Source organism: Meleagris gallopavo, chromosome 3 (genome assembly GCF_905368555.1).
Source record: "Meleagris gallopavo chromosome 3, MGAL_WU_HG_1.1, whole genome shotgun sequence".
Classification (NCBI taxonomy): Eukaryota; Metazoa; Chordata; class Aves; order Galliformes; family Phasianidae; genus Meleagris; species Meleagris gallopavo.
This window is the reverse complement of record NC_139406.1, coordinates 76,347,843-76,636,200: the sequence shown is the minus strand read 5'-3', so window position 1 is coordinate 76,636,200 and position 288,358 is coordinate 76,347,843. Positions and strand designations below refer to the sequence as shown.

Genomic DNA, 288,358 nt, shown 5'->3' with positions numbered 1-288,358 from the left:
GGTCCAGGTTCGATAAAATACTTGAGTCTACAGAAATGTGTCTTCAGGAATATCACTGCTAAAAACCAGTGGGACTGAAAAAAAAAAAAAACAAACAAACAACGTGTAATACCTTGCTGCCTATAGCTTTATAAAAATTGTGCGTTACCAGAGTACATATAGTCATCTATGATTCCACCGCTTACTGGCACAGTTCTCTATCTAGGTATCTCATGCTGATCAGCAGTTGATCAGCTTACTGATCAGCTCCTCTGTTTTTTCTGTGCCTTTCATTACCAAGTTACACTGTGGTTTTATTATCTCTCTTACAGGACTTATAAAGTGTTTTGTAACTCTCTGTAGAAGAAATCAACAATGTAAGTGTAAAGTTATAAGCTTATTACAGTATTTATGTAATTGTACCCATTTATTTCAACAATAAAAAGCCCTACAGCACAGTGCTAAATATTTTTAGCTGAACTAGTAGATATCATACATAGAGTATGCTTATTGCTGTGGTTCATATCTATTTCACTGAAAATATCTGATGCTGTGTTTTGTCAAAAGCAGATGGAGGCAGTTTGATCCAAGTAGGTGATTCCTGTGCTTGAAAACCTAAGTGTTCCATGCTGTGGTGGGAAAGCCTAATGCCATAGATGTCTTTCTTGGTGTTTTGTGACTGTTATTCCATTCCTTGGTATTTTAGTATTTTATATTTAGTATTTTTAGTTCAAGTATTTGGACATGAAATAATGTGGAATCCTTTCTGGATTATGCTAATTTAAAAATTACTCACTGATTTATCACTGAATGATGATAAATCACTGATTTATCCTGAATAAATAACTGATTTATTCAGGAATTATATTGTTTAAGGATAAATCTAATGCCTTTTGCTCCTATCAGTCTTTTATCTGAAGGCATTTTACCACTAAAACAGAGGTTATGGAGAGGAATTAAATAAAGGCATCAAACTGAGTGTATAATTTGATATTCCTCAAGAGAGGCATGTTTTACCTACTTCATATGATAAGTACAAGAATATGCATTTTTCTTTTCCAAGAGAGGTGAGCTCTTGGGATATTTCAGACATACAGAATTACATGTTTTATTATGGCGTGCTTTTCCTGTACTGCCATTTGCTATCCCAGGCTTTTACAGTTGCAGTCTTGTTTAATCTGTTCTATCATGTATCAGTGGTGCCATTATACTCCAGTCTTGCTGTATATGGCACAAAATTGCTTTATTCTTAAAGAGGAAAGGAAAAAAAAGAAGATTAGACTCAACTGTTTACTAACTTTAGATGTGGAAACATCGTTATTATATTAGGAACAAAAGAGTATGAAACCTACCTCAGAGATGATACTGTTGATTTGAATGTGTGATCAAGTGAATCCTGATGTCAGTAGCACTCCTGCAAATTACAGGCAACACTGACTTGGAGCAAACTTATTTCCTCTTATTTAAGAAATGCAACCAGCTTTACCTGCAGCAATATATTGGCATTATTCTTTTGGAAAAAAAGATACTGTGCTTATGACTTTATTTCTGGTAGTAGTCTAAGTACCTTGTTATTAAAAGAATCATCTTCTGATAGTAAAAAAAAAAAAATTCACAGATGCTTAGTAAAGATAAATAACATGTTAAAGATTTGATGTAACTTTAGTAATGTTTTATTCATGTCTTCAGTTCTTAGCACTGGTAGGGTAATCTGCTAAGAAGAAGGCTTGTATGTTGCTCTTCAGTTCTCTTAACAATTTTAAAACATATTCCATCTTTAAATCAGCAGTTTTGTTACGTTTTGAAACATAACAGAGATCTGAGATTTACAACAGTATAGGTAAGGACTCATTTTCAGTAGAAGAAAACATAATCTGTTTTTCCTCTGTACTTTCTGAGAACCTGTCCCAGCTGGATCTTAGATATGATATCAATCACTATGGACTATGCTTGTCATGAAATATGGTGCTGATCAGCCTGTTTTAGAAGTCTTGATTTAAACATTCAATTTCATCAGTGTACACAAGTCTCCATACACAGATTCGCACATATAGTCCCAGAGTTGTACTTAATAATCCGATCAGTACTCTGGATGGACGAAGGTGGACATGGCTTTCTGCCTTTCCATGAGCAGGTTGGCCCAAGCAGGTTTTGCCAAATACAACGAATATTGCCTCATACTTCACAATTATTGCTCAAAAAACATTACTGATTCTGGCTGTCATACAAAATGCATCAGTTTACTTCTGATGACCACATTAAATACTCTTTATTTTGCTTTGCTTGTAGCTATGGTAAGTCTTCTCCAATGTTGTTTTTTTTTTCCTCATTTTTATGTGACTTACAGGTATGCTTCTCCCTGGACTCTGGAAGTGTGGCTGTGAGATGGAGAGACATATACATCTGGTTCAGCAGTGGATGATGAGAAATCAGTACATGGTTTTCATTATTTTGTGGTGATTAAAATTCTCATGTTCTTCTTGCAAAGAATGGCTTTGAGGTGAGTAGAAAAATCATCATCTGGATAGTGTTGAGTGAGATGAGGTTTTTTTACGGGTGAAATTTTAGTCTCTATCTTACAGAAAATGAAAACTAGGGCTATCCTTTACAATATTAGAGGGCTGTGGGATAAGGCTGTCACAATGGCTGGTTCTGTTGGTTCCGCCAAAAATAACTTTGAGGGTTAAAAGAATTAAAATATTAACTTACCCAGAGAAAGAAAAATAATCTGCTGTTTCTACAAACAGCCTCTCACTGTCTCTCTGCAGCAGCCGTTGCAGTACTCAGTAGAATTAGAAATAGGTCTTAGTTGTATTAGAGATCACATGAATATATACTGGGGAGTCTCCTCTGAAATAGGAGGCTGATTCCTTATAGTACGTTTTACAAACAGAGATGAATTATTTATTACTGCGCAGCTTCTGAAAGATTTAATGGAACTTCTTACAGATATTTAGATTTAACTGGAGAACGTGTGAGGTTCATAAAGAATAATTTTTTTAATGTGTTTGGAGCTGGATGAAGATTTAAGTGCTGAATGCTGAAGTGTTTCTTATCTGTTTCATTATAATGATCTACATTTTTTGTTGCTGCTGTGTTGGTGATATCTGAGCAAGAAAATATGCGTTTCTTCTTCATGTAATATGTGTATTATTTATTTTCATTCTGTGTTAGTACATGTACTTTTAGTGGTATGAATGAGAATTTGGAAGCTAGCATGAAGTGAGGAAGATATACAGCACAACCTAGCACTGCAATTAGCAGTGCTTATTGTTTCTGTCCACTGCTCCTCTCCTGTAATAGAGATGGGTAATGCTTGGATGAAATACATGGACAAAATTAACCTGTTTCAGACAGTGAGCAATGCAACCACTGGAATTTTGCAAATGTTACTTCAAATGGTTGTGTTTTATTTCTTTATGCTTAACTGTCTCGCTGAAATAAATATATGATACACTGTGACACTTCATCTGTGAATCTGTCTGTGTCTGGAGTTTTTCCCAGGACCTCCTTGAAAGAAAATTTCTTTTATGTCAAGGGATTCTGTCTCATTATATAGCTCTAAATATTGGAAATATATTCACCAAATGACCATATGTCATGATATCCCATCATTACTATCTAACAGATGGTTTCATGCAAATCTAGCTGTATGATTTCTATTAAATTCAGTTATAAGCAAGAGCTAATGAAAACTGTGTCTTGAGAGGCCTAAGGAGTGCTTTCTAAAATCAGATTGAGGTTTAGGTAAACTTACTGCTGAGGTGGCTGAGCATTTTGACGAGAGGCCACACAACCACTGCACTGAAGGCAGGAGTTCGCTTCTCTCCCTGCTTCCTGGCTGGTGCAGTGGAAGCTTTTCCACCTGCATTGGAGACAGAGGGATTTGTACTGCCATGTTTTTGTGGTTTGGAAACTATCTGAGAAAAACTGTGACTAAAAATCTCTTAAGAATGATGTAATGTAGAAATTGTATTGAACTTTGCAGCAGGAGAAAGACTCAAATCTGAGGGTAAGGTCAATGGAGCAGAGAGTTCAGGAGGAAAAAGAGGAGTACCAATAGCAGTGGCCAACAACAGGGGTTTCTTTTTGCCTTATACTGAATAGAAAAATAAAGTATAGGCACAGAAGATGGCATAGCATAGGTTACCATTTCCACAAGTCCTATTCCCATCAGAGCAGTGGTTTCTGTGTTGCTGTAGGCAGTAACCTCAAGCTGATATTAAAAGCTTCTACAAACATACAAAAAGAAACAATATTTACATAATTCTGTACTCCCTGTACTGTGAGCAGCTCAGTGCTGATCTGATTTTTCCATGCAAATCAAGATCTGCTGCAGTCCAATAGCTGTTCTTTTACTGTCTCGTTCTAACTATTCCACAATCTGTAGTTTCTTCCCACGAAGATCTGCTGTGATATCTATTCAGTTGTAGCATGCACACAAATCATCTGTGTCTCATATCTATATAGGCAGCTTCTATCTCATGGTGAATCTGGAGATTATGGAGGCATAGGAATGTTTCCCCACTTCTGTTCATCACTATGTTTAGATCTCTCTGGTGTTTCAACTCTGCGTTTGGACCCACATCACGCTTGAGTTTTTTAAAAAAGTTCCTGCAGCCTGGACAATCTTTAAAGGTTCTAACCTGTTAGATGTGGCTGACTTCCAGGAAGTTATGGCAAGGCATTGTTCAGAGCATGAAAAATGTCCTCTGTGGTGGAAATAAGCACTCCAGTGGGAAAAAACTGTCACTTCACCGTAAAGAAATCATCACTCTTTCCCCGACTTTCTGAAAGCCCGTGAAAATCAGGATATTGTATCTAGACTGCTTCACTCAGAATTGGCACAGTTTGCAGATGAGTTTGTGGAATCTGTGAAGCAGATGTGGCATGGGAGGCATCAGTCAAAGGGGAGCTTAGGACACCAGATTGAAAAGATTGTTTTCAGGTAGAGATTGGGGACAGAAATCATAAGTAAACATCTTTGTGAATGTAGGAAAGAAATGACTGTGTTACAGCACTCCAACTTTATTGTCAGGAAGGGAAAAAAAGGGTGGGGAGCTGGTGCAGCTCTACAGTCTTGCCTTTATAGCTTTGATCCTCACAATAGAGCAGGCATGTCAACCTGCAGCCTGTGGTCCCGACTCACATTGCCACCTCCTGCCCTGCCCCATGCTATAACGGTGGCAGCTCTGCCCACCAGGCAGCTCAGCCCTGGGCATGCACCCATCACTCACAACAACCAAACTGTCATTAACACTGTCTGGGCTGAAACCAGAGCAAGGGGAGGATGATGCGAAGTGCTAATTCAAGTTATTGAAAATAGTTCCATACATTTTGTTACATTGGTTGAACACATTCCTAAGAACAGTGAAAAATACACAGCTGTCCTTTCCTTTCTGATAAAGGAATTTGAGAATTCAAGATTGCTGAAAAAAAAAAGTCAATCTGCATTTGTGACTCCATTTTCAACTGACATAAATACATTACCTGCAAATTTTCAAGTAGAATGTATAGAGTTACAATTAGATATTCAAATAAAAATGCAATCATATCATACCCCTTTACCAGATGTTTATAAGACCTCTCTTACCAGAGAAAGGTACCCGAGTTCATAGTCATGCCTTATTCATGTCATTGCTTTTTGGCCATATGCACATTTGTGAATAATTATTGTGAAACTCTGAAACCAATAGTCATCTCAGTTGTGAATCAAAGCTCCTGACAATCCATTACCAAAGAGAAAGTGGAGGAGAAGAGGACGCTCAGGGGAGACCTTATCACTCTACAACTACCTGAAAGGAAGTTGCGGCAAGGTGAGCGTTGGCCTCTTTTCCTAGGTAACAGAGATAGAATGAGAGAGAAAGGCCTCAAGTTGTACCAGGGGCAGTTCAGGTTGGATATTAGGAAAACTTTCTTCTTTGAAAGATTGGTGAGGTACTGGAACAGGCTGCCCAAGGAGATGGTGGAGTTACTGTCCTTGGAGGTGCTCAAAAGAAGTGTAGATAGGGCACTGAGTGACGTGATTTTATGAGCATGGTGATGATGGGCTGATACTTGGACTATATGATCTTAGTGCTCTTTTCTAGCCTTAGTGATTCTATCATTCGATGTTTCTCTGATTATGTGAAGTACAGGAAGAACAATATTTTTTCAGAGGTCTCTGGCAAACATCTTGAGAGCTCACTTCAAATAGCAGCCACTGCCATTAAACCAGACTGATTTCATTATTTTCACAATAACAAGGTCAAATACCTGCTCTGAAGGCAATGTCTGCTGTTTTATGATGTTGGCCCATGACATCAGAAGATGTTGGTGGTATGGCAGAAGTGGTTGAACCTTCCTGCTAATTATCTGTTGCACGCTGTTGCATGTAACAGGTGCAGCAGAGGGGCACTCTGACAAAATGGCATCCATGGAAGTATGCATGAAGCAAAAGTGTGGAATTGAATTCCTCCGTGCAGAAGACATTGCACCCACTGGCATTCATCAGTGCTTGCTGAATGTTTATGGAGATCCAACTGAGGATGTGAGCACGGTGAGGCGATGGGTGATGCATTTCAGCAATGATGACAGTGACAATTTGTCACCTGGTGTAGGTTTTGACATGTGCAGCATGCAGGCTCTTGTTCAAGTGGTGAAAATGATTGGCTAATGTTGGAGACTATGTTGGAAAATAGTGTTTGGTAGCTGAAAATTTGTTATATCCGAATTACCAAGCTCATTTTATTTGTTGTAGTTTCCATGAAAATAAATAGGAGGCATTACTTTCAAAGTGGTCTACATATATATACAGCCCAAGAAAATCCCTTTTCACTCAGTATGGCCCAAGGAAGAGAAAAGGTTTGACGCCATGCTGTAGTGGCTATGATTGTAGAATCACCAGGGTTCAGACTTTCTGCTGCCGTGTGGAGTCTTCTCAAAACAAGGTCTAAGAATACCTTCCCTGTAAATTCTGACACCCTAAGTCAGGTTGTACATCCAAGCATTTTAAATCACAGGTAAAATAAAAGAAGTGTAAAACATGCAACAGGACACTTTAAGCCAAAATTATTTTTCAAATGCAGCACTGATGCTGTGTTTTACCTGTAGCCATGAAGTCTGAAAGCAGATGCTAGATACAGTATTTTCCTAAATATGTAGAAAGAAGACCTAGCTACAAGATTCAAATGGAGAAGAATTTAATTTTTAAAAAATGACTTGTTTCCATCAATGTTGCATTATTTTACATTTAAAATTAAAATAATGGACTAATTATAGAAATGTGACCAAACTCCTAACTTCTATAAAGTCAATTTCTCAATAATTTAAATTTTAAAATTAAATATGGATCTTCTTTTTTCTTAAAATATAAACAAAGCCAATCTGATTTTTCCCGCATTTTCTTACATGTTTCAACAAGACAGTTCTGCATTCCAATAAACTAGTAGAAGAATAAAAATACTACATTAAAACACTCATTATTCCCTTGAAGTCCACAACTACATCTCCAACTATCTACATTTTAAGAAGTCAAAAGCATATATTTCCTGGTATGCTGAGGAATGAAGCTTATATTTTTCTAATAGAATTAACTTTTCAGGATAGGATATATTACTGAGGACAGGTGGGACATCAGACCTGGCCAGTTTGTACATTCTGGGTACAGCCACACCTGTTATTTTCTAGGAAAATTTCATAGAATCTCTTTAATGCTTATACAGAAAAAATCTTCACTATTAATTACCCGAGGAGTTTTCAATAGATTTAATTATACATGCATAGTATTCCTGCAGAGACCTTTAGGTCTGCAAGGCACTTTATTTTACCATTAGTTCTTCATGCCTCAGTCAGTGCATCCATTTTTTTCAGTCTGTTCATTTCACTGTCATTCATTCTGATTCTTGTATGCTTCTTATAAATGTATATTGCAAATAAAAGTAAGAAATCCTCAAAGAATTGTACATATTGAACTGGCAACTCTGCAGCAGACATATGTTTGAAATACCTTTTAGACTGAAATAGTAGGCATCTAAATTGATATCTACAAAGACAATATCTCCTTGTTTATGGCTCACAGACTGCCAAAGAAAATACTACATTCTCACAGTGCAGCCTAAAAAGTCTACTAGTGCTTGAAAAAAATAAAAATAAAAAAAAATTAGACAAAGACAGTTAGAAAGTTTGACATTTGCTTGCAATGGAAATGAAAAATTACAACTGTATCCAGGGAAAAAAGAACCTGTTATGAATTCAATTTCAAATGGACTACAATATTTGGTTAAAAAATTATAAATTATATTCATAATCACCCCATGAATGCAGATTTTTATATTTTCGGCATATTTAGAAATGTTGTGCCTTAAAATAGCTCTTTTCTCATGATGTTATTAGTTATGTAAGTATGCTGTGATTTTGTATCAGGCTATCCTTTAAATTTATTTTGCTAATTTATTTTATTTTATTTTTCCATGTTACTGTGAAGATGAACTAATTCTGACATATGGCTTATTTTATTTTTTCTCTTCAGTGCCTCTTGTTTAGTATTTTCATAGAAACTTGGAAGTGCAAAATAAGATGAGCTCTCAGCACAATTCAAGTTAGAGCCTGCTTCTCATATCCGAATGGCATCTTGGTTGCATTTTGTTGCAATAATAAAACAGCTGCTACTCTAAACTCTAAACTGTTTTGAATGAGACACCTTGCTTTCTTGTTACAAGTATTTCTTCCCTTGTTTGTTGTTGCAATTGGGCACTTTATACATTGAATCAAGGTGTCAAATTGCTTTAGGATGGCAGATGGGATGCTTTGAAGGAGAAATTAAAAGGAAACACTTAAAATATTGATAAAATCTTTTATGTAGAATGCTTACAAAACATTAAACAATTTAATAAATAAAAAGCGTGGGAGCTGTGATTTAGAAACTGCCAAAACCCAGAGGAACTCGTTCCTGGAACAGTTTGGAGCATTTGAGGGATGAGAACAGCAAAGGCCCAGCTGTGCTGAGAGCTGGGATTCATGTGGCACCCACTTTCCCAAGGAGATGGCAAGGGATTCTCTCTTCTCCAACGGGAAGACATTGAAATATATTCCTACAGCCTATGTAATTCTTCTGTATTTCTGTATTTGTTTCATGATAAAAATGTGTTCCCTAACTAGCTCTCCTGGGGAGGTAGCTGTTTCATTTGTCTGCAGTGTACAAGAAACTTTCTTCTCCATGCCCTTCACTATAAAAGTCACTCATAACATCTGTATGCTCATGCTATAGTTTAATGGGCTTCTCTGTGTATACCTTATTACTGTAGATCACTGCTAAAACTGAAGTCAACATCACTGGCTAGCCCACAACACAGCAAGTCTGATTAAAAAAAGAAAAGTATCCTATTTAATCCTAGTTTACAGCTTGTTTTCCTCAGAGTGAATCTACAGTGTCATCGTTTTGTGATAATAAATGAGAAGATCCCATGTGAGGCTTAGTTTAAATTTTAAGAATGCTCTCAAAAAAGATTTCTGATATGCAATGTAAAACATCTACTCTTCTAACCAAATGTTAATGACAAGCTTCAATACATCACTCTCAAGTTCTAAAGACTTCAAGGGAAATTTGCTGTGCTGTTTCCTTTCAGAGGCAGATCAGTTGTAGTTCTGACTTTCAGAGTTCACCTCAAGATTAGACTATTATAAATCTGGAGATCATTTTGAGTTCTTGGTGTCAACTGATATGACAGTTGTCACATAAATAATAAAAAAGCCCTTCCCTTTCAGTTCTCTTACTGTTAGAATTTAGCATTAACCATGTATAAATACAGCTGTAGTGCTTTCCAGATCCTAGAAAGCTTTACGTTTTAACATGAGAGAATATGGATACATAGCCAAAAATGTATACAAAATGCAGTATTGGTTATATAACTGTATTAGCAAATCTGCGTAGAAAAAATAAACTAGTAAACAAACAAATAAATAAATAATACCACAAGCTTCATTTTACTGATTTATTGGTGCACTTACTCTCTAAAACAATACAATTTTCTTTTTCTCATCCAAAATAACAACAGAATCATAGAATCATAAAATATCCCAAGTTGGATGGGACCCACAAGGACCATCAAGTCCAGATCCTGGCTCCACACACGACCACCCAAAAATCAAACCCTATGACTGAGAGCACTTTCTAAATACTTCTTGAGCTCCAGCAGCTCCATGCCTCGACCACTGCCCTGGCTAGCCCCTTCCATGCCCACTGCCCTCTGGTGAAGAACTTTTCCCACTATGCAACAGGACTCTCCCCTGACACATCTCCATGCTGCTCCCTTAGATTCTTGCTGTCTCTGGAGAGAGTAGATTAGTGCCTTCCACCCTGCTCCCCTCATGAGGAGCTGCAGCCACCATGAGGCCTCTCCTCATCCTCTTCTTCTCAGGACTAAGCAAACCAAGAGACCTCAGCTGCTCCTTGTAACTCTTCCACTCTAGACCATTGACCATTTTTGTAGACCTCCTTTGGACATTCTCTAATAGTTTTACTTACTGTTTTACTGTGGTGAGGCCGTACCAGTGCACTGCAGAGTGGGACAATCCCTTCTGTCTCCCGCATGACTGCTGGTCCTGATGCATCTCAGGGTACAGTTTCCCTTCATGGCTGCCTGGGCACACTGTTAACTCATGTTAAATGTCAGTCTGAAAAAATTTGAACAAGATAGGTAGAGTAAATTAAATGAAGAGGATGCTTGCCTGTGAAAAGTTTTGCTCCTAAATTACATTAATTGTTCCAAAAGTAATGCTTCCTATTTACTATGGAAAATACAACAGATGTAAATAGCACAATAACATAGATAGAGCAAATTCTAAGCTGCTAAATACTATTTTTCAGCAGACACCACTGCTAGCTATGCATTTTTGCCTGTGATGAGCAAGATCATGCATGCCATACTTGTAATAATCTCTACCAGTGGAGGTATCCTATGGTTGCCACTGATGAAATGCACCGCCCACTGCCTCACTGTGCTCACATCTTCTGTTTCCACTGGTCTCCGTAAACATTCAGTAAGCTTCAATGAATGTCAGTGGGTGCAATTTATTTCTGTGTTGAGGATTTCAATTTCACACTTTTTCTTCGTATGCACTTCCATGTCAGACACCATTTATCATATTTCCCCTCTGCTGCCACCTATCACACAGCAACAGAATGTAATGGGATATTGGTGGGAAGGCTCAACCTCTACTGCCAGTATTCGTCTGTGATGTTGCTGGCCAACATAATAAAATAGGAGGCATTACTTTCAGAATAGTCCTCATTTATCACAAAAGAATATCTTCCTTAAAACCCTAAGTGTTGTGACACTCTGGGGAAAGGTATAACATAATTCCTGACAGTCAGGCAGCTTTCCAAGCAGTCACGGATAATGAAGCAGAGCTTGACTATGACGAAAGAAAAGTTGTATGATTTGATTAAAAATTAACGAATAGAACAGGTCAGTTCCATATAAATACAGATACTCTTGAAAATGCCATATATGTAGGACTAAGATAAACACTTTACATATTATGTATAATCTAGTACTTTGAAGTTCACCTGGTTTGGGAACTCCCTTTTACAAAAAAGGGACAAAACATTGAGCTATCTCGTATCCTATCTAAATACTACTTTACTCTCATGTTTGAATATTTGTTTACTTTCAGCAGTAGACAGCTAGCAGAACCATATTTCAGATTTTGTCACCTTCAACAATTCATGCCAAGGTTGAGCTACTATTCTGTGCTGTATTTCCATTCAATCTGCTCAACCTGCACATAAACTTACTCATTAAAGTAAGATTTATTTTTTTTTTTTTCCTATAAATGAACTGAACCTTTACTCAATAATCCTTGTTAGTTTCTCTCGTTTTCAAGACTGATGTTAAAGTGGCAGCCCTGGACTTTAAAATGGCGATTCAATCTAGGATCCTAGAACAGCTGAGGCTGGCAGGGCCCCCTGCTCCAGCAAGAACACTAAGAGCAGGGGGCCCAGGTCCATGGTCAGGCAGCTTCTCATCATCTCCAAGGAGGAGACCCCACAGCCTCTTTAGGCTAAACAGTCCAAGTTCCCCTTATCCTATCCTTGCAGGAAAGATGCTTCAGTCCCTTCATCGCCTTTGTGGCACTTTGTCTCTCCTGTACTGAGGAGTCCAGCACTGGACACAGCAATCCAGATGTGGATTTACTAATTACAATGAAAGGAGAAGGATCACCTCCCTCAACATGGTGGCCAGGATAGTATTAGCTTTCATTGCAGCAAGGGCAGGCTCCTTACTCACATTCAGCTTGGTCGACCAGGACACTCAGATCCTTTTCCAACTGCTTGCCCACACATTCCTCTGGTGTATTTGCTACTCTTCTCATATTGTTATCTTCAGACTTGCCGAGGATACATGTCCCATCATGCATGGGGCATTTGTCAGTAAAGATGTTAAACAGAATTTGACCCAGTTTTGACTTCTTCTAGTTACCAGCCTCCAACTTGTTGTGTTTTTTTTTTGTTGTTGTTCCACTGATCACCCTAAGGTGACATAAGAAGCAGGTATTGGTGTATGGCAGTAGAGATTGAAGCTTCTCACTAGTGTTCTGTTAAATTAATTGGCCACTGTAGAAGAAACAAATACATAACAGAGAATGGGCCAGAAATGCATGATGAAATCACTAAAAATATGGCTATGAAAACTTTTTATCAAGAAATAATTCAAAGGTTATTTTGCTTATCATAGAAAATAGACTGTCATGGTAGTACATAAAAAAATCTAAGCAATGACAGAGAAATTACATGTTTTAGCTTCTGTTCTACTGACACTTAATTAAGTGTGATATTTAAAGAAAAATTCATTGTAATACATTTTAAATGAGTGAAAGTTATACTTTTCTACGGAACTAATTACAAAGCTATTTGACACAGATTGCTCCTACCAATCACCCAGGAAAATGAAAGGGAAAGGTCAGGAAAAGAAAATAGGACATTTTTATTAGGAAGATTTAATGGATTTAAAACAATTTCAAAATGCCTAAGAAGCATTATGCCCCAATGATTATATCTATTTCTAATACTAAATTCACTTCCACTTACTCATACATCTATTTTTTTTTATATTAATGTAAAGCATCTAACGCTGGCACAGTTGGAAATACATCTGATGTAATGTTCACTGATAAAAACTCAGTAAACAATTGTAGTTACAGTTGGTGATTAGAAACAGCAGTAGGAGCTTACTTTGATGCTGACTCTGAGTCAAACATTTCTGAATACAGACCCATCTGCTAGACCCATCTTAATGATGGACATGTATTTGATAGCCAAAAGAAAATGGAAAAAACTGACACAGTAGGTTAATTGTAATATTTAGTGCACTATTCATAATTTTACCATGTCTTATGTATTTTACGCTGCGGTTTTATCTTTACTTAAATGAGACTGCATTGGGATGTCTTCATTTATCACCTAGCACAATAACTGATCCTGATTGCCAAAATATAAACAAGCTTAGTGATTACTTTAGAAGTATTTGGAGAACTAAAGCATATCTGAATAATAATATTGACTTTGTCTCATATTATTGTATGTTAAAAGCAAGGTTGAACTGCATCTATTACTAATACAATGATCAGATAAGGAATTTCCCCATGTCCCTTAGCTATATCTGCAGATCCAATTGAGAGGGCAAGATGAAAAATACCTTTAAATTATTTTTCACTGTTTAATAAAACTGTGAGCCAAGTCTACTTTTGTATGTTTCCAGGGGATACAAGTCTGCCAAATCTTTTTACTTAAGTAAATTGTTCTGAAATGATGGTTCTGTAAATAATCAAAGTGATGCTATATTCCTGTCAGTCACTCTCTGTGAAATAAATGGGATATTTTAATTACTACACATAATATTATTGTAACAACAAATCCCTCAACCCCACCCACTATGATTTCTTTGCAGACTAGTTCAAATAAAAAAAAAAAATGGGGTTTCCTACAGTACTTTATTTTAAATAAGGGATATCAATCCAATAAACCATTATGCTGTATTCCAGATGTGCAACATTTAAGGCACAATGGGATTGTGTAATGAAATTAAGGGAATTTGATCAAGAAACCAGACAAACAAAAAATTCAGTGTTAATTGCTTGACAATACTCTCCTTCCTCCAAGTCACGCAAAATTCTTGTCCCCCTGCCCCTACTCTTTCCTTTAAAGGAGCCAGATAAATAAGAGGGTATCCTAGTACAGCTATCCCAGGAATGCAATGGTGAGACATTTAGAAACTTTCTTGAGCAAGAAGAGAAAACTATAATAGAATATTGTATGTTTTTAGGATGCATTCCACAGAACATATAGCCACAGAGAAACCTAGGAGGAATCACTTAGTGTTTATATACAAGAAATAATTTCAGTTTACATCTTGTTACAAAAAGAAAATATCCTGAATCTAGTCTATGAAAATGCTTCAGCTTGTTTTTCAGTTCAGTGCTTAATTTTTTTTATATCTGTCTTTTGCCAAGACTAGGATGGATGATGGTAGTATACAGAATATAGTTTCCTGAGTTTTTATATTTTGACTATAACTAAATTGAGAAATGAAGTTTAATCTTCACAGAAAAACATATTTCCATTGAGTGGTTATAAAACTGGCCAGTATGCCACAGGGGCAAAATTCCATTCAAGCACATTGGGCCATTAACTTTTTTAAAGTCATTTGAGCTAACAGTGTAGGTGAGGTGGCTTGGGTTTGGTGACTTTATTACCTCAGCATTGCTGTCAATTATTACTTTGAAGAGGAGAAGGAACATAGCTTTTTCAAACTCCCAGGAGTAGAAACAAAGACATTATTTATTGTAGGAGACACTAATGGCTTTTCGTGGGCCAATTAATCTTTTTTATGGAAGGTTAACATTAAAGTCAAACAAGACTTAAACATAAAGCCATTCCTAATGGCCAAATGGAATGATTGTTAATTGTTGAAGATACAGTCTGAAATCAACACAGTAATAGAAAAAAAAAAAGTGATATATCTGTGAAGAAAAACATGATTGCTATGAAGTTATTTCTTATTTTTAATGGCAGAAATGTGGTTGTTTATTCAAATATACGGCAAGCTAAACATAATATACATTTATGAAGTGGAAAAAAGAAGCCTCTTTCTTGGATGAAGACTTGTCTTATACCTGTGTGTCAAGTAACTAGCAAGTTTTTTTCAGTAGTTATGAGGTTTTACCTAGATCTATATCCAACTGCATGCCATATTTTTGGAAGATATAGATCAACTGGAATGAATAGAAAAGAGAATGAAATGAAGGTTTGAAAGCACGAATTTCTAGGAAACATAGAAAACGTTGGATTTGTTTCATCTAAGAAACAATTGACTATTGAGGAAGAGGCACATGAGTATCCCAGTACACAAAAAATTGAAAAAAGATTGTTGATCAATTTTTATTCCTTGGTCATCAGAACTGGACTCATAGAAATATTCAATTCTGGTAAAGGACTTTTAGGGTTCAACACCTGGAATCTTCTACTGGACATATGCATGATCAGTTCACGCAAAACCCCACAAGGATTGGTATAGATATATGTGACTTTCTCCAAGATGGAAACAGATAATCTTCAATTTGTTCTTGTTTTAGCAGTAATTTACAATGACTATTTGATAAAAGGGACTATTAGTATTATTTCATATGTGAAGCATGGAGAAAACCACGACACTGAAATTTTAAAAATCCTTTGGAGTTCACTAATGACGTACTTAATGGGTATGTCACTCTCAAAATACTAATCACTTTAAAAAAACCTTATGGAATCTGAAGGATGATATGAATCTCATGTCTGTGTAACTAACTGTATGTAAGAAGGAGCAGTAATGAAGAAGAAGTTAATAAAGAGGCGTTACAGTTTGCTCTTCTGCACACCTCCATCTGTCACATCATATACAATTCCTACCCTGATAGTCTTGTGTGTATTTCATTACAAAAGACAGTTTATGGAGCCTCATGGATAGTTGTTTGGATTTAAGGTTTGTTTTCAATCATGTCTTCCAAATACTAATCAATTTCTTTTCGTTCTAAAGCCAGACCAGTGTACAATTCTGTGGATATCATTATGAGATGAAGCCATTCGTCATCTCACTTTAAAGGTTGTTGAACTCTTGTTTGTTAAGTTCATGTACTGCTAATATTTTCTAAATAATTATCACCATACATAATTCATGTAGGTTGTTGTCATACCATATGTGCCAAATGTTGTCCAATTATACGAATCTGATGAAAATCTATGTTAATCTTGTTGACTTTTCACATTTTTTTTTTTCCCTCTGAATGGAAGTTTAATGGAGATTTAAACTTCTGAAAGAAATCGATGTTTGCTTGCTGTCTACATGGTAGTACTTAGAACAATGGGAAATGCCAGCAGGTCTGTTACTTGTTCCCAGTCTGTGTATAAAACATCTTAATTTCAATGGCGCAACATTTTCTTTTAAGAAATAATTTTACAAAGAGATATCATTTTAAGTGTTTTTCAGTTCAGAATAATAATTTGAGTATACTCTTTCCAATTTCTACATGTAGAGAATAAGTATATGCAAGTAATTTAGTGAGATTAAGTTTATGATGTACTGTATGTACTGAGATTTTTGTTTGGGGTTGTTTTGATAATACTAATGAAATACAATTTGCATTTTAAATCAAAGATAATTTTTTTTTTTTACATTGTGATAAAGCTAATTATTTGTACTTCCAAGTAGTAGATCTGTGCATAACTGTTGCTGTTTTTTCACCTTAATATATTTTTACATTTTATAATAGCTAATGCATCTCTGATATAGGGGAGATAAGCTATGTCATAGGATCAATATGTAGGAGTACTGTCAGAGGAAACATCTTTGCAGCTGAAAAGTTTTCCTGTGTCTGAGGTGAGAATATGGGAAGAGAATAAGGTACCATAAATCACTGCGCTCAGGTGGTGAGTGAGGAAGCAGTGCAGAGACTTGGCTATGCAAAACTGAGTTGTCTTTTCTTCAGTTTTTGGTGGCTTTAATTTTTCAAAACTAGCAGCAGACTAAGACCCTATTAAAACAGGGACTGAAAAATTGTGTACAACTCTACAACACATTTGTATTCTGCTAGTATAACTACAAAATGCAATGGACTGTATGTGAAACCTGCAGTAGGTTGAACAAAGGAATGAGGCCATGTAATGAGCTCCCAAAGGAAAACCAAACTGACTTGTGCAGCAAGAGGCCAGTGAGAATATTTTCTTTATGAAAATGTTTTCATAGCTATCAGTGATCAGAAAGAGAGGAAACAGTAAAGCTCTTCTTCTTGCATTGTTGTGGTTTCACTAGATGTATTTAATTCTATTGAAGTTTTGCCTCCATTGTACAAAAAGTCTCTTCCTGTCCCTACACATCTCCTGTATGCACCAGAGTAGCAACAAAAAGTCTCTTCCTCTCCCTACACATCTCCTGTATGCACCAAACTTCTTTGTAAAATGCCAAAATACAATATCTGTTGTCATTTGTGACAATGAAAGCTAGCAATTTTTATTATTTTGCCGAATTCTTAAGTTAGCACAACCTGTTGGAGTCAATTTTGGCACTAAAAACAGAGGAAAATTGGATACTGAACAATGGACATTTTAGTAAAAATAATAATAAAAAAAAACATTAATATTAGCATAGAGTGAAAATTAGTTATTAGCTAGCAGTGATCTCTGTATAAATTGGGACTGGAAAAAATTGTTTTTTGTGGTTAATTTTTCTGCTAAATTTCAGATATGAATTTGAAATTCATCATTAAAGCACAAAGAGAGGACTTTAAAACAAATTTTTGAGTGCTAGAAGCTTGATTGGCCTGTTCCATTTGGAGAAGTCATGCTAGTAGTCTTGCAACAGCAGTTAATCTTCTGGGGCTTTTGATTAGGCAAGAAGCAATCTGTCTTCTCTTCTCTGGCTTTTGGCTTCTAATCCAAACTGGAATCAGACAGTAGAGAGAGCCTGAAAAATGCAGTAGACTTTTTTCATTTTAGCTGGATGAGAACATTTGAGCCAGATCTGTCCTTAGTCTTATCTTTAGTGATCTGCTCGGCTGTCCTGAACTTTCTGAGAAACAAAAAAGGAATCTCTCTTGTGGTAAACTTATGGCCAGTGAAGTGAATATGAGATAATTCTTTAGAAACCAATGGACCATTGCGATTTCTGAGAGGTCCCTATAAGGATCCCTTTCTCTCTCTCTTTTGACAGAGCTTGCATTGTCTGTCACATCAATACAGGATGTTTGAATTGATTTGAACTGTTGCCAAGGAAAGCTGTTGCAAAATAATGTGAATTCTCCATGGGAACAAGCCTTAACAAACTCCTTCCCAAAGTGAAATAAGTTGAACTACACAGAACAGGTCTTGTCAAGAATAAGATTTTCCATATTCTTTAATTCCATGCTGTTTCCCTGCAGCCTACCTAGATGACTTGCCATTGCAGATTTCACATCCATTGGACTGGGTCATCCCTAGCTAAATATGGCTGTCCCTCATAGCTGCTTTGTACAATCTTTGCAGATTTATGAAAAGATATGTTTATTTTTCCATCTAAATATAGAAATTCATCATTTCTGCCTAGGATTATTAGTCTGCCCTAAGGATTTTAAAGTGGCTTACTAAAATAACCCTTTTAGATGTGCCTCAAACATACATGTGAAATTTTGCAGAGTTATACAATTGAACTAGTGGTTATTTAGGGTTCTTCTTCCAATGGCTGTCACTTGCCCATTGAGCTCCAATTTATCATGGTGTACAGCTGGAGTCTCAGATACTTGTTCCTTTCAGATTTTCTTGTTCCTTTCAGATTTTCCAACAGTTCACAGTTTACAATTTTTTAAAATTATTTTTTTTAAGTTGGCCATTTTCTTTGCATTTCTGGGTTCTTCACATTGGAAGGAAAAATAAGATTTTAGCAACTACATCTTTAGGGACCAACTGGCTGGAAAGTAGCCTGGCAGAAAATGACCTGAGGTCCTCCTGATTGACATTAAGTTGAACATGAGCCAGCACAGTGTATTTGCTATAAAGAAGGCTAGTAGGATACATCAGGCAAAATATTGTCAACAGGTTCAGAGAGGTGCTCAGCAATGGCAGGGCCACATCTGGAGCGCTGTGTCCAGTGCTGGACTCTTCAGTAGAGGAGAAACATGGGGCAGTGGAATAGAGTCTAAAAAAGGACTACAAAGGTGGTGAAGGGCCTGGAGCACCTTTCCTACGAGGAAAACCTGGAAGAGAGACGCAGCTCTTCAGCCTGAAGAAGAGGAGGTTCAGAGGGGATCAGTGTTCATAAATATCTGAAAGGAAGGTACAAAGATGTTGGAAGCAGGCTGTTTTCAGTGGTGCCCTGGGCTGGGATAAATGGCAGTGGGCACAAATTGGAATAAACGAGTGTCTGTTTCTGAACATCAGGTAGCACTTCTATGCTGTGCAGGTGACAGCGTTGGAATATTCTGTGATTCTAGCATAAGATCCGAGAAAGGTCACCTGAGATCATACGTGTCATTATGCATACTTTAAACTTGATTTAGAGAAGGATAAGATTCTGTATTGAGTGTCTTGAGTATTGCAAATCCAGTTTTTTTCTATGTAGGACTAGATATCCTGTAAAATTTTATTTGAATCAGTAATCCGATAAGAACCTTCTGTTCACACAGTTTGTTACTGTTTCTGGATGAAGAATATGAGCTAATATCTGAAAAGATAATAAAATATATTTATAACAGTTGGCTCTGCTTTAATGATTGACATGATTTGGGCTCAGCTTAGTTTTAGAAGGTTCAGGTTTGTTCTGAAACTCGCTCTATTGTCTGTCTATACTTCATCGCATATGAAAACGATAACAAGCCATATGGTAGAACTTTATTTTATAACTATTGTTGACCTTTTTTTCAACTCCCAGTGTTTGCTGCAGGACAATTCCACCACTCTTTACTAAGATAACAAGTACTGCAAGTTGGACCTGCTTATAGCATGATGGTTGTTTCACCTTAGTGTGTGTAAACTATTTACAGTGTGTTTATATAGAGATTATGGAAGCTCTGTGATATAGACCATTCACACATTACAAACAGATTCCAATTTTTCAACCCCAGCAGTTATTCAGTAGAAGCAATCCCACAAAAATCAGTGGGGCTCTTCTTGGAGTAGTCATATGTAATTCAACATGAGGAAAGGCTCTGGGTCTTGTATTTTCTACAGTGGAGCTAAGCATCATCTTTAGAGATTCTTTTGCTCAATCTTTAGAAGTTATAGTGGTCTTAGTACAAACACAACTGCAGGATAATGCACAAACACAGTAACTGTCATCTTCTTTCTGGCAACAATTTCTATTGTTCATGTAGGAATTTTACACTGCCTCCTACCCACTGAATGCATCATCACAGAACTTCAGAGGAAAAATGTCCATTGTTTCAACCTAAATAGATGAAGATTTGGAAGATCAAAATCATAACTGCATTCACAGTCATATATGTCATACTTTGGCCAAATATTTCTGAATAATAAGAAAATTGATCAGTAAATCACATCATTTCAATTTCCTTTTATATCAATATCTTATAAAATTATTTTCCTCATGTTCAAATTCAATTCAGAACAAATTGTTCAAGGTTTATAAATATATCAGTGCTATCTGATGTTCTACCTTCTTTCTCTATGCTTGTTTCACTAACAGTTTTGATAAAAATTGATAAATAATATCCACAACTGCAACCTCAGTAATGTCTTTAATGTGCTCTCAGTCTTTAGTGTGATTTTAAAAGGTATATAAACTGGAGAGCTTCCCACTTCAGAGCACAATCATTTATCATTCTGTTGTCTCACACAGATGGAGATTTTGCCTGTTATCCAATTTAAACATCCATTTAGAATGAATCTGATTTTTTATGCCTTGCTAACCTCAGTACAGAACTTGTGGTTAACTCCAGTAAGAAATCTTAAGCCCAGAAGGGATATCCAACAGGAGAGAGCCAAAAACTTAACTGGATACCATTGTAGAAATGACCATAACAAATTTCAAACACAAAACAAATGTACTGCTTCTTGTTGCCATGACACAAAGTTTTGTTATAATGTGTTAAGGATGTCAATACTGCCTTTTAATGGAGTTTGGGGAATTCAAACAAAAAGAAAGGCTCAGGGCTATTTCATGTCTTTAATTTGCCAATCAGAATAATGATTTGGCAAACAGATGTACTGTAAAATGAAAAATAGTCATATTAGGACAAATACCACATTGCAATGTCAGACCAGTGCTGCTTTGCCATCAAATTGAGATAAATGCTGTACTTCAATGTCAAACTAACGTTTTGTCTTTCATCATATGCAGAGAAGGCAACTAAACTTTGAGGTAAAAGTAACACATCATTCTAATCAAGGAAATGTTAAACACTGTCACCATCACACCACAATTGTTGAGGGATTAGAGCTAAAATATTTACTAAATCTGTTGCTACTTTCAAACATAAAATGCTCTCTTGAAAGAATGTGCTTTATTCTGGAATAACTTTATGTTAAATCCTCTGGAGACGTTACTTTTGATCCTGAGGGGTTAAGTTCTTTCCATTTTACATACTCAATCGTATCATAGAATAATAGAATCATAAAATGGCAAAGATTGGAGGGGACTTTAAAGATCATCTAATTCCAACTATCCTGCCATAGGCAGGCCTGTCAACCACAAGATCAGTCTGCCCAGGATCCCATTCAGCCTGGCCTTGAATGCCTCCAGAAATCGGGCATCTGTGACTTCTCTGGGCTGTTCCAGCACCTCACTACCCTCTGAGCAAAAAATTTCTTCCTAACATGTCACCAAAATCTTCCCTCTTAAAGTTTAAAGACATATCCCCTTGTCATGTGATTATCAGACTGTGTAAAAAGTCAGTCTCCCTCCTGCTTTTAAGCTCCCTTCAAATGCTAGAAGGCTGCAATGAGGTCTCCGTGGAGCCTTCGCTTCTCCAAGCTAAACAAGCCCAACTCCTTCAACCTTTCTTCATAGGAGAGCTTCTTCAGCCCTTGGATGATCTTCGTGGTCCTCCTGTGGGCCTGCTCCAACACTCCACATCTTTCCTCTATGGGAGGCCTCAGAACTGGTCACAGTACTCCAGATGGGGTCTCACAAGGGCAGAGTAGAGGGGACAGTCACCTCCCTCTCCCTGCTGGCTGCTCCTCTTTTGATGCAGCCCAGGATGCTGTCTGCCTTCTGGGCTGCAAGAGCATGCTACAGGCTCATGTCCAGCTTTTCATTCATCAGGACCCCCAAGTCTGTCTCTGAAGGCCTGCTTACAGTGAATTCTTCTCCCACTCTGTACTTGTATCTGGAATTGCCTAGACCCAAATGTAACACCTGGCCCTTGGCCAAGTTAAAACTCCTTAGATTCTCATGTGCCCACTATCTGAATCTGTCCAACCACATCAGCACGTAATCTGGCTCCATAGACTTGTACACATTCAACCTCATGAGGTGGTCCCAGTCTTTCTCCACTCTTACAATGGGAGGGATTTTGCTCCCTTGACCCCTGCTTAGAAGATCAGGGACATAAGAAGCACAGGAAGCCTGACTGGCCATGAAGACCAAGGCAAAGAACTTGTTAAATACCTCAGTCTTCTCCGTGTCTGAGGAGGCCAGTTCTCCTTTTTCATTTACCAGAAGGGGTACACTCCTTTGCCTGTCTCTTCTGCCCAATGTCTCTAAAGAATCCCTTCTTGTTGTTTTTCACATCCCTCAACGTGTTCAGTTCTATCTGCACCTTGACTTTCTTGACTCCATCCCTGTGCATCAGGACAGCATCCCTATATTTTTCACAGGCCACATATCCCAGCTTCCTTTGTTTATACTGTTCCTTCTGGTTTTTTTCTCAGCCTTACCAGAAGATCCTAGCTCAGGCATGCTGATTTCTTTCCTCATCTTCTTGATTTCTTGTTCTGGGCATGGAGAGCTCGTGTGCTCTCAGAAAGGCATCCTTAAAATATTGCCAGCTCTGTTCTGTTCCTTTGTCCCTATGGACAGTTTGCCAGGATCTCGTCCAAAAATTCATTAAGCAGTCTGAAGTTCTCTGTCCTGATGTTCAGTGCCCCGACCCCACTCTTTGTCAGGCTCACATTCCTTGGGCTCACAAACTTGATCATGGCATGGTCACTGCAGCTCGGGCTGCCTCCAATCTTAACCTCTTCTATGATCTTGTTTGCACTGGTGAATAACATGTCCAGCAACACTGCACCTCTGAAGGGTCTGACCCTAAATGTTGTTGTCAGTGGACAGCAGCAATCTCTTGGACTAGCAGCTTGCTGGATTATTTTCCAAGCAGATACCTGGATATCATGTGAGCAGGGAATTTACTTGCAAGAATCATAAAATGGTTAGGGTGGGAAGGGATATTTGCAATCGTCTAGTTCCAACCCCCTGCTATAGGCAGGGATACCTCCCTCTAGACCAGGTTGCTCAAAGCCCCAACCAGCCTGGACTTGAGTGCTTCCTAGGAGGGGCCATCCACAACCTCGCTGGGCAACCTGTTCCAGAGTCTTACCACTCTCACAGTAAAGAATTTATTCATAATATCTAGTCTAAATCTACCCTCTTACAATTTAAAGCCTTTTCCCCTTGTCCTGTTGCTATATGCCTTAGTAAAAAGTCCATTCCCAGCTTTCCAGTAGACCCCCTTAAGGTACAAGAAGGTCACTATGAATTCCTATAAGGTCGTTGGTGTCTTTTCTTCTCCAGGTTGAAGAGCCCCAACTCTCTCAGTCTGTCCTCATAGGGGAGATGTTCTGACCCTCTGATAATCTTCATGGCCCTCTTCTGGACCCACTCCAACAACTCAGTATCCTTCTTGTGCTTGGGGCCCCAGGCCTGGATGCAGTACTTTGAGTGGGGTTTCATGATTGCAGAGTAGAGGGGCAGAATTACCTCCCATGACCTGCTGGTCACACTTCCTTTGACACAACCCAGGATACGGTTGGCCTTATGGGCTGCAAGCATACATTGCCAGCTCATGTTGAATCTTTCATCAGCTGACATCCTCCAGATCCTTCTCTTCAAGGCAGCTCTCAAACCATTAAAGTCTAAAAACAAAAAAAGATCAAGGATACTTTTAGGGAATTTTCAGGAATCCTGATATTCTTACCTCATCATGTCTAGGCAACATAATTTAATCTGTCAATCAATATTAGAATTACTGTACATGCCCATATGCTGACTTTATAGACATTTCTGAAATTATTAGTTTTTTCATTAGTCTTTAAAAAATACTACCCTCCCAGTCTTCTCCAGGCTGACCATCCTCTTTTCTCGTATCAGAGATGCTCCAGGTCCCTCATTAACTTTGTGGTCCTCTGCTGGACTCTCTCAAGAAGTTCCCTATTTTGAACTATGGATCCCAGAACTGGAGACAGTACTCCAGATGTTACCTCACAAGAGCAGAGTAGAGGTGGAGGATCACCTCCCATGACCCGCTGGCCACACTTTTTTTTAAAATGCCCCTGGATACCTTCTCAGCCACGAGAATACACTGGGGGATCATAGCCAATGTGTTGCCCACCAGGACACCACGGTTCTTCTCCATCAGGTCAGCGCCTAACCTGTAGTGATACATACTAATGTTAATTAATGTTAGGCAAATTATCTGAGTTCTGAAAATGAAGTAAGACCCCTTATTAGGATTTTCTGTTCCCAGTTTCAAGTGTTCAGATGCGAAACTATTTTTTATGAATGCCTTCTTTACGAGTTGTTTGAATATGCATAGGCACAGTTACCTTTGAACATGAGAAATGAATAAACAATTGTTTAAAACATGAAAAATACCCTTACTTGTGACATAGATTTGCAGTAATACGGTTATTAATCTCTAAAGACAGTAAAGCAATACAACAAAAATAAATAGAGGCGATTTTGAGTTTTATGTTCTTAAAGAAGATATTATATTAACAAAAATGACAGAGTACAGTTTCTGGTATTAAACAAAACCTATACATTCTAATGGTCATGAATGTTGACAAATGTAAAGGTTCTTTTGTTTTATTTTGTTTTTAAATATACACTCATAAACAGAAATAAATGACATATGCATACACTTGAGCAGCTTCACCTTAAGGGGATACTAAAGTTTCCATGGTTGTATGAATTCAGTATGTTAATGACATATTTTTGACAGAGTTATACATTAAGTATTAGTGAACTCTAACTGTTCAGAATTAAGTGGAATTTAATCACTCAACCTTTGGATTTTTGGGGATTTAAACAATTAAATTCTGTGAACCTCTGAAAATTTGAGGTTAGAAGGGTATGATAAATGTAAAATAAGGAAATAAGTAGTGATGGGTAACCCCAAAAGAATTGGAATTTGGGTAAGCTATGGACAAGTGCCTACAAGTTCAGATGTTTATCTGATCCTCTGGAACCTGTAGAGTTGGACTGAGAGTCTTGAAGAAGGCTGGTTATTTTAAGATTTCTCACACTTCTGCTTCTGGTTATCGCTGAATATAAACCCTAAATAGACTTTGTTTCTTGGCGTATTTCTTCACTTTGTTTCTGGAAAAGTGATTTGAAGGGTGATATTTTACAATAATTCTCATATTTTCCAATTCAATCAGTATTTTCTCAGGTCAAACTTCTGAAAATGGGATAATGTAAGTAATTTAAAATCATTATTTAAGTAAAGGAAAATGAGAAATAGTAGTAAATGAGTACTGCCTCTTCTGAGTTGGCAAGGAGCAAAGGAGACTTCGAAGTATGATGCATAAATGGACTTTGGTTAAGCTCCTCAAGGACTGACTTGGGATTAATTACATGTTTGTTGCTGATCTGACACAGGGAGGCACTTACTCATGTCACAAAACTGTCATTCTCAGTACGTACAAGAATGAGGCAACTTTCAGGGACAATGTCCCTGTGGTTGAAGGGACAGGTTGAGAGGGAATATAGTTTGTGTTTAGGAACTGAATGTTCTGTTTAAACAAAAGAAGAATTCTGGCATTAAATAAAAATCAGTATAAATTTGGAATGAAATCTAGAAAGCTATCCTTAAACATTAAAGCAGTGAGGTCTTGTAACAACTCTCACAGCAACATCAGAGGCAAGAAATATAGCTACTTTCAAGACAAAATAAATATTTTAGGAGATTACGAATTGTAATTGTGGTTAGAGAACAGGAGTCAGTGACCCAGAACACGGACTTTCTTCCAACTTTTAAAAGTATTCCTGTGAATTTGTAGAACCTACGCGTATGTTTTAAAATTTGAAAGCCGTTGCTAGAACTCATGTGTAGCTGACAAGTAGAAGTGGAGAATCAAACAAAGAATTTACACGCGTTGAAGTTTTCACCCTGCTGTGCAGCAAAACAAGGAAATAAACTCTTATTTGTATTTTCCATAATATTAGTTATTGTACTGAGAAAGAATTATTTGTTAAATAAATTACAAACATAATCTGCTTTGTCCTAAATGTCCACTTCTCTTATTTGACAATTGCTAAAATTTTTCAGATATTCTGTAGGTTTTCCTGTTCAGAGGTTCAACTCTCTGAAATGCAGAGTGAAACAAACCTAATACAGGACAGAATTTATACTCAATTTTCAAAACATAATTTAATCCCTCAAAACTGCTCTGAACCTGACATAATGAAGACAGTGTGCTTAGACTTAAATGTTAACTGGAGTTACAATTTTATTTGAGATGGGACAAAATAACATTGTGAATTATTTTGTTGTTTTATAATTTTTGTGTTTTGTTTTGTTTTTCTTTCCAGATAGTTATGTCTTATACATTTACATCTCAGCATAGGATCTGAGGACTGGCATGACACTCATGTTATCATGTTGTCAAACACAGTTACAAGTAGGATAATTGTCCTTCCACTGATTTTTGCACCTATTATGTCAAGATAAATTTTCTCCCCTTGCTACCTAATTGAGATACATGAAAAAATAATCAAACATTACTTTAGCAATAATTTAGTTGGTGCTTTGAATCAGCCACATCCACAGAGCATATACTGATTTTGTGAAAAGATGTGTAAGATTCTCTACTTTCCCACAGACCTTGGTTTTTCTATGATAAAAATGGACTGTCCGTGTCACAGCATTATCTGACTTTGATATCCTAGAGCCACTTGAAAGGCAACAATTGTATGTATTGTCCGTTAACGTTACAAATTCTTGGTACAGAACAGTACTTACAGTTTTAAAATCAGGTCCAGTATCTATTTTTGTGCTGTTCTTGTTAGGAATTCATTATTCTTTTGAGGTTCTGTGTTACTGCAATTGAAAGAGAATGTCTTCTGCTAGCACTTCTTAGATATCTATAGAATATCTTCAACGGCCACTTCTTTAAAGTAGCAGGGTAGGAGCACAGACTTTCTCTCACTTCTTTAGTACTTTGTGCATTGCTTCTAAATGTATTAAGTGGTCTCAGACCTCAAGGTCTCATTAGATTTTGACTGTAAGTGCCTATATTGCTTATAGAGACACTTTTGACAGAAAGAATGTAAGTATCTTTAAGAGCTAGTAAGTTAAATTTGGAGCCAAGGGAAATCAATTTAGCAAAACACTGTTGCTTTATATATATATAAAAATATTTATAAATATATATATACTGTGTTTCACATAATTCCTTTTCAGTGAGCTAGACTGTTGCTCAGAATGGAAAATAAGATGATAGATTTTAAGTTTTAAAGAACTAAAAATCTGAAATTACGAAAAGCAAAATGGAATATTTTTCCTATTATTTGCAGAACAGTTTTTTGTGACACTCACTTTAACAAGTTTTACATAAAATATAAATTAAAATTACACAATTTATTTTGCTGACATTTAACATTACCTAGGTTTTGACTGCTTCCTGTGAATCTACACAGGGAGTATACATAGAGTTATCTTTGAAATAGTATTCAAAACCCTGAAAAAAATTATTACGAAGAAAAATTTTAAGTTGATGTTTATTCAGGGTTTTAACTGATTCAAGAACAAATGCATATTTGAAAATGGTAATAAATTTTATAATTTTCAAAATAATATGTGACTTCCAATGCATAATTTCTGATAGAAAGAAAATACCATTTCTTTCCAAATGAATGATAAATATAAAACATTCAAAATCAATGAAGATCTACCACTTATTGTCACTCAGAGCAAGAACAAGTAATTTAATTAAGAGTGCCAATTATGTGCTAGATGAGTGAAGACAAAAATGCTAAAGACCAAAAGACTTGAGTTCCAGATTTTTTTTTTAACAACAATCCTTTAGAAAATATAATTGCTGCTGTTCTCTATGTTAAACACCTATGGAAGAAATGCTGTTGTATTTCAGCTGAGTTAGGAGTGGACAGACCAACTTGTAGGTTTGAATATTAACCACAAATTATAATCGCCTTTATTCTTCAGTAAAAAAGAGTACCATTTTCCAAAAAAATCTTACATGAAACATTCTGATGTTGCGTGAAAACTGAGTGAGTGTTGGGATACTCAAAAGAAAAAGCCACCCACTTTCATCAGAGTTTTAAGCACATTTCTGGATCACCAGCATTTTGATGAGCCTTATAAACACAAAATTTTTGCCTGTATGAATGAACTCAGATTTGTTTTGCATTTCACTTGTGAATAACCTATAGAAGAAATCATGAAATATGCTTTTTGGTAGAACCCAACTGAGCTCATATTCAAAGCTGTCGGAAATTCGCCTTATCCATACAAAGTTTACATTCTGGAAGATGAGAAAATAGAATATCTTGGCAAAATTTTGTTGCTCTTTTTGCCAGACATACAATATTTATGTTAAATTGATGTTTATGTGTTTTTGCACAGGAAGATTCATTGTTTTGTGTTACAGTTTTTTCTCTTGGACAACAGTCTGGAAAAGTTCAAATACACAACTAAGTTTATGTATTTTTGCATAGTCACATTAAATAATAACTTGTTGGGTGCCAATTATCTCTTGCTCTAAATCTTTATAACACTGCAGCCTTAAATATTTTGTACAGTTTTAGTAGTCCTACATACCAAATTGTATCCACTTTTACAAAAAAATTAGCTCTATTTCCCACTAAATGTTCATAATTTGGCTTCTATCTACCTGAATTTAAACAAAACTCTTCTAATGATTTGTTGGGGAAAAAAGAGAATTTAGTCAGAATATGCACTCTTTCATCAAATATGTGTTTTGTTTTGTTTTCTAAATTTTCTCTCTAATATGATTAGATAAAAATTGAGTACTTTGACTTTCAGAAAACGCTCTATCAAATACCATCAAAAGCGATGCATTTAGCAAAACTATTCACTTTTTTACAAAATAATTGATCTCTGTTTTCTCGTGTGCTACCATCGGTTTGCTAGTGACAAATACCAGTTTAAACATATTATCTTGAAATATCACACTTTCCCAAATATTTTTCAGTTCTATGTGCATTGTCCTTCCTTTTGCTATTAGAATCAGATGAAGAAATAAATAGCTTACATTACAAAGAAAGCCCATGTTGTGCTTTATCAGCCTTGGAGCTGGAAATACTACAAATATTAGAAGATTCCCAAGATTGCCAGCTCAATTTTGCAGGCCCAAAGGGAATCTCATTGCTTAGATAAGCCTTTAATTCTTGTCCAGAACCAGACTTAGGTCACTTAAGAGTTCAGGAAAAAACTTATGTTACATAAACAATTATTGCTGTACTCCTGCGAACTTATCTTCTGTACAGAGATTTAGTTCAAATGCTCAAAGGTATCAGTCAATATAATTTCTAATGATAAAATGTGTATCATGACTCTAAAGGCCTTTTCCATGCAGTGAGAGTACCCAATACGAAAATCAAACCAAAACAACAATAACAACAACAACAACAACAAAAAATGACCCCAAAACAAATCCAATAGCCTGTGAGCTTAAAAAGCATGAAAGGGCTTGGAGTTGATGCTGTAAGAAAAGTCAGTCCCTACAAAAGGCATACTGTTAATTTGCTTTCATATGTATCTGTGCAACGCCTGATATAACCTCTTGTTTATGCAGATATTTCTTTGCTACATTGCAACATCTGAAGGCAGTGTATCTGACCCTTTAATGCAGAAAGTAGGCATTAGTGAAATACACTTTCATTATCTATAGAGAAACGAGGAGAGAAGATTAGGAAATACCTCTGGAATGGTTTATATTTTGATCAGGTGCATTTGCAGACACATTGCTTATCCCTCCCCAAAATTACAGAAGGATTTACAAGTCTTACTGTGAAAGTGGTGTCAAAGACAGCTCTAAGACCTGACTCAAGAAAAGCATTCTTCAGAGCTTCAATCCATCTGTTGAGAGCTTTCTTGGCAGGCAGCTCTCATCACAACAAGGTGTTCAAAGAGAGGGATTTGCTCTGAACTGACAAGTTGCAATGATGTTTCACAGGTATCATATGAATTGTATTAAAGCGTCTTAGGATTTAAATGAAACTGCATTGTTCTCCTTTATAACTGACAAATTTAGGAAATATGCTATTGTTGAAATACATTGATATGAATGTTGACAGAATAGATTTCTATGAAATGTAATGACTGTGGTTTTGAATGAACTCGAACTTACTAAGAACAGCTTATTTTAACCTTATTTGTCTACTTTGTCATTTTATCATAATGATTTGGTTTAATTGCATTCGGGGATTTCCAATCAGAATGCATTTAACCTTTTTTTGTTTGTTTTTTTGTTCTGCTCTTACTGCTACTTAATGGAGAGGTTCTGGAATCACAATAACTAGATTAGTTTGTGTATATTCATCTTCTGTGCCTTCTTGTAGGGATGCTGATGTTTAACCCAGCAGCTTAACACCACACAGCCACTTGTTCTCTCCTTCACAGTGGGATAGGGGAGAGAACTAGAAAATGTAAAACTAGTGGGTTGAGATAAAGAGAAATTAATAGGAGAGAAAAGGAAGGCAAAACAGTAATACTAACGATAATTTACAAAACAAGGGTTGCAAAATGCAATTGCTCACCAGCTGCCAACAGAGGTCCATCCAGTCCCTGAGCCCAGCAGCTCCATTGGCTGGCTCTCTCAGGTTTATCATTCAGCATGTTGCTATTTTGTATGGGATATCCCTTTGGCCAGTCTGGGTCAGCAGTACCTCATCCTGTCCACCCCATTTCCTTGTGCATCCTCAGCTCCTCTCTGGCAGGGCAGTGTGGGAAGCAGAAAAGTCCTTGTATTAGTCTAAGCACTGCTTAGCAACAACTAAAATGTTGGTGTGTTATCAACATCATTCTCATCCTACATCCAAAACACATCACCATACCTGCCACAATGAAGAAAATTAACCCTTATCTTGGATGAAACCAGGACAGTTGGATGCTGAAGGGATTTATAATGGGAGTTGCAGTGCTTCATGTTTCTCCAGGATACAGGAAGCTTTCTGCCATCAGCACCTGGTGCTTTTGAGAGGGGCTGAAAGATAGCCAGTTATGTATGAGTGAAACTGCTTCCCAGTCAGTTCTAAGCCTTCACACGCCTCCATCTTGGAAGAACTATTGAGGTACAAAAGGCATACAATACTCAGAAGTCATGTTATGTGGAGACTAGCATGAATAATGTGTATTATCAGTGTGTTTTTTTGATTGTCCAGAACCCAGCGGAGTTCAGCCTTAGTCTGATACTACCCCCTTGGGTGACATAACCTGATTTTGGAACAAACTCCCTGTCCAAAATTGAGAGCACAGTTGTCACAATGGAGTTGTCCTGCCTGCAGAAAACATATTCAAATTATGATGGGAGCTTCAAAAAAAGGGAAATTAATCAGGCAGATGCCTTGTATTATTACAAATATCTCCCACAACTCTCCAGACATGTCTGCATCATTCAGGAGCACTGTGTTTTACTACCTACATCTGTTGTATATGTTCAGATTTTTTTTTTGTTGTTTTGTTTCAGTTTTGTACATTCTCCCTGGGACACTGATTTTTTATAGACTGTATAAGCACTGAGTTTTACTGGCATATCTAGTCCCACTGACTTAGTCCTGTTTTCATGAGCCTAGTGCACAGCAGGAAGCATTTTGTCAGAACCCTGGTGGTCTAATGGCATAAGCAAATAGAAAGTTGTGGAGGGAGGGTACTAGCTGGAAAACAGATGGAGTTTCAGGCCCATTTTGTCCCTCAGTCTCTGAAGTGCTTTGAGTCTCTGAGGAGGTCAGGTAGGATTCATTGAACTCCTGAAAAACTCAAGGTGATATCATTTGTATGATTTTCAGATTTTTGAAAATGCTTTTGAGATTTTAACACCTAAAACCTACAACAATGGTTATTGAATAACCATGGATTAAGGAATTAGATTTTAAATTTAAAATGTTTTAAAAGGTAGAAAGTGTTTTTTTTTTTTTAAATCGTCAGTACAAGACAACCTTTTAACAACTTCTCAGTTACTCTTACGCCTTTACTTTAAATTTATTCAGTCTGTATTTATACTAAATTCATTCCAATGGAAGAGAATAGAATAGAATTTATTTCTTACAGATGAAGCTAGTCAAATTACTTAAAGATATACTTTTATATAAATTGCATAGTAAAATTTCTTATCTTGCCCCACTCAGAATAGTTCTTTTTCCTTTGCTGGTATGTCATGACACAGAGAGTTCAACAAAGCAGAAATAGTTTAAGTAAAATACCATGTCTGGTTCCAATGAACAAAAATCCTCCCCAAATCCACAGTACAGAGATGAGGCTGTGCCTCTTTATTTTAGTTCAAGTGTTGTTGGGACAGTCTTGTGAAGGAGAAGTCAGTAATAAAATCTGTAGGAAAAGTATTTTTTAATTAAACAAACTACACTATTTAATCCAAAGGAACACACACAAAGGAATGTATTTGTTTAAAAACTTTTTAGCAAGGGTAATTCTTTAGGTCTGCCTTCCTTTTCTGGAAGGATAAAAGTTTTTAAATGGTTCTTCACAAATCAAGTTGTTTTTGTAGTAGTGTCTGCAAGGTTTTGTTTTTAAAGAAATGCTAAGCAAAAACATATCTCAAAGCCTTGAAAATTATCATAAAAATTGGTACTTTTTGTACAGTATAAATAGATGCTTACTTAATTGGTATGAACTGTCACAACATTCCTTTTCTCTTTCCTGAAAATACTAGTATTCCTTAACTTTTCATTAATAGTTTTACTACCACTGTAGGAATAAATCGAAGAATTGCACTTCTCTGTGCAGAATGATTGATTCTATGGATGATGAGTGACAAAAAGAGAGAGTCCAGGTCAGAACTTGCAGCCTCTCATTTGCTGAAGAGCACTGAAATTTCCACTTTAACAAGTTTCTTCTGCCTCTTTTGAAGGTGCATAGCCAGTACAGATTTTTGTATAATTATAATGCTCATATAAAATGTGGTGTCCACTATAACTATACTGCCATGGAAATTCTCTCTTCTGTGTAACATATGAGGTGGTTATTTCTTTGATGTTAGGCTTTTATACCTTTTCGACTTTCTGAACCAGTTAACCAGTTTTCCTCTGTAAACTGCAGCAGCACAATTTTTCAGGCTCCATATATTCTTCTAAGCTCACAGGTATGTTCCAGTTACTGCTTTTCAAAATCCTGGAAAAAATGCTCAAACCTATGGTGCTTTGTTGCTCCAGCTAAATTTCAGTAAATTTGCTTGATTTGTTCCACTGTCATTGCTCTGTGTTTCATCCTCACTCTTTCCCCTAGTTCTCTGTCTTTAATCATCATTCTTATATAAGAATGTTAATCTTATTTTAAGGGTTTCATTTTACTTTTTCTTTTGAAGCGGTTTGTTCATTTACGTAAGGGGAGAAATAAGAATTCAGTTTTCAGCTATTGAAATTAAAAGAAATCTACAAGTCCAGTGGAGGTCTAAAGTCATACAAAGAGATATAAAGAACTCCCAAACAGTTAGGGAATCTATTTTCTTTTTTCTTGATTTTCACCACACCTGTAAGCTGACAACTTGTAACTGTTGCTAGACTCAATATCTATCTATCAATCACTGTTTGCTTTCGTTAATTAAGAGCAGATGGCAAGTGTTGAAAAAAAAGCAAAAAAATGCACTTGCTAATTAATTAAAAATAATAATAAAAAATCCTTTCTTGGACAAATTACCTGTTGTGTATACACACAAATGTAGGAACAAGAGTTTTTTGGAAAATATTCAGTTTTATTTACTGTCAGTTAATGAAATTGTTGTCTGTGCACAGAATACTTGGCTTTGCATAAAAAAATGCAAGAAGCATGTTACTGGTATTGGTTGAAACTGTGAAGACTTCTTTATGTCAGCTGAAAAATACACTTTGCTTTAGCTTAAGCCTGAATGGTCTCTGCAAGGTGAATTAGCCCATTTAACACTGTTCAGAGTCCAACTGTGTCAGGTCAGAGTTTCTGGTCACGTAGGACCAATCACATACCAGCAATTCTCCATTGGTTTGAACTGCATCAAGTGAGTTAGGGAGCTGTGGTGCATTTGGCTGATAATGTTTGATCTTTAAGACGCTAGAGAATTTTCTGCAACAGTTTTTAGTTGTTCTTGGATGTGATAAATATAAAAGAGTTTCCCTCTGCTGCCATCTGTCACATGGCAACAACATATAATGGAATGTTGGTGAGAAGGTTCAGGTCTCTATTGCTGTACCACCAACGTCTGTCCCAGATGACCTGGATCACCATTATAAAATAGGAGGCATTATTTTCGGAGCAGCCCTTGTATAAGTACATATGCAATACAAACTCGAAAAGAAAATATTATGAAGATTAAAAATATAGGATAAAATTGGAACAGAAACAGCAAGTTTGGAAGAACTGTTGCTTCACCTAATTTTATTTGGTGTGTATCTTATTAGCTGAAATTTGAGAAAGTATGCTAATATTTAAATTACCTTAAATAGATGAGAACATATCATAAGTAGATGAGCATTTCTTAATGTTTTGGTCACGTTTTACATGTGGCTAGTGAAACTGGGACACTGTAGTTGGTAGCTTCTGCCCAAGAAAAAAGTATGCATGAAAATAAATCAAGACAGATACAGAACTCAAACTCAGTTCTTCAGTTATTGGAGGCAGTAGATCTGCCAAATAAAAAAAATAAAATAAAATATATTTTGGACCCAAAAAATGTTTATATTTAAAACTTTAAATATATCAGAAAGCTCTAAAATCTCAACAGTAACTGGTTTTACCATAAATAATTCCAACAGAGAAAGTTTATTTCTATGTCATAAATGTAACACAGCATTGATGTTGAAACTCCACTGCCTGGTAAAACTGTGGTAAAGCAGAAATTATAAATACAATATTTTCAGGGAGTATCTCCTACCCAAAACTTCAGTTACCTAGAAGTATCTAGATATGATTTTTTACATACATTTTTGTCCCTTCAACTGTTTTACAAGACAGAAAGTAAAAAAAAAAATCTATTTTCTTTTCTCTGTGTGCTTGCTTTGATTGCAGACAAAACACAAATGATCCTACCAGCTCATTCAGTTGCAGAGAATCGACCTGCTAGCTCCGACCCAAACTGAACAAATACCCATTTTATTTCTCCTGGATTTGCACACGTATGCACACATGTACTCTATTTACCTGTTTGTTACTTGTCCTTTTTAATGAAATAAGTAATCCAGACTGAAATTTGCTTGCTTTTCTCGTAGTGTGGGAAAACTCAAATAACCGTTGCAAAATATTTTTGAATTGTTGGCAGCCATGGATATAAGCCAGAATAGGCAGCTGGGCTTTATTTTTGCTTTGAAGGGCCCAAAGATGTATAGAAACTCCTGCACTCCCTCTTTTTCATGCATCCACCAGGACCCTTGGAAGTCTGAGCTACATCTGAACTGTTTTGCTGATCCTTCCCCTCAGTCTCTGGACTAATGCTCTGAGTAGCCTGTGATTATAGCACTCAATATGTATCACTTTCCAAACAAAGAGTGGGAGTAAGCTGAATTTGGAGACAAACCCTTTTTCCTACAGGACACTGATTTGAAGATACCAGAGAACTTTGTGGGAATGAGAGCATCAGCTCTGAATTAAGGGTCCTGGGGATGAGGCTGGAATTTTTCTCTGCCTGGCTGCACAAGGGGCTGATCCGGCTTAGGCTGTCTCCCCGCACTGAGCTGTCATCATGGTTTGGAGCCTTTTCTTCCTCTACAGAAGGCTCAAAAACTTTATAAGGCTTTCTAAAGCTTGTCTTCAAGAAGGATTAGAATCATAGAATCACTGAATCATGGAATGGCTTGGGTTGGAAGGGCTGGGTTTGAAGTCATGTATATATATCATTACAGAACTTTCCCTTGAGCTCTCATTCAAGTTAGTTGAACACTATAGAATGTATGACAACAAATCACAGTAACAAAATGTTAAATAATAACTTAAAAAATATTTTAGTATAAAAAATAAGCAGAATGTACTTTAAGACAAACTTGCTTCAATTTATTTCCTATACGATGTGAGATGAGTGCTCTGCTATATGGGCAAAATGCAAAGCCTGCCCATGAGTCAAAAAGGTGCTTTATGACATCCTCTGCCTACAGGGGAGAAAAAAATCTAGTTCTCTTTCAACATGAATATTATTGTTCAGTTCATATCCATGGGAATACATGCTGAGAATTTCAGATCCAAACCTCCCAAAAACTCCATGATTGCTGCAGGAATATAAAAATGTTTATAATTCAGATGAGGATTTAATTTTGTTCATATGAAAGGCAGTCTGGCAACAACCTACTGTTTTCCATCTTCTCGAAACCTGTGTGCTCAGGTGCTTGCAGATAGCACTTTTTTCCCCTTACACCAGCTCCACAGTTCTGAAATCCCTCAGGCCCACCAGTGGGTGATACTTCTACACATAATGTAATTTCACGCCCCATTAATCCATGCACACCACATTTCTCCTTAGGTACTGCTATTTTGTATGTGGTTGTTCACTTCTACTTTCCAAAGACAATCCTGAAGACTTGTCTCCAATCTCTTCTAGAGACACAAAGAATATGGAAATGGATTGCTAAACTCAAGTTGCCACATGGCAGCTTATTGTCCCAGCCAGCTTATTGTGGAGTAAAATGTAAGTTTCATCCCCAAGATGAAGCTCAATATTTTTATGGCATGGACATATATGCAAAGGTTTCTAAACCACTATCCATCGTATCTGAGAACTCATGGCAGTCTAGTGAAGTTTCCACCAACTGGTAAAAGGGAAATATATTCCTCATCTTCTAAAAAGTCAAAAAGAAATACTCAGAGAACAATACAGCAGTCGGTCTCACCTCTGTGTTGGGGAACATCATGGAGCAGATCTTCCTGGAAACAATGCTAAGGCACATAGAGAATAGAGAGGTGACAGCAAATTTGGGAGTTTGCAAAGGGCTAATTGTGCCTGACAAATTTTGTGGCCTTCTACAGTGGGGTTACAGAACTGGTGGATTAGAGAAAAACAACTGAGATCATTTACCTGGACTTGAGCAAAGTATTTTACACTGTCACATCTGATGCCCTTGTCTCTAAACTTGTGAGACATGGAGTTGATGGATGGGCTACTCAGTGGATAAGGAATTAGCTGGATGGTTGCACTCAAAGAGTTACAGTCAGCAGCTCGATATCCAGATGGCAGACAAATGACAAGTGATGACTCTCAGGGGTTTGTACTGGCACCAGTATATTTGTCAGAAACATGGATGGTGGAATTAAGTGCACCCTCAGCAAGTTTGTGTATGACACCAAGACATGTGGTGTGGTCTACACGCTGGAGGGAAAAGATACCACCTGGAGAGACCTTGACAGTCTTGAGAGGAAGGTTTTTGTGAACAACATGCAGTTCAACAAGGCCAAGTGTAAAGACCTGCATCTGGATCAGGGCACTCCAAGATATGTGTACAGACTGGGCAACAGTTGGATAGAGGATGACTGTGTGGAGAAGGGGGGACAAAAGGAAAGCTGTAGAGGGGCTCTTTATGTAGTGTTAGAATGAGGAGTAATGTCTGTATACTAAAAAAGATCAGATTTAGATTAGATATGAGGAAAAAAATCTTCACTATGATGGTGGTGATGTATTACAACAAGTTGACCAGAGAAGATGTGAATATTCCATCCATGGAAGCATTCAAGCCTGGGTTGGAAGGAGCTTTGGCAACCTAGTGTATTGGAAGGTGTCCCAGTCCATGGCAGGAGCAGGTGGAACTAGATGACCTTTAAAGATCCCTTCCAACCTAAACCATTCTCTGATTCTATAATCTAAGATTGACAGTTTTGTGACTTATTTCTTATAGTGAAGAAAAACAATATGTATTTTATCACTTTTGCAGAAATATGAACCTATATGAGCTACGTCAAAGTCACAGACACTGGGAAAAAGAATGTAAGATTGTGCTTTTTACTATGGATGTTTATTAAAGTGGGTACTAATTCTATTATAAAATAGGTGACGCTAAATGGTTTTTTATTCTACTTGTGGGAAAAAAAAATTGTGGAATTTGTTGCTCTTTTAGCTAGAATTTTAGAGTTCCAATATATTGTTTTCAGCAAACCAAGCATAACAAAAAATGAACATTTATTTTTGGAGAGTTAAGGTGTTATTCTATGCTGTATCTTCTCTTAGTATGGTTAGCTATTCATACTTTAGCCATTTCTATTATTATATTGGACCCCTGTGTCCTTTTGTTATTGAAAATGCTGTCCCGACATTTGTTCAAAAAAATGCATCCGTGAAGGACTACTTCATTGAGACCCATAACTCAAAGGAGAGCAAAACTGTGGGATTGTTTGAGGATTAGGAACAGAGATGCCAAATCTTAATTTCTAAGGTTGGAATGGGATGATTCTAAAAGTAAATTCTTCATATCAGAGTTGCTGAAGGATTGCCATGCTTACAATAAATTGCAGAGAGGTGTCTCCAAAACAGCAGGCTTATGATGTGTACGGATTCTTGAAACAACAAGTAATCTCCGGGGTGCAGTGGTAAGTGGGCTCAGCTATTCTCTCTTGTGTTCAGTGGGGCATCTTGGTCACAGTCCTTGCCAGCAGTGCAAAGGTACCTGCCAAAACCTTGGAAGTATTCCCCTCACTGGATTGCAGGCAAATACAGGCTTTTTATTAGGCAAACAAGTATGTCCTTCTGGTGATTATATATTTATGATATTTATATACTTGTATATATGATATTTAATATATTCAGGACTCTTAAAGTTTTGTGTAGTTTACAGCTGTGTACTTGTCTCAAAATAAATCTGAAATACCAAGAGTCACTTTGGGAATACAAGCTATATCGAAGATAGATTAGGGTTTGTCCAGCAAGCAGTAAAAGGGATCTTGGAAGGTGTAGTAGAAAAGCAGTGACTACTCAAATGAGACAGGCTCAGCAGAGAGATTAAGCATGACTGCAGGATCCTTCTCTCCTAGCAACAAAACATGGAATCATACAATCATTAAGTTTGAAAAAGATCTCTAAGCTCATCCAGTCCAACCGCCAACCATCACCACCATGCCCACTAAATCAGTCCCCTAAGTGCCACATCTACATATTTCTTTTGCAGGCTAAAAATAACTGTTTATTAATTGTTTTGTTTTTAGGTCCTTGAATATACTTATTTATTGGTGAAACAAAGATAAATTTGTTTTAATTGTTTGTCCACTGGTCCATCAGTCACTTCAATTTTGTTTTGTTCTCATCTTAGTCCTTACCATACCTCCATTTGTTGTATGTGCTTTTATACATGTGTTTGTATGCATGTATATGCCAAACATAGTGAGAAGTCTAGGTCTGACAGCGACTGCCTAGGGCTAGAAGGTCCTAGGGCTAGAAGCAGAGGTTTGAAAGCAATGCTAGACTTTACAAGATATGTCTACAGAAGGAGAAGTCTGAAGGATCATATTACTGCAACTCTCAGCACTTAATTCCACTGTGCTATTTTCATCCATCTGTTCCAACCACCTTTGCCTGAAATTCAATTCTTTTACTATGTATATCCCAGGCACTTTATTTCTGCCACTTAAACTATATGTTGTTCAGGATATTAAAAATAAATATTATTTTAGAAATTGAAAAGATTTCCAAGATCTCTCTGCAAACCACAATCATCTTTGAATGTGCGTGGTTTGAGTGATTTATTATACTTGTCTATAATAAGTCAAACATTGACAAATGTTAAATAACAAGTACCTGAGAAGTATTCATTTAAAAAATGCATATGTGTCTTAATAGAATTATTGATGATATTAAAATATAGTTCTAACATAAAAATCCTTATCATTCTGTGAAGAAATCTTGTTCAGAACAGGCTATCTGTAGCACTTCTTTTGATGCAGCACAATACAGCTGTACTTCCAGGCTGCAAGCTGGTTCATGCGCACACATTGCTGGTGCATGTTATTAGGAGATAAACCAGAGGAATGAGCTGGAAGAGAAGGTAGTGGCTATGCTTAGTAGTGCAATGGAAACAAGATATCCAACTTTCTGCATCCATCCTCTGCAGGGGTGCTATGTGTATCTCCAGAGCATCAGAGAGGGAAATCTCTGAGATGCGACAGTGACAGGCTGAGACAGCTATACTGCTTCTGTTTTCAGAACAGCTATTGCCTCTATTAGTTTCAAGGTCTATGCAATATGATCGATAGTATGATATCAGCATGCCCAGGTGCTTCCAAAGTTTTAGGACAATCAAAAGATAAAAAAGTGCGTAAAAAAAGAGGAGCACTCAAAAAATGTAGTATGATTCAAGAGTATATTTGCTCAGACATATTTCACTTTGCAGTTATCTGAATCAAATTCTGGTTTTACCAGGAGGATAGAAAATAATATAGCTTTTAACATATTGAGCATGCTTAGCAGAACCACTCATTTAGAAAACACAAAACCTCATTATCTTTGCTAATAGAAGTGTTTAATAATTAACAAACAAATACAAAAACAAAAAATGATCAAATACAAAAAAGGCAAAAACAAAACAAACAAAACAAAATAGAAACAAAATTGGATAGGAAAGGAAAGAGAATGAAGCTTATTGGAAAAACTGCTACTTCAACACATACGTCTAAATCAAGTCTGGGGTAAGAACTGACTGAGTGGGCTACCTAGTTTCTGCCACTTAGAGCTGCCATGACAAACTGTATTATGCTGACAGAAGGGACAGTGAATGAATGCCTATAAGCAAATGGTGTCAACACAGACAACTAAAATCAGTTCAGCACTTCCGAGACAGCCAGTGCGAAGAATATGTGCTTTCATGAGAAAAGATAATGGTGGGAAACAGTGCCTTTTTAGCCCTTGCAAATCTCTGCATACATTTAAATGTGTGGAATCCTGCCTACTCTATTCCTAAAAGAATTATTTTAAAGTTGTAGTACTGACTATTTCATGCCTCCATTTCTTTTACAGACTAGAAGTATGTTTATATACTAAAACCTAAACAACACAATTTTACATGCAGTAAAGAGGGTATGACATGAATAGCATAATTGTAATAAAAATAGTAGATGTGTACTGTATACAAAACATCCCGGAGGACAAACCCTGTTTTGAAGAAGTTTAAAGGATTTAAAATTTAATTCTATTTTGGAAAAAATCCTAAACCTACTGAAAATGTTTACGAAACAAAAGGATGAAGAATGTTCATCAAAACCAGAAAAAGTTTTAATTGAGGAAGGTTCTTGACTTCACTATGTGTGTTCATGTTTGTTTCTCTCTCTTGCAATCGGGGATGGCTTTGTTATTGCGTGATTCAGACTGACAGTTTGCATTTTTGACGTCTGAACATCTACACCAGTGAAATGTGAGGACTGATCTTGATCTTTCTTCTGTTTGCTTGTTGGATCACTTTGAAAGCCTCGAGTCCCTGGAAATGTTCTTGAAATAGATACAGTATTGGAAAACATCTGTTTCAACAAAATTTCATTTTTCCAAAATACTTACTTGGCTTTAATTGTTGTATCTTCCTCCTCTTCTGTTTATGTGACTATCTGAAATTTTTAAAGAGATTTAAGAGAAGTACTTGACTAAACATCACTACAATGCAATGGGAGCTAATTACCTTCCTCCTTCAGAGTTTAAATAAAATCAGACTTTTTAAATTTATGAATGGCGATTTTAGAGAGGCCTCCAACTGATTATTCCCTGACAGTTGCCTACATGTTTATCTTACGCATAAAATTTACTAATTTTATTATTCTTGTGTTCATATACACATAAAAGATTAACTGCTAGATTCTGATTCCTGTAGGCAAAGCTCCAGGAATCCTGGTCTGAGTAAAGGCTTGTTTCCAAAGTTTGCCTTCTATTTTCACCTACTCCTTATGATCATCATCATAGTTATTATTTTTATTATTTTGAATGTACAATAATTATATCCACAACTACCATGCATGGGATATTGTCACAAAGGAAGATTTTCTTTACCACAAAGATGAGAGAATGCGAGAAAGATGGATTTCCTGAGTTCAGGGCCATTGACATCCCAGGAGGAAAAGGGAAGCAAAATAGAAAAGAATAATCAAATGATCGATTTTTGTCTTTCCTGTTCTTTACCTTCAGCCAGTGTCCTGAGCTGTGGAAAGACACATGGAAAGAAAGGCCATGTCTGAGAGATGGGAACAGAAAATAAAGGGCTCCTCTTCTCCTTCTCATGTGCTCAGGAGCTTTGAAGTGGCCACGCTGAGGCTTTATTAGGACTGGCTTAGTGTCTTTTCAGAAGCCCCTTCTAATAGCTTCTAACTGAAAAAAAAAAAAAAGAAAAAAGCCCATAATGGCAATGTGGAGGCATGCAAATGGCTCTCTGTCAGGATAGTTCCATCTTGTTTGCAGAGGAAGAAGTACAGAAGGATATGTCACTCCCGAATTTGATTACTATTTCACTGTTATCAAAACTCTATGTAAAAATAGTTAGGTATTTCAAATTGGAAATTTTGAATGCTTGAAGCAGAACAAAGAATATTATATGAAAAACAGTGATGCAGACTTCAGCTTAGTCATCAAAAAGGGTCACGGGAGTAGATTCATCACAAGGATGCCAGCTCAGGACTGACTTTGGTATTTTGTTAATTTAGTGCAAGAAAGAGCTGTATTCAGCTCTTCTTGTCCAGAAAGAGGTTTATTTTAGCCCAGGAACTCCATGAAATGAAACAAAAATCCAAAGAAAACTAATATTTGGGTATGAGAGGCTTAAAAACTCAAAGGGCTCAGACCTCAGTAATGTTCCTTTATACCAAGATTCGAAACTTTCCTTACTTTCCATTACAGAGTCATGTAATATGCTGTAATTTAACACTTCAACTCTACCTATGCTTACAAAAGCTCCCCAACATTGCTATGTGTGATGTACAGTGTGACCTTTGAACTCATGGCTTTGCATAAAAATAGATTAGAGAGAACTATTGAGAAGTTCTAATGACTCCTCAGATATGCAAGGTTGTGACCAGTATCTTTTGAAGTCTTGGTGGGAGTTATTTTTCAGGCGGGAGTAGCTGAATGGTTTTGTCCCTGTGGAGCTGCAAAAAATAACTTTTCTTGCTTTTATTGATATTAGTGGTATTGCAAGAGTTGTCAACATTAAGGGTAAGATTTTGTTTCCTTTATAAATCTTGTTTGTAGGAGTTTTCACATCTGGGTTATTTCAAATTACCCAAACGTCAAGAAATTTGGTGTTTAAACTGTCAGCATGAGTGTGATATTTTAAAGCAAAAATGTTAAAGTCCATTAAAATATCAGAGCAATGGAATGGGAAAGTATAACTTGTTCCCATGAGATCAATGGGAGTTTTGCCTTTGACTTCAATGGAAACAGGAAGCAGGCCATAACTCGTAATCAGTTTCAGAATTCCCCAGCCTCATCTCATGCTTCAAACTTTAGCTAATATTTAGAAGCTAAGTCTGAGGTGTATACATTCATGTGCCTTTTCCTTCTGTCAAGTTTTTAGCAGGATTTTCACTGTGTTTTGACCTCAACTCACCTCTGGTTACAGTGTCAGTACACCTCTACTGAAATAACATTTTTTGTCAGAGCAATGGCAAAGAAGCCACAGATATCCTCCATTGCCCTTGATGTATCTTGTTTCAAGTCCCCTGAAACATTCAGCCACAGAGCCAGTGTAACTAGAGATGGAAAACTGAGTATTGGTTCGCATGTTGCTCTCCCATGGAAGTCCAGAATTGTTCCCTGCAGTTTACAATACAGTTTTAAATATCTTGAGTGTTAATGGGCATCCCTCTTTTTCCTAAGGAGTATGTAACAGTTTAACAGAACTTGCTATAGGAAACATATTCAGATAGCCACTAGATACTCCCTGAACTCAGCTTAAGGGTAATATCTTTTGCCACAAGAAGAAGAAACAACAGAAAATTCACATTGTATTTAGAATCTATCCTCTTTCAGTTCTTACAAAACACAGAATCACTGAATGATTGAGAAAGAAACAGTTCTTTGGAAGTCATCTCTTCAACCACTCTGATAACCAACATCCCCAAGAACAAATTATCAAGAACTGCGTCTTGGAAGCTATTGAATATCTCCAGGGAAGGAGACTTCAGATGTTTCGATACCTCTGTCATCTTCACAGTAAAGGTTTTTCCTCATGCTCAGATGGAATTTCCTGTGTTTCAGTTTGTGCCTATTGCCTCTCATCCTATCAGTGGATACCACTGAGAAGACACCCTCTCTTCAGTTACTTACACATTTTGATCAGATTTCCCCTGTGACTTCTCTTCAGGTGGAACAGGCTCAGGTACCTCAGCCTTTACTCACATGAGAGGTGCTCCAATCCATTTATCATTTTAATAGCCTTTCACTAGACTCCTTCCAGGAGCTCCACATCACTCTTGTACTGAGGAGCCCAGTATTGGTACACAGAACCCCAGGTGAGGCCACACCACAGCTGAGTAAGAGGATCCATCGACCTGCTGTCAATGTTTTTCCTAATGCAGCCCAGGATAATATTGTCCTTCTGCTGGCTCATGATCAACTCGTTATCCACCAGAACAACCATGCCCTTCTTTGCAGAGCTACTGTCCAGCAGGTGAGCCTGCAGCTACTGATATCTGAGGTTAGTCCTCCCCAGATGCAGGATCCTGCAATTACTTTTGTTGAATTTCAAGAGGTTTTTCTCTGCCCATCTCTCCAGCCTGTTGAGATTTTTCTGAATGGCATCATAGCACTCTGTGATCATGTGGTGATATCTGCTTCCTCCCCTCCTTCCATCCTTCTGTTCATTATTTTACCAGGCTATACAGATAGAAATCTTTTAACATTGCCTTACATTGCTGTCTTTATTTTATTTTGACCATGAAAATATTTTATTTTGATTTAATTGTATTTTTGGCAGCTATCGACAGTATAGATACTTTCTGTGTTTGTTATAGATCACGGTACAATAGAAATATCCACAGCCACTCTTTAAATTGATAAGATTTCATAGTCTATATGTAGTCTGTATGTATTTCTATCTATTTCTTCTTGAACAAAGTCTGACGAAGACTCTACAATTTACTATCCAAAAATATGCGTGGCAGCTGAAATAACATTCAGTTTTCCCCATGTTCAGGAATTCTACATTATATCATGTCAGGTTACATCATCAAGTTACCTGAAATTATACAGCAAAAAAAGTATAAATCAGGAACTTGGGCTGACTTTCATCTTCAGTGAAGGAAGTACAACTGATTATGATAAAATGAGATAAAGTAACATACGGTTTTCAGTACACTTCTTGCTCAGGACAGTGTAGTGTTGTTGCTTTTAATTGTACATCATACACCCACGATGTACATACAGTTCATCCATTCACATGTTGTGCCACATTCTGCAGTATTTCTAAGAGTAAATGAGACTGGTAAAAAATGGCAATACAGGTATGGTGGGCAATCCAGATGTACTCTAAGGGGAATTTTGGCTGTTTAATTTATTAATTGAGATGCAGAACAAGAACTTTGGTAGAACTGAAGTTTTATTCTGATTAGCTGCCATTTTATTTATTTATTTAATTAATTTAGGTTTTAAGCCACACTTGATGAAGATCAGAAACCTGCAAGAATTCATCCAATGATATTTATTCCATAAAATCAGTGAAGCCATGAGTAAATGATCTATTTTGTTATTTGGTATTTTGTGTTCACAAGTATGATATTTTGATAGTCCTGCAGATCCATTTAGTCTCACTGAGTGAAATTTTAGAGGAAAATTAAAGCAAAAAAAAACCTTTCAGGCTAACTTTTCATTAGCCATATTGCTGAAGAAATTGACAAAGGAGAGAAATTTTCAAAAAGAATGAGCTAGGTGAAATCTTATCCCTGTTGTGATCGATGAAATTTCTTCCCTGATAACATCAGCATTTCAAAATTTCAATGTAAAAACTGAATTTAGCCAATATTATGATAGGTCAAAATGCATCAACTGAGCTTAAACTTATTTTCTTTAAAGACAATGGCAAAACTGAAATGCATTTTAAAGAAACAGCCTCCAACAATTCCCTCAAGAGCAGCAGAAAAAGGAAACAATTTCTCAGTCTCTGCAATATAACATTATTCAGACTTTTCTATAGTGTTTTTCTTCCTGTTGGATTGGCAAGTGAGAGATTACTTTCTGAACATTTATATTTCCGCAGCTCTCATCCACACTTATTTGTTCTTCCAGCCCTCACTCCAGTGAAGGGAGTAAATGAATATTAAAATGGAAGTTATGCATTTATCAGTTATACCTCTTTTAATTAAGAGGTCTAATCTGGCACCTCAGGAAACCTTGTCTTATTTTTCTGTTGCTATGAAAGCTGAAGTTGTCCATATAAAAAGAAGCCATAAAAGAAGTCTTTAATTACTTTTAAAGTAAGTTTTAACCAAACTGTCAACCTCTGTGTGCACTATGTCAGTTAACACGTGAAGTAAATCTGACAAAGAGCACTTTATGTACCTTCAGAGCAAGTATATCTTTACCAACGCTTTTGAGTTATTTTAAGTTTGCAAGCTGCAAGTGTCTTCCGTGTTCTAGTTTTGATAACAGTAAAACCAAGACTGGAGATGAGGAGCACCTGGTAATTAGTACTCTGACCATATCCAATATGCAGAATGATTGAAGTTTCAAGTGTCCAGACTCCAGCAATACCTTCCCCAAATGCTGTGAAGTAGTTACTTCACAACCCAAGGCAAGCTTGCTTCTCTCCCCCCGTTATTGCTATGAGAATACTTTGTCTCACTTGCAAAAAAAAAAAAAACAAACAAAAAACAAAAAACAAAAAACAAAAAACAACCCTTCCATAATTTTGTGTAAGTCAGTGATTTTCATAATGCTTTAAACATTCATTTGAACATGACTTTGATTTCATCATGTCCTAGAGAAGCAAAGCCTCTGTATATGCTGTGGTTGGCTTTTAAGAACCAGTGACTTAAATGAAAGTCAAATACTACAGGAAATATTTTAAGAATTCTTTAGCTTTTCTTGTAGTGTTTCTATTTAATAACACCTGCTAATCATAAATAACAAGAAAAATGTCTAATAGTCTGTAATACCAATAGAGTAGACAGCAAGTGCCTTTCACCTCTTGCAGGTAGGCAGACTCTTTCAAGTAAAAGTAATAAAAGCAGAATGTTGATCACTACTGCTGTCTGATCTCAGTGCTCCCAGCCCTGGGGTGCGAGGTGCCCTGCCCTGACAGCAGCAATGACCTTTGGCAGCACCACAGCAGTCACAATGCATGCTGAGTCCCAGCCCTGATCTGCACTCACGCTGCTCTGCCAGCAGCACTAGGATTGCAGGTGTGCTGGGATAGAAGATGGCCTCACATCACAGATGACAGATCACTGTGGTGATTGAAACACTTTCTTAACTATATATTCATCTATAAATATAGCTGAACACTAAAAGAGTTGTGCATTTCAGCCCTTGTGTATACCTGAAAGACTCCAATGATCTGTAAAGTAACAGATTCAGATGCAGTCTGGCAAGCCTGTATCTCCTGTCTTAAAAACAGTGTTAGGCTTTGGGACATCACCGTCAGGAAAAAAAGTGTGTGAAGGTCACAAAACACCATGAGGATCAAATTACAACAACAATGTGACTGAAAAATGGAAAAGACAGAAGAGTGTGGCTGTGGGTAATCCCGAGCAGATAAAGGAGTGAACAGGACTTGAATTTCTGTATTATTTTTTCTGGGTAACTTTTCTGATGTCTTTCATTAACAAATGCACTGAGTGTCACACTCCATGCACATCACCCAGATTTGATATGTAAAGCCAGGAGGAGCATTATTAAACAGAAAGAAGTGACAAATACAGTGGTTGTAGAGGAACCAGGCCAGGAGCAATGCATGGGCAGGAAGCACAATGGTAGCAGAGACACTGCTGTTTTCCAACCACTTTTATTTAAATTCTCATTTTTGCAATGTTCCAGTCTGTCCAGGATATTCCCAAATATTATTCTGCTGGTTCTGCAGAGAGGTAGCTACACCTTCTTTGCTGTAATAGTTGCATAAGTCTAAAAAAGAATATTCAAACAGTGATTGTTAAGCAAGAAAACTAAAAAAGGATTCTCCTTTCTCATGCCATGAATAAATCTGAATCAGCCCTTGCAGAACCCTCTAACTAAAATACTTACAAAATGTCCTGTTGATCTTTATGTCTTATGCTTTTTTTTTTTTCTTTTAGACTTTGAAATCTATGCCTTTTTCTGTTGACATTCCTTTAACACAATATTCCTCATTAATCTGCATCCATTAGCAAATCATGTGCTGAGGGTTTCATTTCTCCAGGAATCCATATTGTACTGTGTGAAATGCTGCCAGGAGACCTTGTAATACTTGAGGTATTGGATGCAGATAGTGGCCCTGGAAAGGCTTTGGAGAGAGAATAAATAATGTTGGTATCATCAACTGTGGGGCCACCTGGCAGAGAGTGCTAATCAATATGAGCTATAACCTTACAAACCTTCAAACAGCAGGGGTTGCAAGGGCACAACACAGCATCCCATTTTTGATGTCAGCAACCCTTATCCTAGCAGCCAAGTCAGAGGTAATATAGAAGCACTACCAAAGGCTGAAATTTTCCCTCTGAAGAGATATTTTGTTTATGTTGCCTGCACTAGCATACCCCTCTATTAGTAGACTTAAAATGATCGACATACAAACCTAAGCACAGGCATGTGATTGTCTATACTATGTAACTTGGCAATTAGCAACTGTTACACTTCTCACCTGGCCCTGGGAACAGTAACACCCTCTCAAAAAAAAAAAAAAAAAAAAAAAAAAAAAAAAAAAAATCTTGACATTGATCCCAGAATGGGTCAGGATTTCCAGAAGGAAATCTAGATGCAATCAGCCAGTTTTGAAGGGTAAAAGAATTTAGCTGTAGGAATACAAGTTATGCCATATGAGATGCCCTTACAGTCTGTGCTAACTTGATTTGCTAATATATCATAAGTCTTTATCATTTTATCCAAAGTAACTACTACGAAGATTTTCTTACCTAGAGCTCTCATTGGTGCCAGTACTGAAGGGCACCAGTGCATTACAACGCTTCTTTGTCACTGCGGGTATCCACCACTGAGAGCATACTTGGACACTTCACAATTTTGTCTTCTTCCTAGGCAGATTTTATTTGTATCTTGACCCAATCAGCCATGTTTATATGCCATCCGTACCAGTGGGCTTTGACAATATGGTGTGTTTGACAGTAATGGATGGTATGAACTTTCTAGGTTGAACAATTTTCTGTTATTGCCAACTTGATGGAAGATTGTAATTGAATCATAGAATCCTAGAGAAGTTTGGGTTAGGAGGGATCTTTAAAATCACCTAGTTCAAACCCCTTGCTTTAGGCTTGTCTTGCTTAGTCTTGCTCTAGACCAGGTTGCTCAAAGGCCCATCCAGCCTGGTTTTTAATGTTTCCAGGGAGGGGGCTTCCAGAATCTGACTGAGCAACCTGTTCCAGTGCATAAGCACCCTCACAATAAGGAGTTTCTTCCAAATATCTAGTCTAAATCTACACTCCATTCCCAGCTTTTTGTAGTCCCCCTTCAGGAACTGGAAGGCCACTATAAGGCTCCCCTAGAGCCTTCTCTTCTCCAGGCTGAAGAGCCCCAACCCTCTCAGCCTGTCCTCATAAGAGAGGTGCTCCAGCCCTCTGATCATCTTAGTTGCTATCCTCTGGACCCACCATGTCTAGGTGCGTACCACAAATTTTGTTTGATCACAGTGTCCTCCACATGTGCTGCTAACTTTCTGATGCTAAAGAGCAATTCATACTCTCAGGGTTCCTTCCCTCCTTCCCCTTCCCCTTTCCTTCCCTTCCCTAACTTAAAAGTGTTTTTCTTTTATGTACAGGGAAGATCAACTCATCAGTTGAAGTGAGTGCTTATGACTCCCTTTAATTCAGCAAACATATGCTAAATTATGCTTGCAAAGAGTATGCCTGCAAGACAAGCAGAATAATTTTAGAACAATCTCCATGGCTATAATTTGTTTGTTTTAAAGAGGAAAACATTACTTCGTATTTGGTAGGGATCATTTATAGTTTAGGACATTGCTAAATTTTAACAGTAATGTTTTGCACTGTGACAAGCAGAGATAATTAGAACAATCTTAAATATCCAGCTTCTAATGTCTTCGTGTTTTCCTTCTATGGGAAAAAAGAGTGCTTTTATAAAAGAAGTAGATAAACAGCTCTTGTTCTTTATAGGGACATAGAGTTAAATAACTCTGTAAATAAATTAGTTGCATAATCTTTTAGAGCTTAATGAGAATATGAAAATAACTGTCATTCTTAAAAGAGAAGTAATGTAAAACATATGACTTTCCTAATTAAAAACATAGAATAATAGAGCTGTGATTAAAAAAAATCAAGAAAGAAAAGTCTACAATAGATTTTTGTGGAACTGTACACAAAAATATTGTGGAAACTCACATAAGAACAAGGTTATAAGGCGTAAAATATATAATAGTGTTACAAGACTACTGTAAAAGCTTGGTTTTATTGTTTATAAAGACCACATTTTAAAACAAAACAGTGTGGCTTTTACTTTATTTTATAAACATTATGCAGGATAAAATGATGACGGACTTTATCATGGAATGATAAAGAATGTCATTAATGTGGTCTATAAACCCACAGAGAACCTCTCTCTTTGAAAATAATAATCTACTGTCTGCTGGAGATAGAAATGCACTTTCATATCTTTAAATATTAAAGCTGACTAAAAACTCCAGAGTGGCCCTACTAGTTTTGATGAAAACTCTATCTAGCCCTATATCCTGCCTCCAACAGTGCATGTAAGTGGACAATAGGGAAAAAGAAAAATATGCATAAGTATCAATATTTCCTTTCAGAATTCTCCTACTCTTGTTCTACTTCCAGTTCAGAGATATTCCTGGTTTGTTTTTAGTTTCTCTTTACATCTGTCATACACTGTTTTACTTCACCGGGGAACAATAAGAGCAATACTTCAAGCCCTTAGCATTTATTTATTTTTTCTTTATGTTCTGTATTTTGATACTTTTAGAAGAATGGGATTTATAAAACTACTATCTATATGTATATTCATATGTAGAACTTTCTTCAAAATATTCTGAGGAAGAAATTTCCCTCTGTGTTCTAACAGAAATCTTTATCATTTAAATATTGCTTTTGTTTTCATAGAAAGAAAGGAGATGAAAATTATGATCTTTCCTAATTAACAAAGAGTATCAACCAAGCCAACCCAAACTTGATTTACATGTTTGATTAGCATACTTCCTTTCATCAGCTGGGAATGGTCAGAAAAGGCTTGTAAGGTTTCTGGCTTTGTACATTACATCAGGAAAATAGCACTGGCCATTTTAAGGAGCTTTTAAAAAACAGAAGTAGGAACTCTACAATGCACTGAAGCTTCTGTCCTGGTAGTTTTCATGAGACCCAGATACAGGAGAGGAAAAACACCTGCCGGTCAAACATTGAAAATAGTGGAAATATTCAGTGTTGCTGACCAGTGGAAAATATATAGGTCAAGCCTAATAAGTTGTCAGATAAGTATGTTTCCTAAAGCACACATCTGTTTGATACTTCTGCTTAAGAAGCCTTTACATGAGTTTTTCAGATATCTGCCTGTTCTGCCTGTTATGTTCCATGTAGCATAGATACGGCAGACCTGTTGTTATCCCTTAGTGGTGCGCTGCAGGAAAAAGTCAAAATTGAGGCTCAAACCGTTCTTTCAAAGTGGAAATGCCTGAGATTATATGCAACATAGATGAAGGCAGTACGACAGTATTTGTGTATGAGGGGTGTGGTTAAGAAAGTATGACTTTCACAAACATGAAAAGAAATTACTATCTGAGATATTAAAAATGTACACGGTCTGTTACTACGATTTGTGAGATATATTATACAATTTTTAAGATACTGATAGTCTTCCTTTAGAATTTGGCTATCCAATCTTTTGGTTTGCCTGAGTCACGCTGATTGAAGAGCTGTGTTGGGCTTTATATAGAAGTTATAGCATAGTTAATGTATATAAGTCACAAATCTTCTCTTATGTATTTTTTATATATTTTATGTGTTATTGAAACAAAAAAAAAAAACAAAAAAAAAGAGGGCAATGAAATTGCTTGGCCATGTATGCTTTAGCACATGAGACATAAAATGGAATTATTAACATGCTGCTGAGCTACAAGTTTAGGTGACTTGATTTGTATCATCTTAAATTCTTACATGCCCATCTTGTTTCTCCCCAAGTGTTTTTGTGAGCTGAAATACTAAGGCACTCACAGGTAATGTTTAAGTGTACAGGCTGATTACAAAATATGTGAATCTCAATAGGTAATACTATTTTAGAGAAGCTAAAGTGAGAGAGCTTCTCACTTATGAAGACAGACTGAGAACTTGGCTTATTCAGTCTGGAGAAGAGAAGCCTCCAGGGAAACCTCATTATGACTTTCCAGTATTTAAAGGGAGACCCAGGAAACAAAAATGCAAGCAATTCACCCCTGATTCCATCCCTGTTTGGGCTTATTTAAGGGCTAGCGTTTGAAAAGGAAATGTATCCTGAATAAAGGCTACTTCCTGAGAAGGAGTGGTCTGTAGCCACAAGCCTCTCATCACTGATTAGGTGAGTCAATTTTTTCCTATATATGATCATTGATTTTCCTAACAATATTTTGTCTGGTATCATGAAGAACTTATCAGAAGCAGTTTCAATGCTTCCAAGGACATACACCACATATGACCTGTGTAGAAGCATGGCCCCCTGGCTAGCCACTGTGAGCTGGATTTGTTCTGTGAACTGCAGCTGATACCCTATACAGATGGATGCCAGTTTCTGAATGGACTTAAGTGTGACAAGAAATAGCAAAGCAGTGCAACCCTTGGACAGACATGGTTGGTTCTATCAGTTAGTTGGACATCAATTACACATATGAGTGTTTTTTTAGTCACGTTGCTGAAGGGGCCCAACATCTGTAGTCTCTTTTCTTCAGAAAGTTTTACTCATAATTCTAATTTTCACTAGAGATTGAGTTGATAAATTAAAATTAGGTTCTAGAATAAGGCTTTTTTGCTGAATCTTAGGATATCTTAGGCTTAAAAATCAATTCTAAAAAAATTTATTGTTGGACTGTACCTGAGGAAGTGTCAGGATACAGATTCATTTCTTTGTGGACAGCAGGGAGACATGACATTAATACAAATTTTAGATTTGTTTACTTTCATCTTTACTAATATGTTAACTTCAAGTGGAGCTGAATACAGTTAGATATAACAGAGAGAAATCGGTTAAAAAAAGAAGGAAGAGAAACCACTTTCAGGAAAACTTCTCTTTTAATAATGGGAAAATTATACATGGTATGAATTTTCCAACATCTGCTAAAAAATACTCTGGCCCAGCACCTCTAAATATTCATAAATGCATTAGTGTTGTTATGTATGCGTCCATCTCTTTGCTATCAAAACTTTTCAAGGTGATAAAGGGGAGGTACATATTTTACCTTCTTTCATTCCAGTTCAGAGTTACTACAACAGCAAAAGAGTGCCTAACATTAAACTGCCAAGTTGCAGTGAATGTTGCACTTAAATAGAAGTAGAGAAACATTCATAACACTGACTAGATCTTCACTCCTTTTTCCCTCTCTGGTTCCATCTTCCACTCACAGGACTACTCTTCCTCCACTGAAATATTGCCCTGTTAAGTACTGAAACTGCTTTAAAGGTTTGATCAACCTTTTGTTGAACCTATTCTGTTTTGGACAGTCATGTATAATCAGATCTCTTGGATAAGTATTTTACCTCTTAATAAGTGTTTAAAATTTTGATAGGACTCTTCACATGTTTCTACACAAAAACTGTGCTCAGTTCCTTCTTTGACTGTAGAAACTTTTTGGATTTACACTCAGCAGAAAGCGTGAATTTGGCTTAGTATGTCAATTTCCCGGAAGGGAAACATCCGGCTTCAAGACTGTACTACAAGATCTTCTTCACAATGCCCAGGAAAACAAGGAAGCACTAGTAGCAGAACCCTCCTCTCTGCCAAGATTTTACAAGAAATGATGGAGTTTTTGTTTCTTGGTGAAAAAGATTATACAGTGGCTACACTGCAGAAGATACATTTTGCTATCTAAATCAATTTAAGTATGTATTTTCTCATGTTTAAAAAAAAAAAAAAGCATGTGAATACTGGCATGCTTTATCTTGCAGAGGAACAGATTGCGGTCTTGGCTGACTGCAAACATAGCATTACAAATTAAATTAAAAGAAAACTCATTATCACTTGCTTTGTGTACAGAAATACGACAGCTTCCATACTTTGCTGTAGACGTTTTTGACATCTTCTAAACTAGAAGAAATGTAAGTGTATAACTTCATTTGCAATGCTTAAATTCAGCAATCACAAACTTTTTCTTTTGTTTAAAACAAAGCAGGAGACATTTTCTACTGCCTGACAAAAGCCAGAACAGATAACTATCTATGTGGTTAAACCACTCAATTGTAAAATTAGAGTTGATTGAAAATTGTCACTAAAAATTTGTTAAAAGAACCTTGAGTTATTGAAGATGTGATTTTGCAGTGTTCTTTGCAGATTAACAGAATCAAGCTAGTTACAATTCAGAGAAAAATCTGTCAAAATAAAGTAGATATCTTTGCAGAGAAATGGCTGACAGGAATTTTTCCAAAGCACTTGCAAAACACATTGAACCTTGTGTGAAATTGTTAGCCTTGGTTAGAAGATATGTCAAATACCTGCTTCATACCCACTTCTAACCTTCCACAGTTAAATTAGGGATGATCAAATGTTTCCTGCTAAAATTATTTTTTGGCAGAAAACTGAATTTTCTCACAAATATTTTCCTACAAATAGTGTATGCTTTCCAAGAAAAGCCTGTTACTTTTTTGGCTAAAACCCCCAAATCAAAACCTTTTCTACCTATCCTGTTACTTCCTTTTTCAGCCAATAACTTTGAGTTTTAAATTCTGATAAAATGCTGACATTTTCCAGAGATGAATTTGTTTTTATCTTACAAGACTCTGATTATAGTACATTAATTCAATTTCCCATTTTTATCATCTCATCTTCTATGCCTCTTTTTCTGAAGTAAACAACTCCAAATTCTGCAGTCTTTCTCCACACAAGATTTTTCATGGCCACAGTCTTTTTCACAGAACTGTGTACTTCTGCAGTGTCTTTTTGGTGTGACCTGCTCAGTAGATCTCATTGGCAAAGTAAAACAGCCAACTTCTGAAAGATAGAATGTTTTTTTTAAATCATCTTCCAGTGTTGCATTTTTAACGTTTTATCATCTCAGCTGTACGTTTAATTCCCTCTCCTCAATGACAGATATCTCCTGAATATCTGTGTTCATCTTCTGACTTGACAAAAATAAGTCAGTAACCTGTACTTCAGGATTTTTTCTTCAGCATGGATTATGTTGCATCTGTCAACACCAAGTTGACATACATGTGTCAAGATGTCCTCATTTACAAAAAATGATTAAGACTTAAACAGAGTGGAGATTTTTGCTTGTTCTTGGTTCATTTAACTCCTTCACATCCCATCCTAATGTTTTGACATATAAGTATATGCAGTCAATGCGGAAACTACTTAAATTCAGAAGTCTTCTCTACACTGTATTTCTCACTTGTCTCTCCAAACTTTTGGCACTTTACTTGAGGAGCATCTCTGCTGTGAAGACAGGCTGAAGGAGCCAGGCTTGCCCAGCCTGGAGAAGAGAAGATGCTGGCACAAGCTGTCCAGAGAGGTTTTAAATGCCTCATCTCTGGAACTGTTCAAGACCTGTCTGGATGAGGTCCTGGGCAGCCTGGTCTGGTGCCTGATTTAGTGGATGGTAAATTTGCCTGCAGGACAATGTTGGATCTAAATGGTCTTTGAGGTCTTTTCCAACCTAAGCCACTCTGTGATTCTATGAATACTAATTTTTGTTTATGGTCCTCCTTTCTGTTCCACAAAATTTTATCCAACACCTTTTTAATATTCATGACATAAAAATTAGGTCAAAGTCTCATTTTTTTTCTTTATTGTCTCTTAAAGGGATCCCTTTTGTGATCAGATTACTATCAGTTAGTTTGGACTATGTCTATGCTTATGTACTAATTGCTGATATCAGTAAAGAAAAAGTAATAAAGCAAAGGGCAATGTGAGAAACCTTGCTTTCCTGAGTAATCTGGATTATTCAACTTTGATTTAGTAGAGTTAAGTTTACCAGAGGAAAAAAAAAATTACTTTATTATTTAGATAAGTTAAAATATCACACCTGTCTACATTCATAGTTAAACATTTTAAGTGTGACTTGATTACTAGAAGTGTTGCCAGCATATATTTAAGTTCAATGAAAATTTCAGCCATTTGGACTAAATGCACAGAATGCTGCAGCCGTATGATTGGAATACATCTGTGTTGCACATTGTATCTTGGCTACTACAAGCAATCCAACTGCTGTGGAGCTGAGTAAATTAGTCTGTACAGAGTACCCCACTGATGCAGCTATCGTGTTTCCGATAATGTGTAACATACTGCAGTGTGTCATGCATTGTTTACGTTCCCTGACATGGCAGTGCACAGCTTTTTAGGCTCCTGCAGGAGAACTCTCCTGGGAGTTCACAATGTACAAATTAGATATATAGGCTGTCCATACAGCGTATGGAAAGAGGTAAGGGCCAGCAATCTGACCAGACAGTAACCTAGGCAAGTTAACAGGAAATGTTGCAAGTAAAGCCTTGCCAACGTTTAGGCAATTTACCTTTGCCACGGAGAGAGATTTTGTTTTATATATTATTGACAGTCAATTGAATTGATAAACCCTGTGTTAGGAATGAGTAGAGGTCAAAGCAACTTCTGTCAGAGGAGGGAGGGTGGAGTTTGTAACAGACTTTTTCTGTATTGCCCCATGTTACATTCACTTGCCATCAGGACACTTGGCTACAGGTTCATCTGCTTCTAAAATTACTTGAATTACATCTCAGCTTCATAGGAGAGAACTTTTACTCCAGAGCTGCTATTAAGTGGGAAGAGCTGCTCCTGTCATGGTAGGACTTAACACCAACAGAGGCACCCTGGGTCCATCTGGGCCAGGAGCTGATAGAAATTGAAAATAAATATCCAGATAGGAATTTCAAGAATATTTCACCAAATACTTCCCCAATCTTCAACTTAATATTGCTGAGGAAATTCTTGAGCAGAAAAAGAATATGAAGCTATTTCTCTGTAATTAAACTCTCACCAGGATAGGGGCAGAAAAGCTACTTATATGTACAGGGCTTCACAGTTTCAGAAAAAGGCTTTTTTAATCTGTATTTCCTTTTTCTCAGCAGAGTAGAGAGTATATGAAACACCATGTGTCTATGTTACTGTTGGTATGGAAGGGGTAAGTCCTTGTTCCCTGGGAGTAAATTAATTTGTTTGCTTATCTGTTGAGTAATGGTTTGTTTGATTGCATTTTGTCAGATCTGCGGTTTGGCTGCAATTTTGTGTTTGCAGTCTGTTTGGGGCTGTCTGTTGCAAGTAGGAAAAATGGCTTGCAGCTGAGGGGTGAAAAAGCCTTTCTGTTTTTGATCACTGCCAACAGTGTTAACAGTTTGTTAGCTGCCAAACCTCTGTGACAGAGTAGGATTGACGTAGGTAGAAGTTTCAGAAGCCCAAGAAAGAATGAATCAGCAGCAGGTGGAGGATAACTTCCAGTGGAAGAGTGTTGCCCTAACTTCTTCGAGATAAGAGAAAATGCAAAGGAAGCAAGACTGAAAAGACAGCACAGAAATCCAGAATTTGAATGGAGCCTAAGATTTTTCAGATAGAGGGAAAAAAAAAGCCAATAACTTTTTTATTTCATTGTTAAAAAAAAAATAAATTAAAAAAATGTCATAGTATGTGTGAAGTCACATTAGAGTTGAGAATTTCACTAAGAAAGTTTATGGCTGTTGAAAGCATGTGGTTTGCATGTACAACAGAATAATTTGGAACACATTTAGGCAGGCATTTATGCTGGACCTTTTAGAATTCTGCAGAGTCTTTGACACTATCACCCATGCAACTCCATGCTTTATGGATTGGATTTAAAGACTGAGGTAAGGTGGACTGAAAACTCACTGAACAGCCAGTCCGAGGGGGTGGTGACTGGTGGAGCAGAATCTAGCTGTAAGTACTGGTATATTTCAAGGACCAGCACTGGCCCCAGTCTTAATCTTGATGATGTGGATGACATGGCAGACTGTAACCTCAGCCACTCTGCAGATGGTATAAAACTTGGGGAAGTGGCTGATATACTAGAGAGTCATGCTGCCATTCAAAGAGACTTTGGCAGACTGAATAAATTGTCGAATAAGAAATCTATGATATTCAACAAGGAGAAATGCAATGTCCTATACCTGTTTAAGGAACAACTCCAGGCCTAAGTACATGCTGGAGGAAAATCAGCTGGAAAGAAGCTTCAGCTGGTGGACTAAAGTTGTACAGTAGACAGCAGTGTACCCTTTCTAATGGTGGTACCCTTTCCTGGGGTGGGTTAGGAGAACATTGCCAGCAGGTTAAGGGAGGTGATACTTTCTCTCTACTTAGAATTGATGAGGCTCTCACCTGGAGTGCTGCATCTGCTTCTGGATTTCTGTTTGAAAAAACATGGATATACTGGTGAGAATCCAATGAAGGGCCATAAAGGCAATAAAAGAACTAGAGCTGCTGTCCAATGAGGAAAGGCTGAGAGAAATGTGACTGTTCTTCCTAGAGAAGAGGAGGCTGATGTGGATTTTATCAGTGGCTATAAACGCATTAAGGAAGAGATCCTGGCTCCATTATCTTTGCTCTTTTTATTGCTGCCCAGTGTCAGGAAAAGAGGCAACAGGCACAAGATAGAACACTGGAGTTTCCCTCTGAAAATCAGGCAACATTTCTATGCTTTGCAGGTGCCAGAGCACTGTTGCAGGTTGCTCAGAGGCTGTGGAGTCTCCTCCTTGGAGCTGCTCAGAGGCTACCTGACCCCTGCTGTGGGTGTCCCTGCTGAAGTGAAGAGTTGGGCCAGTTGACTTTAAGAGGTTACTTCCAACCTAAGCCTTTCTGTGACTGAATTTCTTGATGCACACTGAATCATTGAAAACCATATTCTCAGAGCAAGTGTAGAAAAAACAACTCATGGAAATGCAGTTTAGAGATTTTTATTTTCCATTTCACAGTTAATTTTGTTTTTCAGAGAATGTAATCGTTACTCATTATTGCTTTTACGTGGAAAAAGATGTTCAAATCTTTGACATGGACCCATTAAGGAAAACAAATGATATTTCAGACTACTTTTGATTTCCCATTACTTTGAATATCACCCAGTAGCAAGCAAAACATTCATTTTGGGTTGGGAGTTCTTAAGATTTGTCATTGGACTTTTCCTCCTTCAGTCCTTTGGAAAAGAGTAAGAGCTGATGGCAGAAGGGTATTTTGCAAACCTGGAAGGATCCACAGTGGAGAGAAGACTCCATAGATGTTGCTTATGGAGACTTATGTTTAACTTTTCCTTTCAGAGCAGTCCCATTTGAAGTGTCAGTCAATGGAAAATGGTCATTAAGTAAGGAAGACTACTGGCCTCTGATCTTTTCTTAATTTTCACTTTAAAATTGGATAAATAATCCACTGTTATCAAGCCACTTTTCCATGGTCACAATCAGTAATAATAAAAGTTCTTCACTGATTATAAAGTTATTACTTGCCGTAATATTAAATATGCTGGTTCTTTGAAGGGTGAAGAGAAAAGAACAAAGCTTCAGATTGCTCTGTATAGTGCATGCAGATAAGTGTGGCAGATAGGAACTTCTAAGCTACAAACAATTTTTGGGTAGTCTTTTGAAAACTGTAAAAATTCTAGTTTCTGAACTCATGCCTCAGTCCCAGTCATTAAGACTTAAATCTTCCAAGTGCACATGCCATTGAATGTGTGATGGTTATCCACTCTGTGTATACTCCACTTCTTTCTTCAGTGGACTTTTATAATGAAATATCTAGGTAATCTGTGTTTTGTCCCTGAAGAAAAATCACTTTATAAATCCAACCCAGTGACTGTATGAATGATACAGCATCAGATTTACTTCCTTACACATTCCTTCAGCCTTTTCCATACAAAATTTGTTCTTCACTTATCTATATGCTTTCATGTAGTAGCCCCGTTTCAGGCCATGGAAATAATACCACAGCTGGAAGTTGCAGTAATGAGTTAGAATGATACAACTTCATTTCCCCCCCCTCCCCCCCCCTTTTTTTTAAAAAAATCTCTTTTGCTTTTCTCTGCAGTTTCTTTTGTTCTGTAGATTCTATTAGTATGGTTCTGACCATCCTCTAAAACCTAGATGAATTCACTTCTGTTTCTCAACCCTGAAGGCTCTGGGATTCTACCTATGAAAAGAGACTAAAGTCTTCAAGGAAAGAAAGTAAAAATACTTCAGAACAAAGAATTTTGAAAAGATGTTGCAGAGAGCACAAAACAGAAACTGCAAATTTTAGCTTGCATTTAACTCCCAGGATTGCAGAACCAGACTGGCTGCAACCATTTTTTTGTTCTACTCTGGAAGAAAATGGAAATAGGCTTTATACTTAGTAGGGTGTATGAGACATAGATTATGAAAACTGTGTTTGTGAGGTAGGTGTCTTAAAAAATGAGGAGATGTGGGGGTGTTTGAGTAAGACTTCGCCAGTAAAGACCTTTCTACGCATTGCGTTAGGTCTCTCATAACCTTCCTACAGTATCTTCTGGCTCTTGTCCTGTTTTGATCTTGTGTGCAAGTAATTGAGTACAGCTGTAGTTGTCATTTGGCTCTGGCCCAGGACAACAACAGAACATTATACCAACTCTGGGCCAGACCATATTTGCTTGTTTGAGTCCTCTTCCCATACATTTAATTTCATATATTTCCCATCTATTTGGCTGGAGACCAGCCTCATGTGCCCAGCTAGCTATAGCTGGCTTCCTCAACTGATACAGAAACTGATTCAATGGAAAAATAAAAATGATCATTATAGATTCCCAGCTAAATAAAATACATTTTCTCTATGTGTCCCACTGAGAATGGAGGATGAAAACTCTGCAATTGTTGGATCCAGCTAGCCCCCTACAGACTCTTCTGTGGTTGGGTCCAGTGCATGAAGAACAAGAACTTCAAGAGATATGTTACAAAGCATGGAGACCACCAGATACAGATGGCTTTACAGATACTTCTGGGAGGTAACTCTTTATGCTTCATGCTCCGCACAATTACAGGGGCACAGAAATATTTTCCCAGCATCATATGTTCTTCTTGTACAGTGCAAAATGCTCCACGATGCTTAATGTATGAAGAGAAAAAAATGGCTTCCATGGAGGATCCTATAATCGCGGGAAAAGCTTGAGTATATTCTATCTCAAGTTGAAGTAGATATGTATAATCTCTGATACTTTACCTGAAATTAGAATAATTAATGATGATAACTGGGTGGGGGGGCATATATAAGATCTATTTTCATTCACCAAGCATGCATTCTGAGCAGGAGAACTCATTCTTTTTCTTTATGTATGTATTAATCTGCATCTTATCTTTAATGTGGACTACTGTGCAAATTCAGCAATATGAACAACTATGTGCTCTTTTTTTTTAGTATAAATAAACAGATATAGGATTTTGATTCAAAACTTTCAGGGGTAAAACAAGTGTAATAATAAGTTAAAGCCTCCAGATGTGGAGCTGTTGAGTCCTGGACCAAGGAAGCTTATTTTGAGAGGTAGTCTGTGGCCAGTCCCCTGTCTGATAGAATAGCAGGGACAAAAGTGCAAGCAACAATAGACTGTTTTATTGGCAAAATGCCTAGAGACTGGCTGTATGCTTAGCAAATGATAAGAAAATAGAAATAGTTCTCAGGGTCTTTCAAAAATAATCCAATTTGTCCTCAGATGCTTCCTATTCTCCTCAGAGGGCAACAAAAAAGATGATCAAGCTCTCAAGCATCTGCATGTGCCTAGATCTTAGAGAGGCAGGAACTAAGCTCTTCAGAGTAGTTGTAGGACACCTTCTCAGCATGTATTTAGCAATTATTATTTTGAGCCTACGTTAACATTTCTTCAGAGCCTTCACATTAGTCAAGCTGGTCCCTTTATATACCAGCAAACAAAACAAAACCAGGACCTCTCTCACAGCTCTGAGGACAGAAGGTGCATGGTTAAATTTTTTCCTCCACAGCAGAAACAGGATTGTTTCATCCAGTCTTCCTGTGTGGCTGCACCTGGATGAAGGTATATCTGAACTTGTGGGAGAGGTTCAGCTCATTCAGGCCTCTCCTGTGGAGAGGAGAGTACAGTAACATAGGAAGGCAGGGTACATGTGCCATGGTCCTGCAAAGACAAAATAAGCCTAATAAATGCAGCATACAGAATATCTGCCCATGCTAGCAATTGGAGACCTGTACAAGTCTCTCAATAGAGCCTTAGCAGCTGTTTTAGATCTTTCCACCTTCAATCTGGCTTGAGTTAAACACAATGGAATCTGGAGTAATGCAAATGAGGACCACATGGCCTTGATCTGGCTCAAATCCTGTTCCTGTCTAGTAACCATAACCATGGTACTGTAGCTAATGTTAAATTATATGGCACTGGTCAATGCAGAAACATGGCAAGTCCACAACTAGGTCTGTGACAACAGATGAAAATCAAATATAAAGGGAAATACAAGGCCATGTGCTGCATATAAAGGATACAAGACTGCTTCCAAGGACAATGACTCTACAGGACTGTGAGAAGTTTTGCAACTTATCTGTAGGAAGTTTACTAGCTGTGGGAGATCTGGCATGGTCAGAGAGTACTGACTTAGCATAAAGTTAGTTGGCACGATGCTAGCTCATCAACTTTTTTTTTTTTTTTTGACTACTTAAACTTAATTCGTTGGCTCAAGTGTAATTTTATCAGCACTCTGTATCATGTAGTGGGAGTGTTCGTATTCAAGCAGTCTGGATTTAATCTACAGTCGAACCATAGATGAAGCCAGTGAGAGCTATAACTGAACAAAAAATGGGTAATGGTAAAAATTCAGGAATAAAAGAAGACATTACAGCATGGAGGAGCAAACTGGCAAATGTAAGTGCTAAGCAGAGAAATGAAAATGATCCAAAATACCAAGTGATTATAGAGTCATGATGTTATACACAGCACATGCAATTCCTATGGATTTCAAGTACAGAGCATGCTGTGACAAATGTTTTTCAAATGGCTCAGTGGAAGTTGAAATATACAGCCCTCACAGTAGGAAAGACAAGAAATGAGCTTGCGACATGCTCCCTGTGATTCTTAATGTTCGCGTTTCACACCAGTAATTTCCTGCAGGCCAGAGAAACTTCAGCGTTGCTAATTTCACTGGAAGAGCCCTCTGCCTTCTTTCACTGTCACTTCTGTACTACCTGGCCCATGTGACTCAACAGCAGACCACACTGATGTCCTCTAAATCCTCTTGAGGATATTCAGAAGAACAAATGTACATGAAACAATGCCCAGTTCCTCAGCTTATAGATCCATTTGTTTTTAGGTAATTAATGTCTTATTGTGATTAGGATGTCTTAGCTCACACTTAAATAAAAACAGGTGAAGTCAAATAGAAAAATAAATCCACAGTCATCCAGGTGAGACAATGAAGTTATTAGTGTTTATAAAAGGAAGTGAAAGGAAGACTGACTTAGTTTATACTATAACAGGAGGGTATTATTTGTGTGACTCCCTGTTCTGAGACGGTTCTATTTGCAGGCCTTGGATCCTGTTAGTTGCCACTTAGAGTGGTCTCTTCAGGAACTCCCAGAAGAGAACTATTTGCAAGAGATTCTCTACTGGAAATTCAATCAACTTCCTAATTCATGCATACTTGAAGATTTATCTCCAGAGAAACTCAGATCTTGGCTTGCACAGGCATTTTTCGTGCATAGAGTACATTAACCCTTGCAGCCAAACTCAAATTTGAATTCTTAGAGGGAATCAGATTTTCCACCTTATTCCTTTCCTATTTATGAGATAGTTTGGTTGTGCTCATTAAATAGAAGATTCTGTCATATGCTACTAGACTGCAGGTCATCCAGAAAATAAATTGCTCCCTTCACTCTTGAAAATACTCTTCCCTGTTTGTGACTCACTGGCATCTTCCAGGTAAATATTGTCTTGCTGTGGGTCTCCTATATCAATTTCTGTGTTTTAGAAAGAATGCATGGTATAAAAAATCCAATTAGCATGAATGTATGTTGGGAATTACTAGCTTGACTAGGACTAGATATCCTGGTGATTGCCATTGGCACTTAGGTAAGATGAATGAAAGCAAAGATGTGATAATAAAGTATACCATATTACACATTTTTTTCAAGGAAGAAAGGTCGAGTAAAAAATTATAACTATCACAGTTCTCTCCTACTGACTACTCTTCATCTCTTAGATAAGTTTGCTCTGGGTAGCCTTGCTCTCAGGTTGAGATCATTGGAGAAAAATGAACTTACCAAATTTCTTTGGAAAATATTTTTGACTGCAAGGGATTTGTTAGCTGGAGTCTCAAACTTTGCCGTGTTACAGATGATGCAATCTACTGATGGTTTCCACATTCTAAGAATTGTAACAATTCTGTGTCTTTATTTAGCAGCTGTTTAAGATAACTACAGGAGAAGAGTCTAGAAATTACCTGCATGTTTAGAGATGTTGTGTTGAGAAATTCCACTTGCTAGAACAGCATCTCATATATTTGTAGATTTACTTTTAAATATGTATTTGTATGAACATAATATGATGTTTTAGAATTAAAATACAGAGACCAGAATATGAAAATTGCTTACGGCAGAAGATCATGGAGCAGCATATTTTACAGGAAGAGTAATGTAACCTCAAGGACTGAAGGAGTGAAATAGGTAAACCTCTATAAAACAATGTGCAAGGGTCAAAAGCAATAGAGAAAATGTTGAAAACTGAAAGTTTCAGTGAAGTGGCAATTTCTGGATTTAACTTGAAAACCCAGGCTGTAGATTAAGATGTGGTCGTATAGTAACATTATTGATATTGCTGATTCATCTATTTAGATAATTAGAAGAAAACCATTTCTTTTTTTCTTTACAGCTTGTGTGTGTGTGTGTGTGTGTGTGAAATAATGTTATCTTAAATGACAGTATTTTGAATATTCTAATGGAGATATATTAGTTATTAGTGTTATAGTTACTATGAATTAAAGAGATAAGTAAGACAAAATTTTGAGAGAGACACTGTCTAACTGGTAGATTTGGTAAAAGTCAGTCTTCAGATTTGCTACATTTCCTGAGATGTCAGAAAGTTTGTGTGCAGGAAAACCTGTGCATTCTTACTGCTATAGAAGTTTGCTTAAGAACAGATATGTGAATGACCAGTAAATAAGATAATAAAAAGGACTAAGTGTACAATGCCAGATAGATTAGTTGGTGTATTTGGAAAATATTACTCAGATGATATGGGAAGAAAGACAGAATCAAATTAATGATTAAAAACACCTGTTGAAAAGTGTTGTTTTTTTCTCTATACTTTCTTCTTAGTGGAGTTACATGTGCTAAATATAAACCTGCAAAACAATCAGCTTTCGTGGTTTAATTTCACTTTGTTACATGACAAAATATCCGTGCTAAGATTTATTGTTGTATAACATAACTTAAAATATTTTTATTAATTGTTTGTAGAAGATTTTCAGTTTAGGAAAGAGAATCAAGAGTTATTCACTTCATTAGAAAAGTTTGATTCAGATTTCATGAAAATAAAACAGTAGAAGGAGGAAACAAGACACTTGAAAAATAATATTTACTTTTTCCTGTCATAGAAATAGCTATGAAAATCACCTGCTGTTACAGGACTCCATGAGCTAATAGATGAAACTTTTCACAATTATTTTCAACTGTGATGTCAGTCCTCAAGAGTACACTGACGCTTTCCTGATGAATTTGCCTCACAAACAGTACCAAATTTAATTGAGTTATCGGCATGTTTATTGACATAAGTATCAAATGACTTTGTCTACATAAATTGGCTGGTTCAACATTCCTAACTTGTCTGCTTCTCTGAGTGTAAAACCAGACACAATTTATCTTGTGTCTAACCTTTATAGTGTTAACTGAAAGTGACAAGAACTATGATACAGCAATACACAGATTGTGGCTGTATGGTTTCAGTATTCTAGTCCATTTTAAATTTCTAATTACAGTGGCCATTAAATGGAAGCTAGTGACAGGTCTCCAGGTGTTATAGCAGGACAGTGCCTCTAGCATGGTGCTTGCCATGCTGCATTGCCTGTAGATGACCGTTTTAACAAGTTGGAAAATGACAGTGTCTGTTTCTTGCCACCAAACAGTTTAGAATCTCAATCGGATTTACTGGGAAGATTGCAGGATAAGATGTGTGAAGTACCCCTGAACACTACACTGACTGTAAGCTGTGCTCTGCCTCCAGTCCATTACAGTTCTTCCAGACCAACAAATTCCTCTAAAAACTTTATTGTATGATAAGTATTTACTGTTTGCAGGTTGAAACCCCTGTAAATGTGCAGTGAAACTGTTGGAACAGCCTTGAACTTTGGAATGCTTCTAGATTAAGCCAGTGGCAGCACCTGAATCACCTTTGGTGTGAGAAAACATGGAAAATAAAACCCCAGAAATGCTCAGGGCTAAATGAATGCCATTGGTCTTTCTTGCAATTTAGCAAGTGCCCTCTCCTCTGATTGCATATTCTTTTTGTTTGCATTCCACAAGGAAGATCTGGGGAAATGTTCATTATAAAGACAGCCAGTTATAGGCTGTACCAAGTTCTTTCTGAGATAGGTAGATGAGGTGAAAATCCAACTTTAGTATTATTTTAAAACAAACATTACTGAGTAATGAGAAATACCCATCTTCTAATGGCCCACTGATTATTGTTTCATCTTCAGCTTGCTTGGTATTTATTAATGTTAAACTATGACTACACTCTCGAGTGAGAGGGAAAAAAAAAGGTATTGCCTAAGATGTGTGCATTAGCACAGAACAATGAGGAATTTTTTTGTTTTTTTATTGTGATTTGCCATTACATTAATTTTAGGCTTACAGTAACTTCACTTAAGTTACATTGCTGTACACTAAGGCCAGACAGAGAAAGGTCACAACTTTTGTTTTCAGAATTTAGGCAGTATATCTGCTGGAATAATGATAGATATATGCACACATATATGTACCTTTGTTTATACATATATAACTGCAATATGCATGCGAAGTCATGATTCATTGTTCCCTCTGTACTTGAATTTGTCTGAAATTGTAAATACAGCCTTAAGGATCATAAAATCCCTTCAGCAGAAAGCATTTTATTTATGTATTTAAAAATCTACATTTTTTTTTTTAACTGGGATATTGTTAGCTAGTATATTTTCCCAATGTTATTCAATGTTAATGTTATATATATATATATATATACATATATATGTTAATGTTATATATATATATAAGACCATTAGTTCTTCCTAAATACTTCATAGTACCCACATTTCCACTAGGAAATTTGTTCCTTTGACTTTCCTAAAAGAAGTGAAGGGACAAAACTATACGTTATACCCAGATTTCTAAACAGTTTAAATTTCTGAGCTCTAAATTACCGTAAACCCTTTGATCAACCTACATTTCAAACACTTATAATCACAAAAATTTAGATTTACATCTATAACAGAGTTTTAACTAGACTCTTTTGGATGCCGTTGCCTAGGCCCATCACATCTGACAGTTGGTAAAGACTGCCCCAGAGATAGACTAATAAATGGCACTTGATATCAGAGTTAAGGAAATATTTGTGTTATGTACTTGACAGATTTCTTCGAATTGTGTTGAAAGAAAAACTAGTTATACACCTGTTGAAGAAAGAAGGCATTAAATAATGTTTTCTATTAAGATAGGTCTATGCTGTATACATACGTTACCCATTCTGTATGTTGGACCAGAGTTTGAAACATGGTCGAGATCTTTCTGCATCATCTCAATAAAAAAAAATAAAAAATAAAATAATAATAATAAAAAATTTTTTAAAAGTTCAAATGTGCATCTATGATTCTCTGAGTTTACGGAAGATGTAAACTTATATAATCACACTCCTATTATTATATATAGTAGCTGTACTTGGGAATATCAGCAATCAGACCTCTCCTTTATTTGAGGAGAGAAGAAGAGGTCGCGGTTAGGCTGTGATCTCAGTACACTTACTCCAGCACACTCTGAGAGCATGCCTTGTGGGGTACTGAGTGATCCCTCCTTTCTCCCCTCTAATGCCAAAAGTTAGAACAGGAGAAATGGTAATAATGAGTATGAATCCTTATCTTGGGCTCTCTACAGGAACAGCCATATTGCACTCAGGGAAGCGCAAAGATTGATACTGACAGAAATGGCAGACGCCAGGCTTCAGTGGATTTTCTGTTTTCTTTAAGTTCTTTTGAAGGACTACAGGAAGAAGCATGAGAGTGACTTTGCCAGCAAAGACCAGCATGGAGGAGGATGAAGGCTGAAGAAAGAAATATCAAAGAGTGTCTGGTATGAGGCAATTAGGACAATTTGCCAGGTTGTATACTTGAAATTGCTTTGTGACAGTGACCTGCTAAAATTCTGACACTAATTGAAGCAAATATTTATTAGATCCCTTTCTTGTCAGTATTCTAAGAATGATCTCTTCAACCTAAATCTTCTCCCAGATGAAGGATCCAAAACCATTCAAATGCCAATGGTTTCTGAAGAAAATTCTTCGTAGTTCTAGGGACAAAAGGAGTGTTTCAGGCAAAGTAAGGATTTGCTCTGTTTGTAACAAATGCTAAGAATGTTTCAGTCTGAAGGACTTGTTCATGATGGTTTTTGGATGCTGTAGGCAGAGGAAGTTTGCTGTAATACTGCATTATGAACATTTTGAAGACATTGCACTCATGTAAGTGAGTGCAAATGTAAGTTTAAAAATGAAAAAAAAAAAAGTTTAAAGGGTAAGATGAATGGGCTGTCAGTCTAAAAACAAAGGGGAAACTAAATTTAAAGTTGGACGTAGTTGTGCTAGACAGCTTTATGCCAAAACATTGTAATATTAGCATTGAAACAAGAGCCACAGGCAGCAGAGGGTAAGGTGGTAAACTTCAGTCTTACGGTGGTGAAGTTATCCCCACTAAGGGAGTTTGTGAACTAAATGAATAGGGAAAAAACCTACTGGAAAGGATTCAATTTGTAATTGAACCAGAGGAAAAAGTATTCATTATAGGCTTAAAAAGGGGTCATGATATGGTGTTGCTGACTTGGTTCTCTCCTTGTTCTGTCCTGTGTCCATCTGATCTCTTAGGTCATCTAAGGGACTATGACTGGGGAAAGCCATAGTCGCTTTCTGCTCGTATACTGTCTTTTCACCTGTGATTGAGGCTAAATGAAGAAATAGAGTTTGTGAGCATGTGGGGAGTTCCAGAGCATGGGAACAATATCTTACCAAATGTCTGCTGGTTGGCCACTGTGAAGTTTGACTCAGTGAGACATCTGTCAGTGTAAGCTACCTCCATAGAGGAGGTTAGGAATAAAAGCATAAAAGCATGCACATAACGTGGAGTAATGTGCACTTGAGTAGATGTCACCCTGTGGGTTTTTTATGTGTATCTTTGTTGCCATATAATCTAAAATAAGTAAATACGTCAAGAGCAGATACTGTCTGTAGTTACCATTCCTAGCTTAGCGCTGTCTGGAGCCCTTAAATAGTGAAAGCCTTCTCCAGTAAATCCACACTGGATTTTTAATTGTTGTGGTACTAAGAATGTGACGTTCTTTTTTTCTATGCAAGCTGATGCAGTGCTTCTGGTCCTTAATAAAATCCCTTTCTCTGGAACTATATCTTTCCCACCTTGTACTGCTGCACAGGCAAATTGCTGTACTCAATGCTGCGAACTCCCTCAGTCCTTCCATCTAGAGCCCTGGAGGAGCACCTGCCTGCAGAAAGATAGGAATTGGAAGTATCTGTGCTTTTCTATGCACAATTCAAACAAAATAAAAAAGAAACAAGAGGAACAGTTTATTTTCTTCAAAGTTATCATGATTGGTCTTTCTTTTGAGATCAAAAGTTTTTAAGCAAAGTATAGCTGCTGGCTGATGTGGAGAGAGATTATATCTCAGGCTGAAGTTGCTGCTGTGGTTTATGCCTAACATTAACTGCACTATCATAATGTTTGCTTCTGAGAAAAAAAAGAAAAGAAAAGAAAAGAAAAAAGACATACTATCTATTCTACACATTGTTACTTGGTTTACTGGATACTTCATTGATTATTGATTATGAAACATTTATAAGTGAGGAAAAGGTCTGCTGGTTTACTTTCCTGAGGCACTGTGAGAAAACACAAGGGTCATCACTGCTGACAGAATGTTGCATGTAAAGGTTCTAACTGTGAGAAAAGCATATGAAAACTTAAAAACTATAGATATCTAGTATCTTTTTCTTTTTCTTTTTTTTTAAAAATGAAATTGTAGGGACTTGTATTTTTTCCTATAAATATTATTCAAGTAGCATATAAGTATCTTTACATTCAAATTCTTGAGTATGTTGATATGTTAAATGTTGCCAATTTTTAATGTAGCATGCCCATAAATATATAAATATTTACCATAAAATGCAAGTTGTGTGTGTATTTATTGGTTCTTTGCAAGGATAACTGCTAATGAGAAGGAGGCAAGTTTTTAAAACCTCTCCATAATTGCTATTTTTGGGACAGCTGCATTCTGCACACAGGTGAATCCATTCTTGCACAGTGTGTGTAATAGAACTGTATGACATGGCACAAGTGTGATATTGTTGAAAATTCAAGAAACATTATAAAAATTATGGAAATATGAAAGTATTTCATAAATAATGATTTAACTTGTTTTAGGCTTTAATTTATTTTCACCAAGAGTCACTTGCTCACTGGGTGCTAGAAGAACTAAGTGACAGAAAGCAGTCACCAACAGTGTATCGTCTGAGCAGTACTTTAATGGTCTTTGACGTTCCTTCTGCATTTGCTTGATTGTGTATTTTTTAATATTTCCCACCTCATTTCAGTGTTATCATTATGATAAACTGATGTCTTAGCACAATTTGTGATATTTCAAAGCATTTACTTTTCTAATATTTGTGTAGTCTAAGACTTGATACAATTCTCATTGGCCAAATTATACATTAAAATAAGCAGTATTAAGGAGAGATGAGGTGGGATTTAGTCCTGCTTAGCACCACCTCTCCTCCCTATCAAAATGTTGTCAACTTCCTCTTCTAAATTACTGCTAGAACCTTGAAATCTCTTATGTCTGATTTTGTAGATAAGATGATAATTTTTCTTTTCATTTTATGGTGAATGAGTGGAGAGGAAGCAGAAAGAAAGTTATGAAATAGTTTCAGAAGAATAAATATGAAGAGAAAGTATTTGTCATTACTTTTTAGCAATATTGCTTATAATTAAAATGGAAAACATGGAACATAGTCACAGATGATAAAAATAAGCAAAAATAAAAACTTTTTTTATATATAAGTCAACTAAGTAATACTTCCTTGAGAGGCAGGCTGGAATGGCTTAATCTTTGAAAAAAATATGGATAAAGGTATCTTCAATAATTCAATTTCTTTAGCAGAATAAATGACAAACATAGGTCTGATCCCATAGACAAATAGCAGTTTAGCTATTCTCGTATTTGAAATGCATTGCAAAATGAGCACATTGCCATAGATTGATGCATAGTCATAGCCTTCAGCCAAACACTTTCTCATTTGTTCTACTTGTGTTTGTGAAGTTTTTGTTGGTATAAATCTACAATGGTACTAGCACCGTTGCTTACTGGGCATTTCAGCCTACTAGGAACTTAGAAAATATAGTTGTAAATATTTAAAATCACAGCCCATTTCTGCTTTTGTACTCAAGAACTTTTTTTATTGCATTTCTCTTATGATATAAAATATGTCATTGCTGTTAAAGAATTTTTACATAATCATCCAAACTCTAAGGCTGAAAAAGTCACAGCAGAACCCTGTACAAATTAACAGAAGAGCAGGAATTCTCATCAGCATTCTTCTTGTAGTTTCACTGCTTTATGCTGATTGGAAGGATTCATTTAGTCCATTTGCTCTTGATTTTGAACATTCTATGCCCTATATCTTTTTTCTCATGGCATGTAGGGGCACAGAGCAATGCAGAGCCAGAGCCTGAAACCCTCCTGTAGGAAGGAGAAAACGGCATGTGGATGTTATACAAGGCAGTAATATAGGCTCAGAGTTCTGAGCACATTGAAATGCTAATGCCCTTACATATAGGTTAACATTACAAATAGGTCAGAGCTATGTGTAAAGGGGAAAATGAAATTTCTCCAAGGACAGATAGTATTATTTATAACAGAGTTCCTGCAGTTTTCAGTGATAGCATCAGCTGTTTACAGCTGACTGAAACAAGAAGTTGAGTTGGTCTGATAAGGGCTTGAGGCTTGGGTCCAAGCCAGATTCTCTTACCAGGGCTATTATACTACTTGTTGCAGCCTGTGTAGCCAGGGAATTACTGAAAAAAATTGGTGCGAGTATTCATAGGTAAAAGCTCGCTTCCATGGCAAAAATTTCACTAACATTAATGATTCCAGGATCTCACACATACTATGAGGTTTATAATAATATCTGTAGAGGGCACTGTTAAAATAAAAGCCTGCATTAATGTCAGAAATATGACATTGCTTGGACTTCGTGACAGACTTAATTTTATTTTCAATTGTGAAGATTATGTCTGTTAAGACAGCCCCTCATGGTTAAATCCAATTCTCTTATTATGACCGTGTTGATTTTCCAGACAATTTTATGCTATGGACGCTGTGAGCAGAACAGTAACTAAAATACTTCTGATGATGAAACATGAAGTGGTATAAAAAATAACTGATCTCAAAGTGGGAAGACATTCAGTTGCGGATTTTTATAATTAAAGGCACTAGAAGTGATATTTTTTAGATGCAAATACATACAGCCAGACAGAAATGCCAAGGAACTGGAAGCCCATGTGTGGCTTCCTGTGGTGACCTGAGTATAAACCCGTATCCCTTTTTTTTTTTAACCCTGTTTATGAAATGAGAGAAAATTAGAGAAAATATACAAAATTAGAGCAAAAAAAAATAAGAATAAAGGTACTAAGTGAGAAAGGAAAAAAATATATTTATTTTTTCTAGTGATCTATCAGTGATACCTGCAGATACCATCCAAAGGGATCTGAACAAGCTCAAAACAGAGGTCTATGTGAATCAAAAGAGGTTCAACAGGGCCAAGCTTAGAGTGCTGCACGTGGGCTGGGATAATCCCAGGTATGTGTACAGACTGGGAAAGTACTCCTTGAGAGCAGCCCTGTTTGGAGAAGAAGAGAAGAACTTGGGGGTTCTGTTGGATGAAAACCTAATGTGAGCCAGCAGTGTGCACTTGCAGCCTGGAATGGTAACTTGGGCTGCATGAAAAGATGGGTGGCCAGCAGGGTGAGGGAAAGGATTGTCCCCTTCTGCTCTGCCCTTGTGAGGTCTCATCTGGACTACTGTGTCCACTCTGGGGTCCCCATCATAGGCAGGATAGAGGGCCTTTGGAACACCTCTGGAAAGGGCCACAAAGATGCTTAGGAAGCTGGAGCACCTCCCCTGTGCAGATAGTGTGAGGGAGCTGGGCTTGTTTAGCCTGGAAAAGGTTCTAGGGAGACCTCATTGCAGCCTTCCAGTACTTAAAGAAAGCTTATAAACAGGAGGGAAATCAACTTTTTACACAGGTAGTCAGTGATAGGACAAAGTGGAATGTTTTTAAACTAAAAGGGGAGTTTTAGACTAGATATTAGGAGGAAATTTTTCATTCAGAGAGAGGTGAGGCACTGTCATAGGCTGCCCAGAGAAGGTGTGAATGCCCCATCTCTGGTGTTCAGAGCCAGATTGCATGGGGTTCTGGGCAGCCTGAGCTGGTGGGTAGCAACAGATTGTATGGAGGAGGTAGGAATTAGATGCTCTTTGAGGCTCCTTCCCAACCAAGCCATTCTATGATACAATTCTATGATTCTGGGATATTCTGAAACTCTCCGTATGTAAATGTACGGTATTGCACCTATCTGACAGGGATCATCTCTGTCACCTGGGATCTTCCCATCTCGCCACATGTTACCCCATAGCTTTGCTTTCTCCCTTTCCCAAAAGCAGCTACTCTGGACAACGCAAAGAGAAACAGTAACCCTACTCACAAGACCTATGGATTGCATGTAACATTAAAACCTCAGTTTTCATCGATCTCTTTTGTTTTTAAAAGTAGCTTTATTCCCACAGAAGTGAAGCAGCCCTCCACTTTTCTGCCAGGTGTGCACCTTTCAGGACAGCACAGCTATGTGTACCTTTTTCCCTCGCTGCGGAGCCGGCAGCGGCTCGATGCCGCGCGCGGCCAGCAGGGGGAGGCCGCGTCTCGCCAGGCCCGGCACTAGGCCCAGCCGCGGGAGGCAGGCTGTCCCCAGCAGTGTGTTGGCGCAGGGAGGTGGATTAGTTGGTTACGATCGATCATTTATGGGTTTTTCTGTAGAACTATAGCATAATTTTACTTTTATTTTTAATTTTAAAAAGTTTAATAATTTTTTCTTAATTGTTAATTTCTCCTTAACGGAGTGTTCATCAAGTGTTATTAGAGTGTTGTCTAGACAGAGGAATCATAATAATCCTATCTCCTGTTTTTGGCACGTATAAGCAGGATTTCTAGAGGGCTTTAGACAAAAAGGTAGATTTAAAAAACAAAACATCAAAAACACCTGCATGCATTTACCTTACTTAAATACTTGGCAAAGAAGTATACCTTCCATCTGACATGGTAGGCTTGTGAAGGTCCTTTAGAACCAAAGTCTGTGACTAAAGTAAAAAAACAAATGAACAAAAAGCATATTTTCCTGAAAGGGTGGTCTTTATTCTGTTGAGCTGTCTTGCAGTGGAAGACGTGTATCTGCCATGAGATTTAGATGATCGGTTGGGTATTCTGGCAAAGCTCATGAAACACACTTATCAAGCAGACCAAGACCTTGAAGTTGACATGAAGTTTTAGCAGTGTGCAGAGGAACATCCAATTGCTTGCAACAACCTGTGTTACCAAGTCACACTGCAGCACTTTGTATAGGCTGAGATTGAAACTCAATACTCAAATACTTGTATCACTATGATTTGGCTGAGAAATGACTAAGAGCAGATGATTTGCTATCTGGATGCCATATGGTTGTCTTTCTGTAAATTATGGGGATTACAATTGAAATCAAGTCTTTTACATGGCAGTAAAGGAGAATGCACTATGCAATTGAACTCTCACCATCAATACTGACCTGTCTTCCTACTGGGTTCAGCTAATCTTTGTTTGTCTAATCTCTGATACAACAGTGATGCTACTTGACATCTTTTCACAATATTGCCAGCTGGATGGATCAATCATGCAATAATTGAAAACACATTATAACAACAACAACAACAACAACAAACATTAGAGGAAGAATTACTTCTTTTTAAGAGCTTATAAGGGAACAGACCTAGCATAGAAAATGTAATTTCCTCCCTTCTGATGGGATTCATTCTCCTCCAAAACAAATTCCATTATGCTTGTTCTGATGTTAGGGACTTAGGCTGCTTCTCAAGTGAGACATGAGTAGTGCATGGTCAACAGTGTGTAGAACAAAAGAAAAGTTTGGGAGGATGAGAAGAAATGCTTGTATTCTTTCCAGCCATTGGTGACATGATAGTGACATGTCTCGATTAGTATAATCTTATCAGCTGGACTCACTCTTGATTCAACAGTCCACCTCTCTTTGCTAGATGAGCTGCTTTCTCATTCTCTGGGTTCTCCATGGTCCTACTGGGGACAAAAGCTGTGACACACTGGGTGTTGAGGAATGATATAGTCAAGTCTGATCTTTAACATGTCAATCAATTATGTACTTGTAGAAAGGTAGGGAGAGAAAATGCTCTCTGGGAATTTTGATAATACCGTGATAGACCCTGTTCATCACTCTTTCATGAAACATCAAGAATCAGACTGGTCTAAAAGGGCATTGTTAGGTTGTTGAGAACTTGAGTGAATATGCTGACAATAGAGAGTACTGGTGGACAGATGACAGTGTTCAGTCCATGATTTCCGTTAAGGTTCTTTTCTCAAAAAAGAGCAACTAAACCCCCTTTCTCATCTTTGTTATTGTTTCTATCTCTCCTTATACATAACATTTTCAAATTCCCCAAACAAATCTTCCAGTAGCTTTGAGCATACCAAGTCTTGTAAGAAGGGACTACTCAGATAAAGATTTATTTTCCATCAGTACTTCTCATATTCAATACACTATCCGTGAATATGACCCAGGCAGGAACATATTATTGTGTTGCCTTGGATTTAAGCTTCATCTATGTTCTGAGGTTCTGAATTTTTGAACAGTGATGTTGGTTATGACACCAAGCTGTGCGGTGGAGTTGACATGCCTGGGTGACAGGATGCCATCCAGAGAGGCATAGGCAGGCTTGAGAAGTGGGTCCAGGAGAACCTCATGAAGTCCAACAAAACCAAGGAAAAGATCTTGCACCTGGAAAATGTCAGCCCCTGCTATCAGTACAAGCTGGAAAATGAAAGAATTGAGAACAGCCCTTCATAAAAGGACTTTGCTGCACTGGTGGATGGCAAACTGAACATGAGCTAAGAATGTGCCCTCACAGCCCAGAAAGCCAACCATATCCTGGGCTGCATGAAAAGAAGCATGGCCAGCAGGGCAAAGGAAGTAATCCTGCCCCTCTGTCTGCACTGGTGAGATCTCACCTGGAGCGCTATGTCCAGATATCCTCAGTGCAGGAGAGATGTGGACATGCTGGAGCATGTGCAGAGGAGGGCAACAATAATGGTGGAGTATCTCTTCTACATTGATAGGGTGAGAAACTGGGCTCTTCAGACTGAGGAGGAGGTGCTGGGAAGATCTGATAGAGACCTTTTGGTATGTAAAGGGGAGCTATAAGGAAGAAGGGGACAGAACAGACTCTGGCAGAGTTTGTTATGATAGAACAAGGGGAAGTGATTTCAAACAAGAGAGACTTTTACTGGATGTAAGGAAGAAGTTTTTTTTACAGTAAAGGTGGTGAGACCCTGTAACAGGTTTCCCAGAGATTTGGTGGATGCCCTGTGCCTGGAGGCACTCAAGATCAGGCTGGATCAGTCTCCGGGCAACCTCATCTAGATACAGATGTACCTGTTTGCTGCAGGGAAGTTGTCCCTTCCAACTCAAGTAATTTTATGATTCTATAATTTTATGTATTTTATGGGACCTAATTTTGGTGAAATGAAGAGTGAGTGATGTGGTAAAAGAATGCATTGAGAAAGACTAAGGAAATAAATTTAAATAGAAAGTGGAGAGGAGGCGGAGAATGGAATAATCTTAAGAAAGAATTTAATGGAAAGTAATAACTACACTGATGTTCTATTTCCTGACATATTAACAGGCTCTGATAAAACATAAACAACATATATAATTTGGTTCAAAAAGCAAGAACAAAAATATGCATTCAAAATATTAATGATGCTACAGTTTCTCCAGCACTTCTCAGTCCTGCAGATCTTTCTACCTGCTTCTATGCAGATCTTTCTACTCTGCAAACCCTGGTGGCCTTTCTCAACAGAGAGTGCCTTCAAAGCAGTCTTACTTTGCACTACCTTTATGTGATTTAGAAACTGCAAGTTTATGCCTGCTTTTTACCTGCCACAAAGTTAGAGTTACGGTTCCATACATATTAAAACCTTTGTTAAAAATTAAAAAAAGACCAATAGAGAACTTGCAAAAGCTGACTCGCGTGGAGAAAGCAGGGCCATGTAAGATGTCCCTGCTCTCTGCACTCCTTTTGTTAAGATCCATCTGTGTTTGATCTTGTCATGTTACTGGTGAATTTTTAGATTTCCATTCCTAACACATTACATTGATGAGATAACATGGGCCACTCTAAAAAAATATATCTATATCTCCAGTCATGTGGTATGGTTTTTCCCATTTATGTAATGTCATTTTGGGGTTTAGAATGAATGGAACCTGAGTTCATGGCATTTTGAATGGGGATATATGTGCAGGTACAGGACATGAACATGCCAAGATATTTCTTTAATACACTGCAGAATCTAAGGAGTAAGATCATATCATGCAACAAAACTCCCCAGAGCTTTGCCTACTTGTATCTGGATTTCATCTTCAAAGCTGTACTTAGGATTTTGATAGTTCAAGTTGTTCTCATTTTGCCACTTGTTTAAAAAAATGTTTCTCTATTAAAAAAAAAATATTAGCCAGATGGTACTTTTAATAAATTACAATAAGTGTTTTATAAATGACTACAAATCACTGTCTGAATACATGATGCTGAACAATCACATGAATTTCATACTGAACTTTATGCAAGAGATGTAAAGTACTTTACTAATGGTAATACTTGGATGCAGATCTGTCTAGTTTCGGACTTTCTACTTAAAACTATCTCCTACTCTTGTGTTCTGATGTACTGCTCATGTAGAGTTAGTGCCAGAAGTTTAGCTGTTGCTGCAAGTCTTAACTGGGCAAGCACAGCTGATAAATGTTCACTGAATATGTGTTGAACCCAGTCTCCAAACAGGACAGGGACTCTAATACTCTTAGAAGGAAGAATTTGCATTCCCACAAGTCATGTTCCTCACAGAGTTTATCATTCCACCAAGATCACTGTTATCTAATGCAAAGAATAAGGTTTAATTAAGTTACAAAATATTTGCATGTTTGCTTCTGATTTAGAAGATTGTGTTGAAGATACCAAAACCAAAGCAGTGATCAGTTCTCAGCTGTATGTTGCTGGCTCATTTCTTAGTGTTAAAGCTGAGGAGCAAGAAATGAAGGACGGATTAAGGTGTTCTTCTAGGAAGTATTGATATTTTTTATATATGCAATTTTGCCCTCGAATATATGACTTTTATTTATTTATTTATTTATTTATTTATTTATTTATTTATTTTCCCCATAAGCCCTGAGAACACACAAAGACATCTGGAGTCCTGCAAGACTAGATAGATGTTAAACCTTTATCAGATGTAGTTCCATACTTTCTTACATTTGGTCTTTGACTTTCAAAATACCAGACCCAGAAAATCCTTCAACATTATTTTCCAGTGAATTATAAAATGGCAGAACAGGAGATAAAGCCCTGAACAACTAGTTGTGATCCTTTGCCAGGTCATAAGACCTCCACTTGCCCCAGGAGCCAAGGTTAATATTTATCTATGCCCCATGGCAGTAGTTTCAAAGGTGTTGATCCCGGGGATTAATTGCTGCTTTGAACTGGCAGTTAACGGTTTAAACAACATTTTTATTGGCATACAGTAGTTACATGTCTGCTAGTGTGCTGATGGGTTTATGGTGATTAAAGTGAATTAGGAGTCTGTCTTTGAGTTACACACTACTAGAGGCACTGGGTCATTTGAGTACCCTGGGTTACCGTGTGTGAGATGTGCAATAACTGGAGTTCACACAGAAGAAAACATTTGTGTTCAAATGTTTGTTCCTACCTCAGACCATTTTCTATTCTATTTATGTTGGGAAATGAAGCTCTCAGGCTACTGGTGCACCAGCGACCCCGTGCCTTATGAGCACACATGCCCAGGTCCTGCTATTCGTATTGCAGTACTCATGCTCCACAGGATACAGCTCTGTTCAAGAAGAAATAATTGCCACAGTGCGATGAGTCTGACACTGCACTGTGTGCAGAGGAGTGACTGAGGATTCATCTTCAAAATGCATTACATTTATTATATATTCAATCAGTACAGTATTTTCAATACCACTTTCAGTAGAGGAAACCACAGATGCTTGTAATACTGTTAATTATCTACATTTTTCCTGTTTGATGATTATGCATTATGAGTGTGACTCAAAGCCTGTGATCTATGTTCTGGCCACCTGCTATGGTTGCCTATCTCCTATAGGCTATGCCTATGACCACTTTCTGCAGGGTGCCTCAACCTGGCAGTGACCACAGCCTCTCTTCCAGTGATGTTCCCCCTCCTATATGGAACCGGTCTCAAGGTGCCTGAGTAGATTGTAGAAATAGTCTGGAGGGAATTTCTGAAGGGAATGTAAATCCCAGTGTTACAGCCGACGTGCGCACAGCTGTCCCCAACATGAGTACTAAACCTATTTTCAACTCTGTTGGAAAATACTACTTCTGTCTACTATTAATGACTTGGTTCCAGCAGGCTAATTAATAAGAGCAAACTGGCAATAAATTTATCCTATATAAATTATAAGAACATACTAAGTATAGGGTGAGTGAATCCTAACTTAGGCTGAGAAGGGTGACCTGTGGTGTACTGATGCTATTTCGTGCAGCTCAGCTGGCGTGCCTTGCTGCAATTCCAAGGGACTCTGCTCATGAACCATAGCTAGCCTTTTGCCTCACTGATATTTATTTGTGCTGTCTGACTTTTTATTTCCTAATTAAAAATGGCATGTACAGATGGGAAGAATCTCATTGACCTCTTAAAATAGTTTTGACTGTTTGATTGAAGTTTCTAATTAATTAACCACAAATTTTGGTATTAGAGGATGTCGCCAAAATGAAACACAGAAAGTCAAACCTCAGCCTTGTATCCCTGGCATGTGAAACCAGAAGCTGTTGACAAAAATAAATAATAGGTGCAGGACACAAAATACACTGTAAAAATATAATAGATATTTTATTTATAAACAACCTTCTTAAATAAGAAATAGTTGTAATTCTTAATTCCAGACTCTCTCTCTCTCTCTGTCTCTCTATGGCTCTCCCTTCCAATGTCTACACTGCTGTTTACTTACCTTTGATACCTTCAATTATTCATGAATGATTCCTGCCTTTTTCTCGGCTATATCTGTGATCTGGAACTTAGCTGCTGGAAATGAGTTAATACAAAGACTGTGTGTACAAAGACCAGAAGCTGTCATAGTTCCAAATACTGTGAGATTTTAGATACACTGAAGTCCAATAACTAGTCTTGCCATTGAAATATACCTTCAGTATTTGAATTAATTCCTGAAAATCATAGAATCAAAGAATCCTTAGAGTTGGAAGGGACCTTTAAAAGTCATCTAGTCCAACTTCTCTGCCATGAACAGGGATATCCACAGCTAGATCACATTGTCTAGAGTCTGGTCCATTCTTGAAAGGCCCTGAAAGTCTCCAGGGATGTGGAATCCACTTCTTTGTCAACATATTCTAGTGTCTCAGAACCCTTACCATGGCTTTTTCCTTATATCTAATCTAAATCTACCTTCTTTAAGCTTGTAACCATTTTCCCTTGTTCTATCACCACAGGCCCTGCTGAAGAATCTATTCCATTCTCTCCTGTAGCTTCCCTTTAGATACTGAAAGGTTGCTATCGGGCCACCTCAGAGCCTTCTCTTCTCCAGGCTAAACAACCTCTTTCAGCCTGCCCTCATAGAAGAGGTGTTCCATCCCTTAGATCATATTTGTGGCCCTTCTCCGTCCACCAGTACACCCAGGTCTATTTTGACAGGGCTGTGCTCAATCCTTTCATTCTCCAGCTTGTATTGGGAGTGGATGTTGCATCTGTCCAGGTGCAAGACTTTGTGTTTGGATTTGTTGAACCTCGTGTGGTTCTCCTGGGCCAACTGCTCAAGCCTGTCTAATTCTCTCTGAATGGCATCCTATCCCTCTGGTGTGTCAACTGTACCACACAGCTTGGTGTCATCAGCAAACTTGCTGCAGGTGCACTCGATCCCACTATAAATGTCATTGATGGAGATGTTAAAGAGTATCGATCCCAGTACTGACCCCTGGGGGACACCACTCAACACTGATCTCCAGCCAGTCATTGAGCCAAGTATACTTTTTGTTCCACTTATTACATGTTGTTAGAGTGTTTCCATTCAGCTGAGAATTCTTTATCTTTCAGGCTAGATTGCCTATCTGCAACTCATGCATTGGTCAACATCAGCAGAAACCACAGTATTCCTTTTTTCATCTCCAATTCCTTCCTTACTACTTGCTCTCTCCAGAAAGAGATCCCAAGTGCTGGAAGACTGGACTGCTGCAGTATCATTAATGTCATCTGCTCCTGCTCCTCCTGGAGTCAAATTCTGTTCAGAACTTTAAACTTGTTTCAATGAGTGCTTAGAGTGTTCATGAAGTTGAGTGTGTTCATTCAGAAAACATGTCTGAACCAACAGAAGAAATCAATAGCTCTATGCACACCTTGCTTTGAATGCTTATACTTAAAAAGATGATAATCTGACATGTATGTCTTTATTGACATACACAGACAGCGCAAGGATTTAAACCTACCTCTGGTACATGGGTCCTAACTTTGTATGCTCTGACTGTCCTGGGCAATTACATTGTTTCCCTCTTTTTTTTTTTTGTTGCACGTAAGTGGAAAAGATATGAGCAACAGTGAGGCCTATGCAGAAAAGACTTTATAATGGAGATTGAGAGAGAAAACTTTATGGTGCATGATGCTTAGGAATGATCTGTAAGTCTAATGTTAGTCCTTTGAATATCATTTTGTTACAAATGTATTACCTTTTGTGAGTATAATAGTTATCTATCCAATGTTCCTTATGGACAGGGAGTTGAAGCACTTGATTCAGAATTTGGATTCCATTAGGTAGTAGGGCTGTAGCCTTGTAGCACTTAAGCTGTAAGGACACCTCTTAAGTTGCTAGCACGTAGAGTTTGAAGAAACTTCATTTTGTTGCTAGACATTCAGGATGACCTTCTGCATTTACATTTGCCTAAAGGACTGTAATTTTTCCTTTCCTAGGCAGAGATGTCATGGTTCCTGCCTTTGTGGCCTCAAGAATAGATGCACACGTTGCACAGCACTTGGGGCTACATGTTAAATTAATTCAGAAGCTTAAGGTTACGCACCAATGGCTTATCGTTTCTCTCTTGGACTCTTCCTGATGAGGAACAAGGCCTAAGGACAGTCCAGAGACTAAGTAAACTATTCAACCAAACGACACTATTTATAAATCATTTCCACATAATTGCATTTTCAATTCAATTTGCAACAGAAGTGATTTTGTTTAGATCCAGTTTTTAAGTTCATGTGAAAATTAAAGCCTGAACCTCCAGCTATCCTTTCTGGCAAGCACTTTATTTACTCTCATGTGATGTGGGCAGAAGTGTATGTGTCTATGTGAAAAGACATTCATGGTGTAGCTGAGAAGTGTATAGTCATATGAAATATTTATTCTAAATCTGGTAATTTTTTTTTTTCTTCTAGAATTTACAGTAGAAGGTCATTTGTGTTGGCCTTCTCCATAGCCATTTTATATTAGATCATCTATTTTTATTATCTTCAAACAGAAGTATCATGTCCAGTGTCTTAGTTAGTGAGAATCACTCTTATTTGATAAGACTGGAAGCTGGTCTTTGAAAATGACTTGACTATCCTCAAAATGTAAAAGGTAATGACTAAACTTATCCAAGACCAACAATGAAGAGGACGGTAGGAGTGTTCCTCCATCCCCCACTGAATGAGAACAAATTCCACTCAATTAGTTAGTCTAGATGCTTTTATTCCACATGTATAAGCTAAAGATTTGCTGCAAAAATAGGAAAATCTTGTTTTTCTCATGTTTCCAGCAGCAGGAAAATAAGTTTTCAGAAAACATGTAGCTGTCTTCATTACCGTCAGTTTTGGAGAGAGGCCAAGAAATAGTTTGCCCCTGAGAAGCCTCACAGCCTTTGTGAGAGACAAAACTCAGGCAGGTCATGGAGCATAACCAGTAGCCCAGACATTTCTGTGGTAAACCACCATGTTCTTTCAAGAGCTGATGCTTTTTACCCTGGTATTAATCTTCCCAGCTGTTTATTTGTGCCCAGGTATGAAATCAAATGTTGGGAGAAATCAAATTCTGGGCTGCAGTGTGACTCAGAGCCCAGCACCATGCTCCTTTGAAGGAAGAGTCTGGCAGGCTGCGCTACGTGGGATCATGCCTTAGGTATGCACATGTAAATATACAAACTTCAGTCCTGAGAAGCAATTTGTCTGAGATGACTACTAGCTTGTTCCCAGGAGAGCATGAAAAGAAAGCATGCAGGTAGTAGGGGGAAACTGGTATTGCATGATAAGTCAGTGTTCCCCACAAGCTTCTCTCAGCACCATGTGGATTCTGTGCAATCAGGAATAAGAGAAGCTAATTTTAAATGTCCTGATCTGGTCTCAGTACTATGATGATTTGGGACCAACTCTGTCAAAGTCACTGGCGATACTTAGTAAGTAACCAATCAGATACATGGGACTTATGATTACATTTTATTCATTTGAATTTATATATTTGGAATGCAAAATATGAAGGAAAAAAGGAAGTGTCTTACTATTTAGCAGTGGTTTACCTAGAGAAAAAGCCTTCCTCTTATACTGGTTAGATGCTCCTCTGGAGCAACTTCCCTTTTTCACTGAGGAAGTGAAATTGGAGTAACTCCGGTTAAAGTGTGTGACATGATGCAACTTTAACGCAACTCATCTACTGCAATAACACATATTGCAGCAGAAATATAAAGAAACAGAAATAGATTTTGGTTTTCTAGAATTTACGTCTGAACTTTGAGCATACATATGATTCTGTGACAAAAACCATTAAATTATTTTAATGTTAGACAAATGGGAACTGATATCATTTGAATATAACCTTTATCTGTATACTGAATTCCAATTTCTTGTGCCTTGTAGGACTGGTTGCATGGTTAGCTACAGAATTTTGTACAGCTGCTAAATAAACAATGTTTATATGACTACATGGTCTGAGAAATAAGCCTCTGCATCCGTCCCTTCACTGTTACACGGAAGGAAGAGTTCAGGGAATACAAAGCTAGTCATTGCACTGGAGGAAGTGGTCTTAGGAAAATAAAGTCTTTTAAATATATCCATGTTCCTATGCTTTCTGGTTGATTTTCTGTGCAATCCTGGACAAAACATTCAGATTATATCTGTACTATTTAATACAGCATCCTGAAGAAATATCTACAGTGACATTGACAGAATTTTTATAACTTTTATTTTCCTCATTTCACAGAATTTTTATGTGTTAAAAAAAATGTACCACATATATCAAGTGGTACTGTGGTAATAAATTATTTATCAAATGAGGTACAAGAAAACATTGAAACTCTTGTTGCAAGATAGTTTATTGTTTGTTTATTGTTCTTTTCTATTTTGTTTTGGTTTTGGAAAGAAAATGGTAAATAACTGTAGGAATATGGAATTTTAGAAAATAATAACTCATTATTTCTCAACCTTCTGTTCCTTATATAACATAGAATTCCTTAGAAAATTGTACTATGAATTTATGTGGCTGCAGACCTAGAAACATTTTTTTTCTATATTTATTGTTGCACTTTTATTGTTCATGCATGGGACCATGAATGGATCAGGGAGGAATATAAACCAAACCTGGTACCAAAGCAGCAGGAGTCCCACTGCAGCAAACAGAGGCGCTACCACTTCAGCCATCATTGAGTTCTTGCAGGGATTCAGGCACATTTCTGCACAGTTCACTGGCAAACTGCTCTATCTTCTCTTTGGTCAGATGTCTCAGATTCACTACTTCACAGCAAAGATGTGGCTCCTCATTGAGGGAAGGGGCTCACCTCTATCTAGTAAGGAATATTTTAGTGCAGTGTGTTTGTTGATCAGAGATGCTCCCACTGATGCATATGTTCTGCCTAATCCCTCTGCTTTCCATCCACATCAGACAGGGGATGAACCTGGCAATGAGAAATAGGTGCCAGGGCAGGGAACTGAGCAGGAGACAAACGTGCAAATGCCAGAGATGCTTGATAATTGTGCATGTCCTGAGGGTCCTTATGGCTGCTGCCCTTCAGAAGAGGAGATGGCAGGGAAAAAGGAGTTGCCCCATGCCAGTGGGAGGGAGCCACACAGTAGCACTAAAGCAAGTCTGCTCTTCTGAGGGCCCTTCTTATCTGAAAAATAGAAGTTGTATGTTTATGATTTGACTTTTCCATGTCTTCGTGTGAGTAAGACGGTTGCTCAAATATCCCACAGAATGTGAATGCAGCATTTGTGTGAGTAGCAACATTTTCAACTGTGATCTAAGAATCCAGGAAGCCTTTTGTACACCCACTTTTGCCATTCCCTTTTTATCTGCTTTGAGGCCCTTTCATAAAGTTCTCTTTTCACTTTTAAAAATTCATGCATCGTTACCGTGTTCTCACAGCTGTTTCTATTCTGAATCTTCAGCTCCTGTCTGGTCCTACAGGATTTTTTTCTCGATTGAAGTTCTCTGGTCTTATGTGAGCAAATATCTTACAATTACATTTCATAATAATTGTGAAGAGAGTGTAAAAAACCACAGCAGCACTTGCTCTGGAGAAATGTAAGAATTGCTGCATGAAAGCAACAAACGTATACACAGCTGGTTTTCAGAGGCAGAAAAAGAGGCAAAGGTGGACTGAGTAGTTCAGAGATGAAAGGATATTCTGATTTTGCTAACAGCAGCACTAGCATTGGTATTTTGCCATTTGCTTTGGCTTTCTTTTTTATTCTCTCTCTGTGTACTGGACTTAAAGACATTTTAAGGCAAACTAAGACCATCTCATTTATCTATTAGAGGAGATATTTTTTACTGATCTAAATGCAGCACTTCCTTTTCAAATGCAAGACAAAAAGCCTTCACCCCCAGTTTTGTGTAGAAAGAGGTTCTTCAGGAGCAGGATGGATGCTTGGCTGAATAACCCAGACAGTTCCTTCAGAATGAAGTTGTGATAGAGGTGAGATCTGTATGAGCACTGAGGATGCTTGCACTCTATATTCTTGCAGATAGACCTTGCAGGTAAAAATCTTGCCAGTGTTATTTTTCTTTTTTTAAGAAATGTGCTATTCCTATTTAGAAGATTACCAGCTTTCATGAGAAAAATTGTGCGAAGTGGCCTGCACAGGAGCTGGCTGACAGTTATGTAGCAATAGCAAATACTAGATCAGGAACTCAGATCCAAATTTCTCCAATATTGTCTAGAATATTTTGCTTTTGTTTTTGTGCATTCTGGATTTGTCTCTAGCAAATATAAGAGACATTATTTATGTATGACATAGTTTCTTGAATAGTTATCACAACCAATTTTTGAGGATGTTGCCCTGAGAATGTTTCTACTTTTTGTGAGATCCCTGCAGAACCCATGCAGACCTTTGCATGGGCAGAAGTGTTTTGCATGTGATAATTACACAGGGATACAGCAGACAGTCTGGAATAGGTCAGCCTCTCTACCTCGACATTTTATAATGACTTTAGAATCCAAAGAGAGATAATTATTTTCCTTCTGAATTTTCATTTTCTGTTGCTACTTGGCAGCCTTAATTTCATTCTGTCCCAGAAAGCACTCTCTTCAAACTCTGCTAAGGAAGTACAATTCCCTTAAAAAAGTAGCAAAAGTATGTGAGAGTTAAATGTAACTTTTTTCCCATAAGTGTCATTCTCCTGGCTAAGAATTCTTTAATAGATACTGAGCAGCGCAGAACTGAAAGTATTTTTAATTTCAGTGCTTTGTATATTTACAGAGGGATTACAACAAACTTCTACACTTTATCTACATTTTAATAGGTCAGTGTGAACATATGAAGTGTATTAAGGTGGACCGCCTCACTTATTAAACTTACGTAAATTCGTCAAAAGCCCTCAGCAATTGTGTGCAACAGGGGCTGGAAAGCCATGCACGATTGAGGTCATGCATCCAGCCAGTTTGTAAGATGATCCCTCTGTATGAGCCATCAGCCATCCTTAGCATAGGGGCGCACTCATACACGCATTCCTGTCAAGTCATCTTGTGAAAGGCTGCTTGCTTCCAGCTTGGCTTGAATGTGCAACCTTAATAAAACTCACTGAAGTCTGAGAGAAAATAGCAGTTCTGCTGCAGATAGTGTAGGGGAAAGAGACTGGGATATGCATATGCAGCTGACTAAAGCAGGCTACATGCTGGACTGTAACAGAGAGGAAACAATAAATCTTAACTACTATGCAATAAATATTCCCAATTTTAACTAAGGAAGTTATTCTCATAGTTAAAAGAAAATAACAATTTATCCAAGCTTGATTACCAAAGTGTGCTTTTCCAGTCCTTTTTTTTTTTTTTTCCTAGAAACTTTAAGAGAAATTAAGAAAAAAACTAAAGAAAGAGGAAGAAGAAGTTTTTCTAAGAGTGGGAAAGGAAAGTAATAGTAACATGTCAGTTTTCCTTTCCTTTGCTTTTCTGGCAGCACTCCTTGCTCATATAGGCTGTACCACTCAGCGCCGGGGTCCGGAAGCCAGTGGGAGAAGATTTAACCGGATTCAGCACGGGCAGTGCACCTATACTTTCATTCTGCCAGAACAGGACGGGAACTGTCGTGAAAGCACGACAGACCAGTACAACAGTAACGCTCTTCAGAGAGATGCTCCTCACGTGGAACAGGATTTCTCTTTCCAGAAACTGCAGCATCTGGAACATGTGATGGAAAACTATACGCAGTGGCTGCAAAAAGTAAGTGTTTCCTTTTTCATTTCTCACTCAGTGAGTGTTTGTTGGTGGTGGTTTTTTGTTTTGGTTTTTGTTTTTAATAGTGCTTGTGTAGTTCATAGTTTTCACGGGTTCTTTTGAGAACTGAGGTTTTATCTCATTTGTGCGTAGGAGGGAATCTTACAGCCAGAGTGCACTCTTCTAGGGGCATTGTTTTTGTGAACAGAATTTTTTTCACATCGCTGAAAGACGCAGTGTCTTAATGCTTTATCTTGAGAGAGAGGTGTTTTGTGAACTAGTGTATGCAAGAATCCACCAAAGATTCTAAGGACAGAGCTTACTAAGTAGCCCTATAATCTCTACTTACGGTTCACAGAGTCAGAGTAGATGTCATGCAGGATACCTGCTACTCTGACAGCAAAAGGGGACGTTCAAAATAATCAGCACTTATAGGCACTGTGTTAAGAATATCACTGCTTCTCCAGAAATAGATCCTGTAATAGTATTCCACCCAGTTAATTGCTGGAAAGAAAGAAAAAAGAACTTAGGCATTCACACTTCTAAATCATCACAGTAAAACTTTTCATTTGCATAGATTACAGCCTGTTTAATTTGTGTTTGTTCTTTCATGGAAAGGGAAAAATGAGCTGAAAGGCATTGTAGTAACTTAGCAGAAGTAATGCTTTTAAAGAATTCACACCAGAGATCTGAAATTCCACTAAACTTTTCAGTATTCAATGTATAAGCTGAAGTTTGGTCCAGAAAATACTTTAATGTGTAAATAAATACTCATGTGAACAGCCATCGTTCACCTTAACAGGATTACTCACTGCAGCACAATTACATACACTACAGTATCTTGTCCATGTTTTGGTAAAATGCCTTGGGAGAGCTGACAAGTAAAAATAAATAAATAGCAAAACAGCCTTTGTATCTTGTTACTTGTAAGGTTCCCATTCTTACTCTGACATTTTGACTTGTCAAAACTGAGAATATTGAGCAATTGGTGATGCAATTAGTCATGCAAAATGGCACAAGCATACTTCTGTATACATTCCTTTGATGGATACTTGATATAGCTGTAACACAAATTCATACAAAGAATGACAATCACTGAAAATCTAGCGAGGACTCTGCTAGGTAAGCTAAAGTTTCCCATTAGTATATTTATTGATAATTATCTCAATTGCAAGCTTTGGTTTGTCCAAACAGCATAAAAAACAGAAATTTGTTAAAAAACATAAACAACCCTCCCATCCTCCTATGTCTACTAAAATCTTTAGAAAGAATTTTCTGATCTCTTGATAAATTGTGCTTTTTCCATATCTGGCTCTAGAAAGAGAGAAACAAATTATCCAGTGAAACAAAATGTAACCAAGCTTTTCTTTTTAGAACGACTTTCTTCAGCTTTTAATAACTTGGTCTGCTTTGGGGAATATAGGGTTGGAATTGAGGGGGCGTCTTTTGTAGAGGAAAGCATTTCTTAAGAAATTATTTTGCTGTACCTTGGGAGGCTGAGGCAAGAACTGAGAGGAAAATTTGTATCTGTGTTTATGCACACATGATTTTACTTGAGCAAATTGCCTGCTGAATCATGCTTATGAGACTTCACTTATTCTGTGTTTGTCCACTAGAGACTGAACTAAGATCACTGTTTCACTGTGAACTGAACAGAAAGAAAAATGAGTCTCTGGAGTGCGAAAGTCTGAGTTAGGGTTAGTGCTCTCACACTTTGGAAGGAAGTGATTGAGCAGGTAGGAAACCCAGTGAAAGGGTTTTGTACTGAGGACTCTTTTCTTCTGCAGTGATTGAAAAACTGACAGTGGGCAGAGCCAGCCCCCGGATACTCCCAACCCCCACCCTCTGCTCCCAGGGCATTACGTGAAGCCAGCCTTGTGCACGTACCCCATGTGTCAGCTTGCTCTGCAATGAAAGGACCTGTTTCTCTGTGTGATGGAGTGCGGCTCACTCAGAACAAATGAGTCTGATGCAGCTCCATTATAGCATCTCTGAATACTGCATTTGCTTTGTTGCTCTTGCCATTACAAAGCATCTCAGCCATAACTCACTTCCTTTCAAAAGAAGCGTAATGCTTAAGTGTAAATTAATACCTTATGTAGATATCTTGTATCTCATTTTTATACTCTACTTTTGTTTCCCTTCCTTGACTTTTAATATCAGAAATTACTAGCTCTATGCTGGTAGCATTTTAGAGCGCACCTGCTATGAATAAAATAAAGATTAATTAATAGTTATAGATAGGTCTGCGACTGGAATTGAATAGTTATAGTAAGAAAGAATGTTCGTATTTCAGAATTTGAGATATATTCTGATATACATAAAGGAAATATATTTATTACACTATGTAATATATAGAACTGTCAATAGAATTGTACCAAAGCTATGTTTTGCAGCATGTATTATTTTCTTAGCAAAAATGCTAGCCTGCAATATTGAAAGAGAATTTGTTAAAATAGTTTGTGAAAGCAAGATTTGCTTAATAATTAAAGTAGTATTTTTTTTTTAATTATTCCATAATATTTACGCTAGCAGGTTTCTAGAAACTAGAAATTTTTGTTGTTCTTGTTGATTTAAATGGATTCCTATACTTTTGAACCCGGGAGTGCTTTTTTGATGACCTCCTAGCTTGATTGTAGATAAAAATGTGCTTTCTTGGGAAGCTGATTACAGACAACTAAGCCCCAGCCTTGTCCATTACCATTTGCATATCTGCAATCAGTATAAGTGGGATTGGCTGGCAAACTGGGGACGCAGCAAAACGCTCTGTACAGAAACTACTTAAAAGAAGATGATTTGGTAAATATTTTTAGAGGTCTTCCTAGAACTGTTTATTTTAATACCGGATAACTTTCCCCATTGTTTAAGCTTGAGTTTCATTTCTGCAATATGTTTATACTAATAATTCAAAACAAACAGTTCATCACATTTTCTTTCTTGCAGTAACTGACTGGCACACTTGATACTGTTTGGTATTTAACTGCAAAGTCCAAGCATTGCCAAAGAGGAGTTATATGAGTTATTATCATCATGTGTTGCTTGGGAAGTTTCCCTTAGCTTGGTGAAATTATGGTATCAATGGATCCAGTCCAGGCTATACAGATGAGTGTTTCATATACTCAGTCAACATAATGGCAATAATTTCTATTACCACATTAAGTGAGTTTTACATGATCCACTCATTCTTTTTTCTGATCCTTATCTAAACAAATACCATAAGTTTTTTAAAATGAATACTTCATAATTGTATACTACATGGAGCTAACACAGACACAGGAGCTTGAGTTGAATGTAGGCCACAATAAATCTGATTCACTAGTATAAAAATTTAGATTTCTTTTTCAATTATTTTCTCTGAAAAGTTGCTGGCAGTACAACACAGTGCAAATAGAGAAGATTCAGTTTGCTTCTCTTACCTTTCAAAGTGTTTGTGCTGTAAGAAATTATGAGCAGTTTTTTTTGGAGTGTCTGCATCTCTTTTATTGTCTACTTGTTTATTCTTAATATATTTTTTAGAAATTATTTGTTTTGCAGTATCATCTGTGCTCTCTGTTGACCACTGTATTTTGCCTATATAGCAATGCAAGTGCTCACTTGCATTTTAAATATCTACAAGGCAGTTAGAATTTGAGGAGTACCAGTCACTGTACAGAAGAAACTTCTAGAAAGACTGATGTACACGCACTGTGTGCTGTAGCTCCATCGGAAATCCATCTCCTTGCTAGTAAGGCCTAGCACTGCAGTGAAATAATAATAGAGAGTTCATGTGTGTGGAGTAGCTGGATTTGCCTTGGGTTTTATTTGATTTTTGGGAGTTGGGAAGATTGCTTACATTTCACTTTTTCTGTGAAGCTAGGAAAAATCGAGGCAGAGCTGGCCCCAAACTGGCCATGATCTAAAAGACTGCCATAATATATAAAAATAAACTATATAAATATATGAGAGGTCATAAAAATCAGTGTAAAATATTTTCACATAACCAATATAAACCAATATCGCCTAGTTGAACTATTACATGAAACAAATTAGTGAAGTTACTTACATAACATGTACTACTCAGTTAATAAATATATGTAAAAACTAGCCTTATGAAGTAAGAATTTGTTCATTGAAAATAACAGGCTCTAAGAAAATTCACAGCTGCTTCTAAAAAAAAAAATTACTCATCTCCAAAAAAGTATCTTGACCAGTGATATGCCTGCATTTCGAAAGCTTTATTTATCAAACTGCTGAGGACCTGGGGACATTTTGAGAAAAAGGAAACGCTTCACACATGAAAATGCCTGAAAACTTTATGTTACTGGGGAGTGGTATATTTGACAACAATTTTTTTAAGAGGCAGAAGAATCAAAGAAGTAGACTGAAGGCGAGTCTCACTTGTTGCCACATTTGGTAACAAATGATTTAAAACAGTAATTCCCATGCTTGGACAGAAGGTTTTATCTTAATGTGCAGTAGAACCTGACTATATTTATTTTTCAGTGATGACTGTTGTAATTAGGAACATTCTGGTAACAATAAAATGTTACATTCATTAGTCATAAGAACTGTCCAACCAACATGTCCTATGGGATATCTCATTTTGAGCACTGAGACCTTTTCTAGATTAAGCCGATATAAATGGCTTGTCAATCTGAGGGTGCTGAGAACTCATCTTTCCCATTCCCTTTTGTGGTTTGGAAGCTGTCTCTACTTTGGAGTGTTGGGTGCCTTGGAAAAAAAACTCTTTTCCCCATGTGGGAAAAGTGTAGAGCTGGGTATTTTAGTCTCAAACTTCTTGCCAAAGCCCAGAGATGAACAAGATAGGTTTTTCTTTCCTATGGGGAATCTCTCCACTTGGTGTCAGGAGACAGTAGCAAACCCAGAGGAAGAGCCAACCATCTTAGCCATCCTATGGTAGTCCCTACTTCTCTTCATGGACTGGGGAAATCTTGAGCAGCTCACTTCTTGATTTAAATGCCTCAGCGAGGTGGGATGGATTTAAGCTTAACTTTCTGTTCATGGCAGTAGTGTAGACTTCTCTTGTGCCTGCAAGGAAATCATAAACTTTATGTATTCCTGTTTCACTTTTCTGAGGCAGATATAGTACTACTACTAAATTTCACAAGGCTGCTGGGAGGCTTAATATACTATTTTTTGTGTTGCTTTTGGAGTCTTGCTTGTGGAAGACATTTTGTGCTATTAGCAGTTTGTAAATGACAGTAATCCTGTCAATGTTTAGAGAAAGTGATATGAGATCAGAAATCCTTTCAAAGGATATTTGTTTTAAAGTGTGGAGCTAATTTTTTTTATTTTTTTTTTAAAGTAATCGAATGCAGTGAATATGAATGTATTGTTAAGTGTGTTTTTCAGATTGCAGTTGAGTAAATGGATTATAGGTAAGATATATTCTGCTAATTGTGGGATTCATACTTATTGTTACAATATTCTTAAATCCTCTCCAGTAGCTGCTGCTCCATCTAGTGCTCATCTAAGGTGAATAGGATTGTAGTTCAGTCTTGTAAAGATCTTGAAAACCAGTGGGCAATAGACAGTTTTTCAGACCTATTGCTACCTATTTTGAATAAACCTCTTATCAAATCTGTGCTTTCTTATATGATTTATTGCAAGCATATCTGAAAGATGAAGATATTTAGCAACCTGTTTGTATTCCTCTCAACTTACTTTGCAGCTCAGTCCAGCTTTCGCTGTGTTTGCCTTGAGCTGCAAACAAAGAGCAAGTAAATGAAGACCTTCTAGAACTATCATGATTTTAGCTGTGCTGTTAACCTTATTTTCAGCACCAGCAGTTCAAGTGTTTTGAATAAACAGCTGCTGTCTGTAGAACTCTTCCCAGTAGCATGAGGATTTCCTCTCTTGTTAGAAAGTTGAAGTTTGATCAGGAAAAGGACATTGAAATAGTATCATATTTCATAAGAAGAGTTCTTTTTCTTATAAAACGAGCAGTACTTAAATAGAAGGTTATTCTTGTGTAACCACATGTGCATATTTTAGAAGTGTTGTGAAACACCAGAGTGTTGAATATTCAGTTGGAAGGGTAACTTAGAAATGCCATAAATTGTTGCACATCTGCACTGCATTTTCGTTAATGTTGATGCACAAAGATCAAACTTGGCTTTTCATAACCTTAGTTAGGAATCAGGTTAATCTAAATCAATGTAAGTCACTCATACACTGGCCTACTCGAAACTTTGCACCAGTTTATTTAACCCTTTAAAAAAATTAAGAAAGTTAAACTAGTGCAACATCTTTGTCTAAATGAGATCTAACTAGGGCTATGCTAAACATTTTGAAAGCATGTGGGCATAGACACTGAAAATATGACAGATATGGGGTCAGCTGGAGAGATGCCCGAGTTAAATTTCCATGCGTTTTTAAAAATGGTTTGCATTTGGGACTGGGAAAAAAAAAAAAAAAAAAAAAAAAATCTCTCTGAGGAAGTCATGTGGAAAATTAGTGTTCTAGTATACATTGTAGCTTCATGACTGAGGTAAGTTTCTTATGCTTCTTTGGATGCTTCTAGTAGTAGGAAAAATAAAACAAAACAAAAAACCCACAGCCAGTAAGTAAAGTGTTATAATTTGAGAACTATGCTAGTTGATAGTGGATTACATATGTCTTTAATAAGGTATTTTAAATGTATACTATGTGGTAGCACGTAGTAGTCATTCATATTATCTGTTATTAATTCCATTCTTAAAAGAGAAAGGAATAAGATGAAAATGCAGATGCTATTACTTGTAGATGGAAAATCTGTGTTGAAATCCTTTTCTAGTGTTCTGACTATTACCATTTCTGTACTTTATACTAATACCATTACTGCATTTTATACCTACTTATCTGATGTTGGAAGTTTTGTTTCAAAGCATTCTCCATAGCTATAATTTCTTTTTTTTTTTTTTTAAAGAGTAAAAGGTTAGTTTGTATTTGGTAGGGATCACTTAAAATTTAGGAAATTGCTAAATTCCTGCTTTGGATATCTGCTGAAACTGACCTGTAGGCTCAAAAAAAACCCTACCTAGAAGAGTAGATAGCAAGAGGTATTCCTGCATATTATTTGTGCAATAATTCAGTGTAAATGCGTCCTCATACTGTGCTGCCCATACATAATGTATGTGTGCACGCTTGCTCTTTCCATATTGTTACAACAATTTTTGTATATTCTGGAAAAAAATATTGGATCCTTATATCCCATATATGTTTCTGTCCATATATGCAAGGCAAACCTGGTTGTGCTTTGTGTCTTTAAAAAAAAGCTGATCAGAATGTGTGCATGGCATCTGCTTCTTTAATAGGACTTGGCATAACCATATAGTTCTAATTTTTCCTCACATCTTCTGGGAATTTTTATTTATCAGAGTAAATTCCTGCCATCTGGCTTATTTTGTCTGGTTGTCCTGTTGCAAATCATGCACCATGCTGCAAGGGGAAAACCAAAATCCACTTGTTCCACTTAGCAGACTAGCCTTCTGACTCTGTCCTGCCCAAGGATCTGTGTTCTGGCATTCTTTCTTCTCGCTCTGGACCAAAGAGGCAAACAAGCTTGAGAGATTTCCCTAGAGATAGGATCAACTCTGAACAGCTCTGCCAGGAAATTAAGGCAAGGCTAGATTGCTGTGGGAGAACACTGCAAAGAGAATAAGCAGAGTACCTTAGAAGGCAATTTTCCTCTTTTTGACAGCACAGCTTCTTTCACACTGCAGCATAAATGATCAGATTGGTACTAATCAATTTGGAACCCAAAAGCTATCTCCGTGACAGGCATATAATGCCATTTATAGAGTGATTCTGCCCCCTTTCAAAACCAATGGTTCCCTCAAAGGCTTTCTGTGCAAGATTTACTTGAAAGATACTATTTGTGTTATAAAACTTCTGTCTTCAGGTTCACATCATTTAGGAGGCCAGGCTTTTTTTTTCCTTTTCCTGGAGAGTTTACAGACAAAACCACTCCTGTCATTTGGATGCACCTTCCCACAATTTTAAATATTACAATAAAATATCAGCCATTCTCAAAGACTTTCTGGCCTTCGATATGGTAATTTTCCTCCCTGACTGTGGGTGAAAATACTCTGAATTCAATGTGTAGTTTAATATTTGACATTTAACATATTTCAAATTCTCTGAACACATTTTAAATATGCATAAAAATGAAAGCAGCAGTAGTAATATAATCTGCAAGAAGATTTTGCATTTACCTTTAAGATGATGAAAGACTTGTATGTCTTTTACACCATATTATTTATGAATGTTTTGAAGTTGTCAGCCTATGCTTATAAAAATTAATTTTTCTTTTTGGATCTCATCTACAATTAAAGTTTTGAACAATGCAGATCTAGGGAAAAATAATATTGTTAAATTTTGATCTTTTTTTTCTGAGCATTGTATTGAACAATTATTTTTCTTGGTTTAAACCACCTATGGTTGTACTTAATATACTAATTCTCACCGTCTTACATTCAGATTCAAATAATTGTAGTGATAACTGTCTTCTGGGAGTTTCAGTTTTCATGCAAAAATCTTGTCAGAAAATAGAGTAGATCCTTCTTTTAAAAATTTTTCTCATAATCCCAGTATGTAAATGTAAATAACAAGGAGCATAATAATATGGTCCTTCACAAACCTTCACAATCCTTTCAGTTTTCCATTCTAAGCCATAAGACTTTCGCAGGTAGGCAAGGACCTTCAGATAACCATCTCACTTCATAAAACTAATATTTTCTATGAAGAATCTCTCTGGGAATGGTTTGATATTTCTGAAATCTATCAGAAACACTTTATATAGCATGTGATTCTCTGAGATCACCAAAGAACTCAGTGAAGAATTATATAGTCTTTGAAATTTAGGCATTCACATGTAGATAAAAGTAGCCCAAGTGAGTATTTAGATTCACTGCCATTAAGTACTAAATATATTTATGGGCGTCATAGTTAAATATTTACCCTCTACAGTCTTAATTCATCAGGAAATTCCTGTGGCCTTCTAGGCCACATCAGCAAGTTAACACAGTGATGGGTAGCCCCCAAACCATGATGTATTTGGTGCTGTACCTGGAATTCTGAGGATCTGCTTAAAGGGAGAATTGCTCAAAGAAATGACTTAATTTCTTCCTGAATGAACTATTCCCCTTTTTTTCTTGGCTAAGACTTCATACTTCACTCTGTGTGTGACTTACCATAGTAGAGATAAATGGTTGAGGGCCACCTATCTTTCCTGCGTCACTTCTATCGTGTTAATGGGAAAGGCCATCAATGCTCTGGAAGAAAGTTTTTTTATGTTACTATTTTTGTAAGAAGGAGATATGGACTGCAAAATTCATTATCACTTTAGCCTGTTAACTAGAGAGGTGATGATTAAGGTTGTTTCTCTTAGCATTTTTCTTGAGTGATCCAGTCTGATTCTTTGGATTTTACAAGAATTCCCGCTGATTCACTACATGTGTATTCCTCTGACATTCTATGTCTCCAGTACAACTCAACTGTGTTGGCTCCTGGCTTCATGCCAGTTGCTTAAGAATCATTTTTACCTGTTTAGATCCTCACAAACCAAGTCTTGCTGAGAAAGCTGGCATTGTTTCACCCTCTGCTGTATTCTCTGAAACCAGCTTGTTAGCATCTGCATATCTGCCTCTGCATCTCACCTCTCTGACAAAATACTTGCACCTCATTTGACACAAATGTATTCTGCTCTAAAGACAAAATGTAATGCCTGGGTAAACCATGCAGTGTTAGAGATGTGTTTGTGGCTCAGGTAAGCCATACATTAAATATGAATGTATAAAACTTTTTCAATTGCTTTTTTATGACTTTGATATTTATGGCACAGGTAACTCCCAAAGAATTGAAGATGAACTTATAACTATGGACTATCACCTCTTGGAAAGGGTCATCTCAGGGAAAGTGTAAAGGATCTGAATTATCAGGTATCAGTGACAGAAAGATGGCAAGAGTTAACTCTGCAAAAGATTGTGAGAGCTAAATTTGAGATGACACTTCAGAACAAGAAGCCAGCATATTTGAGGTTGATAGAAGGATTCTTTAGAAGACTGATAGAAAAGGTGAAGGTTGCTGTTGTAATCCATAAATTGTTGTTCTGCTCAAGGTAACAACATGTCACCAAAGCACACAGTATAAGATAACTTTTCCTGTGATAGAAAAGGCTCAGAAAATTACTCTGGTGTACAGCATATTCTATGAAATACCTTGATGCAATGATGCTGCCAGTTATTTACTGGCTGTTTGGCTCTGTAACTATCATAATGCTATAAATTTCAGTATATATTTCAGTAATACAGTTGGCTTGAGAACTAAATCATCATAGCTGAGGAACATCTTAAATAAAACTTTTTTTTTTTTTTTGGAAATACAGAAGATGTCTTTCTAAACATAAGAAGAAAAAGGAATAAGAGACAAGGGAGATGGTCAACATCAAATTTTAAAGAGGAAATTGAAGTCTCCAAGTTTTGCTGGTTATTAAAGTATCTGAAATGCAGACTATCCCCAGCTTGCAGCTGAATAGAACCAGAATGCCATTTGTGGTAGTGTGTATGGTCACTAGTATGTTAATGGGAACACTCTCACTACTATCAATGAGAGCCTCAGAAGTAATGTTTGCAGTTGTTGCATTTATTTGACCATTAAGTGAAAAAAAGATGTACTAATATCAAACAAGCACCTGGGAGAATATGAGCTATAGGCCAGAAATACTAGAAAGTAATTTGCCCAAACTTGTCAAACTTGTATGTTTTGGCAAGAACTAAGGATTTGATCCTGAAAGCACCAAGAGTCCTATTTTGAGTTAATTGCAAATTTTCCAAGAAACATCGAGCACATGGGAAGTTTTACCCAAATTAAATAAAGTTTTCTTATCACTGTTGGAAGGTGTTATCACAAGCATTTATCTGTGTTTCAGTAACTCGACTTCAACAGGAAGTAGAAGTAAGTGGGAATTGCTCTGTTACTCTAAACTGCACACTCGTATTTGATGTATTTGAGTAAGTAGATGAGGACAGAAATTCTAGAAACTTCTAGAGTAGCTTTCCTATAAAAAACAGTAGCACAATAATCCAATGCATGAAGAAAGGGGGAATTACAGTTCTCTGTATGGTTCACTTAGAGGACTATATGACTTTAGGTGCTTTTTTCACTGGTGAAAGGTAGCCATGGTGGCACATGCCACAATACACCTGCACAAGCCATCAATACGTCTAAAAAATGTTTTTAGAGTAAACTTGTCAGTTATATAGGGAATTATTAAATAATTTATTTGAGTGTTTAAGCAATATATTTATATATTGTCTTTTGAAGTACAATGAATGGATGGATCAACACTAAAGAGTTATAAAATTAAACACAGACAGAAATGATTTGTCTGGAATATGGATCCATGAAGAAAGGATGCTTGATTATATTTCCCCCCTAAAACTAAACCAGCAAGCCAAAAATCCACCATTTTTTACCTTCTACCATACTGCCTCCCAGTGTTCTCTACACTATGAACCCTAGAAACAACAACAAAAATGCTTTTTGATCCAAGATTTAAAAAAAAAACAAACAAACAAAACAACTTTGCACTCCTACACATCTTGGAAACATTTAGTAATTTGGCCACTGACCCCATGGGGTATTTCCTAGAAGCAGAATTGAGCAAGACTGAAATTGTCACGCTGTTATGGGCATGAAGATATAACATGGATATTTCACTTGTAAAATATGAACCATAATGTGACATCCTTTCCTTTTTCATGCTTTTTTAAAGACTATTTCAATATTTTCATTTATTATTTCACTGCCAAGCTCTTGTGAAATTACAATAAAAAATATTTGGTCCATTGACATTAGAATTAACATTGGTCCTTTTTTTCTAGGCTATAATTCACCACAATGGAACACTGGAAATGTGTTTCAGGATAAACTTTCCGTTTGTATCCTTAATTTTCAAGCTGACTGCCTTCAGTGTTAGTTATGTCAGTGTGGTTTTGAATGCTGTCATGTTTTTAGTTCCATAATAAAGTCATTCTGAAAGGCTATAAGCAAGTTGCAGTATTATTTTTAGATTACTCATAATGCAATGCAAGCTTTATATTGTGAGACAGCTCCACATCCTAAGTCAGAATTGCTTGGTGATTTTTCTAAGAGTGGATATTAAATTTGTTTTTGTTTCTATCAGACTTTGTCTGGTATTGCTATCACATGTTTCCCAGGTGTTGCTGCCATTAGCCCTTTACCAAAAAGTATGACTAGAAAAAACAATAATATCCCATGGGAATATAAACCCAGAGGAGGCTTTCAACACATTCCACAAAATCAAACCATTATCATTAAGTAGCCTCGAGAGAACTAGAAACTGGAAAAAAAAGGTCTCTTGAATCTCACCCAGAGTGTGATGTTAATGAGTTACTGTGCTTCTTGGCCTGACGCTGCTCAGAGTGAATCAGTGGTAAAAATCTGAGCTTGATTCCAGTCCAGGAAAGGGAATTTCCCAATCTTGGACACATTGAGATGAAGGTGACCCCTTGTCCCTTCCTTCCTACAGTGCTTCCAGGGGTGGCAGAAATGCCAGGTTCACTACTTGTCCCTTTGGACATAAGTCCTTCACAATTCTCTGCCTTATTGTAAGGGGATTTCTGAACGGTAAGGGACTGACTTCAGTTCTGTCTGGACAAACCTCCTTGGCAGAACAGGAAATTCCCAGAGGGTCAGGAGGAATTTTAAAGGGCTGGAGGGGTATGTTGCAAAATGCTAGCCTGGCAACCACGGAGACTGAAGTCTGTTATTTATAGAAGAACAGAGGCAGAAAACAGATGGTGTGTTTCCTCACAATATGCTCTACAATCCCTGCATTGTGTCAGCATAAATTTGTGGGGTACCATATCAAGTACTGAGATGATAGTGTGGTCTCTATCCCCAGCCATTTCTTCCCTTCACATGCCTAGAAAGATACCAGCTAATGCCACATGCAGTATCATTTTATAGTACAAAAAGATCACTTTTAGAAAGTCTTGGAACCACAGTGTAGGTCAGAAATTGTGTCAACAGCATCAGTGAATCAATGCCAATATCTATCTGCTGCAGTTAAAGGAGGGTCATGCCCAGTCTGTGAGAAGCAGACAAACTTCAAAACTTTTTTTTTTTTTTTTTGTTCATTTGAGAGTAGGATTTTGTGTGCAGCTTTCATTGTATGCACAGGCTTCTCCCAGCATTCCTCAGTCCTGAAAGTAGGATGCATATCTCATGAGAATAATATTATAAAGAGATTTCCAATATTTCCTTTTTTGTTCATACCAAAAAGAACACCACTGCGACTTTGCTAGTCAGGTTTTTTCAGCATTCCTTTTTCCATTCCTCTCAAGCACCAAAAAAGAACTGAAATATCAGTTGATAATTAAGTTCTCAAAGAGCCCTGGTAGATTATTTTAGTTTAAACCTAGTTTTGGTTTCTATCTCACTTGTATTTTTAAGTGTCCAAGAGGACTTCAGTTTTTTTGTTTGTTCATTTGTTTTTTTCCTGAAGTCAGACAGGAAATGTTTTGTTTTCTTTCATGAAAGTATTTTAAAGCCGAAAAATCCTTAAAATCCTTTTTGTTGAGGTTTTGTAGAGATTCATTGGGCATTTGTTTGAGACATTTCTGTGACAGAATTTCTCCATGGCAGATGCAGTGGAGAAGCTGGAGAGCTTGAGACCTCGGATAAATGGAGCTGTGTGACAGGACAACATTTCCAAATCAAACTTTTGTGTTTTTCATCCTAAAAGTTATAGTTCTTGACTAAATAATGTCAGGTGATTTGTTTTTGTCTATTTAGATACATATTTGTAACACTATTTTCCTTTTATTTTCAAAAAATTGAGCTTTTCAGAAACTGAAATAAATGTCACAAGAAAACATTTCCTTGCTGATAAAGAGAATGTAAGCAGACTGCTACAAAGTGACTGCTTTAACAGAGATTTGAAGAAAAGTAGAATCAAGTTCCAGTATTATCTTGGGATATGAAGGAAAAGCCTAGATGCAATATTTATGTCCAAACACAGCTAAGATGTTAGAAAAGAGATGCACTGTATTGGTGTCATCCTGTTTATCTGGGAACAGCTTCTTCTGCAGTTCCATTTTTTTTCGTTCCTGAAGAAGATAGAGAGAATATGCATGTGGAATGTTGTTGATATAGAAAAGATTATGCAAACTGTTCCCACTGAACTAGAGACATCTAGTTCAAAGAGAACTGTTTGTAACTGCCCTGGTTTTAGATTTAATTTTTTTTTTTATTTTTTTTTAGTCGTCTAATTTAGCTCATGCTAAAGGAAAAAAAAAGGAAAAACAAACCACTACAAAAGCATCATGAAACTGCATAAGAGAAAGTTCCTATAGTAATTATGAGGTGACATAAATAAATAGATGACAAGTCCATGCTGAACACATGATAATATTTCTCTGATTTGTTTATGGATATACTAGAAATGCCTGTCTGTCTGTTGCAGAGATGATCTGAAAACTGGGGTTCTTTTTTTCTGAACTTAGTGGAGCCCGCATCTCTGAACCGATAGGAGTGTGTGTCATCCTTTTGGCATCTTCTGATGATGATGTCTATTAATACTGCATGCCAGCGCATTTTACCTTTGTTGTCTCTATGTTGCCACTTGCTGGCATAAGATCTTACTGTAAAGGTGACCAGATAAAATGTAAAAAATGAGAAAAGCCACGAGGATAGAATCTGCTTGTTCCCTCAGGTACCATTGCTGTCACACAGAGCAGAGCTCAGCGATGCCCCTCTGCTCCCAGTGAGGAGCTGCATCCACCATGAGGTCTCCCCTCAGCTCCTCTGCTCTGGGATGCACAAACCCTGCGGTCTGTGCTGCAGTACGACAGAACTTCAAGCAATTTCAGTCCAGCCAGGACCTCATATCAAACACTGCTGTTTTAATGACTGACGTTATGAAAGAGGTAGTGTTCATGTAATAAGTGCAGTGCATACTTCTATTATAGACCTCTTTAATATTCACAAAGACCACAGGGACTCCATTCTTCCTTTAATGTCTTGCATTCATTTCTTAAATAATGACAACAATTGTTCATACTTCCTTTACCTTTTCTATTCAATATATTTTACAGCTGTCAGTGGATAAACCTTCTTGCCAATTAAAAGGTTTGATTATGGCATTCATTTTGTTTTCATTATCCAGTTGAAAATCCAAGGTACAAAAAGGGCACTTTTTGTCATTTGGGAAGTCTAGCCAACAATAATATCAAGACCTGATTCTGCAGTGCTTATATGATAATTGTCAAATTCCACCTCACTAATGTAGATACATAAGCATGCTGTTTTCTCTGAAATTATGCATCTTCTATATTTGTTTGTTTGTTTGTTTGTTTATTGTGGTAGCAAATGATAGGTTAATTCACAGCTGCTGTTAAATTGCTCAGCCTAGGTGAGTGGAATGGTATGGATTTAAATCAGCAAAGACCTGACATATGTATATATATACATATATGTTTTCAAATCCTGTGTTTCAGGGTGTCAAACTAGAGGTGCCATTGCAATACAGTGCACCAAAACTTAAACTGTGTTGTAAGAACACAGAAAACAGTCTTTTCTTCCAGAGGTGCTGCTTTGAGTAGTGAAATCACAAGAGGGCACCACTTTTGACTTTTTATGTTTAAATATTAATATCTTGTATTTATTTCAGGTATAACAGAGTCAATCTTCCTATCCATTACAGTAATATAAAAATATTGGTTGATAGCCACTGCTGTGTTTATATGTAGGAGTTCCTACACAGCTGGTTCCTAGGTGTCCTTGTCCCATTTACTATGATCTGCTTTGATGAATTTACCCAGTTCATTGTAATGAAAAATAGTCCATTCAGTGTTTGTGCACACCAATTCATTTTGTTACTCAGTTTCCAGAAAGGCTCATTTTTTCCTCTTTCTCAAAAAACACCCTGATCATACAGTTTATGATTCTATGATCAATTCTACGATTGATTCTATGATTTGGTAGTCAGATGTGCAAGTGATTCTTGATTCCCAGTGTGTCCTCAGGATCATCCATGGAAAAGCCAAACTAATTTGAAATCAAATGGAGCCAAATGAAGAAAGCAATTTCCTCATCTTAGCAAATGAAAACCTTTCCTGAACAGAAAACATCTTAATATGTTACAGTCCATTGCTTTCCACTGGTATAGAGGAGATACGGAAATGAATCAGAAAGAATCAATTCTTAAGCTTTTAAATTGAAAAGAAAATCTTAATTTTTTTTGTTGTTTAAAATTCCTTACAATGACCTGTATAATTTATTAGCAACAGCCACCACTCCCCACTGGGGCTACATCTGATGACAGGTAAAATATAGAGCATATGTTGCCTTACATGAATCATACTATAGACTTATCCAAATGCTTGATGAAATGCATATACCTATTATTATTTGACATATATAATGTATTTTAAAACTCTTTGTTTAAACACCGGTAGGAAAATCACACAGTTTTACTGTAGTTTTGAAGTATTTAAAACTTGTTTTCCCTTTAATATATGTTGTTCGTGGTTTAGAACTATTTTCAGAGGCTTATATATATTTCAGAAAATTATCAAGTTAGGCTAAATCTGATCTCCAAATGTGGCAGCAACCACTGCCATTGACTTCAGAAGGATATCTGAAAGCTCAATTCTGCTGGAAATCCGTATATATAGATTACATTTTCAAAGCTGGCTGGCAATCAGGGTGCACAAATTTCAGTGCAGAATCAATTTGTTGAAAATCAGACCTGTAAGATCTAAAACCAGTCTTGTGGCTGCTATTTCAGTTAAGACAATAGAGTTCTGTATGGTTGCCCAGCTTTCTAATGAGGGAAGTTTTTGTGTTTGTGTGTGTCTGGAAGTTGTGAATGCATCTGTGATAAGGCAAAGTTAATTCACGTAAATATGTACACTCGGCTATTTTCTTGTTCTCTTTGTTTTTGAGATATATTTGCTTTTTCTGCAGTAGGCCATGCACCTGCATGTCCCAGGATGTCCTGAAGATCTGCAATATAGTTGAAGGACAGAACCATGCACTGGTCTGCTGCAGTCTTGTATGGGAAGTTGCATCCTTCCAGCACATAGAATTGCTTCTGCTTTTAATGCTGACAAGATGAAAACAAAAGCTGAACTGATGAGTAAGCCTTATTTTCAGTGTAAGGGCCACTTTGCATAAAAGTTTGTGGCAGAATGGCTGTAATAGAACTAGAGGAATAATAGCAGAGATTAGCTTGTTGTATAATGGTTGCAGAAAATAATTGGTTTCAACAGCATTTTCCTTTAGGCAGAGTTTTGGGCCAAATTCCTCGATGCTTTTCTTGTATTGATTCATACATATTTTTTGTTTTGGTTCTTGGATGAAATGTTGTTCACTGCAAACACATAACTATGACAACATGGGTATCTAATTGATATTTTATGAGTAAACCTGATGTTGCCTAAACTTATATTGAGTGGTTTCCACAGAAAGGAAAGCATTGTGTTTTTCCATAAAGGTAGTATGTGCATTTCTATAAATTTAACATATTTAGATATACTGCATACAATTTTAGGTGACTCTTCTTATGTTTCTGTGCATTTTCTACTGTAGGTCTTTGAAAGCTATGTTCATATAAATATTTAGAATAGTATACTTTTATTTGATTTATAATTTTTTTTCTAGTATCTTCTAGTTTGGAAGAGCTAGCTTGTTAGGCCAAGCTTCTGTTATCTCTGTCACAAAGCATGTAAAGAAATGAACTTTAAAAACACATAAACCCAAAGAAAAAATAGGTAGAAATGTAAAAATTACTAGCAGGACAGACACTACTCAAATGTAGAGTTGAAAGCACTTACTTTTTTTTTTTTTTTTTTTTTGGTAGAAAGAAAGAAAGAAAATTTGAAGTAATAATGTAATTATGTCTGAAAAATTATAGAAAAAATATCTTTTTAAGTAAAGACAAATGATCTATCACCAATTAGCTCAAATAATCATGACAGAAAAATAAGCTTTTCTGTTAGCTTCCAGGATCATCTATGTCTTAATACAACTGGTTACTTTACCGAGCTTAGAGAATGCTAATATTGATGTGATTTTGATTAATTTCTCTCATGATTTCTCTCAGTGACATGAGGTAATCTCTGTTTGATATTATATTTACTGAAATATTCACCAGCCTTGCTTCTGCTTCCCTCTATAATGGCTGTAGATCAGTCTAGCATCTCTGAGTTCAATGAAATATAACTAGAAGCAAAACAGGCATTGTTTATTTTGCAAATGTACAAATAATTTTGAACATATGGTTACAAGCATATTCTTGCTTTAAATTATCACTAACTTCTATACGTTTGTTTTCCATTTTGCTTCTACATTTATTTTGCATTTCTTGCCCAAGAGATTCATATTCAGCTGCATGGCTTTTACTTTGGGCAACACCCAGAACATCTTAAATTAATGCAGCTAAAAAACTCCTCATGAAGCTCACCCTTTTTTCTAAAGGTAGTCGGATTTCTGGTGAGGCCAACTTTTCTTACAGATATCCACTGTACCAGGGAGGGATTGAGGCCATTCCAGCACCTGACCACTCTTTCAGAGAAAAACTTTTTCCTTTTGTCTAATCTAAATCTCCCCTGGTGCAACCTGTGGCCATTTTCTTGGGTCCAGTTAGTTGCCTGGGAGAAGAGGCCAAACCTCTCCTCATCACAACCTCCCTTCAGGAAGTTGTAGAGTGCAATGAGGTCTCCCCTGAACCTCCTCTCCTCCAGACTAAACAATCCCAGCTCCCTTAGCGGCTCCTTATAAGACTTGTGCTCCAGACCCCTCACCAGTTTTGTTGCCCCTCTATGGACACGTTCCAGGGACTCAATGTTTCTTGTAGTGAGGGGCCCAAAACTGAACACAGTACTTGAGGTGTGGCATCTCCAGTGCTGAGTACAGGGGAACAATCACCTCTCTGCTCCTGCTGGCCACACTATTTCTAATGCAGGCCAGGACCTCATGGCCACCTGGGCACACTGTTGACTGTTCAGTTGAGCATCAACACCCCAGGTTCATTTCCTCTTCACAGTCATCCAACCACTCGTCCCCAAGCCTATAGCGCTGCATGGGGTTATTGTGGCCAAAGTGCAGGACCCAGCACTTGGCCTTGTTGAACCTCATCCCATTCACCTCAGCCCAGCGATCCAGCTTATCCAGATCTCTGTGAAGGGCCATCCTACCCTCAGGCAGATCAACACCACCTCCCAACTTGGTGCCATCTGCAAACTTACTGAGGGTACACTCAATACACTCAATCTCCTCATCTAGGTCCATCAATAAAGATATTAAACAAGATGGCCCCAGTACTGACCACTGGGGGACACCACTTGTAACAGGTCGCCAGCTGGATTTAAATGCATTAACTATTACCTGCTTGGCACTGCCCTCTAGCCAGTTCCTTACCCAAAGAAGGATAAACCTGTCCAGGCCATGGGCAGCCAGTTTCCCCAAGAGAATATTGTGAGAAACTGGGTCAAAGGCTTTGCTGAAATCTAGGTAGACTACATCAGCAGCCTTTCCCTATCTACCAGCCTGGTCACCCAGTCATAGAAGGAGATGAGATTGGTCATGCATGATCTGCCTTTCATGAACCCATGCTGGTTGGGCCTGATCCCCACACACGTGCTGTGTGATCTCACCCAAGATGATTTGCTCCATAACTTTCCCTGGTACTGAGGCCTGTAGTTCCTTGGATCCTCCTTACGGCCCTTCTTTTATATGGGAGTCACATCGGAAAGCCTCCAATGCTCTGGGACCTCTCCAGATAACCAGAAACACTGATAGATAGGGGAAAGTGACTTGGCAATTACATCTGCCAGCTCCCTCAGCACCCTAGGGTGGAGCCTGTCCTGTCCCATGGACTTGTGACAGTCCAGATGGAGGTATGAAGATGAAGTATTTAAGCTTGATATAGTTTTCCCCCATGACTTTGTGCTATTCTAAATCTATCAGATGTGGAGAAATTAGTAGATTCATTTAAATCTTAAATTTTCTGTTCATTACATTTATCAGGAACAATGTTTTCCTCCTCTGTTGCTCCTAGATGCTTCTTCCTGTCAGGTGGGTGCTTTAATATAGAATTTTGTCCATCTAAAGCATATCTTAATGTTTACACATCAGTACAATTCATTTAAAGAACACAAATCACATTTTGGGTTTCATTAGAGCATAGCCAGCCAGTCAAAAGGTGATCTTTCTGTTATATTTAGCCTTGGTGTCCTCACCTTGAGTACTGTATGCAATTCTAGGTTCCACCATACAAAAAGGAACTTAGAGTACTTGAAAGTATATCAGAAGGAGGCAACAAAAACTGTAGAAGGGCACGAAGACATTCTGAGAGCAGAGGCTGTCCAGTCTGGAGAAGTGGAGGCCGGGAGGTGACCTCATTGCTCTCTGCATCTTCCTGAGGAGGGGAAGAGGCCAGTCTCTGCTCCTTGGAACTGATGACAGAATAGGAATAGAATAAAGCTGGACCAGGGAAGGTCAGAATGAACATTAGAAAAAAAATATTTACTATGAAGATGGTCAGATGCTGGAACAGGCTTCCCAGTGAAGCGATGGATGTCCCATGCCTGTCCATGTTCAAGAGACATTTGAATCGTGCCATTAATAATATACATCTACTTTTGATTAGCCCTGAAGTGGTGAGGCAGTTGGTTTTTATAGATCTCTTCCAAATAAACGGATTCCACTCCACTCCACTCCACTCCACTCCACTCCACTCCACTCCACTCCATTCCATTCCATTCCATTCCATTCTGCTCCACTCCACTCCAATCCACTCCATTGTTAGCAACAGCAGCTGTATGGAGTCAAATCAAAGCTACATCCAGCTCAGTATTCTGAAATACTCTTTTTATTTGCTATAACTAGACATCAGATGATCTATCCATGTATCTTTGATTTTTGAGCCATTATTTCCTTATTAAAATGTGTTTTTTTGTTATTTGTTCATTCATTATAGATTACTTTCTTGTTTTTACTAGCTCATATTTGCTATTTTAAGTGTCCCAGGAGCTTGCTCAGGAGATAGAGATGTCATGTAGAAGAGCTAGGCTGGACTATGCTCCATCAAGTTGAGAAGCAGGCACTGTCCTGTGGGAGCCATCACCTAGCCCAGCAGTGAGGTGGCCTGAGGATCTGCTCCGCTCCTCTACAAGCCCCATTTGGGCTTGGCAATAGGCTCTGGACTACCTCCATCACTAACTGTTTTTTCCTCTTCAAAAGTGAAAGTTTTGAATCTCAGTAGCTATTCTGTCAGCACTGGTTCTGCAACAAACTTCCACTGAATTCCACAGAACAAGAGAAATGAATTTGAGGCCATCCCAGCATTGGTCAAAGAGCTGTTTTTTTTTGGGGGGGGGAGGAGGGTGGCTTAGCTTAGGTAGTTTCAAGAAGTTTATTACATTTTAATATAAGGTTTCAGTTTGATCAGAAATTATTTTCAATTATCTGTGAAAGGAAATTCAATCCTGGCTCAAAAACAGCCACTGTAGTGAGAGGGCTTTGTGCCACATGTCTTGGATTCCCCAGCATCCCAGAGTATAGAGGAACTGGAGTGCCTAAGAGTCAAAACTGATTCAGAAACCTTGGTGCTTGGAGGCTATAGCTCCCATAAGCTTCGAAACACTTAGCTTCATGTCTGTCCAGGCTGACTGAGCCAAGAGCTTGATAATCTTAGAGGATTTAGGAGTTTGGACCTTTGCAGATGGCAGTCCAGGACATTCTCAGTCACAGGTCTTGTGAATCCATTCAGCTGCCCTTTGTAGAACAGAAAGAATGGAAATTATGTCTTTGAGTCAGGCTACATCAGAGATTGGAAATGGAGATGACAAATACTTTTCGGAAAGCAGGTTTGCATTGCATGTGCATTTAGACACATTCAATGAAACGTTTTTAACAACTTTTAGGACAATATAGAATTAAGGAGAAACAGTTATAGAGCAGTGCCTAATATATTAACTTGAAAGGTCTGCAAGTTTATGGAAGTCTTGGTCTTGGAAATATTGATGTGGCAGAAGAGTATTTGAATTATCTTACAATGCTTATGGCAGCTCCAGAAGTTGATTTCAACTCTTGTTCCAGATTTGTGCTAGCAAGTAAGACACATCTTTGATTTTTGATGATCTCAAGGTTATTTTCACTTAAGAGTATATGCAGATGTCTGTTCAGTGTGTGTTTATGTTGGAACTCTGCAATGATCATAATTGTATTTCCCCTAAAATTGGCTGGAGTTTGGCAACTGGTTTCAGCTAAAACAAATTAGATGTTCATTTGGAAATAAACAGACACTTTTGGCAAGTTGAGCTTGTGTTTTTTCATAATGGTTATGAAGCCTGATGATTTTTAAAACTGGAATGCGTTTTGTGTAATTTACAGACATAAAATAAAATGACAAAGATTTCCAGAACTAAAATTGACAAGATTGCTAGAGTTGTGTTCTGGTAATGGAACACCTTCCAGATACTTACTGCTTTTGGTTATTATTATTTTGTCTAAAGAAATGGGATACCTCTATATTCTCTGGATAGAGATGCAGAACTGTGTGGGGTTTTTTTTGTTTGTTTGTTTGGTTGATTGGTTTTGTTTGTTTTGTTTGTTTGTTTTTGTTTGTTTTTGTTGGATTACCAAATTTTTATGTGCTAAAGATTTATTCTAGTGACAAGATCAGAGTTCAAGTTAAATTTGGATGAGCTTCCAAGCATTCTTGTGATTACCATATCTTAATATTTGGGTGCTTCTTGGTTATTAACTATACCAGTTTCTTTACTGTGCAAAATCTGGTCTAAGAAAGCTATGTGAAAAAAAAATCCTCAAGATTTCTGTTATTTCTTGATTAAGGAACTTCTGAAAATGATATTTCTCTTTGAAGTTGCTGCTATATGTCGTCATGCTTAGCCCAGTTTGCCCTGTTTGTTTTAGATTCTTGTCTCTTCCAATCAGTCAGGCAGCGGCTGCATTTATAAAACTTCATGGCCCGACTTTCTGTTGCTATCTTAGTGCACTGGAGTTTTGTAACATGAACTGAAACTAAAACCCATTATTTAGGAGAAAGTTGGTTATCATTCTTTTCTGATGCTCTCTCCAAATCCAAAACTGAGAGAAAAGCCACAGCCTCAGTCTCTCAATCCATACTCAGTGAAGTAGGGAGAGCTCCTGGAGGTAAGCCCTGTGTGTCTGAAGGGGATTTGTCAGTTCAAAGCGTGCACTGCAATAGGACTGGGGCTCTGCTTAACTCTTTGTTTAACTATGTCCATTAATATCTTTTAGCAGAAATAATGCTTCTTGGAGTTTGACGGTACAGTGTGAGTGTGATGTTTGAAAAGTTTAGACCTCCACATTTATTTTTTACCAGAGAATCACAGAAATATAGAATTACAGAATATCCTGAATTAGAAGGACCCACAAGGACCATCAGGATAACACCTGGCTCCAAAAAGAAAAATTCTTTTCTCGGAGTTCTGCAAGGGCAAGTATAGGATTAAAAATCAGTGAGAAGGACACCAAATAAAATTGTTGTGAGCCACACAGACCAATTCAGCACCCATATTTGACATTTATAAATAAATAAATAGATTGATAAATAAATTAATTTAAATGCAAAGGAAAAAGAAAAAATGTGATATGTTTGAGTTTCTATCATAAGCTTTCTAGGTGTCAAAGCAAACAATATAGTCCATATTTGGATTCCCAAGTATTATATTTTAACAGAATGCTCCAGAACTGCATGTCACAGTATGTAGTTACTAACATGGTTGTGAAAAGAAAACAAATAAGTAATATTTTTTTTAAAATATAAAGGTTATGAAGTGTTCAGATAAAGCAGAAAGTATAATGTTTATTTATTTATTCATTCATTTAGCCAAGATTTTCACCAGTAATACTAACATTTAGCATTGAGAATACATTTAAGATTCATTACAAGCATCCCTTAAACAGCCGTGCCAATAATATTGGTTGTTACCTTTACATTTTATATCATAGACTAATATATGGGATATACTTAGTGAGAATAACAGCTAAATCTAATTGCTGTCATGGATTCAGGATCACATACAGGAAGTGGTAAATGAAAGGTCTGATGATACTGTTAAAGTCCTGCTCCTTTTAAACACATTGTCATTGTTCTGTGTTTCTCCTTAATAGGGAAATACAATTTTTTTAATTAACAGAAATTGGTTCTAAACAATGATAACAACTTTTACAATTTACTAACGAAAACTATGGTCTCTTTAATTTTCCTAATGGTTTTAAAAGACCTGTTAAAGAACATTCTCTGGTTTAATCTCTGTGCTAGTGGATGTGAAATATGTCTCAAGATCTAGGACCGAATCTTTTCCTGCTGAGAAGATAATGCAGGTGTCATACTTTATGTTAAAGCGTTGTCTTCACTGGTTCCATTTATAAAGATCAGAAAGTTGTCAGTGCATCTTTGGCATATAATAAAATATATGAAGACTGATCACAGATTTTAAACAATATTTCTGGATATCTTCTAAGAAAATAATATATTTGGGTTACTGATGCCAAATATATAAAGATGCAACTTTTCAGCTCATCATTCATAGAACCATTGGGTTGGAAGGGCCCTTGCAGATCACCTGGTTTCACCCCACCTCCTGTGAGCAGAGTTATCAACTGTAGATCAGGCTGCCCATGGCCCATCCAATCTGACCTTAAACACCTTCAGGGATGGGGCATACACAGCTTTTCTGGGCAGGCTGTGCTGGTGCCTCACCAGTTTCTCAAGTGAAAAACTTTCTCTGACATCAAATCTAAAACTCCCCTCCTTTAGTTTTAAACTGTTCTTCCTTGTGCTATCAAGACTACCTAAACATCACAAAGGAGAGAAATGTGTTTATGTACTGGATTGCATCCTAATAAATAAAAAGCACTTTCTTTCAATTTTAGGAAAAAATGTTCATGTTATGTACAAACATTACTACAAAGGCTCTATTCTCATACCTTCAGCATTTAGGATATAGATGCTTGAATGTCTTATAAACTTAAATTAATAACATGCTTTCATGTTTACCTAGCTCAGTGTGCAGTTAGAGAAGAAAACAGTAAAAGCTGAATGGAAAAGAATAAAACAAAGAAGAAGGAAGGACCAAGTAAAAACTAGACAAAAATATTAATTATACCATTTTTGTAAAAATTATTCTAAATATTTTTGTTGTTTTGCTCTTCCCTATGTAAACATTATTTTAGTCATCTTAAAGCTCACTTCTACCTGCTTTATACAGTATTGCAAGACAATCAACAAAAAATTTCCAAGCAAAATAGCAATCTCAAATATTCCTGAGAGTTTACTTTCTGCTGAATATCTATGCTAATAGGTGTCAAACTATTTGATTATCATTAATCAGATTTTTAGAAACGTTTAGAATTCCAGAGAATATGGATAGAAATTCTTTGCATTATTGACAAAGTTTGTGTTCTGCTTTCTGTCACTTGACATAAACATAGAAAAAAGTCTTCCTCTGTAGTTGTTTGCAGTATTAAGTTAAGGAACACTAACAGGAGAATGTTAATTTGAAGAGATTCCTTTATAAAATTTCTCAAGTAAGTTACTAAAGTCTGACCATCAAATTTGATTTTTGCCTTTACCACGTTAGAAAAAAGTATTTCACTATTTGTTTTTATTTTTATATCATGCTGATATTAATGGGAATTGAGATTATTTAGTGTAGATGACATACAACCAGCTAAGTCAGATAAGGACATGAGTAACCATGATACAATTGCTAATGAAAATAAACTCCGGGGCTTGGAGGAAGCTCTTTGTAGAGTGATATATAAATAAATAGCAGTGAAAAACTTATCTGCTTTTAGAATGACATAGATAAATGTAATTCATTTTCTTTTCTTTTCTATTACATTGGAAAATATGCAGTCACAAAGAACTAGACCCTAGAACTAGACTGGCTGAATCCTTCTGAAGTCAGGTACTGATTACTATTCAAAACAGCAACAACAAAAAACCAATCAGACAAACTTCACTAGACTGACATAACCATCAAATATGATGGATGCTAGCATAGCAACTTCATCTGACAGTTTCCTCCGGACTCTCAGATGCATTTAATCCATGTCTTGCATACCTTCAGATGGCCCTGAATCTGATCTTTACCCTTTACCTAAAGTAAGTGGTTCTGCATTCTCCTAGTTCCTGCCTTTGTCTTCTGTGTCTTGGGTGGTGTGTGGTTTGCTAGTTATGACTGGAGCAAAAAAAAGTCGTTGAGTCAGTTTTCTCTATATCCTGGGTAATGAGGTCTCCTGTTTCCTTATGCATACAGTCCCAGTCCTTTCTTTATATCATTGAAGTACTTACAGAAGCTTTTCTTGTTGCCTTTGATGTCCTTGGCCAGATTTATTTCTATCAGGACCTTAGCTTTCCTCATATGATCCCTGTCTGCTTGAACGATTTCTTGGTATTTCTCCCAGGCTACCTGTCTTTGCTTCTACCCTCTATATGCGTCCTTTTTATTGTTTGAGTTTGTCCAGGTGCTCCTTGCTCATCCGTGCAGGCCTCATGGTATTTTTCTCCTGAAAATACTACTAGATGATGAATTAGCCTTGAATATTAGACAGCTTTCCCACGCTCCTCTCCCCCTCAAGGCTTTATCACATGGTACTCTATCAAGAAGATCCTTGAAGAGGCAAAATCCCTCTTCTGAAGTCCAGAGTAGTGAGCTTGCTTTGCTACATCCTCTCTGCTGTAAGGTTCTTGAACTCCGCCATTTCATGGTCATTAGAGCCAAAGCTGTCCTTGACTTTGAATGTGAATTTCCCACCAACACTCCGTGTTGGCAAAGTTGAAATCCATTTATCTCAAAAATTAATTTGTGAACACCAGACATTTAGTTAACTGTCTTGCTTCCTGTTGCATTTTTGTGACCCATGCAAAAGTATGCAATGCTGTTGAGATTATGATTCCAATTAGTGAAGAATAAGGAAGGTATATTATTCTGAAAACCAAAATCCATCTTGTACGTTAAGTACTGGTCACATATAAAGAAAACTGTGATCAGATTCTAATGTTTTTGACATCTGAACAGAAATAAGCCAAAATAGGCCATTATCCTTCATTTCACACTTCAGGATCTCAAAAATGTGATTTCAGAATTGTCAAAAGACAGAAAAAAGACTGACAATATACTTTAATAATATCTGTAATCGCACTCATTAGAACAGAAAACAAAAATTTAAACCACTTTAGCTAAAAAAATATCAATAGTAAGAATTTAAGAGTGTTTAACAAGAGAGGGCATTCTAATTTTTGAGGAGGGTATTAGAAGTGCTTTTTAATTTACATGAACACTGTGGATCGTATATAAGAAAACAGTAAGAAAAAATATTAATGAGACTAAATATCAGAGGAAAATATTAAATTCTATACCCATTGTAAGCAGACTGTATTTACTGTATTATGTGTTTTGAAATGAGGGAAAAATCAATAATATTTCTTGCATTCAGAGCCTATGTATTCGTTCGTATGGAAGCTGGTTTGGATTTATGTAAGCATGTACGTATGCATTTATACATGTGCTTATATATATGTATTTCTTCTATGTTTCAGTTTGTGGTCTGCACAGAAGGAAATAAATTGACATCATTGCAGTCAATATAAATATATTCATGTGAATTTGAAGGAAATATACATACACATCTCTATATATATTTAATAAAATATTGTCTTCCAGCTTCACAACTGTAAGACACAAGTGACTATACTGTTTTGGAATACCTCCTCATGATCTGTGTGATTTAAGTAAAGCATTTAATCTTTCTACACTTTGGATATAGTCCTACAATTCTCCTTCAAGCAAAATTCCCAATGTACGAATGTTTTAAATTTTTGTTAAGAAATATTTATCAAAAATCCCCCTTTTCAAATAAAGGCTATGCTCTGAAACAGCTTCAGCACTGTGTTCTGCTAATTTATTATTTTTAAACTTTCAGTTAAAAAGCAAATCTATGAGCACACGATTTAGAAATTAACATCTGGCAGCTCAGAACAGATGCAGTCTGAGAGTGAGGTGGTCAGAGAAATGCTTCTCATCTACTGGTGCTCAGGGTTATATTGAATTTGTTTCCTGGAGCAGGAATGTAAGGCAGTGCAATGGATTTCATATGTTTATAAATGGTGCATGAAAAGCAAAACTGCTCAGCATTGTTAGAGTAAGTTAGACCCATAGGTTGTATACTCAGCATGGATTTTTCCTGTCACAAGAGAGGATAAGCTCATCAGGTCTATTAGGTCAGAGGGTGAATAGGAAAGGCAAGAGACCATGCAAGATTTCCCACCACCATGGACTACTTGTAAATAAATAGAGACTTTAGTCTCCACAACTATCAGGTCATCTTTTTTCATAAACACAAATTTTAGCAGTGCAAATAGGCTTTTTATTTTTTTTTCTCCTTAAAAGATAAAAAGACACCTACAGCTCTTATTCTGTTTCCCTGGGCCTGTCTGCCTTTCTTTACGATTTGTGATGATTGATTGCTTCTGTGTTTCTTCAATTAAAAATGTTTTAGAGTACAAAGTCTTCAGCATGTTTAATAGAGTCTGGTTAAGTAAACATCCTCCACCAAAGCAGCACAAGTAGGGCTTAAAATAAATACTGCTACTGTGCCAAGTTCATAATTGCTTGCACATTTAGCACTTTAGCATGTCCTAAGCATAACCATAAAAAAAAGCTTTGTGTACTTACTGTAGTTGTCATGAAAATATAACTGTTTAAGTATTGCAGGATATTTACATTTCTGAAATACTTCCTTTTCAAGTTTATATCATATGAAGAATTTTTTTGAAGGAACCAAGAAACAGAGCATGAATATGAACAGTGGTCAAGCTTTGTCAAGTAACTAGCCATGCATGTGCTGATATTTCCTTTCTCTCAATAAAGTACATTTTCAAGGATATAATATGAAAGGTTCCAATGCATCTGTCACTACTAGTGTTACCAGATTTACTGGAAAGTCAGTCTTTCATCTGTGATTTTGGTGAAAGATGAATATATTCTAGGAGGACTCCTCTGAAAGTAATGCCTCCTATTTATGTCAACCCATGACATCAGACGCAGATATTGTTGGTGTGGCAGTAGAGGTTGTACCTTCCTACAAATACTCCGTTGCATGTTGTTGCTGTGTGACAAATGGCAGCAGAGGGACAGTCTGACAAAATGATGTCTGACAAGAAAATGCTTTTGAGTCAAAGGTGTGGAACTGAATTCCTCCATGTGGAAAAAATAGCATCCATTGACATTCATCAGCACTTGCTGAACATTGATGGAGATCAAACAGTGGATGTGAGCACAGTGAGGCAATGGGAGGTGCATTTCAGCAGTGACAACAGCAGTGGGAAGGGTAAGTCACATTCTGGGTGGTGATGAACAGCTGATGCACACCATGAAGTCCAGAGCATCTCGATCAGCTCATCTATGTGAATAAGTGGATTACGACTAGGGAGCTGTGTATAGAATCATAGAATCATAGAATCACAAGGTTGGAAACGACCTATAAGATCATCTAGTCCAACCGTCTTCTCATTACCACTGCTATCACAAGCACTAAACCATATCTCACAGCTCCTCATCCAGCCGCCTCTTGAACACTTCCAGGGACAGCAACTCCACTACCTCCCTGGGCAGGCCATTCCAGTGCCTGAACACTCTCTGAGAGAAAAAGTGTTTCCTCATGTCTAACCTAAACCTCCTCTGGTACAACTTACAGCCATTTCCCCGTGTATGAAGCTGAATATTGACTTAAACATATTGGAAACAATTGTGGCAATGTTGGAATATCACAAAGTTTGTTCCTGGTATGTCCCACAAATGCACACTCAGGAATAGAAAGAACAGCGTATGCAACTTTGTCAGGACCTATTGAACCAGTTAGAAGTCTGCAGATGACAGTTTTCTGGATTGCATTGTTAACCAGTTGTATCACCACTGCAGTCAAAACAGCAGCCCATGGAGTGGCAATGTTGAATGCCCCATCAGAGAAAATATTCCAGGCATACCTCAGCTGGTAAACTGATGGACACTGTTTTTTGGAATAAGGAAAGTGTGATACTTCTGGATTTTCTGGAACAGGGACAAAGCATCAACTCTGACCACTATCATGACGCTGACTGAGCTGAAACCTTGAACTTCTAGAGTCAAGCCAGAGAAGAAGACAATCTTTCTTTTGCAGCATGTTAACACATAGCCCCATACCAGTTTGAAGACTGGAGCACATTGCCAATATAGACTGGACTGTCCTATGTCACCCGTTGTTTAGATTGTCCTATCACATCCACTGAACAGATGACTTCCATCTGTTTGTGTCGATGTAAGATGAATTGCATGGGCAACATTTTCTTAGCAACAATGACATTATAGCAGCTGTGAAACAGTGAGTCACCTCAGCTAGTGCTTATTTTTATGAGCTCAGCATGCAGCCTCTTGTTCATCACTGCCAAAAATGCATAACTAAAGGTAGTGAATGTTGAAAAATAGTGTTTTTTAGCTGAGAATTTGCTTTCTCAAACTGTGCTATTGTGCTCTTTGTATTTGTTGTAGTTTCCATGGAAATAAATAGGAAGCATTACTTTTGGAGCAACCTACACTCTATTCTTGGATGACAGATACCTGTTTCTCTCAAGAAAAGTCATCTTAACAGCTGGATTTGTCAAAATCCAAAAAGATACATCACTGAAAAGCTTTAAACTTATTTTTGTTAGAGGAATGTGGGTATTTAAGGAAAATAGTTAGGTAATTTATTCATTAGAATCAATGTCACTTAAAAAAAAAAGGAAAATATTTATACTGGAAAAATTTATAAGCAGTAAATGTTGTATAAACGTAATTTGTTCCAAATTTAAGATTGTTAAATTATGTGTAAAATCCTCAGATAGATGGTTATCAAGTCCAATACATAGACAATGCCTGTAAGAGAAATAAAAAAGCACTGAGACATAATGAGAAAATAGAATGTAATGACGATAAGTGATAATACAGTGTATAAAAGAGAATGAAGAAAACAGTAGTGTAGAATGTCAAGAATCTCACTTTCTTCTTTACATTATTATTTTGGTGAATCCAGACTGTAAGAAGGCACACTGACTAAGATTTTGAAAAGCCACTAATGATTGGCTTGTATCAGGTGCTGATATGATTAAGACACATTGAAGAGAATGGATTTTCAGAGTGAAGATACTCAGCCTTTTCAGATAATAAAGCCTTACATAGGCAAGATATGCCATAACAGATTTGCATAAGTGTATAGGAATCAAAGAGAAATCTATTGCTGATCACAGAATCACAGAATGGCCAGGATTGGAAGGGACCTCAAGGATCATCAATCTCCAACCCTTCAGCCACCGGCAGGGCCACCAACCTCCCCATTTACTACTAGACCAGGCTGCCCAGGGCCCCATCCAATCTGGCTTTGAACACCTCCAGGGATGAGGCATCCACAACCTCTCTGGGTATCCTGTTCCAGCACCTCACCACTCTCATTGTAAAGAACTTCCCCCTGACATCCAACCTAAATCTTTCCTCCCTCAACTTAAAACCATTTCCCCTTGTCCTGCTATTATCTACCCTTTCAAAGAGTTTATTCCCCTTCTGTTAGTAAGAGAAATGTATTGAATCATAGAATCATAGAATTATAGAATCACAAGTTTGGAAAAGACCTGCAAGGTCATTTAGTCCAACCGTTCTCCCATTACTGACGGTACCACAAGCACTAAACCATACCTCACAGCTCCTCATCCAGACAGTCCACTACATCCATAATCATGAAAGATCATATCCTCAATACTTTAACCTTTCCAAGTTAAGGATATGTAAGACAACCTTAATTATATCTCATGCATCAGGTTTATCTAGTTAAGTTACATTGGATCCTAACTACAGATTTGTTTAGGGATAAACTAAGGAGATCTGCTTCAAGCAGACATACATAATGGAATGGTTATTAGTTTGTGCCTCTGGAATATATCATCTGTGCCTAACTTTCTTTCTTTCCTCGTTTCCAAGTATTCTCTGTCACTGTCAAAAACTTCATTCTCAATCTCTTTTTTTAGGGTCTTTGTATATCTTTGTTCTACTAGTTGGTGAAAAATGTGGTCAGAAAAAGGGACGTAGAGGAAATTCTGAATAAAGATAGCTGTAGACACTCCCTGCTGAATTTAGCTTTATCTTAAATCTGAATTCTCCTTTTTCTGTCAAAAATCTGATCTACCTTCCATGTCTCTCTTGTTTTCACCCAGGAATCCTTTGGGCCTCTGAAATTTTGAGGTTGTTCATAGATTTAACAAATTTTAAAAAGTAAAAATTTCTAGTTCCATTATTAGATGATCTCTAGAGGTTTTGGGTGCAGTGTGATTTCCTTTTCACTTTTGGAAGGTTCCCACACTTTACACTAGAATAGGAAATCCAAGATAGGTGCATGTGTATGAATGATAAATCTACTATTCAAAATGCTGATTATGGTAAGAATTCCTACTGATTGTGTTTGTGACACATTTGACCAAGCCATTTTCAAGCACAGCTTTCTTGTTTTGATTATCAAATGGTTAGATCATTCTATCAGTCAGTGTTCTTTAATATACACATAATAATTGATTTGAGATTTCCTTAAGCAAGAAGTAGCCATTCACAAAATTTAAAGCAGGATCAGGAAAAGTTTTCATATTTTATGAGTCTGTATGCATTTTCCTAAAATTGTTTCACAATAGTTCTAGAAAATTGTTACAATTTATGTTGTGTTAGCAAAAGGAAATACTGCATTTTTAAGAAAAAATGAGTCTTCTAGTTGACTACTTCAAATAAAAAACCACATATTAAATGTTTCTATTTCATAGCTGTGGAATGATACAGTTCAGTTGCTTGAAAACAATGAAAACCTCAAAAAAATGAGTAATTAAAAACATAACCACGTAATTCACCCAATAGAAGAAACATAAACATTACTGAGGAAAGAAACTTTAAAAAACAGATTTGTGTAACTTAAAAGTTCAGTTAAACAGTTCACTTTGATAACAGATTGAAAAGCATATTTGATTACATACCGTTTGTGACTCAAGAACATGAGACTGAATATCTGATCTAGAAGGAGACATTTATGAAGGAACTATTATCTTTCTGTAAAGGGGATGTATTGAAAGCATTTGGGTTTTTGTTTAAGAGAGGTAATTACCTTGGAGAACATAGATAGACCAATCCATACCAAGATAGCAAGTAATCTCTTAGCCTGAATATTTACACGATACAGATCCAAATACTGGTTTCCTCTCCTTTTTTCTTTGTGTTGTTAGATTGCTTTTTTTGTTTCCATTTCTCCTTTCTTTCTCCTGAGAATAGGCAAGCATGTGTGTTAGGTATACACAGTACATTGAATAGGCACCTAAAGATGCATTAGAAATCATATAACAGTGCCCTTATTAACATCAGATGATGTGGCCTAACTGTGGAAATAAAAAATTAAAAAAAAAAAAAAAAAAAAAAAGCCGTAGGCTACGTAGTATTTTCTCTACTGCCATGGATTTACTTGAATGCTTCTGCTCCATTTTGTCACTGTTTTTCTCCACTGGAGATGCCAAGAAGGGATGCAGGACTCCCAGTGTGATTTTTTGAGAGCCAAATAGTTCAGGATATTTTACAGGTAAATACCAAACAGGGAGGAAGCCTCTCAGTCTCAATGGCGTACTGTGTCCACCAGAACCCCTGGGGCCTGCTTTGCAAAACTGGTCCACATTCAGTTGTCACATATCCTCCTGTAATGCACTGGGCTGTCACTCCTGGAGTGAATAAGTATGCAGCCAGTGTTGAATTGGATTTCTGTCACACCATTTCTCCAGCCTGCTGAGCTCTCTCTGGGCTTTACCTCCCCATGCATCAATTGTTCTTGGCAGTTTGGTGTTACCTGCAAATTTACTAAAGATGTGCTTGATTTATTTCTACTAGCTGTTATTAAGATAGTAGTGGTCCTCTGTCCTAACCCATGAGGAGCAACACTTGTAGTCATCATCAACTATATATTAGTTGAAGCAGGCTGGCCCATTTTTTAGTTGTCCCTTAGTCCACCTGCCCAGCCCTCTCGTGCCCAGTGGGAGGCAAGCAGAAGAGATGGGCAGGAACCAGCTGAACTGTGTGAGGCGTTTACAGCAACCTGCAAACTACATAGTATCTATTTCATATTCTGTTTCCTCTTCAGTATGTAATCATCTGTAGCATACTACCAATAATTTTAAGATTTCTATATAGTTCATATCTAAATATGTTACTAATATAAATGATTAAATGTTGGGTCTTCTGTATGTATATTTTACACATATGCAGCTTTAGGAAGAAGTTGGATACAGAACACCAGCTTCAGCCAGCCATGGGTAGTTTGGGTTCATTCTAAAAGACCTTTTGATTCTGGTAAAATTCTCTGTAAAAAACGAGTAGTGTTATGTCAATTCAGTTCTTAATGAAAATCCATTATCTCTTCTCAAAACACTGTCTAAATTCAATGCAGCATTATCTGCATGTGCAAAGATCTAATTCTTTAAGATCAAGGAATGGACTAAAAATTAGGTCTTTTTAAAAAAATACCTTTTTTTTTTTTTTTTTTTGTCTAAGTCAAACTGCCATCAGTTATAGAGTGGCTGGGAAGAGTGGATGATGAAGATATCTAATCAGAATTTTCGTGTCCCACTGTGAAGCCAAGAAACTGAGATCTTCCTCTGTTCTAGGATGGTGTTAGGTACTAAATGTGGTAAAGTGACAAAATAGTCCTTCTTGTATTTTACAGATCCCTTTTTGTCACAATGAATATCCTAACCTTTTCAACAGTCTTAAAGAATTCTATTACTATTCTGCCTAAGTACCATGGTGCTGTAAATTCCCCTCTGAAAGAGAGAACTGTCCTCACTACACCCTTCCTAAGGGAGAGCAGCATCCATTTCTTTCCTGTGTATTGAGGGGATAGGAAATTAAGCGACTTTCTCAAGGACACAGGAAATCTGTGGTAAAGCAGAAAGTAGAATTCAAATATCACGAGCCTCTAGACAGCAGTGTTAACCACAAGACCACCAAAGCTTAGGCCTGAGGCTCGCTCTGCTGAGACTTAAAACAAATCAAACTAAATGTTTCAAACTGAAGCTGGTAGGCTGGCAAACTGCTCGATATCTTGGTTAATGCATGTGATGTTGGGTAGGAGGGAGACAAAACGATGAAGACTGTCCAGGCAAAAACAAATAAACAGGCAACAGAAGAGAAACAGTAAGGAAGTGTCCAAATATTATTTCACAGAGCAAGGCTAGTCCATTTTCCATCTCTTCTGTTGATCAGTTGTCAAATTATTATTCTGCCCTAAAAACTATGAAATTGATTGCATTTTCATGATTATCACAGCAGCTAATTTTTATTGTTAAGACGATGTCAAATATAGGATTAAAATAAGCATATAGCATATGTGTTTGTGCTGCTATGGATTTTAATAAATCCTGAAAATAATTCAGGATGTTTAAATCAAATTAGCGTAAGTCTTCCAATGAATGAATAGTAAACTCACTCTCCTTATTATGATAGGAAGTTCCAACACTGACTTAACTCAGAGTTATTCTATTTCACAGTATTTCTTCATGATTAATCAATAAGGGTTTGACACAGAGAACTGTTACTTTTTTTGAATTTACTTGTAAAAATCTTTTTTTTTTTGTAGTCCTGTTATTGTTTTCTATGATTCCTTTTTCTTTCCAGAAAGACCTATTTCTTGTAATTACAATACTATGTGTTATTCTTTTTCTTTCACATAAAAGCAAAATTAACTCATTAGTAAAACACATTTTCAGGGAAAAAAAATAAAAAAATAAAACCAAACACTGACAATTGACATTTAATAAAAGTAAGATGTGATTAACATAATAGAAGCTATTAATATTTTCTTTTGCAGCATCTTGAAGACAAAAAAAGTTCATAACTCACACTTTGGATTTTGGGGCAAGTCATAACTGCAATGTAAATCTCTGCTCTACTGCTCCTTATTAGTGCTTTAGTTTACTGGAAGATTGCAGTGTCATGGTGGAAAACATTTTTCTAAGGTGATGTTTTAGTGCCCTAACATTTCCAGAAAAACCTCTATCAGCATTCCCCCAACTCCATTTTGTTTTCTTTGAAAACTTATGAAGAAAATAGTATGATTCAGCAGGAAATTCGGTGGTCAAATTAGAAATGCACTTTGGAAAAAGATGACTATATGCAGAGATGGTCAGATTGACATATGAACTGGAGTGAACTGGACTGTCTTTTTGGAAATACAAATAAGAGAATATGAGAACATTGGAACACTTAAACAGCATTTTGATGATACTCTTCAGGATAAAATGAATTATTGTCAAATTCAAATATCAAGTTAAATGATACTCTTCCATTCTCACCCAGAAAGTTTAATTATGTTGCAATGAGAGAGACTGCTAAAAGACTTCATGAAATCAGTCTCAGAAACCTGCTTTTGTAAAGTTCAATTGCTAAAAGTTAGCAGAATAAGATTCCCAAGTTACGCAATTTAATTTACGCAAGAAAAACTTGAAGTGATTGATTTATCTCAACCATGGCATTTAACGTGGTAAATACTGAGAAGACTAAGGAAAAAAAATGCTTTGTTCTTAAGACAGCTAAATACCTTGAGGAAAGAATTTGAAATCTGCAGATCAAACTTCATAGCTAGATCCCACCTTTGTTTCTATTCAGTCATGAACTTGGGGACAAAAGCACTCAAATTCCATGTCTGTACTTGAATTTTGTAGCTTGGCACTGTTTATGATCGTTGCCATTACAAGATCTTTCTGAAGACTGTCTTTATTTATTTTTAACTCTGTTGATAGGAGCCATCTGCTTCCCAAATATCGCAGCTGAAGAATGGCTGTAATGTATATTTAACAATTAACTGGCAATGAGCTGAAATGAGCTTACTTTATAATTGAGTAAGCATTTATGAATCCATTCTCTTCATTTGCTTACGTAACTGGGGATTTTAAATTTCTGGGATTTGCAAACCAGTGTGCCTTCCAGTGAGTGAGGACCTTTGTATATCACCAACATGAAGCTAGCTTGTTTTTAACCAATTACAAACCAAAGGGTCAGCAGGATATACGTTAAAATTACTGGCAACATATATGAACTGAAAACATATTTAGTATAGATAAAATGTTATTTAAGCCTTGTAAAAGAGAAAATTAGAATGAAATAGAATCAAGTTATACTTTAATAAAATTGGAGACATTTTCATTTTTCCCCTTTGTTCATCCATACTGTGTAAAGTTTGACTTAATGATAAAATAAAGCACAGTATTAAGAAATGTTTTTGTTCAAAGAAAATAATTGAAGTTTATGGAATTTCTCATGCAATTTTTAAGCAGTCACTCTGATCCCATTTCCATCTGTTGATTACAAAGACTTTTTTGCCTTTGATAATAGTTCTTATGGATTTTGGCAGTACAGCTCACTGTTGAGAATCACTGATGATCTATGATTTATGGTTAGATGTCAGCACCAACTTTGAAAATATGACTGTTCTTTTCTTCAGAATTGCTCTGCAAGTCCCTTGGGAAGAGAAGAATTGTCTGGCCATTCCATTTCCAGTTTGAGCAGGAAGTCCAGGGGAACAAGAAAGCTAGAAAAATACTGGAATATTTGTACTAAGTTAAAGCTGAATCTGGAGTGAAATCAAGTGTATGCTTCCTTTTTAATTAGGCATGTAATGCTTATCAGCAGATAATTTTATCCTGGTGCTTTCGTCACATCCTACAGATGCCACAAAGCCCTCCTCTATATGAGGAGAACATGATGTCTGGTATTTTATGCCTTTATGGTTTGCACACTATGGAAATGTCATAGGAATTTATTGTGCTCTAAGAGGACCACCTGAGAAGCTGGACTTGGGAGTCATGGCCAGCATCTGAATTAATTGCCTCATGTACTAGTTTAGACACTCAAACCACAGAACATAACAGAGCCATATAATTTTTCCTCTCTTCTGTGCCATTATTGATCTCAGTTCATGAAGTTTTTAGAGTCATGATGGAGAGTAGGGTTTTCACTATCATTATCTCTGAAGTGCAGAGGCAAGACAGGCACTTTGTACAAAGTTCTTTTTAAGTAAGTACCATGCTGCCCCATATTTAGCCATGTATTCCTATACATATCTAAAGGAAAACATAAAACTATTAAATTACTTAAAATTCTTCACTTGTCTCTGGAGTTGCCAATGACTAATGGTCCCAGTTTTCAGTCTTCAGTCTGACATTTCTGTTGGCTTCTGGCTGATCTCAGATTGAATTTTACAGCTAGATCTTTTATGTATTTTAGGACTTCAATCTTAAAAAAGTGAATGCTCTTTAACAAACAGAAATGCTCCAACTCCAGTGCTGTCTTTGAGTTATGTAATTTACCACATTTCTAAGGCTGTTTGAAATTTTAGCATGGAGGGAAAACAGAGGGCAGGTGAAAAAGCCAAACAGAACTTCTTCAAGAATGTACAGTTTATCAGTCATATATAATAGCTTCAAGGAAATGTATGAAGTGAAATCAAGATAGACTTAAACTTGAGCACAAAGCAGTAAAGCAGTGGCACACAGGAAATTTCTCAGTGTGACAAGCATCTTTGTGAAGTCGGCTCTGAAAGGAACTCTGCATGGGATTCATTAAAATTCTGCAGTCATGGTCCACAAACAGAGCAGGACACACAGTGAATAAAGGCCTGTACAAACACAGAGGTCCAGGGAAAATCAGGTTGCTTTGTTATAACATGAAAGTTCATATTCTCACTAGTGTTCCCATTGACTTCAATTACATGATGGAGTCCTCAGGACTATCTAAAGGAGAATCAGAGACTCTGAGACTCATCAAAAACCCCTACTAGTCCAAATACATCAATTCACATTTCCTTCATCATGTTGGCTCAGTATGGCTAAGCATTTTTATTCTTTTTTTTTTTTTTTTTCTTCTGAATTCTAAGTATGTAAATATGAGATGGCATCTGAGGACAATTTTACGTATAAAAAATTGGGGTAGGATTAGTTTTGCTCACATCCTGACAGAAAAATGCTGAACTCTTCTAAAATTAATGGATTTTAGGATCTGAGAATAGTCAGACAGAACTCCTCTATAACAGAAATAATTTCTTTACAAACCCATAGCTTATATTTGAGTTGGACTGCATTTTCTAGAAGGAAATGTAAGGTGAAATCCTGATCCTATCATCTCACAGACATAAAGATCTAGCAGGAAGCAGAGAACTGAGTGCTGATATTTTTGTTTGGATTAATTCAGGATAAAATATACCCTAAACTATAGTTCATGAACACTAAAGCTCACAATGAAATAGTAGTGCTGTACAGCAATGTTTGTAAAACAAAATAATAATAATTAAAAAATTCCTTGCTATTAACATACGACAATTTCTTCAGAAAGTTTAATCTTGTTCTCCTTACTCAGGCATCCCTGCTCTCCATTAATTTCATCTGAATTTTATCTAAATAAAGAACTGCAGGATCTTATCCCAAGGACTCTGGTTGAAATAAATTAAATAGGATAACTCATTAAGGAAACAAGTCAAAGGGAGTTTTTTTGATGGTAGTGTGAGAGATGTTGACAGCAGCTAACCATACCAGCAGGCTTGTTGCCTCTGTGAAAACCTGCTCTCTTTCAGATTTTTCGAACATTTTGCCAAAGAAATTTGGCAGAGTCTATATTTGCCACTGCTGATCCATTTTAACAAGGTTTGTGGGTCATTTGAAAGCTGCAAAGCAAAGTGAGACTTTGCTTTTCTTGTTTTGCCAATTTCATTAAGCTTTGGCTGGTAGCTAAGGGTCATTTCCAAAAGCCTAATGGACATTTTTATGAGGTTTCTACAGGGGCATTACTTACTTTCTTTTCCTGGCAAATTTCCATGCTTGCTGTGACTAATGCTACCTCTATTGTTATTTGACATGAGGGAAAAAAAGACTTTTTTTTTTATTCCCCAAGGAGAGAAGCTGACAGCTACCAGCAGAATAAAGACTTCAGTGTTTACCTTTCCACATGGCCTGATGGCTGCATGGAGGCAACAGGAGATTTTAAATGGATTGAATGAAAGAATATGCAAAACAGCATCAGTGAACTGAAAAAGTAAATAATTTGCATATTTTTACTTGTCAGTCCACCTTTTATTCAGTGGCATATTGCTATGGAAACAGGGAAAGATCACTTTATGATAGCAATTAGGATTTCAGCCAGAAATGCTCACCTTTTGGCCACTCTGTAGAAGGTTGCTATGTCATCTGGATGCAGTAAATTGAATACCACAGTGATTCAGAGTGTCTAGAGTGCTTGGCTATTTATTGCCTTCAGGACTGACCCTGTATATTTACCTAAGCAATACTGCCAGTGGAAGTAAAAGGGTGTTTTGGAGGAGCAGCCAATGAAGAGTTGCACTGCTGTGAGGCTACATCTGCTCAGTGCACAGACTTAGTAACAAGCCTGTTTGTTACACAGATGTATTCAAGCAAGAAACCTCAGCTCCCTGACTCAGAATGGATCTACCAGGTTGACATGTCTCTTCCACGAAGAGGGAGAGCTTTCATAATACTTGAGTCCTTATCTACACTTCACTGTTTCACCTTGAATTCCCCTTTCTCAGGAGAGGTGCGTCAAGAAGAGTTTATTCTTTTTCTTCAAAGATCTCATTCACAGTCTCAGACTGCTCTTCATTTCAACAAGAACATGCACAGAGATTCTACTCTGTGGACTGCTCTTCGGGTGTCTTACCTTTTATCTGGGGTACCTGGCATATACACTACATTTTTTTAAATGAATGATGGTTTTGCCATATGTGTGTGGTTTGCAGGGGCAGGCACATTATTCAGGAGAGGAAGCAATGCAGAGGGTGTGTGACACTCTTTATTTACATTCTAGTGAGAGTAGAACTTTTGTAAGGATTTTATCCTATCAATTTTCGCATGTGTATGCAGTTCAGGGGATCAGAAGTCTTTTAGTCCTCATTCATTCCCTAACACAGTAGCACAAATGAAGCTTTTATGATCCTCAAAGCTCCTGTGGGTGCTGTGTTTTCAGCTGAGACTCAATAATATGGCCCAACTTTCTCACTTGGAGTATAAATCATTGGAGAGGATTGCGTGATGCCTGCTGATGCATGGCTCCGCAGATGCGCTTCCTTGGGATATGGGGTCCTCTTGGATGGCTGATGGCTTCTATTCCTCCAGCAGGGTTTTGTTTGCAGCAGTGCTTCACCGCACCTCAAAAGGCAGGTGAAAGGAAAGCAGATATCTTCAGGCATATTTTTCACAGTTAACATTTGTACATTTCTCAAGGTTCTCTGCGTTTCAACCCTCCTTCAGACACAGCTACATTAGCACAAGCAGAAAATTCTGTTTGAGCAAATGCTAAAAGGCTCAGCAAACCATCTATGAACTCTGCTGCCAAAACTGCTGGCCTGCATCACTGCTTGCCAGTGCTGATCCGGTCAGAGTAACTGGAAGATAACAGTATGCCTTCCTCACATGCTGAAGGGGTAAATATGGTGCATACTGAAGGTGTCCAAGGGACGTAACAAAAGATGTAGATGGTGATTTTTATACATATGTGTATTTATAATTTTAATTATACATATGCATTTGCATTTGCTGAAATCAGAAAAATTATACTTTAAAAAACAATGTCTCATCTTTCATTTCAAGGCATTTTGAATAATTTGCTGTCGTTAATAACAATTTTTCTAAGCCTCAGAATTTAATATATTTATTTTTAAATGGACAAATTAATGATTTTTTATTTTAAAGATCTTGCTGGAATTATTATGTCTTATTAAACTTACCATTTTAGATCAGCGGAATAGATAAAGGAGAACTATATTTTATTTTTTCTTTTTTTTTTTTTGTGTGTGATTATTCACATGTTTATCAAGCACAAGTCATATTTTTACTGTTTACCTTGTCACAGTATCTAAAATTTTGCAAAAGTGCAATTAACATTTCTCTAATTGATTGAGTTTGTGAAGCTTATGAACTCTCTCTGTTTATGTCGTGGTGTTTCAGCTCCAGAAATGGCATTACATTGCGCAGATGAGGAGCAAAACTCACTCAGGCACTGCGGACTTATGTGAGGATTAGGAATGTCTCAGGTTCTTTCTTAGTTAACCTATTTTTTATTTCCGACGTTTTAGCCCTCTGCAATTTATTTATAGTATGAAACTATGAGACTCCCACGGATAATCATTTTCTGTCTATCTGTGTTTGTTTCTTTTACTTTAATGTCGCTATATTTTTAATGGCATTTATTTTTAGTTGTCAAGATTGTTTGAATCTTATGGAAAGAGTGAGATAAGTCTGTGCCATTCGGGAGTTTGGAGTCCAATTGTTTGAGCCTGTGATAATTCTATTTGTATAATAGTGTAGTATACCCAGATACATATATTTTTTTCAACTGCATTGACTTTATAGAACTGACAAGTGGTGAAAGAATACATTTCATCAGCCTAAAATGCTAGCTAGATTTCTTATTCAGCTGTTAATATTACCTAATTTCTATGCACAGATCATATTGAGATTGGCACATTACTAGTGCACTCCCATCACTGTAGGACCATGAAACTACTGCTGTCATATCAGTAATCTGGAAGGTTTTAGCTGCATACAATAAGCCAGATAAGGTCTAGCTTGCATTTATTTAACTGGCATACTGGATGCACCAGAGACCTGAGGATTCAATTTTATCCTCTGCAAAATGAGAATAATAGCATTTTTTTTTACTGCCAGCAGGTGTTCTGTAGATACATACAATATTGAAAGATTGGGGCTATAGTTTGAAGTTGCTATGTTTTTGGTATAGGAGTAGAAAAAGAAACATAAAGAGGTTTGAATGCACTTTGATTTAAATAATACAGTATAGTTTGATTGAAATAGTTTAATAACTGTAAATGAAAGCAAAGGTTTTTAAAACAGTTTTGTCCCTGGAGGCATTCAAGGCCAAGCTGGATGTGGCTTTGGGCAGCCTGATCTAGTGATTGGCAACTTGCACACAGCAGGGGGGTAGAAACTAGATGATCATTATAGTCCCTTTCGACCCAGGCCATTCGATGATTCTATGAACTTCACATGCTTCCATTTTCCAAAAAAGAACCACACAGATGTGAGGATGGTTGGATTCACTAAGGAATTTATGCATTGACTCCAATGCATTCACCCTAACAATGGGTTTTAAGGTTCACCCACCCACTGTAGTTCCATGAGGTGTAGGTAAACTGATTTCACTATGTAAAACAGAATAAAAAAAGAATCTAAAGTGGGAATAGGATCCATCTTTCCATGGTCTCCGATTTGTTCCTGCTCAGCAGTTTCCAACTGCTTTTCTGACCTTGGTCTTCTGTGGCTAAGGATGGCAGAATTTCATTCACAAATGAATGGAGTGCAATGGAGTGTAGAACACATTTATTACCTGACTTGAATCCGATTTTCTTTCATGTGGTCATCCAGGCCAAATAGTAGTAAACAATTTTACATAAATAATCAATAGAAGTTTGATGTTTAAGTATTTTCCTCTTGTGAATTTAAAAGAGTAGCTTGCAGTTTATATGATTGTGTGGTGAATTTTATATCTCATTAACATTGAAAGTTAGCAGACCTTCTTGAAAAGACAGGCATTATCATAAGGAAAAGATTATTGATTGAAAATAATTTGTTAGACTCCCATGTCAGTGAGCTAAAAATGCCAGGTATTTATTTTATACAAGTTCCAGAGGATTCTGATGTTGTGTAATGGATCATTATTATAATTCCAACACATTTTTTCTATCAACTTTGCCAGGAAAGCATACAAATAGAATCTCAAAAAACGTATATCTAAGTGGGAAGTAGCCATATATAGTAACTGCAGAAAGGATTGTGTATGCGTGTATATTAAATGTATACATGAACAATATATGAAGTAAAAAGCTGGAAAAGACAATCTGATGCATACTTGATGCATGGTGTTATACATCTATACAACCCAGGCCATTCTGTGATTCTGTGATATACAATACCTTTTGACTGTTGCGATATTCTATGTCTGCTAAATTGCCTTCCTGCAAATGCAGGTACTGTGTCACTATGTAACAGGGAAGTAAATGGCTGCATTTATGAGGCTGTTACCAAAATTTGAAGTAGGATGTGGTTATTTTCAGACTTGAGGTACTGCCTGTAGGTTTAGACATTGGGTACGTTTTGCAAGTGAATTTTGAATGGAGCCAGCATCCTGATCTTTAGCTAGTTTGCACAAAGTTTTGCAATCATCTGGCAAGCAAACATTAGTAAAAGAAATTGTACTATAGTACTTGAAAAATTAATCACTTATTTGAAGTTACCAGTGATGATTAGAATAAGAAATCGTTTCAGGAATCACTTTCCAAATACAGATACTTTTCTAGAGGATATAGAACTTGCTCCACTCAGCTGAGTTAGATAATGAAATATATTGATTTTTAGATTCCAGGCATATTTGGAAATTTATTTGTAATACAATGATACAAGCAATCAAAAATGGCAGTTTACATATTTCATGCATTTTATTAGTGAAATGAAATACCTTTATTCAAAAGAAATAATGAACAGTCTACTTTTTTTTAAGCTTTTTCTATATAATCTTCTGTAGCAATATGAATATTGCAGCCTATACAAAGGAATTCTAAAGCATTTCAGGCAGACCCAATTTAAACATTTGGAGTGCAACTCAAGTGGCTTACATCCAAGCAAATGCTATGGAATCCTTCAGTCCTTTTCCTTTCTCAGACTTCTTAGGTTCTTGCAAGAAAATAATATTTGATGATTAAAAACTACATAGATTCTCAAGACTGTGCCACTGTCTATGCTTAGATAACTTCAGATAATGAAGACATTTCAGTTTTTATCTACAGCTAAGTTTATCTGGGAATTGAACCCCATACGTATTGTGGACACAGTGAAGCAGTGTGATTGGAGAATGCCAATAGCATCAAATTAAAGCTGCATATAATATCTTCTTCCTCCAGGTTTCATTCAGAAACTAGCAAAGACACAGAATTTGTATATAACCTGCTTTAATTATCATGGAATCATAAGAGTAGGAGGGAATCTCTGAAGATCATTGAGTATAACTCCCATGCTACAGCAGGTTCCCTGTAATAGAAAAAAACAGGAAAATATGGTGGCTTTTGAATATCTCCAGAGAGGGAGGCTCCAGAACCTGTCTGGTCATCCTGTCAGCCAAAGATATAACAACAAAGATGTTATTCCTCATGTTTATATGGAAATTCCTGTGTTCCAGGCTATGCCCATTGCCCCTTGTTCTGTCAGTGGGCACTGCTGAAAAGAGCCTGGCCCTATGCACTTGTATGACAACCACCTGTTAGATATTTATAAACATTGATAATAACCCCCTTCAGTCTTCTCTTCTCTAGTATGAACAGTTTCAGGTCTCTCAGCCTTTCTTCAAAGGGGAAATGCTCCAATACTCCATATGTGGCCTCACCAGGGCAGAGTACAGGGAGAGGATCTTCATGTAGGCAATGCCCTTTTTAATGCACCACACCAGCATTCTGGAGTACAAGGCCACACTGTTGGCTCGTAGCCAATCTGTTGTCCACCAGGATAACCAGGTCCTTTTTCACAGAGCTCATTTCCAACAGGTCGGCCACTAACCTGCACTGATGCATAGTTATTCCTCCTCAGCTACTACACTCCAGCCTGAGCATTGTTCTGGAGAGTAAAAGACACAATTCTTTTGATGGTTTTCTACTACACATCTGCTTTTTCAACACAGACTAAATTTAAATGTTTCAGAAAACATGCCTAGAAGTTGATCTTATCTGTCAGCCTTCAGTAGTTACAAAAACATAATTATCTTAATTTGAAACATACCCTATGATTGGTTTTAGAATGTCTTTACAAATGGTCTAATATTCTAGACTGTGGCTTGAACTTTTGAAAAGGACTGATTAAACATTTAAAGAGTTTTTTTTTTTTTTTTCTTGTTCTGTTGAGTTCTGAGAGTCTTGGTGGCTAGAGCTGTTCTTTTCTAACAAGCTTTTTTTTTTTTTTTTTTTTTTTTTCAGACTAGTTCTTTTTGATACTTACTTCATTGTTACTTATTTTCACAAAAGTATTCCCAGTTCCAAACAAGTGAGCTGAATAAAAAAGAACTATTGGGAACACTTAGAGCCCAAGATTTATTTTCTTCAAATGTAAACACGTGCTAATTCCCATTTTCCTAAAGGAAACCAAGGCGTGGAGATGCCAAGTGGAGACAGTGGCACAGTAAGGTTTAGACCACAGGAGTTTCTAATTTGTTCTGTCTATTCAGCTTGGCACTATAAAACAGCCATTTCCATCATTTTTGCTTATCTCAGAATCACAAGCTATTTTGCAGCTTCCTTTCAAGGATCAGTGTGCCAAACACTGTCACGCAGCAACTGCTATTGACATGGGCAGCCTATGTCAAACTTAACACCACATGATCACATTTTTGAACAGCTTAAATTAGAGGCTAGTTAAAATCACATCTATTTAAAATGATAAAAGGCTTAGCAAAGCAAGCCAAAGCAAGCAGTAATTACTCCAGCTCAGTTATTATTTGATAGGACATGCAGAATGGCCAAGGGAAACAAACATACTATGTGTACTGTCCAGCTCCAGGCACTTGAGTTGTATGGATATATAAGGAGTGCAGAAGCACTATCCAAACAGTGAAGAGAGGAGGGGTCTGCAAAGTGCAATGCAGTTCAGCTATCCTGTGAGCCTGTCTTTACAGATGATTTGAACAATATGTAAATCTGTGCTTTTTGCAGAGGGCCTGTCATATGTTCCTTTTGACCTTTACGATACGAGCATACATCCCAACATCACACTTACATGATCTTAGTTCCTAGCTGGAACTTGCCACTGTTTGAGATGTCCTCTATTATATTTTGAATATAGCAGAGGAAAAACTATAAATACAGGACAGTTAGAAAATGCCCCATTTTCTTAGTTAGAAATTTTCCACACCTCTATCATCACACTGGGTAGCCCTGTGTGGAGCTAGGAGTTGGACTATATGATCCCTATGGATACCCTCCAACTCAGGGTATTCTATGTTTCTATGATTTCTGAAGAGATTCCTTTATCCTATTATCTTAAGATAATACTTTAACTCAGATTAAGGTAATAGATAAATAGGGGCACTGTATTAAAAACAGATAATACAGTTACATAAATATGTAAAATACAGAAGTGCATTGAAAAAGAAACTGTTAGTCTGTGTGCTTTCAGGATGTATTTGTTAGTTTTTTCCTGTGCCTGACTTGCTCTCAGCTTCCAAAAGATGGTAATCATGACATAAGAATTTATCAAGAAGGAACAGCATGTTCTCTATGTCCAGGTGGAGGCCGGTAATGAGCGGCGTCCCCCAGGGGTCTGTCTTGGGACAGATGATCTTTAACATCTTTATCATGACATCAATGACGGAATTGAGTGCACCCTCAGCAAGTTTGCTGACGACACCAAGCTGAGTGGTGCAGTTGACACAGTAGAAGGAAGGGATGCCATTCAGAGGGACCTCGACAGGCCAGAAAGGTGGGCCCGGGTGAACCTGATGAGGTTCAACAGAGCAAAGTACAGAGTTTTGCACTTGGGCCGGAGGAATCCCAGGCATCCATACAGACTGGAAGGAGCGGTCCTTGAGAGCAGCCCTGTGGAGAAGGACCTGGGGATCTTGACAGATGAAAAAACGTGAGCCAGCAATGTGCCCTTGTGGCTCGGAAGGCAAGTGGTATCCTGGGCTCCATCAAAAGAAGGGCATGCAGCAGGGACAGGGAGGTGATTGTCCCCCTCTACACTGCTCTTGTGAGGACCCATCTGAAGTACTGTGTCCAAGTCTGGAGCCCCCAGTACAAAAAAGATAGGGAGCTGTTGGAGAGGGTCCAGAGGAGGGCAACAAAGATGTTCAGGGGACTGGAGCACCTCCCCTATGAAGACAGGCTGAGGGAGCTGGGCTTGTTCAGCCTGGAGAAAAGAAGGCTGCGGGGTGACCTCATTGCAGCCTTTCAATACCTAAAGAAAGCCTGCAAACAGGAGGGATATCAACTCTTTGAAATGGTTGACAACTGCAGTACAAGGGGAAATGGTTTTAAGTTGAGAGAGGGAAGATTTAGATTGGATGTCAGGTCTCTTCCAACCCTGGCCATTCTGTGATTCTCTGAACAGCCTGACCAATGGCAGTCAGAAGGGCCACTGTTAGAGACCTTTGAGAGCTTTCCATTGGAGGGATCCTTTCAGAACATATAATTTGAATATTACCTGTATGCTGACGATGCAAGTAAGTCTTCACAGCGTTGTCTCTTGAAGTCTTATTGAAATGTAGGTTTTGATTCCATGTTTCTCATGGAATCAACTCATTTCTTCCAATTCTATCTTGAAAAATTATTTACGTTATTCCTCTCAACTGAGATTTTCCTTCACTTTCTTTGAGGCTTCTTTTCATTTGTTCAGGTGATAACAAACCTACCCCAAGATGTAGCCCAAGCCTGTTGGTGTTCAAGAAACATTTATACAATGATCTTCAGTATATAGTTTAACTTTTAGGTTGCTGTTTGAAGTTGATTCCTCATAGGTACCTTACAACTCAGGATATGCTATAATTCTTTAATTCTAACTTCACTTGTTCTTCACTAAGTAGTAAATATCTCCCTGCCTTTACAAGGATGAAACTTTCCCTTTTTCTTTCTCATTGGAGATTTATTGGCGTGATTGGTGTGAGATTATTGTCATTCAGCAGACTTTGCATTTGGCCAGTCACACTTGTGAACTATATTTTTCATGTGAGGTGAAAATTTTGTACTCACTTTCATGCATGATAATTAATTTAGAGGCATTGCCCCCAAAGAGTTGTATTTGTATATAGATGGAGTAATTACAGTTTGTGTGAAAACTATGTAGTTATAGTATAAGAAGTAAATTTCAGTGCAAATGTTTTATCATCCCTAACTTCTTGGTGTTTAAGTATACTGAGCTGTACTTAGGTTTCTTACAAACACCTGTGGATTCCTTTCCGCTGTTGAGACTATGGAAAACTTTTTTCTGATTTGACAATTAGTTTATGTGAATTTTTGCTGACATTATTATACATTTGTTTATCAAATATTAATAAAAAAACAAGGACAGATACAATAAAAAATCAGAAGTCAGTTTAATAACATATGTTTCTTACCTCTCTCTTCTTTCACCCCTGCCAGTTATTTAGAAGAGGGGTATCTAATAATACATGTTTCTACAGAAATTAAGAATTCCGAGCTGATTTCAACTGCACAAAGTAATGCAAAAAATAAATGAATGACAATGTGAAACTGCCAAATATGCATTCCTAAACACCAGAGTTTTTCAGCTGTAATTATTTACCATTATTTTATGCTTCCCAGGCCCCCAGGCCTTTAGAGTGAATCTGAGCAGTAGCCATTGGTTGGAAACACAGAGTAATATTTCTGTCTCCCTCTTCATCAATTACTTGCAGCGCTCATATTTTATCTATTACTTATCGGAAGATTTACATGCAGCCAAAAGCTGTAAAGCCAGAATTTCATACTTGATGCATTGTACTCTAGCCTCCCCTTCCAAGTCCGGGGAAAGTCTTGATCATCTGCTCCACAGAGTCACTAAGTACTTTGGTGAAGTACAATATTTTTATTGAAAATCAAGGCTTACAGAGTGGTTTTTACATTTCAAAGCACTGATGCTGCCTTAATTCTTTAGACTTTTGCCTCAAATGACTGTTTTTTATCTGAAAGTGCTTAGCCAGTTAAACATTGACAATTTTCAAATTCTGTGATTAGCAGTCTTACAGTGTGAAGATTTAATGATTTGGGTATTGAAAAAGAAAATACAGAATGTTTGTTTTGCATTTGGTGAACAGAAATGTAGGAACAAGTTTGAGAAGTAGCACTATTGTTAGTTTTGTGTTTTTTTTCCTAAAAGGGAAAGGTGTGAGGGTGTCAGACTGTAGCTGTCCATTTAGCAACACACACTCTTCAAAGTAGAAATTCATTACCAGAAGTCTTACATGCATGTTTACTCTCTAAACATGTGGATGTTTTCAGCTCATAACATGACCACTTCAAAAAGGACAAACCACAGCATATGAAAACATGCTGCTTTCTATACCACAGGCTGTGTTCTGGTCTGCCTCTAGGATCCATATAATTTCCTGTTCATGTATCTAAATATCTGGAGCTCTTCTATAGAATTTACATGAAATATAGCTTTTTTTTTTTTTCAGCAACTAAAACTTCTCGCTGAATGCATGTGGATAAACATCTGGCATTGGTTTGTGGTTCACAGAAATGAAAAGAGGGTATTGACAGCAGCGGAGACTAGAAGATGTTACAATCATGGACTTCTCTGCTTTCTCTACATTTAAAAATTCAGTTCAGTCCTCAGACTGTGCTGTAACTGCCCCCTCACATTGCTTGCTGTAAAGTTATGGTCAGATTCAGTATCTCCTTTGTGCAGATTTGCAATTGCCTCCCACAGCATCATCACCCACTAACGGGTAAACACATTGCCTTTTCAATTGTCCCCATTTCCCTTAGGGAGAAATGAAAGGAAGTACTTTTTTCTCACGACTCTTAATAAAATTATAAAACTCAGTGCTACAGGATGTTGTGGAGGTCAAAAATTTTAATGGGTTTTAAATGGTATTAGATAAATGCATGAGGGATGGATCCAACAGTAGCTCTAACATACAATTGTCTACATATAAGCCTATTTAAGGTCCCAAGCTTTGGATATCTTGAAACACGCACTGTCATGGAGATCTTAGGCACACTCTGGTGTAATAGACCTTCTACTGGAGATATTGTCAGAAATAGGATTTGAAAGAAAATAACATTTTGGCATAAATAATTGTAACTTTTTTGTGTCTTTGCGTTCTTATCTTTCTTAATTTCTTTAGCAATTATATTAATTATTGCCAGTGCTGAATTCTCCCCATTTTCATATTTTATCTTCTCCTTCTCTTTATTTTCTTATTTATCTTCTCCTTTCATCCATTATTGTTTTGTTCGTTTGTTTGTTTTTGTTTTTCTCAATGCAGTAAAGCAGTACAAAATTGTACTAAAATACAGACTAGTCTCATAAAACCTCAGATCTCCATAGTAATTTTTTTCAGAAACCCTTTTGCTTAGACTAATCTCTAATAATATGCAATAAAAATGCAACTTGCAAGACACCAGTTTAATCAGAAGAACTGATCCTTTTCTGTTTAGAAAAAAAAAAAAAAGGTTTAAATATTGCTAAATATTCAACTGGTTTATAGTAAGTTTTACCCTCAGAAGTAAAGTATGCTTTTGTTCTTGCAACTTCTTGCAATAGTCTAACTGCTAGTGACATAAGCTATGAAGAAATAATAAAAATCCAAAGGAAGAAGAATCAGGCCTATAGTTTTATTCTTCCAATGTAATTAAGTTGTGTTGTGTTTTTTTGTTTGTTTCTTTGTTTGTTTGTTTGGACCACAATTTAAGGTTCTTGCATCAGCCTATTTCTACACTGCTACAGTATTTCCACTAACATTAGTAGGAATTGTTTATGTCACATATGGATGCTAAGTTGTTAATTTCAATTCTTATAATTGATTTCTGCACTGTAGCCTTCCATGGACAGATAGGAAAATAGTTATCTTAGTCAGTATTTAATTCATATAGAAAACACAATCCAAATTGCCCCCAGGAGGCAGATAGTGTAATGTCAATATATTCTCCGACTATATGTTTCAAGAAAAGCTTCCCAATTTAAAGTTATTCTTCCATTGAATACAATTTCAGTCTTGTTTTCACAGCTTTAAAGTAAGTTGATTTTGAAGGAAATAAACTATGTATTTATTGGACACATATGTAAAAAGTCATAAAGAGGCCTTGAATGATATTCCTAAGTGCTCTTTATATGCTGTGAAGATACAGCATATAAAATTAGTCAGACAGGAACAGAGAAAGGGAGAGCTTTTAATAGAATATGGGAAGGAAAGAAAAGAAAGGCAATGTAGCAATAATCGAAGTTCTACGCCATAAATAATAAAATGTAAGCTACATAGGATTAGTTTCATCAGAAAGACTGCAAATTAGCATGGCAGTGCACAGGGTTGGACATCTCTTTTTGTGTGAATCTCCACAACTGTATTAATCCTGCAAAATCAGTCATAGTAAGTTTTTGGCATCCAACAGCAGAGGAAAAAGAAAATCCACATCAGCTTCTCAAAGTCTTTGCCCTCTTTCAAATAGTCAAAGATTTCTTGAATGTCTTATGTTGAATTATACTACTTAGCCAAAACTCTGCCAAAGCCACATTTACTAAAGTGCTTGAGCTGCTCCAGGATCTTCTACGGATAACAACTACTATGTGATGAGTAACTTTATTTGCATTCACTGCCTGAACACAATGTGAATATTCTTAAATACTCTAAAATGCTGAGCACCAACACTGTATTACATTTCTTATCGTTTCAAACTCCTGGGAGACCTGAAATTTTGAAAAGTAAAGACAGAAATTCACTGCATTTGGTATCACATCTTCCTAAAGGAAATACAATGAATGTATGAATGAGAAGGAAGTATACCTGTGTAATTCCACAATGAATAAAAAAAAATAAAAAAAAAAATGGTTAAGAAGCTCACAGATAAAAGTTTTGCATGAAATAAAGGAGTAGGGTAATGAATGACAATTTTCCATTTTGTTCTTTAATTATTTGTAAGATGAAAGAACCTAATTTTATCATGCCAGCTCTGAATTTTCAACATTTTTTTTCTCCTACAGCCTAACAAATATAAATCAAGCAGCTTGTTTGTTTGTTTTTTCATTTTTCAAATTGTACTTGTGCTAAAATAGACTGATTACTGAAAAAGGTTGGTGGTCCTGAAAGTACCTTTAACTGGAAGGAAAGGAGAAAAAATGTGTAGTGCTGTTTCATATTATGGAGGGAATAGGAAAGAGAGAAGGGAGTGAGAAAAGGAAGAGGAAAGGGAAGGGAGAAAAGTTGGAGAAATTAAATGGAAGTTTCCATTGTTGATTTCATGACTACTGATTATCCGGAATGCATAAATTACTCATAATTACCATGCAGTGTGCCTGCATGGCCAAGAAGGCCAATGATGTCCAGGAGTGCATTAAGAAGAGCATGAGGGAGGTGATTCTGCCCCTCTATTCTGCCCTGATGAGGCCACATCTGAAATACTGTGTCCAATTCTGGGCTCCTCAGTTTGAAAAAACTGGGGAACTTCTAGAGACAGGCTAGAGGAGGGCCACAAAGACGCTGAGGGGCCTGAGTATCTCTTTCATGAAGAAAGGCTGAGAGACCTGGAACTGTTCAGCCTGGAGAAGAAGCCTGAGAAGAGTTCTTATCAATGCTTATACATATCTAACGGGTGGGTGTCAAGTGGATGGGGCAAGGCTCTTTTTGGTGGTGACCAGTGACAGAACAAAGAGGCAATAGGTGCAAACTGCAACACAGAAGGTCCATCTGAACAAGAGAAAAAAATTCTTAACTGTCAAGTTAATGGATGGAGCACTGGAACAGGGTGCCCAGAGAGGTTATGAAGTCTCCTTCTATGGAGATAATCAAGACCCACACAGATGCTTTCCTGTGCAACCTACTGTATAGAACCTGCTGTAGCAGGGAGTTGGACTTGATGCACTCCAGAGGTCCCTTCCAAACCCTATGTTTCTGTGATAAATGCAAATAAAAATTAAAAAAAAGAAATAAATGAATAAAACAAAGAAAACAAAAACAAAACAAAAACCAAACAAACAAAAACAAAAACCTGTAAATTATCCAGAAAATCTATCAGAAAGGTGTTTTCATGAAACAGTGCATGTCCTCCAAAAGTATAAACTATATGTATTTCATCAGTAAGCTACAAGATGTGCTGATGAAGGTGGAAGCATACTACAAGTCAATCTGGAAATGAAAAAATTGTTCTTTTCTTGATTCAGAGCAATTGCGGCATTTCTAACCACTAGACAGTACTGATAGATCCTTTGTAGGTTTAAAGCATGCATTTGTCACCTTGTAGAAAAGTCTAAACAAAACTCATCTATGGAAACTATGTATTTTTCAGAAGGAGGTGGATCTTTTTGAAACCTGCAGTTCCCCATCTTATCAATTTTGTCTTTAATCCTTGACAGAATATTCAGAGCTCAGTGATATTGTATGTAAGTTAAAGATTTTTTGTTGTGTCACCAAAACATACAAGCAATGCTTCAAAGTCCTGCTTAGTTGGATATATTCAGCAGTAATCCTGTTGCCATTGCTGAAGGTGAAGATTTTAATTGCATTCTTGACATCTGATAGCTTGATAATTTTATTTTCCATGCTATCTGAATCACAGAAAACAAAAGCTCTCTTACACCGTTACTAGTAAACTTTTGAAATAACTAAATGGATTCTCTGGAACAATGAAACATTTTGTATGTGAATCTGGACTCTGTTGTCAGTTTTGTTTTTACAGTCATAACCCATGTAGGTAATCACAGCTGATAATACCACTTTCAAGCGGACACCAGATCAGAAACCACATTATTTGTATAGGACAGCAAGAAGCTCTATTTCATTTAAGTGATGACTGATAAAAAGCACTTCATTTGAAACCTGCTTGTATTGGCTGTGTCTAGCTATCCTCTTCAATGCCTCTTTTGTATAGACGAAGTATTTTCATAAAAGTGAGTGCAAGATCTCTTCTAGTGTCTAGTATGTCCTTGACTTAATATTGAGTGCTTTTGCTGAGCTTTTCAAACCTCAGGCTTATGTACTGGGACATTTGTATAATAAATACGTAGACAGTTTCAATGAAATCCAATTAGGTTCAAGTTCTGTTACTTTTTTTTTTACTTTTTTTTTTACTTTTTTTTTCCCCCCAAAGATTGCTAGCTTTCTTTCTAAAAAAAAATAAAAATAAAATAAAAAATCACAGATACAGTGTCCAGCTTGTGTATAAAACTGACTATTCTGATTACTTTGGAAGATGGGCTTGCCAGAGATGAATGGTTTTCCACTGTTGCGTACGAAGATTGTGAGAAATCCTGGAATCACAAAATTTCAAGCCCAAAGTTTATTTACATAGAAAATCTGTGGAGAAATTGTCTGAATATCTTTGCACGTTGTTCTCAAATAAGAAACCTGTAGGTATTAAAACAGAAACACAGTATGGCTCGAAGCCACAGATATCTGCAATGGAAAGAGACACTTAAATTTTAGCATTTTACAAATCTGTGAGGGACTTGATACAGGATCATCCAAACTAGGAACCCTCAGGAAAGTATGCTTTCACCAGAACGTTCAAAAACTGTCTTTAGAAGTTTGCTAATATATACCTAAAATCTTGAACTTTTGTGAAATCTTGTGAAATACAGTGGCATTCTCTCTGTAATTTGACTGTTTTATTGATGGAAGAATCAGTTGAATTGTATATTTATTCAATGATTCTTGCAAAATTTGTAAACAGATCTGGTGAAAGAGGGGAAACCTTGGGATACATTTGTGTCACTGGGCTGAAACATCATGATCCTCCATGAGTATTTTCTTTTTACATTTATGATGTAGTGGTTTTGCTGCAGGAGTTGGGTGAGAACACATTTGCCCCATTCAAGTCTATATTTGTTGGGGGAGGAACCTCTAACAGAAAGGAATTTTGTGGTTTAAAGCCACTCAGACTGAGGAGGAAACAGCAGTCATATTTTCTACACTCATATGATGGTTTGTAAAGAAAATAAAAGCTTGAAATTATCAGTTTGCTGTACCTAAGTAACGGATGCCTATTCCAGAAGAATTTATCCAGGAAATCTAAAGCATATTTTGAACCTGCTCCCTGTGATTTAAAGTGTACATGAGTGCTTGCCAGTTGGCTTGAGTGGACTATCTGTTCACTGTGTTTGTGACTATAAATCCCATTCTTAAGACCAAAAAGACACATTTTCAATGTAGGAAGAATTTAAGTACTTATCTTTGGCCTAAATCTATCCTTGTAGGTCTGAATTTCATTCAATTTTGAAATTATTCTAGTATTAAAAGATTGTTTTTTAAAATGCTCCTATGCTTTCTTATTTATATAAGATATATTTTTGTCGCATACTGAATAACTTTTACATAGTAGAATATCTTTTGTGTAGAAAGTGGTGAACCTTCTGTGACTTGACTAATGCAAGTGACTGAAAGGTGAGGTCCATGTTCTATAGTCAACATTATGTCTACTGTTTAGTTTGGCACAGTTAAATCTGTGCTTTTGGCAAAATATTTTATGAGGTATTTTGCTCAATAGTATCATTTTTAGATTTTAGGTTGGCTATTTTAATAGTATTTGGGATTTCAACAATCATCTCTAAAACCATTAATCATATAACTGCTGCTGCCATTACACATTAGGATGTACTAGAGAAAGGATAGTATTAATACTGAACTGATACAGCTTCCAGGATAAAGCAAATAATGAAACAAAATAGTCAGGCTATACCCTCATCTCTACAACCTAAAGGAATATGCCTGTAAAAGAGGTGAACTGAGTGGGCTAATACTGGCAAACTTTATCAGATTGACTCATAGCCGCTCTTTGTTGAGAAAAGTAAACAAAGAGAACAAAATTCTACCTTTTATAAATACATTATAATAGAGTTCAGAATCCTCCTTGCAATCCCATGGCACTGAGGTATATAATGAACTAGCTTTGAGATTCTTAATAGCTAGCAGTGTTTTTCTGTTTTCCCAGAGTATAAAAGTGAAGAGATGAATTATGCCAAATAACATGGAACATGATTATTTTTAGTTCTGATTCAACAGGAGATTTACAGACAGATTGTGATCACCAAAGAAATATTTGCATCTATTTATGTTATGACATCTCAGATCAAAGTCAGGCTTTAACCTTCAGTTCTCCACATGAATAATGACACTGGAATAAAGCTGAAGATGTGGGGAGTATAAAGCTATGAGATATTAAACACATTGAAGACAATTTTGAAATGAAAGGGACATGTAGAACAAAGCCCAGAGATCAAACTACTGAACACTCTGCTCCTCATCCATTAGATTATGCACATTTATATGTGTGCCCCTGAATCATTTCAGCAATCATGGAAACACTCCATGTTTAAAATGAGGTTTGTGATGGCCATAGGCCTTGATGAATATTAAGCCCCTGCAATACCATGTCCTTGGTGGTTAATTCTTTGTACGAGTGGAGATACAACATTTCCGTGCCTGAAGTTGACAGTAGCACTAAGCTGAAGAGCAGAACCAAGTCCAGTAAAAATCCAGAACTGAAAACTTAGCCAAAATAGGTTTCTTTTTAAAAAAGATGCTTTTTTTCAAGTCTAATTGTTCAAGATGTTTTTGGTTTTAAGTAAGTTGAGGGACTTTTTAACAGCTAATTGATGTAAATTGTCAGAAAAGATCTATTAACTATTCTGTAAAAGGGGAGATCACAAACAGAAAAGAAAAAAAAAACTTCATTAAATTGATTGAGTTTTGCTATCGTGCTTAATGAGAGCACTGTTAGAACTCTTATGCAGTTAATCATAAGGGAAAAAGAAGAAAGATGCCTGCAGTTTAACGGTATGACTCAGGAAATTAATAACGATCAGGAGATCCCATCACAAACAGCTCACTTGTAAAATCCAGCTCAGGTCAGTAATGGTCAAAGGCATTTCCATTTACTAGATTCTAGGAGGTTTTAATGCAATAATTTAGCAGCTTTGGTTCAGTTAATTTACCCTCATCCTATACTGAGATCTCCATGTGAGGAACTGTACAATGACAGATGCTCACCATCTAGAGTGAGAAGTTCCAACTCTTTTGCAAAGAACAACCATCATAAAGTATACCAATTTATGTCCTTCTGTGCAAGTTGGCTAGATACAGTAAGTATTGGGTTTGCATATAGTCCTCCATTGTCTTCTTAGCTTTACGTATCTTGGGCTTGGTTAAGTCAGTGAACACTGAACAGAAACAAAATGCTACTCTATGAAAAAGGAACAAATTGACCAGAAAGACCTTCTTTGTGCCATCATGCATTTACGTATTATTGTTGGTATTACTTGGAAAGAGTGTAAGCAAAAAAGAGCCAAATATGAGGCTGACTTTAAGTTGGCATTGTGTTATAAAAATATTCCAAGTCACACTGTGGATTTAAATTCTTACAGAATGTTCTGTTTCCTTAACTGAAAATCACATTGTCTGGATGAAAATATTTGGATTATTTGTTTATGTTGGAAAAAGTGTATGAATTTAAACTTAATTTAATGTGCTAACAAACTTATCCTTGAATGGTATCAAAGTTACACTAATTCTGTGTATTACACAAAAGTAGGGAAAGAGAAGAAATAACTAATTTAATCTGATTTTGGAAGTTAGCAAGTGTACTAAAGTATAGCTGTTGGGTTGTTTTTATTTCAGCAACTCTGATGTTCTGTAATATGCTCGCTGTCTTGTTATTTGAGAGACATTTTTTTTCTATCAGAAACACTGAACTGCACTTTGAATTCCAGTGTCTCTCCCTGACATAATTTTCTGTGCAGAAAACATGAAGTTGTTTTTTTTTTTAATGACTTGCAACTACTTAAAATCAATTTCAATTATCCAAGCAAGAGTCTGTAAACCATTTTTATTGTATGCTTATATCTTATTTTACATAAGATTATTCTGGAATCACAGAACCACAGAATGGCCATGGTTGGAAAGGACCTCAAGGATCATCAGTCTCCAACCCCCCTGCCACATGCAGGGCCACCAATCTCCACATTTAATACTAGACCAGGCTGCCCAGGGCCCCATCCAACCTGGCCTTTAATATCTCCAGGGACGGGGCATCCACAGCCTCTCAGGGCAGCCTGTTCCAGCACCTCACCACTCTCTCTGTAAAGAACTTCCCCCTGACATTCAATCTAAACCTTTCCTCCCTCAACTTAAAACCATTTCCCCTTGTACTGCAGTTGTCAACCATTTCAAAGAGTTGATATCCCTCCTGTTTGCAGGCTTTCTTTAGGTATTGAAGGGCTGCAATGAGGTCACGCCGCAGCCTTCTTTTCTCCAGGCTGAACAAGCCCAGCTCCCTCAGCCTGTCTTCATAGGGGAGGTGCTCCAGTCCCCTGAACATCTTTGTTGCCCTCCTCTGGACCCTCTCCAACAGCTCCCTATCTTTTTTGTACTGGGGGCTCCAGACCTGGACGCAGTACTCCAGATGGGTCCTTACAAGCGCAGAGTAGAGGAGGACAACCACCTCCCTGTCCCTGCTGGCCACCCCTCTTTTAATGGAACTATTAATATAAATTAAAAGTCACCTTTAAATCAAATCTCCTATTTATTATTAAGCCATCAATTTTCTGATGTACAAAAGGACAGTTAACCTCAGTATATTTAAAAATATAGATTAATTAAAACTATTTGATCATCTATTTCCTCCCTTGACAATTCAGGATTATTTCCTATAGCACTGCACTCTGATTATAAACTACACCAGAGCTAATTATATACCATATATTACTTTTTAGCATTCATCTAACTCATTTTACAATAAAATCTTCATAGTAAATGCAAAAGTAGAATAGGCTTTACGTATAAAAGAAATAAAATGAAATACCAATCTGATTAGCACATCAGGATTCAGAAAGCAGTTTATATTAAAAATCCATTCTGGCATTGCAAACATGTTAATGGATGGGTATAGTGAAGATCCATGGCCCTAAAATATTTGAGCGTTTTTTGCTCTGGTTCAGCTGATCTAAAGTGCAGTCTGCAGCAAGACCTCCAGTGCTCTTGAACATGGATGAAGGAAGTCCATCCAAGCACTGAGCTGTTCTTGACATTTTTCTTTGGTTCATTCTTTTAAACGTTCACTGTTTGTTTGAAGCATCTTGGTAATTAGAGGGCAAACAGGACTGGCTCCATGATTGAATTGTACATAGCATTTTTAATAATTTCATGTCTGTTTATGGGGATATTCATTTATGAAGCAGCATAAGCGAAGCAAGAAGCAAATAGTAGGAAACTTTTTTCTGAAAGTATTTATGTGACATGTAGTTGCAATTTGTGATTTTGATAGTCCACACAGAGCTTACTTTCTGAAAACCAGTGCTTACTTTATATTTACAAAAGGAAATTAGAGCTGCCACCTAAGAAAAGCTACTGGGACAGCCCATGTTTCAGTTTCTTTTTTCACAGGTGTATCAGAAACTCTGTCAGATAATGTAACAGCCTTGAGGAGGGTTCACAGAAACCAGGAAGCCAAAAGTTCAAATGTTACGTGCTCTTTAGCTGCTCCTATTTCAGCGTGCTTTATAGACATCACTATTGAGCAGGGACTCACACTCTTAATTTTAGCAGCAGATGGTTTATCAGTGTCAGCTTCCTTTTTACCTGATAAATTAATTGACTTAGCTGTGGAATACAATCTTTTCTGGCAGGATGAGAACAGAAGCTACTTCTTACATATTACAGAACTGTCACTTACACCAGTACACTGTCACCACTAGGAAAGTGGGGAATAGACTAAACCTTTGTACTGAGCTGACTTGAGAATAATCAGCTCCAGCCACCAGCAATCCAGAGCCCACATCCCTTCCACCTCTCAAAAATAGAAGCAGGATTATGAATGCATTGCATTCAAGTAGGAGGAGTATGTCCACAATCTGTGCTGAGTTTCTGGAAGATGGGATAAAGGAAGAAAGCTTGACTACTTCTCTTTTACTCTCTTGTAATGTCCAAAGAAGAAATCTGCAGGGATTTCTGCTAGTACAGCTAGAGATATTCCTTTTACATCTTGCAAAAATCTGCTTTCACTGGTGGAAGCAGGTGGGTTCCTCTGCTGTCAGTGCCAAGCTGTGCAACCATCCCAGATTAAAAAGTAACCTCAGAGTAACCCTAACTAATGCAGATGCTGATAAGCAAATGAATGGAAGGAAGGAGAATCACAATTTCTGAACACTCGGCTGTCAGTTTGGAGTAGGAACTGTCAGCCAGAGCAGTTTTGTATTTTCCTAGTTTTGTTTGGCAAGCAAAAGTTCTACCTGGAAGAAGAATTTCAGATCTGCGATGCTATTGCCGGTTTCTATCTGAGCCTCTGGTCTCAACAGGCTTGTGGGTTATGATGGAGAAGATGCCTTAGAGCCATGACCTGCTGTCTGTAGCGGTCTGCTGGAATGGCCTCTCCTTTGGGGTGCCGTGAAAGCAGAGCCACTGCTGCTGCTCAGCTGGGAAGGAGCCCTGGCTACAACTGCAAAGAGACAAAAAGATAAGCTTCAAACAAACACCAAACACCTCGACCTTTCAGGAAGTTCAGCTCTCAACTGGAATTCTGCAGCTTTTGCTCATTTTACATACTTCTTCCTAGATTCTTCCTTTTAAAGAAAACAGCTTTGTGAAGGGCTTTGCAGTCCATTTGCAAAGAAAAGAAAAAAGTTCTGTTTTCCTGATTCTTTGTCACCAAACTGACAAAATGAACTGTCACACTGCTTCTATTATCATATAGAAATCCATTAAACGTTTTACACCTTTTGCAGAAATTTACATCTCTCCTTCCCTTTTCCTGCTGGGAATTTGTGGTAAGATGGTAATCTATTTCAAGTAGAACAAAAGCACTTATGTTTTATCTTTTTTTTAATGTTTAGCAGTTACCATTTTAGTCCAAGTATAATAATGGTTAATAATCCCTATTTACACATTTGTAGTAATGTTAACATCATTCTTTTCATGAGAAAATAATCATTGATATCACGCTAATAGATTTACAGTAAGATGACAAACCCCATTGTTTGGTTTCAGAGTAGATTAGAGTTGCAGACAGATAATTAATATTAAAATAATGGCATTCCTATTGGCTTTTTGAAGATATTTTGACCCACTCTGGAGCCAAAAGTGAAAATGAAAAGTGAAGTCTCAAGGGTAAAATCCTGGCCAAATTGAGGGTAACTGCAAAACATCCATTGACTTTAATATATCAGGATTCCAGACTTCATCTGACCTTCCTGTCTCATCCCAGTAGAGGATCATTTGCTTTTTTTTCCAGAGATAAATTCACATGTGTCCTAACCCCACATTACTTGACCTCATGGAAATGAAACCTCAGAGCTACCTGAACTGAAAGGATTGGATCCAGATGAGACAGGGATGCAAGGGGGAATCAGGGGTTTCCTGTCCTGTCACCCCACAGGTCTCTTGCATGGCTCTGCTGTTCCCCCCCATGCAATTAGACCCTCAGGCAAGGCAAACAGTTAGGTTGATACTGTTTCAATACCAGGGATGGAAGACCTATGTTCTGCAAAAAAAAAAACAAAAAACAAAAAAACAAAAAACTCTATCCTGGAACATTTATGCATGAATTTTTTTGTGTCTTTTACATAGGTTTCATTTGCTCTGGGTATAGGGACTTGTAGGGGGTAGACTGATGTGCTTTGCAGTAATAAACAGTTTCCTTGGGTCATCTGGGAGCAACAGACATGAATATGATTAGATCTACAATCACAGCATTCTTTTAAAGTCTGACAAGATTTTTCATCTGTTTTCAGTACCAAAGAAATTGGCATGCCATAATGCTCTGACTATAGGGCATGAATGCAATTGCCAGCTAATGGGCAGAATGTCTTACTATTAGTGTAATTGTGACCTACATCTCAGCAAAACAACTGCCAAACTTTCCTCAGGATTCATGAGCACTTTGTTCTCTACTATTATGGTACAAAGTGTGACAGATATGAACCTTATTGATGTTAATTCTTCTTTAGATCGAATAGCTGTAGTCATGAGAAATGTTGTCTTAATTCTTATGTGTTCTGCACATGTGGTTAAACTAATGACCTGAATGTTTGCATTTATATACTGCAACTACAAAATCAGTGCAACAGATATTTTTCCTTACCCATGAGAGAGAAGAACAGTATGGTTATCATTATGAAAATGAGACTGAACAAAAATCCTGAATCTGAATACTTGAAAGTTTAGGAATATCTGTATTTGATTTTGAAACTTGGACATCCCTGATTCTGAAGTTACAGCATTTTTTAAGGGCTTGATACATTTTCATTTTATTTAATAGTACTGTTATGGTGATGCGTTAGTTTAGGGTTGTATTTTTTATTACATTCTGAATGCTTCTGACTTATTACAAAACCGCCCTTCTGAATGAGGTTTTACTTGGCAAGAAAACATTAGTCTTATTGTTACACAGAATCTACCTGGGATTTATTGTAAAATTAAAAGTACTGTAGAAGTTACATCAAGAAAGCAAAACTACTGATAAATACTAAAAATTCATACAAGATCTAAGCAAAAGAATTTAAAATAACGATGTTGTCTCATCTTTACTTACTGATCTGTGTTTTCACTACATTAATCATGTCAAAAGGAGTGTCACATTGTATTTGTGAACTATGAAGCTCCACTGGGGCAAGGGCCAGTGCATGTTCCTGGATTACAAATAGGAAGTGATTGTGATTGTTATCACTTTGGGCACATGGACATTTTGTGGAAATTTACAAACAGAAGTGGCAACTTAATCAGCAAGAGCAGAAGTCTGACAGCTGACCCTGACGCCTTGCTGGGAATGCGGGAGCAGTGTTGGTGCCAGCACTCCTGGGAGTTTAGTTAACTGATCACAGGCAAGATAGTCATACTTAGAATGTCTAAAGGATGCATCACAGGCATCCAGTTTTTACTAGGAAAAAGTAGCCAGGTTGTCATTTTAAAAAGTTTATTTCTCTGAATCTAATTGAACATGCATGCATTGCAAGCCAGTTGGAAGCAATTATTTCTGATTTTTATTTATTTATTTATTTTTAATTAAGCATAACACTTAAGAATAATGTCTAGTGGCTCCTGTTTTCCCTTGTAAAATCAGATATATTTTCAAATTACTGTATACAAACTGTCTGTCTCTTGGTCTAGCTATCCACCTTTAGCACATGCCCCTCTTTTTCTGTCTGTAATCTACCACATCTGTTCTTCTGCATGGGTGTTTCAGTCACTTATGTATGTGATTAGCTGTTTACCTGAATCAATTTGCCCTGCCTTTGTTAACAACAGCAATAGGAACTGTGTAACAGCCAGAGAAACTATTGGCAATGAGTTAGCAGTTAGGAAAACTGAAGGCTGAGCTGTCTCCTGCTTTAGTTCATTTTTTCATGACTTACAGGGGAATGTCTTTCAATAACACTGACTTCCAGGAAGAGTTGTGACTACGGTAAACTGAAGTAGAATGGAATATTCTTGCCAGGTCCTGGAAAAAGGGTAAAAAATGCTGGTCTTGGAGCCTAGCTCCAAGGAGGAAATATTCCTCTGTTACTCTTCTTGCTTTTGTTCCTCTTTGCAGTGATGTAAGTGTAGAACTATCTCAAAAAAATTTGCATATTTTCCCAAATCCAGATATGTTTGGACCATGGCTTTTATGGTACAGAATTACAGTAAAATAAGAGGTTGTCGATCCATTTTTCTTGTAGCTACTACTCAGTTTGTGGTACATGCAAAGTACAGAAAAACCCAATTCTACTCCTTATCGTTGCACATCCACAAATACCATTCCATTAGCAGCTAAAGGGAACGATAACACTTCTTCCCAACAATTTGATCTCTCCGGAGAAACCTGTAGTCTTACATTTCTCATTCAGGGATTGTAGCATTCATGAAGTAAACAAAGACAAGGAATTGATCCCCATAATCACATCCTTAATCTTATTCCAACTGCTGGAGATGAAGGAGGTTATATTAACACACTTTCATGGCTTAAAGGAAATGCGTGACTGCTCCTTTTCAAAATACACAGAGGAATTTAATGAAGAGAGGGACCAGGATCATCTGCTATGCTTATATTGCTCTAATATTTTCTGTAAAAAAGGTCTTATATTTCTATATACTTATTAAACAATTGTCACTATATTATTATTAATTTCTCTCTTGAACTATTTCATTCCACGTAAACCAAGATGCTTTTCTATTATTAGTTTTCATAGTCTTTTCTGCAAGTTGAGTACCAGATATTTCACTATATGATTTAGTGAACTTCAGATCTTTCCATTGTTGCTTCTAAATCAGGGATTTTATAATCTACTTACTGGAATGCACTCATATTTATTTTATATATGCATACCTATATTTGTATTTGTAAATATATGCACATACTTGCTGAATATATGACAGTTTTGATCTGAGATTCTTACATGGGCTCCTCACTCTAATAATTAGAAAGAAGTATTTGACAGTAATTTCATATAGCTATGTTCCATTAGCACAGGAAGAAATCGGATTTTCTGGGGCTGCACATATTTTGGCAGGGCCACCTCCCCACTTAACAGAGTTGCACATTCATTATAAAGCTTAGAATTACAGGTATGTATGGAGACACTTAAGAGATTAACAGGGATATATAGAATTTCAGGAAAGGAAAGAAAAAGTGTTAGATTTTGTACAAGCGGTAAAGATTTTTATAGCACTCTGTGAAAAGTTCTTAGTTTACTGCTATAGATGCTTCTGAAAAATTAATTTATTTGTGACTTAAAATTATAAAATGATCCCAGCAGAGATGTATCGATATCATTTTTTAATGTCTGCAATAAAAGTAAGGCAAACATTGTCATATATTCACAAAATCTATCATTAAACTGCTGTGTCCAAATTATTGTAATAAAAGTTAAGAACCATAAATATAGCCAAACTTTATGGGACACAAATGAATATTGCTCTCTACCTACATTTGCTTCTCGTAATTTAAGACATAGTTATTGGGTACACACTCATGTAAATCCATGCACATAAATACTGCATGTGAGAGTATATAAACCTTTGTCTAGATATTAAATGCTGATAGACTGAAGTAGGTCAGCAGATTTCAGGCCTCTATCTCCCGTTTTCTATAAGGGAAAATATTTTACAGGACATACAGACTTTGTTCTTTTTTCTATTAGGGACCAACAGACAAGGATATCAGTCTTTGATATGAAGTGAAATCACAGTATTGAAGCCAAATGCTGAAGACAAGATATAAAGCAAAATAATTGTCATCATTAGACAAGGAATGCTAGGATAAAAGAACAGAGATCTTGGTTAAGAGATTCTTATTCTGTGTAGTGTAAATAGCACTTTTTAAAACATTTTTAACTACATAATATGTGCTGAGCTGAGAGATTCAATCTGTTTACAAGCACTGTGGCTACTCAGCTGCTCTAACTTGCCAAACATCACAAATCGGTAGCAAAGAGTCAAAAATTGGTAGCAGCATGCTCTGTCCTGTAGCAGACCATGAACCAATGTGAAACTGCATATCTCTTCTGCTTCCAGTTTTCTCTGTGTTTTGAGATAACATTAACCTGACCAACAATAATCATGGCCACAAGAACCACTAGATGTACTCTTTCTCTGTTTTTGGACAAAGCAGAAACCTACCATGGTTCAGTACTTTCCAGAAATCTATAAAATATCACATTCAAGACAGACAGGGAGTACACACAGTAAGCTCTGCATTTCCTGTAACAGTGAAACTCTTGGAAGCTTGAATTACTGTCTGTCATCTAGAAAATGATACTAGATCACTTTCATTTTTATTCACTACTATTTATGATAGAATCATACACAGAGGATGTGCATGCATCGGATAGAGATCACCACTTCTGCCAAGAGTTTTAAGGCTGGTGGGAGACAGGGAGTAGATATTTTATGTGTCTCTCTGGCTTAATAGTTGCCTAGAACAGTGGGGAAGGTCTTTGATGGTCCTGGAACTCCTGTAGCCCAATATGAACAGAAATTGCAGTACTTTCAGGGTGGTTTTAGTGTATCAATACTTCCCATTTATGTTTTAAAAAACAATAAAAACCCAAAATTATGACAGTAGATTTTTGGCAGTCATCGTCATAATACAATACCTAGGGTCTTCAGCTGGTTATGAGCACTTGTATCAGGCACTGACAAAAGGCAGAAGAAGATTATACCTCAAGGAAGTTACAGCTACACATGAAACACTGACAAATGTAATAAAATGGTTTGATGATTTCTTTGTCAGAAAGGATCTAAAAGCTGAAGGCATAGTTCCTGGAAATGAATGAAGAGATTCCACTTCTATGATATTTACATCAGGCACTACAGGATGAAGAAACTTGTGCAAGGACTAGAGCAATATGTAGCTGAGTCTCAATCTCATAACCATTCTTGATAAAGTGTTTCATACACAGAATACCAAAAATATGCTCATATGTCATAGTGATGAGTGTAAGAAACCAAGCAGAATTACAAATGAACTAGTGAAACAATATTAAAACATTATTCTACCTCCTATAATGCAAATAAAATGGTATGTGTTGACTCCAAACTATACTACAGTTTCTGAAGTTCACTGAAAGTTTAGCTATATGCCAGCGGAGTAATATAGCAACCAGAACTATTTATGCAGTTGAAAGTTACATTTTTCAGAGACCTTATGTAATGCAGAAAGGAGATACTTGATTGGAGCTTATTTTGATTATAAACAGTACGCCCTTCCTCAGGAATAAGCCACAATATGTCCAAACACTCAGCTATGCAGAAGTTGTTACAAAATCAGCCATTCCAAAAAGTACTCATCATGAAGGTGTCTTCACCAAAGAAAATTAGTTCCACACTTCCACAGTGAACTAAAAAAATCCCTCCCAGGATTCATTTGTTTGTCTAGGTCAAGATGGCAGACATTGCCTTTTCCACAATCATACCTTCCGCTTTGGTGAATATCAGGGATGGGTCATGTTTGCAGCCAACTGTATAATCATAAATAAATTTTGTTTATAGAAATAAGTGACTTGGAAATTTAGATCAAGAAAGAAAAATACAATTGACCCTGCATAAAATTTTTAAAGATTAACATTAAACTGGATAATTCTTTGAACCAGAAATATTACTAATCAGTAAAAAATAAGAACATATTGTTCTAATTTAGTTGCTCTAAGTAGCTTCCATATGGGACTATTTAATAACATTTGATATGATTCTCAGTTATTTTGCTTATTGTTTTTATTAAACCTTAAGATTAAAAACCAAGAGATCTAATATTCATATAAAAGTAATTGAAATTAATCCTTAAAATGCATTGTATGCTTTTGCAATGACTGTAATTAATCACATTTGAAATGAAAAATAAATTCAATTTTTATTGATTTTTTGGCTTTTGCCTAAAAGCAGGGTTTTTAGAGTGATATAAAACTCTGAAAACAATTTGGAAGGATGTCTTGAAGATGCCTTAGTAGGAAGCTCAGATTGAATTATCAGGCCAGTAAAATCAATATTTTGCCTATGTAAATACACTGTATTTGATATGCCAGATACTTCATGATACTTCTTGCTTCTCTAAGTTACTCATATACTGAATATTTTACTATTTTGTAAATGTTTCCAAGGAGGTCTTCTGATGTCTTGAAACAAAGAACTTTGTGTTCCCTATATATTGTCTTGACAGACACAGCAAGGCTACTTCTATTTTTATTAAGAACACTGTTTAATAGAAAAAGTGTTCCAGTTTCTCAAGATTCCAGTGGGATGTCACAGAGTGTACAGCATTATTCACAATCATTATATATTATTACCTATTACATTTTATGCACTTTACTGCGTCACATAAACATGGCACAGAAATGCCAAGCCACCGCTGACGCATTCAAATATCTACAAATGGACTGATTTTCAGAGACTGCCATCTCTAAAGCAGCCTAAGTAATTTAAGTACAGTACACTGCTGTGATTTTATGGATAGTCTCAGATGGGTCTGCAGACCACATTCTTATTGAGATATATGCATACATTCAGAAACATCCTCAGTGACATTCTTGATTTTGCCGTCTGTACAGAACAGTTTTTCTTATTTGTATAATTACATTTGATTTTAAAATTTGTTGGTTTTAATTAATGATGAGAACCTTCTTTTTTTTTGACTTCATTCAGAATGTTTTCTTGGATGAGTACTCCAAATTCTTTGCTGACCAGTGATAGTTATATTACAGAGTTTAAATGCAAAAATTGAGTCTTTCAGCTTAAGAATTGAAGTAAAACAATACAAAAATGAGAATGAAAAAAATCATAAAAAGAAAGAATCATAAAATACCACTTATTCATTCTGATCTTTACTTAAAACATTCTTTTAAGACCCCAGTAATGGAGCTCTTTTCAGTTTTCTAGCAAAATTTCTACTAGTATTTTACTACCTGTACTGTTATAAAACATTTCTCTGATATGAAAAAGTTAAACTTCATATACTGTTCCTTCATGGATATGGAAAACAGATGATTCTCTTTTTCTTTGCAGTCTTAAATGCTTATTATTAGTTATTTTTCTGTTAAACATTTTATTAAGTTAAACTTTCCTGATTTGTTCAGTTTTCCAGAGTTATGGCCATTTTTCATCATCTTAAGTCTCCTTGAAAATAACGTACATCTTTCTTGAAATCCAACCTTCTGAGAGAGACACAAAATTCCTGTAGACAATTGAACCTGAATGAAGCTGAAAGGCTATTTATGTTTATGTGCTTTAAAATAATATTTTACATCTGTTATGACTAATTTCTTCTGACAAAAAATGCATAGTCATTTTTTCTTTATTTGAAAGGAAAATCTGTTTTTTTTAAAATATACATATTTTTTGCAATACCTAAAAGATTCATCTATATTCATAGCATTTTTTTAACTGAAGTTTGTTATAAGACCATGAGTACAAGCGTAATTAGTACAAGGGAAGTCATCTGGATTAGAGATCTCAGTAACTGTTAGCTGAATGGAAATTTTTGGCTTCTGTGTGCCCAGAAATGAGACTGCTTTCACTGGTCAGATGCTAAAAGATACAAGTGGTGGATATTTGTAGCAGTGTGCTGCTATACATATCAGGATATATTCATTGATTTATTTATGTAAATTTTATACAGGCTATAAATTAAACATACATAATCAACAATAGTTTTTTTTTTTCCTGAGAGCAATTTAATTGTAAGCATCCATTAGTTATGCTTTATAGCTAGATAGTAAACACACAAACTGCCACTGATTCAGTTTTCACTAAGGCAAAGTATCTTCTATCTGTTACAAGATTAGGTTTGGGAAAAGTAATGCTATGAATATTTCAGTTAAGAATTGCATATATTCATTTCAGCATGGAGTGGTTTAGGAGGATATATACTGCAAGTTGTTGTTTCTCTGATAGGGATAGAATATGAAAAACCACATCACGGTGATTTAGGATGTTAAAAAAAAAATCTAAGTGGGAAATAAAAATTATTGGTTACAATATTACAGAAAATATGAAACTCCAGAAACATGAGTAGAGAATAATTAATTGCTTAAGTATTATGCAAATAAACTACTATTATTAAGGGATAACTAAAAAAATTAACAGGATTATCTTATTGCTGCATGAAGGCTAGAAGTTTGGATATATTACATTAAGACAGAAATGATTCAGAAAATTTTCTCTAGCTAATTTTTCTCCTAAATGTTTGTTCAGCTACATTTACAGTTGCTGGGTTACTCTCCTAGCCCTATTAGTTCTGGCTCCTATTAGAATTGCTTGTTGATGCTTGTTGAATGTTTATGGAGACCAAAGAGTGGACATGAGCACAGTGAGGTGGTGAGTGATGTGTTTCAGCAATGGTGACAGTGACAGTGGGTCACGTCTGCTGGTGCAGATCTTTAGGAGTGCAGCATGCAGGCTTTTGTTCATTGCTAACCAAAATGAATAGCTTATGATGGTGACTATGCTGAAAAATAGTGTTTCATAGCTAAGAATTTACAAAGAATTTACAAAATAATTCTCCTTGTATTGTGTTTCCATGAAAACAAAGAGGAGGCATTAATTTCAGAGTAACTTACATATATCTACATTTTTTTATGATTGATGTGCACTTTCCTTGATATGCTTAAGATCCAGGTAGAGCTGCTCCAAATCAGGAGTAGATGAATGTGTTAATTTCTGAGTGTTATTCATTGCCTTCTTGTCCTTTCCACTTTTGTTTTCTCTGATTCCTATTGATTGCATACAAGCAGAAGTAGTGGAAGGATGAATGCTGAATTTAGGTCGTCCCAACTTTCTCGTTCTGTATGCGATGGTTCAGTTTCTGTAACACTGCTGTTTTCTGACTATTCTTTTATTCACAAATAGTTTGTAGCTGATGCCGTTAAAAAAACAAACAAACAAAAAAACTGTAATATCAGTTTTTTTAAAGACGCAAGTATATATCTGATGAATCAAACACAGCATAGTGAGCTGGTCAAAAAAGGTAATTCTTCTGCTGAATTTAGCACCTTCAATATTGCTTGCAGTTCTGGGCTCCACAATATAAAAAGCACATTTGGGTCTTTAAAAGCACCCAGAAATGTGCAACAAAGCTGGTAACAGGGCCAGAATGTCCTATGAGGAAAGGATAAGGACACTTGGTTTGTTCAGTACAGAGGAGGCCACAAGGTAACAACATTTCTTTCTGTAACTTTCTGTAAAGTAGAGGGAAGTGCTGGACTCTGCTCTCTGGTCACCAATGATAGGATACACAGCAATGACACTAAACTATACCAGAAGAGGTTCAGACTGGGCATTAGGAAAGATTTATTTATCACAAAAATGGTCAGACACTGGAACAAGCTTCCTAGTGAAGAGCTTGATACCCCATGCCTGTCAGTGTTCAAGAAGCATTTGGATAATGCCCTCAATAATATGCTTTAACTTTTGGTTATCTGTGAAGTGATCAATTAGTTGGGCTAGATGGTCTCTGAAGGTCCCTTCCAACAGAATTATTCTGTTCCATTCTATCATTCTGTTCCGTTCCATTCTATTCTGTCTTATCCTACCTACCCTACCCTACCCTACCCTACCCTACCCTACCCTACCCTACCCTACCCTACCCTACCCTATCCTATCCTATCCTATCCTATCCTATCCTATCCTATCCTATCCTATCCTATCCTATCCTATCCATTTGGCTTTTCTTAGAGATAAGCTCCTTCCTAACTACTTCAATTTTGCAAAATTCACAGAAATTTTATATATTTGAATTTCCTACTGAGGTGTTTTATGTATTTGAAAAATAAAACTTACTGTGTTGCTACAAATATTACTTTCAGATGACTCCCTAAGGTGCGGAAGGTGTGATCCCCCACTCTGACAGAAAAATTGAGAAAAGAGTGTTAATTGGTTGCTGTAATACATTTTTACTGTACATTTTCTTGTATGCAAAGCAAGATAGGACAGAACAGCTCTTATATCACTGGTATATTGTCTTTCTATTATTACAAATGCTGTGCAATATACCGTTGTTGGTAGGAGAGGGAAAGCAGCATGTTGTTATTTAACTTGCATTCTCATGCAAAAGCACATATGAAAGCCTAATGTCATCTGGATATCATAGCAGTCCTTACCATATAATTACATGAGACCAACAGTACTTGATCAAAGTAAAAGAAAAACCTCTTATTTTATTTATAAGCCATTTGCCATAAACCATTATCATTTACTTATGCCCTAAGTTGCAGTTTCCATTTTAATAGTTCTGTTAGTGTTTGGGTGGTTTCTATGAAGATTATTCAATAAACATTGTCCAGAAAAAGCTAGATACTTTTAAAGCATAATCCTCTGGAATGTTTATTAAACAATAACAGTGAACCTTCTGACAGTTTTATATCTGAGAATGTTACAGTGTTATTATGCATCCCACTTGTAATTCTGCATTTCTGAAAACTCCTGTACAACGTAATGAGTCTTACCAAAAGCAGATGCATCTGAGTTAACAACAGGGACATCAATGAACAATAGAAAGCCATGCAGTGGGAAGGGTGGAATGGGGGGTGAAGAATGCAGAAAAGAATTCTGTTTCATTATTTCAACAAAAAGTAACTGAAATAAGAGTAACTGGTAGCATAAGGATTTGAAAATCCAAATATACAATGTACATGCACCTGAAAGAACATATTGATTTTTAATGCAGAATCTCTTGAAAAATTGAAATTAAATAATTTATGGCATGAACAGATTCTCAAAGACTCAGGAACGTAAGTGTTCACAGGATTACTCTTGTGAATGAGTTTCTGTGTGTCACTTATTTTTAGTGAGCCCACTGGGCAAGTATCTTTTTATCTATCACCTGTTAAATAGATGTTATCCCTGTTACCTAAGCAGAAAAAAATCTTAGTCTAAGGCTCAATAAATTCAATACAGAGCCTTCAAAAATGCAAGGCTTCAGAAAAAAAAACTCAGCACGTGTCAATAATGAACCCAGACACTATGTTTTTGAATGGATTTCAAAGATCCATAGCACACATGCATAACATAGCTTACACAGTGAGTGAGGCAGTTTCAGAATGCTGAACAAATAATGCACTGCACATTCATGATGCATACATGCTATAAGCGTATCTGGAAAAAAAGAAGACATCAGATACATGGAAATTTGTGGTGTGTTTGTACCCAATCCTAGGCTGTACCAGGACTTGAGAGCCCTGTGTTTCATCAGGAGTTTAATGCTGGGGGAGAAATTTGGGTTTCCTGTTCATGCATTCCAGTATTTGAAGTAAAATAAGGAGAAGAACAACCATTCTCTTTTCTGGGGCTTTTTCACAGGGATTATTGGCAACCAAAGGATAACTTGTAAATAAATTCAATGGCTATAAAACCACCAAGAAACAAAGGATGGTTAAAAATGCACCATCTGATGTGAAAGAAATAAAGGCAAAATATTACTGAACATAAAAGCATGGTGTAGAAATATGATAGATTTGTAAAACTCCCTTGACCTAGCTTAATATCTGCAACACCTCAGTTTTAGTTTACTAACTAAACTGTTTTAGTTTACTAACTAAAACTGAGCAGTGAACTTGCTTTAACAGTGGAAAATGGGGATATTCACTTCAGGCATCTTTTGCAATACATGGAATTTTCTTTGGCTGTTAGCTCACATTTAAATATTATATAAAAAAAATCGCCACCACTTAAAACATTCTGCAGGTTTCTAGGCCAGAGAGGTCACCTGCTAGTTCAAGCAGAAGTTTTTGTGGTCTGAAACTAAAGGATGACCACTTTTGACTGTCATGTGCATTAATTGTTTTTCCAAACCGAAGTTTAACCAAATAAATAAACAAACAAAAAGCAACAACAACAACAACAGCCTCAGCTGTCTTATTCAGAAAACACCTTACAGTGCGACAATGTTCTTTTCTGTAAAAATATTTTTAAAACTAGTAAGAGGCAAATATAAGTGATCAAATTTGTAACAAATCTTTAGTAAGTTCACCTGATGTGGCTCATTAGAACATTTACAGTAGTTACCCATCAGCACAGGAATGCTAATAGATAAGATGAAAGCAACCCTTCCTATTAATCATGCAGTTTATGCCTGACTCCTGTTCCTTTCTTCAGCCTTTAAATCAACTCCATCTGGCTCTCACTATTTAGTTCTACAGCTTACCTTTCACAAAGAAACATCATTGCTGCTACAGAAGGAGGTCCGATGTGGTTAAAATTATTAGGCAAAGAGCGGTTGCTTAAGTCTGGAATTGGCTTGCCGTAAAAAAACATGATGAGCCACAAAACAAAACCAGGAACCAAATCTTCACTGGGTGTAAATTGGTTAGAATCCAGCTTATTTCAATGGAATGTATTGCAGACAGTGCCCCAAAACACTTTTCTACGTGTTAATACTTTGTGGAATACATGAAGCAAGATGGCAGTACAATGGTTATGCATGTAACAATCTCTTTGTGTTGTAGGCTAGTCCTGCTTCATGGTCTTCTGTGGCAGGGCAGGGATCTAGGTGGATAGAAGGGAATGACCCTGCCTATGTTAATTAAAACAAAACAAAAAAATGTCACCCTCTGGGGTGCCCAGTTTATTTTGAGAATCCTAATTCACATTCTTTTCAACTGAACGTAAAAGAAAACCAAATTATTCTGCGGCAAAGGAACAGAACAGCTTCCAAGAGTTTTTGATCAACAGCTTCCTTCTCTTATTACCATGAAGGTGTCTCTGTTCCTCTGTTCAATGGGGCTTCCATTGCTGAGTTTGTGGATCTCTTTGTGGAGAATCTAACCCAGTAAAATGTCATGTTGTTGAATGACTGTGAGATAGTAACAATCCAGGAAAGGTAGGATCATTTCCAGAAAGGACTCATATGCTATAATATTCAAAGAGGACCTGGAGTTTCCCTGTGGTGAGCTTTGATCTTTTGGTGGTCATTTTGGAACTGCCATGGGAACTTTACCAGAAATATTTGCTGCAATTTTGACACAGATAGAGACAAGCAGGACTTCATGCCAGCAGGCAGTGGTACTTGGGAAAACATGGGGATTCAGAGATTGGAAGGAGCCACCAGAATGTCTGGTCTCTGCTCTAGTTGGTCAGCTGAATGCCCTTGAAAATTTTGAAATTTCCCCTTTTGGCAAGAATGACAGATATGCATCTTTATGTCACCAGAAGGCCAGTAGGTAAAAACACCACAACTACAACCTTTTCTTTTTTACAGCTTGAGAGCTACATTGTGGAAAACATGAAATCGGAGATGGTGCAACTGCAGCAGAATGCTGTGCAGAACCACACTGCCACCATGCTTGAGATAGGGACCAGCCTCCTCAGCCAGACAGCAGAACAGACAAGAAAACTCACGGATGTTGAAACACAGGTATGTTCCCAGAGCAGTTTTCTAAAAGCTTTTATTTGCTGAGAATTTTTCCCATTTTTTCTAGTACGTCGTCAAGCAAAACATTTCAACAAAGGTTTCCAAGAAACTTACACGTTGGTATGAACAGCAGTGATTTTTTATGTGATTTTCTTTAGGTTTCATTTTGTTGGTATATTTAGCTCTAGGTGTATAAAGCAGGCTGGAATGAATACTAAATCAGTACTTGACTTCAAATTAATAGCTCAGTTACCAACTGTGAATGATACAAATGTCAAGCGAGATAATGAGTTTCAGGCTAAAACAGAGCCTTTGATCTTCATTATTACTTGCCTTTATTCTTTTTATAAGGTTACTTTTTGGAAGATGTTTCTAGTTGAAAGGTATTATACATCAGCAGCTTTTACAGTGTGATGATAGAGGGACCAGCATCAGCTTCTTTATAAAACACTGTATTATTACAAAATTGCATATCACATGAATTTGAAAAACCGTCTCTATATGATTCCTAGAACTAAAATAACACATTTAATTCAAGTGACACTTATATCATTGTTATAACACAGAGTACAATTTCCTATTGGGCTTATTGCAACATACAACTTTTTGACTTCTGAGTTCTATCAGTTTATGATGCTTATTTATTTTTTATCTTCCTAGCATGTGGTATGTTACACAGGAGTTTATGTGTTGCATTTATTTGGTTTGTTCTAGTAGCATATGTACTTCTTGAGAAATCACAATATTCTTATTCACATTTAAAATATCATTACCGTGTTATTATATAACTGCATTACAATACACTGAGAATCTGTGGCAATTATGAAAGACAGATGCTATAAATAACTCTGGCTAGGAATGATAGGTACAAGCTGTTGGTGCACTGCCTTACACAGGTACCTTTTTTCTACATCTCTATTAGTAGATAAGCATCCACTAAAGAATGTGGTGATCTGAAATGACCACAGCTTCAAAAAGATACCACAGTAACTTATGACAATGTTGGGAACGATATTTCAATAGAATTTATAAATCAATACCATAATCTAAATTCAACAGAATATCTAACCAGCTGTGAATGCCTTCTATAAACTGTGATATCACTTGCTCAGCAGAGAAAGAGTTGTAGGACGAGGTATAAAAGACCTCCTTAGGTGCAGGCACTGAGAACTCATTTGTTGTTACCTCATCCGAACACATAAGGGAAAAAATATATATACATTGCCCCTATCTCACTTCCATTGACAAATCAGTTCAAGGTGGAAGCACCACCAGCGCTTCTTATTCTATACCTATAGCTGAAGAATTTAAAGGATGCTCAGGATACCAGTTGGTATCTACCTTGTAGCAGTCCTTGATCTGACTTCCAGCCCAGTGTCACATTTCCTACTTTGACTCTCACAGAAGCATGGGAAAGTCCTTGTAGACTCCGCCTCCACTAGCGTTCAGAAAAGCATGGCGCAGAAGGCTGCAGAACTGTGGCTGCTGTTGGCAATGATGAGTCAGACAGACAGTTCCATGACTGTGGTGGACTGTCCATGGCTGGTTGCCAGACCTGCTACAAGCCACTCCCTCAATCTACTGCTTCAGCAGGACAATGGAGAAAGTAAGATGAAAACTTCTTTGATGGAGATAAGGACAGGAAATTTCTCACTGCTTATCATCATAGGCAAAAATACTCAACTTGAGGAAGATTAATGTAATGCCAATTAATAACAGTAGGATAGTGAGAACGAAGTAGGCTACTCCACAAATATATCCTCTTCACGAATCTATTGGTATCTTCATGTCTCTTTGACCCTTGCCAACCTTTGTAATACATCAGTTCCTATTGGGTCCCTCTAAAACTGTAGTGATGCCTCCTAGTACTTACAAATATATACATCTCAAACAACAAAATATCTGTATAGAGATCAATTACAATTTTTTTCAACCACTGTACTCTATTAAAAGGCCAATTCAAATCATTCTGTCAGTATCAAGAACTTCAAACAAAAAGAAGGCACTGCATATATTAAGGTTGAGCGCCATTTTTTTTTTTTTCATTTATGATAATGTAAATTCCTGTTAGGCATACATGAAAAGATGTTACTATTTAATCCTATGATGAGACTGAAATTTGGCCTTCCAAGATAGGTCTGATAGGTTCCTTTAGAGAGGAATCATGTTCAATTCCAGAAGTGATTATATCTCACAGCTATTGTGTGCACACTTACCTACAAAAATATTGATATTTGCTTCTCCAGAATCTATGCAATGAAAAACGATATATCAGCGCAATCAACAATTATAATTAATTTTATTGTTTTCATTCTTGATTTTATTTTCACTTCTGAACTATTATTCAGTATTTATTCTCTTCCATCTGAATGAACATCTTCTTTCAGTCTGACATACCTAGTAACATTTGTTTTGTTGATACAGACCGTGCTAAGGTGAAAGAAAATTGCATAAAGCATTAAGATTACAGCCTTCAGCTTTAAAAAAAGAAATGTAACAGGACAAATGGTGATAACATAAGCAGACACCAGATTTCTGCCAACACTACAAAGGAGAGATCTCAGGGGAAAACTAGAGTTAGAATTCCATTTACAAAACAGCAGATGCAATACTTTGGCTTAAATTCAAGTACATCTATACTCTTCTAGTTTAAGCTTGCTTTATAAGAATGCATATTTGAAGCATATCTTTTGCTCTTTCCATTGAAATAAAGCTTATTTGGCAGTCACCTTTCCTTCTTCTCCAAGACTAGTACTATTCTACAGCACACAGGGTTCCAGAGTCTCAGCTGTTACATATCAGTGTAGGCTGATTAAGTTCATTTGCACTAGCTGAGTTTAAAGAAAAGGATTTAGAAATGAGGGTTATTTCTAATGAATCATCAAATCAGAAGAGAAGGATTTCAATATGTTTACATTACTATAGCAACACAATTGGGGTATTATAAATGTTAATGTTTTTAATTTATCTTTAAGGTGCTAAATCAAACATCCAGACTTGAAATTCAGCTACTGGAAAATTCACTGTCAACCTACAAGCTAGAAAAACAGCTGCTACAACAGACAAATGAAATCCTGAAAATTCATGAGAAAAACAGGTAAGAAACTTTCACTGATGTCTTAAAGTTTTTTTTCTGTTGATCATAACATGGTTTGTCCATACAGTACTATAAGTAACTGATGAAATAAATACATTAAGTTGAAACCATAGCTAATATTTATGTAATGGTTGAAAGAGCTAGTGTGAAGTTACTCTGTCTAGCTCCTGTATAATGTAGTTGACTTCTACTACTTTTCATTTGCACTGTAAGTTCATATCTCAATTTGTTTCGTGACAACTTAGTCATGTGACCACAACTGAAAGACATAAGGGTAATTCGGATGAGTATTTTCAAACAGACACATAAATTATGAGATCATCAGCTATTTTTACATGCATTAAAAATAGAAAAGCTTCAGTAGTTCAACTAAAATAAATGGTTATGATGATCTAACGTGTAGAAGAATCTTTCTTTTTGTACTAAATATAACATTTCATTCTATATTGCATCTTGGAGCCATGCTTTTTTTAATTAAAAAACTAAAGTTAATTACAAAATTTGTTTTTTTTGCTGAAATTAAAGAGTGAAAAAAAACAACTGTTCAACAGCACATAGCTTATGAAGCAGTAAATCTAATGTTGAGAAGAAATTCCAGTATTGTTCCTTTCTGTGCTACAGTTATGGACAAAATGGACTTGGACATGGACATGGGGGAACATGGACACCCCTGTCTGGCAAACTAAGTTTCATATTCCTGTCTCTGTAACAGCTAGGTTTAAGCAGAGTGGACAGAGATTATCAATAGCATGAAGCAACAGGGAGAAGGCAAACAACAGGGATCCAGATAATGAAGAGAAGTAGAAAATGTCATTGCAAAGAATTATGTTTAGCCGAAAATAATATGCTGTAAGTGCTACCAGTTATGAAAACTGGCATTCAGTTGTTATAAAGAAGGGGATTCAATTAATTAATTCCACCAGATGTTGGTTGTTTTTTGTTTGTTTGTTTGTTTGTTTTTGTTTTGTTTGTTTTTTTTTATTATTTTTTTTTTTCTGGAGAAATTGGATTATATTCAAAACTCTTGAAGTCTATGTATTTCCTTTGGAGGTAGGTGTGGTTGAGTATGAAATTATCTTGTACTCCAGTTCCTCAGGAGTTAAGTAATTCATTTAAATTTTGCATATGGGATATTCTTGTAGTTGGTGGAAAGTGTTATCTTGCTGTTGTGCAGGAGGCAAGCTTACTTACGACCTACTTCAATTTGAGATTAACCCAAGTATTGGCTTTTAAGTATGTAAATACTTGTATTTTTATCTATTGCTGTCTGTTTTGCAACAAAAATTTATTCACTGATCCTGATCCAGAGATTGAGTCATTCATGTGATATCCTGTGTACTCAATAATCTGAATTTATTTGTCTTAGCGATGTGTCAGGGTGTAAAGCCTTCATGTCAGTAAACAAATAAATTTGACTGAAGTTGACCTTTGACTTGACTGACACTATGATGAAATAGTCTATGTCATGGCAAAATGGTCTGGCTTGGTATTTAAGAAAAAGAGATGGAGTAGTATGTTAAAAAGAAACATTTAAGAACCCATTGTTTCTCTGACAGGCGTTTGTGTATAAAAGGTACAATACATGGGTTTTCATCTTATCATAAAGCAGGAACTTGGCAAAAACTTCTCATATCTTCCTCCTGTGTCCTTGGGACTGATAAAATTAGCGAGAGGATAGCATTATAGTTACATTAGAAAAGGAATCACCATCTTCTGTATCATCTATTCATAACGAAAAACTGCATAATCTTAGTCTTGTAAGTTCTTGATCATGAAATCATTTATATGTGTGTGGGATGGGATGGGATGAATTTTTGTGATTTCACAAGATAAAAGTTAATGAATATACCAATGATTTTTAGCTTGCTTAACTTTAACAGTGTTTATAGATTACTCATCAGATGATGTTCAGTAGTTGTTTGCAGTTAAAGTGACTTTATCTATATAGTATTTTGAAATCAGTCAGCTGGAGAAATCATTTTGTTTTTGTTGTCTACATGGACTGAAACTTGTTGCAAAGGGCCTTTCTTTTTCAGTAGGTGTACACCACAGTGGGAATGAGTGCAGGAACTATTACAATCCAAAATGTAATCAAAACGGTGCACTGGGTGGAGATCATTTCTGCGCTAAATTTTCCTCCGTGTAAAATAAAAATACAGATCTTAATCACTTCCAAAGAACTGGATTTTGGACGAAAGAAATACAAAGTATTATAGTAATAATAAGTGATTGTTGATATATTACAGTACTTTGTATATTATCCTTAAATACAATGAATACTGTTTATCAACAGGGGACCGTTTCATGTTTTTTTGACTAGACTCTTTCCTTGGCCTTACACTCTTTACTTCCCGTCTCTGTTGGGAAGAGTGGCCAACTTTTTTATTTTATTCCACTGAAGTGAAAGATATTCCATAGCATAAGTAGAGTCACATTTGCCCCAGTATCTTGTTTCTATTCAATGCTCTCATGCCATAAATAATTTCGTCTTGTGGGTTCCCACCCACTGTAATGTAAATGGTGGTTTCTTGCATTGCCATTTTTAATCCCACAAGAGCTTTTTAAATGCTATTTTAATTTATTCTTGAAAGATTTCCCTGTTAATGTCCTCTTTTGAGCCTTTTTCTTTTTCTTTTTTTTTTTCTTCCATAGTGTATTAGCTGCTTTTAACTTACGTGCCTTTTGTTTCAATATGCAAATATGAAAATAACTTTCTGTTCACTTTTGAAATAGAAGAGGAAAATCATAATGGATTCTGGACCACTCCATAGTAAACAGCAGGCATTACATTTAAACATAAATTCCAACTTGAATTTGCAGAAAATCAAACTACAGTAACATTCAGTATAAGAACTGTCATCCTATGAAAGATGTACTTAAAAATGGTGAATTACCATTTGACTGTGTGAAAGATGAGGAAACACACTGTGTGTGACTTTTTTTTTTTTTTTAACAAGCTGTGCATATGCAAGGTAAATTCAGGTTCATTTTATTCACTTCATTTTTGTGATTTCAGTAGAATTGTCTTATAACTGGAATAAAAAATAGACAGGCTAAATAACGTGGCCTGAAGAACTATGGGAATACTTTTTTTATAACTCCTTGAACCAATTAGTCCATCTACTTAATTACAGATAGTTAGCACCTTTAAATTCAGGAAAAAAATTCAGTCATGTACTGCACTCAGATATAGGCATTTAAATTCTCCACTTGTTTATCTTCCCATACACTCTTAATAGAAGAAAAGCACATATATGCAGGTAAAGAATTTTTTTGCAGTGTGATTTTTTTTTTGTCATTTTTTTTAATTTTATTTTTTATTTACTGAATAGCTTAGCAAAGTAAATGATTTTATCTGTCTTCCTAATAAATCTTGATTTTCTTTTTTAAAGATTATTTTAATGCAGAAGATGTCCATCTCTAAGATCTGGTCTATATACCACTCCCACATGTCTGAGGCCTCTGAAAACAAAGAGTTTTTGGTTTTTTGTTTTTTTTTTTTTGTTTTTTGTTTTTTTTTTAAAAAACTCTCTGAAACTGCCATGATCTGGAATGGATTAGTGAATAAACTATGTACCTTATAAGGCAGATTGTCTAAACCAGACTTCCTTCCTCCCCAGAGAGCTACAAGATTGCTTTCTACATGTTCTCCTTCATCACCTTTCAAACGGACAGCAGTTTTTACTGGAAGTCATTCTCAGACTTCTGTATTGGCCTTCTACCTTGTTCAGCATCCTCACAGGGCTTTTTCTGAATTACCTGAACACAGCACAGTTGCATTGAGGCATATCACTGGGTTATATCCTGATAAAGCTAGCACACCATTTGTTGAAAATAGATTCCCAGCCTGATGAACCGCAGTGTATTGTACAATAAAAAAAAAGATGCTTATTTTGGAGGAAAACTAAGGGTTCTGTTTATTATTTAAATGTCTTTAAGGTAATAACTCCAGGGAGCCATTTTCAAATAGATGATATTGATACTTGCCCATATAGTAACATTTTTTTTGTTCTTTGTAACTCCATTGTGTTCCCAATATGCTCAATATTCTCCTTCAGATTGAAAGCTACAATTTTAAAAGCATACATACATGTATGCATATGTCTGTGTGTTTATGTATATATAGATACGATGTTTCTAGTGAATAGTGAATTATTTCTTTGTGGTTCCCATGACTGCTTTATCTGTTTAGGTCAGTAATGTTCTCAGACCTAAAAGAGAATTGTACAGTAAACTTGAAGTAGAAAGGAAGCAGTCATTTCATCGCATCAGTGGCATTCCACATCAAAGTGTGTTGTACAATTATATTCAATGTTTACAGATTAATTGGACCTTCTTTTTAATTTTTGTGAGTATGTCAATAACAGTCATTAATGAAAGTTAGTAGAAATATTTTCTACTGTGTTTTCATAATGTGTCTTGAAAAATGGATAAAATTTGTTTATCAAGAACTCAACAAAGTTCTTTCTTCATTCTATTTGACTATTAAAATTTTTTATTCTTATTTCCACACTACAGTGCTCTGACAACCGTTTAAAAATCCTAAATGTATTATGTATGCTTTTCAACCTGTTTAAAGATTTCTTGATGAGGTTTCTAGAACTTTTTATTATTTAAATTAACTATAATATATATCAATTTAATGACAAATATGAAAAAATCTGTCCCTATTGGAGTCGAAGTCCACAAGAGCAGCTTTTCTCATACTGTTTAGAATTTTTTTCTGTTTGGAACATGCTAGTGCAGAAGTCTCCAGTTTATTTAAATTTTTCCTTTTGTTCATCAGAGATTTTAATAACTTTCTCATTGATTTTTAGTAAAATCAAATTAAATGCAGTTGTTATGGATTTCTCCTAGGAATATAGGGAGTGGTCCTATCCTGAGGACTTACTCTTATCTGTGGTATACTTGCTGCTATGGAAAGATCATTGCATAAATGCATATGCATTCCTTAAAATAGCTTGGTTTTGCAATTTATAATAACAAGAATTTTAATCTACGTAGAAAACTGTAAAGAAACCAAGTGTCTTGACAATCCCGTCTTTCCACCACATGTTCTCAAAACACCACTCCTAAATATTAGGATATGTTATTCCTAAAGCTGTAAAACATCTGTTTGCTGTCTGTCTCTGTACATGCTAAACGGGAAGCTCTAAATGTTGTCAGCTTCCTCCTTCTTACTTGACATGTCCAGTGTTATTTCAAATAAGACTGCCATCTCCATAGATACATTTGCTCTGTTCTTAAGGCTATGGTAGGAAACAAATAAGACGTATTGTGACATATCATTAATATCACATATTCCATATCATTAAGATATGGAAGTCATTTAAATTTGGACATGGACAAGAGTTAAGGAGATGCCTTGTACTGAGACATGGACAAAGACAAAGGGAATTATTTTTATTTTTACCTACTATACACTAACTATAGTGTAATATGGATATGGCTTTTTTTTTTTTTCCACATTGTCTGAATGTTTTCCACAGATTGTAAGAATGATAGAATATCCTGAGTTTGAAGGGTCCTGTGGTAATCGTAAATCCATCTTCTGACTCCACAAAAGGCAACCTAAAAATTTAATCATACGCACAAGAACATGATCTATACAGTTCTTAACAGACACAAATGTGACAGCTTATCTGGAGAGCCTGATCCAGGCTGATCCACTCTCTCAATAGAAATTTTTTCTAATATACAATCTGAACTTCCCCCTGATGCAGCTTTCAGACCTAATGCTCTATTGTCTGTCACCAGAAAGAAGAAATCAGCACCTCTCTCTCCTGTCCTTCACGAAGAAGTAATAAAATCAACCCCTAGTCGCTTCTAAGCTCAACTAACCAAGTATCCTCAGGCACTTCTACGTCATGCCCTCTAAACCTTTTACCATTACTGTTGCCCAAAATTGGACGCATTCTAATAGTTTTGTCCCTTATGCTGTGGAGCCCCAGTGTGCACAGCACACTGTATTTGAGATGAAGTTAAACTAACACTAAATATAGTGGGACAATCACTTTTTTTTGACAGGTTAGCTATACAGTAGTTAATGCACTTAATACAGTTAGGCCCTTCTGGCTGGCAGGGTGAAATGTTGACTTATAATGAGGTTATCATCAGCCAAAACCTCCAAATCGGTCTGCAGCAGTACAGCCACTTGTCCCCCAGTCTAAACATATATCGCAGATTACACCATCCCAAAAGCATAATCCACTATTATATTTCTTATTATTTTTTATATGATTGGTTATGGTCTAATGTTCTATCAAGATCTCTCCAAGGGAAACATCTAATTTAGTGCCATATGCAGACTTAGTGTGCACTCAGCTTCTTTGTTTGGGTCACTGATAAAAAATTTCAAGATAAATGTTCCTGAAATTGAGGCCTGGGGAGAAATGTCACCAGCCTCATGCTGTCCCACGTACTACAATGCTTTGAGTCCTGCCATTCAGTCAGTTGTTTACCAACGATACTGCGTATGTATCCAGTTATATGCTGGGCATTTTGTCCAGAAGGATACTGTGAAAGATAGTATCAAAGTCTTTGTTAAAATCTATAAAAATACATCATCCACTATCTTCTCTTTGTTCAGTAAGTGGGTAACCTTGTTATAAAAGTATATTAAATTGGATGTCAAAGTGGGAGGTAGCCATATCTAGCACCTATTCAAACACAGACTGTGCCCAGGGACTGCTTTGTGATCCAATCTGTATACTAGTGTAACTCACAATCTATCAGAAAAATTAAGATCTAGTGTCAAAAGGAGCATTTTAATAATTTTTGTGAAAATATGGTAAAATTAATAAATTTTGCATATAAATTTTCTAATGTTATCAAATAGTGATTTATGACTAAAACCAACTTTGTCATCATAAAATTTTCAAACATTTATGTCAAAATTCCTTAATTAGTCTGAGCATAACAAAGCTCAAAGACTTTCACAGAAATATCCTCAAAACTCCAAGTAGATCTTCAGCATATAAGTATTGTATTTAACATTAGATTTCATGTGATGAAAAAAATAATCCATAGGTATGACAAGATGTGACAAAAATTGAACATATTTGGTTTTAGAATCCATGCATTTTTCATATTGGAACTTTTTATTATCAAATTCTAGTGCAGAAATTCTTGTTCTGCTTTTGTTACCAACTAATGAGACTTTAAGAATGAAACATCATGTTCACCCTTGCTTTTGGGAATGAAGCTGAAAAAGTGTTTTCCCTCCCCCTTCTTTCATTTCTTCCTCCTCACTCAGATTCATGTTATTTTCACAGAACTAGATATGTTGATCTTGCAGAGTATATTTTCTTGAATATCTCTGCAAGTCCCACATTCATAATTTCAGAAAGAGATTTGCTGTTTGATTTCCTCTATTTAGTGAGAAAAAACAAACAAACAATCAAAAAAAACCTTTTATATTACTCCAGCTTATACAGCAAATCCAGGGCCTGAATTTAATCATTGCATTGTTATCATTTGTAGCAGCTCATATTAAAGCTCTGTGATATCTAGTAGAAACAACTCCATATGGATTTTATTACATTCTTCAGTTAGGTTAAATGACCTGAAATTATGCAGGCATTTTGCCACTGATCTATTACCCAGAAGTAAAAACAAAGGTGGGGGAAGAGTGCAAATAAATAAAATCTAGAACTATCTTGGACAGGAAGCAGTTCGTTGGGAAGTTTGTAACAACCAGTTGGTTTTGAGCATGAGAAACACCTCTTTTGGCATTTACAGTAGAATTACCAAACAGAAGAAAGTAGCAGAGAAGACAAATTTATTTATTTATCTAATATTAATAAAATCTTTCTCTTAAGCTCCCAGTTTTGGTATTTTACCATTGATGGGCAACTAACAACTACCACACTTTCTCATGGTACATACTACATGCCTTCTCTTTATTGTATATTGATAACAGACAAGAGTGATGAAAAACTAAAAGCAAACTAAAAAATCTTCCCACTGCAATCACCACCTTTTTCTTCCTCCCTTTGAGCAGTGTAGGGAAATTGAATGCGAGCTGTGGTCAGTAGATAATGCTCTGCACCTCCTACATGACCACTCTCTACTCCTGCTCCATTGTGGAGTCCCTCACAAAATGCCTTTCTTTCTAAACTGATCCCTCATTGGCTTCCCACAGGCTGCAGCTCTTCAAGAAATGCTCCAGTATGGGACCATACCACATGGTTCATTTGTTGGGACTGCTCTGCTCCTGCACAGGTCCCCACAAGTGACAGATTCCTCAGCCTTTCTGACCCATTTTGGGCTTTTCTCCATGTCTGCAGCTCTGGCCCCAGGCTCCTGCAGGGGCCCTCCATAGGCTGCAGCTCTTCAGGCCACATCCACTGTTGCACCATGGCCTTCTCCATGGCTGCAGGTGGAGATCTGCTCTGTGTGATGCCCAGGTGCTTCAGGGAGACAAAATGCTCTACCACAAGCCTCTCCTGGGCTCTGGGAGCTTCTGCACTGTTCTGGAACACCTCCTGCCTTTCTGCCCTGGCTTTGGGGACTGCTGTTTCTCCCATATGTTCTCAGTCCTCTCAGCTACTGTTGTGCAGTATTCATGCCTTTTTTCAATCTGCTCTCCCAGAGGCACAACAAATGTTGCTTACTGGCTCAGCTCTGGCCGGAGATATGTTCCTTTTGGAGTTAGCTGGGACAGCTCCTGGTCTCCTCCAAGAGGCTGCCTCTCCCATCCCTAGCTATCAAAACCCTATTATGTTAACCCAGTGCATCACCACAGAATCAAAACAAGGGCTTGAAAAAACATCTTGTTCACTGTTGACAGGTATTAGCTGTGAAATGTGGAAGCAGATAGCACTCAGCTGATACACAATTCTATTCTCAGCTTCACAGAGGACATCAAATGATATTTTTATTGTGAGTTCCACATCCTTTGATAGCTTCTAGTACTTACCTACTTCCATTCTGTCATAAAAGGCTTCACAAAAATTCCTTAGTTTACTCTTTTTTTACCTCTCATCAAATTGAACTACCCATACTAGTAATGACATTTTCTTCACTTCTCCCTTCTTTGCCCACCTTAGACTTTTCTGCTTGAACCCCAATAATAAAAAATTGTTAGTCTGTATGGTTATACACTCAGATGGTTATAATAACTAGACATGTATTTCCATGATCTTTATTTTTCAAGCACCATATTAAAGCAAACAATTACAAGATTGAACACTGGAGATAAATCATATTTATCTACTTGATGGAGATCTTTTGCTGAATTAACAGTTATGACATTTTAGAATAAATAATTTCTGTTTTGAATTCTACAGTGAAGATAAAGTAGCTATACTTTCTGTGTTGTGAAAAATGTTACCATGAAATAATATCTGCTGATATTTTATTTTATTTTAGTTTACTTGAGCACAAAATTTTAGAAATGGAAGAAAGACATAAAGAAGAGATGGACACTTTGAAAGAGGAGAAAGAGAATCTACAGAGTTTGGTCACTCGACAAAGCTACATAATCCAGGAACTAGAGAAGCAATTAAACAAGGCAACAACTAATAACAGTGTTCTGCAGAAGCAGCAGCTTGAATTGATGGATACAGTTCATACTCTAATTACCCTCTGTTCTAAGGAAGGAGGTAAGAAAGCAGAATTTTAAAACATTACAAATACTAGGAAATTTCTTTCTTAAATGCTGCATTTTTTTATTTTTTTTATTTTTTAATATAACTTAGTGAGCTTATTCCAAGCAAGAGAAGAACATGGAGGTACTTAAGAGATGTGTAGATGTGGTGCTTAAGGACAGAGTTTAGTGATGGAGTTAGCAGAGTAATGTTATGATTAGACTTGATGATTTTGTGGGTCCTTTCTAACCAAAATAACTCACATGATTCCATGATAACAATCAGGAACACAAGACCAGATAAGAACCCACCAATCAAATAATGTTTAGACAGTTCTGAGGCCAACCCTTTTGTTAACTGTCATATCTTATTATTTAAATTTAATATCATTAAGCTATTATACCGTAACCTTAGTTGCTGTAAGACAAAATTTCATTGACTTCACATTATCAATACTATTTTGTTCCTTTGATCATCTGTCTCCTGCTGTGACCAAATGTGTTTACTGATGGTTACTTTATGGGTGTCAACTCTCGAGTTCCTTTACAGTTATTGGAGAGAAAATAAAGGAAAGTAAATCAGAATTCCTTACACATAAATGTATTTTAAAGCTGATGAATTCAGTTGTAGGAACTTGAGGTGCAGTAGCCATCCAAAAGAAGTTCTTCCACTGAATGAGTTTTTGTTTATAATAAAGGATTGTATTTTTTTCCTGTTTTTCTAGATCTAGTTTATTTCTGAGTACATAAGACACATTATCAACATATAAGAAAAAAAATAACATCTTTTGAAAGAAAGGAATGACTAATCATCTAGGACAGTTCTCAAGTTTGATTATGTTAGTAAACACATTTCTTCTAGGCATTGAGAAAGAAATTGAGATGGGATTTTAGTTTTCTAGTGCTAAAAATATTACAGACATTCCTTTCATCAGGACTATCCAAGACAGATGGCAGAAAGAGACAAATGTTTCTTGGAGATCACTGTGAGGGAAGAAAATGAGACACTGGAAAGAACACATTAATAACTACGAAAAATTGGGCAAGGTTATATAGAATAGAGGGAATAAGAGATGTAAGGGAGAATGTAACAGCAAAGGTCACATGCTAAGATTAACAACTAAAAGGGGGTAAACAGTTGTGTCTGATATGCCAAGTAGTAGGTTAAAACTACTGCTGGGGAAAGAAAGTTGGGAAAAGAAACATCAAAGAAACCTCTCTGATGACGAAGAGGTAGTCAAACCTTTTCTAAGATTCAGGGTAAATACAGAGTAACTGTAGATGCACAAGTTCTGCTAGTCATTCAGTGAGTGTGGAAGTGTTAAAGAAAGGTTTATGTGAGGTTAAGTACCAGCACTCCAAGGTTCCCAGCTTGTTTCCTCTTGGTAATTTTAGAGCTCTAATTACTATAAATAATTTTTAAAAATTAAAAAAAAAAATTACCTGCATTGTTACTCAATGTTTGGTTTAATAGGCAGAAAAACATATCATTCATGCTGTTCAGCTCAAGGCAGTGTGGGTTTTCTCTCCGCTGCATATTCCCATGCAACTTGTGTGGCTTAAATCTGAATAGTTCCAGTGGCGAGGATTACATCTCATCCTTTGGAAGTGTTTCCTGCTTGGACCCATGTTGATAGACTACTTTTTTTTTTCCTCCTCCTATTTATTCTAAGTGTTCCCTTCTGCTTATTCTGTTAGACAGTTCCCCAGCATTTTGAAGTAAATAACATCCTTCATAGTAGGCTGTTCTCATATCTCTAAAGAAAAATTGTGATGCAATGCAATTCATTTATCACGTTTTGCGATCTTTTGGCAAAGAAACCTGGCAAAGTTGTGTTCAGGGTTTTCTAATAGAGCTCAGGAGTATTCTAAAATTAATATCAATATGAAATATATATTATTTTCATATGGATCTTTACTGCAAGTTCTCTTTAAGATTAGAAAAAGAGTTTCAAAATATTCCAAATTAGGTTCAAAGAAAAAAAAAAAACGAAACATTTTTTCTAAACTTAGTTTCCTCAGATGCTTCTTATAAAGACTTTGAATGAGGATTTCAGAAGTGGATGTTTTAAGCTGGGCTCCTGGATCCAAATTCAGATGTCTGAAAACCTGAATTTTCAGCAGTTTTTTTTTACAGCTGAGGAACTGTGGAAGTAAAAGGTACTCAGCATGGCTAAATGCTGAAATATAATCCTAATTGCTTAACTCTCACCCTCAGTTTTGGACATTACTAATTTTTTTTGTGTGTTACCATGGTAAGAATATTCTTTGGATGCTTTTTTTGAGAAAAATTTAAAAGAAATAATTGCAGAAAAGTTTCCACTAACTGTCTAAGTTGAGCTGACTAATGTATTTGGTAAGTATATCCACAGCTGAAAAGAAGCCAGATATTTTAAGTTAAAATAATATCCTGGAGTATGAGACTATTCCAATGAAGGCAGAAAACTAAATCATTGTAGTAAAAATTGCTATCAGCTTCAGTCTATGCAAATATGTGTTGAAAATAGAAGAGTACATGTGCTGTGAAATACAACTAAGGCTACTCACAATTCTCACCAAAAGTATGAAATTTACTCTTTCAGAAGTCTTTATGTGTGCACTTATGCTTAACACATAAAATATGTCATAAGAAGTGTTTACTGGGAGGTAGACAATAGCAAAATGTGAAACATACATCAGTGACACCCATTCTGTCTTATACTGTTAAATACTGGTCATCTAATTTCATAAGGCATATAGCAGAAATGGAAATGATCCAGAACAGAATAGCATAAGGGAAATAATTACAGACCTGCAACGATTTCCATATGAGGAGAGAAAGCTGTAAAATACAAAAAAAAGTATGTACGATATACTGTTATGTAAACCTACAAAAACACCAACTCTGGAGAGAAGAGGGAGTCCCAGTAACAGATATCTTTCATTGACAAAAGATAATATTTAGTTATGTGAAGTTTTGCTTGCTAGATATCATTGAGTTTAATAAAGATTTTTGAATTATTATAAAGATGAAGAGCTAGCAAAAGACGTGCTCCCTTAAAAACTTCAAGTTTTTAACTGTTGGTACTCATCTTTGAAAGGAAGTATGACCTAAGCAAGGCATCAAGTCTAAGAGGCAAGATTGTTACAGATGAGTAACTTCCCAGGAATGAAAACAGGAGATGAGAGGAATTGAAAAATGTGGCTAAAACTTCAGTATTTTGAGAATGTCTTTAAGTACCTTTTTTGGATTTCCCACCATAAATTAAAAGTGTACAACTGTGCATTTTACATAACGTGTATGTTTATATATTTTACAAACTCTTGCCAGTCTCAAGAAATCTAAAAACAAGTGATAAAAACAAAAGTGTCACATATGGCAAGATGATCTCCTTTGCTTATTTCATAATACACAGGATTTCCAATTTGTGAAATAAAGTTAGGAATTAAAAAAAGATATTTTAAGTAAAATTACTGTTGAATGACTTTGTTTTAAACCAATCGTTTTTTTTTTATTATAAATCATGAGATAAATTTATTCCAGTAATGATGTAATTGTATCAGAATATTTATTTTTAGATTAGTTTAAGTAAGTTAGAAGACTTTCAGAAGTCTGCCTATTAGTAGTCTGTGAGGAAATTAGTGGCTAGTGTGAAGATATAGCACTGAACAGAGACTGCTTTTGTTTAGTTTTACACTCCGAGAAGCTTAACTAACATAGTCCCTAATACTGGATGACATCCTACAGTATAATCTGCTTTGGTACTTCAACCTTGGCTAGATAAATGTTGTGAGGATTTCTGAAGAACTTAAAGGGGAACGAGGAAGAGAGAAAAAAAGAAGTAAGAAAGAGGATAATCTTTAAAAAGACAGATGGATTGAAAGATAAAATCCAGATCCCACTTTCAGTGCTGGTTTTGTAGAAGGCTAGTTTTGAGATGGGGGCCACCTGTCAAGCACAAATTGTTTGTGAGTTTCATTTCCAAAATACCACCCACCTCTCTCTGACAGTGAGTAATTCTAGGATTTCAAATGCATATAATCCATAAAAATAGAAAATCTGAAAGGTCCCAAAGATTACAAAGAGTCAAATAAATGCAGGATACTGTGGGGACACACAAGTCTCCATTTTGGCCTGTGTCTATGGCTTATTTATATATAGTTTTAGGCTAAACAAACTTGAAAGGGGCTGTCAATAATTTCTAAAATAGAATTTCTAAAACAGCAGTGCTTTCAGGCACTAACTTCTTTGAAATGACTGTTCAGTATTGTGGAAATGTAAAGAAACTTTCTAGAAATTAAGTAATCTCCATACTCATATCTAAAAAAAAAAAAAAAAAAAGACAAATAGACAAATAGACAAATGCCTGTAACATTTCTGCAACAGAAAACTAGAGAAAAAGAAATGTTGAGCTGAAGGCTTAATTCATCCTTGTAGAGGTACTGCACAGCTATCTGCAAAGCTGTAGAAGTCCTTCACTTATAGAAGATAACAAAGAATTGGATATAGATCATTGAGTTGTTTGCAAAGTTTGTCAAAGACTTTGTGATTCTCATTTTCTTAAAACTACTCATTCCTCACAGTACTTTGAAAATTATTCTGAGGATGGATAAAGCATTTTAGTCTTAAGTGTATGAATGGAAAAACATGAGGCCTTGGCTTACCAATCGCTTTCTGTTTCTGTCTATGAGATTTCACAATTCTCTGGATGAAAATATCATGTTTGAGATTGTGTGTTCTAAAATTTTAGGAAGTCCATCTAAATTTCTGTTTCTCCCACTATCAACTGGTATTATGAGTGTTTCAGAGTATGAAAAGCATGAAAGTTCTGTTGATTTAGGCACATTGCTCTTACCATCAACAAATAAACACCTAAGACAATAAAAGGTATTTGAGAGACTTACTAAGCTTCCAGATCAGAAAAAAAGTACTTTTCAAAAGGATTTTTAGTGTTGACTGAAAAAACTGCAAGGAATGCACTGCAAATTGTGTTAAATAATAAATAATATCTTCATCATGGAAGTATACCCAAGTTGAAACTAAGTAATTCATAAATTGCATTAGTCCAGTGGGAAATTATGTTTAAAGCCAAAGGTCACGAAATGTGCTCAGTCTGAAGTCTCATCTATCTTCAAATACTTTTTCTTTTTTGCTCCAGTAGAAGAAAATTGACCTAGTGTGCCTATCATATTAACACTGATTTGCATAACTTCATAAGTACTCCTACCCACAGCATAAGGGAATCTAAAATTTCAGTGTGGAAATACATTTAACTTTATATTTAACATTTATTGTCCTTTTCTGATTTCGGATTTTTTTTTTTTTTAATGTATATTTTCTGTCAGACTGTATATTAGCATACCTTATTAAAATGTTTGGTCTAAATTCATGCACTTAAGATTAATGGAAATGTAAAGAAACTTTTGTCATGAATGTCTGTTTTTGTGACCTCCTAGTAGGGGAGAAATAAAGCATTAGCTTCCTCTTGAATGCTGATGAGAAGCTAAGCTTAATTCTCAAAATAATACACACATATGCCAGGAATTTACCTCCCCAGAAGTGCCTATTGAGTTTGTGAAGTAAATAACTTCGTTAGTGGGTCTGACATTTCTGCAAAGGTTCAAATCTCTAGACTTCTGAGCAGATTTCATATTTTAGAAAATGCTGCATGGAAAATGTTATTCTATTAGAATACTTACTTTTAAAATGCATAGCAGTTCATTTACTCAAAACATTAAACCTTAAGTATTCTATTTCGTAGGGCATATATTGTTATCATGTTAAAATTTATACTGAAATGTACAGATTGAGGATAGAATGAGAACTTCAAAGAGATGACCTGGAGGTTGCAGACACAGGGGAAACTCCATTGGCACTAACAAAATTACCCCAGCAGAGAAGCTGGCCTATTTCATTAGCAAGACTTCAAAGACAACTTCTATAATACAAGTCAGTTTTTAAAAAAGAAAAAGAAAATTAGAAAAGATTTATCAGAATGCCAACATAGATTAAAAGATTCAGGTTCTCCTAAGGATAATTTTAGGTCTTACTATTTGAATTGTGTGCAGCAACATGAATTTTCTGTGTTGTACTCACGCAGAATAGAAGAATAAGATTGTATGATACAGTTACTGGTTTTATTTGCACAGCAAAAATGATATTGGTATTCATCTGAGATATAATCTGTGGTAACTATTTCACTAGAAATCTCTTTTAACTCCTTAATGCTTGTCTCCTTTTTGTACTTCATCCCTAACTTTGTTAACGTTTTTTTAACATGACATAGTGTAACTCATGAGGCAGGAACCTTGTATGGCATACCAGTCACTTCATTTTTCTTCTGAAGCATGGAAGCAATCAGAACAAGATTTTTTGATAATTTAAGAAGTTTATGACCAATTTTAGCTGCAAGCTGTAGATCTGATGTGGATAAAGATTGTGCCTTGATCCACACAGTTTAAGTATGGTTAAAAGAAAGAAATACATGAATAAACTGATAGGTTTTTTTCTTTTTCTTTTGTGGCTGGAATTGGATAACCCTAACACAAATAACAAAACATGACACTTTATTTATAAATTCTAAATATTTTTATTATTTTTTCCTACTATTGATTAAGAATGAAATAAAAACACAATTAAATTGACTTGGCAAAGCTAGAGCAGCCTGATCTTTGAATAAAACCTGTTTTAATGCACTGAAGCCATTTGTGTTCCACACTTCTCTTATTCTGCCATAAAGCATTACAGAGATACTCAAAGGTGTCAGAGCTAAGGATGACAATGTGTTTGTACAATGATATAGAAAAAAAATCTTTAGTGTGAGGATGATCAAATCCTGGAACAGACTTTCCAGCAAGGCAGCCGATGCCCCATTCCAGTCAGTGTTCAAGAGACATTTGGACATTATCCTCATTGTCGTTAACCTTGAAGTGATCAGGCAGTTGGACCTGACGATCTTTGAAGGTCCCTTCCAACTGACCTATTCTATGCTATTGCAGAAGATTGCTATGAAAAAAGATCACATTTTTCCACCCATGATTCACAAACCTCACTATTATAAGCCCATTCCACTTATTTAGAATAACTGCCTATATCAGTATTTTGAAATATTGAAATCTAGGGATAAAAAAATGGAATTTTAATTTACTGAGTGCCATGGAAAATACTCTTGTCTTCCTTGTCTTCTATGTACAGAACCACCGAGGAGAAAGACACTGCAGTTGTATTTGTGCAGTTGTGTAGGAAACACCTGCACATCAACACCAGTATTGTTTTGTTCTTCATAGGTTCATTTGTTCATGTGCTATAGACTCACTGTACAATAAAATGCAAGTAAATTTTTTAATTATGATCAAGTCAGACCATGTTTTAATAGAGATACCATACTTAGATAAGTTAATTGAAGTACATTATTTAATGTATCTTTCAGTGGGAAAAATATTAGAGCTCTTCAAAACAGAATTGGGGATTCCTATATTTTATCCCTATTGAGTTACTAATGGTGACAGCAAGGGGTCAATATTTGTTAATACTGAGGAATGAACAATTTGAGTGAATATTTTTATATTTCAGTTCTTGGTTATTAATATTGAAACCAATTGCCATCTCTCATTCCTACAGTATATCTCAGTGCCAAATCCCTCTTCACTTTGCTTTATGAAAATGCTATTATTCAGTTACAGTGAAGATATTAGAGGGAATATCAGCCATGTATAAACCAGCCAACAACACTGCTAGTGTCACCCAAATGGCTTGTTAATGAAGTTGTTTTTGTATGCATGATTCAACTAGAAACACTAACTGCACCTTAGGGTTTCTGTGTGGAAAAATATAAATCAGTTAAAGAAATATGGACACCAGAGATATTAAACAAAGCCAGTGGTTAATCTCTCTTTTAGCAGTTTGTGAAAGACTTCTTTAGTTCTCATCTCTCCATGAATAGCTGGTTACTCACAAAACTGCTGTCTCAAGCAGAAACTATTAAGGAACTATATTACAGCTGGATAATTAAGTGTCTTTATCTCTTTGTAAACGGGCCATAAGGCATTCTATTTCAGCTCACTAATGAGGACCACTTTATGGTATTCCTAAGTGATGTCTTTCAAATGCACAGTGAATCGAAGTATTATTGTTGTTACTAGTCACTAAGGCCAGATTTATTGGGAAACAAACTTGATAACTGTTGATAATTTATTAGGTAGTAAATAATTATGCCCTGGAGAGGGTGAAAGCTCACTAAGTTAACATCATTTTCCAAGACCTAGTCAATTCCTGCAGCACTACAGGAGAGGAATTCTGCTTTAAATGATTTATTTAATAAGTAGTTGGATAGCTTCAATACTCCTGCTATGCCATTGTTTGCTTTTCTTACTTTACACTCTTAGTGGGGAGGAAAAAAAGAGAAATGTAATATTCTGTTAGCTGCTAAAACTTTTCAGTAAATGTTAGTATGAGGCAACTAATTTGCTGAGCTTTTTCTCTTCCCTTCTCCCCTTAAAAATGTGGGTCTGAAATTCTTGCATGTAATGACCCTTTATGTTTCTAATGAATCTGAGACTGTGCTAGTTCTTAGGCTGGCAGAATCAACCTAACCTTGCTAACTACATTTCAGCATAGCTTGGTAGTTGTGTTGAATTATATTAAGAGAGGTTTGCACATTCATTTGGACCTCCCACATGCAGTAATAAGTAGTATGCATGGAAATATGAAGGGCTAGGGGCTGATGGCAAAAGGACTACTTTTTATTTTGTCATTGCTCTTTGGGAACAAAATCCTTTCACTTCTCCATACATCAAATAATTTTACAACCACACAATAAGTAAAATTAAGGGAGCTGTTCCAGTGGAATTACATGCCTGTTAAAAAAAAAGAAGAAAAAAAAAGAAAAAAAGGGTACTGCTAAACCCTCACCTCAAAAATAAATAAATAAATAAAAAATCCAAGCCTTCTGCTAGATCTCATGTTAGTTGACTCACTCTGGCTTTAGAGACTGCAACCAACAGCAATGGGAAGATCAGCACCACTCATTTAAATGACACTGCAGATTTATTTGGGGGTAATAATGAAATGCTCCCTTAAATATAAAATGAAAATGTTTACTCATACTGTCATAAGTTCAAGTTCATGAAAGTTCAAGCGAGGGTCTGCATTTTCCATTCTAATTTTTCAGCAGTTGAGCATGGTCAAGGAAGGAGTTCTAGAGTTCTGTTTCCTTCCAGTTTAAATAGCTGTGTAAATTCAAGGTAAACTCCCAAGTAAATCTTGAATGGAAAGCACAGGATTTGTTTCTTGACCATTAATGAATGAAATGAAAAATTGTATAAATTATGAAATCATAAATTACTACAAATGAACGGAAAGAAATCAGAAAAAATATGTACCACAGTATAATTGATGATGTGCTCAAATACTGTGCAAAATATTTGATCCTATGCCTGAAAAACTAAACAAGAAAGAAAAAAAAAGATCATGAAGAGTGTGATACAGAGTCCACCAAGTATATAAGTATATAAGATCTACTTCGGGTGGTGAAAATATTGTAGCATGCAGTAAAGATGATTGGCTTCTTATGTATCTGAACAGACTGGAGCCCAGGAAATGCACTATTCAAATCTTCTTTGCCAGGTACAGAAACATGCACTTACATGGCTATCAACTCAGTCTGTAGGCAGCACCATGATTGTCTGAAGAGCAAATCTGAGTTGGAGCACATCTCCAGTTTTATGTCTGTTTCTGTGGTGCACAGAACATTTCCAACACGACTGTGTTACTGAAAGGAATACTGGCGTAACACATAAATCTATGTTGCAGTTCAATATTTGTTCTCAAGCGGAGGTTGGTATCTGCAAGAGTAGGGCACTAAAATGGCACACTGTACCTCTGGCTGTAAGTCAGCAAAAACAGAGTGGCTTTAACTTTCCTCTCAAAACAAAAATAATCTTCACCCTTTCTCTGTCAGAGCTGCTTATGGCTCCTGGCACTAACTCTGGGAACATATATGAATGGTGTGGGCCATGTTCTAGGCCTCCACACTGGGGATATTTGACTGACATTCTTCTGAGAACATTATCAAACTGTTCCCAACTCAATTCTTCGCAAGCCAGGTGCTATTTGCAATTTTAACTGGAAAGGCAGTGGACACAGCAGCTGCACCCAAATGGCTGGAAAAAGGGTTAGAGATACAGGATATCTTATGGAAGTGTAGGATTCCGCACTGTGTGTCTGAAACCATGACAAGAGTAAGGCAAACTTTGCTTGCAATTTGGATACTGATAGTAACTACTACGCTGTAGTCCTTGAATGACCCTGTCCTTAGATGCTGAAGCTGTAGGTAGAAAGACACCGGTTTACAAGATTCTCCTTTTCAACTTGTTAATAGCTTCTCATCTGAGACACATGAAATGCTTTTGACAAAGCAGCTAGAATTTAGATAAAATATGTTTGTAGTAAGATGTTGGAGAGAGACTTTTCCTTCTAAGATTCAAAAGCACAAAGAATATTTTTTGTGTCTTTTGGTTTGTTTAGTGACTACTGAATCTGATAAAGAAAATTAGATTTGCGTAAATGAAACATTTAAGCCATGAAAATAAAAGAATTCAATAAGGTACTGCAGAAATCTCTGAATATCTGTCCAACTAAGTCACCACGATAGAAAAAAACAACAGCTGCCTTTCATTTACTGACAATATCAGTACAGGACACAGGACTCTAGTGATTAACTCAGTCTCAACTGATTTCAAAAGTATGTCAGTTCAGAACTTAAATTATTTAGTAAATATGAATGTGATTTTGTTGATTCAGTCAACATCATTAACTGCAGTTTGATATTCTTTATTATTTATATACAAACCACATTGTTCGTTCACCAAATATCTGAGAGACTTGAAAAACAGTGAATTAAGTACTTCATTCCTTTCGAGATGACCTTTATGAACTAATTTACTAAGCACTTACTAGCAGTAGAACTGCTCAGCTCTGGCACCTCAGAGCTCCTGCGTCTGCAGAAACCATATTTATTTGGATTCCTGTCCTTCTGTGAAGCTGCAAAGCAACCACCCCGCCAGCGCTTTTGCACCTATGTGGGAACAGTCAACTGGAAGAGGCCTGAGCACTTATAGAAGATACTTGCTATATTACCTGGACTCAACCTGTCATCCAAGGCTTTGGAGAAAAAAAAAAAATAAAACCAAGGAACTGACAATTGAAATAACTCCTCAGATAGGGAAACGTAGATAGTATAGACCAAAGAGAAAGTTATTGGACTGAAAATTGAGCAGAAGTATTTGGGTATACACTGAAATAAATTCATTTTGCTTGTTAATTAATCTTCTGTTCAGGAAAGTAGGTTTTTACGTATAGACATTGTGTCTTCACAGGGCATGACTTCATCACCAGTTTATTCATCTAGAAAAGGCAAAACAAAAAAAACCCTCCAGGTCTCCTAATTTTTGCTAACTATTCAGGTCTAAAAATCATGATATTATTTTACTTGACTTAGTATCTTTTTCTTTGGATGCATAAACCTTTGACTAAGTATAATATCTGAAAATAGCTAAACTAGCATTAGAAAATTCTAAAGAAAGTTCAGGTGTCTAAGCTGAACAAAGAAATTAAATGACTACGTGATTTGTTTTGAAGGTCTTGCCTTGAACTTTATTACTTTTTAATATTTATTCACACTTAAGTGGCTGAGCTTTCCTTCTCGTTTTCTGGAAAACGGATGACAGGCACCCAGAGAAAGCTGTCTTCTCCTGGCTACAGCGGTTCAGTGCATGAAACCCACTGCTGTAAAATAATTGGGTTGCTTAGTCTATAGGAAATTAACATATCTGCTTTGTGTGGTCTCTGGTTGACTGATACTGAAGTGAAGGAAGAAAACTGAGTGTATGCAAGGCATTTATCTGTCCCTGTCACCTTCCTCTCTGATGTCAACAGAAGTTTTGTTGTGTTTTCTCTAGTCTCTAAGCAAAAGGTAAAAATATTTTTCTAAGAATGCTTTTTAGATATTCATTTCCTGAGAAAATTATTTTCAAATCTAATTCTAATTCATTTGAAATTAAAATCTCACTTCATTTGAAAGTCAGATAATATTAACTTTGGGAGATAATCCTTAAATTTTTGTCTAACTTTCAGTTAAAAAGGAACAAAATTCTAATCTTAGTATCCCTGAGTGACTCTTAAGTGTTTTGCTATGTGTATATTATGGTAAAATAGAGGTAACATGACCTCTCTATATGTATTATACATATTAAAATATAAGTAGTTAAAACTGAAGGAAATGAAGACTCTGCCTCTGTACAATAAAATACATTTTTAAACAAGAGAAACTAATGTCTGCAGTTGAAACACCATTATTAGAGAAATTCAGGCTTGGAAGAATGGATTTAATCTAAGGCCCCTTGAAATCAATGAGAGTCTTTGCTTTAACTCCTCTGGGATTTGGCTCAAACCCCAAGTAGTTATTCAAGCTGGACTTTGGTCACTGATGCTAACACCATCTGCATACAGAAAAGTACTGTGAAATCTTTAATTAATACGAGTCATGAAGGCCTCACTTCTATGATTTATTTAAAACCTGACACCATCGTGCAGTGTTCTGTGTGCCTTGCTGAGGGCCCCATCTCACAGGGGAGTGTCATCTATTACATCACCAGCACTGCCTTTCTTTTCCAAGTTCCAAATGAAGTTCACATGGAAGTACCTGAACCTAGTTTTATTTTTATTTATTTTTTTGATGATGTTCAAAAAAAACAATAAGCACAACATGCGTTGAAAGGGAAAACTAAGAGGATTTTGTCTGCATCTGTACCTACAGAGTAGAATAATCTTATAATTCAAGTCTGGACTTTTTTTTTTTCTTTTTTTTTCTTTTTTTCATTTTTGCCTTTTCACAAAAACACACTGGGGCAAAACACTTAACATTTTTCTTCCTCAGTTTCTGCATCTGTTTAGTGATGTAAATGACAAGTAATCCTGCAGAAATTCACCATGTTCAAATATTGCTTTGAAGTGTTCAGAGGTAAGTTAGCATAACAAGCTGCAAAGCAAACTCTTTTATGGCCCAGATCATCCTACATGCTGTGCAAGACTGTTGCTCTTTTGCACATCATTATCATTAAACACCAGATTTACATTATGGATCACTTTATTGAGACTGAATAAGACACAATCCTTTTTCTACGTACAAATCTGATTTTCAAGCAAAAGAAATGAAAAAAAAATGTGTGTGTCACCAGACAATGAGTGTGTCTGAAGGACATAAATGTTTTTTCCTTATTGAAGGGATTAATGAAGTGCTGGCCTGAGCCACGCACAGCACTTATAGACATGTTTAACTGTAAGATTCTGAGTAGACTGATGGATTTCTATGGGAATACTGATGTGCTTAAAGTATGTGTTGTTGGAATGAAATCATATTCTACGGTATCGTGTGGGGTCAGACTACTTTTGTTTGTGAAAGTGAAGGGAACATTCACATCTCCTTCTACTGGGAATCTCCTGTAGCTTTAAAACCACGATTCTCAAATATTCCCTCTTGAGTTCTCAGCCTCGACCGGGTACACAGTTCACTCAGAAAGTAATGCCTCCTATTTATTACCATGGAAACTACAACAGATACAAAGAGAACAATAACACTGTTTATTAGAGCAAATTCTCAGATGCAATAAACTCTTTTTCAATATGGTCACCATCCCTGGCTATTTATTTTGGCAAAGTGATTAATTTTTGCTAGACTGCATGCTGCACTTGTAAACAAACGCACCAACAGAGGTGACCTGCTGTCACCACTACTGAAACACACCACCGACTGCCTCACTGTGCTCACATCCACTGTTTGGGCTCCATAAATGTTGAGCAAGTATCAGTGAATGTCAATGGGTGCAATCTTTTCCACATGCAGGAATTCAACTCCACACCTTTTCTCCAAACACACTTCCATGTCAGACTGCCCCTCTGCTGCCATCTTTCACATGGTAACAGAACATAATGGAATATTGGCAGGAAGGTCCAACTCTACTGCCATAGCACCAACATTTGCCTCTGATGTTGTGGGCCAGTGTAATAAAATAGGAGACATTACTTTTGGGGCAGCCCTCATAAGCAATCTGTGATATGCAAGATGATCTGCATCAGTGTTCCAATATTAATTGTTTTCCTGTTCTGAGTCATAAAAAGACTAAACATGACTCTAAATAACTGACTTCAGGAGCATTTTTTTCTTTTTTTTCCTTAGGCTGTGTCTAGCAACTTATATGTAGGTGTAAAACTCATGAAACCATTCTCTGCATCCAAAAAAAGCAAACTTAAGCAAACATCTCCCTTGCTACAAGCCCCAAGGCTGCTCAAAAGGCAGTGCATCATTGAGAAAAGGCATAGTCTCCTTCCAGATTTTGTATTGCTCTCTCAGGTGAAGTCTGTCTTGGATCACAGCACTGAACAAGCTTGTCCACCTCCACATGCTGTTGCTGGAGTGTTCTTTGACAACCTCTCAGACACAGCTTTATTCAGGCGCAACACCTGCAGCTGCACGGTCCTTAGCTCTCAGAAGGAATCTGCTGTGCTCATCTCTCTGTAGACAGGATGCTCTATATAGCTATTTTCATCATGACTTATTTCTGCTGGTGCCTCCTCTGCCATCTGTCTGACAGTTTCATAATAAATTTTAATAGAATTTACTCAATTACTAAGGACCACAGTATAGTTATTAATGTGAATGTTTAAAGTGAATACAGTGTGCACGAGTCTCTTTCATACAAACATGCTTAATATTACTGTTGTAACTTATATTACTGTATTTTTCTCTGCTGTGCAGTTTTACTTAAGAATGCGAAGAAGGAGGAAGAAAAGCCTTTCAGAGACTGTGCAGATGTATACCAATCTGGTTTTAACAAAAGTGGTGTCTACACTATTTATATTAACAATGTGTCAGATCCTAAAAAGGTAAGGCAAATATATGATCTATTTTCATTTTTGTAAATGGGAAGTTACCCTGACCTTAAAAGGAGCATTTGGAGCCTTTATTCTCATTCTTCAAACTATTGCACTGAAACAAATAAACCTGGTTATATTCAGACTTGAAAAAAATACAATAGAATGAAGAAAATGATAAAGTGTATTATTCCAGACATTCTTCTTTCTCACTGACAGAGAATCCCTCCTAAATTCCAACATGCACTCAAGAGTTTATGCACTTCCTCCCACTCAGCAAGTTCAGCTGAATCCCTGTATGACCACCAATAAGCCTGCAATGAGGCTTAGAAAATTATTATCTTCTATTATAAAATTGTTTTCTTCTGTTATATTATTTTCTTTCATAAAATGCTGTAATGAGGAAGCTGATGAGCAGATGATGTAGTAGCAGAGAAAGAAAGACAAGAATTAATGGATTTAAAAATAAAAATTTACGAAAATCATACTTTTCTTGTACAAAGTAAGGAAGAATGACTGCAGAGAACACATTAAATATTAGCACTGATGATGAATCTTGTATTTTCTTGTCCTCTGAAGAGATATTTACAAGCTTTTTTGGATGAAAATGAAACAGTATATAAAAAGGCTTTTTCTAGAATGATTTTGGGGCTAAAGTGAGCCAGCTGAAGCTAGGAAAGTGAACAAATAGGTTAATGGTAATTCAGACAGGGAGAAAGGCAGGCTTGTCCCTCTGACAGGGCACTACTGCGAGCAGCCCCACCATGGCTATGGGCTAGTTACTTGCCAGAGAAAAGTAGAGTGTCGTCCAGCAATTGGTTTGGATGGAAGAAAGGGAACTCTGTCTTTGAGGTGATTTTATTCTTACTGCAGTAAAATGGTGACCCTGCAAATAGAAGAACGCAGTACAAATATTACCAATGTAACTCTCTATAGGCACTTTACAATGATACTACGGTATGTAAAATTTATTTCTAAAGAAAATTTGGTTTTGGACAGCCTTTGGAAGCCTCTGAATGTCCACTCGTTATGGTTTACTGAGTAATTAGTGTTCGTTAAAGCATGATTATAATTGTAGTGGGAGAGTGCTTTGGGCAAAGGCCAATAAAGCTCTGATGAATATGAAAGGACATGACATGAAATGCAGAGACACCTTTAAGCTTTACTGAACAGGACAAGAACAAAAGCAGTTCCATAGAAGCTGTTCATCTCAAAACAGAGTTGTTACACCAAAGTCAGAATTGCATGCACAAGTTGGATTTACTTAGCCTTATTAATGTTCCAGAATCTGGATTGCAATGAAAAACAGTAGGTATCTGAAAGCACTGTAGCACTTATGCTCCTGGTATACTTCCAGGAGCATCAGAGTACCTAAACACACTTCACTGATGATGCAAGTGCACTAACACAATGGAAACTACTCTGTGTCCATGCTTATATCACTGTTTGCAGACAATGTTGTCAATCAATACGTGTAGCACAGCTCAGCTGGTATCACTGTACTACTTTTTGTTTTTTTTTTCTTTCCTGAAGGCTTCCTTTTGAGTTAGAATTATTGTGCGAATGTGCGTGTGTTGAGAGAGTTTCTGCTAGCACCTGTTTCTGTCTTGCCCTAATGATAACACAGTAAGAACTGATCCTAGGCATGCTCAAGTTAATCAAGTGAGGACTCTAATTGCTTTAACAGATGTTATTTCAGACATTCAGATTGTATCAACAATCTGCAAAACAGTGCTGTGCAGAGAAAGCTGAACCAACTCCAGCTGAGGTAGCTTCAAAATCAGATCAGCGCATCACTGTGGCAGGACTAATTAGCCCAGAGAGAGCACCATGCTGACACAGTTAGATTGCTCTGGGATCCATGCAGTATCTTGAATTCCATGGAGACATACCCATTTGCTTAAAGCAGGCTCAGTTATCTGGATTATCACAACAGCAGTGCACAATTTCTACATTTCTGAAGTGGCCTAATATTTTTGCCTTCTGTAATACCTGCAGCCACCAGCAATTGCCTCATTTTTTGCCATTTTATACTTTGGGATATGAAAATAGACTTTTGTTACATTATGTATTTCCTTAGGGATACTTGCATCCTGACACTGAATAGCAAAAGCCCCTTCATCATCTATACAATTGTTACTGTCAGTTCTAATAATTTTGCTCTTCATACCTTCCTATATTCATGGAAAACTGTCCTTTATGCATACAGCTCCATAATATTTATATGCCTCATTTTTCATGCTTAAAAAAACAGCTTGCAAATTTTCTTTCATGCCACTAGCTTCAACTGTTCATTGGCTTAAAATGTTTTCCAATCCTACATGAAAAATAAGTTATTCATTTCTGATGAAAAGGATCCAAATTATATTCCATATCTTTGAGAAAAGATTTGCCTTAAAATATTAAGCTAATCAATTGCCTTATTTAGGGGTGTGTGTGTTTGTGTGCGGGCATGCAGTGCTTGATGGTGCTGATAAACAATTATCCCTCAGTCATAGTGACAGCAAAGGTAAGAGTCCGCTCAGGGTTATACACAGGTGGGGGCACCTACTGGGGGAAGAGAGGCTGTTGTGGATAGAGGGGCAGTGAAGGTGATGTCACTGCTGTTACAGGAGGTGGAGGAAGCCAAAGGGACAGCTCTGAGTGATTGCAGCATCTCCATATCCTATCATGCTTCACTCTATAACTCTGCTTTAACATCAACCAAAGTCATCACAAGGATGATTTCTATAAACTTCTTTGTGCACTGCACTGAAAATGCCATGTTAAATGCTGGCGTATCTGTGTGTTTACAACTCTGCAAAGAATCTGCACTGCCATGAATTCTGTCTTCACCCTCTCTCTGCTTTCTGCCTGTGGACTTTCTGCAAGCTTCACATTGATGACCTCTCTGAGTATATCTGCCAGAACTTTAACTCATTAACTATATGGATGCTGCATGCACTGTAAAGTCTGTGGTTCTCGCTCAGTTACCTCCAGCCTTGGTTTCTGTATAAGAGATATATTCCCTGAATCTCAAATGGCTTGTTTGATCTTGAGCTTGTTGATACAAATCTACAGTGTCGACTTGTGAAGTCATATTGTGGAAGCACTTAAAGTACATTATGAAGTAATCCCACCAGTTTCATTTATAGTAGAATTACATTATTAGACCTCTACAGTATTATTATACATTTTTAATAATTTAATCCATAACTGTGAATTATGTACAAATAATTCCATATATGCTTTTTGGGGGTCCTGTTGGACGAGAAGCTGGACATGAGCCAGCAATTTGTGCTTGCAGCTCGGAAGGCCAACTGTGTTCTGGGCTGCATTAAAAAAGGGGTGGCCAGCAGGGAGAAGTGCTGATTGTCCCCCTCTACCTGGCTCTTGTGAGGGCTTATTTGGAGTACTGTGTCCAGGCCTGGGGCTCCCAATACGGAAGGATGTAATGCTCTTGGAGCAGGTCCAGAGGAGGGCCATTATGATCACAGGGCTGGAGCACCTCTCCTGTGAAAAAAGATTGAGGGAACTGGGCTTGTTTAGCTTGGAAAAGAGAAAGATCCGGGGAGACCTCATTGTGGCCTCCCAGTACTTTAAGGGAACATATAAGCAGGAGGGGGAACGACTGTTTACTAGGGTGGATAGTGATAGCACAAGGAGAAATAGTCTTAAACTGAGACAGGGGAGATTTAGGTTAGATAGTAGGAGGAAGTTTTTCACATAGATGGTGGTGACAAACTGGAACAGGTTGCTTAAGGAGGTTGTGGATGCCCCATCCTTGGAGTCATTCAAGGCCAGGCTGGATGTGGCTCTGGGCAGCTTGGTCTGGTGATTGGCGACCCTGTGCATAGCAGGGGGGTTGAAACTCGATGATCATTGTGGGCTTTTTCAACCCAGGCCATTCTATGATTCTATGATTCTTTTAATAGCTTGGGTATTCTTATTCATGCCTTTAAGGAAGGCAGTAGTGAAACACTTTGGATACCCTTTTAATTTAAACCAGGTTCTTTTTGTTGATGATAAATTCAGAATGTAGAGATATGTAAAAATTCAAAGTAACTTCATCCTTTTCTTAATTTGGTAGAGGATTAAACATCAGAATGTGCTAAAAGTTGTTTAACGATTGAGTGCTCTGACACTGCCTGGGACAGAAGCCAGTCCAGGACATTTGTTGGCTAGAACTGTGCACAGCAAACATCTATAAGGAGCTTGGCACCCCTGTTAGTGTGGCAGGTGTTTGTGTCTACCACCACAGAAAGTGCCAGACCACACAATGACAGCTGCTGTAAATCTCTCTTTCACTCTGCAGTTTTCTCCTTTAATCTGCTATATTATATAGAAAACATTCAAGTACTTTAATAGGCATTTTTTTCTATTCTAGAATAAAAAGACTTGTATTGTGTGTGTGTGTGTGCGTCTTTAAAATGAGTAGTCTTAGTACAGTTGAGGATTTAATGCTTTAGAAATTGGCATGGATTCATGGGAGCTTTACATGACTTGTAAGGAAAGTGAATCCGTCATTTAGAAATTCTCACTGTAAATCAGATTAAGAAATTAAATCTTGCAGATAAATGTTTTGACTCTCACCATCTTCCCTGAACAAAGTATAGGGCCAAAATATTTGTAAAAATTTGTGGGTTTTCTTGTGGTTAACCTAAATGAAGTTCACATATTTGCACTGTTCAGTATTCTGTTTCCTTCCTGTACCTACACAGTCTCTTCGCTTGTCATGCCTGGAGCAAATTAAAACAAAAGTTCTTGCACAGATTACTGTGACAATGGTTATGAGAAAGAAAGATTTAAACTGTTTTGCCTGAGGGTGGAATATGGTTCTTTCTCAAATAAGAGATCTTATGAATTGGATATTAGCCTTTGATTTGGCAAAGCAACTTAAAGTTCTAAGTTACTCTCCAGTGCAGTCGATGTGAATGCCAAAAGCTAAAACTGATAGGTGGCATCTATTCCACCTTCTCACATATTAGCACCTTTCTTAAAAAACAAAATATAACTATAAAAGCATAGAGTCAAATGAAAATTAGGATAACTGCAGTGCCACTCTGGGGTGGACGAGTACTTGGGAATGAAAATCAGGAAAATTTGCTTCAATTAAGAGCACTGAGAAACTTAGTCGGATCTTAAAATTGTTTCATACAATAATGAATGCTACCACCACATACCAAGAAAAGTGAATGTATAAGTAGTGTCTGTAATTTATTTATAACTTATCCTCTATTTTTTTTTTTTTTAAATGTAGGGTAAGAAGGGTGAAAAATGAATAAAAAATAAATATCCATTTTAAATGGGTACTTTTCTGTATGAACATACTTTACTGAGAGAATTACACTGAATGTATACGGGGTCTGAGCATGCCATCAAAAGCATAAAGCATGAATCCATAGGGAAACAGGCTTCCATAATTCCATTATTCACATTTTCCACCTCTAAAATGACAGGATTCCAGTGCAAGCATCTCTTCTTTTTTTTTTTTGTTACTGCACAGGTCTTTTGTAATATGGAAATCAATGGAGGAGGATGGACAGTTATACAGCACCGAGAAGATGGGAGTCTGGATTTCCAGAAAGGTTGGAAAGAATACAAAATGGTAAGGGAAAAGATGTGGAATAGCTGTAAATTCATAGGAAAAAGATTTCAAATAGTATTTCTCATTGTCTTAAGCGGGTCTTATAATGGTGTGATGTCCAATAGTCCTTTGTGAACTACCTTTTTCATGCATGTTACTATTTAAAGTCATAATATTCTTTTTTTTTACTCAGCTGAGTATTATTTTGCATGAATTAGGGTTTCTGTCAGTTCAGTTACTGAGATTAAAATGAGATGATGTCCAGGCATATATAGTAAAGAATGTTAATGTCTTGTCTGCCTCTCTGAAGTTTGGAATTGCTGTCACATTGACGGGTAATGAGAATGTGCCGATATTCCTAACATATAGATGCCTTCAACTAAGGGGAACTCCTTCAGAATTTGGAGCTTCTCAGATAGGAACAAAGAGTTTTACTGGGGTTTATCCCAAGCCACACAAGACCTCTGCCAATTAAGACAATGTACTGGAAACGTTGATACTTCAAATAGAATTAAAGAACAATAAATAACTTACCAAATTACAGATAACATTACATTAGCTGGTTATTTTCCCATTGCCAACTTAAAAAAATAATTCTAGTCTAAATAATTTCTGAGCTTCTCACTCATTCCCAGATCAAACTTCTCTGTGGAGTTTCTTTCTTTGAATTCCTGAGAACTGGATTTTATTTCCGAGACATTCTCAGTGAAGTTTTCAGAACCGTATTACAAGCTTGGAAGAGAAAAATCTTTTTTCTAGCAGTTTTTGAAAGGTACCATATGGAAAGAATATTTAAAATGCTAAAAAAAATAAAGTAAGGTCCAGTCAGTAATAATTTAAATGCAGAAAAGTTCTGTTCAGAAATTAAAATTAAAATAAATAAGTAAATAAAAGGAATGTCAGATTATTTAGCCAAAATATCATTTTGGATTCTAAGGATGCTTTGTTTTTAATATTTTTATATAACTAGAAAATATAAATTTTAGGGAAAAATTAACCATTTAGGTTCCTGACATCAGACCTTGTTGACAGTGGATTAAAAAATGATATAATCTGTCACTTAATATATGTGAGATAAAATTAATATTGAAATGACAGATATTTTTGAATGAATTTTCAAAATTGGACACAATTTTTTAGAAATCATAAAAATAGAAAATCAGGCTGTCTGGAGTTTTAATATAGCAGAAAATTTGAAAACTGTTCTACTCTATTTTGATATGAAGTCAAATAAAATACAAAATGTCATTTTGGGGAGGTGAACCAGGTATCTTAAGATTATACCATTCCTACTTATGAAGAAATTAGAATTTGTGTGCGCAATCTAACTTGCTCTTTTTTTGTTTTAATTTATACACTCCACATGAATTATAGAGATTTACTCCCTCATTTGCTTTTTCATAGACCAATCCTTTTTTTTTTCTTTCTTTTTTTTTTTTTAATTTCATTGCAACAGTATGAACATTTTGAGGATTGGATTATGGAGGGTTTGACTAGTTCAAACAATCTGAATTCATTTTCATTTTCTTTATGAAAATATAATCTTCTAGTAGATGCCTCAGTTTTGTAGTATCTGTTTCAGACTTAACTGATAAACATCCTATAAATGATGAATACAGTTGGTATATACCTTTTTCTCTGCTTCCACCAAAGTTACTACTGAAGGCCTCTAGCTGTGATTATCTTATCCCATCAAATGTTGGACAATTGAAGATGGTAGAAGAAACTGGAGATTACTCTAACGTGTAGGAGTTTGAGCTTCAACATAAGAGCACTACTGACTTAATTGCCTCATTTTTATTTTTTCTCAGTGAGGGTCTGAAGAGTTTATTAGGTCACTTCACAGCTCTGTTCTAACACATCTACTTATTTTTTCTTCCAGTGAAAACCAGGTGCTGTGGTAGGAGATGCAGCAGTTCTTAAAATATGCTCAGACATAGTTTCTAGATTTTCTAAGATTCTTCTTGTGCTTTTCTCACTAGGGCATCTAATCTAACAGAAATAAGCATTATCATGATGATGTAACAGCAATAATGAATCTCTGTAGATTCATTCACCTTCAGTGCATTTGGTTTCTATGGGAAAAGAACCTCGAAAACACTGGAAAGATTTGTTACAAGGAAATACTGAATGCCAGCTTTGATGTTGTCCTAAGAATCTCAGGTCACCAACCTGTAGTACTTCTAGCACCTTCACAGATTTCTGGTTCTACTAGTTTTATGAAACCCTTGCGTATTTTCTCTAACCCTACCTTGAGATCCTTATGACAAGTAGCTCTGAAAGGATGGACATGGGATGTTCTCTGCAAAGGTGATTGACAACACTGCTGGTTACAGAAGTTACCCAGTTACCGCTGATTAATCCTGCTGAAAAACCTTGAGGTAATCACTGTCTTTGACAGTTTCACACTGGTGCCTCAAGGATTTATGGAATTCAGTTCCTGTTCAGTGTATTCTGCAGACATAAACACATGAAACGAATCAATAGAGAGATAAAACAGCCATAAATATTTCATAAGTAGGAAATGCACAACTCAATCCACACTTTAATCACCACAAAGTTAGTGATAACAGCACTACAAACTTCTTCTCCTCATTCTTTTAGCTCCATTTTCACTCATACCCAATACCCATTCTGGAAAACAAAGTTAAACTTTCTCTGGTATCTAAAACAGTAGCTGACGAATAAAAGTCTTGTTCAGATTTATTCTGTTATCTCATTTCTTATTGGCATAAGTTCTTATCGGTTCTTTTTTTTTTACATCAGTCATATCCTATGCAGTGAAATTTGTGCCTTTGTTCTTAATAACTCATTTTTGAATACAAACTCTTGTAGACCGTATCAGTTTTATATATTCAGATATATAAATTTGAAGAAATTCTGAGGAAGTCCTTTGAATTCAGTCTCCTGTACTTTTCTTATTAGTATTTATCTTCTCTTTCATGTTTTGCAATGGATTTTTCACATTACTATTAGTATCTTATCAAAAATATTTCAATATTAGTATCTGATAATTCCTTTAGCAACAGCAGCTAGGATCACCCTAAAGCAGGTTTCTGCTGTTTTTCACATTTCCTTGTTTGAAGTGGGAATTAGAGTTTCAACTTCTGGAAAGAGAATGTCTTTAAAATAAATAAGTAAATAAATAAATAATACCTTATCTAAGCAATTTTTCATCTGAGTGGAGTTTCGGTCTGACTTCTGTTCTGAGCAGTCTTCAGATCAGGTTCTCCTTCCTTCTTTGGCTTACTAAAACAGATCTGAAGAGAAGAACTGCTGGTTCCAAATAGACTGTCTGTCTAATCTATGCATCTTTCTATCTATCTTGTATCTGTCTATCTATCTACCTAGCTGGAGGCATATCTTATAACTTCTGCAGGAACAGATTCAATTTTTTCCCTGTCAGTAATGTGAAGAACTATACAAATTACATTGCAGTGCAAGCATGATCCTTCCTGAAAAATGAAGGTTTTGAGAATCACAGCGTCATAGAATCATTAAAGAAGGAAAAGACTACTGAAATAATAAATTCCAACTGTCAGTCAACCACCACCATGCCCACTAACCCATGTCCCTCAGTGCCACATTGCCATGTTTCTTGAACATCTCTAGAGACAGTGACTCCCTCACTTCCCTGTCAGTCTGCTCATTCTGATTCATTCAGAGCAAAAAATTTGTCCTAGTATGCAAACTGAACCTCCCTTTGCACAGCTTGAGTCCACTACCTCGTTCTATTTCTAGTTACCTGGGAGAGAAGACCAACCTTTACCTCGCCAAGGCTTCCTTTCAGGTAGATGTAGAGAGCTATAAAGTCTCCCCTGAGGCTTCACTTCTTCAGAACAAGAATGGACCTGGAAGAAAGAAAAATAATAGGGAATACACATCCTCAGAAAAGACAGAAAGCATGCTGCTCCTTTACTGAAAAAAAAAAAAACAAGATGAGTCAAGTGATATTTGTTACATGGATAAGCTCATGAGAGAGGAATGCAAGGGGATAGAAAAGACACGATTAAGACACAAATAATTTCATAACATATAGGCACAAATGCATTTCTTACAAATAGTACATTTCAAAGACGTGAGTTATAAATTGTCTGCATCTGAAAAAAAATCATTACTTCAAGTGAGTGGAATATATGACATAGAAGTAGTTTTTTTCTTTCAAACATTTACCAAGTAATTTGGATATAAGGAAATGATTTTTAGTGACAGGAATGTGTATTAAGATATCCTGCGAGTAACGCCTTTCCAGAAACTCACTCATCTCTGATAAGGAACTGCCTGTCACCATACTTTATTAAAAAGTCACTTCTGACTGAAACTGCTACTCAGTTAATTGTAATAATAATTGACATTTTCATCAGTATTACAAAATGAGCCAGCATATTCTCCTCTTCTTCTGAGGTCTAGCATGTCCAGTAGAGGCTAGCTCTTGAAACTATTTAGTTCTGACCAAGGCTGTCAGAACTTCTACCACAGGATCTAAGAGAGCAAGAACAAAATCATTTTTGCTTCAGAGAGCTTTGGATCACTAGACTAGGCAACAGAGATGCTATCACACAAGAAAGCATCTTCATTTTTTGGAATATTTCCTGATGAAAAAATTAGCATAGTATTGAGCAGTTGCGTTCTAACTATGCTGTATTGAATATAGTCTTTAACACTTATTGAAGAAACTCTCTAAGCAAAAGGTGGACATGCTATTTTACAAGATCCAGCAGATATTTTGAGAGGTTTTGTTTATTTTTTAATGAGGGAGAGAGATCCTTAGGTACCTGCTCTGCTATTCTCCAAATGAACATGTATGCTCTCATCACAGAACAGTTTTCTTTTGACGGATATATGTCTGCCTGATCTGTTCCATCTGGGACTCGCTGAAGCAGCCCTTCACCTAGGAATTTACGTAAAATCAGTGTTATAATTATCTAACTCTGGTGTTAATCTTCTACTCTCATTCAATTTTTAGTATCCCAGTGAAGTCCAAGTAAAAGAGAGAAGAGCAACCTGTAAGCCAAGAGAGAGAGAGTAGAAGAAAATTAAGTCCTACCTCCAAAATTTTTTCTTTTTGCCCAAAGTGAAATAAAATTACTTTTTTCTTTTTAAGGACATGAATATTTACCTCTAATCTACACAATTTATTTATTTGAAAATAACAGAAGAGAAACTTCTCTTACACTCCCAATTTGTCTTAGAATACAAAATCAAGCTTTCTTTTCTTTAAAATAAACTCATCTCCTTTGAATACATATAGTAAGAGCCACAGTAAGTATCTGTATGTTCCCAGGATCCATTTTTGCTAGAGTGCAGGAACTTTGGGAAAGGGGTTCTCCACCTAGCCTGCCTTGTTAGGAAATACCTAATTTTAGTTGTAGAGTCAAGACGTGAGATTGAAATCCAGGCAAGAGGAAGAATCACTGGCTATTGTATGTAGATAACTGGAGGAAAGTGAGCTGTATGGGACTCATTGCCAGGCTAGAGGTACCATTTAAGCGAAGTTTGTACTTCAAAACTGGTCTCTACTTTTGGGATTTTTCCTCATGAGGTAATCCGCTTCTACTGATGCTCTGTATGTTAAGGAAGGACAAAGACAATAATTTCTGTGTCTGCTGATACATTTGGATTAGAAGGAACAAGTATGGCTGCAGAACTTGAACAAGATTGTGAGAAATACTTCAAGTGGGGAATAATTGTACAGACATTTAGTTCTGTATTTAGTTTGAAAGTAACTTTTCATTTAAACTTTGGAGAAGGTGCCTTTGAGTTCCACCCAAACATATTTTTGAAACATTGCACAAAGTATTTATTTGTATTTAATAAAAATAACTATGAATATTTATTATTATTTTAATATATTTTTAAGTTAGCATTATTTAACACATTGGTTATTTCAGAAAAGTTTAAGCTGTTTCTATAGGCCATATGTTTATTTTAAAATAAATATACAGTGAATAATCTGATGTGATGGAAATGAAAAATTATTCTGAGCTTTTAAGAAATTATCCTCTTGCACAAAATGCATGCCAAATCCTCAGCTACGGCAAAATGAGCTGAATATTCTTTATGGCTTCTGGGAAGACACTGCTGTTGTAAAACACTGAAATATTATCTGCCTTTTTCAGTGAATTGTCTGACAGAAGATGAACCCATAGAATATATTGACTGTGTCTGGTTTCAATTTTATTTTGTCTATAAAAAGTCAAAGCTTCCTATGAACATTATCAGACAAAATAAATAAAGTAAGAGAGATAATTTTTTAATAAACTTAGAGTAACATGATTTAAGCAGAATACCCCCACAGCATTTGCCAAACCTAATAAAAGTCTTTTGCACCCTACTTATTATTTTTGAATAAGTATCAACTTCTTAAATTCTTCAGGTCATTTTTCAAATCAGAATTGAATTAAATTTCTTTGTGCTCATAACTGATTTTTGTTTTTGTTAATCATTATGCCATTGTAAATGAGGTGATGTAGAACCTGGAAATCATCTAGAGTAATTATAAAATGCACTTTTATTGTATTTGATTCTATGTGTTAATGCATATAAAAGGACAACACATTCCTTTTTTTTTTTTCTTTTTAAATATATATATGTAACAATTGGACACTGTGTCAAAACATACACAATTCTATGATATATCAGTAGGCATAGAGAACCAGAAAACTCCTTTGCTTCATCCTGGTACATATATGCTTCATCCTAGTACATATATATACTTCATCCTAGTACATATACATATTGCTCTGAAAGTAAGTTGTGTTATCATGTCTTCAAAACCCATTCTAAATGTAGTGCAAAACACCACAAGATTATTCCTTGATAACAAAACTACTCGCTGATTGTGATTAAATATCTTTTTTCCTAACGTCAGGTAAAACTTGGCCAAAATACAATCATAATGCAGTTTTCAACAGCTGCAAAAATATATTTCCAGTTTGTGAAAAATAAAATGAAACATGAAAATAACTTAACCTAAGTCAGTGCAAAGATTTGTATATCCTGCCTATGACTAATGCTGAGCAGTTGAGAAAATACAATATGGAATGCAAGCTTTTCTCAATTTCTATAGAGTGCTAATGAGGAAAATGTAGAAGAGTTCTGAAAACCTTTGGAAATTTCTGAATTTTTGCTGTTATGATAACTACTTTCTTGGGAAATTGAAGTGCCCAGTTTACCATTTATCCCCAAACCTTATGCAAATTTCAAGGAAAAAGGAATATGACAGTGTTTTGCAGTAAAATTTAAAGTTTAAGGAATTAACCCCTGTACTTGGAAACATGTAATGGACGAAATACAAAAAGTTAATGATAAAATTGTATCTCTTAGTCACTTTAAATGCAGTTTGGAACAGTACTGAAATCCCATTGGGTTTCAAAGGGAATTATAATTAAATACAAACACATTCATGAAATACAGATGTTTCTTCTACTAAATTGATGGCTGAGGATGGCTTGGAACACCTCTCGTACTTCACTGTTTTTAAGTGCAAACTCTTAACATGAAGCATTTGTTACAGTCATCTGAATACAAAAAATCAAAAATGTTGACAGAGTCAATAGGTGAAGGAAAACAAATACATTTAATAACAGTTTGGGGTCTGAAATAAACAACTTTTTCCCATGTAAGTTGATAAACATGGTTTATAGGCAAGGCTGAAAGCATCTTATCACTTGGCACAGAGTTAAACAGCAGAATGTGTATAACTTTCCTGTTAACTAAAATGCTTGACTCTCATTACTGAACAATTACTGAGTCAACTTGTGAACAACAATCCTAATGAGGTTTGTTTTTGTAGAATTTTGTCTCTTATTGAAGTCCCTTCTCATTACTAAAAATCTTCCTGAATTTCTAAGTATTTTCTAAGATTTGCTGTGGCGATAGCTTGAGTTCCCTTGTAATCTCCATCAAATCTCTCCCAGATGTCTAAGGATCCCTCAGAGGCAATATGTGTTGAATATCTGCTTTTGGCTGGCTGATTTGCTCCTGCTGATAGGCAGCTGGAAAGCTGCTGTATCTCCCTGGGCCTGCCCATCCCAGGCAGCAGCTCTCCTGCTACTTTGTTGAACTTCATGTTTGTGAGATGTTTCAAAACTGTTCCAGGCAATTCATAAAAATAGCATACAGGTGTGCATCACAAGTGCACAAGTTGTTTCCGTAAGTCTTCTGGCTGAAGAAAAAAAGATTTTGTATTTGAAGATAAAATTCACAACTGTACTTGAGGGCTAAAGGCACTGAGGTATAACCAAAAGGGCCTTGTATGATCTTTCTTTGCTATCATTTTCTCTACCAGCCTCAAGGTAGGAATGCAAACTAAAAGTTAATTCATACTAAATCAGACTAGTGTCTGAATAGATCTAATAAAGCTCTGATTACCTGTTTATTTGTTTGGTTTCCAATCATAATAATTGCTTAATAAAATACAGTACCCATCATAAGGATTATTCATTTCTTCAGAGGTATTTTTTATATTCTGCTTACTTCTTTGTTTTTATTTCATAAAAGCAGTTTAATTTAAAAGGAGTGTCTCACCGATAAAGAGATGATAATAAAAAAATACATATGTATTTTTTTCTAATTAGGGCATGTCAAGAGATTTATTAGAGTATATAGTAACAAAAAAGCCTTTAATTATAAATGGAATTTGGTTTCGAGAATGCTGTTCTCCAATTAAAAAAAATATTAATTGAGAAATTCAGCAGTACATTTGAAACACAAATCATTTTTAGCCTACTCATTTCTAATCTGATTTTCAATAAAGTAGCACTTTCTAATGTAGCTAATGCAGAGACTTTCCCCATAACTTTTTTTTTTTTTCATTTTTATATTCCTTCTGTTCTCTTTTGCTTCAACTTCATTTCCTGTGGTCAGGAGAGCAAACCACTTAGTGATAGATTTTCATCTTAGCGTAATAACACGTGAAAAAAGGAGAAGGAAGTGTAAATGTGAAGAAGAAAAATTATTATTTTCAGAATAATTATGTATGGTGTCTGGAGTTTATATAGAACACATATGGGAACACAATGTTAAAAAGCCATATGTACTATATCCTGAATAAGCTGTAATTTAAATAAGATAAGACTAATATAACTCAGTAGAGCCACAGTTCAAAGGAGAGCCCCTACTGCTTGCCAGCAATGAGAAAATGGGAGAAATAATTTGACAAAAATCTTCTTTTAAAGGGTGAAATCTATTAAAAATAATAATATATATTTTCTAGAATAAGAAACCACTTAGATATCAATGTCGCATATTTTGACTGGTATATAGACACCTAAGCTCCAGTGATAAAAGAACTTCTCACTTCTGGATTTTAGGGAGAAAAGCTACCGGCTGAGTAGCCCTGCAGAGTATGTTTTCCCTTCCTCTCAGACAAGCAGCAATAACCATGGGCAAAAGAGGATGTCAGAGACTGGCTGAGGTTGCTCCAGTAGGTCACTGCCAAAGTTGCTACGGCAGGAGTGACCGTGTATGAGAGCCATAGGGCAGAGAGAGAAGGTGAGGTGATGGAAAGGATCAAAAGAACAGATATGAAATACTGAAAACTATTCAGCTTCAGGCAGGGTTTATGCAGATGAGAAATAGGCCATTACATTTTAGAAAGTATGTACAAATTAAAATATGCATGCAAACAGAATAAAGCAGTAAGTGAGAGACACAGAACCATCATCATGGGAAAGCTTGGGGAGTAGAGCTCAAACTGCTCTACTCAAAGTAAGATATCAACGGAATACTACAAACAGTATTCACAGGTACTAAAATGGAAAATCATCTATTTCAGAAGGAAGATATAGTGAAATAATGTGCAGGAAAAGAAGTGTGGAATTACAGTATGCTTCTATACTGAAGTCTAAGTCCTCTCTGAGACTCACCACAGACTGAATCTCAGTTCTTGCAGACTAAACACTTTGTACGCAGGTATCATTTCATGCCCTCTTACCTAAAGGGCAACCATACAGAATATCATCTGTTAATACTACGATGGGTACTGCAGAGAGAAGTAACTTCCCATAGTGAATGGTAAAGGAAAATATTTGACATTCATTGCAGTCTAGTCTACTCCAGAAGCAGAGTTTCATTATTGTTAACTTCTGTCATTTCTTTCATATGTCTGGCAGACACAATTTAGTACCAGAAGGTGAATTTGTATCAAAGCAAGAATATCATTTTGTCATTCATTTAATTTAATCAGGAAATTTTCACAAGGGGCTTCTAAAATCATTCCTGGCGTATCAGTATAAGTAAATCAGCACTTTTCCAGCTTCCACTTTTCCTAACACTAGAAATATGAAAAAGCATGAACTAGTAACCTTGAAATAGTTCTTCACAAAGATAGATTACAATTTTAAAATAATATCTACTGTTTAGAGCCAGTAGTATAAAATAACAGTTTTATAAGAAAAAGAAGAACAAATTTAATATATAGTGTTGTTTGTTTTTTTTTTTGTGCTAAATAAATCTTTTAATTATGGTAAAATATTAATTAAACATAAACAAGTTTAAAACCTGGAGGATGCACAAAAAATATATATGTGATTAGGAGTGCAGTTTGAACACTGGTTATATTTTCTCTTTCATTTTTCCATGTTAGAGAATTGTATAGCCTGGAAATGCGATCATCTGAATATAGGACATGTAAGGAGAGTTAGGTACCTTTAATTACATTATCCTCTGTTGTGCTTTGGCTAATCTATAAAAATATTCTATCTCCTTAAATTAAAGGTTTCAAAGTAACATAACACATATAGATATCTTACGCCACCTCAGCCTGGTAAGATAAAATGAAATTTATAATAGACAAAATCTTAGGCAATATGACTCTGAGTACATCAAGAATGAGGGAAACAAGTAGTTTCACTGGGGATCACTCATCGGCTGGATCTTGTCCTGCATATGCTATATGCAGAAGAGAATTTTAAACCAAAAGTTTGACACCTTCAGTTACAGCGCACAGTCACAGCAGAGAAATTGTCAGAACTGTCCTCCATAGCTAATTTCAATTCGGTGTGTAATCTAAATAAATGTAAATAAATAAATATTTTTTTTTAAAAAAAATCATAATATACAATAGAATTTTCATTTGGTTTAATTGTCTTAATGATAATGAGGTATAGCATCATATGAAATGTATCATAGTAATTCTTTATGTTCAATATTGCCACTGAAGCATATACATAGGTTTTTCTGAAAGTAAAGCCTCTTATTTATTACCATGGAAAATATGAAAGATACAAAGAGAGAAATAACACTGTTTGATAGTGCAAATTCTCAGTTACAAAACACTGGTTTTCAACATGGTCTCCATCATTAGCTGCGCATTTTTGCCAGTGATGAACAAGATGCATGCCATGCTTCTAAAAATTAGCACCAGTGGAAGTGATCCACTGTTGCTGTTCCACTGCTGAAACACACCATCCACCGCCTCACTGTGATCACATCCACTGTTTGGTCTCCAGAAACTTTCAGCAAGTATCAGTGAATGTAAATGGGTGTAATTATTTCCTCATGGAGGAATTCAGTTTCACACTTTTTCTTCATCTACACTCCTGTGTCAGATGCCTTTTTTGTCATACTGTCCATCAGCTGCCATCTATCACATGGTGACAAAAAATAATGAGATACTGATGGGAAGGATCAACCTCTACTGCCATACCACCAGCATCCGCCTCGTATTATCTGCCAACATAATTAAATAGGAAGTATTACTTTTGGAGTAATCCTTGTAGAAATTTAGCATCCTACTATTAATATCTTGTAATTGGGAAGTGATTTTCAATAGATAATATCCACTGCCCCCAAAAATATCAGTTGAATTTCACAATTTTCATTCATGTTAAGTATTGATGGACTCATTTTAGAGACTAGGACACAAAACTCCATGACCAGTAATTAAGATATATAGGTAAAAAGTGATGGTGATTTTATTATTATATAAATATTCTATAAATTATGATAATTAAATCTAATTTTTCTGCCAACTTTTTTCCAGGGTTTTGGTAGCCCATCAGGTGAACATTGGCTGGGGAATGAATTCATCTTTGCAATTACAAGTCAGAGGCAATATTCTCTAAGAATTGAATTAATGGACTGGGAAGGAAATAGGGCTTATTCACAGTATGACAGATTTCACATAGGAAATGAAAAGCAAAATTACAGGTAAGAATCTCTTGAAATTCTTTTTCCTCTGCTGAGTGATAAACATTGTTTGCTGTTTCACTGTTAAATATGAGAAAGGATAATAATATGATTTTAATTTTTACGTAGAGTCAAAAGGATACTAAAAAATGACATAGAAATCTAATTTCTCATTGATGAAAGGTTAGACAAAATCTAATACATTTGAGAAATAAGGAGTGAACAAACAATGGCCCTATTTGTAAGAAGTGCTTAAAATTGCATAAATTTTTGCATACCTAAGAGCATCAAAACTCAAAACTGTTTGAATAGGAAAAAAAAAAAAGGATTATATTACAAATTGAGAATTTTTGTCTTGGAAATATTAAGAGTGAAGCAATGGAGATAGGAAAAGGTACTCAAAAGTACTATTAGAATATCGATATTTCCAAATTAAAATTTAGAGTAAGTGATGAATAAAATCAGAATGCTGTATATTACTATGTGAAGATAAAACATTGATTCACAAAGATGGAGGTGGAACTCCACCTGAATCACTCTTAGTTACTCTTAGGCAAAGAGTGAAATGAATAAAGAAAATCCCTTAAAACAAAAGATAGAAGCACTTCTACAAAACCTAAAACCAAAAGTGTAAATGTGTATTATGTGAACCTTATGCATTTGAAGATGTTCAAACACAGGAGGAAAAGATAAGAGAAATACTTGTCAAATGAGGAAAAAAATCAACATACAGTTACATGTACATCTAAAAAATATGATGAAAATTAAAGGTGCCAGGAGTATTACTTAGATGTGAATTAAAATGACAGAGACTTTGCTGACAGAATTACTGTCATTTTCATTTTTGCTTGCATTTATTCTACACTGAACAGCGACAACGTGGACCATTGAGGAACCAGAAGAATGCTGCAAATTTAACTTCTGTTAAAGCTTATGTTAAGGATTTTAAGAATACGTGTATATAATTCCTGGCAAAATAGTGAGAAAACTTCTTGTCTTGTTTTTAAATTCTAGGCTGTTTTTTGGTAATATAGCAGATAAACCTGCAAATGCTTTGGGGATTTCGGCCTGTCTTAAGCCCAAGGCAGGGGAAAGGCAAGGATTTTTGGGGTAGCACAGTGCTATTTTTCCCTCTGTCAGCCTGGGAACTCTGCTGGGTGCTGTGACCTGAAGCTGCTTCAGGTGTGAATAACCAAGACCATTCATGAGTTTAAGAAAGAATCTACAGTTACCTGCATATATTTAATTGTTTGTCCCTTTCTTTGAATAGTTTTAGCCTGATAAAACTAGTATTTTTTCCATATAGGGGATTCCACAGAGCAGGGTCTTGGCAGTCTGTGCCACAAACAGGACCATATTTTTTTGCGAAAGGAAATTTAGCCATACAGATACAAGTAGTAGCATACCATTTACTATCTTTTTATCTCATTAACTAAAGCCAAAGAAAAAGCCCTAGCCCAAGATGTAACCTTTCTTCATGTCTTTTGTTGGCTGTATTAAACTTTGTCTCAAACAAAGGGCTCTTAAAATGCTTGGGTGATGAAACTGACACCTGAAGATTTCTTAAACAGATTAAGTTTAACATGTTGATGGACAGTAGAGGAACCCTAAAAAAATCATCCTGAATGAATCTAGATCTACAGATGTTATGGCAATAGGGAAGTATTTGGGAAAGAAAAGTCACTTCATTAGAAGACAGGGTGATTTTTTGGCTATATAAGATATACTTTCTGAACTGTAGAAAATGATCTATTAAAATATTTCCAGTGAACGTGAAAAACAAAATGTTTCAAAACTGTAGATATATTAAATCATAAAGGGTGTGCAGGCCTTAAAAAGTGTAAGATTGGGTAACATGACTGAATTCTGCTACTCATGTTCAAGTCACATTTCCACAAACACCTGTAGGAATTTCAACTGAGAACACTGACTGCAGTTCTGGTTCTTGTTCTCCTTCGTTTTTCAATTGAACACCAGAATTTGCTCAATCCAATCTGTCTGGGGAATGGAGAATTATTTTCATTAACATTATTCTGGAATAAACAGAGAGCTAAAAAGGCTGTATCATCTCTGATGGACCTTGCTGTTTCAAATGAATTACTCAGTTACTTTTACTCAAACATATCTGAATATTTAAAGAAAATAAGCAAGTTCCAGAACTAATAAATTGTAAGCCACAAGACAATCTAAATTGTTTTTTAACACTTGACAAATGTAGTAGTGCCTAGTCCAGACACACATATGTCTAGCAAACATTTTGTGAACAAAGTGTATGATGGACTTTTCTAGAAATTATTATAAAAATGCATCCTGTGTCATAGCAACTCTTTATTTTGTTTGCCAGCATCACTATCTGCGATAGAAGCAGCTCCAGAAGGCAGACCAAATAAAAGCCTGATTACTGAGCCCTAGGCAGCTGGCCGCTCCTCAGAGAATGCTGTTTGTCCTTTATCTAAGGAACTGCTATTTAAATGAGCCCTCTGAAGTTGAAAAGCACTGTTCTCATACTTCTGCTTTTCCTTTTGTCAGCTGTCAGGCATTTACCATATTTGTTTTCAATACCTCAAACATAGAGCAACATACCTTTTTCAGAACTTCAGTTACTGTTTATTTCAAGTCATCTCACCAAACAAATTAGATATTCTTTAATTTTGATAGCCATTAGAATTTTCTGCTTGTGGCCAGCAGTAAATTCTTCTTTTCAGTGTTGTTTGGACAAGTAAGCGATTGTAGGTTATCCATACTTTACATTGGTTTCAAGAAACACAAGTTAACTAAGAAGTGTCAGACAATAAAAAAAAAAACAACTTCTGAGATGATCTGGATAGTAGATAAGTAGAGGAAGAATATTGAAATGAAAGGGAAATCTCAAGAAATTGAGCATTTATGCTATGGCAGTACCTTGTACATTTGGAAGACATGAAAAAATTATAAAAGATCCAGGTCTAACAATTGAGTATAGTAAGTTAAAAGATGCAAATACCACAAAGTGATAAGACGTGTCTATGAAAATACGGAAACTCATTTTCATGCTGTTTTTCCAAAATCCAACCCCAACATCATGCAGAGTTTGATTCACTCTGGATAACTCCCAATTGGTGATTTCAGAAGAGTTCTGTTTTTTCTCTAGGTTGTTTGTATTCTCTTTACTACTTTTTATTAGCTTAAAGAATCTATGATTAAAAAGAGTAATGCTGAACACATGTATGTTAAAAATATTCTTGTTTCTCTTTCAAAATAAGGCAGCTCCAAAAAGGTTTCTGAGAATGTAGAATCAAATGTATTTATCCCAGATGATGACTGCAATGAAGAAAGTAGAGATGAAAATTTGTGTAGTGAAATAATAAATGTATAATGATAAGTAACGGAAATAGGAAAACCAATGTTGCACCTCACTTGAAGATTTCAATAGTCTAGAAGTTTTGAAGTGATTAATTTCCTTTGTAATATTCTTAGATTTCTTATTTACATGAAAAGATTAAACACAAAGCTGTCTTCAGGTACAATGAAAATACTCTCTGACCAACTTTTTGCAAGCCTTGCGCTATGTCAAGTAAAATCTCCATATAGTAAAAAGAGTCTGATCTTACAAACCCACATTTAGTGCAGTGTTTTTTAGAAAGTCAAAGGACATATTCACAGAAATATAAAAATTTTATTAGAAGAGTCACTCAGAAATTACATAGTCTCTACTATTTTCCTGTATAGGCTAGTGCATTCTTGTCAACATTGTTTGCTGCTTTTGTGAACCATATGGTTATGTTTTGAGCTGTGTCCTCAGACCCTCTAGAATCAACCCAGAAAAGTAATTATGTCCTAGGATTCCAGGCTCCACACTTCATAATCCTACATATTAATTAATGAAAGCAGATATACTGATACTTGATTATGAACAGCAAAAATTTTAGGCTTCGTGCACATCTGTTTTTGCTACTCACAATGTAGAAATAGCTCTTCCAAGTGAGGCATGAGATGAAGAATGGGGGAAATAACATTTTAAGTTAGCCAAATTGTTTGTACCTCAGAATCCTTAGAAATGTTTAATATGCTCTCTATGACAATGTATTAGAGTATTTTGTCAATCTGCTATTTAGTAAATCTTCCAATTCCTACAATGACTTACTGTCTTTATCCTTACTCATGAAGAAACATGATTAGATGATGAGTGAGTACCACTTAGGTTGGCATGACTTTGGGATTGCCGAAAGCATAAGTGAGAACTCTGAATGGATAGAGAACATCCCAACCTTTTTGAGTGAGTCACTGTCTTAAGGTGATAACTTGTAATTAAGGAGAACAATCTTTGTTTAGAACCAGCGTGAGAAAGAGATTAGGAAATCTTGTGAAAAAAATGGAAGATAGTATAGATGCATTTTTAGTGGAATAAACAGGAGACAAATAGACAGGGAAATATCAGTTATATACAGAAAATTTAGATGTAACATTCCTTAGAGGAGAGAAGTTGATGGAATTTGTTGCAAACAGAATGGGGATTTTCAGTGATGCCTTTGCCATGAGTAACTTTTTCTTTCTGTTGCACCTGACTAGTTTAGATAAAACAGGGAATCAGTCTTATCTGGAATTTTTTTCTGATCCATCTGCTTAGTTTCCTTGTTCTTAGCATCACAGTGAATCTTAGGTGGCCCAGAAGACAACGGAGGACACAGATGAAACCTGTAGGTAGCTAAGCAAGAAAATAAACATAGATTTAGTGTCCAGACCCTAGCGCTGTTTTGCCAAATATGAAATCTATAGAATAACTCAAAAAATAGTCATGGTGCAAAATTTTGAACCCATAGTAATTTATATTTATTTAGAAGCTTGAAATTCATTTTACAAATCTGCTTCAGAGGAAATACCCACGAAAAATCATTTTAACAGACAGAATGGTATCTGTGGCATGCATCCATTACATGATTTGAAGATATGTTCAATATTTTTTTCACCAAACAATTGCACTGCTCTTTATTATTTGCCATGTTTGAGTGAAGAGAAAAAGCAAGGACTGCAGCTGCACAGACATGACTGTATCAAAACCTGCCATAACAGATATTCAATGGCCAGCACGTTGAAGGAGGCGATCTTCCCCTTCTATTCTGCCCTTATGAGACCACATCCAAAATACTGTGTCCAGTTCTGGGCTCCTTAGTTCAAAAGAAGAAAGGTCACCTAGAAAGAGTCCAGTCGAGGGCCACAAAGATGATTACAGGCCTGGAGCATCTCCTGTATGAGGAAAACCTAAGAGAACTGGGACTTCACGTTGGAGAAGAGAAGGCTGAGTGGGGTTCTCATAACTGCTTATAAATATCTAAAGTACAGAAGTAAAGTTGATGGGGACAGGCTCTTCAGTATCATGCAGGCATAGAACAGGAGGCAATGAGCAGAAACTGGAACACAGAAAGTTCCATACTAACACAAGGAAGAACTTCTTCACTGTCAGAGTGTATGGGAACTGTTGATCACAGCCTGAACCTCTGATTGACCACCTGAGGCAAGCAATAAGTCTACCTGTGCTACCAGAAGGGGTGGAGCATGGCTCCACCTCTCCTAGATCCTATTTAAGTGCTGACTGCCAGTGAGGAAGGATCTGTTTCTGGAGATCACTCCTCATGGAATTAATTGTGAGCCTACATTATTGGTGAGCATTTTTCATTTATTATCTTCCCTCTGCAGTAATCCTACTTAGCCTAACCTCTGTACACCTATTGATTGTACACAGAGTGACAGAGCACTGGAACACACTGCCCAGAAAGACTGTGGAGTCTTCTTCTTTGTAGGTATTAAGACCCATCTGGATGCTTTCTTGTGTGACCTACTGTAGGAAACATGCTGTAGCAGAAGCTTGAACTATGTGGACTATAGAGGTCCCTTCCTACCGCTACACCTCTGTGATTCTTTAATGCCAAGCTACATCCGTCCATATGTAGATATCTGATTTCCCAAGAGCTGCAACTTGTAGAACAACCAATGAGGTCTTGCACTAATATAGTTAATTTTCGGATGATGGAAAAGCAGTGATGGCTACTTTTCTCTAGATTGTAACGTAAAAGTGAGAAACTAAAAATAAATAAGAAAAGAATTGGATTTATGTTGAGTAATGTGGTGCATTATAGGTGTCATGGGAAAAATAATTTCATTGACAAAATATTTATTATTTTAATCTGATGGAGATAGTGATTTGCAGTTTTCTTTGTGAAGTTCTTTTAGTCTTAAACAATCCCATGTAAAATGAATGCTGGTATTAACCTTCAAGCCCTTTTGATGCAGAGCTTCTAATTATACACTTGTTTACAATAATATACTTTTGTACTCCTCATGTTTCAAAATCAATCAATCAATTTTGTTGGCATGTCAGCCGATAGAAAATCTCTTTATTTAAAGGAAAGCCAACTGAAAATTCACATATGCCAGTCTAGAAATAATACAGTTTTCATTCAGAAATGTATACAGAATTCTATAAAATTGCAAATGTAATTACAAGTCTGTATTTTTAATAGTAGCATTTTTTAAGGCAGAAAAACACGCAATGTAAAGAGCCTAATCTTTCATTTCTTATTTTTTTCACAGTTGACTCTAGAAATCTGTAATGAAGTAACTTCTAGAATATGTGTGAAAGCCAGAAAAAGTGTCCCAAAAACTCTGAGAAGTTATTTCCTTGAGACTTTAGGAATGTATTATTGGACTTGCTTTGCAAGGTGTGAACTATAGGTCATACAATAAACCCTCTTCCAGGACAAAAGCAAAGTCTTCAGTGTGAGTTACTCAAAGAATACCCAATATAACAAAGATCTAACAGTTTCTGTGTATCCATTTATCCATCTGTAGTCTATTTTTACTATTAGATCTTTCAAGCCACTTCTAAGTTGTTGTTATCTTCAGTCTTGCTTTTCTGTATCCCCCTTTTATTTCAGCTGGTTAATTTCCAATTGCCTTCAACTGATATATTTTCTTCACCAAAACTGAATACACCTTCAAGCAGTTTTTGGTAGGCTCTTGATAAGAAGCTTTAAGTAATTAAGTCTGATTGTGCTTTTATATTTTTAGAAGCTTTTCTGTGGTTTTTCAGGGTATTCAAGCACAGAAGCTTGTTTTCTGACATGTTGAACCAGAGTTATCACTGTGGAACACAGTTGGCATGTTATTATCTCTTTCTCCAGGCTTCTACATTCAATTTTTTTTTTTAAAAAAAAAGGAAAATACATGAGTAAGAACAAAAGTATCATATTTTCCCTTAAAGCTTATCTACAATAAAATAACACATCAGTTTAAACTTACTTAAGGCAAGAAAAAAACTCCTTTGTAACAATTTATTGGACTTAAACATCATCCTGGATTTAGAGAATTTAAGTGTTTACAAACAAATCAAATGTGGTTTCTTACAGATGGGAGAGATAAAGATTTCCAGTGCTAACATTAAAGCTGTTGGACTCTAGGAACAGACTGCAGGACCCTAACTAGGGCACTTGAATCTCTGTACATGCTTGGAGAAAGATAAGCTCTTTAGACTGGAAGCCAAATCAGGCAACATGTAGAGCAGAGAGCTGTCTAGAGTAAGCTATTAGGAAATGCTGAAAATAGCAAGGCATCCATTTATATCCAGTGATGATTCATAGCTTGTGGCCTGAAAGTAGGAGACAATGTCCTGTCATACTCAGAAAAGAAATGAAAGAGCCTGGAGTAAAGCCTTCATTTTAGAATCATAGAATCATAGAATCACCAAGGTTGGAAAAGACCTAAAAGATCATCCAGTCCAACCGTTCACCTATTACCAATAGCTCCCACTAAACCATGTCCCTCAGCACAACATCCAGTCTTTCCTTGAACACCCCCAGGGTCGGTGACTCCACCACCTCCCTGGGCAGTCCATTCCAGTGCCTGACCACCCTTTCTGAAAAGTAATACTTCCTAATGTCCAGCTTGAATCTCCCCTGCCGTAGCTTGAAACCATTCCCTCTGGTCCTATCACTAATGACACGAGAGAAGAGGCCAACCCCCAGCTCACTACAACCTCCCTTCAGGAAGTTATAGAGAGCAATAAGGTCTCCCCTGAGCCTCCTCTTCTCCAGGCTGAACATTCCCAGCTCCTTCAGCCTCTCCTCATAAGGCCTGTGTTCCAGACCCCTCACCAGCTTTGTTGCCCTCCTTTGAACACGCTCCAGGACCTCAATGTCTTTCTTGCAGTGAGGGGCCCAAAACTGGATACAGTACTCAAGGTGCGGCCTCACTTGTACTGAGTACAGGGGAACAATCACCTCTCTGCTCCTGCTGGCAACACAAGATCCAGAGGAAATTCAGAGAACAATTATTGTTTCCCAAAAGAGAAGGACAATCTGTGCTGCAGAGGAACAGGCTCTTTACTGAGGCTCTAATACTGTTCAGGAAAGAATTTAGTGTCCAAAGGATGAGTAGGTATGCAAATCACTCCAAAATGATGCCTCCTATTTATTCCCATGAAAAGTACAACAGATGGAAAGAGCATAATAGCACTGTTTGATAGAGTAAATTCTCAGCTACAAAATACTATTTTGCAATACAGTCACCACCGTTAGCTGTTCATTTTTGCCACCAATGAGTAAGACCCTGCATGCTGCTCTCAAAACAATCTCAACCAGTGGGGGTGTTCCACTGTCACCTCTGCTGAAACGTACCACCCACTGCCTCACTGCGTTCACATCTACTGTTTCATCTCCAGAAATGTTCAGAAAGAACCTTTGAATGTCAGTAGGTGCACTTTAGTCCATATGGAAGAATTCAGTTCCACACCTTTGCTTCATCCACGCTTCCTTGTCAGACACCATTTTGTGAGAGTGCCACTCTGCTGCCATCTGTTGCACGGCAACAAAATGTAATGGAATATTAGTGGCTAGGTTCCATTTCTACTGCCATCTTCCTCCAACATCTGTTTCAGACATCATGGGTCAGCATAATGAAATGAGGCATTACTTTTAGAGCAGTCCTCAGGCATACATATCACTTGTCAATGAGGTGGGAGATGGAACTCTGAGATTGTGCTCCCTGCTCCAAAGATTACATCTCATTCTGAGTTAATAGTCTTTGATTAAATGATACAAATATCATATATTGGTGCAAAGTGAAAAAGATCATCCCTGGACTCCGAATGCTGTACAAACTGGTTATGGCATCGTTGTGAAAAAAGTCTGTGGTTTTAAACCCTTCTCTTGCTGAGTGAATAGAAACAGCAACATCTGCTGTTATATAAAAAGTAGAGCATAGGAAGCAGTGGTGGATCTACTACTCTCATCCATTGAGAGTACCTACAGAAAAATATAAAAATAGTAGACGGGTGTGAAAATAATAGCATGCAAAGCAAGAAAATTGTAGTGCAGTCCCCACTGAAGACTACCACATGAGCACACAAATCTGTGAGAATTCTTTAATGCATGTAAGTGTTGGCAGAAAAAAATACCTACAGAAACTCAGTAGTAATCTTACTGTTACATATTGTAACTCAGTGGGGATTTTATCAGATATTCCTCAACTATCGTACAGGCAGAACATGAATAAGTGCACCTAAGAAAAACTTGCATAACATTTTTGTTGTAATGGCTATTTTTTCATAAAATCATAAAACCATAACACCGATATAAAACAGCTACTCTAATTTTGCTTGTATTATCTTTATGATAATCTATATTCTTAATGATACATAGTGTTGCTCTCTTTTAAGCCTCTGTTGCTTTATGGAATCTACATATATTTCTATTAAGATTATTGAACAAGTACTTTAGCAAAGTTTAAATCTTTATGGCAATGGACTTCACGATCCTCATGGTAAGAATTCTCACCTAATAACAACACCAAAAAGATCTATGTGTTTATTTAATTGACTTCTGTTAAAATATTTCCAAAGTATTTAAACCTATCAACCTTTGTGTTAGTATAGAAATTTGCATATTGTTGAAACCAGTAACTTCATGCCTCATCTGGGCTTTAAAACAAAACATTCCTGAAGAAAAGGACCTTGTGAAGGTGAGATACTTCAGCATATATGCCCCTCAGAAGGAATTTTTTATTCCAAAGCTATACTTCATAGGATATCCAGACATCTTCAAATGTATATGGCATTTGAATTCAGGCTGTCCACCACAGAGACATATGTAATGTCTTCTGTTAGGTTCTATTTCTAATAAAAAAAATAAATAACAATAATTAATTTTAAATAGGATAGTAATTTCCTTATTTGGCACTTGAGAATGATCATTGTCATTTTTTCATTCTTCAAATTTACATGGGTCCTGTGTAATGCCATAAATGTTAAACTTTAATATAATGCAGTATATAATGACCACCAGAATATCAATTAGCACAGAGAAAATTTGTGCAGAAAGTCTAAGAGAGATGTGTAAGGACATATCAGAAGTTATAGATGTATACAATACTGTGGTGTGAGCACTTCCATTACTACTTGCTAATAACTGGTACACTGATGATTCAGCATTGCAGTATAATGAATTGAGTTCAAGGGCACAAACACTATGTTCTCACAGAATGCCTGTGAGAGACTTATTCAGAAGTAAAATGCAGGATGAAAAAAATATATCAGTAAAATTTAGGATTACAGAATATCTTTCTCTTCAGTGCAGATTCGATGATTGTAGAATTCTCCCTGGTTTTGTCTAAATGTTAGGGAATGGAGCACATTTTCAAGAACCAGAACACAGGTTCAGCTCAAAAGTATTTAGCCTAGACGTTGTTCTTGTCAAAACTTTAATCACACCTGAAGAAACTGACACTTCCAAATGTTGGGTCAGGTAAGACTGAAATGTAGATAAAGTGGACGAATTTGTCCTTAAAGATCTTGGTTAGACAAACTGTATTATTCCTATGAATGGCCAGGCTTTCTGTAAGAATGAACTAAGTGTTGACCTAGGTGAACTAAGTGACCCCTCATTGTTGACAAGACGCTGAAGAATTTGTTTATTATTATTTGTTTATTATTATATTTGTTTATTACTAGTAGCAATATCTCCAGAATTTAAAAAAGTTTAAAATTTAATTCTCCAAAATGAGGAAACAAAGAAAAGTAGAGATTGGAAGCCAGAGTTTCTAACAGGGAGGTGCACTTCCTGTGCCTGCATTGGTATTGGTTCTCTCTGCCCACTCTGTGCTCAACCAAAGTTGGATAGACCTGTCTATGTGGCACCAAGCCCAAGCTAATATATCCTGCCCTTTAATGGTCTCGGTGTCACACATTGTGACAGAAAAGCTTCCAACCAGAATGGTGTGTGGGCAGAATGAGCTCATGTCTGCTCTTGGACCCAACAGACTATGCTTTCATCTGCCTGCAAAAAAACATTTAGGAATTCTTAGAGTGACCCTTATTTAATCTAGTATGTTTGTGGTTAAAGTCTCTGAAGTATGTTACCAGCTGCCCAGCCAACCAGATCTAGGTTTGATTGGTTTTTGTTTGTGTTGTTTTTTTTTTTTTCTTTTATCATTAATACTTCTACTGGCAAATGTATCTACAACCTGATTCTGAGAACATTTTCTGCCTTGATTCATTATATGTTTAAGAAAATATCAGCAAAACAGTATGTGAACTCACATCTTTCATAAGACAAAAGATAAGTGTACCTGTGAGGCTTGGAGAGAATTAGGTAAAGAGGTCATCCTTGTTTTCCCAGAGTCAATAGCTGCATTAGCCTTGAAGAGTTTGTTGTTGGTTTTACGTGTTTTGTTGATGTTGAGCTCTGGTTGCTTTTTTTTCTTGTGGGAGAGGCAGACGGAATTGAAGACTGCAGTTGTCCCCGCTAACTGGAAACATACCTGAATTTCCTTTATCCCCCTCTGAAGTGATGGTAACAAATGTGGTATTACACATTATTTGTTCCACAGCAGCAATATAATTGGTGAGTTAAAGCACAAAGTGATGGCATACACCATATATATAGAGCTCTGTATTCACATAAACCTACAAATAGATCAAATTTGAGCATCAGAGCACAGAAGTATTGTGATATCTGACTTTTCATTTTCAAAAGTTTGTTTGCAAAGTTAAAACAAACCTTTATTATCATGAAAGAAAGAGGTACACAATAACATTGGAAGCCTAACTACAAAGAAAGACGAATTAATGTCTAGTGCTGTAGAGAAAACAGTCTGCAGTCTTCTGTTTCATCAGATATGAAAGGGTGCTGAGTTTCCAGTGTTAAATCAATGCAACAGCTCACAACACTTGACCCAAGTGAACATGTACCATTTCTGTTCCATTTTCTTGTATTTGGTTTCTACTCTGGTTTAATACAAGAATTAGTATTGTAATTTGGTTGTACTGAAGTAAAACCTCTTAGTACCTATCTCAGTTCCATTTGAAGCAGAAAAGTTGTTACTCTGAATCACAGCTCTTACAAGGTCATGACCTTGGTTATTAGTGGGGGAAAAAAACAACTAACATGCAAGACATGCCGATCTCTGTTCGCCTGGTCAGTGTGGCACCAGTGAAGAACTTGGATCATAAATGGGTGACAGTCACTGAAACTTTCACTCATATGTGACTGTTTATAAGCCACAAATAACGCCAAGGGAGTTGAAATATGTTTTAACAGTCTGTTTATATTTTTCTATGGAGGTCTTAGTGCCACATAACTCATTTTGGCATTTTTTAAACTAAATTTTGCATTCAGAAAACCAAGCAAATGGTGAAGCCAATATTTATTTTTCAAGTAACCATAAACATTTCACAGAAACTCTCTGTTTATCACTTTTAAAATGTGTTACTTTTTTTCTGAACAGTAGCCATCAGAATTAAAGTCTAACCTTTGTATGATGACAGAGAAAAAGGCCAGAGAATGAATGTAGTAGGATAGAGCCCCTGAAGAGTAAAAGGATCAAGCTGAAATTGTTGCAGATTATTCAGGCAAGATGTGGAACATGCTTGGTTATATGTTTTCATTCTACATCCCATTTTTTAATGCCATAAGCCTTTAAGAAAAAAAAAAAAAAAAAAACCCACAACATATTATCATACTTGCAGTGTGAATGATCCTGTTGAGTAAGGGAAGCCTTTCATCCTCTTCACCATCTTTTTCTTTTTCTCTTTCCCCTCCTCCAATTTCTTAATTTTTTTTTTTTTCAAAGTACAATTAGGCTCTGATTGAGCCATGCACTTAGACATATTTTAAAATAAACTTTAAGCACTTAGTACTTAGCTAAGTCAGTACTATCAGAACTGTTGCAGAAGGTCAAGTCATTCTTGCCTCTTTATTGTTGTACAGACTTTAAAATGACATCAAAATAAAATATGTATATATTATGGTAAGAATGAGATCACAACAATTACATTGTCCTTAATAAAAACTTACATTGTTTCCCTACTTGCATTTCCTGTCATCTCCAGAAAGTGGTCTTTCAACATCCTTTACTGATTTCATTTTATACAGCCACAAAATTAAGCCTATTAAACTCATAAACATTGAAATGACTTCTACATCAAGACTGAATAGACAAATGTAAGTGAATGGAAATCCTGGCAAACATTTTCTTTGAAAATAATGTCCCCAGCTCTGCATTTTCCTAGAGATAAAAAGCAACATTTGAATATCATCTTAACAGTTTTCTTCTTCTGACTGCAGAAAATATAATGGAGTGCAGAAAAGTTTTAATGGGAATAATTAAGTTGTAAGCCTGGACCTGTGTTACATAACCTCCTTAGAGCAAAATTGTAGCTTCAGCCGTAGTTTTCTGCATGCTTTTCACAGTGTAAAAAACACATAAAAGCCAACAGAAACAAAACTACATTGTTAATGTACTCTTAAGCACAATAATTTAAGTTAATGTGCTTATACAATTTAAGTATCAAACACCAACATATCTCAATGAGATTTATATATTTTTTGAGATAGGTCTATCTGTGAAATTTATAACTTTTGGAGTTACTTATGATTAATTACTTTCGATTAAGTAAACTCTGTGATAAATATTTCACTGTGGCCTACAAATGATATTTTTCAATGACACTTCAGGGTAACAAGAAGCTAGTATCTCTACAGTAGTCATCAGAGTAAAAGTTAGCTCTAACAGCATGCTGATATATTAAGTTTTGCATTTAAATTTTATCTACAACAGTTATTAGGATAATGTACAATGCATGTGGGTGACAGTGGGTAATTAATGTTACCCTCAGTGTAACTAAAGCATGGATTTATGAAATTCACTTTTATTAAATGTCCACATCAGTTTCAACAAAATATATTTATCTATGAAATTTTTAGGACTCAAAGCATATTTTGGAATCATTATTAAATTTAAATTTTACTGCAATCATGTTGGTTTTTTGACTGGATTTTCAAGCAGGATTAATCAATTCAGAATTAAATAAAATTTCAAACCAATATTCAATGAATCCAAAATTTCAACGAGTGGAAAGCAAATTAAAATAAAAATACGCAATCAATAGATTTAAGCAGCAAGATGTCTGCTTACTTATTTATAATTTACATAATCTTTTCAAACTTTTCTAATATGAGTTTCTTCTGTGCTGAAAAATCCCTTTAGAATCAGTTTTGGCACCTCTGCTGTTGCCTTCAGCCAAACCCAGAAAGTGTACTTTAGCTGGGAGAAAAGCATTTTTAAATTTTAAGTTTACCAAATTTTTGTAAACTTGGCTTTTTTTTTTTTTTTTTTTTTTTTGGTAGATGTCCAGATAAGTTCTAACTTTGTTTTTTATTTTTTAATTTTTTAAGAAGTTCACCCATTTTTTGTGCTATCAAAACAATTTGTATTATCATCATACTACATGTTCAGTGCTTACATAATATTTCAAGTTTCAAAATACAAATAATCTTTTAACTTTCTAATTGAACACGGTATTTATTACACAGAGATTAATTATCACAAAAGTGGCAGTTTCTGCAGCAGTAGGAAATCTTAGCATTTAATTAGGTGGTGGGAGAGTAGCAGGATTTTAACTTATTGTGAATAAGAAAATAATGGATCTAAGAAATGAAAAGCTACATTTTAGATTTCCATCAAAGTATATTGTGAATTATTTTGCCTTTGTAAGCACTGTGTTGAAAAGCATTTTTAAAAGAAAATTGTTGTATTAGATTAATGTATCTCTTTTGTGCTATGTTTGATGAGAGATTAGAGTAGAGGGAATTAGTTCTGTTCAACACATCATTGTCATAGTAGCATTTAAATATGCTTCTGTCCCAGCTAGCAGGAAAACTGAGTGTTGTCGTATGTTTCCTTTCCATCACCACCATGTTACTGACATCAGCTGCAAACTTAGCAGCTTATGCTGCCTCAGTGACTGTTTCTGTGGCTTCTGCAGCATGTATTTCAAGTGGTAGAAGCGTATGTTTGCTTGTTCACTGTCCAGAAAAGAAATGCATTTTAAACATTTTCTGTAAGTTGTGACAAAGCACAATTTGTCTATATACAGTGGCATGGCATGCTGTCCACCTTGTGGTAGGAAAAATTTGTCTGGCAATAAATCTGAGTATATTTTAATTATCCCTGGTCACTGTACCTTGTCCCAAGTTATACAGCACTTGAGTCAATTACTAATGAAATTTAATATAGGAAAAGGCAAAATCTGTTATATTATATCTATATGGTCACATCCACTAAAGTAGAAAAGCCTACTAGATGCCTGCACAGTTTGCTGTAATGTGTAGCTCTGTTACTTTTTCATGGCTCAGTTATTAGCCAACACTCACCCCTCATCCTGCATCATCTGAAACCTTCCCTTTTGTCTATTCCCCTCCTTCAATCTGTCAGGTGTGTGTGGCACAAACACAAACTAGAAGTAGCACTAGCTTTCCAGAGAGGAAACAAGGTTTTTTCTTAATGGTTTGCAGTCCCACAAAGTGTCTACCTGCCCTGTATTTTTTGATGTCCCATAGGCTATACTTGAATTCTATAGGAAAAGTGTTCATATTCATTTATTGCTGTATTTTATATTACCTTCTTGTCCTTAAAACTGAAATATATATGTTCTTTGTCAGGATATATTGAATTAATATTTTTTATGTTATAAACAGTTGGCACATTTCACTTGCCTCAACAGGAGAATGGGCAGAAGTTGCAGTAATGTCAAGTTTAATCATTGCAACATTGAGTCATTGCTACAGAGCTGCAGAGGAAAAAAATACAGATGTCATCTTGTCTTACACTTTTCTTAAGGGATGGTGGGAGGAAATTATTTACATGTGCTGACCGCAAGAATATTCAGAGTCAAATTAAAAATCTGTTGAAGTTGTCAGAGCTACTTATTCCATTATTTAAGTTTTTTACATTCTACAGAACCATCATGTCTACTGCTTGCAAAGTTACAAATTCTACCAGGAGTCCAATAAAGTTAAATAAAGAATCCACAACTTTACTACTTATACTGTTGCTCAATTTGAAATAAATTTAAGATTTGAGAGAATTCAGCTGGTTTTTTGTATTTACACTGGTGTTTTTCTCCAGTCAGACATCAGCTTTGAAAGTCTTGTTCTTCATGCTCTAGGTGCTTTTGTATCATTCTAGGATGGGCAGCAATAAAGGTGAATTTTTCTTGCAGTTTAAATAAATGGATTAGCAGGAGCTCAAAGTTGTGTAACAGTAATGGTGACTGAACTTTATATTGTTTCTTTAATTTCTCTAAGTGTATTTTCCGTTCTTTAAGTGTAGCTTTTAATTTTCTTTTAATGCTTACTTATCTCATCTGCTGTTAAGTTCCTGTCAGTTAAACAATCCTTATTTGTGATTAAATATTAAATTTAATTTTGATTGTTTTTATAGGGATAGTACTTACTGCTGTATTAAAACCTAAATTAAACATTTTTCCCTGAAAATGTAGGTTATGCTGAAGAAGATTTTTTCTAACAGAAAAAGGATGTAAATGGGTGCCCAGGCAATCTAATTCTGATCTGAAGCATTAGAATTAGAAAGCACCAACTATAATGCCTTGCACTCTGCGACTCAGAACAGTTCAAGCTCACAGAAGACTACCTGATCACCACAGATGGTTCATTCTCTTCAGCAGAGACTGTGTTTCACCTGAATTCACAAATGTACTCAGAAATGTTTCTCCTTATCCCTGAGTGAGAGTACTAAATACTGAAAAAGTTGAATACTGACCTAGGCCTTCTAGATCGTTAACATATTTTGTCTAGCTGCATTTTTAACAGCAAGTTGGCAGACTTTTCAGTTTCAACCTCAGTCGCAGCAGATTTTCTTTAGAGTGATTATTTATCACATTATTTATCAAGTATTTGAAATACAACTTTATTACAAAAGTGTTTTTTTGTTTGTTTGTTTGTTTGTTTGTTTGTCAGAGATAACAGTTACTATTAATGCTTCATGCCATTTTGCAGGATGTCCATAAAGAAAGCATTTTGGGAGCTAATGTATTTTTTATTGATATACAAAATGTGTATTACTGACCAACAAAGCTGCATGAGACTTACAGATATCCTAGCTATTTCACTGACAGACTGCTCTAAACAAAGAACTTAATGATTTCTAGAGACTCAGGAAAAAATTATAGCTGATATCTCAATTCTGAGAGATACTGACCTCTCACTAGTTCCATTAAAAATAAATAAATAAATTGAGGACAAGTGCTCTATAAGCAAACACTGAAACAGAAATAGTTTCCTTCAGCATTAATAACATTTAACACACAATCTTCACACAAGGATTTATGATTGCATTTATTTTTTAGATCTTCTAAGGTCTCATTATGTATGATGTAATTTTCATAAGAACATTTTTCAGAAATACTCAACTCTTTTTGGACTTCATCTGAAATTATTCTGAGTTCATCTATTAATCTCATCAAACATTGTGAAAAGAGCTGAGCTGTGTATTCTTGTGTATTCAGGTGATCTAACCAAGGTGATCAAAAGAAGTTTCTGGTGTAAATTTGAAATCACTTTTTCAGGCTGCCCTAGGATGTTTGTGTAACTTTTGTTAGAATTATTCTTTCCACACAATATAATATAGAATTATAGAATCACCAAGGATGGAAGAGATCTCCAAAGTCATTGAGTCCAATCATCCACCTCCCACCAAAATTTTCTCACCAAACCGTGTCCCCTAATACTACAACTAAATCTTTCTTGAACACCTTCAAGGATGGTGACTCAACTACCTACCTGGGCAGCACTTGACCACTCTTTTTGAAGATAATTTTTTCATGATATCCAACTTGAACCTCCCTTGGTGCAACTTGAGGCTATTACCTTTGCTTTCCAGAGTCTGGGGATAGAGGAACTGTGTCCAATACTAGGAATGTTGGAAAGCAAAGTATGTTTAAGTGTTCTTCCTCACCATCTGTTTACATAGATCCCTTGCTGCTATTGCAAGAGTAGTCACATGGAAAAAATGCAGAGGGAACTTCTAACACTCGTTAGATAAGACAGAACAATTGCTTTTCTTTAATGTGCTGTCTTTCCTAAAGTACTTCAATGAACAAATTTGCTTTTCTGTAAATAAGTAGCATCATCTGCTGTGTTCTTCATTATGATCTTAGAATTTCACAAGAACGTCATTAGATGTCCTTATAACTTAATATACACACTTAGCATTTTACTTACTCCTGTTTACTCATATTTATTTGCTAATGCTTATTTGTTGCTATTTTAATTTCAATGCATATAGATGAAGGCTTCTTGTTTATTTCACCATAACTTTGCTTTTCTTGCCAAAACTGTAAATCTAAGAAGTGTTTCAAACACTGTTCCTTGATCTTCAGAACTTCCCTGCAGTGAGCAAATGGGAAGGCAGGTATCCTGAAACTGCCCCCAGACTTTTGTTTGGAATGAGTTTCCTTTTTTATTTTTGACTTCTTTTCCTTAGTCTTGTATAAGTACAAACAAGAGCTCCACCTTTAATCACTGTCTTTTCTAAATCAGGGCAATTCTGTCCTGATAGCTATTCAGAGCTTCTTTTAAAGTTTCAGTCCTACTAATTTGATTCTGTTATCAGTAAAAACTTAACTAAGCCTAAATTATAAGAAACCTACTGCTGACTGAGGGCTAGCAGAATCCTCACTCACTAGTGAAGGACAGTGATGTACTAATCTCATCATGTTGACTGTGACACATATGGTTTGAATGGAAGTTCAGAAACAGAATAACCAGCTGCTTCAGTATCAGTTTTCTTTTTACTTCAGCCTAAGTTTTGACCCAGTGTAGTGCCAACTTTACCGTATCATGTATTCTGAACTCTTTTGGCAACACCAATTTAGGTAGAAAGCTTTTAGCAAAATATTCCCACTTTATAGAATCATTGAATCATAGAATTGTTTGAGTTGGAACAGATCCCTACAGCTAGATCAGACTGCTCAGAGCCCCATCCATCTGGACTTCAAAATTTGCAAGGACAGGACATTCACTACCTCTCTGGGTAACCCATTCCAGTGCTTCAATACCCTTACCATATAACTCTGTTTCCTTATATCCAGTCTAAATTTCCTATTTTAGCTTTAAACCATTTCCTTTTACCCTATCACAATAGACTTTGCTAAAGAGTCTTACTTATAACCCTCTATTTGTATATTTGAAAGGCTGCTATCAGGCCACCTTCAGGCCTTCTCTTCTCCAGGCTGTCAGCCTGTCCTCATAGGAGAGGTGTTCCATCCTTTGGATCATTTTTGTGGCCCTCCTCTGGATGTGCTCTAACAAATCCATGTCTCTCTGGTACTGAGGACTCCACATCTAGACAAAGTACTCAGATGAGTTCTCACCAGAGCAGAGGAGAGGAGCAAGATTGCCTTCCTCGATCTGCTGGCCATGTTTCTTTTGATGCAGTCCTTGATATGGTTGGCTTTCTGGGCTACAAGGGCATATTGCTGGCTCATGACCAGTTTACCATCCACCAATACCTTCAGGTTCTTTTTGGCAGGGCTGCACTCAATCCTTTTGTTCCCCAGCTTGTATCGATAGCTAGGGTTGCCATGACCCAGGTGCAAGACATTGCAGTTCGATTTGTTGAATCTCATGAGGTTCACCTCAGCACATTGCTTGACCCTGTCTAGCTCTCTCTGGGTGACACTCTATCCCTTGATGTGTCAACTGCATTACGCAGCTTAGTGTCATCCACAAACATGCTAAAGATGCACTCAATGCTGCTGTTGATGTCACTGATGAAGATATTAAAGAACACTCGTTCCAGTACTGACAGCTGAGGGACACTACTTGTCACTGATTATCATCTGGACATTGAGCCACCGAACACCACTATCTGGGTAGAATCTTGCAAACAGTTCTTTGTCCAGTGAACAGCCCACTCTTTAAATCCATATCTTTCCAATTTGGAGAGAAGGATGTTATGGGGGCCTTACTGAAGTTGATCTCTTTTTTGGCCCCTGTCACACTTTTTAACCCGTTTCATCTTGTAGCCTCAGAATATGGCTCATCTTTTCACTGCTGTAGTATGGTAAACCTACTACAATTGCTTACTTCATGTTTAGAGCTAAGTCATGGAGGTCAGTGGTGTTCAGGGAAGGTCAGACATAACTGGCAAGATTAAATCTGCTGTGAGTGGAATGTTTATAAAATATCAGTGCAAGAGCTTGTAAATAATCCTAATGCTTACCCCGCTGGGGAAAACACTGCACATCACCACACACACATTGTTTTTTTTCTTTAGTGTTTTCTTACAGTATAAGAATATTTTTTATTGGACTAACTGAGTTTTACAGTGTTGATTGTTAGTAAAAAAAACCTGGCTAGCATTGTCTTCCTGATTTAAGCAAATAGTATTCGCTTTTTATACTGACTTTATGAGACTTCTGTGAGTTTTGGTGTTGCTGATATAGTGGCATTTTGAAATCAGATTGTAGATATCATGTGAAAAGTAATTTTTCTATCAACACAACCTCAGACAAGTTTATTTTGCTCCACAAAAAAATTAGGCACAGCTTGCAAAACAAGGCAAAATTCCAGTGAATGAAGTTGAGATCAATTCCAGCCATTACTTTATGTGGAACAAAGAAACAATGAACAAAGCCAGATCTTAATGTAATTTTATCTAAAGAAAGCATGCTTTGATAGACTAACATTACAATTATGGGATAATTGCCACTGTGATTGGACAAGAGCATAATGTAATGATCTTGCTGTACTTTTGTTCCTCAGTTGTTCCTTGTTAGGCTTCTTAGAGTGTTTGTAATCTTTTCTTGTGGCTTACAATTTGCCTTATCCTTTCTTTGCATTCAAAAGTATTTGACTGTGCAAGGTATTTAAATCTAATCCAAGAATTTTTATATGTACATGTGTATATACTTATCTATAGATAAAATTTACTCTAATAATTGAACCTAAAGTTATTTAATCATCAGATTCAGATCAGGTGACAAGCAGCATCAAAATCAAATGAAGATATCTGTTGGAAAGATAGTTCTGACAGTTGTCTTTCTTAATTTTTTATTTAAATATATTAAGGTGAAGCATCTACTGTTTCCATTTTTAAAGATGGAAAATAAGTGCATAGGAAGAATTTAAGTGAAATTTAGGTGAAGTTTAAGCCAGTCTGAAAGTGTGAATTTTAGACTCTCTAGAGCCCCAAGCATTAGTTATATAACTCCACATTTTGAGATGCCTCAGTAACTTAGCATAAATCTCCTACATGTCTTCACTACGATACAGAGAAGATGCTTTTTTGTAACAAGGTTCCATTACCAGTTTAACAAGATTGGGTTTGTGTGGATCTAACATCCATAGATGCGTGCAAGACAAATAAACTAGTATGTGTACTTGGTAAAGGAAAGCTGCCATATGGTATCTGCATGTCCCTTCTCCTCCCTCTGAAAAGGAGATCTTCAAACACAAAGTTCTGTGGGAGAACTATATTTTATTAATTTTATGTCTAGTAAACAGACTCGTCTTCCAATCTCTGAATGATGCCAATGTCTTAACTGCTAATTTTGTATAATAGACTGGGTTAGGGATGTTCCCCACTTCTGCTGTTGACACTATGATCAATTTGAAGCAAATTATCTATCTTCATATAAACAAAAGTAGGAATGACATTCTGTTTAAGGCATTTGCTTTTTTATTCATCCAAAGTCACTAGATTAAACTGAACAAAGTCTGAGAGGCAGTAACCACAATCAGCGAATCATAACTGCTGCTCTTTTTTACTGTGTTTGTTGAAATCAGGAAGGCATTTTTCTAGGGTGGGACTTCCATCTGTAAATCCCAGAGAGAAAGTCACTTCTCTCCCATTTTACAGCTTAAGTACTACTTCTGAGCCCATTACTCTTTCAATATTTCGGAGATATACATATCCTTCTTTAATAACCCTAGAAGAAGCTTGTTTCTCACCTTCTGTTAGTAAAGCAGTCTATCCCAAATCACGCTGTTGGTTTTCCCTATTCCTCCTTTATTCCTTCCTTTAAAACTTCAGTGAGATAAGTATAGGATGCTTCTTCCCCTTTCTCTGGCCCCAGTGACTAAGGCTTGCTCCTGTGATGGGGACATTATGACTTCATATTTCTCCAGAAGACTCTGAGATACTGTCTCCTTTTTCATGTATATGAAGACATTACTAGCAAAATATACCCTCAACTTCCAGCAACATTTTATGAAAAAATTACAAGCCAGATGTCTGATTTATGTAGCTATGTACAGGAAGTAATTTTTCCTGCAATTGTCAGTCTCCTCATGATGTCCGTCTCCTAGAGATGCTTACATGGATGCAAGAAAAGCATAGTATGCAACCTTATTTTCTCTCCTCAGTGTTTCCATGTGTTTGCCCCTCTAGCTGTGAACTCGGGACAGACATAGCCATGTTCTCTCTTGTTCCTCTGGTGGGACAGAAGTGTCCCATTCAACATCCTTGTAGCTGGTCCATTTGACTTTGGGCATTGCTTTGCTGAGCAACGCAAATGCTGTTACTCGCTAAAGCTGGGTTTAGATTCCTAGATTGTGGTTGTGTTTTCAACTAGTTGACAAGGCTCCTTAAGGAAAGAGATATTTAGCACTGCAAATCATTAAGACTTCTGTGGCTTGAACTCTTAGTTATTTTCCATTCATCACTCAGAGACAGCTTTGGCAGAAGTAAGTTCCTGGCTTGTCATGTAACCTATGGAATTAAAAATTCTGAAACTGATGAAACTCCCTTTCAAGCGTGGGGATTAATAACGTGATTACCATTAGCAGGAAGTGCTGTTTTTGTATCACAGTAAAGAGAACAGCTACATAAATATTCAATCATTGTATCAATGTATTGCAGATCTCTGGGCACCTTTCTTCATTCCCTTTCCTGTCTTTGACACCTTCCACTTTCTTGTGTTTTCCAAGTTGGATTCCCTGTGCTCAGATCTGCCATGGTTCAGGGACTATGTCCTGCAGGGACTACAGATACATTGGAAAAAAATGAATGTCCTCATTCTACTAAAATAAAAAAAGAGACTGAGCAAAATTGCAAGATGTTTCTGAAGTTTCTGGGTGTACTGTGTACAGGGCAAACTTCATATGTAAAGAGATCTTGATATTTTATGGTTCCTTTTGGTGACATTGATTGTTTTCTTTTGCTGTTTCAGGCTTTATTTAAAAGGTCACAGTGGAACAGCTGGAAAACAGAGTAGCCTGATCCTGCATGGTGCTGAATTCAGTACAAAAGATGCTGATAATGACAACTGCATGTGTAAATGTGCTCTCATGTTAACTGGAGGTGAGTACAACTCTAAAAATATGTAATATATTGTTGGAAGTCCACTCTATTTTCCTTAAGCAAATATGGATGACGTTGCGTGCATGGATGTGTAAGTACTATGTGAAAATTCCTTTTATTATTATTACTCCTACTCTTTTCTTTATGCACGTTGTGGTAGTGCCAACACCCCACAACAAATTTGTGGCAACAAATTCAATAGGGAAAGCACAGGTTAGTGTTCTTGTTAAGGTAACAAAGGCAAAGAAGGAAGAAATGAGGAAATGAAGAAGGGGGAAAGATGTTTATAAGATGCTGGAAAAGAATACCTCAGAAAAAAGAAGAGAGAAAGGACAGGGAAATAGAAACATATTTCATTCTGAAAATAATGTCTGCTATTTATTTCTATGGAAATTACAGCAGATATAAAAAGCACAATAACACAATTTGATAGAGCAAATTCTCAGCTACGAAATAATATTTTTCAACACAGTCACCACCATTACCTACGAATTCTCACCAGCAGTGAACAGGAAGAACCTGCACATCAGGTTCTGCCCATCAGGTTCTGCCCATAACAATCTGCAACAACATTGTTTCACAGCTGTTTTGTTGACATCATTGCTAGGAAAATGTTGCCCGCACAGTTATTTCATTGCGCCGAATAAATGGAAAATATTTCCCAATTGTATGGTGAATGTGGCAGGAGAATCCATCCAAAATTGGCAGTGTGCTCCACAGTCTTCTAACTGATATGAGGCCTGGCATTAATTTTGTTGCAAGAAAAAGATTTTCTTCTTTGGACTGACTCTGGAAGTTTGAACCTTCAGTTTAGTCAGTGTGGTGATGTAGCATTCAGACTTGATGGTTTGTCTGGGACCCAGAAAATCCAAAAGAATCACACCCTTCCTATCCCAAAAGATAGTGCCTATCACTCTACCCTCTGAGGATCATCTCTTGTACTTTTTTTCAGTAGGGAGTTCACATGTCACCACTCCATGGACTGCTGTTTTGACTATAGCTTGCAGTGGCAACATCTATAATGATGCAATCCAGGGAACTGTGTGATATTATTATAGAAATAACTAATGTGATTCAGCTCTCTGTCTTATGTTCAAACACTTGTAGACTCAAATCATGGCACTTAGGTGTTCTATAATGTTTAAAACAACATCCTTAGTGAGCAGAATCAAAATGCAGAAGACAAGAGGGAGGAACTGAGGTGAGGGGAGATCACAGAGATGTAACATTTAGGTATCTGAAAGAACGAAATCAATCTGACTGCCAGTAAGTATAGTAAATGTGACTGATATCTGTTCTCTCCAATACGGAGGAGGAATATCCAAGGTTAGCTCCTCATATAGATGCCTAAAAACCTGCAAAAGAGTCAGAAATTTCTCTTATAATTGGTGCTTATTCTGAGTTAGTGAATGGGCAAGTCAGTATGAAAGGGCAAAGTCATTTTTACCTCTTAGACTTCACTGAAGGAGAAATCTTGCACTGTGATTCTTTGATTCATAGACTTCATTACCAAGAAAGGCTCTTATCTTCACATCCGATCTTCTGAGAATCTCACTCTGTGATTTCTAACTTTCTCGGAAAAAACTCCAGAGCATAAAAATTATTCTGTATTTTGAATTAGACTTTAAACCTGATATTATTTGTGGTTACTGGCACTCTGAGTATATCCAACTCGGGCCACATTCAGGCATATTGAGATTAGCACTTCTTAACAGAAGATGATTTTTTCAGTGGAAATTCTTAGCAAATGCATAGCCTACCTCCTCATTCTCTTTCCTAATTGGATATTACCCAGGTGGGAGAGTCTTTTAGGAGTTGATTTTTTTATTAAATGTCAGTTCATGAAACTTCTTCCAGCAGACAAGCGATCAGAGAATGCTTTCCCATTTGCGTAGCAAAAGTTACTTCTGGGGCAAATAGTGGGTAAGAAGTCAATAGTTGATTTTAATTAAAACTATTATCTTTCCCCACAGAGACCATGCTAAATGGGTAAATACTTCCAGGGCAGGTCAGAGCCCAGTGAGAATCTCCTAAATGAGAGTTATGTCTGTGCTGAAGTGCATATTCATTCACGTATCTGAACTGCCTGGAAAACCACCTCTGCTCCTAGACAGCTAAATCTGGGAGCGGTGGGTTTTGTTTATTTTCCTACCCTGACTTATATGGCAGGTCAATGCCTTACTAAGGTCAGCCTGCTGTTGAACAACCATTCCACAAAGATTCACATATATTTTGCTGCAGCAGTCCCGTAAATCCACAGATTAGAATATGCTGGTAGCATTTGAAAGGAATAAGTGAAAGTGGGATGAATTACCAGAGGTAGAGGAAATCACAAATAGGACAAATCACTGTAGTGTAAAACGGAGATGCAACTAGACCTTGAAAAAAGGTGACTGAAGCAGCTAAGCAGCATTTAGTAAGGTGTAGTTCTTCAAGAAGAGAAAGACCTCAGCCATGCAAATTACTTTGAAACGTGAATCAACCTCCCTGCTATATCTTCTTCAAATTTTGCTATGATTTACTCCTTGAAAAAGACATTCTCATTCCTGTACAACTATCCAAAATTGAATTAAATACCAAAACATCTGTTTAGTAAGTAGATTTCAGTTTTATGCCACAGAAAAAGACTGATTAAAGTAGCAATTCAAAAGTAGCTTTGGAAAAGATCTTTTTTTTTTTTTTTTTTTTTTTCTTTTTGGAGAGTTATCAGACTTTCTGTTAGTTTTGGCAACATCACAGACAGCACATTAATGATGAATGATATGAAATCTAAAGGCAGGTTCCTTGCTATCTTGACAGTTTGGATGATCTTGTTATCTCTATGAGGTGAACTGAATATATTTATGTCAGGAATAAAGCCTGAGATAAGCTGAAGCTCAGAACTGTGATATGGTTACAGTCAAGGCTGAAAATAAAAATGTAAGGAAAACACACATTTCTCTTTGTGATCTTACTTGTTGTCACTTTTATTTGGTCTATATAAAAAATATTTTTTCTCCTCCTATCTACCCTTCCTCTCCCCCAGAATAAAAAAAAAAAAGTGAGTGGATTATCATATAGCATCAACAAAATTTTGTGTTTTTGTGCTCCTTGTCCTTTTGAGAGCCATGTTCTGCTAGCTGACTCTATCCTAATAGTTGTTTTAAGGAATAGTTTTAGTATGTTCTCATATGAGCTGGATTCTCAACTCCTGTGAACTTTTTAAATGTTTTAGCAGTTTTTTATGGAAAACTTGGAAAATTTCAACAAAGCACCCTCAGTTTACTCTAAGTGGAGAAAAGGTATATTTATTGATATCATTTCTTCATTTAAATTTGACATTTGTCTAAGTAGTTTCATCTTTTTCTTTTTTGAAAACCACAAGGGACTGGTGCAAAATCTCCAAACAGTAAACTGAGCAAAAGTTTGTGTTCCCATATCATTTCAAAAGTTATTCTAGAAGAGTATGCCAGTGATCTACATGCAGAGCTTTTTGTAAGATATAGCACTTTAAATGTAACAAACTCTCATCAGAAAGAAGCACTGGATAGGTATTCAAGGAACTTCAGATTGATTTGCAGTGAAAGAGCACTTAATATCTGTGGATTAGATCTGTTGGCATCAGGCCAAATTACAGCATCCTGCAGGGTACCACCTGTCAGCTGAGCCCCAGAAATTGTTTGTGCAATCACCTACAGGCATTGCAAAATGACTTAGAGTAACTTGGACTACAGTGAAAGTCTAAATATACTTTTTTTGGATTGCCTTTGTGACAAGCTGAGATGTTTACACAGACATTTAACTTCAGGTGATATATGAGAACATAATTAATCTTGTATTAAGCTTGACAAAGTGATATGGGGACGTTCTAGATGTCTAGCTAAGACTGAAAAAGCATAGAATTATTTAGTTTTTTTTTTTAATTGACAGGAAGTAGAGGTGCATTTGTCTACAGTCTTCTGTCTCCAGCAACAGTAAACAGTAGATACCTCAACAGGGGTGTAAAAACAATGCAAACAAATAATACTCCCCCTGTGCATTTCTCTAATCTCAATCTTCTGCATCTCAAGAGTTTCTTAAGTCAGAGACATTTCCCATAAATATATTTAACACTCCCTGGTGTATTTATTGACTATTTTGTGAGACGCTGCTTGATGGGTAATCACAAACAGTGGTGCATTTATTGTTTTACTTGTTGTTCCTCTAAGTGGCAAATTTTACAAATCTCTGGCAAGAGCAATATAGAGGATTCTTATATTTTTTGGAGGGAAGTTCCTGTTTAAATGTAGAACTCTGACTGTATGTGATCTGGTGAGAATACAAAAATATAGCTTCTGTTATATTTTATTTGAAACAAAAGCTTTGAGAGTAGTAACCTCAGTGCACTTGAAATTACCTGGCCTGAATCCCAAGGATATATGTCCATTTTTGTAGGAAATAACCAATGTTTATGTTCCACTTATTGTTGCTTTCATAAAAATTTTATGTAGCAAAGCACCATCCATGAAGAATCATTTATATTACCAAACATTTTGTAGACAGAGGAATATAACCACCACATAGATATGAAGTTATTGAAATTGCATTGATTTATGCTGGAAATATTAGAATCATACAATCATAGAATACTTAGAGATGCGAGGGACCTTTAAAGTCCATCTAGTCCAACTCCTGTGCAATGAACAGGACTATCCACAGCTAGATCAGATTGCCTAGGGCCTTATCCAGATTTGCCTTGAAAGTCTCCAGGGATAGGGCATCCTCCATATCTCTGGGCAATCTGTTCCATTGCCTCACCACCCTCACTGTAAGAAGACTTTTTCCTTATATCCAACCTAAATCTAGCCTCTTTAAGCTTGAAGCCATTTTCCCTTGTTCTATCACACAGATCATGCTAAAGAGTCTATCCTCTTCTTTCCTGTAGCTCCCTTTTAGATACTGAAAGGCTGCTGTCAGGTCATTTTGGAGCCTTCTTTTCTCCAGGATGAACAGCCCCAGGTTTCAGCTCGTCCTTGTAAGAACAGCCCCAGCTCTTTCAGCAGATCCTTGTAGGATCCTTGGGTTATTTTAGATGTATTTCATTACACATATAACTACTAAGAACATCATCATTATATTACCATGTTTATAAATGCTAGGTATGGACAATAGTAATAAAGCATTTGGAGAACCAAGCAGTGACTGACATATAAATTAGTCTGTTTATATATTTTGATGAGAACATGTCCATCAGTCTGCAAGTTTCATATTATTTTTGCTTCACAATTTATTAGTATTATAAACGGAATATATCCTTCAGTTGATATGAAAAGATAATGACTTATGATGATAATGACTTAATGTCTTAATGTCTATCTACCCACAGCTACATTATAATTTTATTTTCAGAGTATCAAGTACCAACAGCTAAGTCATAGTCTGACCAACCCAACAAGCAATAGAAAATAGGCCTGGAAACAACCTTCCTCCCCATGACAGATTCTTCTGTTCTTCTCTAACTATTTATTTTTGTCTTTCTGTTCATCATCAAGATTTCTAATGATAAAGATTTTGTCTTATAATACAATCTGTTGCTGATTTTGGCTACAGTAAACATCAGAAAGTTTTTCTTGATGTTTAAACTAGTCTATGACTATTCAGCTTAGTCCCATTTTGTTCTATCCTTTATTACTGGAAACAGTGGATTCTTCCTTGCATTCCTTTGAAAAAAATGCTTTTTTTTTTTTTGTTTGTTTTGTTTTGTTTTGTTTTGTTCCAGCAACTTCCTTATAAATTTGAGATTTTTAGAAATTCCCTTCTGTCTTCTGTATTCCAGATTAAGAAAACCTAAATCCTCTTACATTACCTTTTTTGGAATCCACTAAGTTGCTACAAGTATACCTTAAGGTGTAATTTACCGCTGGACTCAGTCTTCTAGCTGAGAAGTTATCAGTGCTAGAGCAAACTTTAAGAGCCTAAGTATTACCATCTAACTTATTTGAAGTACAAAAGATTGGAAACATTGAAATCATTCATAAAATAAATTGTCTTCCAAACATTAAAGGCTGTTTCGGTATTTTTGCATTAGAAATTATTCTTATTGGTTTTATTGCCAAATTCACTAAAATTTTATGAACAAAACCAGAAGGCTAGAAAGAGACATTGATTCTATAGAATACATTTGTTCCAAAAAATCACAAAAATGTATCATTCAAATTTTGGATATTATTGTCCAGACTGTATTTGAATCTTACTGAAGTTAGAGATGTTTACAGTAACCAAGAGGGAGAGACGAGGCTGAAGAATAAAGAAAGGATTGTCAGCTGTTCAGAGTTTAGACATCTATTCCTTTAGCATGTAGAAAGCGACTAATAGTCTCTTATCAAAGTTAAGTCAACATTAGGAAGCTCTCAATTCACACTAGATTTACAATTCATTTGTGAATTGATGATAACTATATTACTAAAAAAGTTCCATAAATATACATATTTAATTACAGTTTATACAAGCAAAAACAAACAAAAAAGTTGCTAACATTGGAGAATAAAAAGCCTTTTCTATGAAAAGCCTTTTCTATGTTTTTACTTTTGACAACAAAATTTCTACTATATGAAAATTGTATTCTTAACAGCAGATAACCATTATAAAAGATTTTCAGTATATTTTTCTAGTAATATCATTACTCATTTGAGCAATACTACTTTATTAGGTAGGGTTTTGTTTTGCGTAAATTATCTCAATGTACAATCATATTCAACTAAAGATATGGTAAATGCAGGTCTATGAGGCTGATATGATGATAGGTGGTTTAAGACGACTGAAATATTCAAAATTCATTTATTTAAAGAAAATAGATGATGACATTTAACAACTTTTCAGCGGTAACATCAATGGTAATTAAAGAGCAGTGCATAGGATTTCACAAAACATAAGTGTGCTTTGTTCCAGAAGAGCAACTGTCCACAAGAGTGATTCATATTTATTTCTATAGCTTACTTTCAAACAATCTAGCAATGTAACATCTAAATTACTATTTTTTTGGACAATATACTTTATGACCTAAAGATTGCTATTGTGAACAGAGATGATAGCATTCCTGATAGAAAAATTATTAATTATAATAGAAAATTATTAAAAGTGGGTTAGTTACAAAAGACTGTAAGACTATCCTCATTTCCAAATAAGTAACTAAGCACTTGATGTTGACAGCTGCTTGAAGAAAATACCTGTGTTTCTAAGTAAAAACTTTCTTAACCTTCTTGTGAAAGCCTCCTCTTTATCACTTCATTAGTCACTTTAATATCTTTCTTCTACTATTATTTCTCATAATGTCTACCTTTCATGATCCATATGCATGATTCAAATGTCCCATGGAAATCATTGCCAAAAGTTATATCTGAGGTTAAAATCTTACTGCTATTCCAAATGGTCTTGATGCTCATTTGGGAAATTCCTTACTTTGTAGTGAAACATAAACAAGATTCTTCAGTAGAGAAAAATCCTGTGAAAATCAGGAAATAAGCTAACATCTAACTATTGGGAGTCTTTCCTTGTTTCAGATTGTCTCACAGCCCTGGAGCTGCTTTGCTTGCTGCACTGCCCAGTGTTGCAGATATCTCATTTAGGTACTTCAGTTTTATGTTCCCCCATTTCATCATAGCTACCAAGAAAGGCACTGCTTCTATTCCTCTTTCCCTAGTCTATAAAATTGAGCTTGCAGAAAAAAAAGTCAAAAACAAAAAAGAACAACAACAAAAAAAACCATTTCGATTGCATTTATCCAAATATGTTTACTTTGGTGTTGAGACATGCACTTAGAGGTTTTGTGATAATCTGAGACCCTATGGGAAGTGAAGAGTTTTTAGAGGACTACGTGGGAAGAAGTAGAGAAATAATCAAATGGGAAAAAAAAAAAAAAAGCAAATAAATAAAGGGGAAAGTTGTTGGTTTTTTTTCTTGTTTGTTTGTTTTTTAAAAGAAAGATACAAGCAAGTAAAGCCAGCATCTTGATGCAGTATTAGGAAAAATCTTTTTAAAAAATTGAACAGCCTCACAAACAAATCCAATACAGCAGGCAAAAACAAATGCTCATTAAAACATATTTTGAAAGAAGTAATTGTTTAAAAGTCTGCAATGTGAGAATTAAGTGGGTCCTCACAAAATATTTGTAAAATCTTATGTATCTTTGAATCATTTCATTGTTTAACACAGATTTTGAATAGCACTGCAGAAAACCTTCTCCCCAAAAAGTCAGTTCGTGCATCTGTTGCAATTCATTTAAGATGAATTAAATGGTATCTAGCACAGCTTGACATATCTTCATCCCAGCACTGTAAACAGAACTCAACTGCATCTGTGTTCCAGCTTTGAAAAATGAGGATTAGATTTTCTCTATTTAACTTTGTCTTAAGTTTCTACAAGATTATACTCTTGTTACAGTAAAACATCATCTGTACAGTTTTCTCTTTCTTTACTTATTACCCCCTTAGGTATATCACTGTAATCAAAGGGAGGTCAATTGTATTCAAACAGAGGTCTGCCAGAATTTATCTGGCATAAATTCTTCCCTTAAGATTTCACTATGAAGTGTTACTTCTGAAAAAAAACACCCACTAAGTATTATCCAAAATCTAAGAAATTACTTTACAAGGCTAGAAACATAAATTATATGAATTTTAATACAAAGAACAGTGTAAACACTGAATCTATAGGCTAATCACTGCCAGTGTTTTATCACTAGTAGTAGAGTATGGTTTAGGAAACACTTGTAAGTATGTTCATTACAGATTGATAAAAAGCTCACTGTCAGTAGGAGGATACTGGAAGATTCACTAGGGCAGCACCTGTTACTAAAAGAAGCCTCTCACAGTTTAGTTCTGTTTTCAGAATTTAGAGAGGGAGCCACACTGAAAATTAAGATTCTCTATTTCAGTCCACACTGGCACCCGGAAGTTCAGTAGCCTCTTATTAGACAATCATTGTTTGCCTTTACTGGTGCCTGAAATAGGTTTGCAGGAGGTCCTGGACAACTTATAATGCCGGGATGACTTTTTTAAAGCAACAAGAATCTAGCCATCAAGAGTAACAGCCATTACCTAATTTTCATGTCTTTATTTGCCTGATAAAATAAATGTAGTAAAGGCAAATATTCAGTACAACAATGCTATGTGGAAATACGCATAAAACCTGTGTTGAAGATTCAAGAGGACTATAGGGTTTACTACGAAGAAAAGCTGCACAAATCTTTATGACAAATAGAGCTTCTAACCACCAAGGTCAATATGTTCTTGGCATAGGGAGTATTAGCTCTTTGCAGTCTGGGAATTCATTCTGCCTTTCTCAGTCTCAACCAGGCATCTTCCCACTATATTACATAGATACTCTGTAAGGTATTGCAGAAAAAAAAAATAAAAAAATAATCCTATCAAGATATGCTACAAAACTCCCACTAACTTCAGTGGAGTCAGCATGTCACCTAGTTTATCTTTGTCAATTTGTGTTCTGTAATCACATTGTTGCCAAGTTTCATGCTGTTTAGAGTTTTCCTTAAAACTCAAATTCCCCTCACAATCTAAATTCACCTTAATATGAAAATGTTTCAACTTTTCATACTGTTGAAAAACAAATTTTGTGTAGGTTTTTTGGTTACTTCTGTTTTTTGGTACCTCAGGGCTCATGGAAGCTGAAGGGCAAATCATTAAATTCATACAGAAGGGATGCTGCAAATGTTGCTCAGGGCTCTTCCATTCTAACACACATAAGTAGTTTGAGTGGGACACTCTCACTGCGTTTAATGTCTTCATCACAGTTAACTAATTCAGAGTTCTTCTATTATTGGAGAACTTGGGAATGTAATCAAGTGAGGTTACTGGTTAATCTCATCTTAAAGCATCTATTTAAAATAGATCTGAAGAATCACACTTTTTTACCACTGGTCCCATTTTCTCCCCTGATTAAAGACATATAAGCATGTCTTTACTACAGAAGTCGAAAGGCAAGATGATATTTTTGCATACAATGTGCAACAAAAGCAAGTTTGAATTTTCTGCATCCAACCATAAAAAATGCTAACAAAAACTCCATCACTGTTAGTAATATTCACAAGTACTTGATAACTATTTCTGGTTTATTGTCAGTGCTCTGTTAACAAAGACTCACAAAGGTGCATTGCTCTACATGCATTTTCTTTGCCAGAAATCTCAAGTTGAAAAGTTGCTGAACTGTTGCATTTCTTTTTAGACCTAACTTCTCAGTTTACTGCTCCTTCAATTATGCCAGCTCAACAGTATGTGAAATCATTCTGCAAACCAGACTGGTGTTTTGTTTTCAAAAAGCAAATATCTATTTTTATTTTTTTTTTTTCCAAAATCTACATCACCTCACTTTTCAAAACAGTCTCACAATGCAGCTTCAGGAGCAACAGTCTAGAAGCACAAGAGCTGGGGAAGACTTTTCTTGCCCTGTGTTACTGAAAGAATAAAATATATGAGACTGCACTCAGAGTTCAAAGGGTCAGTGAGGAGGAAGCAGGGAAAAAACAGACAGGGTAAATGTGCAGAGAAGACAGCACTTTCTAATCCTGCTTATCATACCAATCAATTGTATTTATAATAACTTTTCTTAGTCAGTGATAGTCACTTAACTAGCAATATTCTACCTGCAGACAAGTAAATACAGAGCCTAAAAAAAACCATATTGGTTCTTTAAATTTGAATGGACATTTGTCAGTTCTCTAAGTCCAGGTGAGAACTTGGACAGAGAAGTGAACAAATCTCAAATGGATCTGAGGTAGGACTTTCCTGACATTAATGACCCCAAAGTTTTTGTGTTAGGCAAATTTTTAAGTGTGGCTTAGGAAGCTTGAGACTGAATATATTTTTTACATTCAAAGCAGTAGGAAAATCTGAGACTGAATGCAACTGTTCATGCTCAAACTGTGTGGGTGGTGAATTCACATTGATTGAAGTTGGCCATTCTGACACCTGACCACATGAACCAACTAAACCATCTGTCCATGCATAGATATTCTGTTTATCTCAATGTACATCATTATGAATACTAATTATATTTCATACCAATATTGTAATAACAGCACAGCACGACCATATTCAGAATCTATGCTTGCCAAGAACATCTTACCTGTAACCAAGCATAAACTTTCTGAGAAGCAGAGAAATCATAGTCAAAGCAACAGAAAAATATCAGTAAATAAAATTAAATCATACCTATGTTCAAAGTAACTAAACAAGTAAAATTATGCAAACTCTTTGTGAGTTATTGTCTTATTATGGTATGTATACATGAATTGGATTAACTGTATTATAAACATGCAAAACGGTTTGTTTGTCTTTGTTGTTCCTGCTTCACATTCAGTGTATACAAACGGAAGGTGTTAAATACTTTTCTGGATCTGCAAATTAGTGTATTCTCCAGCACAGCTGGTTACAGAAAACTACCCTTACCATCTCTAGTCCAAGATTTGTTGTGAGCTTTATGAGTTTGTTCATGCCTGAAGTTGCTAATCAGCTAAACTTAGAAAATGGAAGTAATCTTAGTCTCTTAGTAGTCTTGCAAATAATTGTTTTTCTTTAATGGTTTCAGGCTGGTGGTTCGATGCCTGTGGTCCTTCCAATCTCAATGGGATGTTCTATACAGCTGGACAAAACCATGGAAAGCTCAATGGTATCAAGTGGCACTACTTCAAAGGGCCGAGCTACTCCTTGCGTTCCACCACCATGATGATTCGGCCCTTGGACTTTTAAAAGCTTTCAGTGGTGGATCCGAAAACAAACCAGAATGCCACTGCCCTCAGCAGCACTACTATCACTGTCTGAGGTAAAAGGTGAAGGGCTTCATGAAAGCAACATACAGGGGTAGGGATGCTGCCAAGTCACTTCATTGTCACTCAGTAGCCTTCAAAAACTGCCCTTCAGTCACCCCATGTCTTGCTGGCTTGGGAAGGCTTGGTTTAGAAGAAAGTGTCTGCAGAGTTTTTCCAGAGAAGAACAATTGAATCCAGTAACTCTAACTGAATCTGATGTCTGTCAGTTAGTGGTGGGCTTTTTATTTTGTTGTTTTTCAGTGGTGTTGTTGTTTTCTTAAAAAATACATATATATGTAAAACATGCAAAAACATACTAGGTTATTCAACAACGGCATCAGAATTTGAAACTATGAAACTCTTAGGTCCACTAAGAAGAATGATTTTTTAAAATGAAATGCCACTATTACGAAAAAAAGTAATTATAGAGACTCCTTTTTTAAAACTCATGTTAAAGAACTGAAGGTGACCACTCCAAATATCATTTTTCTAAAATGAACTGAATTTGAATAAATGGATGATTTATGTTAATCCCAGAGTCCAATGATTTGTGCTAATATTATTTCTTATTAAGTCCTTGAAGGACATGTTTCTCATAAATAAACTGAGTCAAGTGTATGAAGAATGATAAGAGTAAGAAGCATAAATCAATTGCTCTGTAGAGGTAAATGAGATAATTGACATAATCTCTGAGCTAGGATTTATAGCGTGATAACAAAAGTAGATGAATTTTGAGCCTTTTCCCTTCTTTCATTAAAGGAGGTCTGAATGTCATGTATAAAAATTAATGGAAGGTTAAGAGACTGTGAAATATTATCCTAAAGAAAATACAGGATTTTGCATGGAATATTTCCATTGAAGGTACACAGGAAGGCAAATTGCTAGGTTATATAAAAAATGACATAAATGCTTGGCTTAAGTCAATGAATTCATTGTACAATATCCTTGCATGTGCACAATTTATGATTAAATATTTTACTTTTATACTAAATTTTCATTTTTTCACTGTATTATTACATTTTTTGTGAGTATCAGAAGCATGTCAGTTCTTCTCAGTGCTTAGGCTACAACTATAAAAAATACTCATTGAACTGTATAGAAAATAAGGAATCGTGAACTGTAAATAGCATGTTTATATTTCCTGTGATGGTCATTTAATTTGTACATGCAGCCCTGACCCTACTCAAAGAGTGCAAAGCCTCAAAAGAATATAAGTATTAAAGAACTTTAGAAGACTACTTGCAATTTTTTTATAGTCAAAACAAAGAATTCTGTTGTATTAAAATGTTGCAGAGTTGTGTGGAAAGATGCATATCTCAGCTATAGGTAAGTATAATGTCCCTGTCATAACAATCAAAAAAGTAGTTAGGTTGCCCACAGTCCCTTGTGATTTAATCATGTGAATAAAGTAAATCTGGGAAAGAAGCTTGTACTCATTCTACTTCTGCTATCAAAAAAAAAAAAAAAAAAAAAAAAAAAAAAGCATGCTTGACCTTGCTCCCATTTAAATCAAAAGTAACATATCTATTGATTAAACTAGGACCAAGATCAGGCTTATAATTTGAATATGGTGATTGTGCTTGTTTGTTTGTTGATTAAGCTGTTTGTTCGTTACATTGTTACTGAAATTGGGCACAATGAAGATCAAATATGTTAGCAGAGAAACTTTTGTTTCCTTTAGCAGTTTATTTTAACGGAATGGAGAAAAAAAGGCCTTGGATTTTTTTAAACATCCCTTCTTAAAGAACACAAAGCCCACAAGGTTCTCTGTTTTTGCTACAACTTGATGTTTGCTTTTTTAAAGTGGGAAGCTCTTTCTTCTTGTGTATTTGTATATATTTATATATATATTTGAAATAATCCTGCACAAGGGTTAATTTGCTGTTTTCTGCTGAATAAGTTACCAAACTACTCCTTGCTCAGCAGTTTCTTCACAGGGCTGCTTTGTCTCAGTTTCCAGCAGTTTTATGAAATGTTCTTCATTTATGTGCAAAGACTGAGGTCCAACTTCTGCTGCGTTCTCAACAGATATATATTTCCTAGTCTCCAAGTTTGGAATGCATTTTTTGCAGAACGTAATGCAAAAAGCAAAACACATTCAAAATCAGCAGCATGATATTTACTGTTTATTTATCTCAGTTTGAGGGGAAGAAAAAAAAAAAGTGGATTTGGTTTCCTAACCTTTATAATAAAACATTTCTTAAAATTGCAGACTCTGTGATTTCATTTACTTTTGAGCATGCCTTTCTGTAACAGGCTGACAATATTTTACAAACCATCATCTCTCCCTCTAAGAAACATTAACAAATTTATTCAAAGCATAGGAAAAGAGTCTAATTATAGTTTGCAGAATGTGTACACTGTTGGATTAAAATACGTTTCAGTCCATTTTCTCAATTAAACTAATGGGGCTGTATTTCTCTCATTTTAAGTTCAGATCATACAACTCTAATAGTCTTTAAAATATTTTTTTTTAAAGCAAAGATACAAATAGAACTGTGCTGCCTGTTTCTTTTGCCTTTTGATATGTTTTTTTATCATCCCTTTGACAAATTTCCATTGATGCCTTCACCAGCAATGCTTCTTGCTCCATTTGTATGCCTTTTAATACTACAAGGGTCAAATTTGATGACTAGTGAATTTTTCCCCATTTTCTCAGTTTTCTATTAAATCAGCTTGTGAATTCAGATCAAATTAGCTTTTTATTATAGTTTTAAAAACTTTGAGAAATAGATTTATAAAAGCACATTTTTTGTGCCCATTGCCCCTTGTTCTATCACTGGGATCCTTCTCAGTCTTCTCTTCTCCAGGCTGAACAGTCCCCAGTTTCTCACCCTTTCGTCATAAGAGAAATGCCCCAGGCCCCATATCATCTGAGTGTCCCTCCACTGGATTCTCCCGAAGTTCCCTGTCTTTCTTGAAATGAGGAGTGCAGAACTCATTCTTGAATGTCAGTCACCTCTCCTGGGCCTTCTAATTACCTTCCATTGCTTTAACCTGTGGGTTACCTCCAAGTTGATTCTTGAAGTGGTCAAAGTTGTCTCCCCTGAAGTCCATTTCTTTATATAAAATGGCATTTGTCATGGAAGAGACTAGAATAGTCAATGCCAATGGTAATAATAAAGGCACTGTTCACACTTGTCATTTAACTAGACATCCCAGCACCACACAACAGTTCACTCCCCAGGTGGGATGAGGGAGAGAATCAGAAAAGGGTGAAGGAAGTCAGTTTTTGAGATTAATACAGTTTAATAGGACAGAAAAGGAAGCAATAATAATAATACTTATCATGGTATACAAAACATGTGATGCACAGTTCCACCGACTGACCAATGCCCAGACTGTCCCCAAGCAGCAAGCAGCCCTTTTTACCAACTCCTTGCAGTTTTATTGTCCCACATGTTGCTATACAGTATGGAGTATTCCTTTGGCCAGTTTGGGCCAGCTTTCTGATCCTGTCCTCTTTCAGATTCATGTACACCTCCAGCCTCCTTGCTGATAGGATAGTGTGAGAAGATGAAAAATCTTTTATATACTCTAAGCACTGAAATATCAGTGTGTTATCGACATTAATTTTCTCCTAAATTCAAAACATGACAACATACCAGCCACTACAAATGAAATTGTCATAGAATCATAGAATTTTTTGAGTCGGAAGGGACCTTTAAATGGCATCTACAATTCCCCTGCAATGCACATGGCCATCTAAAGCTAGAACAGTTGTAGAGATTGGGCCAGCCTGGCCTTGAATGTCTCCAGGAACAGGGAATCCACCATATCTCTGGGCAACTAAATCCTATGCCTCATCACTCTTATTGTAAAACATTTTTCCCTTATATTCAGTCTAAATTTCTCCTGTTTTAGCTTGAAAACATTTCCCCCTTGTCCTATCACAACAGACTCTGCTAAGGAGTTTGTACTCTTCTTTCTTATAACCCTCAATTAGATATTGAAAGGACTCTATTATGTCTTCCTTGAGCCTTCTCTTCTCCAGGATGAGCATCCCCAGCTCTCTCAGCTCCCTCCTTGTAGGGGAAGTGTTACTTCCCTTGGATCATTATTGCAACAATTATTTGTGGCCTACCTCCAATAGAATTAACAAAATTGCAGCCAAAATCAAGAAAACACATCACAGTTAAATATTTTATTTTGTAAAATAGGAATATACATAATTTTCACAAATCAATAGATGCGTTTTCCATCACACATAGATCATAGTTTTCAATATCCTCTAAGGCTGGATGTGTAATTGAAATGCACATTTTTCTAAGTGGCCTAGCATCCAGTACTGACTTATTAAGCAAGCAAGTCATTGACATTTATAGTACAAAACGTTCTCCAAATACAGTTCCTTAAAAAGTCTTTCCAGCTACTATAACATCTTTTCTTTGCAGAACTACATCTCAAACCACAACCCTGACTATGCTTCCAATAGTCTCACTTGGGACCAGTACAGCACTCTTTTGTCCTTTGAGAAGAGCAGACATGAAAGAGTAATTGCAGCAAGAGCTCAATACTATAGGTAGGATCAAACTTAATTTACAACCAGACCATGCTGCAGTTGTACCACAAGGCGTTCCTACCAACCAGTTTTTGCAAGAGCAGGACAGCTTGAGGAGAAAAGCAATAACTGCTGTGTGACAGTATGATCCCTCCTGCCCTCAACCTCTTCCTTTAGCCTGGCATTTACATCCAAAGTATTTCTCAGTACTGATAATACAGTCTTGCCAAACACTATGAGTCAATCATCTTACCTCAAACACAGTAAGCAGACTGAAAGCCCCTTGAGCTAGAGCTCAATAACAAGACTGTACATGACTTCTCCAGTTTCTTCCATATGTTGTGAAGCTTGAGTGACGGTAGTCTCAGAGTGGGTTATGTGGAATGTATACAGGAAGTGATTTATTGAAAGGCCAACCTTTTGAGAGAAGGTAAGCATAAGCAAAACAAAACCTGCAAACCTCAGCTGATAGCAAACACTGAGGGAGCTTGGTATGCTGACTCTCAGATAATAACAACACAGAAGTGTGGAGCAGGTTTGAATTCCTTTGGCCAATTCCTGTGACCATCGTGCAGGAATGGGGATTTGATGATACTACTGGAACTGATAAACTATCTTGTTTTCCTGAGCCAGCTCTGAGCCAGCAGTTATCCACCTTTCTGTCAAAAACATGTTCTCTGAGTAAACATTTCAAAACAAAGGTATGTTTAACTAGAGTCACTCAAATTCCACCTCAAAGAAAGAAAATAGTATAAAAATGAAGGATTTTTGAGGAAGATAACATTGCAGATAAGTCAGGAGGACATCACTGACTTCTGGGACCAGTTGATGGGCTAAGCATCTCTTGCCATCTCAAAGGGACATCAATTAGGCAAGATTCATTCACTCAGTTATGGGTGCTTCCCTTGGAAAACTTGAAAATCTCAATAGAGTTATTTAATGTGTTTGTGTTTGGCCACATTGTTCCTGGTTAACTTCACATGCTTTTCAGTGTGTGTATCACCAGAAATCTGAAAGGATATGTAGTTGCTTTAATAAACTGCCCTATTCACTGTCTAGCTGTGAGAGTTCTCATTGGGTGCAGCCAGATTCCTTAAGGTTGATCATGAGAGTCCATTCAAATGCAACTACACTAATTGGACAGCATACTATTTGTGAACCTGCAATTGTTATAGTTCATATATTGAGCATGATCAGACTTATAACGCCGAATTGAGCACTGATCAAACCCTAAGCTCAGCAACCCCCAGCCTCCCTGATATTTGAAGACAAGTTGGAATTTCTGCCAAAATTCTCTTCCCATTTCACCTGACACTCTGAATATAGACGACAGTGTCAGTGTTGTTCAACTCTGAGCTGTAGTGCTCATACATATGCACAAACCCGTAAGTCTGGAGAAATTTTGATGCAATCTGTATATCAAAATGACTTTTGCAAAGAAATCTATCTAGAACTGTAATCTCCACATCCCCCCACCGTCCCCTACCCTCCCCCACCCCCCACCCCCCAACCCCCCCCCTCCCAAAAAAAAATCATCCAGAAACACTGAAAATATGCCAGTAGGAAAAGGAGATTAAGATATAGCATATGCAAGGTAGCTGAGTAAGAATGGGAAAGAGAGAAGAGAAAAGACAGGGTTCTGGTACTGCACTAATGAAAAGGAAAATGCAGACTGAGCGGTAAGAGATGGAGGGGAAAGGATTAATCACAAGATACAACACCTCTGTATTTCATGTGGCTCCTGCCACATCTGTGAAACAATGAAAGAATTCTCTTCTCCTCTAGAGCATCCAAAACCCCTATCCCCAGAACAGGAATTTATTGCTCTTATTTGTTTTATATGGTTTTGTACCTGCAGTTTTTCATATTTTGCATGGGGGAAGACATTAGTATCCATCTTTGGGAAGACATGCTGCTTATATTTATGACAAGATAGCCCCATAGCAAATCCCTCAAAAGTGGAAATGTTCCTTTAGAAAAATACTGTTTTCTGTTTTGTAAATTTTAAGGACTAATTAGGAAATAACACCTGTGTCTGTCCAAATTTTTGTGAAATGAATGTCTTCATTCTTCTACTGGCTAAATTTCAGTTGGAAACAAACCTTGTTTTCTTATAAATAGCCATGCAGTTTTCTGAATCAGTGTGTTCAGTAAAATAATAGATATATACTGTAAATATGTCCAAAATTGCACTGATATATTAAAATACATAAAGATCTAGTCCTCTGCTTTGGTAGACAGAATCCTGAGACCCAAAGCCTTACCACCCAATTTCTTTTTCCCTTGTTCCTGACCTCTCTTTCACTTTAATAGTGTCACTAAGCCTCATTTTAAACTGGAAGTAGTCACACATTTAGCTAAACACAAAGGACCTGTGGGCACTCTTGTTCACAACCAGACATGAACTATGGGGATGGAAGTCCTTAACACTCATTTGCTTTGTGAGGCTGGGAAAGGGTACATATGCACACAGTGGACCCTATTACAATCTTTTTCTCTTTGGGTGGAAAGTGGATGCTTAGCAAGGTCAGATATCCAGGAGCCCTAATAGGTGCCCAGAAGAGAAAGTGACTTGCAGGCACCTGCTTCAGTCCTGTAGGAAAATAAGGGAAGTCATTCTGAAGCAAGGAAAAGAAAATTGGAGGCTCTTGATACACAGACTAATAAGAAAGAACTGAAGAGTGAGAAAATTAATACTATGGAATAATAGAGCAAAGGATGTGAAAGAATATGATTAGGAAGTTGAGAGCAAGCCCAAGAAAAAAAGGAAGTCAGTCTGATAAAAAGAATATGAAGAAATACCAAAGAAGAATGTACAGGAAAATAAAAAAGAATTAGGCAGGGATATCTATATTTTCATGCCAAAAAAAAAAAAAATTATCTCCAAGTTCATGTAGATAAGATTGCTATTTCTAGGATACATTTCTAGATGCCTAGATGTAGTGTTATCTTTTTGAAATAGCATGAATAATAATGACAATGCATATGATACCCAAAGAAATTGTGTATTTGTGTCTGATAGTTAGAAAAAAGCTTTATTTTGGGTTTAGAATATTTTTCTATGTTTTTTAGAGGAGAAATAGTATATTAGCCTAAAGGAACTGTGTGGTCATTTTCTTTATTGCTTTTGTTTAATATTTACAAAGTAGTGGAGACAAAATAATATATGGTAAAATCTAATGCAAGGCTTAGAAAGCAACCCATTCTTGCAGGAATTTTTGGTAATATGCTGTCTGAGAAACAGCTCATGCTTTTAACATGAGACAAGAATCCACCAGAAGATAAATCAGAGTTGGATAATATTTATTCTTCCACTGAAAGATGTGAAACTCCATCCTTTTGCAGTGCTCTCATGCTTATATTTAGAAGCATTGTCTACTCCCAAGGAAACTACAAGTCTCAGACCTGCAGTCATACAGCTGCATTGTTGAACCACTAGTTTATTTTCTTTTGAGTAATGGAGCAGAACTCCTGGAAATATGTTTTTCTCTTGTTCTTTTGAAGCAAACATTTAATTTAATTAAATTATTTTTTTTCATTTAAAGGCTTCTGCTTTGGAGTTTATCTTTCATCTACCACAGATGATTATCTAAACCTCTCAGAAGTTTTGGTCATCACTGTTTGTTCTGTAAAAGCCCCAGGCAAAATTCTTCTCCTGGACTCATGCAGTGGTTCTCGTCTCCAATCTTCTGCTCTGCCTTCATGCCGAGTGACTATCACACTGCGAGTCATCGTCAGTGTCCTTTCTGAAGGGTTTGTCATTGCAGTCCTTCCAAGGAATCCAGGGAATCTCTCTTCAGTGAAAAAATAAATAATAAAAAAAGAAATCCTTGAAGCAAGGTCGTTGCCAGTCCTGGATTCCTAAACCCTTTCCCATCACTGCACAACAACAAGTCGCCGCCCAATCTTTTCTGGCTGAAAGTCGCATCAGCGCTGTCTTTAACTTCATCCAGGCAACAAGGGAGTCCTCCAACACCACTTATTTTTCACCTATTCAAGTCCAGAAAAGATTCCTGTCTCAAGACTGGAGAGAAATCTCATAGTTCAGGAGCTGCTGTAACAGCACTTGTTCAGAAGGTGATGCCTCTACACACCCCTAAGTGTGTACACAGTGAAGCAGCCCATGTGGAGTAGCAGTGCTGGCTTTCAGATTGCCTGGTCATAAGCCAAGGATGATACAAAATGCATGTCATTAATTTTAAGAAGTATAACCTCATTAGCCAAAGGCTATTCCACTAAATGCAGAGTTTTTCACAGAAAGAAACATGTAACATGTAGATGGCAATATGTTTAGTTTCACTTACAGAAGACCAATACGCTCATTCACTAAGTGGGTTACTAAAGCTCTGGAGTTTGTTTGAATCTCTCAAGGCTATGGGAAAAGACAATAATAAATACACTGGACTTAGAGTTGTAAAAATAGCCTTGTAAGCAAAAGCATTTTTAAGTTCCCAACAGGGTAAAACAAAAAGATTGAAAATTTATCTCTGTGACATGGATTTATGGTTTTATTAACAGAGTCATAGGCAGGAGCCTGTCACTGTTTCTTTTCCAGTGTAAAACTTGTGGATCAGGAAACTGTGAGACTCCCCACAGCCTAAAACCAGATCAACAAAACTGCCTCAGTTAGATATAATCTAAAGTAGATTAAATGATACTGCTGCAAGTCAATGGATAGGGCAGGAAATTGAAGAAGAGTTAAACAGCAACACTAACATATTTAGGATTGTATTTTGCACGAGTAAGTACACAAGGAAAGAAAAAGAAAAAAAATGCTTCTTTTTTCATTGCAGTCAATTATAACGTAGATATGAAATACAGATACTTAAGATAGCCTCAGGGCGTGAGGAGAGAGTGATAGAGAACCCATCCTATGATGAAGCAAGCATGCTTCGCTCAGAGATGCTGAGGAGCCCTCAGGTTTCCAAGGTTTTTGCAGTCTGCTGCCACCTATGGTACAAAAGGAAACTTTTCCAAAGTTCATTTCATCATCAGAACCAAGTGAACATGCAATGAAAGATCTGAAAAAGGGGAAACTAGAGGGAGTACTAAAAATGGTTAGGATGTTCAGCATGGATGGACAAAGTTAACTCTATACTTAAAGACACGCTTTCAGTTTTAAAAGCACTGAACTCTTAAAAATACACTGGTGTTACAGCATTGTGGACCTTCCCCAACGAAGGTAGTGATATTTACAGAGAAAATGTTGATCCAAAGTGATGGCAAAAGGAGAATCAGAAAAAAAAAAAAAAAAAAAAAAAAAAAAAAAAAAAAAAAAACTATTCTAAAATGTCTTGTATACACCAAAATCTGATTACACTAGAGATAAGAATATGGAGCATACTTCAGGAAGCCTAATGAAGCTGTAAAAGAAAAGAAATCCATACTTCAAAACTAGATCTAAATTACACTTACAATCTCATTAAAATACTCCTCACTCAGCAATTTTAAATGGAAGAATCCAGTTTGTTGTTCCAGCCTAAATTTAGCTAACTTATGCAAAAAGAAAATATATTATCATTAAGGGTTTTTATTACTCATTTGCACACTGGTTTTATCAGATGATCCAAGAATCACATTACAATAGTGCTTTTTACTTGTGAGGTGTGGTCATCAGGAAATGAAAATACACCTTTGTAATTTTTTACTGTTAACTCCCCAACTAATCAGCTCATTTTGGTACCTTTATTTACTCTGGAATCATACTCAACAATGCAAGAACACTGTGTCTTTTCAAGAAGTCATCAATCCTTTTTTCTCTTCAGTGCACCTGAATGACATTTACCATAAGATGGTTCAAATTAATATCTCCGGAGCAGCCCGAACTGTTAATCCTGTTGCCCTTACGTAAGCTATCTCGTTTCTCTGACCTTTCACTTTCTAGTGTTCAAATCTAAGTCTCACCAAGGTTACCATTCACAGGTCACAAGGCCATAGATAACCTTAGATATTAGTAGGACTCCATTCATCTACTTACAGAAGCTAGAAGTAAATCAATATTTACTGTCTGAACCATTCACAGGCTGAAAGCCTGGAGTGCAGTTTAGGCAGATGTAGATCTACTATTGTGGGATGTTAGTCTCAGCTCCTAGTATGGGTAAGGGAACTTAGATAATAAAGTGAATGTAAAGCCATTTTAAGGAACTGTTATTAGCAATTGGAAATCTGGATTATCTGAGTCCTATCCATATCAAAACCATACACATTCTGCAAGAAACTCTTTCTTGAAATCTTTAACTCCTAGGACTTTGGGGCAAGCTCAATTCCTATCAAAATGGATCCTGAATTTGTAGCTTTTATTTCAAAACCTAATGTAATTAAATAAGACAGGAAATATGCATTCTATCTTTCTGTATTTAGTTTGCTAGAAACAACTCTCAACAAAACTTTTACACAAAATATCACAGAATGGAAAAAAATAATTTTGGCATACACCAAGCTCCTGTATCATTAACTAACACATGGAGGAAATCAGCTCGTGTAACCATCCTTCTGATTCTCCTGCTGGCATCTGCAAATCACTACGTTAAACTATAATCAAGGAAGAAATATGAACTAAGTACATCAAAATTCTGGGTAATTTATCATACTGATCTAATTCATAAGAGAAATCTTTAGTGCTCATTGAGTGAATTACGCGATTACTGTCATAGGTGGGATAAACTTGGCATTCCACTAGGAAATATCAGATTACTCTATGCATCCTGAAGTATTTATCTCCAGTTAGTACTCTGCAAATTGTTATCAGAAACAAAGATTACACATTAAATAGCACTAATATGCAACCAGCAGGACCTTGCCAAAATATAATGCCCTTTTTGCTCCTGTGAAATAAGCTTCACTGACAAGGTTAAGATTTCACCTTCTTTTTTTCCATATAGGTCACACCCCTGAGGGAGTCATTTCAACTCTTGCTATCTTTCTATCTTTCCTTATTACTTTCCTTAGTTTCCTTAGCTTGTCCTTTTGTTATGATTTTTTTTTTTCATTGAAAATGCATGTGGAAATGCTGTAAATATATTCACGTGTATATGATCCAGAAGCAACTCCATGCCGAATGAAACATTCAATAACCTCATGGAGTGGACAATTTTGCAAATTTTTTACTATATCTTCACATGAGGTTTGAAAAGAGGAAGCAGAAATTTATCTAGAGAGACACATTCAAGTTGGGCTTTAATTTGATGAAATTGCAGCTGCATTACAGCCCCTTTGGAAAAAGTGAAGTAGGTGCCACATGAGGACTTGTCAAGGAACAAAATGTTTATCATGATCTCCATGTGCAACTCCATGTGCATCATGGAGTTGAAAGAAAACAACGTAAAGCCTTTTCTTTCCTTTTTTTTTTTTTGTTTTGCTATGAATAGCTGAGAAATATGAACTTTCTGTGTTTGTAGTGAAGAGGATAGAAGCTGATCATGACCTTCTGCTTGCCATAAAGAAGAGCCTTCTCTCTAAAAGTCGTGCAACTGTTTGCCAGAGGCTTAGAAAAGATGGTGGGAGTTCCAGCTCCAGTGGCACTGGGATGACTGGAGAGGACTGGAGAGAGCATTGTCAAGTCAGTGCTCATTTTTAGCTTCAGGAAAAGTCTCCTGCAGTAGACTGCTTTTTGCCTTGCTCAGCTCAGGGAATGCTGGACTTCCAAGACTGGTCCCTTTGTGAGCTGATGCTTCTCAACAACGTTGCTGGAGATTAGAGCTGTGAAAGCTGCCTCTGTAGCACAGTCAATTCCAACCAGGGCTATTGGACTAATCCCATTCAGGATCCAACTTAATCCAGCTCAATTGAGGTGCACGATCTACTAAAAAAAAACTGATGGGCAGTTTCTCAAAAACAGAGAACAGAGAACAGAGGACAGAGGAAAAGAAAAGCGGGTTGAGGGAATATAAGGCTGAGGTTTTCTTAGCCACCTGCATAAATAGAACTGAAGAAGTGAGGAAAAATGTAGTAGCTAAAAATGAATAAAAACTTATCTGCAAGTACCACTCACAGGGAGGCCTTACCAGACAAAACCATGATAAAAGATGGAGCAGAATCTCTACAGAGACAAAACCAGATGTGGTGCTGTCTGTTGGTGACTCTCGGATGGGTAGATGGAAGGAAGGAAGGAAGGAAGGAAGGAAGGAAGGAAGGAAAGAAGGAAGGAAGGAAGGAAGCAATATGTCTGTCTATCTGTTTCTGTTTCAGTGTCCTTTTTTTAATTTTGGGGTCCATTGATCACTAAGTCCCAGAAAGTTATCCCATTTACTAGCAACTGGGGTGCCCAATTTGTGCTAGCAGGCCTCTATACTCTCCCTAAATCTTCTTCCCATGTTACAGACTTGAAAGGAGAAGTAAGACTCCTGACACAGCAGGGTTGTATTGGAAATATCAAAGAGTTAAGATTGAAAATCAAAGTAGTTTGTTTCTATTTTCAGAAATCAGTACCTAATGCAGGGTTATCTTTAATGACAGACACCATGGTGTCAAAGGATTGTGTCAGGTTTCAGACCTTTTCATAGTTTAAATTCCAACGTTTAATCAAAGGTTAAGTGAATCCTTGCTGGTGGTGAAGGGTTACTCCAATGCGAGGTTGTTGTGGGTGGCCTACAATAACTAATACCATTCCAGGCAGCAGCCTCCTACATGCAAACATATTTCCCATGCAAGTCACTTTGTAGAGAAAATATATATGACACTACGTATAAGCTATCCCTCAGGAGACAAGGCAAAATAATTCTAACTGCAATTATTTTTCAACTGCTTAATCTCTTAGCTGAATAACTGCAATTTTGGTTTTGAATCTTCAAAAAAAAATTTCTTTCAAATCAAATGAAGCATAGATTTAGTTGATTCATAAGTGTCAGAATTCATATCCCCTGTGGTCTGTTTCATTGTCTAAGGCTGCATTTTCCTATTTCATGAATTTTTTCTGGGCAACTTACTTCAAAAGAAAAGGAGAATCAAATATTTGTGAATTTTTTAATATTTTTGTAATATTCAGTGTATAAGATGTAAAATAGAAGTACATTCATACTGCGCAATCGAAACTGATATGGTATTTTTTCCCATCTCTAACAATTTGTCTCTACTGAATTTATTTTATGTGAGAAATAAGAAAATGACTGCAGAATTCAATGGTATTTTTTATGCATTAAGGTAGATTTGTACCAAGTTTTGATGAATATTCCTTCTCATTCTTTTAAACGTGTTATGGTACCTGAATTGTTTTTTATTTTGTCTGATGTTTAATGCTTGGAATGAAAATAAACAACACTGACTACCTTTCTCCAAAGTATTTCTTCTGAAGCAAGTTATATTTTCATATGTTATAGGGCTCAGCCAACTATACAAAATTTCTATGAAATCAGTAAGCATATTACAGTATGAAGTATTTATGCATCTGGCACTTATTCTAGATTTTGTTAACAGTTTTTCAAAGTCCATAGAATATAAAATATATGATTAATAGAGTTGCTTTAAAAAACAAAACAAAACAAATCATTTTATCTACAAACAACTAAAAAAATGTTCTATTTCTACTGCAAAAGGATTTTCACAGAGGATTTATAATTAAGCAGAAGTATCCTGGGCAGGAGACTTTTTTTTTTTAGAACTATTTGTGGTTTTACTTAAAACCTTAAAATAAAGTGTCTGGGTTTGCAACAAAAAGTGCGCTTATTTTGCTGATATGGCTGAAGAATTCTTTTTATTGAGTTTCCACCTCAAATTCCAGTAAGGAAACGAACAATTAAATACAAGTAAAAGAAATTAATCTGAGGGTTTCTTAAAAAAAATCTGGAAGAATTTACATTTTCTGTGCCTTCCCCTCTCTAAGTTAGGAAGGAAGGGCGTGGTAAAGTTTGTGAAAGTGTTCCTAGTTTAGTACCTTTGTAATTCAAGCATAACAATTAAGTCAACTCTACTAGATATAAAAGTACATAAAGCTAGAAGTGATAAACTAAGCAAAAGTACTCCTCACTGTGATCACTGTACACAGTATTTCATGAGAGAAATAGAGCATTTTTGATTGTGTACCTTCTTCACTACCACTCAAAGGAAAAAAAAAAAAGACAACAGAACACTACTTTGCTTGAGCTACTTCAAGTATACTGCATTATTTGACAGAAACTGTAAGTTGTGTAAGCCATAAATACACAATTTCCTACTCTTTGTCTTCCTATCGTCACAAAGTTAGCTTGAAAAACTATGAAAAGTAGCAGGAATCTGCTCCCATTTCCACCTGGTGCAAAATGCTTTTCTTGTTGCATATTGCCTTTAGCTCTTTCCTCTTGCCTTATTCCAAACACACCTTTGATCAAGTAGTCCTTGTGGAAAAGAAATTTATTACAGTCCTGATCAGAAAGCATCTCACTATACCATACCACCTCTTTTTTTTTCAAAGAAAACAAATGAAAGACATCCACTTAGAATTTCTCACCAGTTTTGGCCAAGCATAATGCCAGCTCTTGAATTGATTTATAAAGCATCATGATATCTGCTGGATGCAGAAAGTAACCGACTGCACACTAAGCCAGCCTAAGGACATTAACAAAGGGGGAAACCTGCATCTGCTCTGTGTTTATAGACAGACATAAAATGATTATTGTAAGAACTGTAAATAATATGATCCAATGTGAACACAAACCTCTGGAGTGTCAGAGGAATGCATTTAAGTTTTGAGAAGACTTTGATCTGTTACCATTTTCTGTTCTAAATAACAATTAAAGCATTACAGCAGTATAACAAGCCAAGTTTTCTGCAGATTTCCATCCCATAACAATAGATGTCAGATTGTAACAGGATAATTCATATAACAAAAGAAATCATCCAAATTTTGATCTTCAAAAGAAAAGGATAAAAATCAACGAACACTGTAATATAAAATCTAATCCAAAAATGACATCTGCAGTTTTAAACAAAGTGGTGTTAGTTGAGTGATTAGATATCATGTTTGATCATAAAGAATTCTTGGCCTCCCTTTGTTCCAAAATCTGTCTAAGCTGTGAATTTATATTACTTATTTGTCCAGTGTTTTAGACTGTAGTGGAAGTAATGAAATGTGTCAATAATTTGTTACTTTAGACTCCTTGCCTCAGAAATCTGGTTTCAATTCTATCTGGGCTGACATCTACTATTAACAAGCTTAAATGTTTCAGTATATCCAAGGCCAGAAAATATGTTTAGCGGTAAAACAAAAATGTGGGGAACATTTCAATAACTCAATAAAAAACAAGACTCATTAGCAATAATAATTTCAACTCTAAAAACTTTGCAAATTTGCTGTTGAACATGAGTGTACCCCTAGACATTGCGGCTTCTCCAGGGCCAGAGTACCTCAGTGGGATTTCACAGTGACTGAGATTAAGCCCAATGCTGAGCAAGAGAACTTCCTGAGCAGATGTAGCATTTAGCTCAAACTTTTGTCAAAGCCTTAAGGTTATTGCTGCTCATGTTTGCTATAACTGACACATTCTGTTCACGGTCTGTGCCATCAAGAAGAGAGAAGAGATGCTTCTCAGTTCATAGAATCATAGAATCACAGAATGTCTTGAGGAACGGACCTCAAGGATCATCAAGCTCCAACCCCTCCGCTGCAGGCAGGGCTGCCAACCTCCACATTTAATATTAGACCAGGCTGCCCAGGACCCCATTCAACCTGGCCTTGAACACCTTCAGGGGTGATGCATCCACAACCTCTCTGGACAGCCTGTTCCCGCACATTACCACTCCCTTGGTAAAGAACTCAAGTTCTTAAGAACAGTTGCTTGATTTTCTTTGATTGACCAGTAGCTATTTGGGGAAGGGTTGTGTGGGAGATACTCAATTCAAAGAAACCTGAAAAATCTGGGAAACATGGAGATTAGATTAATTTTGAAAATCAAAGTTAGCAGTCAAGGAAAAAGTAAAAATATTCCACCTCTTAAATCTTTCCTTCTCTTTTGTATTATAACAAAATTATACATATTTATTTAAAGGAAAAGGAAGGTTACACTGTATGTTGTTCCATTTTATTTAACTGAGAATAGAAACTTATTTTTCAGTAGTGTGTAAAGTCATTGTGAGAGCAAAACATAAATAGTGAAATATCATCAGATTTTCTATTATTTTTTCATTTCAAACACAAAATTACATAATTTACAGGCTAAAATCTTCCCATTACGTATATTTATCGCTCCTTGACTAACAATTCTTAGTATTTTCCTACTCAGAGTTCTTGAACTTTTCAGAATAACTTGAAATATATTCATTTTTAGAATCCAGTTACTACTTTTAATTCCCTGTCATTCATAAAATGACTTAATCTCATTTGATAATTAAAGCTCTTTCCTTAAAGTCTTTTGAAAAACAATCATATAACAGTTTTTCATTTTCCTGACTCTTCTGTCTAAACCACGCAAACTGGGAATTTTGCAGTGATAATGAGATCTCAGCAGTCATCCAAGTTGCAAGGTTTACTGTTACTGAAAAAGTTCTGGGAGCCATAGAGTCAGCATTCTCTGACAATAACCCCTCTCTGTATGCTCATATGATATCTCACTTCTCCAAGAAAAGTCACCTGAATATATTTCACCACCAGCAGCTACTAAGGAAGCAGGAAATGACTTTATCCCAGTAGATCAGTAGGGAATGATGCACTAAGACCAAAACAAAACCATTAACCTTGAGACAGTTTGATCCTCAACATACTTACACAGGAGTGCTAGTAAGCATTGTTTAGCTTGTGCTAAATGTTTCCTATGGTCACAAAGCATGCAAACTAAAGCTTCTCCACTTAGTCATTTGAATAGTACTATCGTTTCGCTGCTATGCTGACTCTTGCAGTTGTCAGAGAAACTCTAGAACCTCCTAAAATATGTTTTGCTTCCTACTTCTTTTGCACTTCTAGTCTTAGTACAGCAGAAAAAAAAAAAATTATTCATAAGCGCTTTATCATTTTTTCATTGTTTTCATCCTTCAAAATTCCAAAAATCTCAAATGTGAAGTTTAAGTCTGATAATGACTTAAGAACCCCAAGCCAAAGGAATTTAAGAAACACCTTTCACTTAATTGACAACTATTTTTTCTTTCTTGAAGTAATAACAATCTTCCACTTCCATTTAAATTTTTAAAATGCTTATATGATCAAAAATACCTGAATAACCACAGTGAAAATTGTTTTCTTTGTTACTCTATCAGGTCACCCCACACTTCTGCAGTAATAATATCCGCCAGGAATTCCAATCAGCTAAGGCATGATCTCCACTTCCTGAGAACATGTGGCTGTTCTCAGGCTGTCGATTTTTCCAAAGGTATCTCCATTTGATCAGAAACAGTTTTGTCCCCGATGAGGCTAAATGCACTGATATATTATTTCTAAGTAAATCTCTGGACCACTTTTTTGATAATGGGGTTATGCTAACCATGGTCTGGTCCTTGGAGATCTTGCTTGTACTAAGCAAAAACATAAAAATATCTTCTTAAGCTTCTCCAATTTCTAGCCACTCTATTCTTATCAGCTTTGGACAAATATTGCTTGGCCTGATGCCTTGTTAACAATATCATCCCTTGACTCCTTAATAATCTTTGCTAGGGTTGTTAGTACATTCTTTAATCTTTTGTTCGATTTCCATTAAAACTGTGGTATTATTTCAGCCTTTCCAGCTGAAGCAGCATTTACAGCATAATCAGTCTACACCTTTGCTATTCACCTAGGTATGCTTTTAAACTTTGGACTGTCTACATCTCCAAAGCCAGCCTATATTTTCCACATAACTATAGTTTGTAACAGAAATTTGATAAATGGAGAAATCTTGAAGAAAATTGACTCCAGCACTGGGTTCACATTAACTACAACAATTAAAAGTGATATATGTTACACTATGAAAAAAAAACTGTTTTAATGAAAAAGAGATTTTTTTCTTTTTCTCTTGAGAGCTATTTCTATAGGAATTGAGATTGTGATTGACATTATCTGTTCAAGTGTAACAGTTTCTTTTCCCATTAAATTCCTTACTTGAGGAAGTCATTTTCATTAAATCTGTTTCATGATTCAGGTGCAAGATTCAGGTGCAGGATTCTGCACTTCCATGACAACCTTACAGCTGTCTGGCTTTGGAACCTGCCTGTTTTTACAGATTCCAGAACTTCATGTCTGACATTGCTCTAGTCTGCAGAACTGCTTGTCATTCTCTGCTGATGAGGTGAGCCTTGATGAGGACTGGAAGAAATGTGTTTAGAGAAGGTCAAAAAGCCACTCATGGATTATGATTACGTGGTTATCACAAAATGCAAGAACCTAAATACCAATTAGAGCAGGAAGCTGTTTCCACCCCCAGTCTGTCAGGCACATATAACGATACAGGCAAGGTACTATGTGCCCTTACAATTTACAACCTGCCAACAGAGAACAGATGGATGATACAAACATATCGTGTTATAAATATGTCATCTGTTCTCAAGAAATCTCAAAGCTCTAACTGGAATCAAAAGGCTTAATTTATACTGAGTTTAAAACCAACAAAAGGATGAGAGATATTTATTAACCGCTATTTTTTCTCATAATCAAGACAACTGCTTTGCCTAATAGGTTATCCTACTGATCACAGTAAGTAGTACTGTTATCCTGGAATCTAATAGGACTGATTGGTTAAGGAATAGTATATAAAGACAATGTAAATATATCAAATTTTTGGTGTTTTAGGCTCATACTATATTCCCCCATGTGGCACTTCAAATCATTATAGCTCTTGTTTTTGTAAATGTTTCTCAACTAACTCTTCTTAGATCTATTTGGTGAGGTGAGATATTCAAAAGACCCAATCCAGCAGGCTATCCCACATTGCATCAAGCAGATGAATCACTGACATCCAGTATCCCAGAGGAAGACTGACACTGTTTTGCACCATCCTGATGAAGCTGGAACAGCCTTCAGGCTTTTGAATATTACACCAAATAAGGGAAGAGACTTCTGCTGGGAAAGAGAAACTGAGATCTCGAAGCCTCCAGCAATTTAAATCCCAGATGGATTTCCAATCTTGGGATGGCAGCTGTCATCCTCACTGTTCTGAGTGCAGGGTCAGACCTCCAGCCCATCAGGTTTCCTAAAGAGCTGCGGGTGGTACCTGGCTGGTGGTTTGCATGCTCTCAGCACGGGAGGGATCCGGCTGTGCTGACCACAGCATTGCACAGACAGTCCTTATAACTTGCAATCTTTCATGAGATCAGCAAGCATTGCAGACTTTGCATTCCTGCTTGGTGAATTATGAGCAAAATCAAACGTAATAATCCCACATGTGCTGTTTAATCCCACTGCAGAGACTGAAAAATTATAAAGTTTTATCCTTTTAAAATACTATATTTTAAATATATATTTCTGAGTCCATATTATAAAACCTCTGCTATTTCCTTATTGTCTTTCTTTTGTGCTTTTAATTTTTCATTTCAAATTAAACTTACACTGCTGTGGTGGCCCTGTACTTTGTGTCATTGCCTGAGAAGACTGCAGCCTTTTCCCTCTCCTGGACAAGGAATATTTATGAGACAAGGCTTCAACTGAGTGATGTTTTTTAAATGAGAACATAGGAAATGGTGTAACAGGTCAAACCAAATTCCCCTTCTACTCTGTTTTTCTATAGAAGGATCTCTATACACAGTAGTCAGAAGACAAGGTGCAAGAAAAGGTAAAATCAGACCAAGAGTGTAGAGCTGGTTTCTCAGAATGTTGTCACAGACTCCACTAATTTGCAGCTCAGAAACTTCTTCACTGAGAGACAATGACTTATTTAAGGACTCACTACCGATTTTCTCCCACTATTTTGTCCAGTCTTATTTTATAGTATTTGAACATTTAATATCTCCAGTGTTCCAAGGTAAAGTTGTTCTTATTTTAACTTGAACTTGTGTAGCAAAGTGAAAGAAATGAACAATTTTTCCCTGCTCTACAACACTCCTGATTTTAATGGACTGTATATTATGTCCTTTATCTCTTTACAGCAAATATTTCTCCTTTGCTAATTGTATAGAAACTGTTCCAAACCTTTAATCACTCTTCTTGCCCTCTTCTTGCTCTCTTCTTCCTCTTCTTTCCTCTGCTATTGTATTCTCCTTCCATTGGAGGCAATATAAATATAGACCGAATTTTAGATGTAAGAATTTCATACCATTGCACAGTGACAAAGTGCTTTTAATTTCTGTTTTCTGTTTTGTGTTTTCTGTTCCAATCCTTTCCAACATTTGATTTCCTTTTCAGACTACTATTGAACAATAAGGTAACAAGATGAGTTTGGAGTTGCTGTAATGTGGAAAATTAGCTCTATTCCACACTAAAAATCCTGCAGGTACAGTCAGAGATCAGAGTTTTGTTTAAATGCTATCAATCACAAATTGGAGTGAAAGTTTTAAAAGCCAGGGAAAAAAAAATCTATTTAAAAATATTTTTGATTTTTATATATTATGGTCTTGTAAATTATTTATTATTTTCTAATATATACATGGTGACACAGAAAGGCTGTGGATTCTCCCTGCGATCATCAGAAACTACCTGGCCATGAACTTGGGCCTCCTGCTCTAGGTTTCTCTGTAAGAGCAGGCCCTGAGCCAGAGGGACTTATGTCTTTTCCAACCTTGGTGATTCTATGATTCTATGATTCTATGTGCCCCTGCTAAACTAGGCCAGTCTTGATTCTGTGAATTCAGATGGATTTTAGAGTCCTTTAATAGAAACTCTTCAAAAGCAGAGTTAAAATTTCATTTCTACGTACAGAAACAAATACTGTTTCATTTGCAAAAGTGATTAGCCTCTTCATGGTAGTGATTTAAATTCAAGGTAACGGTATTGACTTACCTGGCATGGCTATAGCTTTGGAGCTGTGCAGCACTTGGGCAAAGTTCTATCAGTAAAACATTTTACATGACAAAAACAGAAAACCGTTAATTGCTTTTGAAAGAGCTTGTTACAACAGTGGTTGTACTGTCCCTTACATAGTCACCATGAAGTTCATATCATTTGACACTGCAATTGCTCTACAGGGTGAAGAAAAGCCCAGAAAAAATTAGTTGAGTATCTTTTAATTTGTCTCTGCATTTCCAAATTCATTCCTCTCTTCAGATATACATGTAAATCTAATTGACGTTGAAGTGCGAAATCCCACTGTCACTTCTTACAATTAGTTTTGACTATTTCTGTTTATGCAATGTGAGTTTTTCACATATATCTAAGATCAAAATTCGTCAGGGCATAAAAAGATGTATCTTAAGATATAAAATATTGTATACGTTTCCTCATATGGTGTACTGCTGAATAAATACTTTCTCTGAGACAAAGAACAAGTTTCTCCAGCATCACTTCCAACTAACTAAGGATGTTTCTTTGACTGAAGAATCCAGACTTTGCTTAGCACGCTCTGTGTGAAGGTCATGTCTTTGAGGTATGACATAGCATACATCTGGCAAAACTACCATGTTAAGTTAATTTTAAATTGTCATAGTTGGCACTTCCAATTCAGTAGAGAAACTGTATGTACAGAAACTGGCCTTGGTGGCTCCTGTGCAACCAGCGCCTTTGAGGGCAATTCTTCATTCTCGAGAATGAATAACGTGGAAACTGCATGGTAAATAGCTTTCATTTTGACCCAGCAGGAAAACTGTCATTGGAAATGTCAACAACATTAACCTCTCCAAGGAAAAGCCATCAGAACTGGACTGCTACATGAAAAATGAGTAACAATTTACTTACAAAATGAACGACTTAACATGAGTACAAGAGACATGGGGCAAATTTACTCTTACTTAGAAGGATTTAACTTTGGATATATACCACCTTGATGAAACTTTAATGTAGTTGTAAATGTACAACAACAGGCTCCAAGGTCTGGAGAAGACTAGCAGGAGATGCATCAGATGGGAAGACTATACTTCTTTGGGAAGAGTATACTTCTCAGTACAGCAGTATTTCTTGAAACGTGTAAATCTACACATGGCGGTTTAAAGAATAACAGTAACGTATATTCATATTTGACTACCTGTTCGCATATTTTAAGTTTACATATTCACAATTCTGTGAAATCTAACCAAAAAATTACTGATATTTTTTATTCTTGGGATTTAAGTTATTCACCTGTGTTTATCGTGTACCTGGGGCACGAACTGCAGCAGCTGCAATGCAGCATACGCTTTCATGCACACACAAGTCATTCCCTGAAATACCTACCAATCATCAGCAAATTACAATATTCAAACATGCAATATAAGGCAGTAGGCTGACAAAACATACATCTGGATTTTATATTAACATTTACAGAGTGTGCTTAGAAAATGTTCTGCTTTATATATGTGAAATGGAAAAGCAAATACATGATAAATCATCGGAATATATTTATACTACACTGAAGTCACAGAGTTATGGTCTAATTCAGGGCTTATGTTGCCATCTAAATGAACAAGGCATTGGTTTTAACTCTCCTGGGAGTCCCACCTAAGAGGCCCTCAGGAAAATGAGCTTGAGCTGGCGCAAGGCACTTGCTTGTGCCAGTGAGGCAGGAGGAATTGCTGTTGCTGAAAGGAGGTGTGGCCCATGGAGCGTGAAAATTGGGAATGATTATATTGGCAGAGAATTGTGTTTATTCAGCGTTTGCCACCAGCAAGACTACTGTGTTCTAGTTAAGGTTTTTCTAGGTACGCTGTGTGATAAGCAACAGTAATGAGAACTTGGGGGGTGCAGAGTTTTTGATGCCAAATTTCAAGTTGCAGTTACCATATCAAGCTTTTCAGCTATGCTGGCTTGGAAAGAAGCTGTTAACCAAATAACCCGTAACTTAAATCGGACTCTACATTGTTTACTCAAAAATTCCTCTCTAACTTCCATACCCTCTGTTTGTCTAGTGCTTCTTTCCTCATTTTTCTGGGGCTAACACTTTCAAAAAGACACAGAGAGGAAGGAATAAGCGAGAAGCCCACTCTGAAAACAGTTCAGCTTTCTGTCTCTCACACAAGCAGAAATTTCACCAGCTTCTTTTCTCCTTTCTTGAAAGAAGATATTTTGGACTTTCAGCTGCAGTTTCCTCAGGCACTTGTACTCCCCATCTTGTTTTCCCAGTTCAAGTCCCCACTACTGTAATACCAAATGCCAGTTTTTATGGTTATGTCTACATTCATAAACAAAATTGACCAGTGTTCATCTTGAGTCCTCAATCAGTATTGGAAGAACTCAGTGCAGTCAATTGTTTGCCCAAAGGACATAAGTACCATTGAAACTGATTCTCAGCTGCTGACATATTGTTCATATTCTTTTGATCTAGCAAACTTCTTGCATTGCACAGCCTCAACAAACATTATATGCCTATTTTCCCAGTGTTTTCAATGTATGTTCATGATTATTTTTAACAGACAGTGCAACTGAGAATCTGTTCAGTGATATGAACTAATAAGCCCTCAGAACACTTAAATCATGTTTGTTTTGTTATTCTGAAATGCCTTTACTGACATTTATGGGGAAAGAAGCTTTCTTTTTACAATCTTCTATGGCATTCTGGTAGCTTCAGCTTAATAGTTTCCAGGGTTCAGGATAAATTTAGTCTGGGTCAACAAAATAAAGCTGATGTCTTGATCATATAATTGAGAAAATTAAATAGAAGGGACTATCAAAATTGCAGAATTCTATGGCATGTTTATATTATTTTCACAAAATATAAATGAAATAGAATAAAGTAACACACTCTAGTAGTTCTTGAAGAGCCAGTCAGTATAGTTTCTCTTGCATTTACATCCACCAAATAAGACTATTATCAAAATGCATTTTGGAGATATTTAACAATGATCACATGAGAGAGACTTTTTTTTTATTCAAGCATTTGTATCTTGAAAATGCTAAATGGTTATTTAAAAGTTAGTTTTCAAATTCAGTTACTGAACACATTTTTTTTTTTTTAACTCAATTTCTTTTTGAAATTTTCAGCTTTTTCACCAAGGAAATAAGCATAAAGGATTTTTAAGAGGTTTCCTTAAATTTTTTGTCTTACATAGCAAAAAGTATAACTGTCCAGTGCATGACTCTCAGCCAAATATACAGTAATTGTAAACATGCTTGTTTATGTATGTGTCCACACAGTGTTTCAAATGAATTCTTGTTAAATTGCCAGTGCTACTATTTTTGCTGCTGAAAATTACTCCCTATCATTGGCCTAATCCTTCAAGACAATGAGGAACCTTCATATTTTGATGACAGCATCAACTCACTTGAAAAGCCTTTGCATGGGGACTAGGCTGAATGACAAACCCAAATGTAGGGGCATAAGCCTCAAATTTGTTTTTGCTGTTTCCCAATGAATATTTAGTAGGGAAAGAGTGCATCCAATTGCTCCCATTGCAAGGCTTCATAAACGTATTTTCAGTCAATGTATGCTGGTATACAGAAATAACTCTCCAAGAATAATCTCTGAAGACTCTATTAAACAACAAACAGTTCCTAAACTCTCTGAGCATAAGCCAAGGAAAGGCCACAAGTGATACAGAGACTGACTCTGTACACAGACGGCTGATTTGGCAAGGCAATAGCCAACATACTGAAGAAGGTCTCTTGGTCTTCATTCCCTTTAAATTTCTCTCAGAACTGGAGCCATAGAAGTTGTAGGCAGTCTGGTATAAGAAAAAGTTTTTTAATGATCTCTTTCTTGCTTCAGAGCCACTGGATAAACTGGAATAACTGCTTGGATTGGTGAGATAAGTACTGCCTTGGTGACAAAAGCTTCCTTTTATCCAATCTCACAACAGCTCACTGTTACATTTGTTTGTATGAAGAGGGGTCTCAGAAGGGATAGTATAATTATTTTTATACTTACTTTTTTTTTTTCCCCATAGGGGAATATTCCTTTAACTGGAAGGCATATGGCCCAGGATGTTCTTTGTGGTTTTTTTTTCCCATTGTTGCTTTTTCTGTGTACATCCTTAAACAGTTTTCTGGCTGACCTACACGCCTGTTGGCTGACATCAACTGGAAGAGTTGAAGTATCTTGAGAATACCCTCATCATTAGGACCAAAATGTTCAAATGGTACAAGAGCCAAATACATTTTGGACACTCTTATTCAGATTGACAAAGCTGTATGAACAAATTAACAATAACTAACTTGTGTCTTCAACTCTTTGAAAGGGTAGATAACAGCGGGACAAGGGGAAATGGTTTAAAGTTGAGGGAGGGAAGATTTAGGTTGGATGTCAGGGGGAAGTTCTTTACAGAGAGAGTGGTGAGGTGCTGGAACAGGCTGCCCAGAGAGGCTGTGGATGTCCCGTCCCTAGAGGTGTTCAAAGCCAGATTGGATGGGGCCCTGGGCAGCCTGGTCTAGTATTAAATGGGGAGGTTGGCAGCCCTACATGTGGCAGGGGAGTTGGATATTCATGATTCTTGAGGTCCCTTCCAACCCTTGCCATTCTGTGATTCTGTGATTCCATGTCTTCTCCAAAAATTTGAAGAGAATATAAGAACAATTTAAAGTGTTAGAAAAATTTGCATATTTCTGTAATTGAGTTATATTATGATCATGGTATTATATATGGATATATATTATTATATATATATCCATTATTATATGGATAAAACTCCAGTTAAATCTCCAGATTATTCATGTAATGATTTCATTCCAGTATAATGCTGTAATCGAGAAAGTGGTGACCCAGTACATCATTTGCCATTTTAAATTCAGCTCAGGAAAAGGCCTGATGTTGACTAAGCAACAAGTTCAAACATTCTGGAAGTCTGGAAATATTTCCAGTTTTCTGGGGTTCTATAAGATTTATAGAAGTCTATGAATTTAAAAAGTCCTAATAAATAAATAAATACATACATACACACATAAATGCATAATAAATAAATAAGAGATTTGGAAATCTGATGCAAAGCAGTAACTGAAAAGAACCAAGAACACAGCAACAGTCACAAAGAACTTCATCTGGAGAGCAGGCTCAGCATGATGTCAGAGTTGGGGCAGCTCCATTGACATCACTGGAGTTAAACTAATGTGAAAGGACAGCTTACATCTGGGATCTGGCCATATAAAAAAATAGATTTGCTCACATTCTTTCAAAGGATGCGACAACAACTGGACCCTGTCCCAATACCGATATACTTCAATAGCTGTGTTATGTAAAACTGCATGCAGATTACTGTGGGCAATGTGCATCTCACGGTTTGCCTTTTTAAAAGAAGTGATATATTGGTAATTTTAAGACAGAGGGTTTCTAAAAAAATGTTACTATCTAGTTCTTATTTTCTTGCAGATGAGTATATCATAATAATCAGATAATTTTTCCTCCTCTGATAAAAACTGAGTAATTCTTCTCCTGAAGTTACATTATGCTGGAAATGAATCCATGAATCAAGGCTGTGTTACTGAAAGATTGCTTGGCCTTACAAGAGGATGCATCAACATAGAAAAACTAGCTCTCACTACAAAAACATAATTCTTAGAAGATACTTTAAGGTAATGTCCTCAAAAATGCTTCCTTGAATGACAAACATATACTATTTTCTCTCCCTGACATAATAAGATAACAGAAAGGACTCCATATCCCTGCCTAAGAGTGACCTCCTGGTGCTATTTGAGATACCCTAAGAAAGCTGAACAAGACCTCCCTGGAAAATAGGACACAGAGTCTGTATTGACCTGGAGCAGCAATTAGACACCAAGTGTCCCATGTGAATGCCCTGTGTTTAGGCAGCTGAAAGGTGTCCAAATACAAACACTTCTACTAATAATGGAGCATCAGAGAATAGAAAAACTCAAAAATTGACATACTAGGTGGACATCTCCAGCCCTGAAATGAAGGCCATAATTCATCCTAACACTAGTACTTTATTTTCAGATAAATTTGAAAATAACTTGATAGAAATAAAGCAGTCTTAACATGACAAAGATGGAAGTTGAAAGTCCTGGGAAAATCCTTTATTAAATCCAAATCAGTTGGATATAAACATATCAAATACAATAAGTACTTGGGAACAAGCTTCAGAAACAAATCAGTGGGATACTAGTTAGATAACTGATGATTCCAAGTTTGCTTTAGTTTTGTGTGACCTACTTTGTAGATATTTAGCTGACAAAGTGCTGAGAAATATTATAGAAGATTGATGACAGTAATAAAGTTCTTGTATTTCAGGGTTTGCAAGAAATGCTTCTTACTATCTCTCACTGGCCTCAGGATTGCATTCTGTCTTCTCTGATTCAAAGCCAGTAATGATAACTCATTCCTCTAGTATGATCCATTTTGGTTACAGCAATGCAATTTACTTGAGCTGGAAAGCCCTGGGAAAGCTGCAGCTGCTGCAGATGCAGGAGCAGTTTGCTTCCTTAGAACTATCAGTTACAAAACCCTTTGCTTTGCACTTGCAGCCCACATACCAATTACATTGTTCTCTATAAGTAAGGTATGTCTTCTTGCCACTTAAATAAAATTCCATGTGCCTGCTTCGAACATACCATTTAAGCCCTGAATATTGGTGGGATTGACACAGGCCTAAACTGGACTGTAGTTTTGATGTCATTTCACGTTATGGGAAACATTCTTTGTTCCCTTCACTTACTTTCTTTCTTGGATAGTACTAAAATTTATGTTATTGTATGGGAAGCCAAAATTAAATAAGTGCTATTTTATCAAAATAGTGTTACTTCCTGTGGAATTAAAGAAGTTCTTGAATATGGAGACAAATTACAGATACTGATTTTGTTAATTTAGCTAAACAGTCAAGTATCCTTCTTTAACATGTAACGCAAAAATTATCATAACCTCTCACTACAAAAATAGACATTAAAGCCCTGGAGTATGTCCAGAGAAGGGCAATGAAGCTGGTGAGAGGTCTGGAGCACAAGTCTTACTTTTCAAATATGACGAATTTCAAAGAGTCTTAATGAATTTTACAGTGATTGGCATTGCTGGACTTTTTTATTTTTATAAGTGTCCAAGTGTGATCATTTTAGTACTATACATCAATATTTTCTCTGTAGTGTATTTGCATTAAGCATGTTTTGTCAGAGAATCAATATGCAAAGAAATTTTTTTGAATAGCTCTGCTATGTTAAATATTTGTCTTTTGGCTGCCATACCCACATGGAATCTTCCCATATCTTCTATATTCTCTGTTTTGAAAACACATCCCCTTAATTTTCAGTGTTAGACTGTGTTTCTTGATATGAACAAATCCCCTGCAGCACATTGATTGTGGCACCCTGAACCACAGGAACTACAGACAATATCTAGAATTGAATCTGTTCATAACTGTATTTGAATATACTGTGTTGATTGTGCTCACTTCTTAATACTTTAATACACAGAATGTCCTTGGAGTACCTGAACTGGACTCCTTTCAGACACAACAATATGTGGTGTGCACCTCCAGAAATATTTCTCTATTTATGCAAATCCATTGCTATTGGCTTGGTCTGCTTGCTAGCAGAAGGTTATCCATCATTCAAATGAATATTAACACTCTGTTTGCTTGACCTTCTGTTTTGTTTTGGGGGATATTTTATATATATTTTGCAAAAGTTTAAAGGGGATTTTATGTTGAAAGATTTATTCTCTGTTACTTTTGCCTATCATCTAATTTCTGTTTGAAAATACCATTAAAAAAAAAAAAACAACCTTGAATAGGAATGTTTCTACAGGAATAGTAGATTATACTTCTCAAAAGTTACTGGTAGAAAAGAGTATTCATTTAACATCAGAATGTACTAATTTTAAAACACCCAAAATTTTAAAAAGAACAAAAAGAACAAGAGGACCATATTTGGGTGGTCCTGTCTGGAGCCAGGAGCTGGCCTCAGTGATCCCTTCTAACACTGGATATTCAGTGATTCTCTATACACTGAAAGTTAAGTGTGTACAAAATTTGGATGGAAGAACAAATGGAACAAATGAAGGAGGGGGTGGAGGGGGGAGAAGGGGGGCAGTGCAGGAGGAGAGAGACTCACCACAATAACCATACCAACTGAAATTTTGATAACAAAATATGTAACATTTCTAAATGGCACATTACCCACAGGGCAAATAAAGACCTCACATAAGTAAAGAATTTACTGAACATATAATCTTCATAGGATTAATTACATGTAGTCCCAGCATTCAGAGAGGAACAGTCAAATACATTTATTGTGAATGTATTGCCAAGGATAGACAAGGTTCAATTGTACTGAATGGTTCCTGAGGTCACAGAATATCATTTTCGTAAGGTTTCCAGCTGGCAAATACATTTTCTCACTATATCATTTAGTCCCTTGTGTTTATTTTATAAGAGTACTCATGACAGCAGAATTATTGAACTCGCCTATGCATCCTCAAGATGGTTGTTTTCAATGAAAAGTGTGTGAAAATTATTAACTGGTCTGTAAGCAAGTGATTCAAATTACTCTGTTCTGTCCTAATTTATGACTATGTTTATGACTAATGTCCAAACTCTAATTTGAATTTTTCAAGACAGTTCCAGCTTCTGGAATTCTTTGCACAGGAAGAGGAGGTGAACAGATTTACCCAGATTTTTCTTTATTATTTTTTCTTTCCAAATAATAAAATTTATACTTACATTTGTAAATTGTGTCTGGCTATATTCTGGACAGATATAGTGGAAATAGTGTGAGCATTAATTGCATTTAGGCTATGAAACTTAGCAGCAAATGTTCTGGAAGGTGATGACCTGTCCTTTGATGTCACAGACTATCTCATGAGCTAATCCACCATCTAAATCACAACAGCAAGAGGATCTGTAAAAAATGCAGACAATAGAAGAATGATTCCATTAGCCTGTCAAATCCTTTTTGCCTTTAAAATTCATGCCTCTGTTTACCTTCTTTCTAAATAAGCATAGACTGTACCCGTAGCTCACAGTTAAGGATTTCCCTAACTGCAGGACTACACGTAACTCTCAGGACTACTCATGAAAGACAAGTATAAAGGAATCCAGGAGGTCTAAAAAAATTAGGGGATTCTGTACAAGACCAAGAGATATCATCTTTGGGATTTAACATATATCCATGAGATTCAGAAAAACATCAGACATCAGTATGAATTGAGTGAGGAGAGTCCAGAGATCCTGGGGATATCAGGACACTTCTAAGCAGAAAGCTATTGACTACTAGCCTGAATACTTCTCTGACACTAGATTTCTGTGGACAACCACAAACTATAATGCTCAGCTACATTATGGACACACAGCCACCTACATACACGCAATCTTACATTCCTCGTTTGGACTTGCATCACTCTGCAAGGGCTCGGTTTAATTGCTTAAGTGGAGATTCAGAATACCTAGATATTCTCAGTAACCAAGGCTGCCTCCATCCCCTCCTCCAGGAAAGTGACAATTTATTGAAGTTTGTGTGACTTATGTGCCAGTTCCATGTGACTAACAAGCTCTGTAACTAAACCAAGGAGAGCAAAGAAATCCAAAGAGAGCAAGAAAGGAGATCTTGGAGAAGAGAAAGGAAGATTTATTTTAGGGTTCTATTTCTATGAAGACTTACTTATAGACAAATATATATTTGCTTAAAATTTCTTGGATTTTTTTTACAAAAATTAGTATCAAAAAATTATTGGATTAAACCCAGAAACATTCCAGGGAGCAGAGATAAACTACTACTGAGTTCCCCCAGCTTACAGAGAGCGTGTCCAGGGCCAGACAGTAAACATTTGACAGACAGATATTTTCATAGCATTTTGCTTTCATTTATTTCTTCTTTCCTTTAGCATTTTTTTAATTCATAGTTAGATGGTTGAATTCTTATTTTTTCTGTTTAATTTCCTGCCACCTGTTCCTATTCCAGCAAGTACTGCTTACTCTCCATGACACAATTACATTTTCAGATTGGTTGAAATACATAACATTTTGGTGGAAAATTAGGGCTCCAAATAAAGATTTAGTTATATTTTCTCATTTGGTGTGATGTGGTGCATAAGCCAACATTTCTGTGTCTGGCGATTATGACTCTTAGACAGAAATGTTATGCTCATAATACTGTAATTCCTTTTTTGTTTGTTTGATTTGTATTTTTTTTTTTACTTATTGAAAATCCTTTTCCTCCCTGAAAGTAACATTTTCCAGAAGCGGAACACCAATCGTTTTAGCTACTTAACAAACAAAAACTGTCCAGATACTACTGTCAAGTAAAGGCTTAAGTGAATTTAGCTTTGAGTATTAAAAAATGTGTCAAGATTGTGCCAACATTACATAATAAATCTCTTTTTAAGAATCTGAATTTGATCACAAAAATTCAGGCACTGTAACTATCGGAGTGTGACAGGTCATAAAAGACTTTTTTTCTGATTGGAACCAAATTGGTAATGGATAATTTTCATTTAAATAAATTGAGAATTAATTTATATTGTGAAATTTTGATATATAGAAAACAGGAAAAGATATGTAAATAAGAAATTTATTTGTAAAATGGTAAATATTTTAGTAATGTTAAAATCCAAACTGATGTCTTTTTGGTCTGTGGGTGTGACAATCAAAGTACAATTGACTTTTAAATTTTACTCCAATTTCCAATTAAAAAAAAAAAAAATACTGTCAGAATTAGAATTGGAATACATCATTTCCACTGAACTATGAAAATGAGAGCAGCAGTAGTAATTGGTTAGTGGCACACTAACTGAAAGCCCTGAAAAGTCTTCTGAAAGATTTTAGAAGAGCTTCATATTTTCTAGGGTCAATCTGCCTCTTTCACAGCTTTGCAGGTTGAAATTGTGAAGATTCCCAAAGTTTCTGATTCTCTTGGAGCTTACTTGGCAACTGGAGGATTTCTGAAGCTCCAATGAAATATTTTTGAAAAATTCAGCTTCGTTATTTCTGGAATTAAATATCTTAAGATTTTCTTCCAAAAGGAAAGTTATTTATCTGTTAATTAGTGTATGATTGGATAGATCTATCTCTGCTATGGTAAAGGATTTTTTTTTGTTACTAAAATCTCCTTATATATGGGAAATGTAAGTTCTTAAACAGGTCTTGCAAACTCCCTAACACAACCTCTTCTGCTGGTGAAATTCTTCATTTAACTGAAGTTTACATATCCTTTCAGAGTCAAAACTCCAAAAGTGTGAATGTTTTTACTTGCCTCTCTCTTCAGTTGATATTTCACGTGACATTTTGAGATTTACAAAAAAAAAAAATCCCTTTTTTCATATTATTAAAACAAAAGAAAGAGACAGGAGATATTTTTAGTTTCTTTTTGAAGAATAATAGAGAATCTGACAGGCTCCAAAGCTGAAACAATGTTTTGGTAGCATTATTTATATGACAGACGGCTACCTCTTTTTCCACGTTGTGATAGAGCTCCCCAAAATAAGTGATTTTTCCATTTTACTGCTAAAAGTTTTAGTTCCGTCATTTGTATTTTCCTGCCTCCAGTTTTGCATCAAGTTAAGTGAAAGAAGGATTCAGCTTATAAGCCATAAAAATTGACCTTAACATTATAGGGTTAAATAGTTCACTATAAAATAAAATAAGTGTATTGTAATTGATTTCCTTTATAAAATTAATATATGGAATGTTATTCATCTTAGAATAACTCTGTTTAACTTTAGATATCTAAGGCACAGAAGTTTGAGGCATGTATTTCTTCTGTCTGAACAATGAGTAGAGGTAGGAAGATGAGAAAAGAATCCTTAAAGGATGACTGAGTCACTGAGAAACAAATTGCTCTCCAGCATCTTCTAATTATGTCCATTCACTGAACGTAACATCGAAATTAAGAGGCAATGATCCTAATCCGTATGCATCTGTTAAGCATGATATTCACCCCTGTCCAGATAGCCAATACAAAACTAATGTGTCACTTTCACTCTCAATTTATAACCACACTGATAGACTAATACCCTTATACATCCCTTTGCACAACATATATTCCGAAGATATTAGATCATGTCAACTACCTTCATCAATGAATCCTGTAATACTGTATTCAATTTCTCTTGGTATTTAGTAAACCCAAAGATGTAGTACAAATATTTTTTGTTTTAAAAATTGGACTCCACCTGCCTGCTCAAGCTAAACAGATGTTAAATGAAAAAAATATTTTGGATGAATTTTGTAATTTAATATGTATGATTAGAACATTAAGTCATTGGTCCATTTTATAGGCAATAAGTGATGTTTATGAAAGTTTTACAACTCAGTAATGTCTTTGTTCAAAGCAAAGCATGAACAATTACTACATCCCTATTTCCAACATTTCCAAATTCAAGTGGACCTAGGAGAATTACAGGCATCAGTAGACAGCAAATTCTGTATGAAAATTATTGATCCTCTGGGTGGACTTTTTTACATCTAAAGATAGTCATTAAGAAATACTTTGTTAAGCATCCAAAATTTCCAGCATAAACCTTTTATTTCATTCTCTCTCATCTTTCATGAATTGCTTATTTTTCATGAATTGTATCCACAATTTTTAATTGTGTTCAATGTTTAGACCAGCAGGTCTTGCAGACTTTCTGAATGCCTTTCAAGAAGTCTGTATAGCTACAAAAGATGGAAAACTTTAGCCTGTGCTCTTTATTATTTGATTTCTGCCGTGAAGTTTATATACATAGAATGTGGAAGACTGACACACTGACCATCATGCAGGATTTCTTTGCTTTTCTGTGAAAATCACTGTTTGCAGTATTTTAATGCAACAGAAATGCATATTTTATGTCTTTTTAATTTTTTTTAGCTGAAACGAAAAAGAACTGCCAAAAAAAGTAAACAAATTAAAAAAAACAAAAAACCTCTCTTAGTTTACTTAAATGATAAAAACAAAGATTTTCCTATTACTTGTTTTCATTTTTTTCTTCTAGGCCACAGTTATCTCTTTGACAACCAGTGGATAAATTGAGAACCTTTGGACTGCAGTTGTTCTGACTGTTAAACTGATTTTTAAGCCTGAGTAATAATAAAATGCCAAAAGAAACCAAAATATTCAAATTATTTTTAGTGACATACAGTTGTATACAGACACTCCAGTCTATGACTGTGCTACATTATTCTTGACAAGGTAGCTAAATAAAATATATATGTTTACCCCAAATTTCCAGTGTTATCAAGGACTACAGAGAATAGATGGAAGCATCTTTACTACTGACATTTTTCAGAAATTACTGCCATTACACAGACCCTCAACTTACAGAATACATCTACACGTAGAAATATTACCAACTGTTTAGTCTTCCTGAGGTCAGTAAGAGTTTTCTTGCTACCAGAAGTCCATCATACTCTGGTTATCTGGAACACATGCTAGCAAGATCAGAGGTGTGAAATCCAGTGCAACAAATCCAATTACACTGTGATTTGCACAAAAGAAGGGATTATATATTAAAAAAAAAAAAAAAGGAAAACAATTAATTTAAGAAAAACACACAGCAAAAGATTAAACTGGCTTTTGTGTCCCCTGAGATTAGTCTTGATAGAATACTAAAATCTGGATTGTCTTACTCTGAAAAAACAGAAGAAAATATATATAAAATGCATATAAAATCATGTCTGATTTTAGAAGAATCAAAGAGATAGATTATTCCACAGACATTTTGCATTATGCATGCAAATTTCATTCAAATAGCAACCATCAGAAATCATGGGTAAAGGAATAAAAATATAAAAAGTTTTAGCGTTGATAAATGTTTTGAGTTATCATGTCTAATAAAAGTACCCTTTTTGTAGTCACACACCATTTTTATATATTTATCATTTTATAGTTGTGTTCTTTTGAACCATGACTATAAATAACCTAGGCTACAAAAGTTATTAAATTCCTCTTCAGGATATTAGGATATTAAATGATCAAAAACAATTAAATGATTTGTAAATAAAAATATATAAATCAAGTTTCTCTTTCATTTTGCAATAGAGCATTGAGTTTTCCTCTTGAAAAAATTTCAGCTGCTATCTTTTTCTTTCAAACAATAGAAAATTAACTTGCTTTTCTGTTGAACAGCATCTTTTTCAGTAATCTCTGTTTCTAAAGAAAAAAAGAGCAATACAAAACAAAATAGCTATTTGATGATTGTGCACTTGACATACTTGAAAGTCTAAGCAGCTTGGAGTTATTTCAGTTATTGATAAGATGAGACACAGGACATGTTTGCACATTGAATCAATTAGGCTAAAAGGATAACTGGCAACAGTTGAATAAGTCTTATTTCTTTATCAAACCTAGTGGGACTTGTACAAGACAGTGGGGAATAAGTGTACACAATCCTAAAATTTTCATCTGAAATATTTGTCAAGTTTTCCTCTAAAAAGTTTGGAGAAAAAAGCTAAGTTCTTCACAAGTTCTTCATCTGTAATATCTTCCAAATACCTTTTTCCATTACATACATAGTGTGCCTTGACATTTGTACCTCAACATTTATTGTATTTGGCTCTTTCACAAACCACCTCTTTCCTATTTAAAAGTTCTCACAGTTATTGTTTACACCTACGTCCCTTCTACAGTGAGTAAGAAAGTGATCCAGTGCATACTTCTCTGCACAAAGTTTTTTAAGCTGCAGACATACTGGGGTCCTAGATGTTTTCATTAGTCCAGAGCGGAAGTAACACAGTATGCATACTTGATACTATTTATCAGGATATGAAAGAATCTCTTGTCAACCAAAATTTAAAAATATCATTCCTGATAGATGGGAAAGCTTCAGAGGATCAGAGAAATCAAGGTCAATCTTGGGTCAGCTCTGGGTCATATCACAGAATCAGATCATGACTGTAGTTGGAAGAGAGCTCTGGAAGTCATTTGTCTTAAGTCTCTGCTTAGGCAGGGTCACCAAGATCTGCTTGCCCACATATAGTAGCTTTAAGAGTGTACACTCTCTAAATTAAGTACAAAGTCAGGTATAAGCTCTCAATGTTTTTTGAAATACTAAGTTATGTAATGCTTGATTTTTAAGGGCAAAAGGACAAATTAAATCACAGAATCACAGGATGGCTTGGGTTGGAAGGGACCTCAAGGATCATCAATTCCAACTCCCTGCCACAGGCAGGGTTGCCAGCTAGTAGTGGTGAGGTGGTGATGCACTGAAACAGGTTGCCCAAGGAGGTTGTGGATGCCCTGTCCCTGAATGCATTCAAGGCCAGGCTGGATGTGGCTCTGGGCAGCTTGGTCTGGTGGTTGGCGACCCTGCATATGGCAGGGGGGTTGAGACTTGATGATCATTGTGGTCCTTTTCAACCCAAGCCATTCTATGATTCTATGCCTCTATGAGTCTACAATTCTACGATTCTATGATACCTACAGTTGTCAATGCTCATCTCTCACATTACATATTTGGAATAATATTGATGCAAATAATCCATGAAGACAATGCAGGAGACCATCACATATGATTCAGAACTTATTATAAATATTAGGAAAGCATCCTATGCAAAGAAGCATTTGTTCTATAGACCATAGGATACAGATTTTCCACTTTGCCCTAGGACTCAATCTGCAGCTAACCCCAGAATTGTAAGGGATCTCAAGAAATTAGAGAACACAAATCACAGCAAATGATCTGTGACGTTGCTCTTATTTATGACACATGAACATCAAATATGTGATAGCTGGTTAAATGTCTTGATTTTTTTTATCTTAACCTGACACCCAAATTGGTGATGAATTTGAAATTAATTATACTTCTTTCTTCATGAAAATTAAAGGCAAAATTGAGGCAACGATGTGATGTCAAAGAATTGTCAGTACAAGGCATTAAGTTTATGGTACTGGCTAGGATTTATACCACAGCTGGAACTTTTCTAAATGCTATTTTCTACTCATCATATTATAAAAGTGCTATTGTCATCCCTCTCTTTTCACAGAATCACAGAATCACGGAGTCGAAGTGGCTGGAGGGGACCAGTCATCCAGTCCAAACCTTTGCTCCAGCAGTTCCTTACAGCAGGTAACACATGTACATGTCCCGATGGGTCTTGAATATTTCCAGAGAAGGAGACTCCACAGCCTCTTTGAGCAGCCTGTTCCAGTGCTCCATCACTTTCACTGTGAAGAAGCTTTCCCTCACGTTCTTTTGAAACTTCCTGTGTTCTGGTTCATTTTCACTGTCCTTGTCATGTTGCTGGGCACCACTGAGAAAAGCCTGGCCCCATCGACTCAATGCTATCCCTTTAGATATTTACAGGGATTGGTAAGATCACCTCCCAGTCTTCTATTTTCCACGCTGAACAGCTACATCTTTCTCAGCCTTTCTTTATCTGGAGATGCTCCAGGCCCCTCATCATCTCTGTGGCCTTCCTCTGGTCGCTCTCCAGTAATTCCCTTTTATCATCAGAAAATCTGCAGCTGACAGTGTCAATGAAATCAGATCAGGCACCAGGGTGACAGCTGCTGACCTGTCACTCTGAGAGATTACTTTGTTCAGGAGTCATGTAACATTTACACCAAAGGTCATTCCTGCTACAATCTCCATGGTCCTGCCAACTGCTCTCATCTAAGAAATGTAGAAGGATTGTTATTTGGCAATGGGTCACATTTCACCTTGTTAGAAAGTGAAATCTTCCTGATAAAGAGAAAAAAAAAATGGCAGATTGCCATTGTGTTATCCTTAAGATTATGGAGAAACTGAATTCTTCAACATACATTTAGAAATGTAATTATAAATGGGTAAGCTGGGACAAAAAGCACCATTACTTTTTACTGCACACTTCCTTTGGGCATGTAGAGATAAGTAGCGTGGAACAATTCCAAAGCTGATTGTTATTCTTGAACAGGAGATATATAAATAAATGAATAAATGTTGCTGATATACAGATGCCTGCACTGCCAAGGTGGCAGGTGCTAGTATGACTGAATAGAAACCCAACAGAAAAAAAATAAAAGGAAAAATATATACTAACAAAAACAACAGTAACAACAAAACTAAATATTCTGAAATCTTTTAGTGTGACTAATTAATGAAAATCCTAAAGCCTGGAGATATACAGAAGGAGGAATCAATGTAAAACTTAAATGTCAAGATCACTCATGAAAAGCTTGAAGTCTTTTCACCAAAAATGAAATGGAATTATTTTGGGACACCTGAAACGAATACATTCAATTCATCACATAGTCTACAAGATTCAAATTTTAATAGATCCAACAACATACTCTGAATAGGTTAACGACTGTTATATAAAACTGCTCTTACACAAAACTTGTGAATCCTAGCCAGAGAATCATAGAATCATAGAATCACAGAATCATAGAATCATAGAATGGCCTGCGTTGAAAAGGACCACAATGATCATCAAGTCTCAACCCCCCTGCCATGTGCAGGGTCGCCAACCACCAGACCAAGCTGCCCAGAGCCATATCCCTGGCCTTGAATGCCTCCAGAGATGGGGCATCTACAACCTCCTTGGGCAACCTGTTTCAGTGCATCACCACCCTCTGAGCGAAAAACTTCTTCCTAATATCTAACCTAAACCTCCCCTGCTTCAGTTTAAGACTATTCCCCCTTTTCCTATCACTAGCCACCCTCATAAACAGACATTCCCCCTCCTACTTGTATGCTCCCTTCAAATATTGGAAGGCCGCAATGAGGTCCCCCCAAATTCTTCTCTTTTCCAAGCTAAACAAGCCCAGTTTCCTCAATCTTTCTTCATAGGAGAGGTGCTCCAGCCCTCTGATCATCTTAGTGGTCCTCCTCTGGAGTTGTTCCAAGAGCTCTGCTTCTTTCCTGTGCTGGGGACCCCAAGCCTGGACACAGTACTCCAGATGGAGCCTCAAAAGATCTGAGTAGAGGGGGACAATCACCTCCCTCTCCCTGCTGGCCACCCCTTTTTTAATTCAGTCTGACAAAGTAATAATATGTTTTTGTTCACAAAAAAAGCTTTCACAATTGCAAAACAGTTTACCAGAACTGATCCAGGAGAATCTTGTGAACTCATGAAGATGCTATAAATAATTCTACAATTAAATCTAGGTCAGAGTAAAAATTAAACATTTTGTGTGAGTATGCAGAAGTTGAAATTGAATGTATGAATTGTATTGAATTATAATGCTATTATATAATTGAATTGTATGCTGAGGTTTTTTTAGAGTGGCGGTACTTTTGTGACTGCAATAGCATGACATTAGGATTCTGTTGAATTTCAGTATTCAATATTAAATTACTGCATGCAATATTAAGTAAATTATATGATATTAACTCATCATTTTGTATTTTTTATGTTACGTAGTAAAAATTAATGTTCAGAATATTCATTAATATTCTACAAGTGCTGCAATATGTCACATGCAGTAATGGGCACACATATAAATATACTCATGAAACCTTTGTCAGATATCACAGAACAGAAAGAAGAAATTGCAAAATATTAATATCTTTATAATAGGCATACAACTTGTAAAAAGTATTGGCATTCATAGAAACATCCTGTACTTTCCTAAAACAGCTATCTCTGCAGAATAGACGTACTCTGGACCAACTGGCATGGAAGAGCCCATGTCCATTTTAAATTCTGTTTCCTTTCTAAACGTGGTAAGTCATATTCAAATTGCCCACGTGAAATAGTTTCTATTCTGTGCTGAGCCCTAAATTATGTCTAGGGCCTGCTAGTTGTAGCCAGGTCTGTACCAGATTTAGAGGTATAAATGATGGAGTTGTTGTGAGTGAGAGCAGTACCTGGCAGCACTTAATCACCAGAACAGTAATTCACAGCACCAAGTGCAACTTCTGGACTGTGACATGATTTAAAACATCTTCAGAATTGGAGAGAGAGATACCTTCTGCATGGTTTGTAACAAGAAATTATTTTTGTGTAGATTATTTACGAAGTGATGAGAGAATTACCTTAAAATCAGGAAACAACAGGGAAAAAAAAAACAAAAAACGTAGAGATATTCTCTTTTATTTTAGGAAAACCTAGGCTTGAAATGTATTTATCAGTCTGATGGCTTAAGCTATACAAGAAGATTTTTGTTGTCTCAACACATTTAAATCTGTTGTCTGATAGAAAAGTGAGAGAACAGGGAAAATAGAAGTGAATGAATCCAAAAATATGTATAATTAACAAAATATTTGTGTAGTTATTATATTTAGCCTTGTGTACCTGCCATGGCATTTTCCTCTGCCCTATAACGAGTAATGGGCAATATTTTAACTTTCTTATTACCAATAAAACTCAAAACAAAACAAGAAATGAGATGATAAACTAATCATAACTCTTCAGAATGCTACTAACTACAAAGAACTGGGATATTTTACAATTATCAAATTTGGTCTGTGATTTTTTTCACCATATTCATTTGGAAATACCAAATATCTGATTAATGAAGGAAATAATACTACATCGATGGGTTGATTGTTGAACCAGACAATCTTTCTGGTCTTTTCCAACTTTAATTATTTGATGACTCTATCCCTGAGGTGTTCTTAGAAGTGGATCCACTTCTTCATTTCTGACACATAAGGAAACCAAAACTATAGTACTTCATTTTGTAACATTGCTTAACAGAGCCTAGAAACAGACAACTTAGTAAAAAGATTCCATGGAAGGAACAGAAGATATTAGTTACACCACACGTGCTGCCTACGAGCAGGCTTTAAAATGTGTAATTACTATGAAAACTGGAAATTATATAACCACATTTTCAGAATGTAGAATGTTTTAATTTTTTAAATACTCAGGGTATTGCTAACAGAAGTTCTACTTGTCTAAGTCAGTGTTAAGAGAAGTGAGTATAACTCAAAGGCATGGGGTTCAGCTGATACGAAAAGACAAATTAGTTGTGAGAAAGTCATGATGGTTGAAGCTGTTGAGTTTCAAGCTAAATTTTAGAAATTTGGAAGCTTCTATTTTAATTCCATTTAAACTAGGAAATGCAATGAAAGGAAAGGACTTGAAAGCAGTATTCAATCTCACATTTTTATTAATTTTTTTTTCTGCCAAGATTAAGAATTATTGACTCTTAAAGCTTGTCAATTCCTATCTGAATTTAAAAGGCTTCTTTTCAGAAGTAATAGTCATCTCTTCTCATAGATTTCTGAAGACTAATTACCTAAAATATTTAAAAATTAATTATTCAGGAGAAACAGTAGGTTTCAGCCATTTTGATCATATGCACGAACTTCTGGAGTCATTTAGATGTACTGGATGTAACACTTAAGTAACTACTGTAGACTTTACAATGTTACTGGATTCTGGGAAAATAAGATAAATGATTCACAGCTTCAAACATTTTCTCTAAAGAGTACATTTTGCTCACTTGCACTTTTGAAAATCCCACGCTGAGTCTGGGCCAACTTTTTAGCTACTCTTAGTTTATTTATGGATTGACTCCAAACTAAGCATTGGATGATGGCTTCAGGTAAGCTCTCTTAGATAATGGAGATAAAATGTAAAAGGAAATATTGACAAATGTGTGAATCAAAACTGGGATTACATCATACATTGAAATTTAAGAAATTTCTCAGAGTCCTCAAGGAAGATTCTCTCAAATGCCATACATCTATGAGATGATAAACTTGAAGAAATGCGGTATGGATTACATTTGTTGGACATGAAAGATTACTTAATTACTAGGAACTTCTAAGCCAACACAAATATGCTATCAGTACTGGTGTATATAACACTTTTGAGAAGCAAAAAATAAGTTAATGAGATAAAAACAAATTTGAAAAACAAATATATTAAAAATTATATGATAACAAAGGCTGAAATTCACTATGAAGCTATGTTGATTAAGAAGGATGAAAATGATCAAGAAAAATGAATTAATAGCTATAAATTTTTTCCACTAAAAATAAAATAAAAATGTCAAGAAGACATTTATATTTTTAAAGATAAATGGAGACTTAAATGTGAACAATGAAATACATTATTTTTGAGAGGAAAGGCAATAAATCAAAACCATATATGTAAGGCAAAAAAAGAGAAAAAAATGATCTACGGATATTGTAAAAAAAAAAAAAAAAAAAGCTGATTTTCTTTGAAAAAGAGATGCAAATAAATAAATAAATGAGCTTCACATTAATTTAGCTTGCCATATTTCAATGATGTGGAATACTCTTAATAAGACTTCTTGAAGATTTGGTATTTTAGAAAATGAAGCAATTCTAAAGAGACATTAGCTTTTGATACAGACCCTCCAACCGAGTCACTCCTGAGTCTCCCTGGAAGCAATGATGTTGCTTGTCAGGTAACATCTTATACTTCAACAGATCTGTATAAAGAGCTAAAGAGCTACTCCATGTCACTCACTGGAGCAGTAGCAGTAACTAACTGTGTCTCTACACGCATGGGGATCTGTTCTGAAAACTGCAAAATCATGAAGACGTGCTAGATAGAATTTCTAATTTGAGTTTGTGCACATAGGAAATCTGCTGTGTCAAAATGCTGGACCACAACATTCCCCATCAGCTCCCACCCTCAGCCACAATGCCTTCACGGCAGTGCTGCCGTTTCTAAAACTTTGCAATCTCTACCTCCCCCTTTTAATTGGATGTGATAGTCACTCTTATACTTGCCTTAATGTGTTGTACCTCCTGACTATATACCCAAAATATTTTAGGACATGTAGATTACACTATAATAATAATACCACTATCATAGTTCTCTCTTCAGTATAGACACTTCTTTGAAAACCTCCCCTTGGCCTAGTAGAAGAGGAAAATACACTATACAACTTAAAAATAGGACTTGAATCTTTATTCATGTGTTACCATAAAAATTCACGAATAT

At 36.3% G+C, this 288,358-nt stretch overlaps 1 protein-coding gene across 1 annotated transcript; it reads left to right on the top strand.

Moving 5' to 3' along the window:
• Positions 1–88,157: 88,157 nt before the first annotated feature.
• ANGPT1 (angiopoietin 1) lies at positions 88,158–247,438 on the top strand. Its single transcript, XM_085221571.1, has 9 exons — positions 88,158–88,873; positions 164,378–164,533; positions 167,506–167,627; positions 177,000–177,232; positions 192,009–192,136; positions 197,610–197,711; positions 209,677–209,843; positions 233,323–233,453; positions 245,013–247,438. Exons 1-9 carry the CDS (start codon positions 88,577–88,579, stop codon positions 245,171–245,173), a joined length of 1,497 nt encoding a protein of 498 aa, XP_085077697.1. The 5' UTR covers positions 88,158–88,576; the 3' UTR covers positions 245,174–247,438.
• The last annotated feature ends 40,920 nt before the right edge of the window (positions 247,439–288,358 follow it).

Excerpts from the sequence above, each read along its gene's own strand:
- ANGPT1 (XM_085221571.1), top strand. The coding sequence starts at position 88,577 with ATGTCAGTTTTCCTTTCCTTTGCTTTTCTGGCAGCACTCCTTGCTCAT. Across the intron at positions 177,233-192,008 it reads CCTCTGTTCTAAGGAAGGAG|TTTTACTTAAGAATGCGAAG; the intron begins GTAAGAAAGCAG and ends TCTGCTGTGCAG. Across the intron at positions 209,844-233,322 it reads AATGAAAAGCAAAATTACAG|GCTTTATTTAAAAGGTCACA; the intron begins GTAAGAATCTCT and ends TTGCTGTTTCAG.